A 243,793-nucleotide genomic window follows, 5' to 3' on the forward strand; every position below is an offset into this window, starting at 1 on the left:
GCTGGGAAAATCCTTCCAGTTCACACGTGTGTCCGCCATCACTGCCATCATCACCTCCATCATAAACAACAAGGCTAACGGAAGGCATCTACTTTAATTCTCCCGCACTGGGCATCCCACATACACGTGCTCAGTGCTCAGTCATATCCAGCTCTCTGTGACCCCATGGACTGGAGCCCATCAGGTTCCTCTGTCCATGGGATTTCCCAGGCAAGATTACTGGAGTTGGTTACCATTTCCCAGAGGATCTTCCTGACTCAGGGATTGAATCCGCATCTCTTGTGTCTCTTACATTGTAGGCGGATTCTTTACGCCTGTGCCACCTGGGAACATGAGCACTCTATATATATGTGTGTGTGTATGTGTGTATGTGTGTATGCCGTGCTTAGTTGCTCAGTCGTGTCTGACTCTTTGCAACCCCCTGGACTCTAGCCCGCCAGCCTCCTCTGTCCATGGAGATTCACCAGGCAAGAATACTGGAGTCGGTTGCCATTTCCTCCTCCAGGGGATCTTCCCAACCCAGAAATTGAACCCGTGTCTCCTGGGTCTCCTGCATTGAAAGTGGATTCTTTACCATTTGAGCCACCAGGGAAGCCCTACACACACACACACACACACACACACACACATATAAATATTAAACCTTTGGTACCTGTTACTGCCTTTCTTTTTTTCATAAGAAAAATTGCCAGCAGATAGTAACATGGATGAGGAAGTAGAAATAACCAGTGGCAGTGGAAAATTTTCAAAGTTGATTATCTCATGATAATAGTAACTAATATTCAATGTGCTGGTGGAGAACTGGGTACTAAGACTTCACATGGATTAATTCAGTGCCGTATGGCTCTCAGAGGAGTTAAGAGGAAGATGCTGTTAGTTCCTCGGCTGGTAAGAAGTGCCTGTTTGACAGTGTGCATGGTTGTGTGTTTTGTGGATAGATGCTCTGGACGTGATTTTATTTTATATGCATCTATAGCTACATTTTTCAGCTTCTTAAATCGTTCCTAGTGAATTTGGTAGAACAGCGCTGTCCAATATTGTAGCCACGAGCCAATTTTGGCTCTTAAACATTTGACATCTGGCTAATAAGATGTGACATATGTGCCCAGTACACAAAAGATTTTGAAGACAATGAAAAAAAATTAATGTAAAATATCTCTAAGATTTTAGATTAATTGTTGAACTATTATATTTGGGATATCATGGGTTAAATATAATAGATTACTAAAATCAAATAAATTATTAGTAATACTGCAATATAGTGCTATTGATTTCACCCATTTGTTTTTCTTCTCTCTTTACCGTGGCTACTAGAAAACTGAAACTCACTTATGTGGCTTGCTTCCTATTTGCTGGAACAGCACCGTGTTACGAGCACATTTTCTATGGTCTTTTGCTGAAATCAGGCAGATGAGATGAAGAACTTATACTTGATTAGTTGTTGGGGGCTGTAGACAAGGTCTTACCTCTCCCAGGTGCGTGTCTGTCCTAAGACCTGTGTCTTGCTCTAGCCTGGTATTTCTCAGCCCCAGTGGAATCACCTTGGAAATTTCAGTAAAAGCTGCCGCGTGGATCCTGTGTGCAGAGATTCTGATGGTCTGGACAACTTGGCCATCGGGGTTTTTTTAAAGGCCTGCAGGTGAGCTGAAGAAGCAGTGGAAGCCGAGAACCTGATGGGAAAAAAGGACCTGCAGAACTGAGCCCTGGGGACTGAGGTAGTGGGGGGGAGCAGAGGGGGCGGGGTGTTGGCAGAGGGGCTTGGCTCACTCTGCATCTCTCGTACAACTAGATAAGCATGGTGTGGAAAGGCCCAGGAGAATGGTCAGAGCCTGCACAGCTCATTAAAAACTAAACTCCCCTCCCCTTCAGGGTCCTGGGGTGGGGAGGGGAGGAGTGGAGCTCAACTGGGGTGGGGGTGGTGAGAATGCTTTCAGCTGTGTGAGGTGACATTTCCCCAGGGATGCCAGGGAGGGCTGGCTGCAGAGGTATATGCCTCTCTCACCTCCAGGGGCCACAGGGCTGAGAGATGCTGCCCTGGAGGAAACCACAACACTGAGCTGAGCCTGGCCTTACCCCCCACCACACCCCCAGCCCCCAGCCTTTGTCCACAGGCTCTGAGTATCCTCCCATCCAGGCCGAGAGCCAGAGTCCAGGAGACGCTATAGCGGTTGTGTTTGGTCAAAGGAAATACTCAGATCCATTCATATGATATTCTAAATGTCTACCTACTACATACAGAATTTCAGAATTCAGGCAACTTTCAACTCTTGAAGGTTAGATTATTAGCATCGAGACAAGAAACTGCCCCCCCAACCCCCCGCTGACTTCAATCAAAGCTGCCCCCGGCCTGCAGACTTGCCTGTTGAGCAGGGGTCTGGCTACCACTTTATTAAACATATTGGCCCAGATCTTTCTGAATAATTTTTCTATAAAACTTCCCCTGCATACCTTCCTCACAAAGTCACTGTTCCAAGGGGGGAGATGGTCCCACCTGCCACCCATCCTTCCATGCTGGAGCGAGACGTCTTTTTCGAAGCACATGTTCTCTGAGACCAACCACCAGATCTTCCTCCGTCTATCTCTTCTATTTTTCTACGATCCGTTTAGGATTCTGCCATGTTTTGTGAACTTTCCACTATGTCCAAGTTGATCAGGGCTCACTAAATGAACAACAACTTTTGCTCTCAAATTCACCATCATGAACACAACTTGGAAAATGATTACTTTTTAGGATTTTTACCATCAGATACTGCCAGGCGATGAAAATAGCTGTGTCCATGTACGTAACCTTTCCTTCTCAGACCTTTGGGGGAGTAAGTGGGCAGTGCTGAAGACTGTCAGAGCGCTCTCTCATTTCCAGACTCTTAAAGATGAAGGGAAGAGCTGCCCAGCGGACGCGAAGCCGCATTTATGAATGAACGCATTCATGGCTGGGTTTCCTGCCTTCTGTGTTTCCTTACAGATCTAAAGTTGTAACTTCCACACAGTACTGAACTACATGAACAGTTTCTATTTCTATTCTCTGTCCCGCGAGGAGAGAATACTTGGCAGCGCATGTAACGTTAAAAAAAAAAAAAAAATTCCTTTCCTCTGGCTGGCATTCAACTTTTATATTTTTAGATTTGGAAATACGTTTTCCTCTCCCTCTACCCAGCATGTATATTTTTATTCTCCTCTGACTCCTTCCAAACTGCAGCAAAATCTGTTTCCTGGCAATTTGAGAAGTGAGAACTGTCAGAGTTGGGGAAAAAAAAGTGAGGAGACATGTGATGCTGTCATGTTAGCATGGAAACATTGCCCAAGGACAAAACCAGGAGCTGTCTTGTGATGTTTTCTTCTGCTCACACCAGCGTCCTATTTTGATCTCACTGAAGTTTACTCCAGCTGTCCCCCATTCAGACACTGTGACCCTCGTGAAATCAGCAGTGTACCGACTTCTGAAGATAAGGAGAGCTGACGCTCTCACAACCATCAGGACCAAACTGTCATTTGGAATTCATTGTAAATATACAAAGCAGGCAGTCCGCTCAGCTATAGCTCTGATCTTAAAGTGCTCATCCTACTGCTGGGTTAGAAAGTTCGTTCCTTCAACAAGGACTTATCGTGCCATTGCTCTCTGCCAGGCTTGGCTCCAAGCAGCAGGAACAGGGCAGCTTCTGTGATGTTGGTTTTGCAACAACCCTAAACTCTCAGCCTGGGCACTTTAGAGGTTACATAAGACCTGGGCAGCAGGGGTTGGGGAGAGAGGGAGTAGAGTGGGGAGAGGAGTGTCTGCAGAGCTCCCAGAAACGCCAAATCCTTTCAGGTTAGAAGACCATCTTTTCCTTCTGCCGCTGGATTTTTGCCTCCTATCAGAATATGAGCTGGCTAAAAAAAAAAAAAAATCAACTTTTCTGTTTCCTGTCTGAGGATTATCTAACCACAAACACCAGCACGGATTCCAGTTTTACTAACACTCTGTGGTACATCATTACACTCCGCTTCCCAAAGAAAAAGAGACAACGTGAGGATATTGCAAGAATTATTTTCACACATGAATTATCGTACAGTATTACAAAGAGTTATGTGCAAAACTCCATTAAAAATCATTTACAAAAGGAAGTACAACACAGTATGTGTTGAGGGTTCCAGATGTATAGCAAAAGCTTGAAAAGGTACAAAGTAGAAAGCCAAACAAATCAGATGACTGGGCATCTTTACACAGTACAATAACATATTTCCATAACTACCTGTGTGACACGAATACAAGAACTCATTCTCTGTGCAACCCCCAGACCCCCACCCAAACAGGTTTCATAAAACAGAAATTGAACTTCACCACACATTCCTACAACACAGACAGGCTTTTTTGGTGCATCGGCAAACTCCTTTCCAAAAGGTATTTATTTAACTCGATGAAACTCACATTATGTGGTTTCTGCCCCATAGAATTTGATGCTGTTAGTTTTGATTTATGTGGCAAAGGGGGAAAAAAAAACTGTTGCTCTAATTTTTTTTTTTTTTCCCTCGTGGGGTTTTCAAAATTGCTTCCAAAAGCAAATAACATGGGACAGATTTTGCAAACCTCACTGCATATTTACAGTATTTTCGGCATAGGTGGTTCCTTCTATCTCCTTTTCCCACTTCCTGTAAGGAGCCTGAACCAGCAGGCTCCACTCCTTAGTCTTCTGTTAAGAGTCTGTATTTCCCTCTCAGTCTCTCTCTACATTCATTTCTCTCCTGATCGTCAGCATCACTTGGTGAAAACACAAAACAACACGATAGCACTGAGCGTGAACAAGGTAACAACAGTACATCAGATCCCCAAAGGCACCCTGCGGCCAGTGTCAGAAATACATCGCTGTAAGAAGCCCAGCCGTCTCTCCCCACAGAGTGGCCGAAACATCCAGTTACGGAAGAGAGACTTTTAAAATGCAATACTCTCAAATCCAGCAAGAGATTTCTTTGTTTGCATCAATGTTAAAATCACATGCATAATTATAGAATATCTTAAAAGTTACAAAAATATTTTAAAAACCAATCCTGACAGTTTACCTGCAACTGCTATAAAATCTTCTATGAAATATATAAAAACACAAAGGCTCTTTGTAAAAAAAAAAAAAAAAGGAAGGAAGGAAGGGTGGATGAAGGCATCCACAGAACTGAGAGGTCCTTGATGCGCTGCATCGGACAGTCTTGTCAAACGCCTGCTGCTTAACTCGAGAGGAGCTGGTTCTTAAATGTTTATTCAGTTCATATACGCACACGTGAGCCAACCCGAAACCTGGCTGAGGGGTAGGCAGCAAGCTATCCGGGGACACTTGAACCATTGGATGCAACTCTCCACCTCTGAAGGACAGGTCCTCCTCTTTGCTGAACCTCAGCAAGCTCGCTGGGGAGTCGTGGTTAAAGATGCCCTTGGCCAAGTGGGCCTGTGGATGGCTCAGTCATGGGTCCTCAAGGAGGTGACTGCACAAGCCCGTGGACGCCAGAGGCCAGGTTCCTAAGTCTCCCTCTTTGGATGCACCACTGGGAAGCCTTGTGAGTCCCCTAGGAGGTGCTGAGGTCTTCCTCCCCGTTCTGGAAGATGATGCCATAAGGATCCTTCTTGATGCGCTTGTAGACAAAGTGGAAGACGTGGGGCTGTGGCCGGCTGTGCAGCTCGGCCTTGATCTTCTGTGGGTACGTGTCCTCTGCGAGCTGCTGCCACGTTTCGTCCACAAAGAGGAAGAGGCTGTACTCCTGGGGCTCGGCCACCTTGAACTTCTCGGCACAAAGCTGACACACGTCTTCAGTGGTGACGTACGGCCTCACGAGGAGGGTCTTTCCAGTGCAGCCACTGTTGACCTCCTGGAATGCAACCCGGAGGTAATTCTGCAGGGGGGGCGGGAAAGAGATTTGGGGAGTACAGAGTCAGAAGAGGAAGAGAGACGGCACAGGTGAACCCGTGGGATGCCAAGGAGAGGGCTGGCAGGTGAGCCTCACCGGGACGTCCGGTGTCAGGACACGAGGCCCCCAGGTCGGGAAGGGGGCTGATCCCAGGCGGGACAGTGGCGAGCACACTGTGCGGTCTGGGTTGCTCTACTGTTGTTGTTTAGTCGCTCAGTCGTGTCCGACTCTTGCAACCCCATGGACTGTAGCCCGCCAGGCTCCTCTGTCCACGGGATTCTCCAGGCCAGAATACTGGAGTGGGTTGCCATTCCCTTCTCCAGGGGATCTTTCCAACCCAGGGATCGTACCCGCGTTTCCTGTATTGGCAGGCGGATTCTTTACCAACGAGCCACCAGGGAAGCCCTGTAATTCATCTCAAATGTCAGAAGCAGGAAGTCTGTTCAACCCTGCTCTTTCAGTCCCTTTCATAAAGCTGGGCTGAGAAATTCCTGGTAGAGTGTCAACTCACTGCTACCCCGATCTTGTCCCTCTAGCCTCCAAAATTGTGAGAAATAAATTTCTGTTGTTCACAAGCCAAAAAAAGAGTGTCAACTAGAACTGATGCTGGGTTTATTCCCAGTTTGAAAATCAAACCAAAGGGCAGAAGAGCCTGAACCAGAATAGCAGGGCAAGACACATAACGTGAGGACACAGGCCCTGTTGGCTTTGGACTGCCTTTCACAAAGCCTAAGCAGGGGCTCTGGTGTTACTGCAGACAGCTGACCATCATTCCCCTCCCCTAAGGGCAATTTCACACCACTGAAGCCAATGCAAGGCTCCAGGCGGCTCTGAATGCCCTGTGGAAAAGTTGGGGGGGTGGGGGGAGACATGGATTCTATGGAAAGACTTGGGAGATGCGCTGACTGGGTGCAGGGTGCTGCCATGTGGAAATGGGAGGTGTCGGGGTGGGGGTGGGGGGTGTTGGCAGGCCCCGTGTCATAAGCAGTGCCAGGCGAGCGGCATCACAGGACAGATTGGGGTCCTGACCAGGGACAGGGTGTCCCAGCCTCCTGCCCAATTCTCCCAGAGTCTGTGGCCCCGAATTATTCTTCAGTTCCACTTCTTCAGGAGTGGGGGTTATAGGGGAGGCCCTGTTACATCAGATTTTCAGAAAGGTAATAAATACATCTTCCTTTTCAAAACATGGCCACCCTACTCAGGCATGAAGGGGAGTGAAGCCCTCTGCCTGGGTCCCATGTGGTTCCCCTAGGGTTTCCTGGGCTGATGGAAAAAAGACCTCTCTCAGGAAGGACAGTGCACTCTGCACATGAATGATAAAGTCGAGGCTCTGAACCAGAACGTTTCAGGGCACCTCTGAGTACACACCTGCCCTGTTTTACTTACCCCTCCTCTCTCCTCCTGCGCCCCACCCCCAGCACACGTGGTCCACACGCCTGGTGTGCATTCACTCACTGACTCCTGGAGAGGACTTTGTGGAGGAGGCCTACACTATCCCCATTTGACCAGGGAAGAAACTGAGGTACAGAGAGGCTAGGTAACTTGCCCAAGGCCACACAGCAGGCGAGTGGCAGGGCCAGCATTCCAGCCTCTTGCCCATGAGGTGAGGTGCTGCCACTCCAGGGTGAGCAGACGCGTGTGTCTGTGAGCCTGACTTAGGTGTTCCGAGTGTAGCCTCGCTTCCTGGCTTTGCTCCTACAGCCAAGCTGAGTGCCGACAATCCCTGTCTTGGGCCTATTCTAAGAAGATGTCCGTCTGCAAGGTGAGCGAGGCCTGTGGGGAGGGGTGTGCGTGAGACAAGGGCTCCGTGGACTCCGGGGGGCGTCTCTGGTCAAGAAGCTCCAGATAGAGACAGGGGACTGGGGGAAGGTGGGAATTGGAAGGACATGCATTTTCCTTTTCTCCTGCCCTCTTTCCATGATTCTCCTTAGAGGCTGGGCAGCCTCAGGAACCACTGCCTAGATGGCTGACAATCACTGCATCCCAAGGGCCCGTGAATGCTAAATCCCTTAACACCTGGATGTTCTTCAACCATCCCAGGGGTGGGCGGGTGCACAGGATGCCTTCTTGCCCTTTAGATTTATGTGCTTGGGAAGGAATTTTCTGGGAGCACGGCTATCCTCAAGAACACCTTGCTGACCCTGCCTTTCCACACAGGCTCCTTTAAACCAAATGTACCTTTTGAGTGTTTTCAGAGCATTAAAAAGGCAAAAAGGGCAAGGAAAGTGAATTGGGACACAGAGACAAATCTGGCCTGCTTGGGAATTTACCACATGGACTCAGTCTGGGGTTTACAGTTCTGCTGGAAGCTTTTGAAATTGTATTCGAAGACCTATGCAGACTCGCTCATCATTTCATAGACTGTAAGCCCATGAAGTGATCCTGTGTTGGTCAAGATTTCTACAGCCTCAACCAGCCTCTCCTCTCCAGGAAGCATGCACCAAAGGAACCCCACCTTCCCAGCACCTATTCATGCACAGAGAAAATTCTGGATGGATTCAGAAGATTGGGCTCAGATGCTCATGCTTCAGCTCTGGCCCTACCAGGCTGCCAGAGCTGACACTGCCGCTGAGACCCTAGGGTCTTCTGTTTTGGGGGGAGGGGACAGGGAAAGGAAAAAGGAATGGGGTCACTGCACCCCTCCGTCTTCTCAGAGAGGCCAGGTCAAGTGCAGGGCCTCACAGGGCTGTTTCCATATGGCAGGTCACCTATTTGCCACCTGTGCCAAAAGCATCCTTCCTGTAGGCTTCCTGAGTGCCCAGGTGCTCAGTATCCACGCTGAACCTTCAGGAGGAAATCCTGCCCTCATCTGATATTTCCTTAAGGGCAGCAAAACTTGGGCCAAATCCACATGCACACACACACACACACACACACACACACACACACACTCTCTCTCTCTCTCTCTCTCTCTCTTCCTCTCTCTCTTCTAAGGAAAAGAGAGAAGTGAAACAACAAGGTCAGAAGGTGGTTTAAAATATCCCCTTTCCACTGGATGATCAGACAAAGTGGGGCGGGAGGGGGAGTGGGGGATGTCCCTGAGCCGCATGGGCCGTGAGGAAGCAGCTGGGCCCACCCCGGCTGCTGGCCACACACCTGAAAGTCATCCACCGAGGGGACGGTCCGGTTGGTGGTCCTGCGCTTGTGCCACTGCCTCAGGGTGTCCCTGGCCTCAGAGCTGAGTAGCCGCGCCGCCTGCTCTTCCTGGAAGTTCTTTATCAGGGAGAGGGCCCCGTAGGCGCTCGTCAGGTAATAGCCTCCTGGAAAGGGTAGACAGAGTGAGTTCTCCAGGGGTTCACCTCTGGGGACCACAGGAGGGTGACCACAGAGTTGGAGGTCAGGCTCCACCTTGCCCCTTCTCTTCCACATGCATTTTTAATTTATTTTTCTTTTTGAGCAAGAGAATCCTCTTCCATCCATTCCTGCATTCCTCCCCACGGATGTGCAGCTAACCCAGGCCTGAGCCACTGCCTGGGGACTGAGGACCAGGCCCTGCTTTCATTGATGGAATTTCCATTCCAAAGCTGAGACTCACAGAATCAACCGAAGTGCAACTGTGAAAATGCTTTTCCAGAAAAGGTCAGAGCTCTGGAGCCTGACCTATTGAGGGGGAGGGGGTGGTGGCTTGTGAGGGCGGCGGGGTCCACTGCTGAGGTCAGAACACCTTCCGGTAGGAACAGGAGTCCACACACCTCCCAGCAACACCTGCTTTGAAGCTTCTCATTTAAGAATTCATATATTCTAAATTTTAAGTGAAATATACACTTTGAAAGAAATACACAACATACAAGTGTGCTTACAATAATATGGGTTTTTCAAAAGAACCTCTCCCTCGTGTTTCCCTTTCTTACCCTTACATAGGGACTCACAGAACAGGACATTTGGGAAAAGGTTAATTTACAAGGAAAAGGAAGTGACGCCCCTTTTGCCAGAGCATTTGGGAATGATTTCCTATGTTTGTGCTGTGCTGAGTTGCTCAGTTGTGTATAACTGTTTGCGACCCCATGGACTGTAGCCCACCAGGCTCCTCTGTCCACGAGGATTCTCCAGGCAAGAATACTGGAGTAAGTAGACTTTCCCTTCTCCAGGGGATCTTCCTGACCCAGGAATTGAACCCGGGGTCTCCCACATCGCAGGCAGATTCTTTACCAGCTGAGCCACCAGGAAAGTCCTCTTATGTCTGAGGGAGTGTTAAAAACACTTAGAATACTCTGAAAGGCATGTAAATGTGTTCACAGGTTGGTCCTAAACTATAGGGTTGTCCAATAAGTTCATTCTGGTTTTCCTATAAGATATTACAGGAAAACCGGAAAGAACTTTTTGGCTAACCCAATACATGGAGGTGCCTTTCTGGAACTTGTAAAGCTCTTCGCTGGAGAAACACTAGAGGGCGCACTAGATGTTTATTACAAACTCCGCAACGGGAGCCTGGTAAGCTACAGTCCATGGGGTTGCAGAGTCGGACACGACTGAGCGACTTCACTTTTCTCTCCGCAACTGGACAAGGCACGTTGTGGACTGAGAGACATTCTTGGTCCAAATACCTGTTGAATCTCCACCTTGAGCCAGGTACAGAGCCCGGCTGGATTTGTAAAAATTAGAATCTGAGTCCCTGCTCCATAAATACATTAAAAGAAAACGGATACTGGCCTGTTATTCATGCAGGGACCAGAAGTTAGCTGTGGTTAAATGAGCTTTGTCTGCCAAGTGTCACTTCCACCACCAAAGTACTGAGTGTTAACACAAGACCCTAAGTTAACACAAGAACTTTCTCTCTGGTCAACAAGTGGCAACACTCAAGATGGCAGGTGGTCCACCATCTAGGAAACCAGTTGAACGCCCCCCTAAGTCATACTGGACGTGGAATCTGAGAAACAGTTTTGTGGTTTTCAGGTCACTGGCAGAGATTTGGGGGTCTTTTTTTTTTTTTTTTTTTTTTTAAGGTTTTTTGATGTGGACCATTTTAAAAGTCTTTTCTGAGTTTGTTACAATATTGCTTCTGTTTTATGATTTGGTTTTTTGGCAGGGAGGCGTGTAGGAGCTTAGCTCCCCGACCAGGGATCGAAGTTGCATCCCCTGCATTGGAAGCTTAAGTCCTAACCACTGGACCACCAGGGACGTCCCTGGAGGTTATCACTTACTGTAGCATCCTCTCACCCACTCTGAGCAGCATACCTTCTGTGTATCCATTGTAGGTCAGCCTTTTTGTTCAGAGTCATCTTAATTTAGCAGATTTACCACTCAGCTATAAGCTTCCTAGGGCAGCCCCCACGGTACACAGTAGAGAGTTTCGAGTGGCTGAGTTTTACTAAATATTTTACCCATGAACAAATCACATGATTGAGTGAGAAACTCAGTGGTATGGAATTTAAATGTGACACAGAGGATTTCAGAAAAAACCAATGTGGACCTAAGGACTCAAGAGAGGCTTGTGGAGGTGTCAGAATTGGAGCTCGGACTTGGAGGGACCATGACTGTTGAGTTGGGGAGGGGTTGGTTTCCTTTGAATGTCAAATTTTTCACTCCATGGCTCAAAGTTCAGGCCACTAAGGAGAAAACTCCAAATGCTGGAAGCACAAAACTGACCACACTTGGAAACATGTGAATGCAATTAAAGTTAAGGTTTAAATTTCAGCAAAACTAACCCTGCCACTAGGGCTGTGCACGTCAAAGGGATTCTATGATGTCTTTTGTGTAAATGAAATTACCTGCTTAAACAGCAGAAAACTGGCGTGGGCTGTGCTTTGGGCAGTGGGGCAGGATGCAGGGCAGGACCAGCCATGTGTCTCCTCCTGGTCTGCCAGCCTGACAGGGCCGCCCGGTCCTCCCAGCAAGGAGCCCAAGAAGCCAGGACACGGCTGAGTGAAGGCGGGCTCCAGTGAAACCCTGACTTGACTGACTGCTCTGTGTGTTTTGTAGCTGCGTCCTTGTCTTTCTCTGTGATTCCCGGAGGTGAGGACCTGCCCACCTGTCACTGACACAGTACCCTGGGCAGTGCCTCACTCTGGAGTAATGCTGGGAAAGGTGACAGGAAGTGGCTGTCTCCATCCTCAGGTCACAGGATGTAAGCACGTGTTTGTCCCAAGTACACACTGTCAGCAACAGAATGGTAATTTTCTGAGGGAGGCTGACATGCCCTTTCCCCAAAGCCCCAAGAGTTCAGCACACTTATTACTAGAATTAAACATGACTGAAGCTCAAAAAAATCCTCAATGCATACACAATTATAATAATAATGCCGTGGAAGAAAGAAGAGAAGGGCACGGAGATGAATGTATGTCTCCTCCTGGTCCCTGGACAAAGCCACGTGCTCCCTCCCTCCTGGGAACCCCAGGGCAGAGCCGGGGAGGAAGGCTCCGGGCAGGGTCTGGGCAGTTTATCCTGGAGGGTCCGGCCTCAGCATCAGTTTATATTAATGAGGGGAGATAAACTGGGAAGAGGTAAAGGGATGGGTGAAACATACTCATCACTGGTCCTGAGTCAGCGGGTCCCTGCAGGGGTAGAGAGGGACCACAGGGCTCCCTGGAGGTCAGACCCTCTGACCCAGAGCCAGGCCCTGGGGACCAAGGGAACTAATGCACACGTTTGGGGCGGGGGGACTGCACTGCTGTCTCCTCCAGGGAAAATCCCGGGATGATACATTCCCTGGGGAATCCCATCAGCATGTGGATGGACCTTTTTACTCAAGCCCAGACTAAAACTCACTAGAGGAAAAAATGTTAGGTGCCAATTCATCACTCAGAGTCCATCTGGGCTGAGACACATGAAATGAACTGTCAGGACACACAGGCCGAACAAGCTCTGATCTGATCCCCTTTAAGACAAGCTCATACAAGAGTCCTCGTTATTTCAGGCCTGTGCACCACGGTGACAAACACCCTAATTATTTCCATGATAAAATACCTAACCCTTGTGTAAGGAGAGGGATTCCTGTGAAGACGTGTTGCAATGAGGCAGACAGGAGGAGGATGACTGAACTGACAAAGTAAGTTGAAAGCAAATCGCCCAGATTTTTTTACTCCACTGTGGTTTTATGTTAATGATGAGCAGGTGCTATCTTTTTTTTTTTTAAGAAAAGGAAATCACTGATGCCATTATCACCTTGAAAATCAAATTTAAAAAATAAAGATGAAAACAAAAGATAGGCCTTTGTCCGATTCACAGACACACAGTGGGCAGTTGTTCTGGCAGTGGAAACATTCTGCAGCAAAACTTTACAGCTTCCCTGTGAAATCAAAGAAACCATTTCTTTTAAAAAATGGCCCTGATTCTACTGAATGGTGTATATATATATATATATATATATATATTTTTTTTTTTTTTTTACTGCAACTAAGCAATCTCGGTGAAGTATAATTACGGCAGGTTTGCATTGTTTTGTGTGTTTTTCCGACTTTTCCAAATTTTCTGCGGCCAACACTACGACCTCTGTAATCTGGAAAAGTCAGTACCTTCTCATAAATGAACAAAACTAAAATGGCCATTAACCCTGAATATGTCAAGAAGCACCCATGTAAGTGCCAGGTGGATCTGAGGTTTTATTTGGAGGGATGAAAATGTTTTGGAGCTGAAAAGAGTTGGAGGATTGCCCCAAATTGCAACTGGACTCAACGCTACAGAATTGTCACTTTACAATAGTTAATTTTAGTTTAACCATGAATGTACTAAGGGCTATTGCATTGCTCATTTTCAAATGGTTATCTCATGTTCTGCAAACTCTGCTTCAATTTACAAAGAAAAGAAAATAAAACTGAAGGAAAGCACCCAGTTCCTCCCACTTCTCCAAAAGCCTGCTACCTTCTCCATGTAGCAGGGACGGATCCAGAAGCTCCATCATGTACTCGACCTCTGTGTCTAGCTCCAGCATGTCACATTGTGCTATGACATAGGTCAGGACTGGCAAAAAGTCATCTGCTCCGTACATCCTCCCTGGAGTAGGAAGAAAGGGGGGCACAGACGGGGTATTTTTAGCCACATTTCTCCCTTTCATGTCCTACTTGCTGCTTTTATTAGCAAACAGCCATGCAGGGGAAGTGAGGTGGGTGTTTCTGGAATTCTACAGTGGGAGGGCTCCTCCCCACTGCCCTCATCAGAGGCCGACCCTAACTCACAATTTCAGGATGAATGTCCGAGTCAGTGAACACAGGGGAGATTGTTTTCCCATTTCCATGATTTGCCTTAATGCAAGCAATAAAATGGGGCTTCCCTGGTGGCTCAGCGGTAAAGAACTCGCCTCAATGCAGGAGAGGCAGGCTTGATCCCTGGGTCGGGAAGATCCCCTGGATCTACTGGAGTGGGCAACCCAGTCCAGCATTCTTGCCAGGGGAATCCCATGGACAGAGGAGCCTACTGGGCTACAGTCCATAGGGTGGCAAAGAGTCGGACAAGACTGAGCATGCACACACGTGCAATAAAACAGTCTTTTTTTTTTTTTTAAAGGGTTTAACTTTTCAGCAAGTGACAGAATAAAACATTTGCCTAAGTGTCTACTTACGATGTTTCTCCTTTGTGTCTTCCTTCCTATTGCTTTCTGTGCAAATTAACCAAAACATAGTGACCAAAACCAACTGGAGCAAGGAACAACTTGTCCTTCTCCGTCTTCAGTGACTTAAATGTGCTCAATCGCTGTACATTGAATAAATACATCTAATTAATATCTGACCAAAAAAATGGTCAGTCCATACTGTTTTATTACGACAGAGATTCTCAACTAGCGGTGACTCTGCCTCCCAGGGAAGTCTGGCACTGTCTGGAGACATCTTTCAAGCTCATGACTGGAGGGTGGGCGTGCAAAGAGCATGCATCCGGATGCCGATAAACTTCCTAGAGGAAGTGGGATGTTTCCACAGCAAAGGACTAGCCAGCTGTAATGCTATTAGTGCTGAGGTTGAGAAACTGCCAGAGAACAGAATCCTGTGCAGATATAATGTGGGGGACTTCTTATAAATAATTTGATAGACTACAGAAAATACACTTTTTGGGACTTCCCTGGATATCCAGGGGTTAAGACTCTGCACTTCCAAGGCAGAGGGCACAAGTTCAATTCCTGGTTGGGGAACTAAGACCCACATGCTGCTTGGCTCAGGCAAAAAATAAGAAAATACATTTCTTGCATGTGAAGTATGCTTCAGAGGCGGTGTTCATCCGCCAGCATCACCAGCCCGGGCGTTTACATGTTAACGTTTCTGCTCAACAATCTGCAAAATGCATGCCCGTGGTGACCTCCTCCAGCAGTGAGAAACAGAGCCTGTGTTTTCTCTCTGCTGCCTCTCCATGAAGCAATTTCACTCACTGGAAACACTGTGACCATCCAGGGAATTAAAAAGGCTCACCCAAGACCTGGGGTACCACAGGACTCATCACTACCCATAAATCAGGGTCACTCTCACATCTACATGGAGGAGCCCTGGGTAAACCCGAGTGCTGACCCATGTGAATTCCTATTGCACTGCATCAGCTCAGGGCAAAGAAGGGATGGCCGATAAATGACTATAATGAGAGCTGAATGCTCCAAGTTTCTGACAGATGCTATCACGGACACAGGCTCTCATGGGCCAGAATGCAGTACAACAGGAATAATTGGAACTATCTCCACCACGCTTGGGGCTGTGCAAACATTGACCTGTCTAATGCCCACCTTAGGAGGAAGGCTAAGGTCATACCCAGGACAAGAACAGAACTGCAGCTTGGAAGGTTGATTACGGAGGCCGAAGCCCCACAGTTAATGAACCCATTCCCGGAGCCGGGTCTCAATTCAAACCCCAAGACTGAGTCTGTATCCACTGCCCTGAATTAAATCTTTTTTTTTATCTTAACTTAACTTTTTTAAAGGTTTTTTTTTTTCTTTTTTGGATATGGACCAATTTTTAAAGTCTTTATTGAATTTGTCACAATACTGCTTCTGTTTGTTTTGATGTTTTGGCCACAAGGCATGTGGGATCTTAGATCCCTGACCAGGTATCTAACTCTTGCTCTCTGTGTTGGAAGTGCAGTCTTAACCACTGGATTGCCAGGGAAGTTTCTGAACTAAAGCTTTTATAAACTGGCATTGTACAAAACTCTTGTTGCCCTGTCCTGGATTTTTGGTGCTGTTAATTTGTTGCATGTGGACTAATTTGCCAGAACCAGAGTAACACCTGCATTTTTATGAGGCCCTTGGTGAAGTCAAGAAGCTGAAAGGAAGAGCAGTTGGGGACTGGAAAGCCCAACACGTCCCAGCCCCATCGGAGGGCCAAGAGCCTGGATGGGGTGGTAGCCTCACCTGAGTTGTTCTCCATGACGGTATAGATGAGCTTGCAGACTCTGAGCAGCAGCATGACCTTCTTTTCTGGCGAATACATCTTCTGCATGGTCATGAACTTGACCTTGATTTTCTCCACGTCCACAAAGTCAGGGGTGGGGGCGAAGACGCCTAGCTCCTGGGGATTCCTCTGCCGCACGAGCTGCAGGTTCTCCTTGAGTTGTTTCCATGAGCCATCGGCCACGTGGAAGTGCTTCAGCATGGCCTCGACGTGGCCCTTCAGGGGCTTCAGGATGCACTTGTGCATGGCTTTCTCCAGCACCACGTCTGCCAAAGAAAGCACAGCTACTGTGACCATTGTCTAAAGAAAGAAGAAACGTAGGGCTTGCTTTCTGGAAATGGACACCCGCAACTCCGTGCATTGGTTATCGGGCAGACATGTCCCAACTGCACAGCCAATCAACCAAAATTTAGCCCCACGTCAGGCTTCCCTGGTGGCTCGGACAGTAAACAATCTGCCTGTGGTGTGGGAGACCTGGGTTCGATCCCTGGGTTGGGAGGATCCCCTGGAGAAGGAAATGGCAACCCACTCCAGTGTTCTTGCCTGGAGAATCCCCATGGACAGAGGAACCTGGCAGGCTACAGTCCATGGGATTGCAAAGAGTTGGACACTGAGCGACTAAGCACAGCACACACGCATTCACACACCACACTTTTTTTTCTTCAGTAAAGCCAAGAAGAGTGAATCTTCCCTAACATTCTTATAGTCTCTCTTGCATGCAGTCAATACAACTGAATATATTTGTTTTAACTACTTTTACACCTTCTCACCCATAAGCACAGGTGAATATTCTAGAAGGTATGCTTTTGACCCAGTCTTTCCACTGAAGAGTCAGTGAACAGCTAAGCAAATGTGTTATGTTAAAAGAAGGATTTGCTAATAGCAAGGGTACCAGCTCCCTCAAAATATTTCCTGAGGGAAAAATTCAACTAAATACACATGGTATCTTGGATTGGATTCTGGACCAAAAAAGTCTTTCTGTCATTTACTATAAAGGACATAGTGGGGCATTAGATGAGATCTGAATAAAGTCTGCAGATTAGATAATATCGTTAATAGTGAATCTGGCTTCTTTCACACAGACTGTATCTTGGAGACTCGACCAGCTGTGTCTGGAGCAACAGTGTGCTCTTTTTCAAAGAATGACTCTTCCGTGAAAGTTAATGAAAGTTAATGTTACTGCAGTTTTGTAACACAATGTCCTTATTTTTAGATAAATACCCACTAAGTATTTAGGGAAAAAGGGATACAATGCCTGCAACTAGCTCTCATGATTTAGATAAAAGGAGGGGATGTGTGCATGTGTATATGTGTGTGTGAGCATGTGTGTGCGCGCGAGTGCGTGTGTGTGTGTCAACAGAAAAGCACTAACACCGGGAATCCGGGTGAAGGGCAGACATGATTTCTTCATTGACTTTTTGCAACTTTTTTGAATGTCTGAGCTGATTTCAAAGTGAAAATTTAAAAAGTCTTGAAGTGCGTTTCTGTTCAGAATTAGGAAATACCCTAAGGTGTGGGAGGCATTATTTCCCCCTCTTTCTTGGAATGGTTTGCCCAATGGAGCTGACGGTACAGTAACCAGGACCACGAAGCTGGAGCTCTGGTCTGAAGAGGGTCTGTGCTGTGAGAAGCTCTCTCTGCTTCTTCCACATCAGTTTTTCCATCTCAAATATTTCACGTTCTCATCAAAGCTGCCTGGGTAGCAACCACCCCTAGGATACGACACTTGGGGATACGATTTCATCTTGGAAGACCAGGAACCCACAGAAATAGCCAAGTTATCTCTCTGGCCCTTGGCATTCCCGACAGACATCAGATGACACGGACTGTAAATGATCACCTATTATTAGAAGAACAGGGGCAAAGAGAAATCTAAGCAGGACATACCTGTAGAAACCAAGGTTGAAGCAAAAGAGGTTATACAGTAAGAAGAAAAACAGAACAACATTTCTTCACATCTGGCATTAAAACAAATTACTGTTTTAAAACAAATTAAAACCAAGTTTGCATTGGTTATGCTGTGTCAATAAACTTCTAGAAAGTCATACAGCATCTCTGACTTCACTTCCAATGGCCACTAGGATGAAAAGTCAACAATAGGAATTAACATTGAGTGCCCAGTTGGGCTAGGCTTTATTTCATTATCTCATCTAATTCTATAGTATCTCTATTATTTTTGCACAATATGACTATTCATATTCTTTTTATAGAATAAGGAAACAGATATAGGGCTTTTTACAGATAAGGAAACAGAGACTTGGAGATGTCTAATGGTTTGCTTGAGCCCATAAAACTGAACACCCTGCTTTTCAAAGTCAGTGATTTCTTAGTTCTAAAGTTCATGGTGTTTCATAAACATTCACCAGTTTACTGCTCTATCTAAAGATTCTGCAGCCACATTCCTGGTGACCCCTCCCTCTGCTGGAAGGAGGTCACCAAGGGGGGAGAAAGCCACGTCAATCATTAATTAGGACGCACATGAATGTTGGGAGCAGTGTTACTCATAACAGGCCCAAACTGGAAAACACCCAAGGCCCAACCCAATGGCATAGATGCCAGGAGATATACACACAATGGAATTCAGAAAATGGAATGCAGACAATGGAAGATTCATTCCATGAAAAAGAGCATGCTGCTGCTCTGGACACAACTAGCTGAGTCTCCAAGATACAATCTGTGTAAAAAAAGCCAGACACACAAGACTTGTCTCCTTTAGCACGATGCTTACACAAAGCTCAAGGACAGGTAAAACCAATGTATGATGAGGTCGGGATGGCAGTCGTCCTGAAAAATAAACGGGGCTTCGGGGGACACTTCCAGGGGGTGGAGACGGTAGATGCCTGTGGTTGATACATGGATAAAGAATTGTCAAGCTGAGCACTTGAAATTTATACACTTCACGGATACACATTAAACCTCAATAGCCATGTGTATAAATCAAACCAACAGAAAACACCTAGAGACCAGCCTGAGCTTTTCACCTTGAACCCTAAGGGCAACTTTTAAATTCCGAGCAAGTCTGATCATCTCAGGGCCACAGTGTGCACACAAACCATCTCCAAAAGGTTCTATGCTGTTCCGGGGGCTGGCAGCAGACAGCTCGTCACCAGCCAGCTGAGTGAGTCTCTTGAGCAACTCATCCTTGTCCCCAGGGAAGGGGTGCTGATGCTGACCTTTGAGCCACAAACTCTACTCTTAGTAGGAAATGCAACAGTGGAAATCTGCTAGGAGGGTTGATATCCAGGACCCACTGCCTTAAAATCCCCAAAGAAACAAATTTTTAGAATATTTTTAAAAGGCTATAATTTAGAAATAAGAAAAACTGGTCTCTCTGCTTTCTTTTTCAGGTCTTCACTCCTAATCACCCCTCCCCATCCTCACAAATCTTTAATAAATACTATGAATAAGAAAAAAAGTCCAAATGACAAGGACCTAGTACCTGAATGAGTCTCTCCAAAAGGAAAAGAAGGTCATGCTTATGAAGCAAGAGGGAAAAATGATTTTAGGAAACAAAAGGAACAGAAAATCTTTCAGAATGTGGACTAGCTCAGAACAAAAGGAAAGAACAGATCAGATCAGTCATATGGCTTATAAATTACTACTATCCATTTTCCCCTACCATCTCTGGTTGCTTTACATCCAAGAATGATGCTGTTCTAGGCACTTTACATGCACTGTCTCTTCAGCTCCTTCACCAAACCGCTGGTGGGAGGACCGTGATTTCTTTATTTTATAGCTGAGGAAACCCAGAGACATGGATGCCACACAGGTACCAAGGGGAGCCCAAGAACTCTGGTTATGTCAACTGTGTTTATCTACAAAGAAACAAAAAGATGCCGGAGAACTGTCTGCACTACAACACTGTGAGCGTTAGAAACCGATTGCTAACTGGATGACCCACTGGAAACACAGTTTCTGAAAATATTTATAGAGATCCTATCAACTGGTTCTAAAGTTCATCCACTCAGGGAAGTAGTCAGGGGCATCAGCCTAGAGCTCCCTGCCTTAGTGAGACCTGTAAATGCAGTGATTTACAGGAAGCGCTAAACGTGTCGGCCTCTAGAGCTGTGAGATGATTGCCCCGTCTTAGGAATGAGGACAGAAGCCTAAGGTCTGTCACTTCCCTCTGATCAGAGGCATGGATTCCAGAGAAAGTCAGGCACGAGACGGGGACCCATCACAGGACAGGCTCACTCATCAGCTCGTCTGGACACTTTCTGCTCCCCTACTGCTGCTGAAGAGGAAACGAGAGTCCAGAAGCTGAAGTTCAGCGAAGGCGCGTGTCTTAGAAAGAGTGAGAGGAGGTGGCCTGGCAGCCGGCCCAGCTGTGTCTTTCTAAGTGACTCTGGCCTCTTCACTTCACCTCTTTGACTGTCACTGCCTGCAACTTCTGAACTGCCATCTACTCCTCGCCCAGGGCAGGGAAGACAGAAGGAGCACTCTGAACCTGGTTAAAACAAAATAATTCCCGGTATCCGCCAGGAATTCTAACAGAACCCAGAGTCTAAACAACATGATGTCCAAAAGGGGTAGGTTGCAACCTACATGACAAAGATCAAAGTGAGGTCACACAGCCTCTTGGCTTATTCAAGTTCTAGCATTCTTTCAAGAAAGTAAAGTAGAAGCAATAGAAGTTAACATTTGATGACAAGAGGCAGATCTTTTTTGTGGGGAACTCAAACTGTGAAGTGCAAACGTGCACCAACGCGAATACCGATGGGCACATCTGTTTGCGCAGTTCCTGGGACAAGGGGCGGGACGGAAGCCTGTGCTCTGTGCTGGCCCTCGCTTCAGCCCTGTCACAATGAATGGGGGCCCTCTCCCCGAGGCACAGAAGTTAAATGACCTTCCCTGGACGGTGGGGAACCTGGTTGTCCCTACCGCAAAGAAGTCAGGAAATAGCATAGTGGCCCTCGCTCTGTACGAGAAGGGCAAAAGGAGCTGCTTCTGTCTTTCGGTGCTAACATGGTCACCTCTGGCTGCACAGCTGGATTAAAAATCAGGGCTGAACTGGACAGGGTACTAAGTGCTTTCCAAGCATTCCAAACACTTTTATGTACTTTACATGTATTTAAACTACCCTTTGACTTACATGAATACATAACTCCTATGTGTTTTCCCTTGGGTCTTCTGAGCTATAGTCAGGAAAAGAGGGGCAGTCTTCTGTCTAATTAAACTAATTCTCAAAAATAATATAGATGTGCTTTTCCTAGGCTGCAAGAGGTCGATCTTTCTCCTGCTCTGTACCTTTTGATAATGTACTAAGAGATCCTCTCCTTCCAGGTGACACGGACACAAGGACTAGCTCAGAGGTCAGAATCAAGGTGGTTTAACTCTTAACTCTGCACCACTATGCCTCTCGGCCTACTTTCAGAATGACTCTGTCTAAAACAGAGCAGGTAACACAATAACTCAAGGGATTAAACCAAACTCTGAATTCAAAATTAAAAGCAAATCACACTAGATGTTGAAGCTTGAGTTAGACTTATGCGTGCATGCTCAGTCGTATCCAGCTCTTTGAGACCTCATGGACTCTATGTAGCCAGCCAGGCTCCTCAGTCCATGAGATTTCCCAGGCAAGAATACTGGAGTGTGTTGCCATTTCATCCTCCAGGGGATCTTCCCAACCCAGGGGATTGAACCCACTCTCCTGCATTGGCAGGCAGATTCTTTATGAGTGTACCACCAGGAAATCCCCAGGTTTGAATGTTCATTAAAAAAAATGACATGAAGCAAGGCAGTTTTAATTGTTTAAAACCCAAGGAATGACTTCAGACTTCTTTCTTACACACACTATGCTCTCTGGTGTTTAACCACATTTCAGTATCATTTCTCTATAAAGAAAATAAAACACTCATGTAAGTAAATTGATGTTCTCTTTGAAATATGTGGGAATTGAGTTTAAGGCTACTTTTTCTTCAAATAATGGTAATACTCTTCAGAAAAAATACACATTTTGACAGCCACTAAAGAAAGCAAAACCGTATCTTGTTTTTTATTACTGACTTTTATAAATACAGTTGGCTTATCTGTATCTTTGTGGAGTGTTTGTGTGCAATTTGAATGAAGTAGAAAGTTGAGGATTACTAACATTTTGGGAGTTGGAAAAATTTTGTTTTTCTTGAAACAAGACTTGAAAACAGAGGGATTTCCTTAAGATTAATATCAAATCAGAAGTAAAAATTCTTTTGCTTTAAGAAAATCAAAACAGTATCCACAAAAATGCAACAAGCTCTGCAAAGTATAGATGTCACTACCAGAAAGTTGGGACTAAGAGAATACCAGTTGAGAACACCAGCTGGGTTTCTCTTCTTCTTCAGAAAAAAAATCTAGTCCTGTCCTCCTTTCCCACAGCTTCTGGGGGAGAGAGTGCTGAATGAGGAGGTGGGAATGTAAAGCCTAGATCTACAGAATTCCATCCTGAAATTCAGGAAGTTGGAGGAGGTATTTCAGTGCTGTAACCCACTTTGGGACTATTCTCTCGCTGGTTGAAAGAGACTGAGACGGAAGTGGTGTGATGTGAAAACCCACCAATAAGGAGCATGTGTTGGGATAACAAATGATGTCACAGGGTCTATATCTTACTGGGCGGGGCACTCAGGAGTGAGTACACTTCACTGTGTCCATGAAGTTACCAATCCTGGGCTTTTGAGGAGGATGCCAAATGGTATACATGCTTTTGTTAAAGCAGTTGCTTGTCCCTCCACGTACCACTTTTGCAGAGTGAAGGGTAGAGAGCTTGTCACAAGGGAAACAGGATATGTGGCCCTGGAATCAAGAGGGAGCTGGGTCAAATGGGAACTTATCCTCCCATCAGGAGAGCAAAGCTGATGTCAATCAACCAACATCTGCTCAAGAACCTCTACATGGCAAGGTTTTGTGTGGCAGTGCTTTAAAGAGCAGTCTAGACAGAAGTCAAATTCTCTATGATAGGGCACCACCATTTAGGCTGGCAATTTTACAGCTTTGAGACTGTTTTTATCCTGTCATTCTCACCTGGGAAGTGCTGCCCTACAGGGCTATGACAGGAGCACATGGACAAAGTTGCAGTTGGGTGAGAGCTATTTGGTTTTTTCATTGGCTTTTCTCTGTGCAACTGAAGAACTCCTTTGTGAAGAAGATTAGCACTGTATCCAAACACTAAATGCACATGGGTTCATATGGTTCATTTTACATATAAGGGATGGAATTCTACGTGGGTTACAGCACTGAGATACCTCCTCCAACTTCCTGAATTTCAGGATGGAATTCTGTAGATCTAGGCTTTACATTCCCACCTCCTCATTCAGCACTCTCTCCCCCAGAAGCTGTGGGAAAGGAGGACAGGACTAGATTTTTTTTTTGAAGAAGAGAAACCCAATTGGTATTCTTGAAAAGCCTTACAAGCATCAGTTGACACTGGTTCTGAAGAAATTTGAGGTTTGGAATCCTGGGGGTGGCATTTAAAGTGAATCCATTCAAAGTGAATTATAACCTCCCAGGAAGTGAGATTGGTGAAAATAAACAGATAAACCAGAGGAGACCAGGGCTGAATCCAATCTCCCCTACCCACCAGCAGCATAACCCTCCACAAGTCACTTTATACATCTTGACCTCCATTCCTGAATTTGCAAAACAGAACAAAATCTACACAAAGGTACCACCCATGAGTTGATCACACAGTTCAAAGGAATCACTGTGTTAACAAGGTCTTAGTAAACTAGTGAGCCCTTCATTTAGGAATATGTAAAACAGATCATTTAGACTCCATTTTCTTGCCAGAGTCCGAATCTAAACTGGCACATTTAAGGGGATTGGTTTTCTAATCATTAGGATCACATCTTTCCTCACAATTGGGCACGTGATGAGTTTCTTAGGTCACCTTCTGCTTTGGCTCGCCTTCCTCTTAATTTCAAAAGCCCAGCACATTCTCTGCACTTTTCAAAACAGAATAATGGTTTCCTTGATGAAGCAGCAGATAAGATGAAGCATCTGCTTTAATGCAAAAGCTTAAACAAAACAAACCAATAAAAACGTGTGGCAGCGTGTCACACGCCCGCGTCCGCAGACAGTGGCTCTCTGAGCTTCCTCTACCAATGGTGAGCCTACTATTCTAATGCCCTTGAATTTACAAGTTAAATGTTTAAGTTAATTTTCATTGAGATATAATTGACAAATATCGTATTCCTATTAGGTGCATAACACAATTAAACAATGTTTTCCAATCTCCTTAGTTTCTTATGAGAAAATATGAACACAGGCACCAGCAGGGGAGAGGCTGCTGCTGCTGCTGCTGCTAAGTCGCTTCAGTCGTGTCGACTCTGTGCAACCCCATAGACGGCAGCCCACCAGGCTCCCCTGTCCCTGGGATTCTCCAGGCAAGAACACTGGAGTGGGTTGCCATTTCCTTCTCCAATGCATGAAAGTGAAAAGTGAAAGTGAAGTCGGTCAGTCATGTCCGACTCTTCACAACCCCATTGACTGCAGCCCACCAGGCTCCTCCGTCCATGGGATTTTCCAGGCAAGAGTACTGGAGTGGGGTGCCATTGCCTTCTCTGGCAGGGGACAGGGGTAAGGTTCAAAACACAGGGTTTTAAAAAAATAAATTGGGTTGGGGGGCTTCCTTGGTGGCTCAGTGGTAAAGAATCTGCCTGCCAATGCAGGAGACATGGGTTTGATCCCTGGTCCGGGAAGATCCCATGTGCTGCTGGACAACTAAATCCATGTGCCACAACTACTGAGCCGGCACACTAGAGCCTGTGCTCTGCAACAAAAGAAGCTGCCACAATGAGAAGCCGTGCATCGAAACTAGAGAGTAACCCCTGATTGCCACAACTAGAGAAGAACCTGTGCAGCAACAAAGACCCAGCACAGCCAAATAAACAAAGTAAAAAAAATTTTTTTATTTATAAGATTTTTTTTAATGTGGACCATTTTTAAAGTCTTTATTGAATTTGTTGCAATATTGCTTCTGTTTTTATGTTTTGCGTTTCTGGCCACGAGGCACATGAGATCTTAGCTCCCCAACCAAGGGTTGAACCCACATTCCCCAGTGGTCCAGTGGAAGGCAATCACTGGGCCACCAGGGAAGTCCCCTCAAAAAAACAGGCTCTGAATCCAAAGAAGAAAGTTCAGAAGCTGCACAGGCTAGGCCAGAATAGCCCTGGACACCTGGCTCCAGCTGGCAAACCCAGCCTTGCCAAGGGCACACGGATGCCTGCTTCACAGGGCTGAGGCCAAGACCTACTGCCATCGCCGGGACAGGCAGCCTGGATGTCAGCTTCCCTCCTCCTCAGGACCTTAGATTTTTAGATGGAAAGCTCTATCTTTCCAGAGCAGCAAAGCGTTTGTGTCAAAGACTGCTGGCCACATTCAAATCTGTTTTTGGAGAAGATGAGATCCGGGGCTCCAACCAACAACAATACCCTATCTGAACTGGCACCTTCCGAGAAGCTAGGAGGAGAGCTTCCCCCGCACCCGCCGGAAGGACCGGCAGCTTCGGTCGGTGCTCACAGCATCGGCGGGGAAGGAAGGCAAGGCCTGGCTCCCCAGGGAGGAGCCTCGTCTCCGTGGGCTGGCTGGCACTGCGGCCACATAGCCCAGCGCTGACATCAGCGCCCGCCTGGCTCTCCCGCCGGTGCGGGGTCTGAGCCGGTCTCCCCTGAGAGGCAGGCTCTGGGGGTGGGGGCGGGACCGAGAGGGCCCGGGCCGCTCTTCCGTTGTCTCGAAGGCAAGCATTTCCATCCCCAAGGCACATCCTGGGGCACATTCCTTCCAACTTTCTCTCCAGCAGCCGGGCTTTAACCACGCCCCACCCACCCAGGCGCAAGCCACAGGAAAACAAACAAGGCTTTGATTCCTTTGTGAGAAAATCAAAAAGCTGCTGAAACTCACTTCAAGGAGAGGGGGAGAGAGAGAGAGGCGGGGAGACACCACCGGCAAACCACACGCTGTTTACTACTTTCCACAAACAGACCCAATCAGAAAGAAGCCGATTCCAGCTTTGCTTTATGAACGGCCTAGAAATGTCGGGTAGCTCTTTTTGATTGCTGCTGCCCAGTGAATGAGGTCTCTGAAATTTGTCCTTCAGAGTCGATCTTCTGAAGTTAAAAAAAAAAAAAAAAAAAAAAAAACTCTCTTAAGACTCTAGCCCTGGAAAAAGAGAGGTCTTGCCAAATTCAATCTTCCCTTGGCCAAAGTAACTATTAGCAATTCAGCTCTCCAATGAGGTTAGAAAGAAAGTTATTTCCCCTTGACTTTGAAGAAAACACCTTTCATGTGACCTCCAAAATTTGATACTTATTTTTAAAGATACACAAAACAAACTTATCCATTTGACTTTTTTGTTTTTGCTTACTCCCAAACTTACTGAATTCTGTGATTAGAAGCCAGCAGGGCAGTTTCCCTCTGGGAAGAAGGGGGACAGGGAGGGGTTCCCTGGGGGCTTTGATGCTGTCACGTTCTGCTGCACTGGTGCTTGCTCCCTGTGGCAACTCACCCGGCTGCACACCGTGGCCTCTGCCCTCCTGAGGGTAAAAAAGGGCACTTTCCAACCAATACAGCACAAACCCCCATGGCTTGCTGAGACACACCTTCAGGAGACCCTCAAAGCCCACACAGAGCACAAAATCAGGCAGGCAACCAGAATGGTCCAGCCCTGAACAGACCCATCTGCGGCTCCCATTAGTCGCTCCCCAAAACGTGTCCGAGCCTGATGCTCAGCCCCCAAACCAGGTATATAACATGAAGTCAACTTCAAGAAGCTGTGTTTCTAGTTCAGATCAGCCCAGGGGGTGGAGTGTGTTGCTGTTTTGAACTCCGGAGAAAACGCCACCCAAGAGAACTAACACAGGATACAATGTCCTGCCAGGCCACAGTATATATATATATATATATATATTATATACTATATATATATATATATATTATATACTATATATATAGTATGTATATATATTTGTCATTTTATTGAAGTATAGTTGATTTACAAAGTCCTATTAGTTTCAGGTGTATATTAACTGATTCAGATATATGTACACAAACACATCCTGGAGGAGGAAATGGCAACCCACTCCAGTATTCTTGCCTGGAGAATCCCATGGACAGAGGAGCCTGGTGCGCTACAGTCTGTGGGGTTGCACAGAGTTGGACACATCTGAGTAACTGAGCACATATATACACGCATATATAGATACACACATATGTATTCTTTTTCAGACTCCTCTCATATAGGTTATTACAAACTATTAAGTATATAGGTCCTTGTGCTATACAGTAGGTCCTTGTTGCTTACCTATTTTACCTACAGTGGGGTGTATCTGTTAACCCCAAACTCCTCATCTCTCCCTCCCTCCCCTTCCCCCTTTGATAACCCTAAGTTTCTTTCTACGGCTGTGAATTTCTGTTTTTAAATAATTCCACTGGTATGTATAAGCAATTCTATACACACACACATGTATTTTAAAGGCAAGGTGGCACCCACCTATCTGGTCTTCGGGGATCAGCGATTCGATGGGGGGGTCCAGCTCGGAGCTCTGGGACAGGTAGTTCTTCACCTGGGTCATGAACTGCCGGATGGTCTGCAGGAGGTCGGTGCTGGACACGTGGCACTCCTTGTTCTCCTGCAGAAAACTCACGTAGTCCTGCACCAGGCAGCCGAAGTAGGTGCGCTTGTCGCGGGCCAGCTCGGCGATCCGGCGCACCATGCGCTTCTCCGGGGTCAGGAACGAGCTGAAGACGCCGCTCATCTTGCGGAGCTGGGACTTGACGAGCTTGGGCAGCACGAAGGAGCTGTTCCGCTTCTTCTTGGACTTGATGGGGGGGGCCATGGTCTCCTGGTCGCTCTCGCCGTCGTAGTCCTCCAGGCTGCTGTTGGTGTCCGCCTCGTAGCCAAACAGGGGCATGCTGCGGTCCAGGTCCAGCGAGTCGGAGGAGGAAGTGGAAAGGCTCATGTCACTCAGCCGCTGGCGGCCCGCGCGCCACGGGGCCCGGGATGCCGAGGCCGAGGCGGCGGCGCGCCGGGCCCTTGCGCAATCCCCCGAGGCCAGGACCGCCTCCGCCTCCGTCTCCGCCGGGGCAGAGCCCCCCCCTGCGCCGCCCGCCGGGCCCGCCGCGGGCTCCGGGCGAGGCCCGCCGCCGGTCAAGGTCTTGGCGCCGCCCTCCGCCTCGAGGAAAGACGCCTGCTTCTTGAGCCGGGGTGGAGGCACGGGGGTGGGTTTCGTTCCAAGCCGCGCCGCGTCCCCGGACTGGTGCAGGGCGACGGTTTCCGGCATGCCGGCCGGGGGCGCCACGGGCCCGGCCAGCTGGGGGCCGGCGGGCTGACTATGAATAGCGGGCGGCGGGGGCCGGGGCGGCGGGGACCGAGGCCTCTCGGTGCCATCCGCGTCGGGAGTCCGAGTGCAGGGCCGCCGGGGGGCCCCGCCGAGGTCCTGGCTGTGCACTTTGAAGAACAGGGGATTAATAAAGCACAGGGCCCCGTTGGTCTGGCTGCACTCCAGTTCCGAGGGCGTCCTGGTTTTTATAGAATGCACTCCATTTATCAGGCAGAGCTGACGCGAGGAGGCCGGACTCACGCCGTCGTCGCCGCCGTCGGAGGAGGGAGGCCTATGGGGAGGTGGAGGGTTTGGGGGTTTGTTGTCAGCTGGAGAGCTCCAAAAATCTGAAAGTCATTATCGTGAACACAAGAATGTAAATACAGTGCACTCGGCCTGTCCATCACAAACAGCACACTTGCCTGGCAATGCATGGCTTTGGAGGGGAGGTGCTATGCTGGAGTGTGGTGTTTTCCTTTCTCTCTCTCTCTTTTTGCTTTTAACTGCATTCCTTTACTGGAAGGGCTGGAAATGCTGCCAGGCCCAGCTGCGGGCTCCCGGGAAGGTTCGTGAGGCTTTGGGCTTCAAGGCTCTTGAGAAATGGCTTGGCTGTTGCCCACAGAGGGCCCAGCCCTTCCCCAGGTGAGGAAAAAGGAACAGTGGGAGCTGGGAGAAGGCTGTGGGGCTGAGGGGGCGGGGGGGGGGGGGGGGGGGGGGGGGGGGGTCCCGGAGAGGGGTGGGAGGCGGCTTCCCACTTGCTCCACCAAGAGGGAGTTTGCCCGCCCAGTGGCAGCACCCTTTCTGATGGATGCCCTTATCCTGGGGTGCCCTCCTCCACCCCCTAGGGCCTGCAGTTCCCCTTTAATGGGCAGGACGAGCAGCTGGGTCTGTGAACATTACACAATCTGCCTGGGGTTTTACACATTCAGCATTAAAACCCAAAAGGAGGAAAAATGCACTCACAGGGCCCATCAGCAAAAAAAAAAAAAAAAAAAAAAAAACAGGACAGCCGGGCTCAGGCCAAGGATAAGTGCAAGTTCGACTGTCTTTGTGGTTTGCTGCCCACTCTTCCCAAATCTCCCAGTCTTCTAGCCGTGACCACTGTGGCTCAGCACACTCTGGAGTGGGGCACGTCGCTGTGACTGCAGCCACCCTGCCTGTGCGTCCTTGGACGGACAGGTCGGCCTTCCATGCAAATCAAGGGAGGCTAATAAATAAATACCTGGTGTCATTTCCATCTGGAATAGGTTGCTCTCTCTACAGCTTTGCCTTGCTGTGTTTGCTGAAACTGTGTTTCTTTCCTAAGGGCCCAGAATGGCTGGTCACCGGGATCCTGGAGAGAGGGTGAGGCCAGGAGCCCTGGGCCTGCCTTGTCCTTGCCATGCACACCCCTGACCTTGGCTCCTGTTGCCCGCTTTCTGTCGTCCTTCCTTCCCTCTAGGTCTGTGCTGTCCAACAGGGAAGCCAACAGCCACCTGTGGCCAGTGAGCGCTTGAAATCCAGCTTGTGCAACCAGGGACTCAATTTTCCATCTTATTTCATGTAAACCCATTTAAATGTAAAACCGAACAATTGCATTACTGGGAAACTCAAGTAGGTCTGGAACTGGGGTATGTGAAACTACTTCTTCAGTTGTAAATTTAATGGAATCTAAATACTGATCCATGTATTTTTGCTGAAAATTTAGTGCCTGAATAGAAGTGTGCTGTAAGGATATAATATATACTGGATTTCAAACACTTAACAAGAAAAAAAGAAGGTAAAATATTTCATTACTATTTTAAAAAATAGGGATGATATATTGAAATAGCATTTCACATAGTAAATAAATTATAAAAATTAACTGCACCTTTAATTCTCTTTCATGTGGCCACTAGGAAATTTTAAAAGTGTGCACTGACTGGCCTTACATATTTTTATAATGGCCAGTATAGGGCTGCTCTAGCTCAAAATTTAACCCTTCTTAAATTCCCACTGTCACCGTTGTTAAGATTTTGCAAATATAGAACGTGTAGTTCTTGTGTATGTGTTGTTCCCATACAGACTATAAAGCTGGGGAGTGGCCAAGGGGGAGAGACCCTATGGATCCTTAAACCCTTGCTGTGGCTGCCACATAGCAGACCCTCCAGAAACACTTATTAGATAAACAAATACATGAGATACAGGGTTTTAAAAAGGGATGTCTCTTCACAAAATGAAGTACACAGTAACAATTACACGTTCAATATCTATGGGCTTCTCTGGTGGCTCAGACGGTAAGGAATCTGCCTGCAATGCAGGAGACCTGGTTTGAGCCCTGGGTGGGGAAGATCCCCAGGAGAAGGGAAATGTTACCCACTCCAGTATTCTTGCCTGAAGACTTCTATGGATAGAGGAGCCCAGGAGCCTGGTGGGCTACAGTCCACAGGGTCACAGAGACTGGGACATGATTGAGAGATTAATACTTTGGCTTTTTAAAAAATTTTGCTTCTGGTGAGTGGGCACCAGAACAGATTTTTTTTTTTTTTTTTGCCTTAGCCTTTGCAGAGCACAAGGGCTGCCCCCAGATACTCTAGTCCTTGAGCCCTGGCACGAAGCACACAGAGCAGGTGGACCACCCACCTGGGAGTCCCAGGGACAGAGGTCACCAGAGGAAACAGAGACCTGGAATCTCAGCAGGGCTAGAATCTAGGTGGTGATGTGACCTTAAACTCAGGAAATGCTTTGAACTCTCTCCAAGGGGTATAAAGCTCAGTGGTAGAGATGGCATGACTTTTCAGCAGGGACACTTACATGGCCCTGGTATTTTTACCAGGACTCTGCCTCCTTGTCCTGCGACCCAGCTGCCCATCAGGCAGGCCTTGGACGCATTTGGCAATTCTTCTGAGGCAATCTAGGTTTCAGAGGGGAACATGACTCTTAACTCCAGGCTTCTCTGTGAATTCTGCAGGCTCCCCTGGCAATGGCACCCCCTTTAGAACAAATTCTTTAGAGTAAGGGGAAAATGTGCCCAAGGAAGGACATTTCTTATTTGCTGGGTCAAGTATCACAGTTTCTTAGGTTCTAAGAATCCTGGGACTTGCACTTCTGAATCCCAAATTCTCACTCAAATACCATGGCCTGGTTGTTCATCTATCTGAAGACTGGAGCCCTGAAATCTTAAGAGAATTCCCCTTTCCCATCAAGGAGGAAAACTGTGTGTGTGTGTGTGTGTGAAAGTCAAATGCACAGATTCCCTAGGGCAACAGGACCCATAAGTGACACTGTGGCAGTGGTGTGTCCTGAGCCCCTACCATCCACTGCCCAGCACGGGGCTGGGTTGAGAGGCACGAGGGGAAGCGAACATCTGGCTGGCCAGAGTGGGGATGCTCGGCGGGGTGAGGGATGTGGCCGAGAACACCAGGGCCGGAACTGAGGCAGAGAGGAACTGAGACAGATGTTCCCTGGAAGCCTGTGCAGTCAGATTCCTCAAAGCACAGAAGTGCCATCAATGCCGTGCATTCTAGAATAAAACTCAAGCAGGGGAGGTGCCTGCGCCGGACTTCCCTGTCCATCAGGCATGGCCATTCCCCAGCAAGATGCCATAAAAAGGCAGGACCTATGACAGACACCTGCTGGACATTTGGGGAAGCCCAAACTCATCAACAGGAGGTGCTGGGGAGAATTGTGGGAGCTCCCCAGGCAAACCTAGCACCTGCCTCTGAGAGCTGGTTCAATGCTTGACTTAGAAAAAGACTCTCAAAAGGTGTGACTCAGGGCCTCCTGAAGTTCTGCCATGCAGGTGAGGGTTACATTCTGATGCAACAATGTTTCAGGGGCCACTGGCTCTGCTCCACACATGCATGACAAGAGACTGGGCAAGGGCACCCACTTACTTAGTCCCAGCTGGGCGAGTTCTTCAAGCTGAGCCTCGGTCTTGGCTGTTGAAATGGCATAAGGCAACTTCAAGGTAAATGGCAGGACGTCCCTGATTTTTCAAAAGACAGAATACCCATGATTACACATCTCATTTCTGTCTCTTGCTTTCATTTCCATCCTAGAAAGGTTTCAGCTGAAAGTATTTTATTTGCTTGTAAGTCTAGTTGATTTACAGTGTTTCCAATATACAGCAAAGTGATTCAGTTTACTTTGCCAACAAAAGTCCGTCTAGTCAAGGCTATGGTTTTTCCAGTGGTCATATATGGATGTGAGAGTTGGACTGCGAAGAAAGCTGAGCACCGAAGAATTGATGCTTTTGAACTCTGGTGTTGGAGAAGAGAGTCCCTTGGACTGCAAGGAGATCCAACCAGTCCATTGTGAAGGAGATCAGCCCTGGGTGTTCTTTGGAAGGAATGATGCTAAAGCTGAAACTCCAGTACTTTGGCCACCTCCTGCGAAGAGTTGACTCATTGGAAAAGACTCTGATGCTGGGAGGGATTGGGGGCAGGAGGAGAAGGGGACGACAGAGGATGAGATGGCTGGATGGCATCACCGACTTGATGGACGTGAGTTTGAGTGAACTCCGGGAGTTGGTGATGGACAGGGAGGCCTGGCATGCTGCTATTCATGGGGTCGCAAAGAGTCGGACACGACTGAGTGACTGAACTGAACTGAACTGAACTGATAGTCTTTTTCCAGATTCTTTTCCATTATAGGTTATTACAAGATATAGAAATACAGTGCCCTGTGCTGTGCAGTAGATCCCTGTTATTATTCTACAGCTTTAACTATTTCAACATCGCATCATATCCAACCTGACTTGTCTTGACTGGTGACTGGACTGGGGGGTCATGACTTCTGCCCATGTTAACACATGCAGGACAGACTGAGTTCCTGGTTACAGATCAGCAGTGAAGACTGAATTGCATTCCCAGGCAGCTAAACTGTATCTAGAGTTAATATTGGACTCACTGACTATGATGGTTGATCCATCATGCAAATAATACATTAGGTATCAATTTGCTACCTGCTCTGGATGTTGGGGCTTCTCTCATAGCTCAGTGGTAAAGAATCTGCCTGCAATGCAGGAGACCCGGGTTTGACCTCTTCCAATAACACAAGAGAAGACTCTACACATGGACATCACCAGATGGTCAATACCAAAATCAGATTGATTATATTCTTTGCTGCCAAAGATGGAGAAGCTCTATACAGTCAGCAAAAAAAAAAAAAAAAAAAAAGACTGGGAGCTGACTGTGGCTCAGATCATGAGCTCCGTATTGCCAAATTCAGACTTAAATTGAAGAAAGTAGGGAAAACCACTAGACCACTCAGGTATGACCTAAATCAAATCCCTTATGATTATACAGTGGAAGTGAGAAATAGATTTAAGGGCCTAGATCTGATAGACAGAATACCTGATGAACTATGGCCGCAGGTTCGTGACCTTGTACAGGAGATAGGGATCAAGGCCATCCCCATGGAAAAGAAATGCAAAAAAGCAAAATGGCTGTCTGAGGAGGCCTTACAAATAGCTGTGAAAAGAAGAGAAGAGAAAAGCAAAAGAGAAAAGGAAAGATATTCCCATTTGAATGCAGAGTTCCAAAGAATAGCAAGGAGAGATAAGAAAGCCTTCCTCAGTGATCAGTGCAAAGAAAGAGGAAAACAACAGAATGGGAAAGACTAGAGATCTCTTCAAGAAAATTCAAGATACCAAGAGAATATTTCATGAAAAGATGGGCTTGATAAAGGACAGAAATGGTATGGACCTAACAGAAGAAGAAGATATTAAGAAGAGATGACAAGAATACACAGAAGAACTGTACAAAAAAAATCTTCACGACCCAGATAATCATGATGCTGTGATCACTCACCTAGAGCCAGACATCCTGGGATGTGAAGTCAAGTGGGCCTTAGAAAGCATCACTATGAAAAAAGCTAGTGGAGGTGATGGAATTCCAGTTGAGCTATTTCAAGTCCTGAGAGATGATGCTGTGAAAGTGCTGCACTCTATATGCCAGCAAATTTGGAAAACTCAGCAGTGGCCACAGGACTGGAAAAGGTCAGTTTTCATTCCAATCCCAAAGAAAGGCAATGCTAAAGAATGCTCAAACTACCGCACAATTGCACTCATCTCACACGCTAGTAAAGTAATGCTCAAAATTCTCCAAGCCAGGCTTCAGCAATATGTGAACCGTGAACTTCCTGATGTTCAAGCTGGTTTTAGAAGAGGCAGAGGAACCAGAGATCAAACTGCCAACATTCACTGGATCATGGAAAAACAGAGTTCCAGAAAAACATCTATTTCTGCTTTATTGAGTATGCCAAAGCCTTTGACTGTGTGGATCACAATAAACTGTGGAAAATCCTGAAAGTGATGGGAATACCAGACCACCTGGCCTGCCTCTTGACTTGAGAAACCTATACGCAGGTCAGGAAGCAACAGTTAGAACTGGACATGGAAAAACAGACTGGTTCCAAATAGGAAAAGGAGTATGTCAAGGCTGTGTATTGTCACCCTGCTTATTTAACTTCTATGCAGAGTACATCATGAGAAACGCTGGACTGGAAGAAACACAAGCTGGAATCAAGATTGCCGGGAGAAATATCAATAACCTCAGATATGCAGATGACACCACCCTTATGGCAGAAAGTGAAGAGGAACTAAAAAGCCTCTTGATGAAAGTGAAAGAGGAGAGTGAAAAAGTTAGCTTAAAGCTCAACATTCAGAGAACGAAGATCATGGCATCTGGTCCCATCACTTCATGGCAAATAGATGGGGAAACAGTGGCGGACTTTATTTTTGGGGGCTCCAAAATCACTGCAGATGGTGATTGCAGCCATGAAATTAAAAGATGTTTACTCCTTGGAAGAAAAGTTATGACCAACCTAGATAGCATATTGAAAAGCAGAGACATTACTTTGCCAACAAAGGTCCGTCTAGTCAAGGCTATGGTTTTTCCAGTGGTCATGTATGGATGTGAGAGTTGGACTGTGAGGAAAGCTGAGTGCCGAAGAATTGATGCTTTTGAACTGTGGTGCTGGAGAAGACTCTTGCGAGTCCCTTGGACTGCAAGGAGATCCAACCAGTCCATCCTAAAGGAGACCAGTCCTGGGTGTTCATTGGAAGGACTGATGCTGAGGCTGAAACTCCAATACTTTGGCCACCTCATGCGAAGTGTTGACTCATTGGAAAAGAACCTGATGCTGGGAGGGACTGGGGGCAGGAGGAGAAGGGGACGACAGAGGATGAGATGGCTGGATGGCATCACTGACTCGATGGATGTGAGTCTGAGTGAACTCCAGGAGTTGGTGATGGACAGGGAGGCCTGGCGTGCTGCGATTCATGGGGTCGCAAAGAGTTGGACACGACTGAGCGACTGAACTGAACTGAACTGGATGTTGGACCCCGACTCCCTGGGTGGGAATGTGTGATCCTAAACTGAGATGTGTTATCCACTGCCTTTTCCACGGTAGGTTCTCAGTGAATGTCTGTTGATTTTACTTGTGAGGGGTTCCAGCTGCAGCCCAAACGCTGTCTTTTGTGTGCTGGTGGCAGACCTTCCTCTTGAGTCTTCAGGTAGTGTTTGTCTAACTGTGATGTGTGCCTGAATCCCTGAGGGTCTTGTGAGGCTGCGCTTTGATTCAACAGGTCTAGGAGAGGCTGGAGGTTTGGCATTTCTGCCAAGCTCCCAGCCCCTGGATCACACTTTGAGCAGAAAAGTGAAACTAAAGGACCTCATGCGACAACCCTGCCCCTAAACAGTCTGGTGCCATGTGTGGACCAGGAAACACATGCACTGCAGCACTGCAGACCAGCAGGCCCAAGAGGAAGGAGCTGGGCTTGCAAAAGGATCCTGCCATGGCCAGAGCATAGCGTCACCACCATGACCTCCTGCTTTGTGATCTCCTGCTTTCTCCAAAAGGCAAAGGCAGACTTGAGAAACATTTGCTCGTCTTCATACACAAGGATCTGGACTTCCCTGGTGGCTCAGATAGTAAAGATTCTGCCTGCAATGCTAGGAGACCTGGGTTTGATCACTGGGTCGGGAAGATCCCCTGAAGAAGGAAATGGCAACCCACTCGAGTATTCTTGCCTGGAGAATCCCATGGACAGAGGAGCCTGGTGAGCTACAGTCCATGGAGTCAGAGAATCGGACATGACTGAGAGACTAACACTTAGACACAAGGATTAGGGTCATGCTCTCAGCACTGGTGAAATCTAAACGGGATTCAGCACACAACCTGGCTGATACAGATGGGAGAGAGTGTGCTTCAAATAAATAGATGAATGAATGTGCAATGACAATAATGACTTCTCAGGAAAGGACTTTTTTTTTTCCCCATTGATGGTATTGATCTTACAAAGAAAGAATTCATTCATTCATCCAGCAAAGTCTATGGTCATCCACAATGTGCTAGACACTCTTCTAGGTGCTTCGAACAAAACAAAGTCCACACCTGCGTGAAGCGTCACTCCAGTGGATGCCAGCAGACAGAGAACAATAACGCAATTCACAGAATCTATGAGAAGCGGATGTGCTCCATGGATAAAAATAAAGCACAAAAGCGGAAAAATAAAGGGGGTTCAAGTGTGAGAGTTGGCCTCACATTCCAGGCAGAGGGAACAACAGGTGCAAAGGCCCTGGGGTGGGAGAGTGTCTGGAGTGTATGAAGAACAGCCAGGAGACCCCTCCCCACCCATGCCTGTGGTGAAGTGTGTGAGGGCAATGCCTGGAGTGTCTGTCTGCACAAGACGCTCTGGTATTTCCACTGAAGAAAGTAACTACACCAAACAACTTGTCGTTTACAGTAAGACTGGGCAACACTCTGGGCAACAGCAGATTAAATCTGGATAAGCAGAGAATCTTGGGGCCCTTGAGGCTGTTGACAATGAACAACAAATTAGTAAGATCGATGAAAAGAGCAAAACATGAATAGAGTGTAACGGGGTCAGGAGGGCTCACATAAAAATATTAGGAGCTGGCAGTCAAGAGGCTCCTCTTTCCAGGGTGTCAAGCCAGGGTCACATCCTGCTTCCAGGAGACCCTTCTTCCCCTAGATGCTGTGATCACCTCCCTGTATTTGTCCTTGTGCATCTGTTGTGGATGAAGCAGGTGGAGTGTCAGGGGACACAGCATTTGTGTAAGAGCTGCTGCCTGACCCAGGAGAGGCCATGGCCCTGATGATAATCTTAAATGAAGGCTAACGAGAACCAGAACTTTGTAACGCCAAAGCATCAGGCAAATATGTTTCCATGGCTTGCCCACTTCATGAAAACCTTCTTTCTTTAGATGATCTGGGAGGAAAACCACGTATTGTCTGACTCAGGCGGGTTCTTTACCACTGAGTCACCTGGGAAGCCCCAAACAAAAACCAACCTACGTTTATTTTAAGATTTTACTTTGCCCAGCACAGTACCTAGAGCCTAAAACATCGCGTGCTTGGTTTTGGTTTTCCTTAATGACAGAGATGGCAGGAAACCACACCTGTCATTCACTCACGGGTGGTTTTAGGCTTTGATCTACTAGAAAATTAGATGTTGTTTGTGAGTCCTCTCCTGCCGTGTCAGGCAAGGGCACAATCCAGCCCCTCCTCACGTACACACACAAAAGAGGGTGCCTCCTTCTCACCTACACCCCGGCTCTAAAACTCTCATGATAGACAAAATAAAGCCATTTTTGTTAAAACTGTTTCACTCAAGAGTGTTAGTACATGCGTACTCGTTTTTTTTAATTTTGTTTTTACTCCATGTGTAGATTTTCTTAAGAGGAGGAGACTGGCTATTAATCACAAAATGTCAACAGAGGGGTCTGCCTGTGAGCACCTGTCTTGGCATCATGTGTGTAGGTCACCAAGGCTTCTATGGACTCTGTCCCCTCCAGTCATCCAGTGGCCCCGGACAGCGGTACCCAGTCTACCATGACCACCGATGGCAGAGATGATATCTTTCTCAGGCTGCCAAACCCTGTTTTCTGGGTGGGACGATCTTTTTTTTTTTTTTTTTTAAACTTATTTAGTTTTAATTGAAGAATAATTGCTTTTCAATATTGTGTTGTTTCTGCCATACATCAACAGGAATCAGCCATAGGGACACATATGTCCCCTCCCTCTTGGACCTCCTTCCCACCTCCTACCCATCCCACCCCTCTAGGTTGTCACAGAGCCTAGGTGGGACTATCTTTCGTAACAACAGCAGGCCCATCAAGACGTGAACTATGGCGTGCGAATGCTGGCCAACCTCGCCTCTGGCCCACATGCCAGGTTGATCGTCACTCTCAAGGGCTTGTGCCACAGCAAGGGTGCATGTCTGGGGATGTGGGGGTTCTGCACTGCCCTCCTCAATTGAGTGGATTCCCTCACACCCGAGCAGGTGGTGGCCCCTGAAAGGTACTCATGGGGTTCCGGTCAATCCCATTTAGGGGCGTAAAAGCCCTGTTTCTTCCCCCTCTGAAAGTGCCTCCCTCATCAGGCTGCTGACTGTGGCTTCAGCTGGCCTGGTCTGGGGACCTCTGGGAGTGGACAGCTTGGTGCCTCCTCTACCATCCCCCCACCAAGGGTCGTAGTCCAACAGGTGCAACAAACACCTAACTCAGTTTTTGAGAAACAGCCCATATATTAAATTAACATAAAATAACCCGATTCCAAACAGACTTCTCAGCCACGGGGGGTTGGGGATGAGAAGTATCTTTTGCAAAATACCCCAGGAACACATGCCCATCTCTGCTCTGTCAGCTGCAACAGATGTGCAGAAAAACCCAGGGAACCGCACCCTGCCCAATCCCCGCCACCCCCGAGCCAGGCTACCTGAGAGGAGGCAATGTCAGCCTCTGCAGACAATGCATTTCGATCCTGATTCACAGAAAGAATCCTTGATTTGAGAAACTGGGGTGGCTCACAAGAAAAGAAAGAAAGAAAGCCTTTCCCAATTTGCGCCCTCCTGACACTTGTTAACATGGGGGTTTGGGGCTTAGCTTCATGTAGACTGAAACAGTTCCTTTAGTTACAAAAAAGACAGGGGTACCCAGTTGGCCTAAAGGAGAGAGATGCAAGATTTAGGGGCTGAAGGCACCCACAATTCTAGATGAACTGCATCCACTGGGGAGTTTTCAGAGACATTAGGACCTTGATTTATTTTGAAGTAGAAAAGGATATATTGCTTTGCCAGGCAAAGGGGGACAGGGAAGGCCTCTGCCTTGAAACCCTATGTGTTCCAATCCCAGAGGAGGTTTTTTTTTTGATTGGAGTATAGCCAATTAACAATCCTGTGATAGTTTCAGGTGAACAGCGAAGGGACTCAGCAACACACACACATGTATCCATTCTCACCCAAACTCCCCTCCCATCCAGCCTGCCACAAAACATTGTGCAGAGTTGCCTGTGCTATACAGAAGGTCCTTGTTGGTTATCCAGTTTACTCTTTTTTAAAAAAAATTATTTATCTGGCTGTACCGGGTCTTTATTGCAGCATGTGGGATCTTGTTCCCCAGCCAGGGATTGAACCCAGGCCCCCTGCATTGGGAGCACAGAGTCTTAGCCACTGGACCATCAGAGAAGTTTCCTATCCAGTTTAAATATAGCACTGTGTACATGCCCAACCTAAACTCACTAACTATCCCTTCCACTCCCCCCTCCCCCCAGCAACCATAGGTTCCTTCTCTAAGTCTGTGAGTCTGTGAGTCTCTTTCTCTTTTGTAAGTTCATTTGTATCATTTCTGTTTAGCTTCTATATATAAGGGTTGTCATACCATGTTTCTCCTTCTCTGTCTGACTTCATTCAGTGTGGCACTCTTAGTTCGATCCATGAGGAATATTAGGACCTTTAAACATTACAGGTTTGCATCACAGGTCCCTTTCTACGTGAGTGTGCGATTTTACATTTACAGGGGCCAGGGCAGTCATTTTGATCTTAAGCCTGGCACAGGGGGCCTGGGGACCCTTTTACCTCAGGGGCCAATCCTTCCAGGGACATCCAGTAGCTGACAAGCCCTCCAGAGCCCCCTGCCCGGGGTTAATCAAGAAACCTGGGGGCTGTTGACAGCACAGTCACCAAGCAGCGGCTTGACATCAGGAGACAAAGGGAGCCTTACCTGCTGATGCAGTAGAAAGCAATGAGCCGGAATAAATCCGCAAAGCTGATTCCTGAGCCTTCCAGGGAAAAGGCTGGAAAAGAGAGAGTTCGGAAACCAGCTGAGTGTCCCCAAGTGCATCCTGGGAAAGGAAAGGCCCTCGATATTGCTGGCTGGGAGGGCAGGAGCATCTCTGGGCTCCCCAACCAACTCCCGCGCCTGATGGGAACCAGCTGTACGGAGGATGCATGGTGGTGGGAGACAGGCCAGAGGAGGGTGGGCGGCCTACAGTAAGTCCAGCCCCTGACTCATCGGAGCACGTGCTCCAGTGCTTGGTAAACAGAGCAGCCCAGACTCAAATTACACAACTATCTTTTTTTTTAAGTTCAGGATACAAAACTGGGCGGAGTCAAGGGGTCAGACGGGCTGGAGCCAGAGGCCAGCAGAAGGCAGGGCTTGGGGGGACACCAAGGCCCCCCCAGCCCTTGACCCTCCCAGGCCAGACCTCCTAGATCACAAATGTGCCATTTGTGGTTAAGACAAAAGGCAGAAGGAGGGTGAAGCCTGGAGGATAACACAGGTTCCCATACATCAGCTTGAGTTCGACTCCACAGGAAAGATGCTAAAATTGATTTACTTTGAGAGCCCCCGCCCCACCCCACTGCTGCCACTAAGTGTGCAACCTTCCAAGAAAGAAGTATTCTGGCAAGACGGTGTGCCATTTTGTAAATCTTCCAAATGATAGAACAGAGAGAGTGGCTTGACTTCAAAAATTCATGTATTTGCCAACCACTCCTTATGCTGTCTTGGCTGAAATACCACCCCGGCAGCCCTTCTTCCAGAAATTCTCCAGAGCTTCAGTTCTGTGACAATTCCCTAACTTCAGATGAGTTTCTCTCCCTTCCACATCCTCATTCATTTTGCTTATTACTTGCTTATGTTGTATTATTTCACTTACTTACTATTTCTTTAGTACCCCTACAGATATACCCTGACTGACAAACACAGAAAGAGAAACACACCCATATGTACCACAATTTTGTGAGTGGAGTAAAAGGGAACGAACTTGGGTAGGTTAACATCTCTGGCCTCGGTTTTCTCATCTGTAAAATGGACAATAATTATACTTCCCTTGTCTCCCAGAAGGAGAGTAGTGGGTAGTGGAAATTTTTAAAAAATGGAGTAACTTCTGTGAAAGCAGTTCTATGCAGATATGAGTTGGTACTTATTATGCAAAACACTGTTCAGATGTTACAACGAAAGAGCTATGGGGTTTTGGGTTTTTGGTTTTGCTTTTTATGTTTATTTATTGGGCTGTGCTGGGTCTTAGCTGTGGGCGCACAGGAGCTTTAGCTGAGGCATGTGACCTTTCAGTTGCAGCATGTGGGTTCTAGTTCCCTGACCAGGGATCACACCTGGGCTCCCTGCATTGGGAACATGGAGTCTAAGCCACTAGACCGCCAGCAAAGTTCAAAAATATCTATGTTTTTAAGGCCAGCCCTTCCTCGAAAAGAAGGTAGACCCTGCCAGGGAAGGGGTCATCATGGGAGGCCTGTGGTAACCAGTTATAGGCAGGTTCATGTTTTGCTCAGACTAGGCAGACTAGCTCTTCCAGCTACTTTAAAACCAGAGAAGTGATAAAGATCTTTGCAAAATAGGGAGGAAAATCATGCAGCCAGGGAGGGATCTCAGACAAACAACGAGAAAAGTTTAAAATACAAAACACTAACTGTACTTACTGTAGGAGGGGAAGGTGGGTGGGATTTGCAAGGTGACTTATCATGGTAAACTGTGGGAATTGTTGTTCATTTGCTAAGTTGTCAGACTCTTTGTGACCCCATGGACTGCAGCACACCAGGCTTCCCTGTCCTTCACTATCTCCTGGAATTTGCTCAAATTTATGTCCATTGAGTTGCTTATGCCATCCAACCATCTTGTCCTTTCACCCTCAATCTTTCCCAGCATCAGGGTCTTTTCCAATGAGTTGGTTCTTTGCATCAGGTGGCCAGAGTATTGGAGCTTCAGCTTCAACATCAGTCCTCCCAGTGAATATTCAAGGTTGATTTCCTTTAAGATTGATTGGTTGGCTCTCCTTTCAAGTCCAAGGGACTCTCAAGAGACTTCTTTAGCACCACAGTTCAAAAGCATCAATTCTTTGGCACTCAGCTTTCTTTACGGTCCAACTCTCACATCCATACATGACCACTGGAAAAATCATAACTTTGACTAGACGGACCTTTGTCAGCAAAGTGATGTCTCTGCTTTTTAATACACTGTCTAGGTTTGAAATGGCTTTCCTTCCAAGGAGCAAGAGTTTTTAAATTTCATGGCTACAATCACCATCTGCAGTGATTTTGGAGTCCAAGAAAATAAAATCTGTCACTGTTTCCACTTTTCCCCCATCTATTTGCCATGAAGTGATGGGACTGGTTGCCATGATCTTAGTTTTTTGAATGTTGAGTTTTATGCCAGCTTTTTCAACTGTGGATGTTAGAAGGGATTTAAAAACCATTTAGATTTATCACCTCTTGTCTAGCTGACTTTGAAAAAGCCAACTCAGCATCGCCCTTTCTCACTTAATATTTAATTCATTGTCTTTCAGAGGGCGGGTTTGAAATCTACCTTTTGACTCCCTCCTAATGTAAATAAACCCGCAGATCATTAGCCAAGCTTAGTGACTGCTCAGATGACTCTGCACGTGGGAGCTTTTCCCTGACGTCAGCGACCTTGAAGAGGCCTGGGGGTAAACATCACAGGACCCCATCTACAGCTGACTTGAGGCCAGTCGTAGATCACACAGAGGCTGGCAAGTTCCGCTGGGGCCAGAAACATCTCCTCCAGACCCAGTTAATAGATATTTGGCTCAGCAAGACTCTGAACTCCAGGCTGAGTGGAAGCCTGTATCTGCCTTCAAATCAGTCTCGGGACCTTCGGCTCCTTCAAAGACTGAGGCTGCTCAGCTTATAAATAGAATCTGGCCTACATCGGTATACAAACTGGCCTTCACACCTGGGCTCGCTCACCTGTGGCTGAGAGAGGCCTCCCCCTTGGGGCTGTAGGTCCACCTTCTGATTGTCGCTGGGAGGCTCACAGGGCATCAGGATTGTATGTTCCCCTTTTCCTTGAACACTTGACCTCCCAAAGACTTCACGTTTCCAGGGACCACAGATCAGCAGAAAGAAACCAACACTCCTGATTCTCTCCTTCCAAAACTTCAGCCAATCCATTTCTCCAAAGAGCTCTGGATTCAGCCTATGACCAGTTGCCCCTTTAGAACACTGTAGAAGGATGGCCTAGAGGGGATAATCCCCTCCAGGGCTATTCAAGGGCTGTGCAGACACACACTTTGGAATGAGATCCCCAAAAAAGACTGTTGTGCAGCCTGTCCTTCAGTTTAGCCATCAGCAAACCTGGGGACCACACCCAGTGTAACTGGGAAACTAGCCTCTGTGAGGCCCTGTCATGTGCCAGGCAACAGACTGTGAACCTTGCACACAGGCTGTTTAACCGAACTGTCAACAGCTCTCTGAGGTCACCACCATCCCATTATACAGATAAGAAAACCGAGGCTCCTGTGCTAGGTTATCTACAGGGGATAAGTGACAGCTCTGGGACTCAGACCCACGTCTGTCCATCTTCAAGTTGCAGGCCCTCTTCCCCTCCACTTACTTAAAGACCTCACTTCGCCGGGACCTCACCACCTGACGACCACTTACTGTATGTGCTTTCCTTTATGGCAAATTCCTTGAGTGGGACTCCAAATTCACAGGGCAGGCGAAGGCAAAGGACCTTCTTCTGCATTTTGGTGGATTTACGAACCAGGAAGATCTAAAGGAGGGAAAAGAAATGCAAGCTTAAGAGACATCTAGAAGGCTGGGACCTGGATGTGTCCCTGGGAAGCTATACACGTAGCTTCCATGCATGGAACCCCTCTCGTAGCCAAACTTCAGGGCTTCAGGTGCACACTGCTGCCATGGAAACTGATGAGCCAGCAGGCCACGGATGCCCACCTTGGTAACCCGTCTCAGGAGGATCCCACTTTCTCTTCGATGGGAACTTTTCCATAAGACTGAGAACCTCCTCAATCTGTGAAACATTTTCAGTTTGGTGACTATTTTACAGCTCATGATACATATTCTCCAGCCTATGTCTGATAAGGCGTCCTGGCTGATGAACCCTAAATTCTAGACACAGGTAACACGGCTCAGCCATTGGTGGAGAATTGGAAGTTCATTGGCTAGTCTGGCTCATGGGTGTATTTAAGATAGAAATCTGAATTTGCTGCCAACAGTGGAAGAGCACAAGGTCTTTCACTTTACACATGAAAATCTGAGTGGCCAGTGTCTCTTGGAAAATGGGATAATAAGGCAAGACCTGGCTTGGCCACATCTGCTGGAGCTGAAAATGGGAAGTGCTCTGAGGTTCGCTCCAGCCAAGACGCAGGCTGGTGGTCCCTTTACTCCCGATTCACTTTGCTTTACGACAACTCCCTCCAATTCCAAATGGTGTCTTTAGATGTAAGTTTAAACCAGCCCAAGCCCAGTGCTGATCTCAGAAGACCATCCAAGCATATGTTACTATGGAGCTGGGTAAGCCACGTACAGCTGTGCACTGCACAAACCTGGGGGCATCATCTACCCAGGGTGTCATCTACCTGGCGGGTGTCATGACAAACGAAGTGGTACCCCCTGGAGTTTGTGGTGTGGTGGCCTGGCTGCATGCCGGTTTCCTTCTGTGACTCATGACCCTTCTCCAAGGAGACCATCCTGTCCTTTTTCTTCATTTCTCTTTGCTCTGTGTTTGGATATCTGCTCCTAAGGTTCTGTAGTCTTTCACTTTTCCCACCTAATTGTCATCTCTTTCTTGATGTTCGGTCAATAGCTCCTAAGATACTTTTATGAGGGGAGAAGGGGCAATGGGAACTGGGTGTCTGTGGAAGACAGGAAGGTCATCTTCAGGGCTCTCTTTTTCCCCAGCAACCATAGAGAGGTGGCCACAGAATGTGCCAGTTGTGGGAGTCAATAGTTCTGGGTCATCCTGAAGCAGAAGCAGGTGTTCCCACAATGCTTTTGTGATGAGGAAAAGCCTCAAAGTACTGCTAGGAGCCAGCTGCTGGTTGGTGGAAAGAAGTATCTCTCCTTTTGGGAGGTGGGGGTCTCCTTGAGTCTTGAGGCTCAGGGAGGGTACAATCTCTGAGCCTTATCTCCTGAACATCCAAAACCTTAGGTCAGCAGTTGGCAGCACATGGCCTACAGACCAAACCTATCCTGCCACTTGCTTTCATAAATAAAGTTTTATTGACATACAGCCTGCTGCTTGGTCTACATACTTAAACAGCTGCGGCTGCCCTATGATGGCAGAGTTGAGTGGCTGTGACAGAGGCTCTATGGCCACAAAGCCCCAGATACTGACATTCTGACTCTTCACAGAAAGAGTTTGCCGATCCTTGTCTTAGGGCTATAGATGAATTAGGGATGGTGGCACCCTAAGGACCAGATGCCACTAGGGTTGGTCTTTCAAACCTTTCTCTTTCACACACCCGCTCCTCCTTCTGTTCAGGATCCTTGCTTCTCCTGGTGAACTGTGGCCTCTTCCCTCCTTATCCTGCCCTCAGCCCCATCCCATCAGGCAGATCCTGCAGAGGGATCCAGTAGGTGGAGAACCTCCTGCCTGACTTGCTTCCCACCAGTTTCCAGCAGGAATGGACATGCCTGACTCCAGGTGCTGGGGTGAGCAGGGAGAGGAAGTGTTGCCTAGCAACACGGCAACCTCCCTCCTTAGAATTTTTTTTGCCGAAATACAGGAGCAGACAACTCAACTTGCAAAAAGTGGGGGCCTCACAGAAAGGATCCTGATCATATAGACCAAAGCCAGAGGCAACAACCTGGCGTGCCAGCCAAGGAATTCTCCGCAAGGATGATTCAATACTGCGCCTGTCCTCCCGAACGTGTTCCAGCAGAGGACTTAGTCCTGTCTGCTTCCGTCAGATGAGGAACAAAGAGTCACTTGTGAGTCAAAAAGTAACAACCGACCAGCTCTGGCTGATAGGAAACTGGAAAGTTTATTTTTGTGTCCAGCTGTTACAACATTCCTCAGCCAGCTACTGAAGGAATTTTCTCCCCGCCTCTCCATCTATTTCTTAGTTTCTATCTCTTGTTGTGTGTTGTTTCCAGTCTTATTTTATCTGTGCTTTATTGTATTTATCCTTGCTTTAGAAGTCTACATTGTACACAATCGCTGTCCCCAAGAACTTTCTATAATGGTGGGAATGTTCTATACTTTGCATTGTCCATTCAATATGGTAGCCACCAGACACTGGGGATAGTGAGATCTTAAAATATGGCTAGTGCCACTGAGGAACCAAATGTTTTGTTCTATTTTATTAATGTAACTTAAATAGCTACATGAGGCCAGTGGCCACCATGTCAGATAGCACAGAATATATCTACCTATCACTGAATAACATTTTCTAAGAAACTTCTATAGCATCATGGAGTGGGCTTGAGTCAGATGAGACTAGCCTTGGGTGAAAGTGAAAGTTGCTCAATAGTGTCTGATTCTTTGCAACTCCATGGATTATACAGTCCATGGAATTCTCTAGGCCAGAATACTGGAGTGGGTAGCCTTTCCCTTCTCCAGGGGATCTTCCCAACCCAGGGATTGAACACAGGTTTCCTGCATTGCAGGCAGATTCTTTACCAGCTGAGCCACATGGGAAGCCCTTGTGTAGCCTTGGGTAGGGGATGCTGAAGAAATCAAACTGGGCCTTGATTTGTCACTGAGACCACACAAGGGAAAGAGGATGACACTGGCAGCCAGAATAGACAAGACTAGGGATGTGGAATTGTTGAAGGTTGGGTCCTGAATTGGATGGCTGGACCCAGGCCAGGGCTCCCGGGCTCATAATGAAAGGAAAGCCACAGACTGAGGACCCCACAACCAGGCTCATCCTCCATGCTACCTCTCAGGAAGTCAGGCCCGGGGCCCGTGGCCAAGTGGCCCCTCCTCAGTACCCAGGTGCCCTATTATCCCTCAGAGTCTTGAGGTCCCAAGGTCACTGGGCAGATGAAGGGCTCTGTTTTGGGAGCTGCTCATAGTTTCCAGAATTTCTCTGCATTGTAAGGAGACACACAAACTGGGAACCGTGCTCCCTAGGGGCTGGGAAGAACTCTCTGGAACTCGCCGTCTTTCTCTTTAGGGAAGTGACGGCCCTGCCCGCCTCCCCAGTTCCCCACTTAGGGTCTTACCCCCGGAGGCTGCGCTTGCAGGACTCCCGCCGCCTCCTCCTCGCTCAGGCTCAGCTGCAGCCATATGGGGTGTGTGTGCAGGAGTCGGTCCAAGATGCTGAGCCTGTTGGAGAGGCTGTCGTAGCCCGAGTCCCGGGGGCAGGTCTTGGCGTCCGTTTCCTCGGAGTAGTGATCGTCCTTGTGCCTTACCATGCTAGGAGAGAGAGTCAGCAGGGGTCAGACGGCTGCAGCGAGGTCTCCCTCATGAGGACAGCACCCTGCCCTCTCCTTGGCTGGACCTATCCTGGCCTGAGGCCCCGTCCTTCATTACCACCTCTTCTGTCTTCCCCTCCAGACTGAAAGCTTTCCAGGGGCAGACACTGGGTTCTATATCACTCTGTATGTCTAACATTGTAGCGAGTCCTCAAAACCCCTCAACACACTCAACCTTCCCCTTCTAACCCAGTTTCAGGGTTCTAAATATCCTAAATGCTGTTTACTCTGTTTTCTGCAATTAGGGCATGTCTTCACTTTGAGCAAAAAGAAACTCTAAGTGCTCAATTCCATATAATAACCATGAGGCAAAGAGTATGACTAGGCAAGCTCTGAAAACACAGACAAACATTCCTCAGGCACACTCATTTCATACCCATATAAACTGGATTTCATTTCCTTTCAGGCACTTTCACTATTAATATTATTTCTAATAGCATCCCACAGTGGAATGGTATTGAACTATTCATAAAACCATATGAATATTATTCATAGTTGCCCTAAGTGGAAACAGTCCAAATCTCCATCAACTAAAGAAAGGATAAATAAAATGTGGTATATCCAGAAAATGGAATTTTATTCAGCCGTAATGGTCATTGATTCTTTTTATTACTGAGCCATTGATCCATGCTACAAAATGGAAGACTTTGAAGACCCCATGGAATGGAATGAAACCTTGAGGATCCCACACAAAGTGAAAGAAGCCAGGCACAATAGTGTATTGATCCCATTTATGCAAAATATCTGGGTTAGATAAAAAAACACAGAGACAGAAAGATTAGTGATTGCCAAGGACTGGGAAGGGGTTGGGGTAGGTCATGACCACTAAAGGGTTTGGAGGGTCTTTCCAGGTAAAAAAATGTTCTGGAATGAGATGAGCTGATGGCTGTACAACTTTGTGAAGTACTAAAAAACCCACTGAACTTTATGGTATGTGAATGAAATCTCAGTACAAAAATACCACCTTGATGTATCTCATTTCCTCTGCCTCCCAACCCTAACCCTATTTCTGAGTACTTAATCCCGATTTTACAAGTGAGGAAACTGAAGTTCAACAAGCTCCAGAGTAATAAACAGCCATGAAATGGCAAAGCCGGAAATCCCAGAAGTTTGGTGTTTCTCCAGCTTTGCAGCTAACAGGTGAGATCACAAACACCATATGGCTGTAACCTGGTGGTGTCTACTGTTGGCCAAACCTTCAGAAATACTCTCTTATCTGCTCCTCACAGTAGCCCTGAAAGGAGGTGCCAGGATCTTAGCTTTCAAAAAGAGGACCTGGAGGCTCAGGCTGAGGAACAGCGCTCTGCTGAGAGAGGGTGGAGGTTCCCGTCTAAGGCTGCCTAAGCTCTGGGGTATCTCTCCTCTGCCACATTCAGAGTTCTCCATGCTGGTCATCCCTGTGGTCCCCCGTGGTCATCCCCATTGGCCCCAACAGCCAGTGGGACCACCAGGCCTGACCACCCATGTCTGCACGGCTGAGTTCAGGTGGGGTAAAAGGCAATGGCACCCCACTCCAGTACTCTTGCCTGGAAAATCCCACGGATGGAGGAGCCTGGTAGGCTGCAGTCCATGGGGTCGCTAGGAGTCGGACACGACTGAGCGACTTCACTTCCACTTTTCACTTTCATGCATTGGAGAAGGAAATGGCAACCCACTCCAGTGTTCTTGCCTGGAGAATCCCAGGGATGGGGGAGCCTGGTGGGCTGCTGTCTATGGGGTCGCACAGAGTCGGACACGACTGAAGCGACTTAGCAACAGTAGCAGCAGCACACACCATCTTCAAATGTCTGCACTCCAAGAGACCCATACATGTGGTCTGAAGGAAGCCTTCAACAGTGAGGAAGACAGGTGATGGGGTCTGAATGTAAGGGGAGAGGGGAGAAGAGGTATGCCACCCCACTGTGGACCACTCTGCTCTAAGAGATCACGTGGGGGCATGCAGACCTAGGAACCACACCCCCCCCGCCACCCCATGACAACACATGGGCCACTAGGGACCGTGTCCCACCTTCTCCCCTGCCACCTCTAGACCTGCTCCAGATCTAAAGACTCTCCAGATCTAAAGAATCTAGGGCTTCCATTCAATATTTACATTTCATCTGTTCTCAAGTAAGGAGTGTTTTCCTTTACTGCTGCTACAAGTTTCCATATGGGGCCATCTGTGCCCAGAAAGGGTAGTTCCTCATTCTGGAAATGCCATTCCAGGGCCTCCAGGTGTTTTGAAGAGAATCTCTGCAGTGCTCAGGACAAACTCTTCACAATGAAGCTGGCATAAACATTCCTTTCCCATGAGGTAAAGAAGGCAACTTTACAGCATTGGTTTCCACCCTCGGCTGCACATGAAAATTGCCCGGGGAGTATAAATTTTTGTGATGGCTAGACAGCACCCCCAGAACAAATAAATCAGACACTCTGGGGGCAGAATGCAGACATCAGAATGGTTCAGCTTCCCCAGGCAGCCCCAGCCTGCACCCAAGTTTATAACCACTGCTTTGCATCAGTGCTTGAGCCTGGGGGAGCAATCCCCTGGGGATGTGACCACATGCGCTTCCTGGTTTCAGCCCCAAAGGTTTTGATTCTGCAGGTCTGGGGTGGGCCCAGGACTCTGCATTTCTACCAGGCTCTGGGGTAATTCTGATGCTGCCAGCCCCAGAGCTCGAGGAGCACAGGCTTGAGGCCTAAGAGCAAAATATGCACTTGAACCCAGACCCAATTAGGTGGTTGGTGTTTGTGTTTTATTTGGGGCTGAGAGGATACAGGTAACATGCCATTGAAAGAGCTCTTAGGGGATTTCCCTGGTGGCCCAGTGGCAGACTCCATGCTCTCAATTCAGGGGTCCTGGGTTCGATTCCTGGTCAGGGAACTAGTTCCCACCTGCCGCAGTTAAGACCCAGCAGAGCCAAATAAATAATAATTATAGGAAACCAAATAAAGACACATGTCAGCCCTGCCATCTCAAGTTGGTGATATTTTGGAAGTGTGAAAGTGAAAGTGTTAGTTGCTCAGTTGTGTCCGATTCCTTGCGACCCCATGGACTGTAGACCACCAGGCTTCTCAGTCCATGGAATTCTCCAGGCAAGAATACTGGAGTGGATTGCCATGCCCTCCTCCAGGGGTTCTTCCCAACCCAGGGATGAAACCCAGGTCACCTGCACTGCAGGCAGATTCTTTCTTTACCGTCTGAGCCACCAGGGAAGCCAAGAGATGTTTTACCAAAACCAAATTCTCCTTCCCCCAACATGGCAGTCTGGACACTGTGTACTGAGAGTGAATAGGTTGATACCTCTTCCTTAGAAGGGCCCAGCCTGTGCGGTTAAGCAGCCTTCGTTGTTAAGCAGCTACAAAGCCTTTGTTCTGACAACTGACCTCACCTACAAAAGCCAGGGCCCAGACAGGAAGGCGGTAAATATGATTCATAGGGCCTCATAAAGGAGCAACCATAAATTAGACCTTGTCTTTGCAAATGACTAAGCTCACGCCTTTATGCAGCCAGCCGTCTGAGGTTTATAGCCTATGATTACAGGACAGATTAGCTTTTATGGGGACAAAGCTCAGGAAAGAACTAATGAGGGAAACACTGAAGCTGTAGTGGATGCTGTTGGCACCCTGCCTGCCAAGATCCCCTCGATCAACCAGGCACCCGTGCCCCTGTTACTATGAGCGCTGGCTGCCAAAAGCCCGCAGCTGCTTCCTTCCCTGGGCAACCAGGAAGCTAGCCACCCCCACCCACCGGGAGCAGATGCATGGCTCAGGACTCGGTGACATGGGTGGAGAAGAGGCTTTCCGGCTTCAAGGTGAGACAGGTCCAAGGTGGGTGCCAGTCAAACTTCAGAGCTCCCTGCAGGGTCAGGCGGAGGCTATACCCCAGCTGACCCCCCATCTCTGTCTGGTTTCCTCCCATCACATCCTATAAGCCCTGTCTCAGGCTCTGCGTCTAGGGAATCCAATCCGAGAAAGAACCCGATGAGATTCAACGCCATGATTTCTAAGACAGATGTGAGGAAGGACAAAGGAGGAGGAGGCTTATAAAAGACAAACCACTGAGCAGGAGACACAGGACCTGGTCACAGTGGGGAGGCTGGCACCTGAGATCTGGCCAGCTCCCTTTTTAAGCTTTGTCTGAAAGTGGCAATTAATATCTCCGCCACCGCGCAGAACTGATGAACGGCAGACTCACGTATGGATGCTGACATCAGTAGGTGAAAGATTTAGGGAACAGAACATTTACAGCCTTAAAATACCACCCTAAGTGTTCCTTATTCTGAAGAAGGAAATGTGCCCTGACAAGGGAGAAGCCACTTTGACCGAGTGACCGGGGTTGACATCTCCACCACCTCACCTGCTGCCTCTGATGCGATGCTCTGAAAAGGTTATAGCATCACCGGGTCTTCTGCCCCCAAACGCCTATAACCTGAATCCCTATGGGAGGAAACAGAAAGACCCACATTCAGGGACTTCTGTAAAGCCACTGGCCTGAACTCTGCAAAAATGTCAGTGTGGTAAAAGATTAAAAACAAAAAGGGCTTCCCTAGTGGCTCCATGGTAAAGAATCCACCTGTCAGGGCAGGGGACCTGGCAGGGCTGGGAAGATCCCACCTGCCGCAGGGCAACTACCCATGCGTCACAACTACTGAAGCCCATGTGCACTAGAGCCCACACTCTTAACGACAGAAACCACCACAAGAAGACTGCACACTGAAATTACAGAGCAGGCCTTGCTCACCACAACTGGAAGAGGTCCTTGCACAGCAACGAAGACCCAGTGCAGCCATAAATAAATCAATAAATCTCAAACACACACACACACACACAAACTGTGAGTTCTTGTAGAGAAAAGGAGACTAAACAGATGTGATAATCTCACTGAGTGCACAGAAGCAATCACATACGGCCTCAGAATAAAATGCAGCTAGAAGGAACAATATCTGAATGAGGAATATATATGAGATACTACTGTGTTGATATTTAATCTCCTGACTGTGATAATGCTATTACGATTCTGCAGGAAAATGTTCTTGCTCTTAAGAGAAGCATACTCAAAAATTCAGGGGCCAAGTATAAAAATGTTAGAAATTAAGTACCAAGTAGTTAACCCCTCTTCACCTCTCACCTCCTCAAAAAAGGGGAAGAATACAGAGGGAAGGAAAAGGAGGTGAAATCCCGACAACTGGTGAGCAGTTATTAATAGTACTCTTCTTGCAACTTTTCTGGAGCTTGAAATTTCTGAAGTATTAGGTTGGGGAAAATGAGATGGGAAAATACATAGCACTTCACTGTTTTTGTTTTGTTTTGTTTTGTTTTGACTGTGCTGCATGGCATGTGGAATCTTAGTTCCCCTACCCACTGCGTTGGAAGGGCAAAGTCTTAATTAACCACTGGACCACCAAGGAAGTCCCTTACTGGGTTTTACGAGCAGAGGATCCATTTATTTATTCAACTATTAACTAGTATTTCCAAATATCTAGGCTGCTTTCAGGGAGGGGGGAGATGAAGCTCAATTATGGATTCAGTGAGCCCCATACCTGCACGTGAAAATCCTGGGCAAATCAAAAAATGCCCTACAGCCCTAAGATGGCTTTGGAGGCAGAGAATAAACACTGGAAAACTCGGACCCTGTTTGCTCTCATTCCAACTGGGCTCCAGGGCCTGGCAGCAGATAGCCGATGACCACACCCAGCCTGGGGGGCAGGGCTATCCAACATTCTAGTCACATTCAATGCCAGGCTCTTCAGAGTGTGGGACAAGAGCGGCCTTTCCACTTGGCTGTATTCCTGTCATTCCTGGGACCAGGCGTTGGTAGCCTAGGCAGGTGCAAGAAGAAGCAACGGCAGGCAGTGCATTCTAATTCAGGACCAAGACCTGCTTCTTCTATCACACATTACAGAACCAGACTCATCTCAGAGGAACCATGAACTTGCAGCAGTGTTCCCAAAGGATGCTTTCTGATCCTCATCCAGAACCCCAGAGTACGGTACAATCCACCCAGGCAGCTACTAAGGTCCGGTGTCTAGACCAAGCTGTTCAGTAAAGCTCCCTTGTCTTTCCAATACATCACTCCCTCCCAAGCTCCTATCCAAAACAACACATTACTTTACACTTCAGTCTTTCTTAAATTAATGACGGGCAAATAAGAAAGCAATATTAATACAAAGGTGCTTCCCTGGTGGTCCAGGGGTTAAGAATCCACCTGCCAGTGCAGGGGACACAGGTTCAATCCCTGGTCTGAGAAGATCCCACATGCCGCAGAGCAACTAAGCCCGTGTGCCACAACTACTGAAGTCTGAGTACTTGGGGCCTGTGCTCAGCAGAAGCCTCCGCAATGAGAAACCCAAGCACTGCAACAAAGAGTAGCCCTGGATCACCACAACTAGAGAAAACCCGCCCACAGCGATGAGAACCCAGCGTAACCAAAAATAAATAGATCTGTTTTATTTTAAAAAGAAAGCAATACGTAATAGACATGAAACTTTGATGTGAAGTGGTTTCAGTGCAGCGATACAGTCAGCAACCTTCTGTGTATAAGAATCTTAATTCAGCTGTTGAATAGCAAAAATGCAGTTTAAAGGAATGAGATACAAGCAAATACCAAACTGTTACGCTCAACAAGGGCACACAAGTCCATTTGGCGAATGGGTCTCAGAAAGAGTTCAGTGGTCCAAAGGGCTCTGTCCTCAGTCTGGACATGGGGACAGAAGTATAAACCTCAAAGAGAAAGTTCTCCAAACCTATCCTATGTGCATTAGAAACACATCATTAAGGGACTTCCCTGGTGGTCCAGTTGCTAAGATTCTGTGCTCCCAAAGCAGTGGGCCGGGATTCGATTCCTGGTCAGGGAACTAGATACCACATACTGTACCTAAAGATCCTGCATGCCACAACTAAGATCAACGATCCTGAGTGCTGCAAATAAGACCTGGTGCAGCTAAATAAATAAATAAAATATTAAAACTTCCTTTCCATTAAAAAAAATCATTAGGCCAAACAATTATACTTTTTAAATGGACAATTTATATCAACATCTATGATAAGCTGTACTTGATTATTGTTCAAGGGCAAATGCTATTTCAACTAAATCGTTTAAATGTGCTAAGACTGTTCCTTTCTAGAGCAGACTGTTAGATCATAGTTCAAAGGAAAAAGGGATTGGTTTAGTTCATTAATGACTTTAGAAAACCTCTCTTAGAATGAATGGCAAGTGCTCTGAAGAATTATATCTATATAATGATATATATAAGGTGGGCTCCCAAACCAGATTCTACGGCTCCCTTCTGGGTGTTTGCATGGAGAAGGAACAGGCATCTTTGCACAAACCCATCCCTTCTGCCTTGGAATTTGGTACTTTTGTGATCTCCTTCACGGAAAACCCATCCTTACACTTTAACCAAGTTTTTTGTCTTGCCTCTACTCAATGGACTCTGTGAGTTGAGTCATCTGAGGACATTGGATGACTGAGTCTGAAGGCATTTGAAGGAAGGGTTATTGCAACTCCTTAAAACGCACCTTGGCTTTTGGCCTTTGTCCCTTTTCTTCCCTATATCCCAGCTCTCTGGCCCTACACACCACCTTTGGTCTCCTCTATCAGGTAGTTAGTTCTCTTCTTCAAAGGGGAGTCTGCCCACTGTGCCTGCTCCTTCCTGGCCAATCCCAGGTGTGGGCTGTAGGACTGAGTAACACACAAGGGCACTGGATTTAGGATCTGAAGGGGTAAGAGGCAGGCTCCACCCAGGTTTCACCTTCCAGGCCCTCCCTGGATTTCCAGTAAATATAACTCAACTCTCAAGGAAGACTCAGAGTTCTTCCTGCAACCTAAGGGCTGGCCTTCCACACCCTTAAGAAAACTAAGAGTTTGTCTTTGTTTACACTGTAAAGGCCTATTACACAAAGAATGAATCAAGAGAAATGGATGGGGCTGATAATTATCAATAAGCTGCTAGTGTTGTCAATGAAACAAAATGAAAACAAACAAACAAAAACAACAAGAGCAGAGCCCCGGATTTCAAGTTGCTTTTGCTGAGGACTTAATTACGACTTAAGATTCATCTCCTTGCCTCTTTCCCTGACATACAGAGCTGAGTCTGGCTACAAAGCAAAGAACTCAAAACCAAACCCCCCCGGTAGGACAGAATAGATTACTTTTCATATTTTATAACTTTTCAGTGGTTTACTAAAAATTGATAGTAATTCCCAGAGAGTGCTAGATATACTAAGATAGTATATGGAAGCATGGTTTTCATTTTAATGTCCAGCATTTAATAGCTATAAGGATTTAGTGTAATTCGCCATTATGGTGGAGGTATTAATTGACTTTCCCCCCCATTTTTTATTGTGGAAAAATACACATAATATAAAAGTTACTATCCTAACCATTTTTAAGTGGTGTTGAATACAGATGCATATTGTTGCACAACCATCAGTACTGATAAAAAAGAAATGACAGGCTCCAAATGGAGTCATTTGTGCTGAGCCCACTAAAACTTCCTAACTAACCTAACTTCCTAACCTTCCTCAAGAATGTGACCTGTAAGCAGCCAGCTTGAAATTTCCTGGTTAACACTAATAAGACATACTGTCTAATAGGCCCCTCCTTTTCCTTAGGAGGGTGACCTTGCTATAAACGATGAATTCTTTGCTAATAATTTCATTTTCCCATTTCCTCTCTACCTTAAAAAACCTTTCCTTTCCTGCAGCCCAAGGGAGCACCTTTTTCCTCCATAGATGGAATGCTGCCTGATTTGTGAAGTATAAATTCGTGAAGCCATTCATGTCCAGACCTCTTTTCCTTTTGCAAATCTAAAACTACCTTTTATTTATTTTTTTTTAATTTTATTTTTTAACTTTACAATATTGTATTGGTTTTGCCATATATCAAAATGAATCCGCCACAGGTATACATGTGTTCCCCATCCTGAATCCTCCTCCCTTCTCCCTCCCCATACCATCCCTCTGGGTCGTCCCAGTGCACCAGCCCCAAGCATCCAGTATCATGCATCGAACCTGGACTGGCGACTCATTTCATATATGATATTATACATGTTACAATGCCATTCTTCCAAATCATCCCACCCTCTCCCTCTCCCACAGAGTCCAAAAAACTACCTTTTAAACAGTAATTCCCATTCTTCCCTTCTCCCTAGTGCCTGGAAACCATCTACTTTCTGTCTCTATGAATCTGACGACTCTAAATCCCTCATATAAGCAGAGTCATGTAGCACTTGTCTTTTCATGGCTGGCTTATTAAATTTATCTTAAATGTAATACGCAGCCAACTTAAAGAAAAATATCAGGCAAATGAATAACAAAGATGGCACATGAATAAGTGAAAAACTGGGCACAACGGATGATGGGCTAAGACAATTCGAGTAAGAAAACTATTTTTCCTGTATTAATCTTCACAAACCTTCTCTTAGTTTCAGCAGGGAACACCACCCTGAGAAGAGCATCTATCACCTCTTCTCAGCCCCTCCTCGTGACATTCACACTTTTCCCATTTCATTTCCTTTTATTTCCGTTTTTTAAAAATTGGCGTATAATTGCTTAACAATGTTGTGTGAGTTTCTGCTGTACAATGATCTGAATCACCTATACGTATACGTCAAAACTGCTCTTGAGTGTCTGTAACTGGCTGCAAACCACCTGTCAAAACCCAGCACAGGGAGTCCCCTGGTGGTCCAGTAGCTAAGACTTTGCGCTCCCAATGCAGGGGGCCTGGGTTCCACCCCTGGTCAGGGAACTAGATCCCACATGCTGCCATTAAGACCCAGAGTGGCCAAATGAACAAATAAATAAATAAACAAATGCTTAATTTAAAAAAAGAAAAAGCCTCTTAGGTAGAGAGACAGAAAAGACCAGCTCATCCCAAAAAGATACATCTAATAAAAATTTCTGGCAAAGGGACCAATTCCAAATGTTGCTAAACACACATACACATATATATAGCAAACACAAATTTCCCAGAAAACCTTTCATTTCAGAGATACCTGGTAGCTGATGTACAATGATTTCCTAACACTCTCAGTCATGCAAACACTTCTTTAGAATGTGTGAAGCCAAATAAAACCCACTGTGTAGTGTTCCAGTCTGGAGAAGGGGGCCCCAGTTCATTCTGGCTGTATGTGGCTCCCTTCTCCGTTTATAACAGAGAATTTGCCAGGTGAGCTGAGAAGACTCTGACCTACCACTTGGGATGGAAATGTGATGGGCAGAGGCCTGGGAGGTGGCATGTTCTCATAAGGATCATGGCAGGTCTACCTTCATTGAAGGGAAATTAGAGGCCATCTAGAGGAAACTAGAGGCCATCTCCTTCTTTGAGGTCAAATGCTAGAAATTGGTAGAACTGGGCCCAGTCCTGAATTGTGCAGTTTCCCTACACCACAAAAATGGGTATTTTCATTCCCAAGGCCTTTTTGTCCCCTTGAATTCCACAAGGACAAAGATGAACAGATTTGAGGTGACGGGCTTTATCCCCCCTGGCCAAGGGTTGCTACTTGCTAGGGGAGGAGGGGAGGCCTTGACTTCCTCAAAAAGATGTCTAAAAGCAGTGACAGGAGGATTTTTATGAAAAAGCTCCATCAACTGAGGACCAGTTGGAGAGAACAGCACAGGAAAGGGAACATCAGGGGACGCAGCCCTGCCACTTGCAGGAGAAGAGAAGGATTCAGTGACTTTTTACTTATGAACTTCCTGCCACTGACTTACCAGTGAGAGATGGAAAGGGCAGATAGGAGCCCGTGCTGGCAGGGTCTCCCCTCATTCCTGTAAAACTAAGAAAGGAACAAAGGACCTGTTGTCCTGGGCACCCTTGAAGCTGAAAACAGGAGCAGGAGCCAGGCGGGCTGTGTCTCACCCGCTGATCCCAGAGCCCAGCCATTGGCCAGCGTGGAGCTTCATGGAAAAGCAACTCTCCTTAGGGTCACACCACGGGTGTCTCAGAGCCAGATTCAGTCAGACCCTGCATCTAACTGACCTGATGTTCTGCAGCAAAGTCAACTACCAATCCAGCGGCCAGCCAAGGTCTGTAACGGCCGCGAGAGATCTGGGCCACCAGCCCCCCAACAAAACTGGAATCTACTTCCAGGACACACTGTGCCTTTCCAGAATTCTCCAAAAACGTCCTTGTAAGTCAGCGAAAATCATGTTCTACCACTCAGATGCCCAGGAAACACTGGCAGGACATGTACCCAGGCAAAGAACGAAAATAACCAACGAGCAATCAGAAGGGACTCTATCTCAGGGGGTGGGTTCGTGGTGATACTGATTTTTATTTTTTGCATTGTGCTTTTTCCACAATGTGCAGGTTTTGCTTTTGCTGATCAAAAAAGAAATCTTACATGTTCTTTTTAAAAGCCTTCCCTGGGACTTCGCTGGTGGTCCAGTGGCTAAGATTCCAAGCTCCCAATGCAGGGCGCCTGGGTTCCATCCCAGGTTGAGGAACTGGATCCCACATGCTACAGCTAAGACTTGGCACAGCCAAATAAATGAACAAAAATAAATGTTAAAAAAAAAAAAAAACCTTCCCCAATATCACCAGTCAAAATGGGCAAAACAACTGTTTCGGGAACTGTTGATTTAGAGGTTGTCTTTACACCTGCTCACCTCATAAGGCTGAGTCGCATCTTTGCTAAAACCGCCTCCCACCTGGAATTACCCACATCCTCGATAAGGTCCCCAGGCCATCTGGCACAGTCCACTATTATGTTCTCTTCCCATTATATGATATTTGTTGACAATTCTTTCTTCCTTAAGTTGTGTAACACTTTAGGCTCCTATCTAGGTATGTTAGCAAATAGCACCCGCTCGAAACATATTTTCTGTAAATTGAACTTAACTGTTGCTACTTTGGTAACAGTGTGAGGAAAGAGTTGGTCAGTCCACGTAGAATTCCTTGATACCATAATCCAAACACCTGCATAGTGGTTGGAAATCAGGAAACATCTTAAGGAACGGGGAGAAAACTGGTCAGGCAAGTCATAGCAGAATATCCTCACAGGCATGACGGGTCACTGTCTTACTGCAAAACTATTTCTGCTTCTGATGAACCGAGCTCTGTCCCCTCAAAAGCACCCCATCGTCCTGCTTCCACTGAAGGAAAGAGCAGCTGTGTCTATGGTGTCACTTGAGTGTTTCAGACAAATGGGTCTTCAACTCAAGTCAAAGAGCTTCTCTATCCTGTTTGCCATCAGATAGTCTTCAAGAAAGAAAGTGAACAGGCGAGGGCTGACAAATCAGAATTAATGGAAATATGCGTGGGGCTTCCCTGGTGGCTCAGTGGTGAACAACACACCTGCCAATACAGGAGATGTGGGTTCGGTCCGTGGGTCAGGAAGATCCTTGGGAGAAGGAAATGTCAACCCATTCCAGTTTTCTTGTCTAGGAAATCCCATGGACAGAGGTGGCTGGTGGGCTACAGGCCATGGGGGTCTCAAAGAGTCAGATACAACTTAGTGACTGAAACAACAACAGTGTTAATAATTCTTAGAAATAGATCACGTGTCAGATGAACATAAACTTGGATAACAGTAAGCATTTTCTTTAAAGAAAGAATCTAAGATGCTACAAGATATAGCTAAGATTCTGTAGCAAGTGATCACTGTGGGCTTCCTAGGAGGCAAACCAACTTTTCTGACAGCTGTGGTTGGTTCTGGGCATGGCCTGCTCCCAGATGCTGTGGGACCTAAGGATGAGCCCCAAATCCTGAGGGGCACACAGGTTGCCAAATACGGCAAAAGAGGAAAACATTGCTTTGCACATGACACAGACATTATGTCAGGAGACAAAACACAAAGCGATTTTGCCTTTGATGACTTGAACTTGTTCCAAAAGACCTCATGAAAAGATCTTCCAAGACTTTCAGAAGACCAAAAGTGGCTATAACCAGTGGAGAACAGTCACTCTGCATGTACTATTTCAAGAGGAAAAGATGGAAAGGAATAATACACAGTGACATTAAATTCTGCATTTAAAGTCACCGATATTGAGGACATGTATTTATTAACTATGGGAAACTGTATTGGAGGCTAAAATGTATTCTGAGTTTAAATGAAGCATTTAAGCCCCCCAAATAAGCTCTACCAGATTTGGGTGCATACGTTTCTTAGTTAGGGATTCTCAGGTGGCACCAGTGGTAAAGAACCCATCTGCCAATACAGGAGACATAAGAGACGCAGGTTTGATCCCTGGTCTGGGAAGATGCCCTGGAGAAGGGCATGGCAACCCACTTCAGTATTCTTGCCTGGAGAATCCCATGGGCGGAGGAGCCTGGTGGGCTACAGTTCATAGGGTCGCAAAGAGTTGGACATGACCTAAGCGATATAGCACACACATACTCACTGCAACTAAGAGTGTGCATGCCACAACTAAAGATCCTGCTTGCCACAACTAAGACCCAGCACAGCCAAATAAATAAGTAAATAAATTTTAAAAAGGTAGATGACAGCAAGTGTAGATAAGAACAGAGCATTCAGAACTCTCACACACTGTGGGTGGAAGTGCAAATTGACATAATGACTTTGGAAAACTGTTGGGCACCATTTACTAATGTTGACTATATAAGCATCCTACAACCCATCAATTCATTCCTATGTCCCGAACTGAAGCTTGTCACACGTGCTCCCCCCAAAAACACAAGAATATTCAGTTCAGTTCAGTCGCTCAGTTGTGTCTGACTCTTTGCGACCCCATGAACTGCAGCACGCCAGGCCTCCCTGTCCATCACCAACTCCCGGAGTTCACTCAAACTCACGTCCATCAAGTCAGTAATGCCATCCAGCCATCTCATCCTCTGTCGTCCCCTTCTCTGCCTGCCCCCAATCCCTCCCAGCATCAGGGTCTTTTCCAGTGAGTCAACTCTTCACATGAGGTGGCCAAAGTACTGGAGTTTCAGCTTTAGCATCATTCCTTCCAAAGACATCCCAGGGCTGATCTCCTTCAGAATGCACTGGTTGGGTCTCCTTGCAGTCCAAGGGACTCTCAAGAGTCTTCTCCAGCACCACAGTTCAAAAGCATCAATTCTTCGGCGCTCAGCTTTCCTCACAGTCCAACTCTCACATCCATACATGACCACTGGAAAAACTGTAGCCTTGACTAGATGGACCTTTGTTGGCAAAGTAATGTTTCTGCTTTTCAATATGCTATCTAGGTTGGTCATAACTTTTCTTCCAAGGAGTAAGCGTCTTTTAATTTCATGGCTGCAGTCACCATCTGCAGTGATTTTGGAGCCCCCAAAAATAAAGTCTGACACTGTTTCTCCATCTATTTCCCATGAAGTGATGGGACCAGATGCCATGATCTTCGTTTTCTGAATGTTGAGTTTTAAGCCAACTTTTTCACTCTCCTCTTTCACCTTCATCAAGAGGCTTTTAGTTCCTCTTCACTTTCTGCCATAAGGGTGGTGTCATCTGAATATCTGAGGTTGTTGATATTTCTCCCAGCAATCTTGATTCCAGCTTGTGCTTCTTCCAGCCCAGCATTCACAGCAACATTATTCAAAATAGCTCCACACTGGAAACAATGCCAATATCCATCAACAGAAGAATACAACGTGCTGTATTCATAGAATGGAATACACACTGTATGATTCCAGTTGTACCAAGGCCCAAAACAGGCAAACCTGACTGATGGCAACAGAAGCCAGGAAAGTGTTTACTCCTGGGGTATGGAGATCAGAAAGGAGTACACTGAGGGGGCCCTCCCTATGCTCTGGAGGAAGCTTAAAGCCTATCCCACATCTTCAACATTTTATTTCTTTACACACCAGACTATTTTCTTGGGCTCCAAAATCATTGCAGATGGTGACTGCAGCCATGAAATTAAAGGATGCTTGCTCCTTGGAAGAAAAGCTATGACCAACCTAGACAGCATATTAAAAACCAGGGACATTACTTCACCAACAAAGGTCCATCTAGTCAAAGCTATGGTTTTTCCAGTAGTCAAATATGGATGTGAGAGTTGGACCATAAAGAAAGCTGAGCACTGAAGAATTGATGCCTTTGAACTGTGGTGTTGGAGAAGACTCTTGAGAGTCCCTTGGACTGCAAGGAGATCCAACTAGTCCATCCTAAAGGAAATCAGTCCTGAATATTCATTGGAAGGACTGACGCTAAAGCTGAAACTCCAATACTTTATTTCTTTTTATTTCTCCACCTATGTGAAGAGCTGACTCATTTGAAAAGACCCTGATGCTGGGAAAGGTTGAAGGCAGGAGGAGAAGGGGACGACAGAGGATGAGATGGTTGGATGGCATCACTGACTCAATGGACATGAGTTTGAGCATCTGGGAGTTGGTGAAGGACAGGGAAGCCTGGCGTGCTGCAGTCCATGGGTTTGTGAAGAGTTGGACACAACTGAGCGATTGAACTGAACTGAACTGAGGTCCCCTAATTGCATTATGAGCCTGGCGTCTTGCTCCTCCAAGAGGCTTGAATATATTTAGAATCTCAAAGGGGCTGGCGACTGTCATTTGTCCATTCACTGAATATTTACTAAGTGTATGCTACCTGCCAGACACCATCCGGCGTGTTGAAAAAAAACAGCATTGGGCACAGATGAAGTCTCTGCTCTCACACAGCGTACTTTTTAGTGTCAGAGGCAGAAAACACACACGTAAGCCAGTGAGTCCATTTCAAGACTGTACAAGTTCTACAAATTCGAATAAAGCCAGAGACTTCCCTGGGGGTCCAGGGGTTAAGAATCTGCCTTGCAACGCAGGGGACACAGGTTCAATCCCTGGTTGGGAAACTAAGAGCCCCTACTCCACAACTAGAGAGTCCATGAGCCTCAAATGAAAGTCCCTGCAAGATGCAAAGAAGATCCCACATGCGGCTGCAATGAAGACCCAATGCAGCCAAAGAAATAAATTAATATTAAAAAAAAAATAACAACAGCCAGCTGAGGGGACAGGAGAAAGGAGAGTCCATGGGTGACTGCTTCCTGCAGGAAGGGCATTCCAGGCAAAAGGAACGGTAGGATAAAGTCTGGGAGGTGGGAGCTTGCTTGGCCAGGAGCCCAGGGGCTGGAGCAGACAGATGGAGTAGGCGACACTGTCAGAAGAGATTTGTGGGGCAGGGGTTGGGGTTGGATCCCCGAAGGACTGAAGGCTACGGTGAAGATTTTGGTTTTAAATGGAAAACTACTAAAGGACTTTGAACGGGAGGGACGTGACTTGGATTCAGATGAACTAAAGTCAGACCATCCTCTGACTTAGATAACAGTTCAGAGGGATTTCCCTGGCAATCCAGTGTTTAATACTCCACCTTCCAATGCAGGGAGTATGGATTTGATCCCTGGTCCAGGAACTACAGTCCCACATGCTGCGGGAGCTGTGCCAAAAATTAAAAAACAAAAAACAAAAAAACAGCTCAGAGGTGGTGAATCGGTGAAGATAAAGCAGGGGCAGCAGGCAGGGTCTACTGCAGTGGGGGTGAGGAGTGGTCCCACCCTGGATCTATCTTATTGGCAGAGCTGCTGGAGTTTGGAGATAGAGGGGAAGGCAGTTATGAGACAAGAGGTGTCAGGGTTGAAGTGTTTGTGAAGGGAAACCAAGGGCTCAGTCCTGGTCTTTGTAAGTTTGAAATGCCAACAGTCAGGCTGTGGGCAGCTGGATGCAAACACGTGGATCCAACAGAGGACCAACCTAGGGATGGATACAAGCTGGGAATCTGGGAATGTTCTGGAGGTGGGAATGCTCGTAATGATGGATGGATGAGACGGAGAGAGGTAAGAGGAAGTGGAACCAAAAAGATTCCATTTAACCTATGGTTGGATCATAAGCCACAAGCCTGGATGGGATCACACAGGAGGTTGTTCTAGAGATGTCTCTGTAAACAAGATACTGTGCTTACCACGTGCTGACGCTGGGCCAAGTGCTTCACAGCTGTTAACTCAGTCTTCCTAACAACTCAGAGGTAAAGCTCTGTTATTGTCCCTATTTTACTGATATGGACACCAAGGGTCCTATTCAGAAAGGAAAGGGGATGGTGCAGAGGCCGCTGGGGGCCCCAGGGTCAGGTGGGCAGGGGGACGAGGAGGAAGCAGCCAGTGGCAGGCGAGGTGAGAGGAGACCAGGGAACCAGGTGTCCCTGATGCCCACGAGTGTCCCTTCAGGGGACAGAAGGTGGGAGCTGACCATGGATAGAAAAAAGGGACATCTTTACTTCCACTAAGCTGCTTCCTTCTGAAATTAACTTCCTCCCAGTTTGAATGCAGGCAACACATCTCAGTAGTGCTCTCAGCCCGAGACCCTGTCACCACCAGCAGCCCCAGACGCTCTGTGTCAGTGCAGGCCTGCCTGTCCGCCTCCAGGTGAGAGCGGCTCCTCAACCCACAGCCTGACCTGGCCTTTAACATGTCAGTAAAGGAGCACCTACACTATGAAATCACACGTTAACAATTCTGATCCTCGTATCTCAGTTGTTCCCGCTGCCACGCTACATATTTTATTTTATGCATGTAAAGTATTATCCCAAGGAGGGGCTCCATGACACCCAAAAAGGCTAAAGACCTCCAGCTCATCTCAATATTAACCACAGAGCAGCCACCGCAGGCAGGAAACCGCATCCTAACCTGGGGAGTCAGCGGGTACTTCACCTCGCATCCACCCAGATGCTTCCTGGTGACTGCCTGGGGCAGGTGACGGTAGCCCACAGCGCCCAGGCACCCTCATCATGGGTGATGTCACAAAGGAAGGTGACTGGGATGCCTTCCTGCAGCCACCAGAAGGTGCCCTGCCCACGTCTGGGGGTGGGGGTAGGAGATGAGGGTGGGATGGGGTTGGGGTGTGTCTTCTCTCTACAAGGCTCTCATTTGACTGGGTTCTGCTCCCCTCGCTCCCACTGCTTCCCAGTCATCTGCCCTTCAGGGTGCTCTGTGCCAGGCTGACCCACTGTCTCCTTGTAACCACAGTCCTGCTCTGCCCTCATTTGCAAACAGCTCAGAGTCTTCCTCGCAGTGCCTCTCCATCATCTGCCTCTCTTGACTTCTCCACTGGGCAAAATGGAGGGATTAAAACTGAGTCCTTGTTCCATGCTCCAAACAGTCAGTGAGAGATCCCAGCACAGAATCCAGAGGCTTCTCAGGTGGGCTTTTTCCATGTCACATGGGTCTCAGATCAGCAGAACTAGGGTCACGATAGAGTTTCCTTCAAGGGTTGTTAGGAGATTCCATGAGCTGGCAGATGTAATGTACTTAAAACTGTGGTCCACACGTGGTGAACACCATACACATTGTTAAAGATAATCTTGGAAACAGACATTACCGTATGTAACATAGATAGCCAAGGGGAATTTGCTGAATGACTCAGGGAACTCAAACAGGGGCTCTGTAACAACCTAGAGGGGTGGAGTGGGGAGGGAGGTGCCATGGCTGTTCAAGTGCGAGGGGACATGGGTAAACCTATGGCTGAGTCATGTTGATATTTGGTAGAAACCAACACAACATTGTAAAACAACTACCCTTCAATTAAAAAACAAACTGAAAAAAGATAATCTCAACTTTCCTGTTCCCCATTTTTAAAAAGCCTTTAAAATTCATAAATTCAGTACCAACCAGTGCAGCATTCAAGAATAACTGACACTAACATGAAAAAAAAAAAAGTTTTCGTGGGATGTTTATAGTCACTCTTAAATTTAAAAACCTTAAAGGAGATGTTAAGGGTGAAGAGAAAAAACCTGGAACTACAATGAACAGGGGGCAGCAAATCTCTGATCGAAAATCACTGTGTATTTGTCTAGTTTCTGGGGAAAAAATGAACCCATTAAAACTGTTCATACCAAAGTCAAGGAGAAGTCACAGAATGCCAGGTGGAGGACCATCTAGTCTACCTCCAGCATTTTTGTATAAAAGGAGAGGAGACAGATAGCACAGAGTATTTGCACAGCTAAGGGGGGACACATTCCTCCAGAGACTCAGGGTGTGGACGCACAGACTCTCAGCTGCAGGGTGGCAGCTGCAGGGTGGCAGGGTGCCGCCCTGGGTCGGCTGGTTCTCCCTCCTCTATAACAGGAACAGGTTGGACTGGTTTCAAACTTGCCCTGACAACCAGATTCACCTGGTTTGCCTGCCTCTGCAGGACTCCTCCTGCCCAGCTCATGACTTGCAAGCAAAACCAACTCCAAAAATCTCACCCTCACACTGCACCAGGCAGCCTCAACCCCATTTCCTGAGAAAAAGGGGAAACTACTAATAAATCTGGCCTCCGAGGCACCAAGTGTCCATGGCATTTTCTATTGACTATGCCCTCCTGTCCTTGCAAAGAACTAGAGCTTCCAAGAACTGGAAGAGGTTTGGGGACTCTCCTCCAGCCTGCCTGCTCCCCACCTCTGTATCCTCATTCTGCAGAAAATGCCAGTCCTTAACTACCTACTTAGACCTTGTGTGTTGTGAACACAACGTAACACAGGTAGCCAGTGCCTTTCTTCATCGCTTACAACCACATCCAATTTCCAATACGCTGGGTCACATTTCAGGCTAAGGGCCATGGAAGGTGCTGGGGTTGTTTCTGACCTGAGAATGCAAAACGAGTCCATCCTCTTTAGTGCTCCCTTCAAACCTTCTGGAGACAGACACGGGCTACACTGAATTCTTTTTTGCACACGGAGGCTCCCGCTGCGTTACTGTTTCCATCACTGTGAGAAGGTGGAGGTGGCAGACAGAACTTTAGGTTTCCGGGTTCTGATGCCAAGAGGAATGGAGAAGGTGTAAAGTTCAAGTGCCTTCGGATGGATTAACGTGAACCCAGACAACTGGTTCCTAAGCCACTCCCACCTCCTACAGACGATTCTTCTGGAGTGGCCACCACACCCCCAGTTCCCAAACCTTCCAGGCGACCGGAACAGCTATCCTGGTGGCTACCAGGGTCACATCGCCCCCATCGCGTCCCCGATGCCTAATCGCCTCGGTCACCTGTGGGCTTCAGTGGGTCCCAGGCCATTTTCCAGGCTGACATCTGTCTGCACCATCTCCTGTTTCAGTTCGCCGATCTCCGAGGCAATTGTGTCAATGAGCTATTCAAAGACAAAAATAGTGTGACGTCAGGAAGTGGAAGAGGCGTGCCCAGAGCTGGGCAGCTTCAGCCACTTCAATAGGAACATACAGATGACCACTTTTCTTTTCTTTTTTTTTTTAAAAATCCTGGCTTTGTGAATTTCCTTTACCCAGAGGAGGGGGGAAATAGGGAGGGAGCAGATTCTGAGAAAGAGGAAGAACTTAGGTTTCGGTATCACCCTAAAATATGACATAAATAAAACAAAAAAATATGACACCCAGTTTGCTTTCTCAACGTGACCTACAAAGAGGAATAAACAAATCTTGGCAAAACCAGGCTTCAACATTCCTACTGTCAAAGTGAACAGCCAAAATGGATGCCCTGGATTAAACTTTATACCATCCTTATTCTGGTTACAGAAAGATGTCTATTTCAAAGATACATACAGTTGGCAAATCAATTTCCAATGACTTATTAGGGGAAAGGGAAGAGAGAGGGTTGTGTGGGGGTAGGAGTGGGTGAGCAGGCAGTCAGGGAGCCGCAGGGGAAGAGATGGGGAAACGTGTCTTCTTCTCAGAGAAGACCTGTGTGGTCTTGCATACCTTGCCTACATGCTTGGGAAGAAGCTACATCTGACCCTGAAGTTTGGTCTGAATTCTTGAGCCCCCCTTCCTCCCCACGTCCACTCATTCAAAAGAATCTTCATGATGCTAATCAGGATCTGTGGAACAGCTACTCAAAGTGTCACCGCTCATTCATTTTTTTAAAAAATGTAGTACTTTTGCCTAGAAAATCCCTTGGACAGAGGAGCCTGGTAGGCTGCAGTCCATGGGGTCGCTAGAGTCGGACACGACTGAGTGACTTCACTTTCACTTTTCACTTTCATGCACTGGAGAAGGAAATGGCGACCCACTCCAGTGTTCTTGCCTGGAAAATCCCATGGACGGAGTACCCTGGTGGGCCACAGTCCATGGGGTCGCTAAGAGTTGGACATGACTGAGGGACTTCACTTTCACTTTTCACTTTTATGCACTGGAGAAGGAAATGGCAACCCACTCCAGTGCTCTTGCCTGGAGAATCCCAGGGACGGGGGAGCCTGGTGGGCTGCCATCTATGGGGTCGCAGAGTCGGACATGACTGAAGCGACTTAGCAGCAGCAGCAGCAGTTATTTTTTCATATGGGGCTTCCCAGGTGGCTCGTGGTAAAGATTCCACCTGCCCTGCAAGAGACACAGGTTCAGTCTTTGAATTGGGAAGATCCCTTGGAAAAGGTAATGGCAACCCACTCCAGTATTCTTGCCTGGGAAGTCCCATGGACAGAGGAGCCTGGCAGACTACAGTCGATAGGGTCACAAAAGAGCTGGACACACCTTAGTGGCTAAATTAACAGATGTTTTCATATAAATGTTACTTATGTCAACAAGAAACCAATTAATATTTTAAAATAAACATTTAAATTATTTCTTTCCTAATATAGCAGATATCTGTAGGTGTAACCCACACGTCAAGCCCTCCATAATTTTTCACAGTGTAAAGGGGTCCCGGGGATAAAATGCTTGAGAATCATTGTTCTAGCTTAAAGATGTTGTCGTCTTGCCTCAAGCAGCTTTTATTCCACCCAGACTCTGGAAGAAATTTCATTTTGAGTCTATAGGCTGTACCAAAATGTACCCTTATCTATTCATTCATTCAGATTTTTATGTCTACTCACTTCATGCTAAGCACTCCATGACATTTCTCATGGACATAATTCTGTATTTGGGACACAGACCACAGCACTGAGCATCGAGAAGTTACAGAATGAAAAGAGAATTGAGTGATGCTGTAGGCGGCAGCTAAAGGGTCACCCTAGCTATGGTGGGTGGTCAGGACAGGTCTTTGAGGAAGTGATGAAGCCCTGAATGACAAGGGAGCCAAGAAAAGATCAGGGGAGGAGCCCTCCACACAGCGAGTCCCAGAGGCCAGGAAGGTTTGTGGAAAACTGTGGTCTGCCTGCCACCAGCCTTTGTCCACCTTCTAGATTACAGTACCCTTGGATTTGGATTTTCAGCTGAGAACCATTGGAGGGCTTTAGTAGGAGAATGGCCATTTTACTTGTTTTATGTTCTAAAAAGATCCCCTTGGCTGCGGGCTACACATGGTTTGTAAGGAAAAGCAGCAAAAGCAGTTACGAGGCAACTGCAATGGTCCAGGCAGGAGACAACGGTGGTGTGGACCAGAGTGGCATCAGAGAGAAGGGGGGAAATCCAGGAATCACTGGACATGGAAACTGAGAGATGGACTGAATGTGGGTGAGGGGGGAGAGAAGTCTCAAGGCCACTCCTAAGTTGTTGGCTTGAGCAATTAGATAGACGATAATGCCTTTCACTGAGGAAAAAATGGGGAAGGATCAGATTTGAGGAAGTAACCCAGCAGACACTGCACAGGTTAAGTTTTAACTGAGTTGCTTGTTGGTCATCAATTCAATGTATCAAGTGATTTCTAATACTAAGGGTGGAACAACTTATACATTTGGAAGTCACTGGAATAGGTCACTGTGACAAGGAGAGACTACCTATGGGGGGTGGGGGGGATGGAGAAGGGGCCCCAGCAAACAGCTGTGTGCACTCTCAGCACTTAGAGGTCAGGGGACGGGGGGCCGGCCAAGTCCATCCCCTTTGTGTGTGACTGGGGTGCAGGCTGTACGTGGAGCTTCTGGAAGCACTGGGGCCTTAGAAGAGGAGATAAGGGGATTTCCTTTGAGACACATTCCAGAGGCAAAAATTAAAAGTCTGACAATGTCAAATCCTTGAGGATGTGGGAAAACAGGAGCACTTACTTGTTGCTGGAGCCATGTTTGGCAAGCACATTGGAAAGCCATGTGTGGTACCTTATAGAGACACAGACTCCCATGCACATGCTTGAGAGAAACCCATGCCCCTGGGGGAGATGAGAATATTGGCTGCACTGCTGTTTGTAAGAAAACCAAATTATAAGCACCAAATGTCCACCAATTGGAGACATTGGATAAATGGAGGTATAGAATGCTCCACAGCAGTTAAAATGAATGAACTAGGACTTCCCTGGTGGTCTAGTGGTTAAGACTCTGCATTTCCACCGCAAAGGGCATGGGTTCAATCCTGGATTAGAGAAATAAAATCCCATAAGCCTGCCCAGCATAGCCAAAAAAAAAAAAAAAAAAAAAACGAAAGAAAAAGAAGCAGATTATATACATCAACTCACAGGCAAAAGCTCAAACAAGTTTTCATCAAAGCAAAAAAAGAAAAGTGAAACAGATTACACTCAGTATATGAAGTTTAAAACTAAGCAAAATTGTACTGCTGAGTGTTTGTAGATACATACATGAAAACAGATGACTCCAAGATGCAGTATAGGGTTAATCATCCTAGTTCTTAGGAAGAGAAGTGGATGCAGGTGTGTACAGATGGATAGAGGTGTGCACAGGTGGGTGGAAGTGTGCACAGGTGGACAGAGGTGTGCACAGGTGGACAAAGGTATGTGCATAGGTAGATGGAGGTGTGCACAGGTAGAGCATCTCAGCCACTTGCAGCACTTCATTTCTTAAAGTGGCAAAATGATGATACTGGATGGAGCTAGTGATGAGTGTAATATCATGTGATTTTCTGTATGTTTAATTGACTTCGTCATCAAACTTATTTAGTTCAGTTCAGTCGCTCAGTCATGTCCGACTCTTTGCAACCCCATGAATCGCAGCACGCCTCCCTGTCCATCACCAACTCCTGGAGTTCACCCAGACTCGAATATGTAGGAAAATGGAAAAAGGAAGGACTAAAAAGGTGGGAGTGAGTAGGGTGAGCTGGGGGTGTCTGAGTGTCTGTGCAGGGGTCCCCCCTCCCCTTCCTAGGGCAGGAAGGTCACACATGGCCCATGAGGGAGCAAGCAGGCGTGCCCTGGGGAGGCCCAACCTCGACCTCCGGCAAATCTCAAAGGAAAGATTCCCATCCCAGCACATTCATCCTTTCTGCCCTCAGTCCCCTTCACGGCCATCATCACAAACTGAATGGCTTTCCCTGAGAGAAGCAGCTGACCCCTCCAGCCAGCTTTCTTTGTCCCAAACACACACTACAATCTGTGGTTGTCACTCAATACACCCAGATGGTAAACCACAGGTGGCACCCCTTATCTGTAAAGCAGAAGGGAAGGGCCAGGACCCCAGGACATGAAGGTGGCTGACCACAGAGGTTGCCCTGGCTGGATGACTCTGGGACGCTCTGGATGGATTGAGGGCGTTTTCACCCCTTTCATCTCCCCTCTCCACCCCTTTTGACTCCAACTCATCCATCAGATGGCACAGATTTACCTGACGGATGGACCAGAGGCTAGGGTTCCAGAGCCAGGCCGCCAGCAACAAGAGTCACCCTAAAATGTCTGCTGCTCCCTGAGGTCAGCCCAGAGGTCCCTGATGGGATGTAAGCTGCTCCCCACCACTGTTCCCAGATACAGGTGTGTTTGATTGGTTTTAACTCTGGCAGATGTTTGACCTCACCCCTTATGCTCTCATGTTCTTCCAGATTTCATTCTTTGAGGGCAAACAGGGATAACTTAGCACCCACCGAAGGGGGAGCAGTGTGAACCGAAGTTTTATCCTTTTCCTGTGTTAAAGCCAACAGCAGTCAGTTTCAGTGTAAGCTGCTTCATTCAAGTTTCTCCAAATCCACTTACACAACCTGAGACCCCAGCACATCCGCGTCTCTGTTAGAACTCCTCCAGCAGGGAAGGGGCTGCCTACACATGTGCCAAGCTGGAAGCCAGTGTGGCTTTCTGCAACCCTGTATGGCTTCCCTAGACATGTGTGGATGCCCGAGGGGGTGGCAACACAGCCAAACGGCTGTTACTCAGTGAACTGGCACCAGAGATGGGCCTTAGGTTTCAGGGCACAGAGCCAGTGAGATAGTAGTACTTGTTCAAAACACAGTAGCTATGTTCTCTCCAGAAAACCCCACAAGCAGCAACACGGTCAAGGCACAGACAGCCTGCCCGGAGAAAGTCAGGGCATGGCCTGTGTTCTGTATACCCCTCAGGGCTGCAGTGCAGAGCAGGGAGAAGGCTGCTGGTAGGATCAGCCGCTTCTGCATCTGCCACAGGGGGAACAAGCCTGGGGCTGGGTCTCTGCGTCTCTCCTTCATTCTGCTCAGAAAGCCAGTGCCCCCACCCTGGGCTCCAGAACAAAGTACAGGAAGTACTCCTTGGGATGAGTTTCACCCTACCCTGCAGCCAGGCCAAGGGCAGGAGAATTCGGGAACCCCCAGGTTCTTTCCCGAGATCACACCCAGGGCTTGACAACATGGAACCTGTGCAGCTCCAGCCAGGCCCAGGAGTCTACACTGATATGGACCAATCTGTAATTATTCTGGGTGGGTCATGTCCCTGTCGGGGGAACCTCACCATTGGGGCCACACTTCCAGCAGCAGGGGGTACAGTGTGTGAGGCAGCCTGCTTTGCAGCCCCTACCTGACAGAGAAATGAAGTGCTTCCTACCATATCAGTAAACAATGACGTCACAGTCATCATCGATTTCAGCCCTCCAGGGCATTCAGGAAGGAGGAAAAATACCTGAGATCTAACAGCCATCAGATTGCAACCACTCCCTTCAGAGAGCCCAAGGGAGCTCAGTTTAGTTCAGTGGCTCAGTTGTGTCCGACTCTTTGTGACCCCTTGGACTGCAGCACACCAGGCCTCCTTGTCCATCACCAACTCCCAGAGTTTGCTCAAACTCATGTCCATCGAGTCGGTGATGCCATCCAACCATCTTATCCTCTGTCGTCCCCTTCTCCTGCCTTCAATCTTTCCCAGCATCAGGGTCTTTTCCAATGAGTCAGTTCTTCGCATCAGGTGACCAAAGTGTTGGAGTTTCAGCTTCAGCATCAGTCCTTCCAATGAACATTCAGGACTGATTTCCTTTAGGATGGACTGGTTGGAGCTCAGGATGTGAAAAAAAAAAAAACACCCAGGACGCTGGCCCCAGATAGTTGAGGCCATCCCATATGAAAGGGATGATTTCAGTGAGCCCAGACTCCTGCATCTTCCCATATACAGAAAAGCGCTAAATTCCTTGTGATATCTGCTTCTCTTTAATTCACAAAAATACTTTTGATGTTCAGACTACCTACCCTTTGTTGCAAAACTTCTATATAACCTGGCTCCTCACCGATCCCCTCACCCCCCTCGCCCTGGAGCAATTCTCTCAAGACTACTTGAGGCTTAAGTCCTAAAAATTTCCGTTGAATAAAAAGTAACTCTCATCTTTTACGTTGCAACTATTTTTTTAAGTCGAAAGAGCGGTGGTGAGGACCCCAGCTGTGGCTCAGAAAGACCTACCTTCCAATCCCAGCCCGACCCCTGTCAGCTGAGTCCTGAATCCCTCTGTACCCACTTATTCCTGAACCCCTGATACTAGGGCTTGGGTTTGGATGAGTATCTAGGATGAAAACACCTTGGAGCCTGCCCCTAAAATGCTCTCACATTTTCTTCCTAGTTCAGTCCTCTCTTTATATGAATGGTGACCCGCTAGGAAGCAGAGAGCTGATAAAGCTGACACTTAAAAACAGACTCATTCACCTCCCTGCCTGCAAAGAGGTCGTTTCATCCCCACTACAAAAGATTAGTGTTCCTGGACTCCAACCCTCCTTCTGCCTGTCTGCCCCAAAGTATCTAAGCTTGAGATCTGCGCACAAGATAACAATTTTCCCCAATGGACTGATGGACCAGGAGAGAAGTTGTCTGACACCCTTGCTTGCAGGGCAGGCTGGAGGGAGGGGAAAGGAGGGACTCAATCTTGCTTTGTTTATTTTAGAGTTAGATAAGAGGAGAGAGATTCTCTTGAAGGTCAAGTAAAAAAGAAAGCGTTTATAGAGCAAGTTCTGATACAGGAATTCCAGGACCAACTCAGGAATGTTATCAGCGGTTCTTGAAAGGATGTGTCACTGACAGATGAAGACTTGAATCCTAGGGTGTGGGAAAAGTCTGACTCCTAGCCATGGAATTTCTATTCCCCAAGTGCATTGAGTTGGCCTTGGGATATATGATGGGCCTTGACAATCTTATCAGCTCTGTGGGCTTAGACCCACCTCCAGGTCACAAACAACCACTGACCCTCACAACTGCCTTTCCTGTTTCCGCTGAGGTGGCGGAGCCTCCAGGTCTAGTGGGCACACCCCATGCTGGAGTTTTCCTAAAGCAATCTGGAAAATAATTGGCTTGTTACAAACTTTCAGAAGATTGTTGCCCCCAGGAACTGTCACCATGGAAACAAAGAAGTAATGAAGGCTGCTTGCCTTCACTTGTAGAGGAGTGTCTGGGGACTGACACTGGAGCATCTTGGAATCTGGCCCTTTTTTTGTTTTTATGTGTTAGTTGCTCAGTCATATCTGACTCTCTGCGACCCCGTGGACTATAGTCCCCCAGGCTCCTCTGTCCTTGGGATTCTCCAGGCAAGAATATTGGAGTGGGTTACCATTTCCTCCTCCAGGGGATCTTCCCAACCCAGTGATTGAACCTGAGTCTCCTGAATTTGCAGGCAGATTCTTTACCATCCTGGAGAAGAAAATGGTAACCCACTCTAGTATTCTTGCCTGGAAAATCCTAAGGACAGAGGAGCCTGGTAGGCTACAGTCCACGGGGTTGCAAAGAGTCGGACACGACTGAGTGACTTCACTTCACTTTCTTTACCATCTGAGCTACCAGGGAAGCCCGTTCCCAGGAGTGTTTGCATTGATGTTTGTGAAATTTTAATTATAATTACAGACATAATACATATATATATTTCCATGAAATCATGGGTTATTTGTACTTTCTTGGTGGCCCAGTGCTTAAGACTGTGCTTCCAGGGCAGAGGTTGGGGATTCCATGCCTGCTCAGAGAACTAAGATCCCAATCCCCAAAGATTACTGAAGCAGTGGATGAAGAGTATCACCCGTCATGTCAGTAAACAAAGGATGTCATGGCCACCAAGCCTTCAGCCACTGTAGCTCCCAGATTGTGTACCTTGAGGGGATTCAGGGTGGAGAAAAACAGGATACTAAGGTAGATAGAAAGGTGCACACCAAGAAATGATTTCAACGAGCCCAGACTCTTGCTTCTTTCCCATAGGAAAGTGCTAACTTCATCAACTAGAGATGTCTTTTTCTTTAATTAACAGTAATATTTTGATGTTCCAGGTACTTGTTTTTTGTTGTAAAAACTCCTGTGTATCCTGGCTCCTCCTTTACCTCTTTGGAACAGTCCCTCAGAGCTATCTGAGAGGCCATCTCCTGGGCTTCAGTCCTTGGTATGTCCGCTGAATAAAACATAATTCTCAACTTTTAGGTTGTGCATTTTTTCAGTCGACATAGTTAAAACGAATCTCCCTTGACTACTGCCAATAACCCCACCTACTCAGAGGGAATCACAATGGTCAGTTTTGTGTGTATCATTCTTTTTAAAATTTTTTAATTAATTAATTTTTGGCTGTGCTGGGTCTTCATTGCTGTGAGGGCTTTTCTCTAGCTGTGGCGAGCAGGGGCTACTCTCAGTTGGGTGTACAGGCTTCTCGTTGTGGTGACTTCTCTTGTCGCAGAGCATGGGCTGTAGGGCCCATGAGCTTGAGGAGTTGCAGCTCCCAGGCTCTAGAGCGCAGGCTCAGTAGTTGTGACGTATGGGCCTAGCTGCTCTGCGGCTTGTGGGATCTTCCCAGACCAGGAGTCGAACCTACGTCTCCTGCACTGGGAGGCAGGGAAGCCCAATTTTGTGTGTTTCAATCTTGAATGTTATCATTGTGTGCTTTTTCTACACAATGGAATTGTACTGATGTACTGTACATAGCTCGCTCATACTCATTTCACCTAAGAAAATGTTGATACACGAATACTTGATTAATTCTTTTAATTTTGTTTACTTTTAATTTTTCGTCTGTGCCGCACAGCATGTATGTAGGCTGTGAGTTCCCTGACCACGGACTGAATCCTCCCTGCTCTGCATTTGAGTCTTAAAGTCCAGAGTCTTAACCACTGGACCACTAGGAAAGTCCCACCCTTAGTTAATTCGTTTCAAGTTGGAATGGTTTTCCACCAAAGGGACAAACCATGCAGGGATATACCTAGGAATACCCCGTGTATCCATTCTATTTTGATAGATGCTTAGGTCGTTTCTAATATGTTGCTGTCACAATCATGATTGTGATGAGCAGCCTTGTGTACCATGTGAAAACTCAAGAGAAAATGCCAAATTGTAGGCACATAGGAGGTTATGAGGAGGTACCATGTGGCTCTCCAGGGGTCTGTGCCCAGCTGCAGTGCCTCCACCTTCTTTGAAAACATCCACCTCACTTGTCAGCATTTACTGTGTGTTAGTCACTCAGTCCTGTCTCTTTGCGATCCCATGGACTATATAGCTCGCCAGTCTTCTCTGTCCACGGGACTCTCCAGCCAAGAATACTGGAGTGGGTTGCCATGCCCTCCTTCAGGGGATCTTCCCAACCCAGAGATTGAACCTGAGTCTCCTGCACTGCAGGTGGATTCTTTACCATCTGAGCCACCAGAGAAGTATCAATTTTGTTAAGCTTTGGCTAATCTGATAAATGGCTTTTTATTATCTTAGTGGTTTACAAAGATTATTTTTGTTGGGAAGGAAGAAATTTTTCTCTGCCCTTCTACACTCTTCTGGCTGGTCAAAGAATTAAGAATTAAAAAAAAAAAGGTGGGAATGTCCTTGGATTCCAGTGGTTAACACTCTGAGTTTCCACTGGAAGGGGCGAGGACTCCATCTCTGTGGGGAACTAAGATTCCACATGCTGTGTGGCAGGGCCAAAATAACTAAAATAAATTAAATTAGGATGAAACAGGTTAACAGTAGAAAGTCAAACAAAGTGTAATAACATGTACACATAGAGGGGAGCCAAAAGAACCAAAATGGCCAAAAGCTTTAAATATCACCTTCAGCTAAAGACAAAAGAGGGCTTCAAAGGGAAGGAAGGTAGTTCTTAGGAGATGGCAGCAGCTGTTTGGAAAACAAAGGTTTGCTGGCCCCTGCAGATACAATGGGCCATGACTTCCGGTCCAATGCCTCATTTGAGTTAGAGGCTTCTAGGCAATGGCTCCCTTCCTGGTACAGGTCCTCAATCTGTGTTTTTTTAGGCAGTTTAAGGGGAAGGTCAAAGGTTCTTCCTGAGTCTTCAGAGCTATTGTTTCCAGCTTCAAATAATCTGCATGCCAAAGAGATATTTTGGGGTGGCAAGTTTTTCTTCCCTTCATATTTTGGTCATCTATTTATATTTCTTCCCAGAGGGGTTATCTGTTCGTTTATTTGTTGCCTGTTTAGGGGTTTGCTGATTTTTCTTAAGTTGTGAATATGAATCCCTTGTCTCAAATACTGAAGATTCCCCTCATCCTGTTTCTCTGCCTTTTAAATTTCCTTAAATTAAAAAAAAACATATTTATTTTGCCTGTGCTAGGTCTTAGTTGTTCTTCATTGTAGCAGGCAAATTCTTAGTTCTGGCATGTGGGATCTAGTTCCCTGACCAGGGGTGGAACCCGGGCCCCCTGTTTTGGGAGCAAGAAGTCTTAACCACTGGACCACCTGGGAAGTCCCAACTTTCCTTAAACTTTGAATGCTGATAGAATCAAAAGTTACTTAAGGCTCTTGCTGACTCTCCATTGTCTAGGAAAACACTCCTTATCTGGAAGTAAGAAAGTCTCCTTGGTTTTCTCTAAGACACATGTCATTTTGCCTCTTTACGTATGATGTATTTGTTTCTTTGTAGGCCTGTCATCATCTGGATTTAATCCTGAGTGTGATGTGAAGTTGGGACAAGGAGGTGAGGGGTGACTGTGATAAGACCAGGGCTAGTTCTACACTACCCGCTCTCCTGGCCTAAACCCTGCCCCGAGGTACCTTCTGCAGGCCAAGGAATGTGCCCAGAAGGCTGCCTTTTCCCAATTTGCCCAAAGGCTGGGGGTGGCTCAGGACAGGTGAACTCTACACTGGATTTTTCATCCCATATGGAGAGTCAGAGACACCACAGTATTTATGCCACAGTCCCTACTGATCCAAAACAGTCCTTTAGCCACAATCAGAACTTTGAAAGAAAGTGAAAGTGTTAGTCCCTCAGTCATGTCCAACTCTTTAAGACCCCATGGACTGTAGCCCACCAGGCTCCTCTATCCACGGAATTCTCCAGGCAAGAATACTGGAATGGGTTGCGATTACCTTCTCCAGGGGATCTTCCTGACCCAGGGATGGAACTTGGCTCTCCTGCATTGCAGGAAGATTCTTTACCATCTGAGTCACCAGGGAGGCCAATCAGAACCTTCCTAGTTACCAAAAAACAACACCCACTACCTTCTTATTCCACTTTCTCCTTTGGAGTTAAAAAAAATACAGCCCACCTCCAACACATGTAGAGGAAAACTTAATAAGCAACCCACCCCTCCCCATCCTCTGTGTTAAGTCAATGGTTTGCCATGAGTAATTTTCTGTTTTTAGTACAAAGTAGTAAATAGCAGTATTTAGAAGAAACAAATACGAGTGAATAATTGAATTATTTAAAAGCAGAATTTTGGCTAAAGGCCCGGCTTCAAATTCCTTTGGCTCTGTTGATTCAAGCAGTGCATTCCGTGAGGAAATCATCTGACCCCCTTACATTTTCTCATCCATGAACTGATGATGCGTTGAGGGCTGTTTCTCAGGGCCGTTTAAGGGTCCAAGGAGGTGTTGCAGGCCATGTCCACAATAGACAGGCCCCTTTATTGTTTGCTGGAGGGTGGGGGGTGGGGGCAGCGGGGAGGTGGGTGTGGAGAGAGGCTTTCAATTGATACCACCCTCCTTGGAGGACAGCAAGGTGAGAAATGTGGTTTAAGGTGTGCCACCAGAAGCTCCAGGTGGGGTTAATGATGCTGGATGTGATGGCTGATTGTATATGCTGGGGACGCAGGTCCTGCTGCAATGCCCACAAAGGAGAGGGAGGCCTCCATGTGCTATTTCCCCCAAGCACTTAAATTCCACGGGGCTCGCTGGGGGCCTGAGAAGCATGGAGATTCTTTGAATGGGTCCTTTGAACCAGTCCATCCTAAAGGAAATCAACCCTGAATATTCATTGGAAGGACTGATGATGAAGCTGAAGCTCCAATACTTTAGTCACCTGATGCGAAGAGCCAATTCATTAGAAAAGACCCAGATGCTGGGAAAGATTGAGGGCAGGAGGAAAAGGGGATGACAGAGGATGAGATGGTTGGATGGCTTCACTGACTCCATAGACATGAGTTTGAGCAAGCTCCAGGAGTTGGTGATGGACAGGAAAGGTGGTGTGCTGCAGTCCATGGGGTTGCAAAGAGTCAGACATGACTGAGCGACTGAACAACAACTTAGAATGGGTAGAAATATTTGAAAGGCAAAAGCCCCTATCAGTACTTGGTGCACCTTAGAGCACCAAGATGGTACCCGCTGCAGGACTCACCCAGGGACCAGGCTTCCGGACTTTTAGCCTCTTGGTGGACCTTCCTGGTATCTGCAAAGCCCTGCAAACATCAGGTTGCACAGCGGTCTCGCTGACAGTAGTGCTTCTGCTAGACACGCTGGGTGCTTCCCCAAGGCCATTGGGGGGAGGGAACCTGGCCCTCCACGGCCAGCCCCAGGTCCCTGTCAGAGGACAGAAACTGCTTGGTCTTGTGCACAGAGACCCAGAAGGACCCTCAGAGTCAGTTCTGGACGACTGACTGATGGGCGCTGACTGTAAACACTCCAGCTCCCTCACCTCTGGTCCTTGAAGACAGAGCCAGAGTTACCCTCAAGGGACTTCCCTTGAACTTGGACCCTCGCTCACCCTCTCTGCCCCACTCTGCTATGGGTTTTTCTTGGGAGCACTTTCTGATAAGCCATTTTCATGAAAAATTTTAGCTCTGGGCTTGTTTCTGGAGACACTGACCCAAGGTGCCCCCAACCTCCCCTGTTTCCTCCCTCCCCTCCATTCACCACTTGAGGTTGATGGTCCTGTGTCTGAGACCATCCTGAAGCCAGAGGCTCTCCCCAATGGCCCCCACCTGGACGCAAATTCCGCAGAGCAGGAATGGTGTCCTTGTGCTCTGTGGAGACCTCCGAGCTCAGGACAGTTTGGGGCACTTCCCTCTCCTGCCTTCCTCTTGGTAACTTCCCTGTCCATTTCTGTCTAGACCAGGGATAAATCAGGACACGGGGTGGGTGGGGCTCCAGCCTGACCTCAGCTGGACACCACGGGGAAGTGGCTGACACTGTGGCAGCTGCTGCAAAGGCACAGCTCCAGAGTTTTCAGCTGTTCACCAGCGATCACACCAAGGGGGCTGTACATGCAGAATTCAGAGGTCTCACTGAGCGGAAGCCATTGGTTTGAAACCCTGGCCCCAGACTTCCCTGGTGATCCAGTGGTTAAGAATCTGCTTGCCAATGCAGGGGGGCATGGGTCCGATTCCTGATCCATTCCAGAAGGATCCCACATGCGGAGGAGCAACTAAGCCTGTGTGCCACAACTACTGAGTTTGCACACCTAGAGCCTGTGCTCTGCAACAAGAGAAGCTACCGCTATGAGAAGCCCACGAGCACCGCAACTAGAGATAGCCCTCGAGCAGCAATGAAGACCCAGTGCAGCCAACATTAATAAATACATATGAAAACAATAATGCGAAGAGCTGACTCATTGGAAAAGACCCCAATCCTGGGAAAGACTGAGGGCAGGAGGAGAAGGGGGTGACAGAGGATAAGATGGTTGGATGGCATCATCAACTCAATGGATATGAGTTTGAGCAAACTCCAGGAGAGAGTAAAGGACAGGGAAGCCTGGCATGCTGCAGTCGGCGGGTTCGAAAACATTCAGACTCAACTTAGCAACTGAACAACAACCTCTAATGACTAAATTGTAAGCTGCTTCTATCCAAGGGTAACAGATCTCCACATTGGCTCTGCCCTGCCGGACACTCACCTCCAAATATGGGGAGGCTGTGGAGGGCAGAGAGGCCTCTGCTATCAAACATGCCAAAGGCTCAGTACAACTTGAAGAGGCCCAGCCCAGAGCTGTTAGTTTAATTATATTTGAAATGATCCTCCACAACAAACACTAATATAACTTTAAACTTAGTGCCTCTTTGGGGAAAAATTATTTTTTAATATATTTATTTACTCATTTAAGGGGAAACTTTTTTTTCCTATATTTATTTTTATTTATTTATATTTGGCTGTGCCCGGTCTTTGCTGCTGGATGTGGACTTTCTCTAGCTGCGGTGAGTAGGGGCTACTCTCTAGTTGTGGTGCCTGGGCTCCTCACTGCAGTGGCTTCTCTTGTTGAGGAGGGCAGGCTCTAGGCACACAGATTTCAGTAGTTGTGGCACACGGGCTTAGTCGCTCCATGGAATGTGGAATCTTCCTGGACCAGGGATCAAACTCATGTCCCCTGCACTGACAGGTGGATTCTTGCCCACTGTACCACCAGGGAAGTCCCGGAAAAAAAAAATTTTTTTTAATGATACACAGAGTGTCCATATAAAATACAGAAGCAGCTAGTGTGATGTGCCTTGAAATAGCCATTTGGCTGAGGTCCTGATTTACTCTGTCAGTTGTCCGAGGTCAGTGTTGCGTTAGATTCTTCAATGAGTTCAGAAGTTACAGATACCTCTCTATTGCTGTTCGTGGCTTTGAGTTTTAAGGTGAAATAACAAGATAATCAACAAACACCATGAAGAGCAAAGCTCTTTCTAAGGCTCCTGCACTAATGTTTCTACAGCCTTGGTTTTAGCATCTGTGTCTAAAGTTTTAATGTTGTATGTTTTAAAAAGATTTTTAAGAAATGGTTACAGTGGTGATCATCTTGCAATGCAGAGAAATTTTAAGTCACTATATTGTGCACCAGAAATTAACTCAGTCTTACAGACCAATTGCTTTTCCAGTAGTCATGTAGATATGAAAATTGGACTAAAAGAAAGCTGAGTGCAGAAGAATTGATGCTTTTGAACTATGGTGTTGGAGAAGACTCTTGAGAGTCCCTTCCAATCCCCAGTCCATCCTAAAGGAAGTCAGTCCTGAATATCCATTGGAAGGACTGATGCTGAAGCTGAAACTCCAAAACTTTGGCCACCTGATGCAAAGAACTGACTCACCGGAAAAGACCCTGATGCTGGGAAAGATTGAAGGCAGGAGGAGAAGGGGACAACAGAGGACGAGATGGTTGGATGGCATCCCTGACTCAATGGACATGAGTTTGAGCAAGCTCTGGGAGTTGGTGATGGACAGGGAAACCTGGTGTGCTGCAGTCCATGGGGTCGCAGAGAGTCAGACACGACTGAGTGACTGAACTGAACTGAACAGACCAATTATACTTCAAAAACAAACACAGAAAAAGAGATCAGATTTGTGGTTATCAGAGGTGGGAGGTGAGGGTGCAGGGGACAGGAAATTGGAGGAAGGTGGTCAAAATGTACAGACTTGTAGTTATAAGATAAAGAAGCACTAGGAATGTAATGTACAACAGGATTAATACAATTAACATTGTATGATATATATGAAAATGATTAAGAGAGTAAATCCTAAGAGTTCTCATTACAAGGAAAGAAAATCTTTTTTCACTTCCATCAATTTTGTATCTACTGGGTTGTCCAAAAAGGTAACTTTCTGGCCAAGCTGCTATATGAAATTATGGATGTTCACTAAACTTATGGTGGACATCATTTCATGATGTATGCAAGTCAAATCAGTATGCTATACGTGGCTGCATGTCAATTATATCTCAGTCAAGCCGGGGGAAAATAAGAAAAGAAAAAAGAAGCGTGTACAGAGTACTTTAAAAACCTCCGACTCTAGGTCAACAACAGGAAAGATGCACAATCTGCTCCATCAAATTGAAGATACTATCATTGAAAGACATGGTGTTACTTTGTATACCACCAAGAAAAGAAAAAGCTGCCAGTAATAATTATAACATATCATTGATCATTGTAGTTGTTGTTCAGTTGCTAAGTCATGTCCAGCTCTTTGTGACTCCATGGACTGTGGCATACCAGGCTCCTCTGCCCCGATAACTCCCAGAGTTTGCTCAAATTCATGTCCATTGATTCAGTTCAGTTCAGTTCAGTTGCTCTGTCGTGTCCAACTCTGTGCGACCAAATGAATCACAGCACGCCAGGCCTCCCTGTCCAGCACCAACTCCCAGAGTTCACTCAGACTCACGTCCATCGAGTCAGTGATGCCATCCAGCCATCTCATCCTCTGTCATCCCCTTCTCCTCCTGCCCCCAATCCCTCCCAGCATCAGAGTCTTTTCCCAATGAGTCAGCTCTTCGCATGAGGTGGCCAAGTACTGGAGTTTCAGCTTTAGCATCATTCCTCCCAAAGAAATCCCAGGGCTGATCTCCTTCAGAATGCACTGGTTGGATCTCCTTGCAGTCCAAGGGACTCTCAAGAGTCTTCTCCAACACCACAGTTCAAAAGCATCAATCCTTTGGCGCTCTGCCTTCTTCACAGTCCAACTCTCACATCCATACATGACCACAGGAAAAACCATAGCCTTGACTAGACGGACCTTTGTTGGCAAAGTAACGTCTCTGCTTTTGAATATGCTATCTAGGTTGGTCATAACTTTCCTTCCAAGGAGTAAGCGTCTTTTAATTTCACGGTTGCAGTCACCATCGGCAGTGATTTTGGAGCCCAAAAAAATAAAGTCTGACACTATTTCCACTGTTTCCCCATCTATTTCCCATGAAGTGATGGGACCGGATGCCATGATCTTCGTTTTCTGAATGTTGAGCTTTAAGCCAACTTTTTCACTCTCCTCTTTCACTTTCATCAAGAGGCTTTTGGGTTCCTCTTCACTTTCTGGTATAAGAGTGGTGTCATCTGCATATCTGAGGTTATTGATATTTCTCCCAGCAATCTTGATTCCATCTTGTGTTTCTTCTAGTCCAGCGTTTCTCATGATGTACACTGCATATAAGTTAAATAAGCAGGGTGACAATATACAGCCTTGACGTACTCCTTTTCCTATTTGGAACCAGTCTGTTGTTCCATGTCCAGTTCTAACTGTTGCTTCCTGACCTGCATACAAATTTCTCAAGAGGCAGGTCAGGTGGTCTGGTATTCCCATCTCTTTCAGAATTTTCCACAGTTTATCGTGATCCACACAGTCAAAGGCTTTGGCATAGTCAATAAAGCAGAAATAGATGTTTTTCTGGAACTCTCTTCCTTTTTCCATGATCCAGTGGATGTTGGCAATTTGATCTCTGGTTCCTCTGCCTTTTCTAAAAACAGCTTTAACATCTGGAAGTTCACGGTTCACGTATTGCTGAAGCCTGGCTTGGAGAATTTTGAGCATTACTTTACTAGCATGTGAGATGAGTGCAATTGTGCGGTAGCTTGAGCATTCTTTGGCATTGCCTTTCTTTGGGATTGGAATGAAAACTGACCTTTTCCAGTCCTGTGGCCACTGCTGAGTTTTCCAAATTTGCTGGCATATTGAGTGCAGCACTTTCACAGCAACATCTTTCAGGATTTGAAGTAGCTCAACTGGAATTCCATCACCTCCACTAGTAATCCAAGTCTATGCCCCAGCCAGTAATGCTGAAGAACCTGAAGTTGAACGGTTCTATGAAGACTTACAAGAATTTTTAGAACTAACACCCAAAAAAGATGTCCTTTTCATTATAGGGGACTGGAATGCAAAAGTAGGAACTCAAGAAACACCTGGAGTAACAGGCAAATTTGGCCTTGGAATACGGAATGGAGCAGGGCAAAGACTAATAGAGTTTTGCCAAGAAAATGCACTGGTCATAGCAAACACCCTCTTCCAACAACACAAGAGAAGACTCTACACATGGACATCACCAGATGGTCGACACCAAAATCAGATTGATTATATTCTTTGCAGCCAAAGATGGAGAAGCTCTATACAGTCAACCAAAACAAGACCAGGAGCTGACTGTGGCTCAGATCATGAACTCCTTATTACCAAAGTCAGACTTAAATTGAAGAAAGTAGGGAAAACCACTAGACCATTCAGGTATGACCTAAATCAAATCCCTTATGATTATACAGTGGAAGTGAGAAATAGATTTAAGGGCCTAGATCTGATAGATAGAGTGCCTGATGAACTATGGAATGAGGTTCATGACATTGTACAGGAGACAGGAATCAAGACCTTCCCCATGGAAAAGAAATGCTAAAAAGCAAAATGGCTGTCTGGGGAAGCCTTACAAATAGCTGTGAAAAGAAGAGAAGCGAAAAGCAAAGGAGAAAAGGAAAGATATAAGCATCTGAATGCAGAGTTCCAAAGAATAGCAAGAAGAGATAAGAAAGCCTTCTTCAGCGATCAATGCAAAGAAATAGAGGAAAACAACAGAATGGGAAAGACTAGAGATCTCTTCAAGAAAATTCGAGATACCAAGGGAACATTTCATGCAAAGATGGGCTCGATAAAGGACAGAAATGGTATGGACCTAACATAAGCAGAAGATATTAAGAAAAGGTGGCAAGAATACACAGAACTGTTCAAAAAAGATCTTCACGACCCAGATAATCACGATGGTGTGATCACTGACCTAGAGCCAGACATCCTGGAATGTGAAGTCCATTGATTATAGGATACAAATAACTTCAGAGATGGTGGTAACTTTCGAAGCAGTTAAGTCTTAGAATTGAAATGCACTATCTACGTCTTCATGCGGATCAAGCGGAAGGGCCTGAGGCTGGGTTGGTTGGTTGTTAGCAGCTCGTTTTGTTGTTTTGATAACAACAAACATGCTGTGTGGGACCAGCATCCTGGAACTTACAAAACAGTGGTGGGCAGATGACCAGCCGGCCTTCCAGCCTCCTGGCCTCCACCTGGCACTCAGTCCAGGTGTGAGAGGCCTTGAGAGGGTGTTCCAACAAGCTGGAGGCTGGAAGCCTGGCCAGAACATATTCCTGCACACCAAGCAGGTTTCTCTGCCCAGGAACCGCAGTGTGGCTAAGTTAACCACTACAATCAACCTTGTCCACCCACTTATCGGTTCTGTCACAGAAACTATCCCTAACAAAACTATACAAAAAAGTTCCCTCCAAAGTCAGAGCTGGGCACTGTCTAATAAGCCTGCCTAAGTGTCACCTGGGATCTCATTTTGTTTGATTCTTTTTTTTTTTTTTTTTTGGCCACATCGTGAGGCTTTCAGGATCTTAGTTCCCCAACCAGGGCTTGAACCCAGGCCCCCAGCAGTCAAAGCTCTGAGTTCTAACCACGGCAGAGCCAGGGAAGTCCCCAACTCTTTTCTTTTACAGAAGGCTCAGACTCTGTAAAGTCAGATGCAGAACTTGTGGGAGAGTGATACATCACAAATTATGTTTGTTTGGCAGAATAGATATCCCCAAAGGCTTTGGCTTTTTTGCCCTGTCCATCTTGAGCCAGTTTTGTGTTGCTGCTGCTACTGCTGCTAAGTCGCTTCAGTCGTGTCCGACCCTGTGCGACTCCAGAGACGGTGGCCCACGAGGCTCCCCCGTCCCTGGGATTCTCCAGGCAAGAACACTGGAGTGGGTTGCCATTTCCTTCTTCAATGCATGAAAGTGAAAAGTGAAAATGAAGTTGCTTAGTCGTGTCCGACTCTTAGCGACCCCATGGACTGTAGCCCACCAGGCTCCTCTGTCCATGGGATTCTCCAGGCAAGAGTACTGGAGTGGGTTGCCATTGGCTGCACTATATAAAACTGCAGTATTGGAAGGTCAAAAGTGGTTGCATATCAGTTATCATCAAGCCCATATCTAACCTTGCAAAATTAGATTCACAAAGCTGGCTGATGGTAGATGGTAAAGCTGGTTCAAGATAAACTTCTTCGGCACATTTTTTATTTACTGCTGCTGCTGCTGCTAAGTCGCTTCAGTCATGTCCGACTCTGTGCGACCCCATAGACCGAAGACCACCAGGCTCCCCCATCCCTGGGATTCTCCAGGCAAGAACACTGGAGTGGGCTGCCATTTCCTTCTCCCTTTATTTAGTAGCCTCTGCCAACTGTGACTGGCTCCAATAGCCTGCTGAGTTTCTCCTTAATGAGGTAAACAAATCTGTGATGCACATTCACTATGTATTTGTTTGAGAATTAAGTTTTTCACTTCTATTCATTCTAAGAGACTTGACAGCTGTGTATGTATGCGGTGGGGTGGGGGTGAGGACTGCTTAACCTCTCTGGACTTCAGTTTCCTGAAGCATTAAATACTTCATTGGACTTCTGACACCTCTTCTGGCTCAGACTCCTGATGACAACCAGCTGCCCTGCTTAGCCTTTCCGGAATGCAGTGGCATAAGTGTCTGTCACATTCACTTCCCTTTTATCACCTCCAGCTTCCTACCAAGCAGCTGCCTGCACTAGGCTTTCTACCAGCCCTGGAGAAGAAATAATGACTCACCCTTTCTGGAAGTTGATCTGAATGTATATATCCACAGTTCAGTATGCAAACTATCAAATTTGGCATTTCCAATTCTAGGAGATTCAAATAAACACTCAGGTATACGTAAAGAAAGGGTCTTGGGAGCATCATTTACAATAGTAAACAATGGAAAAAGGAGTAAGTGTCTAGTAACAGTGACCTCATTAAAAGTATGGTACAGCAAGATGATGGAATATTATACAGCCCTTAAAATAGTGATTCTATGTTTATTCCGATGGCACCCCACTCCAGTACTCTTGCCTGGAAAATCCCATGGACGGAGGAGCTTGGTAGGCTGCAGTCCATGGGGTTGTTAAGAGTCAGACACGACTGAGCGACTTCACTTTCACTTTTCACTCTCATGCATTGGAGAAGGAAATGGCAGCCCACTCCAGTGTTCTTGCCTGGAGAATCCCAGGGATGGGGGAGCCTAGTGGGCTGCCGTCTATGGGGTCACACAGAGTTGGACACGACTGAAGTGACTTAGCAATATATCAGTACAGAAATTTGTTATTCAGTGGAAAAAACTTGCATATATTGCCTAAGCCCATTTAGGCAATATATTTATTATGGATTTCCGTAATGCAGTATAATTATAGACAGAAAGCAAAATTCCGGACTCAGGGACTTCCCTGGTGGTGCAGTGGTTAAGACTTCACCTTCCAGTGCAGGGGGTGCAGCTCTGATGCATGGTTGGGAAGCTAAGATCCCACATGCCTTGAGGCCAGTAAAACCAAAACATGAAACAGAAGCAATATTGTAACAAATTCAATAAAGACTTTAAAAAATGGTTCATATTTTTAAAAAAAATTTTTTTTAACTTCTGGATTCATCAGCATCAAGATTCTCACAGGGCTCATTTCCACGTAGAGCAATAAAAGATGGCAAAATATAGGCGACATTCTCTTTCTTCTTTACATTAAAATTTTTTCTATTTTTCCCATAGAAAAAATAGCTATTTTCTTTGCGAAAAACAGAAGTAAAAGAATAGTTCAGCAGGTGGAATTCATACAGAGCCTAGAGTTAACATCATGGCAGTTAGACAAGTCTTCAGAGCTCCTGGGTTTGGCAATATAATGCTCCAGTTTGGGCAATACGTGTATGTGTGTGTGTGTGTGTGTGTGATCAGCTGCTCAGTCACGTTCAATTTTCTGCGACCCCAGGCTCCTGTTTCCAGGCAATAATACTGGAGCAGGTTGCCATTTCCTACTCTAGGGGATATTCCAGATTCAGGGATCGAACCCGTGTCTCCTGCACTGGCTGGCTGATTCCTTACCACTGTGCTACCTGGTATAGCAGGTGCTTAAATCGTCAAATGGAAGGGCCAGTAATAAACCACTTGGTCAGTGGAGGCCTCGATAAAACTAAAGAAATGGGCCGTTCTGCCAATTATCATGGTCTGAGCTACTGAATTAAATTCCTTCTCTTGAGGCCAGATTGACACTCAAAAGGGTTATACCTTACTCACCCAGCCTACCTTTTTTTGGACAAATCTACTCAATTACACATCAGGGGTTGACTTCAGTATCAAATCAGGGTTGCTTCTCATTCCAAAACATCAGTTACACATAAGGAAGTTTTCTCTCTCTTTCTTCTTTTTTCGAGTTACAAAAACCAGGGCAAACTCTGAGCTGTACTTTTCCTGTGCCCACTGTCTCTACTCAGCCCCTAGCGCCCCCCTCCCACAACGCTACCAGTTTTAAATGCAGTTGAGAGAGAGGGTATTTCTAGTGGCATTTCCTTAGATGGTTTTCACTCAACACTAGTGGTGTGGGATGTAAACAGGCATGATTTAAAAAAAAAGTTACTGCTCCAATAACACTGGAAATATCCAAGGAAACCGGGTTAAACATTCAATTAAACAAGGTCACACAGACTCCTCAAAAACGTTTAAAACGCGGGTGTGAGTGAGGTTTCCGAGAAGAGAATGGAGTGTCCAAGATTCCACTGTCCTCCTGATCTGGTCTTCTTGTTTGTTTGGTTGTTCTTTAGCTTTTATTTTATATTGGAGTTGTTGTTTAACCACTAAGTTGTGTCCAACTCTTTGCAACCGCAGGGACTGTAGCCCGCCAGGCTCCTCTGTCCACAGGATTTCCCAGGCAAGAATACTGGAGTGGGTTGCCATTTCCTTCTTTAGGAGCTCTTTCCGGATACAGGGATTGAACCTGAGCCTCCTGTATTGCAGGCAGATTCTTTACTACTTAGCCACCTAGGAAGCCCATATTGGAGTATAGTTGATTAAAAACATTGTGTTAGTTTCAGGTATAGAACAAAGTGATTCAGTACTATATAAATACATGTATCCATTTTTTTTCTAACTCTTTTCTCATTTAGGTTATTATAGAATATTGAGCAGAGTTCCCTGTGCTATACAGTATGTCCTTGTTGGTTATCTATTTTAAATAGAGAAGCGTGTACATGTCGATCCCAAACTCCCAATCTACCCTTTCCCCCCACCCTCTGCATCAGTAACTATAAGTTCATTCTCTAAGCTTGAGAGTCTGTTTCTGTTTTATAAATAAGTTCATGTCTTAGTGTTATTGCTGTTTTTTTATATTCTGCATATAAGCGCCCCCCACCCCTTCGATCTTTAAGACTCTGTTGAGGACAATTTTCAGGTTCTACAGAAACTCTTAAGGAAGTGATGGCCTATGGAGATGCTGACATGGTCCCTAGGAATAGCAATTGCCATATATGGGATTTCAATTTTATTTTTTTTTAAAAAGAGAAATAAAGGAGTAAGGAGTCAAAGGGAAAGTAATAGGAGAAGAGCCATGAATCTACAACTTGCAACATTAAGGTGGAATTTTTGAAATTAATCATTAAAAATGTTTTTTCTGTAAATTGAGGATGACAACATCCTCAGAGAACATATACTTAATTTAGGGAAGGAAGAAGGCAGAGGGATTCTGAAAAGGGAATTTGGACTGTAAGAAAATGTAGAGTCTGGTCATTTTCAGTCTTGTGAAGATGATTAACAACTTGGAGGTGATGAATCACAGAAGCACTGAAACTTACTAAAATGCAAAGGCTTAGTTCCTCATCAGGAACTGAAGCACCGATGTGGATGTTGGCGAGGCACCCAGCTCAGAACATCAGATGTACATGGAGCAAGTACAGGCAGTGCCCACCCCTGCCTCCTGGGGTCGCCGCTCCCTCAGGTTCCACTGCAGACACCTGGACCCCCCTCCCTAAGGCTGTGGATGCTCTGAGGACATGTGCAGCGGGGGTGTGGGGGTGTGGTAGTGCTCTGTGCACAGGTACCCTAGCTTCCTCCCACCCTGGAGGGACAACTCTGACCAAAAAACAGTTTTGGAATGAGAGCCACAGTCAACTCACATTTACAGAAGACCGGCCACCTTTGGGGCACCAGGCTAAATGGGCACCAGAAGAAGGGTAAGACATTGTCCCCATCTCTAAACCTGTCACTAAAAAGCCTTACAATGTGACTGGAAGGTTAGGCCAGAAAAGTAACAAGAAACACACACCTGGTGAGTGTCCACAGCTGGTGATAACTGGGACACCTTTGATTTACCCTGAAGTCACAGTCACACCTCCCTGCTCGCCGAGTAGACTGCAGGGCCCTCGCCCCAGCCAGCAGACACCAGGAGCCACATTTTGCAAGAGACTAGGGCTTAACTTCAGTCCTAGCGCACATCCCTCACCCTCTGACACATGCTTGTGTACCTTGTGGGTGATGTGCCTTTAATCAGAGAAGTTTTAATGTTCTTATTCAGGGCAAGAGAACTAAGACCTTTAGAAACAGAAGCCACCCCATGTTCACAGCAGCATTACTCATGACAGCTAAAAGGCGGAAGCAGCCCAAATGCTCATTATGGATGAATGGATAAACAAAATGTAGATTACACATATAATTGAGTATTATTCCGCGTTAAAAAGGAAAGACATTCTGACACACGCTCCATCACGGATGAACCTTGAGAACATTATGCTGAGTGAAATAAACCCATCACAAAAGGACACCGTATGATTCCGCTGATAAGAGGTTCCTGGAATGTAGTCAAGTTCATAGAGCCCGACAGTAGCACGGTGGCTGCCAGGGGCTGGGGGAGGAAGGACCGGGAAGTCAGTGTTTAATGGGGATGGAGTTTCAGTTGGGGAAGGTGTAACAGTTCCGAAACTGGTTGGCAGGAATTGTTACACAATAATGCGAGCACATGTAATGCCACAGAAATGTACACTTAAAATGGTAAATTTTGTGTATGGTTCACCACAATTAAAACCCCAAATCCATAAAAATCAGAAAGCAGGGTATCAAAGTTTTTTGTTTTGTCTTTTTTTTTTTTTTTTTTTTATAGATCTGTGCTATAGGGACCATCTTTGGAGAAAATAAGCTACAATAACCCAGTTCCAGCTTTTAAGCCCTGGGCTCCCCTAAGAAGGTAATGGTCATCTGAAGCGAAACCCCAGAGGCTCTAAGATGTGAAGAGGTGTGACCTCGGACAGCATGTCCACGAATTCCACACCCGTGGACCCAGGGCCAACCCAGCTGGCACTCTGCAGGTGGTGCCTCTTGGCGCCAGGATAAAGTACAGTCCCCGAAGCCAGGGGTCCCCACATCTCTGCGTCTTAAACACTCCAGATGGAGAACAGACGGATGCTCCACAACCAAGATAGTCAGGAGTGACCCGTCCAGCCTAGGAGGCCTGGAATCTTCCCAGTGCTGGATAGACTCCTGGAACCAGGGGGCTGAACCAAGATCCCCCAGGAGGGAAGAGCTGGCCTTATGACATGAGCATCCACCGGGGCCAGAGCTGGACAGCTGGGTCCTAGCCCACAGGCCTTCCTTTTGTGCCCACGAAAAATGCCCCAAAGCTCTCGCCTGGTTTGGAGTCTGAGCATTTTGGTTCAGATGAGATACCTGCTTATGGCCAGATGACTTCTGTGGGTACACAGAAGTCTCTTGAACTCTTCTTGCAACTTTCTAAGGAAATGTGAAATTGTATCATATGAATACATGATATTATATAACATGCACATATATGTGGGTACACAAGGAATCCTTTGTGCCATCCTTACAACTCTGCTGTAAATTTGAAATGATATCAGTCAAACCCCTCACTCCAGACTCCTGGGTGGGGTTGGGGTGGGGGGCAGGAAATTAATACAACATACTTAAGAATGAAAACCAGACTGCCAGCAGTCACTTCCCTCTTTCTCCCAGCTCATCTCCAAAGCTTACTTTGCACATTCTTCTTGTTGGGAAATCTCTGCTTTGGAAAGTTCAGGCCACTCTGTTCCTTATCCTCAAAATCTTTGTCCAAGCACCCTCGGCCTAGTCAGAGGAAGGGTGGCCCACACACCTCTTCCTGCACAACCACTGGGCTCCGAGGCCTGGTTGTGCCTCGTTCCCCATGCGCCCAACCACACCCAACCCCCGGGGCTAACACTTTGCCCCCTGGGGAGCCAAGGCTCAGGGGTCACCAGGAAGACCTGCCAAGCTCCCTGATAAGCCCCAGAACCACACAGCCCTGGATGGAAGGCCAGTTTGAACTCCTGCCCCCTGGGTGGCCTGTGAGGGAGAATATAAATAAGCTCCCTGAGCCTCAGTCTTCTCATCTGTAAAAGGGGCAATAATCAATTAGTCAGGGGGATGAATGGGAACTAGCCTAGGGGAGGTGCCCAGCCCCTCTGTGGCCAGTAAGAGCCCTGGCTGGTTCTGGGTGGGGCTGTGGAGCTCAGCACTCAGTTGTGAAAAGTTTCTAGGAGGGAAGCATTTTAATTTCATCATTAAATTTAATTCCATCATCAATTTAATTTTATCATTCAAAGTTAACTTCTGTGTCACAGAGGAAAAATAAAAAATTATTTAAAATTACACACAAATGGTGGTGGGGCACAATTCTTTAGGCTTTGCCCACATACTGCAACTACTGAGCCCATGCATTGACAACACTTCAATGAACAGGCCATGTCCCCGCCACAAACACAGGTGCCAGCCGGCTCTGACTTGAAGGTAACAGCTGGCTAACTCTGCCCAGAGTGACTGTCTGGGTCCCTGGGTGGCCCCCTCCAGTCTATTCTACGTATTTCAGGTAGAGGTGCTATTTCAAAGATTCTGGGGCAGGCCTGAGCAAAAAACACACACCAAGACCTCGCAACCTTCCTAAAGTGGCAGTGGGCAGCTGGCTGTAGCCCAACATTTTCAAGACTGATTCCAAGAAGGTGTAGAGGTGGTAAACACAAAGTCCATGGCTCCAGATGGGCTAAGATGATATGCACAATAAAGATGAGAAGGTGGAGGGCAAGACAGAGGGAACTAGAAGTGATGGGAAGACTTGGGGGTGTTTTGAGAGCAAGGAGAGGGAGCATTTCTGGAGGTGCAGCTGGGCACAGAGACATGGGTAGGTTGACCAGCAAGCCAAGCTGTGCAGGGATGGAGGTCTGCTCTGCATCATTTGAAGACCCCACCCCTAGAGTCTGATTCCAGAGATCTGCACTGGAATCCAAGAACCTGCATTTCTAATATGTCTCCAGGTGAAGCTGAGACCAGAGCTGGGACCACACATTGAGAACCACTGGTCGAGGCTGCCTTGGTAACAAACTCCGGCCAATGAGAATGCTGCCCGTCCATCAGAAGACCATATTTCATGTGTCAACTACTTCCTAACACGCAGGTAAATGCAAAGACACAGACTCAGGCATCTCACCTTGAGAGGCCTACCTAGTTCATCAGTGTCTTCTGGTCTCTCCACAGACAAGAATCACCAGGGCCCTTGTTAAGGCAAAGGGTTCCGTTTCCTCCCTTGGAGGTTCTGATTTAGTGGATGTGAGAATCTGCATGTTAACAAGAACCTACTGGAATTCTTATCTGTGACTGTTCCGGGAAGGAAATCCTCCTCATAGGAGACCCTTACTTAACAGCCAAGAGAATGGAACCAAGAAGGCAACACATTCCCCCAGGGGGATGTCCTAAGATTCAATTCAGTTCCAACACCACCCAAAGTCAGCACACTTCACCTGCCCAAAGGAGAGGCCAGTCTCTACAAAAAAACCTGTGCCCCAAACAAAGCAGTCAAGTTCACAGCAGGATGCAGGCCGGCCAGGTGTGGAACCTGGCGCTCAGGGACCCTGCAACCTCTGAACCTTAATGTGTTCCAGGTACTTGGGGGTAATATCACTGAATTTGTGTAACAGCAGCCTCAGGAGGGAGAGAGCCTTAATCCTCAATTTCCAGATGAGGCAACAGGTGCAGAGAGTTGAGGTAAGTCACTCAAAGTCACATGGGAAGTAGGTAACAAAAGTGGGATGAGACCAGGTTTATCTGCCTCCAGAGACCGACTCTCAACACTCCTGTCCTACCTGCACTATTGTAACATCATAAGGATACTGTGTGATGTCACGGTATATGGTGTTAGAATATGTGCCATCATAAGGGATATTTGACTTATTTGAAAAGACCCTGAAGCTGGGAAAGATTGAAGGCAGGAGAAGGGGACAACAGAGGATGAGATGGTTGAATGGCATCACCGACTCAATGGACATGAGTTTGAGTCAACTCCAGGAGTTGGTGATGGACAGGGAAGCCTGGCGTGCTGCAGTCCATGGGGTCACAAAGAGTCGGACATGACTGAGCAACTAAACTGAACTGAACTGAACTGATAAGGAATATTTGGTCTTTGATCCAAACTCTCAGGACCTCCTGAGAGGTAGAGGGAATGGGAGTGTCTTTAGTTACTCACTGCAAACCTCCTTCTATCGGGCCTGAGTTTAAGTCATAGATGCCTGATGGCCAGAAGCCCCTGGAAGGCTTCAGGATGCAGGCTGGTTGCCAGGGGGGAACCAGGCATATGATTAGAGGGTTGGTATTTTCAGCCCCACCCCCACCCCACCACCAAGAACAGGGGCTGGGGGTTGAGCCAGTCACCAATAGTCAATGATTTAATCAACATGCCGACAAAACATGGCTTCCCCAATGGCTCAGTGGGTAAAGAATCTGCCTGCAATATAGGAGACACAGGAGACTCGGGTTCAATCTTTGGGTCAGGAAGATCCTCTGGAGAAGGAAATGACAAACCACTCTATTGTATTCTTGCCTGAAAAAATCCCATGGACAGAGGAGCCTGGTGGGCGACAGTCCATGAAGTCACAAAGAGTCGGATACTACTGAGCGACTAAGCGTGCACGCACACACACATACACACACACACACACCACAGTGACCTCCGTAAAAGCTCTATGTGGAGGGGTTTGGAGAGCTGCTGGTGCGAGAGGCTAGAGGGTGACACACCCAAACTCCCAGGGACAGATGCTCCTCTGCGTCGGTCCCTTCAACAGCTTGCCCTGGCTGTTCAACTGCATCCTTCATAACACACTGCTAACAGTAAACAAAGTGTTTCCTGGAACTCTGTGACCATTGTAGCAAATTACAGGAAGATAGACACTTGCTTTATGGCACTCTGCTCCCCAGATACTGCATTTTTTACAAATTGAAAGTCTGTGGCAAACCCACATCAAGCGAGGCTGTGGGCCATTTTTCTAATAGCATTTGCTCACTTCGTGTCTCTGGGTCACATTTTGATAATTCTCACAAAATTTCATACTTTTTCACTATTATGGTATTTGTGATGGTGATCTGTGATAGGGGATCTTCGATGTTACTATAACCAAATGATAATGACTTGCTGAAGGTTCAGATGATAGCAAAATTTAGCAATAAAGTATTTTTAAATTAAAATGTGTACATTTTTTTTTAGTCATAATGTTATTGCATAATTAATAGACTATGTTGCTGTTCAGGCACTAAGTGGTGTCTGACTCTTTTGCGACCCCATGGACTGTAGCCCACCAGGCTCCTCTGTCTGGGGGATTTTGCAGGCAAGAATATTGGAGTAGGTTGCCATTTCCTCCTCCAGGGTATCCTCCCCACCCAGGATCGAACTCACATCTCCTGCATTGACAGGCAGATTCTTTACCACTGAGCCACCAGGAAAGCCCCTTAATAAGACTATAGGATATCGTAAACATGGCTTTTACATGCATTGGGAAACCAAAATATTGGTGTGGTATCTGCTTTACTGTTGTATTCTGGAATGGAACCCACAATATCTCCGAAGTCCCCTGTACTGAACTTAAGTACAAGCTGAAAAGAGTGTGGGTGACCAGGAAACCCCACTTGTGATGGCATCTGAAGCGGGGGGCAGTCCTGCGGGACTGAGTCCCTAACCTGGCAGGTCTGTGTAGTGTTAGACGCTGGGTAGTATTAGAATTGACTTAAACCATAGGACATCTGCTGGTGTTCACAGACAACTGAAGTGGTCAGTGTAGGAAAAGCCCACACATTTGGGGTCAGAAGTGCTGTGAGGAGAGAAATGGTTTTCTCTGAGCAGTGAAAGAAGATGTGGAACCACACGGCCTCGTCACTGACTACTTTCTGAGGCCCTCCCCACTCTGGGTGACTGGTGTCCTGCTTGCTCAGCCCACCGACCATGGGTCCCTGAGTCCTGTCCTCCCCTCGGAGATCCTAAGTTGCCTTTTTCCATCCCTTCTCCTCAACATTCATAAACTCAAGTTTCTTCTCTGGGCTGATCTCAGCTAACAGTTCAGAAAGTCCTCATTTATACTAAGTTGTGAATGATGGATGATGTCATTTGACATTCTGTAAGGACGTGCTAACTCAGGGGAACCTCCAGCTGGTGTTACAGGAAGGTGGGGGAGGTATTTTTGGACAGGCCATGCTCCTTTTTAGATGATAAGGCAAAGGAGAAAGGAGACTCCATCCCACACTAGTTCTTCCCTGGGCAGCTTTCTATCTGGGACAGTGGGCTCCTGGTACCCCATAAGTTAATGGCAAGAAGCTATTCCTAAAATTCTAGTTTATAATTCCTCTGTCACCCAAGCGTTGTTTATTAGAAGGTGTTGAGGTTTCCAGGCAGAAGACTCCTTTGCTTGGAGTACACCCTCTCATTGTCATGCTCTGGCACTGTTTCACTAGGTCACCTAAACACTAGTTACCTAAGGGTTGCATCTGCATTTGACTTTGCTCTGTGCTGTTAATGAAGGGCTCAGGCACTGTGAAGTTGCATGTCTGCCTGGAGATTTCTGTTCAGAGAAGAGAAAAGATTATCCCAAAGGTTACAGTTGTATTGCCCCGTAGGACTATCACCCATTTTGACTTTAACTTAGCAAACTTATTACAAAATGACTCTTTTTTTTTGGGGGGGGGGCACACTAGGTGGCATGTGGGATCTTAGTTCCCCGACCAGGGATCAAACTGGTGCCCCCTGCAGTGGAAGCACAGAGTCCACGGCACTGAACTGCCAGAGAATTAATTCCCAGAGTGACTTTTTAAGTCAACTACAAATATATCGTTTGTCCAGGTATTCTATGAACCAGCTTTATATTGGCCTCCTAGATTCATGCTTGGTTTGAAGAAAGCTTCAAAAGATGTTCATTTTATATTATATAAGATGTTCATTTTATATTGCATGATTTAACTTTTTGAAAATCATACAATGAAACAACAGTCCTTCAAACCTACACCTTACTCCTGGGTATCCCCCTAGTTATGAAAACTCAGAGTTACAAGTAAGCCTGCAGAGATGATATGGTTGAGGGGGACTGGGAGAATCTTTTTCCTTCCTGATGTTCAAAAGGCAAAGTTCCCTGGAGCAAGTGAGAATGTGCTGAGGCCCAACCAGGCTACATTTAATATCAGAAAGGGATGGCCAAAGTGTGCTGGGAAAGCGATGCTATAAAACCATGAAGTCCACTGTGTTTTGAAAACATGAACAGGAAATGCTATCCAAAATGTCTGGGGTATTCCTAGAAAGTCATGCCTGGGGAGGGAGAGGACGCTGATCTGTGTCCTACAGGCATTTGGAGCAGATGGTGAAAGATATGCTTGTGTATCCAAAAAAAGCCATAGGTCTTCCAGAGAGAGGACACTGTCCCCACGACCTCTCCAGATGGAGTTTCCTGGGGAATCTCAGTGGAGAAGGGGGGAAGGGACCAGAGCAGAAGCCTCAGGAGGTCTACACAGGGTGGGGGTGGGGCAGGGGGTGGCACATGAGAAACTCAGGCTGAGTCCCATTCCCACCCCTGCTGTGGACCAACAACCAGTCCCTGGGGCTTCAGCCTCCCTGGACCTCAGTTTTCTCCTCTGTGAAAGGAGGAGGTTTACACTAGACAAAATGCAAGCCTTTACTCTCCAATACTTAGCCACCAGCCACATGGGCTCCACAGCCCTTACAATGCTGATAGTCTGTATCAAGACACACTCGGTGTAAAATACACACTGGGCTTCAAAGGCATGGTACCAATAAAAATGTAAAATATCTGATTAATCACTTTATCTTGATGACATGCTGACAATATTTTAGATATACTGTTAGATAAAATATTAAAATCAATTGTACTCTTTTTTAACATGGCTGCTTGAACATTTAAAATGACATCTGCAGTTTACTATATATTTCTATGGAGACAGCATTGCTCTAAGGTCTCCAGATGTGAGCGTCTAGAAGCAAAGAAAAGACATACCGAATGCTGATGTCAGGTTTGCTTTGCGACATTATGAAGAATAATTAGCCATGTGTCAATTGCTCTGACCAAATCTCTAATCACTATTTTGTTTCTACTGCAAGGCACTTAGTCCTCTCCTGGTCAGAGTCAGTGGACAGAAGTCTGCCATCCAGAGGACACACTGGGAGAGAAATGCTCACGTCTCTGGCTTTTAAGCACCCACATATTCATGTAGGGATTTGATCCATGAAACTACTAAAATGTGATTTGGGATTCCATCCATTCCTTTTTTTTGAAATTTTATTTTTAATTGGAGGATAATTACTTTACAGTATTGTGATGGTTTCTGCCATACATCAACATGAGCCTGTTATACAAAGGGAATTAAATCTGAAAGGAAAGATAACTATTGTATATTAATACATAGGGGCTTCCCTGGTAGCTCAGCTGGTAAAGAATTCGCCTGCAATGCAAGAGACCAAGTTCAACTCCTGAGTCGGGGATCTTCCCGAGAAGGGATAGGCTACCCATTCCAGTATTCTCGGGCTTCCCTGGTGGCTCAGATGGTAAAGAATCCACCTGAAATGCAACCCAGGGAGACCTGGGTTCGATCCCTGGGTTGGGAGTATCCCCTGGAGAAGGGATAGGCTACCCACTCCAGTATTCTTGCCTGGAGAATTCCATGGACAGAGGAACCTGGAGGGCTACAGTCCATGGGGTTCACAAAGAGTCGGACACGACTGAGTGACTAACACACACATTAATGTGTATACATGGAATCTAGAAAGATGGTACTGATGAATCTATCTACAGGCTATCTATTACTTTTGGTAGCCCCGCCATCTCTGACCACTGTTACACAGCACTGACTTCTTGTCCTAGGCGGTGCGTTCGGAGACGTGACTTTCCACAAAGGATCATCTTAAAACTCAAATACTGGGAATCACTGAGACCTGAGATGGGCAAGGGTGCCAGTTCTGGATGATCGAAAATGTGCCTATAAAGTTTTCAAAACAGAGTAACTTTTCAAATGCCAAGGAGAGACCAGTCATTAAGGAAAGTCAGTTGGGGTGATGCAAACCATCACCCCCAGTTTATCTACTTTGCAGAGTCGGATTTTAGCAATTAGGTTTCTTCAAAGCCAGTCACACCTCTGCTCTTCATGGGGCCAGAGAGTACTTCCAAGCCTTGTCTGAACTCCAACCCCAGGCTTTCTGTTTCTGAAAGACAAGTGTCATGCACCTGCTATTCCAACTGTGCAAAATGGCCAAAACGGGATTTCTCAAACGGAGCCTCTGCTGCTGAACTGGGCCCTCGAACATCCCAATGGTTTGTGAGTCCAGGCTCTGGGCATCTCCCTACAGGATGAACGAGGGCTTGAAGGCACAGGACAGCAGGGGCCCTGTGGTCAAACACATTTTCTTCCCGATCAGTTAAGACCAGCCGTTCCCCTGTCCCAGGAGTAAAGGAAGGAGAGGGATCAGCCACGCAGCAACAGGGAACCCTACCAACATGTGGGTGGCCGAGGGCAGGCAGGCCTGGAGGCAAGTAGAAATGCCCGGCGGCAGTCACACTGGTCCTCTTCCAGCATCTTCACTGCTCTAAGAGGATCCTTCTCAGGGTCAGAAACACAGTAGCACAAGACAGAACAAGTCTCTCATGGCAGAGCTCAAGCTATGAATGGAGGGGGATGTCCTGGCACTAGGCTGTAGCCCACGGCTAGGTCTATGTCACATCTCTACTACCGGGTGGACACCAGCTCAGCCCCCTAATGTCAATGGAGAAAGGGGGTGGACGCCAGCCTGGAAGGGCAGCTGGGAACCTGATGGGGAGAAAGCAGAGGGTGGTGAAGAGGAAGGACATGGCAGGTTTGGGCTATGGGAGCAGACCCAAGGGGACACAGGGGCAGGATGGGTGAAGGACAAGCTGGGAGGAGGTCTGAAAGTCCTTAAATGTCAACCTGAAGAGTGCAGACCTGGTCCTGGATGTAGCACAGAGCCGGGGTCTGCCAGTAGGCAACACGGATGGATGGAATCATTGGGAAGAACCAACCAACCAACCATCTGCATTCAGAGGTGGTGCAGACGGATGTGCCCACAAGGTAAGAACCAGACCCTAGGTAGGGTGGAGGATGCACGGAAGGGGAGGAGGGGTGGAGCTTGAAGACCTGAGGGGGATCTGCCAGTACTGGCTGCCTGGATGGGGAAGGGGAGGGGTGGCTTGGGAAAGCTAGGGATCCAGCAAAAGGAAGGATCCGAGATGATGGGGAGCTGCTCAGCCCTGGGCCAGGACCGCTGACAACTCTCCCAGCTCAGATGATGTCTTCCTTATACAGTCTTCCACACCACACAGCCTTGCAAGGTGACAGCTATTGGTGTCCATGTTGGTGTAGGTGCAAATAACTTTGCTGCCTCCCACAGGTAAGACCTTTCAGGGCAGGAAGATACTATTCTCACAGGTGGTTGAGGAACATTAGCAATGATGCTGGGAAGGGCCGTGGACCATGCGTTTGTTCAGCACAGGATTTCTGTGTCCAGGATTCCATGATGAGATTTCACGAGCACCATAACCCCAGGGTGTTCTCAATTACCCCAGAATGTTCAGACCATCCGCCTTACCCAGGACCTCATGTCCTGCAACTTAGCTGAGTCACTTCCAGGAGCCAGGACAGAGGCAAAGCCACAAATCGAGGCTTGTTGCTAGTGGTTAGCAACTCTAGCTTAAAAGCACAAACTGGGTAGGGAAGATGAGGCTGAAAAAGAGGTCTGGTGTTTGCCTTTCAAGGATTCACACTTTGCACAAAATCAGGCGAGCTCTAATAACCAAGAAAGGGATAATGACTGTGTGGAATTCAGCTCTGAGTCAAGAATGTAACCATGAACTCTCACATTTATGAAGTGGTCCTACCCGGATGTAGGACATCGCGAGTCTGTGTGGAGGGTGGAAGGACAGTGGCATAAGAAAGTCACTCTGATCCCTAGATTCAACCTCAGCTCTAGGTCAGACACCACTTTCTAGGAAAGACTGTTCTGGGACCCATGTCGAGTTATCTGTCCTCAGAGTCCCTTTTACTTCTCTCACGAAGCTGTGTTTTCTCCTATGATTATTATTATGGGTTTACTATTATATTGGATTAATATCCTGCTTTGGTCCCAGACTGAAAGCTCTATGATCTGGGATGGCTTCTGGTTTTCCTCTCCCTGGTGCCTAGGACAGAGCCTGGCTGTTCACAGGTGCTTGGTCAATGTGAGTCAAAATGAAGCTTGAGGAATAAAGGAAGAGCTAGGGGGTTCAGAGAGCCCATTTCAGCAGCTGAACACTATCTGGCATTTTCAAAACAAACCTCCAAGGGGTCAATATTAAAGGTCCAAAGGGCAGCTGACTCCATCTTTGCAGGTAACCACATGGAAAAATTATGGAATAATTAAGAAAGTCTTCCTCAGTGATCAATGCAAAGAAATAGAGGAAAACAACAGAATGGGAAACACTAGAGATCTCTTCAGGAAAATTAGAGATACCAAGAGAACATTTCATGCAAAGATGGGCTCGATAAAGGACAGAAATGGTACGGACCTAACAGAAGCAGAAGATATTAAGAAGAGGTGGCAAGAATACACGGAAGAAGTGTACAATAAAGATCTTCACGACCAAGATAATCACGATGGTGTGATCACTCACCTGGAGCCAGACATCCTGGAATGTGAAGTAAAGTGGGCCTTAGAAAGTATCACTACAAACAAAGCTAATGGAGGTGACGGAATTGCAGTTGAGCCATTTCAAATCCTGAAAGATGATGCTGTGAAAGTGCTGCACTCAATATGCCAGCAAATTTGGAAAACTCAGCAGTGGCCACAGGACTGGAAAAGGTCAGTTTTCATTCCAATCCCAAAGAAAGGCAATGCCAAAGAATGCTCAAACTACCGCACAATTGCACTCAACTCACACGCTAGTAAAGTAATGCTCAAAATTCTCCAAGCCAGGCTTCAGCAATACGTGAACCGTGAACTTCCAGACGTTCAAGCTGGTTTTAGAAAAGGCAGAGGAACCAGAGATCAAATTGCCAACATCCGCTGGATCATCGAAAAAGCAAGAGAGTTCCAGAAAAACATCTGTTTCTGCTTTATTGACTGTGCCAAAGCCTTGACTGTGTGGATCACAATAAACTGTGGAAAATTCTGAAAGAGATGGGAATACCAGACCACCTGATTTGCCTCTTGAGAAACCTATATGCAGGTCATGAAGCAACAGTTAGAACTGAACATGGAAAAACAGACTGGTTCCAAATAGGAAAAGGAGTATGTCAAGGCTGTATATTGTCACCCTGTTTATTTAACTTCTACGCACAGTACATCATGAGAAACGTTGGGCTGGAAGAAACACAAGCTGGAATCATGACTGCCCAGAGAAATATCAATAACCTCAGATATGCAGATGACACCACCCTTATGGCAGAAAGTGAAGAGGAACTAAAAAGCCTCTTGATGAAAGTGAAAGTGGAGAGTGAAAAAGTTGGCTTAAAGCTCAACATTCAGAAAATGAAGATCATGGCATCTGGTCCCATCACTTCATGACAAATAGATGAGGAAACAATGGAAACAGTGTCAGACTTTATTGTTTGGGGCTCCAAAATCACTGCCGATGGTGACTGCAGCCATGAAATTAAAAGATGCTTACTCCTTGGAAGGAAACTTATGACCAAACAAGACAGCATATTCAAAAGCAGAGACATTACTTTGCCAACAAAGGTCCGTCTAGTCAAGGCTATGGTTTTTCCAGTAGTCATGTATGGATGTGAAGGTTGGACTGTGAAGAAAGCTGAGCACTGAATAATTGATGCTTTTGAACTGTGGTGTTGGAGAAGACTCTTGAGAGTCCCTTGGACTGCAAGGAGATCCAACCAGTCCATTCTAAAGGAGATCAGTCCTGGGTGTTCTTTGGAAGGAATGATGGTAAAGCTGAAACTCCAGTACTTTGGCCACCTGATGCGAAGAGTTGACTCACTGGAAAAGACTCTGATGCTGGGAGGGATTGGGGGCAGGAGGAGAAGGGGATGACAGAGGATGAGATGGCTGGATGGCATCACTGACTTGATGGACATGAGTTTGAGTGAACTCCGGGAGTTGGTGATGGACAGGGAAGCCTGGTGTGCTGCAATTCATGGGGTCGCAAAGAGTCGGACACAATTGAGTGACTGAACTGAACTGAACTGAATAATATTATTTAACTAATAAAGAATCTGCCTGCAATGCAAGAGACCCAGGTTCAATCCCTGGGTCAGGAAGATCTCCTGGAGAAGGGAATCTACTCCAGTATTCTTGCCTGGGGAATCCCATGGAAAGAGGGGCCTGGTGGGCTACAGTCCATGGGCTCACAAAGAGCTGGACACGACTGACTGACAAACACTTTCACTTTCAATATTATAATAACAAATGATATTATTATTCCATGATAACTAATTATGAAATAGCTATAGTAAAGAATAACAATGTCTATAAAAAAGAGGAGAGAAAGAAATGTAACTATCAACTTGGAGCATCTAACAAACAAACGAAACAATTTTTAAACTTTGTGGTGGGGAAGGGGAGACAATACCAAGTTATATAGTTCAGGCCACTTGTCAGATTTTCCTCAAGGGCATTTGACTCAGGAGAGAAGTAGACCTGCCCTCAGTCTCTCACTTCTTGTCTGATGGATTCTTTCATAAGACATAACAAGTTAACTACTTTACCTGTTATTAAACTGAAAACACTAAAACAAAAAGATTTTCCCCAGGTGCCGGGAACCCCCACGGGAGATCCCACCCATGACAAAGGTCATGCGGAGGAGACCTGACAGGCAAGGCAGATCAGGACTCGAGGGATTCCCTGGACCTGGTTGAGCATCTACCCCGAAACCAAAATCTGTCCGTCTACTGTTTACTATATTATGCCTATCACCAACTCTTCTGACATTAACAGGGGGCTATCCCCAACCACCTTTCTCTGAAGAAAATCAACTTAAGGCTCTAGTTAATAAGTCTCCTGGGCTTGAAAGGAGCATTTTAATTCTAACCCCTCTGTTACTTATTTTAGCTTGCTTGGTAGGTTTATCCACATTCTTGCAACTAACACACATGATTGTTCACAACACCCCAAGCATAACCTTCGAGTGATAAAAAAAGCTTTATTAGAATAATACTGCATTGTTGAGCCAATGTTTGCTACCAAGTTTCCTTGTCCCTTACCCAATGTGCACCTGGGAGTACATTAGTTAATATAGTTGGTATGCAAGAAAGGAGCCGTGGCTGCGTGGGCGCAGGAGGGCCTAGAGGAGCTATCCCACGTTGAAGGTCAGGAAGGGCGGCGGTGAGGAGATACTCCTCGTCCAAGGTAAGCAGCAATGGCTGTGCTTTGCTGGAGCAGCCGTGAAGAGATACCCCACGCCCAAGGTAAGAGAAACCCAAGTAAGACGGTAGGTGTTGCAAGAGGGCATCAGAGGGCAGACACACTGAAACCATACTCACAGAAAACTAGTCTATCTAATCACACTAGGACCACAGCCTTGTCTAACTCAATGAAACTAAGCCATGCCCATGGGGCAACCCAAGATGGGTGGGTCATGGTGGAGAGATCTGACACAATGTGGTCCATTGGAGAAGGGAATGGCAAACCACTTCAGTATTCTTACTTTGAGAACCCATGAACAGGATGAAAAGGCAAAATGATAGGATACTGAAAGAGAAACTCCCCAGGTCACTAGGGGCCCAATATGCTACTGGAGATCAGTGGAGAAATAACTCCAGAAAGAATGAAGGGATGGAGCCAAAGCAAAAACAATACCCAGCTGTGGATGTGACTGCTGATAGAAGCAAGGTCCGATGCTGTAAAGAGCAATATTGCATAGGAACCTGGAAGGTCAGGTCCATGAATCAAGGCAAATTGGAAGTGGTCAAACAAGAGATGGCAAGAGTGAACACTGACATTCTAGGAATCAGCGAACTGAAATGGACTGGAATGGGTGAATTTTACTCAGATGACCATTATATCTACTACTGCAGGCAGGAATCCCTCAGAAGAAATGGAGTAGCCATCATGGTCAACAAAAGAGCCTGAAATGCAGTACTTGGATGCAATCTCAAAAACGACAGAATGATCTCTGTTCATTTCCAAGGCAAACCGTTCAATATCACAGTAATCCAAGTCTATGCCCCGACCAGTAACACCGAAGAAGCTGAAGTTGAATGGTTCTATGAAGACGTACAAGACCTTTTAGAACTAACACCCAAAAAAGATGTCCTTTTCATTACAGGGGACTGGAATGCAAAAGTAGGAAGTCAAGAAACACCTGGAGTAACAGGCAAATTTGGCCTTGGAATATGGAATGAAGCAGGGCAAAGACTAATAGAGTTTTGCCAAGAAAATGCACTGGTCATAACAAACACCCTCTTCCAACAACACAAGAGAAGACTCTATACATGGACATCACCAGATGGTCGACACCGAAATCAGATTGATTATATTCTTTGCAGCCAAAGATGGATAAGCTCTATACAGTGAGCAAAAACAAGACCAGGAGCTGACTGTGGCTCAGATCATGAACTCCTTATTACCAAAGTCAGACTTAAATTGAAGAAAGTAGGGAAAACCACTAGACCATTCAGGTATGACCTAAATTAAATCCCTTATGATTATACAGTGGAAGTGAGAAATAGATTCAAGGGCCTAGATCTGATAGACAGAGTGCCTGATGAACTATGGAATGAGGTTCGTGACATTGTACAGGAGACAGGGATCAAGACCTTCCCCATGGAAAAGAAATGCAAAAAAGCAAAATGGCTGTCTGGGGAGGCCTTACAAATAGCTGTGAAAAGCAGAGAAGTGAAAAGCAAAGGAGAAAAGGAAAGATATAAACATCTGAATGCAGAGTTCCAAAGAATAGCAAGAAGAGATAAGAAAGCCTTCTTCAGCGATCAATGCAAAGAAATAGAGGAAACCAACAGACTGGGAAAGACTCGAGATCTCTTCAAGAAAATCAGAGATACCAAAGGAACATTTCATGCAAAGATGGGCTCGATAAAGGACAGAAATGGTATGGACCTAGCAGAAGCAGAAGATATTAAGAAGAGGTGGCAAGAATACACAGAAAACTGTACAAAAAAGATCTTCACGACCCAGATAATCACGATGGTGTGATCACTGACCTAGAGCCATCCCGGAATGTGAAGTCAAGTGGGCCTTAGGAAGCAACACTAAGAACAAAGCTAGTGGAGGTGATGGAATTCCAGTTGAGCTATTTCAAGTCCTGAGAGATGATGCTGTGAAAGTGCTGCACTCAATATGCCAGCAAATTTGGAAAACTCAGCAGTGGCCACAGGACTGGAAAAGGTCAGTTTTCATTCCAATCCCAAAGAAAGGCAATGCCAAAGAACGCTCAAACTACTGCACAATTGCACTCATCTCACACGCTAGTAAAGTAATGCTCAAAATTCTCCAAGCCAGGCTTCAGCAATATGTGAACTGTGAACTTCCAGATGTTCAAGCTGGTTTTAGAAAAGGCAGAGGAACCAGAGATCAAATTGCCAACATCTGCTGGATCATCCAAAAAGCAAGAGAGTTTCAGAAAACATCTATTTCTGCTTTATTGAGTATGCCAAAGCCTTTGACTGTGTGGATCACGATAAACTGTGGAAAATTCTGAAAGAGATGGGAATACCAGACCACCTGACCTGCCTCTTGAGAAATTTGTATGCAGGTCAGGAAGCAACAGTTAGAACTGGACATGGAACAACAGACAGGTTCCAAATAGGAAAAGGAGTATGTCAAGGCTGTATATTGCCACCCTGTTTATTTAACTTATATGCAGAGTACATCTGCATATAAGTACATATGAGAAACACGGGACTGGAAGAAACACAAGCTGGAATCAAGATTGCTGGGAGAAATATCAATAACCTCAGATATACAGATGACACCACCCTTATGGCAGAAAGTGAAGAGGAACTCAAAAGCCTCTTGATGAAAGTGAAAGTGGAGAGTGAAAAAGTTGACTTAAAGCTCAACATTCAGAAAACGAAGATCATGGCATCCGGTCTCATCACTTCATGGGAAATAGATGGGGAAACAGTGGAAACAGTGTCAGACTTTATTTTTCTGGGCTCCAAAATCACTGCCGATGGTGACTGCAGCCATGAAATTAAAAGACGCTTACTCCTTGGAAGGAAAGTTATGACCAACCTAGATAGCATATTCAAAAGCAGAGACATTACTTTGCCAACAAAGATCTGTCTAGTCAAGGCTATGGTTTTTCCTGTGGTCATGTATGGATGTGAGAGTTGGACTGTGAAGAAGGCTGAGCGCCGAAGAATTGATGCTTTTGAACTGTGGTGTTGGAGAAGACTCTTGAGAGTCCCTTGGACTGCAAGGAGATCCAACCAGTCCATTCTGAAGGAGATCAGCCCTGGGATTTCTTTGGAAGGAATGATGGTAAAGCTGAAACTCCAGGACTTTGGCCACCTCATGCGAAGAGTTGACTCATTGGAAAAGACTCTGATGCTGGGAAGGTTTGGGGGCAAGAGGAGAAGGGGACGACAGAGGATGAGATGGCTGGATGGCATCACTGACTTGATGGACGTGAGTCTGAGTGAACTCCGGGAGTTGGTGATGGACAGGGAGGCCTGGCGTGCTGCAATTCATGGGGTCGCAAAGAGTCGGACACGACTGAGCAACTGATCTGATCTGATCTGATCTGATGCAAGAAACACAAGCAGTAGCCTTGGCATTAGCAATACAACACCCTTGAGTTAATAAGTTCTTTCTTTGTTGTAACCCACTGCACCTTTGCTCCATGTAGCTTTGTTTCCTGAGGGGGACTGCAGTTCGGAAAGATAAAGGGAAAACAAGTCTTCTGGTTGATCAACCTTTATCAGGAAAGAGTCACAAAATGTTAACAGGCCACAGGGCCAGAAGATAATGTACATAATGTAAGACCCTTATTTATGAAAAGCTATGCAGAAAATGTCCTGGTTCGATAAAGGTAAAACTGATATAATGTTGAGCTGACTCTGCATGACTTTGTGTCTTTCACTTCTGGAAATGTGTAACTCAGGGTATAAAAGCCCCTTTTGAAAATAAAGCTGCAGATCCCACTTCTCCAGAGCTCTGGTCTCTGTCTTTCTTTCTCCTTCTCTCTCTCTCTCTCTCTTCCTTTTTCAGGCTGACTCCTTGGACCACAGAGGCTGAGTTCACTTTTTTGCCCGGGCTTCTAAGACCCAATCGGGAAGGCACCCCACGTCTTCACCCAGGGCAGAAGGTGTCCTGTGTCTTCACCCCATCGAGAGGGCGCCTGTGGCCTCTGTGATCAGAGCAAGTCCCATGTCAGGGGCTTTATTGGCTTTCTGTGTAAACCAAGAAATATCAGCCTCTTTCTCTCTCCCTTATTCTTTCTCTTTATTTTTATTTTGAGCCCAGACCACCAGGTCCCAATCCATTAAAAGACCCATGTCATCTCTTTCGCCGACACCGTCCATCCTGAGGGTACCCTAGGATCCTGCTGGGGCTGGACCCAGACACCAAGGACTGCAGGAAAAACTGATTATGTTGAACTTAACAGTAGGTAGTATTGGGTCCAATAAATTCCTTAGGAATTTTTAAAGGCAATTTGGACTCTGTTTTCTCCTTTTACCTGGACTTTAACTACTATGTGAGATTCAGCCCTCTCTGCTTCCTGAAGCTAGGGTGGTGATTATGGACAAGCCGACATTTAGGCTGATGTAGGATAAGGAAATGGCAACCCACTCCAGTACTCTTGCCTGGAAAATCCCATGGATGGAGGATCCTGGTAGGCTATAATCCATGGGGTTGCATAGAGTCGGACACGACTGAGCAGCTTCACTTAATCACTTAGGCAATGCCTCGGGGGAGGGGGACTTGGGTTCCCCACTTCCAGCAAGATGAAATGAATATCTCAGCATGAGACAGAATCCAAGAACTGGAGATGAGTCAGGAGCCTGGTGGGTTAGCGTCTGGTCCACGGGACACTTGGGGGCCCCTCCTGTGCCTCTGCTGGTGGATTTTACACAGTTTTGATTCAAATCGACTAAATGGTTTGTGAACTAAGACAGCTACGTTGGCAAAGCTCAACTCTCAGGACTGAGAATCGAGGCCATCTGTGTCAACATGACTTGACTAGTTCTTCCAGGAAGTTATTGTAAACCAATAAATAAATCTGCTGTTCACGGCAGGATATTCCTACAAAACAATCTGTCCTGGCACACTAGTTTGCTCACCTGGGAAAACAGCTTTGCTGATCAATGGTTTACTCTCGAAGACTCCCTTTAAGACTCTTGACATGCTGCATCCACCCACCCTGAACTGTATTATGTACTAAGTGACCACAAACTTTGCTGAAACCCAGCCAATTCTCTGCCTGAAAAAGCACAGCTTAAAGAGCCTGGGCATGGGCCTCTAAACCCTGTAAAGACACCTCCTAACCCTCTTTGCCTAGACACTGACAGGCCCAGGCCCTGGCCATGTCTTCTTTTGACAGTCACTTGAATGAACTTGGCTTTGCTTTACCAACAAGCTTTTGTCATGAAAATTTTGGAGCCCAGAACTGACACAGGAAATCAGGTTTGAAACAGGAAACATCTAAATGTGAGTTACTCTATATCTACAACCCACCAGGGTGGGGTAATCAGTAAATATATAGTCAGTTTTCCTCCAAAATATGAAGGCCTCTATTTCATTCCCTTTTTGAGGAAAAGACCTGGTATTTGAACACCTGCTTGTGACACAGTGCAAATGCACCATTTACCTCTGTGTCCCTCTGATTTTACATTTTCTGCATTTCCCAAATTTTCTACAATGAGTTTGCATTATTTGGAGGGTGACTGAGAGGAAGCAAACACCATAAAAAGAAAATTAATTCCCTCGTGTATATTAGAAACAATTGTCAGGTCTTAATTTAAAACACACACTCAAGAGTATATAAAATACCCACTGAGAAGCTCATCTCATTAACCTAGCAAGGTCCCCCACTGACATCAACAGGCATGTAGAAAAGTGGTCCAGCTTTCATCATGCTGCCTGGGTTCTCTCTTAAGAGGCCTCTGGCGGTGTTTGATAAAATATACCAGCAAAAGCATTCAGTCAGTCTAGGGTAAGGCCCAGGGATCTGTGTGTCCTTCTCTTCTTTTAATGAGCGCTTAAATGATTCTCAAAATCAAGCCAAGGGTAAAGCTCACTCAGATGCCGAGCCCAGCTTCCATCAAACACCATCCAGATGAAAAAGGAGCAGGCGAGCAGTTGACAAGGGAAGGTTGCCTCACCTGTCTCATACAGGTGGCATCGCCCTGTGCCTGGGTGCTGAGCCTGTCTGGAAGCACAGACTCACGAAAGCCCCCGTCTCCCACCAAAGCCAGGAGGAGCTTGCAGCTGGGCTCAGGCGAGCTCCCCAGCCAGAGCTGGCTCAAGGAGCAGGCTTCCCCTGCTCCTCTCCACAGTCCTGCAGCTCCCCGTGCAGCCCGGCACCGGCACCGGGAGCAAGACACCCGTCAGTAACCCCGATCGAGGCTCCCGTTTACCTTAAAGAAACTTCCTCGCTTGTCCAGACCGCGGGTGCCCATGGTCTGAGCTGACATGGCCCCCCGACGAGGCTCTCCTGCACGCCGGGGACTCCTGAAGGTAGAGACATGTGTGATGGTTAGTCCAGCCTGTAGGAAATTCCTTTCTAAGCCACAGAACACTCACAACAACCCTCCTGCCAAGATCTTTTTCCATCAACAACAAGAGTGCCGTTTTATTTCCCACCAAAGCCCTTCCATCTCCTTTCAGGCTGATTTCCTGCCGCCCATGGCTCAGACTCGGCCCCACCTTCGCCGCCCCCCTCCCGCTCCTCCAGCTGACGGCCCAGGCTCCCGGGGACTGAGGATAGCATAATGATTGCTCTGTGTTTGCTTGACCTCACGCTCAAGTCCTAGAGGGACAATGCTAGATGTCACTATAATCTGCTCCAAAGCTCACGGACTTAATGCGGCCGATCACAGAGGCCAGCGGAAGAGTGAGGCCCTGCGTGTCCCAGAAAATCCTGCAGGAATGGGATGAGGTCATTAACAGCTCTGCCAGCCCTCTCCCCCCAGGCAAGGTCAACACAAGGGCACTGGGAAGAAATCCCTCTCTTTTCTCCTAAGAAATCAAAGCTTCAGATGAAATTCTGTGTGCCTACTGACAGAGATTAGTTTGTGTTAAGAAACAGCATGTAAACAGCTCCAGGATAACCCGAGGGGAGGCGGGGTGGACACTGGAACGCAGAGGGGAGTTTAAGGGCATGATCGGATTCTGAATCATAACTGCAGCTATTTGAGCTTGGAACTGCCCTCACTGGAGCATCAAAACCCAATAATCTTGTCTCCCGGCTCCAACGCCTTCCACATCCACTTATAAATAAAACACACATGCACACAGGCAGCTGGCCCCGCCCCGGCCAGTGTGTGCTGAGGAAGCATCTCTGATCCGGTCTCGTGCACCAGGGACGATGATCAAACTGCCCTCTGGCTCTCAGAGGTAGTTGACCCTAACCTCGACCAGCCCGGTAGAAGGACGGTAAAGGAAACATTAAATGAAAACGTGTCCGGGGGATCTTAGAGGGTTCAGCGGCAGGGGTGGGGTGGGAAGGCCCCAAAGACACATGAGATGCTGCCAGTTTGCTGAGGCTCTTTCATCATTAACTTGGGGCACAGAGGACGCAGCAGCCCACAAACATGTCAACAAGCAGAAGAGTTGTAGAGAACTGCTCGCGTTAGGAAGCGATGACCTCTGGAGACAGGCACGTTTCCGCCCTAAGACCTGCCACTCCTTCACATCCGTAGGGGGCTGCGATGACCGGTGGTTTCCATCTCAGAAAATGAGAACACAGCGTGGACCCACCCTTCCTTCTGGAGCTGTCACCTATTTTAGTTATGTCTCTGTGGCTCCGTCCCTTTAAAGGTTCAGAGCTGTCTTCCCTCTGATTCTTTCCACTCGGAATCCCACTGGGATGAAGGTCAACCTTCCAAAAGCCTCCTGAGAAGACTGGTGAGTTTTCCATGGCAATTCTGTTGACTCTGAGATTCACGTTCACAGGCTCAGCTGCTGCACGGAGCCCCAGTTCCAGGCCCTTTGAAGTTCATCACTTAATTAGCAAAGTCCAGGGGCTGGAGTGCTCCCAAAAGGAAAACACAGTGCTGTCTTCAGAGCACGGAGCAGAACCACAACCACAGTGGAACCTTGAGGGGCAAATGATTAACTGTTTCAACCAAGAAGCACACAAATTAAAAAGTACACTTGAATCCAAGCCTAATGCCTGTAATTCTTTTCCTTCCAGATGCTTTCTCGGCAAGAAATTTGACATTGCACAGCAGTGAAGGAATGGCACGTTGAGAGCCAAGACTTCATTCCTCATCCAGACCTAAGTCTCTTTGTTCTGTTCAGAAGTTTTCCGTATACAAACCCTTTCTGATGAGCCAGGACAGGCAGGGGATACTGCCTATAACCACTGAGAAGTCTGGATTCCTCAAGTTTACTAGCTTACTTAGCTTCCTGAAAACTGAACGTGAACACGTCTATCTCAAGCGGTTCTCAAGGAAATGACCAGCCTGGATTCTGTGTAGAATTGGCAGATGCATCACATTTCTTCTGGAGGATGCAGATTCCATCTCTGCTTCTTCAAAAGGCTATGAGAGCAGGTGACAAAGACAGGCTGCCAAGGGCCACAGCAGGTCCTTTGCAGAGAATGAAATCCACATTATTCGAATTCTTAAATAAAGCTCTCATGGGTCAGGAAGAAGTTTGGGTGTCAGGTCTTTCCTATTGGAGCAGTAGTTTCCTTCCCAAACCATAGCCTCTGACACCCCAACTCAACATGGACAGAAATCTAATACAATTGATAAGGAGACTTTCTTTCCACTTGTGGTTCTCACCTGATCCCTCACCTACCCTGGAGTTACACCAACAATCTCATCCTAAAACCACCCCAGTACACAAACAGACTGAACCAACAAACAGAAAAGGTACGGTAGTTAGAGAGGCTGTCAGATTCCTCCAGACTTACACGGTGGAAGCTTGCTCCTTTCCTGGTTTCCCTGAACAGTGGAGCAGAGTCTCCAAAAAGGAGCCCAGCGTGTCCAGTGGATCTTTCCAGATGCTAGCTGAACGCCAGCAAAAAAGAGAGACAGAGAGAGAAACCCGAATGGGACCAAAGGACGCTGCGAACACTTTGGAAGGACACGGCCAAGCCCTTTCAGTAAGAGCACTGAAAGAATGTAAACAGAGCCGGCGCTGTGGTCCAACTACAGGACAAAGGCAGGAAGCGAGTATTCCCAACTCTTCCCCTATGCCAGGCTCGGCCACTTTGGAGGAAGCCTGGCGATGGCTTCCATGTGGCCCCAAGAGCAAGTGCCGAGGTGAAGTCTGTCCGGGATTTCAGTGTCCAGGACTCACTGCGCCGTCCGATCGGGCTCCAGGTGGTGTGGACCGTGCTGAGCAGGACCGCTCCCGGCAGGCCTTCCAGCCCCTTCCACTGGGAGCCACTGAGGACGGCGCTGGGCTACCACCACCTGACCTTGGGCTGCAGGGCTGGCCGACAGGGCTAGCACACTCGGCACTCGGGCTCCAGTTCACCAAGCCACGGAGCCAAGTCACTGGCAAGTTTCCAGCTGTTGCTTAAAATTCCAGCTTGCCAGATCTTGGCAAGAGAGGCTGCATCCGAGACGGACCCCAGCCGCCGCCCACCCCCCCCCCCTCCCGATTTATTTAGCCAGCCTCTACCATTCTATTCTGTTCGCCTCAGGTACAAGTTTGAACCCCAAAAGCGGCAGCAGCAATACTGACTCAGGCAACCTCCACTCACAAGTCTGGTTTAAAAGACTCAGCTTCTTGGAGTCATGGGTTTCTCATCGCCTGCTGCTGTGCAAGTCGGCTCTGAAAGCTTTCTAATCACTCGTCTTCCTTCTTCCTTCTAACAGCTGAATGAAGCGAGGCAAAGTGGACTTCGGCTCTTGGTAAACAAGCTCTCATTATTATAATCATTTTACAGCCAAATGAACTGAAGTAGAAGAAAGTGACTCACCCCCCCCGGGGACCTGTCAGGTCGAGGCCAGTCCTGGGACAGGCATGTCACCTTTCTGCCTGGTTCCTGCTTGAGTGGCTCCAATGACGGCAGGTCCTCCCTCTTGTGAATATTTTTTGTCTTTACTAAGAGGTAAGAGCCAGTGGGGCGGGTCGCGTCTGGGTCCAGGGAAGGTCTCTGAATATTTCCATAATTATCTTTGTATGACCAAGGATTTTACAAGTTGGATAGAAAAATCTCTATTCCAGCCCCTGGCTGGATGATTCAAGTTATTTAAATTTAAAATTTGTTCTTTGAGAATCTTGTCTCCCTGCCCAGCGCTGATTTTTTTCCTCTTAGTCGTCAAACTCTTTAAAGCATTTTGAGGATCATAAACATCTTTTGTTGAAAAGAGAAACTAATTTACAGGAAGTAAGAAACCAGAAGAGAAGAACTGTATTCCCAGGCTCTTGGTAACTGTTTTTAAAGAGAATTAGAAACAATGCTCTGTGTCTTGACTTTCACAAGAGTAACAGAGGAGAATAAAAATAATCTTTCTTCTTTTTTTAGGAAGGTGTTCACAGTGAAACTGTGCATTTCAGCCACTCACAGGGTTGTCCTATAACCAATTCCAGGGGAGGTCCTTCCTCTTGGAAAACAGCGGGTCTCACCAAGACTCTGCAGAACCTTTGTTGATGCCTACAAAGCAGGCGTGGACACCTCCACCAAGGGCAGTGAATGTGCCCTGGACACAGGCGGGCAGCTTGGCTGTTACAAACTCCTCCTCCCCACCGATGGGAAACTGCCCCCTCACCCCCCACCCACTGCCCTCATCTGACCCCTCGGGCCATCCAAGAGTTACCGCCTGCCTCCTTCTCCCTGTCCCTTCTGAGTGACACTCCTCGGGCCTAGGGGCTGCTGCCTGGAATAGGGCTAAGAAGGGAGAGGGGTAGCCCCCAAGGTCATTCTCAGAAGCATGTGTCTTTTAAGCTCCTCACTTGAAAAGCGCCACGTAGCTGGTGGTCACAGACGGCACACGTGTGCAGTGACCACATGTAAGTGAAGAAGCCCCATAAGCTGCGTCGGCCCTGAACCCAGAGGACACCATGGAGGGAAGTCACATAGGTTTACTGTCTACATGTGAGCACCTGAGTTTAGAGCTCTCCTTCCCGAAGTGCTCTGGCCACAATGGTGTGTGTGTGTGTGTGTGTGTGTGTGTGTGTGTGTGAGCGCGCGCGTGCGCACATGTGCCCAGCCATGTCTGACTCTTTGTGACCCCATGGACTGTGGCCCACCAGGCTCCTCTGTCCGTGGGATTTCCTGGGTGAGAACACTGGAGTGGGTTGCCATTTCCTTCTCCAGGGGATCTTCCGGAGCCAGGGATGGAAACCATGTCTCTTGCACCATCTTCTGCACTAACAGGCGGATTCTTTACCACTTTGCCACCTAGGAAGCCCCCAAAGGGTCTACGCTGGTGGTTCATTTTAACTGAAGGTTTGTAACCTGGCGGCACCTAGATGGAGTCCACACTGAAGATACAATAGATGAAGTAACATACTTTTTTTTAACACATTGAGTAAACTGTCTCCAGAGACCCTCAGTCAAGAATTCATGTCCAAGTGGTTTATTAGGGGTGCCTTCATGAATCACTGGTCAAGGGGAGGGTGTGACACAGGGGAGAAAGGGCAGCCAGTACAAAGTGCAGCGTCAAGCAAGCATCCAGGGGCGAGTGGACTGCAGCCCTCCAGGGTTGGGAGCTCTGAAAGCTGGCGTAGACTGGCCTTGGGTCCCAACTGAGGGGCCAGGGAGCTGGGATATTTGTTCAACTCCCCCCAGGTAAGGGTGTAAAGCTGCCCCTAAGGGGCCCTGGGTCACCAGCTGCTCCCATATACCCCTGTTGTGGGTAGAGTGGACTGTCGAAGCCAAAGAGAGCCCTCGGGCAAAGCTGGCAGTTGGAAATCAGGCCAGTGTGCATGGAAACACTCAGTACCCAAAGGAGACGGGAAGGACTGAACAGTGTCCCCTACACCTGGTAACTCAAACCAGGACATTTTGCCTGAAGCGTGGGTGTCTTGCTTCTCCGTCACAGCAAGCTGTCATCCTCCTACACTGCTGGTGGGAATGTAAATTGGTGCAGCCACTGTGGACAACAGTGTGGAGGTTCCTTAAAAACTGAAAATACAGTTACCATATGACCCAGTAATCCCACTCCTGGGCATGTATCTGGAAAAGACAAAAACTCTCTAATTTTAAAAAATACATGCACCCCAATGTTCATTGCAGTACTATTTACAAAAGCCAAGACTTGGAAGAAACCTAAATGTTCATCAACAGAGGAATCAATAAGATATGCTATAGATATTAATACAATGGAATACTACTGCTGCTGCTACTAAGTTGCTTCAGTTGTGTCTGACTCTGCACGACCCCATAGACGGCAGCCTACCAGGCTCCTCCATCCCTGGAATTCTCCAGGCAAGAACACTGGAGTGGGTTGCCATTTCCTTCTCCAATGCATGAAAGTGAAAAGTGAAAGTGAAGTCGCTCAGTTGTGTCCGACTCTTAGCGACCCCATGGACTGCAGCCCACCAGGCTCCTCCATCCATGGGCTTTTCCAGGCAAGAGTACTGGAGTGGGGTGCCATTGCCTTCTCCCAATGGAATACTACTCAGCCACAAAAAAGAATGAAATAATGCCACTTGCAGTAACATGGATGTTGATCATCTTACATCATCATATCATCACACTAAGTGAAGTAAGCCAGAGAAAGACAAATATCATATGACATCCTTTATACATAAAATCTAAAATATGATACAATGAGCTTATTTACAAAACAAATGGACTCACAAACATAGAAAACAAACTTATGGTTATCAAAGAGGAAGCAGGGGAGGAATAAATTCACAAATTTTCTGTGGATTGACAATTATACCCTACTATATGGAGAAGGCAATGGCACCCCACTCCAGTACTCTTGCCTGGAAAAGCCCATGGACGGAGGAGCCTGGTAGGCTGCAGTCCATGGGGTCGCTAGGAGTCAGACACGACTGAGTGACTTCACTTTCACTTTTCACTTTCATGCATTGGAGAAGGAAATGGCAACCCACTCCAGTGTTCTTGCCTGGAGAATCCCAGGGACGGGGGAGCCTAGTGGGCTGCTGTCTATGGGGTCGCACAGAGTCGGACCACACAACTGAAGCGACTTAGCAGCAGCAGCAGCAGCATATGTAAAACAGATAACTAATAATAACCAATAAGGAGGACCTACTAGGTAAAGTGTCGGCCTGCAATGTGGGAGACCCGGGTTCGATCCTTGGGGGCGGGAAGATCCCCTGGAGAAGGAAATGGCAATGCACTCCAGTACTCTTGCCTGGAAAAATCCCATGGATGGAGAAGCCTCGTAGGCTACAGTCCATGGGGTTGCAAAAAGTCGGACACGACTGAACGACTTCACTTCACTATAGCACAGGGAACTATATTCAGTATATTGTAATCACCTACAATGGAAAAGAATCTGAAGAAGAATATAGCTGAACCACTTTGCTGTACACCTGAAACTAACACAATATTAAAAATCAACTATACCTGAATTAAAAAAAAAAAGAAAGACGTTGGAATAAAATACATACTGATAAAGAAAAAGCCCCATCAATCCAGGACAGAACTTGTGGATATCACCTCCAGTGGGGGTTTCCTAAATGAATACAAGGAACAGAGGCCTTTGGACTATCCGAAGGAAGACGCTTCAACTGAGGGGTGAGGAAGACAATCAAAAGGCACATTTCCACCTCTTCTATCCCCATTCCAAAGGTGCAAGGGGTTCTGCTGCCTGTGCCTTTCCACACTTTCTGTTTCATCATTAGAATATTTATCCTCCCCTTTAATCAGTGATATGCTTGAAAATATTCAACAACTGACTTTCTGGGGATTAAAGCCTCCAAGTTTTAGCATTTGCCTACTTCGAAGGGGAAATACTCTATCAGTTCAGTTCAGTTCAGTCTGATTCTTTGCGACCCTGTGGAGCACAGCACGCCAGGCTTCCCTGTCCATCACCAACTCCTGGAACTTGCTCAAACTCATGTCCATCGAGTTGGTGATGCCATCCAACCATCTCATCCTCTGTCCTCCCCTTCTCTTCCCGCCTTCAATCTTTCCCAGCATCAGGGTCTTTTCTAAGGAGTCAGTTCTTCACATCAGGTGGCCAAAGTATTGGAGTTTCAGCTTCAGCATCAGTCCTTCCAATGAATATTCAGGACTGATTTCCTTTAGGATGGACTGGTTGGATCTCCTTGCAGTCCAAGAGACTCTCAAGAGTCTTCTCCAACACTACAGTTCAAAAGCATCAATTCTTCAGAGCTCAGTTTTCTTTATGGTCCAACTCTCATGTCCATACATGACTACTGGAAAAACCATACATTTGACTTCACAGACCTTTGTCAGCAAAGTAATGTCTCTGCTTTTTAATATGTTGTCTAGGTTGGTCATTACTTTGCTAACGTGTGAGATGAGTGCAATTGTGCGGTAGTTTGAGCATTCTTTGGCATTGCCTTTCTTTGGGATTGGAATGAAAACTGACTTTTCCAGTCCTGTGGCCACTGCTGAGTTTTCCAAATTTGCTGGCATATTGAGCGCAGCACTTTCACAGCATCATCTTTCAGGATTTGAAATAGTTCACCTGCAATTCCATCACCTCCACTAGCTTTGTTTGTAGTGATGTTTCCTAAGGCCCACTTGACTTCACATTCCAGGATGTCTGGCTCTAGGTGAGTGATCACACCATCATGATTATCTGGGTTGTGAGGATCTTTTTTGTATAGTTCCTCTGTGTATTCTTGCCACCTCTTCTTAGTATCTTCTGCTTCTGTTAAGTCCATACCATTTCTGTCCTTTATTGTGCCCATCTTTGCATGAAATATTCCCTTGGTATCTCCAATTTTCTTGAAGATCTCTAGTCTTTCCCATTCTATTGTTTTCCTCTATTTCTTTGCATTGATCACTGAGGAAGGCTTTCTTATCTCTCCTTGCTATTCTTTGGAACTCTGCATTCAGATGCTTATATCTTTCCTTTTCTCCTTTGCCTTTTACTTCTTTTCTTTTCACATCTATTTGTAAGGCCTCCTCAAACAACCATTTTGCCTTTTTGCATTTCTTTTTCTTGGGGATGATCTTGATCCCTGTTTCCTGTACAATGTCACGAACCTCCATCCATAGTTCTTCAGGTACTCTGCCTATCAGATCTAATCCCTTGAATCTATTTCTCACTTCCACTGTATAATCATAAGGAATTTGATTGTCCAAGCCAGGCTTCAACAGTACAGGAACCGTGAAATTCCAGATGTTCAAGTTGGATTTAGAAAAGGCAGATGAACCAGAGGTCAAATTGCCAACATCTGTTGGATCATTGAAAAAGAAAGAGTTCCAGAAAAACATCTAATTCTGCTTTATTGACTATGCCAATGCCTTTGACTGTGTGGATCACAAAAAACTGTGGAAATTTCAAGAGATGGGAATACAAGACCACCTGACCTGCTTCCTGAGAAATATATATGCAGGTCAGGAAGCAACAGTTAGAACTGGACATGGAACAACAGACTGGTTCCAAATGGGGAAAGGAGTACATCAAGGCTATTGTCACCCTGTTTATTTAACTTATATGCAGAGTACATCATGAGAAATGCTGGACTAGATGAAGCACAAGCTGGAATCAAGATTGCCAGGAGAAATATCAATAACCTCAGATATGCAGATGACATCACCCTTATGGCAGAATGCGAAGAAGAACTAAACAGCCTCTTGATGAAAGTGAAAGAGGAGAGTGAAAAAGTTGGCTTAAAACTTAACATTCAGAAAACTAAGATCATGGCATCTAGTCCCATCACTTCATGGCCAATAGATGGGGAAACAATGGAAACAGTGACAGACTTTACTTTTTTTTTGGCTCCAAAATCACTGCAGCCAGGAAATTAAGACACTTACTCCTTGGAAGAAATGTTACGAACAACCTAGACAGCATATTAAAAGGCAGAGACATGACTTTGCCAACAAAGGTCCATCCAGTCAAAGCTATGGTTTTTCCAGTAGTCATGTATGGATGTAAGAGTTGAACTATAAAGAAAACTGAGCTCTGAAGAATTGATGCTTTTGAACTGTGGTGTTGGAGAAAACTCTTGAGAGTCTCTTGGACTGCAAGGAGATCCAACCAGTCCATCCTAAAGGAAATCAGTCCTGAATATTCATTGGAAGGACTGATGCTAAAGCTGAAACTCCAATTCTTTGGCCACTTGATGTGAATAACTGACTCACTGGAAAAGACCCTGATGCTGGGAAAGATTGAAGGTGGGAGGAGAAGGGGATGAGATGTTTGGATGGCATCACCAACTCAATGGACATGAGTTTGAGTAAGCTCTGGGAGTTGGTGATGGACAGGGAAACGTGGCGTGCCACAGTCCATGGGGTTGCAAAGAGTCAGACACGACTGAGTGACTGAACTGAACTGAACTGAACTGAGGTTGGTCAATGCTTTTCTTCCAAGGAGCAAGCATCTTTTAATTTCATGGCTGCAGTCACCATCTGCAGTGATTTTGGAGCCCAACAAAATAAAGCCTGTCACTGTTTCCACTGTTTCCCCATCTATTTGCCATGAAGTGATGGGACTGGATGCCATGATCTTAGTTTTTGAATCTTGAGTTTTATGTTAACTTTCTCAATCTGCTCTTTCACTTATAGTGGCCTATTTCAAATTACCAACGTGATATCAGTGACCTTGCAGAATTCAAGAAAATTTAAGAGCAAACTGACTCCAGCTCCCACTGCACCAACTTCACCCATTCTCCACCACCCATTCACCATCTGAAGAGGTTGCTTTCACTTGACTCTTCAGATGCAGAAGTCATACAGGACAGCAAAAGTAAGAAAAAATGTTCCAAGATGGAAACCATTGCTTTATCCATGAAACCCCATTATTTGTTCCTACTAAGACATGAACCATTTCTGGTTATCATCTTCACCAAGTTAAGCAGTAGCATCAAGAACACTGAAAGAATCCATATGCTCAGTCCGCTATTTTCAACTCAGAAGGTTCCACATCCTTAGAGGTTGGAGAGAAGAAGAAAAAGAGCTTCCTTTACCCAACTGGACACTGGGGATCCACATGCCTTATTCACAGTGGTCTCTCCAGGACCTTTCATGGCACCTGGCACTTATGTCCTCGATAAATGCGTGTGAGATTTTACAGAGACATCATGGAGTCTGGAAGGAAGGGTTTTTAGGGAATGGCTTCATCCAAGAATAAGAATTCAGGAAGAACACAGCCTCAGGAACAACACAGAGAGTTCGAATGCCAGGAACATGCACTGTTGACCCATGCATGCTGGACAAAACGCTCTTTACACCACCCTGAAACACAAGGTGTTGGTTTACGGAGTCCATATGTTCTCTGTGGCTGGATCTCTCTTTCAAAGTACATGATCTGAAAGCCTCTCCTTTCTCTATAACATACAGACTTGCTGTTGTCTCCATATCCTCAGCCACTCATACTTCTCAGATCTTTCATTGTGCATTTCTGCACAAATCACAATCCTCAAGAGGCCTCCAGGTATGTGCCCAAGCCAGCACAGCTTCGCTGGAGACCATAAAGCAAAAGAAATCCACAGAAAGCTGCCAAACACCCAATAAAATAAAACTGACTGAATAAGTAGGCTTCTCTGTGTGTCTGTGCATGTACCTGGATCATGTGTTATGGGGATCAGACCCTTCAAATTCCCATCCTTGCTCTTAGTAAGTGGGCTGGAGAATAGCTAAGTCTTCTCTAGAAATATCCTCCTGATTTTGCACATTCCACGTGGGGTGCACACCATCCAATACCAAAGTAATGAAACACTTATACACAGAGTAAGTGCCCTATGAACAATGTATTTAATTCCATCTCACAGTCAGAATCGGTGTTACCAAGGGAGACTCATATACAAATAAACAGTTGCTCTCCAAAATAATTTAATATTTTATGTTGGCTACCAAAGAGGCATGGAAACCCGCAGAGCTCAGTAAGGTTCTCAGTGATGTCTGCTGCCATCATCAAAAAGATGGTTTTTGTTTGAAATTGTGCCTCTGAAGTTCAGGCATGTTTAAAAGTCTCTCTCTCAGCTGGCCAGGCACTTCTGCAGTTTTGCTGGGAGAGATAAGCACATACAATTGGGCATTTCACAAATCCAGCTTCATATTCAGTATGACTGGGTTTGGCACAGGCTACAACTACCACAGAGCTCCTGCAGGCTCTCTTTGAAGCTTAGGGGTTTCCTCTCAAGGGTCTAGCCCTTCCTTTCCTCTTGGGCAGTGTCTGACCGATATGAGGGCAGGGAGGCCAAGCAGGCAGGCACAGTAAGCGTGGAGAACAGGGGGATGGCGGGGAGGCATAGCTGGATCACCCTTTCTCATCCGGAGTGTTTGCGTGAGAGGACACACGTCAGAGGGAGAGAGCTTTGGGTCATAATGACAGCCTTGGGCTCAGACCTCTGGGAAAAGAAGAGCAAAGGCACTGAGGTCAGATGACCCACGGATGGAGGGTCTGAGTGGACAGTGCAGACAGTGTGCCATTGCCCTTGTCTGGGCTCTCATCCCTCCAAGGGGGTGCTGGTGGACACCAGTCATTTCAGAACCTGGGACGAGAGGACAAATGGAGACTCATACTTTGTGTCTGAATTTTTTTAAGTTATACATCGAAACGACAAGACGAATTGTAAAACGTGTTCTATCCTCCTACCATGGCAGACAGACCGTTTGTAAGGACTTGGAAAGCCTGGCTGCGATTTAAAATTTTTCAGACTCCTCAGGGTTCTGTGTTGACTGTGGGGAGACGGGGCCATCCTGAACCTACCTCCCCGGCTTGTCACCCTACTTTTCGCTGGGACGGCTCAGTGGACACCCTAGCCTTCCTATCCGAGCCCTGTCCATCTCTCATTCCCTCCCAAACCCTGCAGCCTATGGAGATGTACTAATGTAGTTGGTGCAACTCAAGTACTAACTACATATCCAGAAGTGGAGCCAGCCCTCGGGCATAAGGACGTGGGGGAGCCTGTGCACGAGGGTAGGGGGCATGCGGACAGGGATTCCGAGGGCGGAGAATCTGGAGCCAGAGGTGGCGGGGGATGGGGTCTCTGGATAGGTATGGCCTTTGACTCTGTGGACTTCTCCTTCCACAGGAGGGATGAGGTTAGAGGGGTACTAAGGTCACTACTGGAGGGCAGCTGGGTCATCCTAGGACCCCTGAAAGGATGGACATGGGTTCCACTACTGCTCTGGGGTTCTCCCACCCTCAGTCAAATTTTTTTTTTTTCCCCAGGAGAGTAAGGCTCACCCCAAGTGACCAGGTTATACCCCTGTGGCATCTGGAGAAAATGGATAGGCTTGGAGTCAATAGTTCTGAGGCCTCCTAATCGCTCTTGAGCTTTTAATTCCAGTTTATGAGGCCAGGCTCTCCCCCTCACAGCAGCCCAGCTATGGTGTTCCTTCTCTGCTTTCTCTCCTTCTCCCTCTATCCTGAAACTCTGCTGCCTCCTCACTATGGGTCCACCCTCCTGAACTCTGCCCCTGATCCCCCAGTCCTGCCTTCATCCTACATGAGCTGCCTCTGCCCTCCCAGCATCCTTCACGTGGAGGTCCAGTCGGCACTGACAGACATTCAACCCTGGGTCTGAGATCAAGGTCCCATATGCACTCTTGCTTTGGGGCCAGGGATATTTATGACCCTCGACAATCAGCTTCTATTGACCTCGAGTTACTGCAGATAACAGAACACTGGATAATATGCCTGAGAATCCACCCAAGCTGTTTATCTTGGTAAGACAAGCCCTCCCTCTCTTTGGATGGTTGTATCAGGTCCCCAACAAAGGGGAGGATTAGAGGTGAATTCTATTATCCTCCTGAGAACCTCACACTCTTGCTTTTGTCCAGAGGCTGAGAGTGTTTCCGTCAAAACCAGGGAGACAGTTTATGTCTGCTTCAATGCAGGGCCAAACCATCCTTCTCATAGCACCCTTTGTTGTTGTGTAGTTGTTAAGTAGTGCTCAATTCTTTGCCACCCCATGGACTATAGCCCGCCAGGCTCCTCTATCCATGGGGTTTCCCAGGCAAGAATACTGGAGTGGGTTGTCATTTCCTTCTCCAGGGAATCTTCCCAACCCAAGGATCAAACCCACGTCTCCTGCATTGGCAGGTGGATTCTTTACCACTGAGCCACCAGGGAAGCCTTCATAGTCCCTTTGCTGCTGCTGCTGCTAAATCGCTTCAGTCGTGTTCGACTCTGTGCAACCCCATACAAGGCAGCCTACCAGGCTCCCCCGTCCCTGGGATTCTCCAGGCAAGAACACTGGAGTGGGTTGCCATTTCCTTCTCCAATACATGAAAGTGAAAAGTGAAAGCGAAGTCGCTCAGTCATGTCCGACTCCCAGCGACCCCATGGACTGCAGCCCACCAGGCTCCTCTGTCCATGGGATTTTCCAGGCAAGAGTACTGGAGTGGGTTGCCATTAAACTGGGGCCGGGGGTCTGGCTATGACAAAGCTATCTCCCCGCTACTATTGGAACAGGGCCCTAACCTGTCTGTGGTATTTTTATTGACAAAGAATTTTACCCACATATCCTCCTCTCACCTGCCTGCTAGGGCATCAGGGGCTCCATCTATATACACAAGGCTCCCCTGCAGCCTGAAGCTACTATTTTAACCAAGGCTTCATCACGGACTCTGTTCTCAGAGCTCTAGTGCTTCCTTTTCCTTCCTGCTCCCTGTTTTTGATTATTTTCAATTCCTCTATGATTCCACTAAGGTGCACAAAAGGAGTGGACAGAAGTCAAATCATTCAGCTGGCAGGCTCGTATGTGATTTCGGGATCACAGCTCTTTGTTTTCTCTGCTTCCAATTTAGGGGGAACAAAAACAAAGCAAAATCAAACCACAAAGTGTTTGTGGGGTCCTATTCCCCTACCTCCCCACTCCCTTTGCTGAACTCAGAAAGATCTGTCTACAAAAAAGTACAGAAAGAAGCACTCCTTTTTGCTCTCTGTCTCTGAAATGCTGTCTTTCCACTCAACATTCCTTTCCCCTGATGTCCAGGCTCCCCTCTCTTAATGACAGCACCAGGCTTGAATCCCTGCTTCACTCTGCCCATCAATCACTCCCCGTCCTGCAGGGTCTTTCGTCCAAACCTCTGTCATCTTCCCCCCCGTCCTCCATGTGCACTCACACCTGGACTGCAGCACCCTTAATGGTTTCAGCATCTCGCTGCCGTCTGTGGTCCCCAGTGTCTGTCTGCTCCCCTCCATTCCCAGAGGGATTGGTCCTTTCCAGCCTCCCACTTCCTGTTGCTGCGCTGCACAGGGAGAAACCTGCTTTTAGGAATCTAACGTCCACAGTCCCTGGTTGAGTACTCAGGGCCCTTTTCCCATCTGTTTTCAGTAGTGATGTGTGTGCAGACTGGCCCTGTCCCTTCTGCAATGGAGCTCCCACAATACTAGACACTGAGGACATTGCTGATCGGCAGCCCCCTCGTCATGGTGTTTTCACACCTGACATTTGCACACTGTCACCTCCAGTCACACAGCAAACCTGGGCCAGCAAGTTGATGAGTCCGAGGCTGGTTGGGCAGGTGAGATGCTGAAGGTACGTGACTTCCGGCTCCCTGACCACCCAGGTGGGAAAGCTCTCAGGTGCTGTCCTGTGCTGTCTCCCAAGGTCCCCGTGAGATGAGGCTCCAGTCGCCCCCAGGGAGCTGGCTTGATCACACAGCCTTTTCCCTCCCCCTCCTCATGACGGGCTCAGAGCTGGTGCAGAGATGTTGGCCGGGGTCTGGGTCGCTGCCTTAGCGACCTCGCTGCCTAAGCTTCAGCTCTCCCTTCTTGCTCGACCTCCTGGTGACAAGTGACCAAAGGTTCTCTTTGCTGTGAATTTCCACTACAGCCATGGGAGATCTGAACTTTGGTTTCCTCTGACCAGATGTAATAAGAATCAACCCAAACTCATGCCTGAGCCTGACTCTGGACCTTCCCTGCCCTCCTGCTAGGACGTTTGGCCACTGCCTGTTTCCGCTCTGTTCAGTGGCTCCTTATTTGTACTCTGTGACGAGCTGCAATCTGCTGCTTTTATGTATCCAGAGAGGTCATTGCTGTAACTTCCAGAGTTTTCGATTCTTGCTCTGGTGGTATGGACAGAAGCGTTTGTGACACCCACAGTAACGCATTGAGATGTCTCTGAGATATTAAAGTTTGGTCCTTATAAAACCCTTCCTTGCAATCTGCACCTGAATCCTTTTCTTAGGGTCTGCTTTTGGGGGCAGCCAAACCAAGACAATCACAGTCACACACACACACACACACACACACACACACACACACACACACACACTTTAATGGCTGCTCCCCCTTCCCTGTGTCCAGCTCCACTTTCCTGAGATCACCTCCCAGACAACAACTTCTACAAGAATCCTTGTCTCAGAGTCTGGTTCCCTATTTCTCCTAGGAATGCTGCTCACTTGGTACTGAATTCACAATTAATGGAAACACCATTGCCAATATAAAATCCACAAACATATTTTGAATAAAATTTCTCTGACCCTATAAATAACCACTACTCTTTGTGAGCATAACTTACACTCTCCAGGTAAAAATGGAAACAACAGACCTATACTGCAAACTGTTGCAAAAATTTGACTTACTTGAAAATGAGCTAAAATGTTACATTACTCAATGCAACAAATGATCAATCTATTTTGAACTGAGGATATAATTTTTACTACTAGAGAATCTATTTTTTGGGGGGGGTCCTTCATTTGCAAAATAAATTCAAAGATTAAGAAGCATCACTGGATGATAAGTCCTCTCAGGATACCCACGTACTGTGGTCCAGCACTGCTCCCATGTGACCACAATTAGAGCTTTTAAGAAACTCCTCCAATTTTTCTCATCATAATCACTTGCTTGTTTCCCCCACAGTAATGAGCAATTAATCCCACATTATAAATAGGCCCTTGGATCTGTGAGGGGCTTTTATGTTGTAAGTAACAGAAAACCCAATTCTAATTGGCTTAAGAAGAAACAGTCATGTCTCCTTATAGATGGCTGATTAATTGCAAGAGGAATGATAGTAATCAAACAGTGGAAAAACCAGACAATGCCAGGACCAGGTGAGTGAGATGAATACCTTACTGAGGCCAGAGAGATGCCATGTTCCTCCAGGCCTGAGATGAACACAACATCAGTTATAGTGCATCCCAACAGCAGGCGGGGGATCTGAAACTTGTCATAAGGACTACATATGCTCCACCTAAGGGACAGTCAACAAAAAAACTTGCCTGGATTTTGCAAAAATATTGATGTCATGAAATACAAGGAAAAACAGGAATTGTTCCAGATTAAAAGAGATTAAAGAGACCCAATGCTCCCAAAACTCACGATACTGGACTCAGAGAAAGAAACATGCTACAGAGGGTCCTGGGCTTCCCAGGAGCTCAGAGGCAGAAGAATCCGGTTGTCAATGCAGGAGACACAGATTTGATCCCTGGGTTGGGAAGATCCCCTGGAGGAGGAAATGGCAACCCACTCCAGTATTCTTGCCTGGAAAATCCCATGGACAGACGATCCTGGCAGGCTACAGTCCATCGGGTCTCAGAGAGTCAGACACAACTGAGCGCACGCACACACACACACACACACACACACACTCACACTTAGGGGGTGTTACTGGGAAAACTGATTAAAATTGGTATCTGTGGCTTAAACTACTGTATCATACCCGTAAATCAAAGAGGACATGTCTTATATTTGCTCATTCTAGTTTATTTTCATTTAAAATCTTTTAGGTTAATTTTAAGCTTTTTAAAAGTTAGTTTTGAAAATTGAGACACATTACTAATACTGTAGGAACTGGTGAGGCCTTGTCTTACCACTTTCTTTGTACTGTGACTTCTTTTTGGATGTATTTTGCTAAGTGAAACTTGTTAAAATCTTTTGTTATAGTATGTGTGCTGTGTTCGGTCATGTCTGATTCTTTGTGATCCTATGGTCTGTAGCCCACCAGGCTCCTCTGTCCATGGGATTTTCCAGGCAAGAATACTCGAGTGGGCTGCCATTTTCTAATCCAGGGGATCTTACTGATTCAGGGATTGAACTTGCATCTCCTGCTTTGGCAGGTGGATCCTTTATCACAGCACCACCTTTGTTAACTAAGACTTTTTTCTTAAAAAGACTTCCTCACAATGAAAAAAAAAAAGATTAAGCTGCAGTCCTGGATGACAGGACTGTGGGTATGTGAGAGAAGGTCCCTGTTCTGAAGAACATTTGGAAAAGCATGTGCTCAAGGGGTGTGATGTCCACTGCTCTCACGGGCTCAGAGAGGATCCAACCGCAGGGGACAAAGTGGTACAAATTGGCAAATCAGCATAAATGGAAAATAAAGGTTCTCTGAACTACTCTTGCAAATTTCTGGAAGTTTGAAAGTATTTCAAAATCAGAACTTAAAAAACAACTGAGCAATGAAAGTGATTAGGTGACCTGGAGGGACAAGCCAGTGGCTCCATGATTTTAGCAGGGCCCCACTTCCCTGGCTTTCTTCTGTCTCCTGATTCTACCCTTCTGGGGTCAGCGCACCTGTCCTGAGTGACAGGTGGTGGACTGGCTGGGGGACCTCAGGCTTCACACCCTTTCATAAGGGGAAGTGAGGGCCTTCTTTCCCGAAACTCTTCCTTCACGTTTGGAAACCCTGCTCCATCACAGAGAATCTAATCAGGCTGCCCTGGCACTTAGGATATGAAGTCCCCTTACCCACCCACTATAGCAGACACCCCAGGTCTCCTCCAGTTTCACACAAACTTTCATTCCCATTTCCAGCTCCCCACGAGCCCACCCTCATCTGCCACAACCCTGAATCTCTGCAACAGACCCTCTCTCTAAACTTGCCCCCTTCACCACTTGGTAAACACTTTCTGTTCCTCGAGACTTAATTCTCAAAGCACCTCTTTTGTGTGACCTTCCAGGTTCCTCCAGTGCAGGGCCTCCTCTTTCCTGGGGGTCTCGACCCTCCAACAGCCTCTCGTGACACTATGAGGCCATATTTCTACTTATTGCCCACAGGCCCTGAGCTTCTGTAGGGCAAAACTGGGCTATGGTCCAAGGTTCAGAAAGTGCCCACACCCCCACCACACGTGGACCTGGCATCACGTCTGCCCCGCCGACACCACGTGCTTCCTGCCCAGTAGAAACCTGTGGAATGAGTTTCATGAGTGAATCTGTGAAACTGCTTACGGCAGGGCTGGACCTGAAATAATTCACTGAAATAAAATGTTCTCCAATAAAATACATCTTAATTAGGTTGGGTATTTTACTCGGGGAAGGAAAATTACCCTGTTATTCAAGCCACATGGAACCACTGAGAAAGGCATCATTTAGCCCATACGTGGCAAGTGCATAAGTTCTAATTTCCTGTTTTTCTCCGAGAGGCCGCCGTCCCAGCCTGGGTCGGGCAGTGCTTGATCGCGGCCCAGCCTTGGCTCAAGAGAAAGACTGTCTTCAAAATATGGGGAAAAGGGAATCTCAGAAAAGCCACAAATCACAAATACCACATCATCAAACAGGCGGGACAGCCATGGTCAGTGGCCATCCTGGCAGCCTGGCTGGGGGGGGTCGGCTCTTCACGCCTGGAGTGGGGGGCCACACCAGACATGTGGACATGATGGTTTTGCAGCCCCTGCTACCCAGGGGAGACCCTTTCCTGGGGCACAGAAGTGCATCACAGCTGAAAAAGCAGACTGGCTAATCAGCTAGATGACTTTTTCAGAGCGACTAGGGACTCATCCCCCTGAAAAGTCTAAACAATCCCTGCGCTTCATTCATCCTTCATTTTTAGTCAAATCATGGCTCTTAAAAACCTCCCACCGGAGGACATGGCCACAGTCACCCGCACATCCCGAGACTGGACACCAAGGAGGACACAGCATCCTTTAGGGGGCCAAGAGCATGTGACCCGAATCTCCCTGTCAGGTGCACCGGACACAGCAAACTGAGGGGAGCTTGCAAAAACCAGCCTGAGCCCTTCAGAAATGTCAGGGTCTTAAAGAGAAAGGCTGAAGACCCATTTCAGGTTGAGGGAGAAAGGACAGATTTAAATGCAATGCATGGTCCTGGACTGGATCTGAATCTAAAGAATAAAAAAGAAAATGGCTCTAAGTAGCATTCCAGGGTTAACTGGTGAAACCAGAATATGGGCTAGAGGTTAAAGTACTGGACCAACGTTAAGTGTCCTGCATTTGACAACTGCACTGTGGTGACATGAAGATGACCTTGTTCTCAAGTACACACTGACGTGTTAAGTAGCACTGACTCTCGAATCACCTAGAAAAAGACGTGCAAGTGTAAGTGTGTGTATGTGAGTGTGTGTAAGACAGACAGAATGAAAACTGATGTGGGAGTATGTTAAAAATGTATTAATCTGGGTAAATAAATGGCATACAAGTATTCTTTGTCCTATACCTGCAATGTGTATCAAGTTTGAAATCTTCTTAAAATGTGGAAGTGCGTTCCATTGCCTCATTTTGTAAAATAAAATAAATGAGATTCTTAGTGACAATGGTTTGGAACAGCTCACCATGAAACACTGGAAAACAGTTAATTAAGCAGAGAGGGTGGGAAACCTTTATTCTATCACTTATACAAAGAGAGAAGGCAATGGCACCCCACTCCAGTACTCTTGCCTGGAAAATCCCATGGACGGAGGAGCCTGGTAGGCTGCAGTCCATGGGGTCGCTAAGAGTCGGACACGACTGAGCGACTTCACTTTCACTTTTCACTTTCATTCATTGGAGAAGGAAATGGCAACCCACTCCAGTGTTCTTGCCTGGAAAATCCCAGGGACGGGGGAGCCTAGTGGGCTGCCGTCTATGGGGTCACACAGAGTTGGACACGACTGAAGGAACTTAGCAGCAGCAGCAGCAGCATACAAAATAAGTTAGTCTGGCAGTACAATTTGATTGATGAGTGGTTTTTAAACATTTGACACTTGATATAAAGTGTATTTGTGGGTGTGTTTTATTATTCATTGTGCAATTTGACGATGCCAAACCCTTTGTGTGGATCACAATAAACTGTGGAAAATTCTGAAAGAGATGGGAATACCAGACTACCTTACCTGCCTCCTGAGAAATCTGTATGCAGGTCAGGAAGCAACAGTTAGAACTGGACATGGAACAACAGACTGGTTCCAAATCGGGAAAGGAGTACATCAAAGCTGTATATTGTCACCCTGCTTAGTTAGGCTTTTGAAAGAAGAATCAGGCATCATTTGATGTGATTTTCCTTATCTCTAGTGTCCTTGCTTCCTGCTGCTGGAAAAACAATTGGTCTGTATGCAGGTCAGGAAGCAATAGTTAGAACTGGACATGGAACAACAGACTGGTTCCAAATAGGAAAAGGAGTACGTCAAGGCTGTATATTGTCACCCTGCTTATTTAACTTATATGCATAGTACATCATGAGAAACGCTGGGCTGGAAGAAGCACAAGCTGGAATCAAGATTGCCAGGAGAAATATCAATAACCTCAGATATGCAGATGACACCACCCTTATGACAGAAAGTGAAGAACTAAAGAGCCTCTTGATGAAAGTGAAAGAGGAGAGTGAAAAAGTTGGCTTAAAGCTCAACATTCAGAAAACGAAAATCATAGCATCCGGTCCCACCACTTCATGGGAAATAGATGGGGAAACAGTGGAAACAGTGGCTGATGTTATTTTTTTTGGGCTCCAAAATTACTGCAGATGGTGACTGCAGCCATGAAATTGAAAGATACTTACTCCTTGAGGAAAGTTATGACCAACCTGCTGCTGCTAAGTCACTTCAGTCATGTCTGACTCTGTGCGACCCCATAGACGGCAGCCAACCAGGCTCCCTCGTCCCTGGGATTCTCCAGGCAAGAACACTGGAGTGGGTTGCCATTTCTCCATTGCATGAAAGTGAAAAGTGAAAGTGAAGTTGCTCAGTCGTGTCTGACTCTTAGCGACCCCATGGACTGCAGCCTACCAGGCTCCTCCATCTGTGGGATTTTCTAGGCAAGAGTACTGGATCGGGGTGCCATTGCCTTCTCCAACCTAGACAGCAATTAAAAAGCAGAGACATTACTTTGCCAACAAAGGTCCATCTAGTCAAGGCTATGGTTTTTCCAGTAGTCATGCATGGATGTGGGAGTTGGACTATAAAGAAAGCTGAGCACAGAAGAATTGATGCTTTTGAACTGTGGTGTTGGAGAAGACTCTTGAGAGTCCTTTGGACTGCAAGGCGATCCAACCAGTCCATCGTAAACGAGATCAGTCCTGAGTGTTCATTGGAAGGACTGATGTTGAAGCTGAAATTCCAATACTTTGGCCACCTCATGCAAAGAGCTGACTCATTGGAAAAGACCCTGATGCTGAGAAAGACTGAAGGCAGGAGGAGAAGGGGACAACAGAGGATGAGATGGTTCGATGGCATCACTGACTCAATGGACATGAGTTTGGGTAAACTGCAGGAGCTGGTGATGGACAGGCAGGCCTGGCGTGCTGCAGTTCATGGGGTCGCAAAGAGTCGGACACGACTGAGTGACTGAATTGAACTGAATATTTAAGTGATGCTAACAGCTTTAAGATGGGACCATACACCTCACTGCCTGCTAGCATTCCTTCCATCACGTCCTCATCTCCTTTTCAGAAGTTAACAGAATTCTGCTGTGATTGCACAAGTTTATATTCTCACCAACAGTGTACGAGATGAAGGGTCTTCAAAAAGCTAAAAATAGAACTACCATATGACCCAGCAGTTCCATTCCTGGATATATATTGCCCCAAATCCTCATTAATTCAAAAATATATATGCACTCCAATGTTCATAGCAGCATTATTTACAATTGCCAAGATATGGAAGCAACCAGTGTGTCCATCAACAGATGAATGGATAAAAAAGATATGATACACACACACACACATAATGGAATATTACTCACTCATTTCAAAAAAGAATGAAAATTTTCCACCTGCACCAACATGGAAAGATGAAGACAGATGAACTTGGAGGGCATTGTGCTTAGTGAAGTAAGTCAGACAGAGAAAGACAAATACTCTATGATATTACTTATATGTAGAACCTAAAACATACATCAAACTAGTGAATATAACAAAAAGAAACAGACTCACGGATACAAAGAATAAGGTAGTGGTCACCAGGGAGAAGGCAATGGCACCCCACTCCAGTACTCTTGCCTGGAGAATCCCATGGACAGAGGAGCTTGGTAGGCTGCAGTCCATGGGGTCACTAAGAGTCGGACATAACTGAGCAACTTCACTTTCACTTTTCACTTTCATGCATTGGACAAGGAAATGGCAACCCACTCCAGTGTTCTTGCCTGGAGAATCCTAGGGACGGGGGAGGCTGGTGGGCTGCTGTCTATAGGGTAGCACAGAGTCGGACAAGACCGAAGCGACTTAGCAGCAGCAGCAGTGGTTACCAATGGGGAAAGGGAAGAAGGGAGGGGCAACATAGGGATTCAGAGGCACAAACTATTGGGTATAAATAAGCTACAAAGAGAAGGCAATGGGACCCCACTCCAGTACTCTTGCCTGGAAAATCCCATAGACAGAGGAGCCTGGTGGGCTATAGTCCATGGGGTCGCTAAGAGTCGGGCACGACTGAGCGACTTCACTTTCACTTTTCACTTTCATGCATTGGAGAAGGAAATGGCAACCCACTCCAGTGTTCTTGCCTGGGGAATCCCAGGGACGGGGGAGCCTGGTGGGCTGCCGTCTATGGGGTCGCACAGAGTCGGACACGACTGAAGTGACTTAGCAGCAGCAGCAGCAGCAGCAAGCTACAAAGATACATTGCACAACACGGGGAATATAGCCAATATGTCTTAATAACTATAATGGATTAAAATCTTTAAAATAGTGAATCATTATATCGTACACCTGTGACATATAATATTGTATCTCAACTGTACTTCCAAAAACAAAAACAAAATAAAAAAAGAAGTTACAAGAATTCTAAACTTAGTGTTCATCAGTCCCCTATATTTCTTTACATGTTTGCTACATTTATGTGCATGTGTACATTTTGTCATTTTTTTTTTAAATACAACTTTTAAAAAGAAAGTTGAATTCAGTTTGTGTAACCCCTGAGGGACTGTCAAGGAATATTACAGTTTCAGGTATTTTAATCTCAAACCATTGGATGGGCTAATCTCTTTGGCTCTTTAGAGATAGTTATCTAGTGACCACGATTTCACACTTCTGGCAAATAACTTGAACACCATGAAATAGTCCATAAAACATGTGTCATACCTACAACAATGTCCTGGAACCAGAAAATACCAGTGAGCAGTAGTGACTTAGAAATCTCTTCCTCACTTTGTCTTCAGTGCCTGCAACCACACCATGTTATTAGATTGAAATTCACCATGGCTGGAGCGTTTATACCACAGAAATAGGCAAGAACTCAGGCAGGGGTGTTGTAAACACAGCAAACCACTGAGGGCACCCAGATCTAAGGCATCTTGGATGTAAAAGCGACAAAGTTTTTCAGCTAACCTTTCAGATATTCAAAAGGGGGAAAAAAAGGAAAAATGAAGAACTAAACTTTGTTAAAGATTAAGATTTCACAGCCCAGACACACTAGTATAGAAAATGTCAAAGTGAATTCAGATGATAATTTAAGAAAATACTGTGCAAAATATCTGGATATAATCATCCAAAGTAATTTACAAATTACATTTTGTCCAGTAGAGAACAAGATTATCTCTTTAAGAATTCTTGCCCTGAGGAAATACCTCCTCCTATAAAGAAAGATATAAGCATCTGAATGCAGAGTTTCAAAGAATAGCAAGAAGAGATAAGAAAGCCTTCTTCAGCGATCAATGCAAAGAAATAGAGGAAAACAACAGAATGGGAAAGACTAGAGATCTCTTCAAGAAAATTAGAGATACCAAAGGAGCATTTCATGCAAAGATGAGCTCAATAAAGGACAGAAATGGTATGGACCTAACAGAAGCAGAAGATATTAAGAAGAGATGGCAGGAATACACAGAAGAACTGTACAAAAAATATCTTCACGACCCAGATAATCACGATGGTGTGATCACTGACCTAGAGCCAGACATTCTGGAATGTGAAGTCAAGTAGGCCTTAGAAAGCATCACTATGAACAAAGCTAGTGGAGGTGATGGAATTCCAGTTGAGCTATTCCAAATCCTGAAAGATGATTCTGTGAAAGTGCTGCACTCTATATGCCAGCAAATTTGGAAAACTCAGCAGTGGCCACAGGACTGGAAAAGGTCAGTTTTCATTCCAATCCCAAAGAAAGGCAATGCCAAAGAATGCTCAAACTACCGTACAGTTGAACTCATCTCACACGCTAGTAAAGTAATGCTCAAAATTCTCCAAGCCAGGCTTCAGCAATACGTGAACCGTGAACTTCCTGATGTTCAAGCTGGTTTTAGAAAAGGCAGAGGAACCAGAGATCAAATTGCCAACATCCACTGGATCATAGAAAAAGCAAGAGAATTCCAGAAAAACATCTATTTCTGCTTTATTGACTATGCCAAAGCCTTTGACTGTGTGGATCACAATAAACTGTGGAAAATTCTGAAGAGATGGGAATACCAGACCACCTGATCTGCCTCTTGAGAAATTTGTATGCAGGTCAGGAAGCAACAGTTAGAACTGGACATGGAACAACAGACTGGTTCCAAATAGGAAAAGGAGTTTGTCAAGGCTGTATATTGTCACCCTCTTTATTTAACTTCTATGCAGAGTACATCATGAGAAACACTGGGCTGGAAGAAGCACAAGCTGGCATCAAGATTGCCGGGAGAAATATCAATAACCTCAGATATGCAGATGACATCACCCTTATGGCAGAAAGTGAAGAGGAACTAAAAAGCCTCTTGATGAAAGTGAAAGAGGAGAGTGAAAAAGTTGGCTTAAAGCTCAACATTCAGAAAACGAAGATCATGGCATCCAGTCTCATCACTTCATGGGAAATAGATGGGGAAACAGTGGAAACAGTGTCAGACTTTATTTTTCTGAGCTCCAAAATCACTGTAGATGGTGACTGCAGCCATGAAATTAAAAGACGCTTACTCCTTGGAAGGAAAGTTATGACCAACCTAGATAGCATATTCAAAAGCAGAGACATTACTTTGCTAACAAAGGTCCCTCTAGTCAAGGCTATGGTTTTTCCTGTGGTCATGTATGGATGTGAGAGTTGGACTGTGAAGAAGGTTGAGCACCGAAGAATTGATGCTTTTGAACTGTGGTGTTGGAGAAGACTCTTGAGAGTCCCTTGGACTGCAAGGAGATCCAACCAGTGCCTTCTGAAGGAGATCAGCCCTGGGATTTCTTTGGAAGGCATGATGCTAAAGCTGAAACTCCAGGACTTTGGCCACCTCATGCGAAGAGTTGACTCATTGGAAAAGACTGTGATGGTGGGAGGGATTGGGGGCAGGAGGAGAAGGGGACGACAGAGGATGAGATGGCTGGATGGCATCACTGACTCGATGGACGTGAGTCTGAGTGAACTCCGGGAGTTGGTGATGGACAGGGAGGCCTGGTGTGCTGCGATTCATGGGGTCGCAAAGAGTCGGACATGACTGAGCGACTGATCTGATCTGATCTGATATATTTCTGTGATTTATATACAAAAACAGTAGGATTTTGAGACTTCCCTGGTGGTCCGGTGGTTAAGACCCCACACTTCCAAGGCAGGGAACTTGGGTTTGAGTGCAGCCAGCAAGAAAAAAAAATTTAAGTAGGATTTTAAAATTCACTCCCCCCCCACCCCAAATACCCCATTTACTGTGAAATGGTCTTCTTGAACTTGACAGCTGCTGAGTTTGAGCTGTCAGTAGGGAAGTTCAGGAGTCAGGTGCATCAACTGACCTGGCATTTCATGGGTGGATATACCTGGGAGTGGTCAGCATATACACATGCTATGGATTGAATTTTGTCCCCTGAATCCATATGCTGAAGCCCTAATCCCATGTACTTCAGAAGGTGGCTGTATTTGGAGACAGACATTTACAGAGGTAACTGGGTTAAAATGAGGTTGTTAGGTCAGCCCCAAGGCAATACATCTGGTGCCATTATAAGAAGAGAGGGTTAGGATACATAGAGACACCAGGGATGCACATACAGAAAAGACCATGTGAAGCAGCAGGGGGAGGGTGACCGTGTACACACACCAAGGAGAGACGTCTTGGAGGAATTCATTCCCACCAGTACCTTGATTCTGAACATCCAGCCCCCAGAACCGCAAGAAAAGTAATGCATGTTGCTTAAACCACTCAGTCCGTCTATGGCAGCTCTCACTACCACAATATGGTAGCTGTTGTCATGGACAGAAAGATCTACCCGGGAGCCGAGCAATCTCAAGATTTTGAGACTGTTTAGTGGAGCCAATGCTGCCAAGTGGGCAGACAGGACAAGGCCTAGAAGCTTCCTGTTGGGTGTAACAACATGAAGGAGGAGCTAAAAAAATGGGAGGGAAATGGAAAAGTCAGCCTTTTACACATATTATTCTACTTGACCTTCTTGTCCATCTTGGGATGGAGGTACCATCTACAATTAATGACTGCTACAGCTATGACTGGGCTTCCCAGGTGGTGCTAGTGGTAAAGAACACACTTGCCAATGCAGAAGATGTAAGAGATGTGGGTTCAATCCCTGGATCAGGAAGATCCCCAGGAGGAGGGGATGGCAACCCACTTCAGTATTCTTGCCTGGAGAATCGCACGGACAGAGGAGCCTGGAGGGCTACTGTCCACAGGGTTGCAAAGAGTTGAACACAACTGAAGCAACTTAGTATGCAAGCACAGAGCTATGATGGAAACCAGGTGTGCTTGACTCCCAAGAGGCCTCTCCCTCTATGGCACCTTCTATTCTGTTCCTGAGGGTGAAGGCCCTAGGGTATCAGTGTCTCTGCAGCCTCTGCCAGCTCAGCTCCCTGGAAAGTGAGTGGCTCCTTCATTTCCTGTCCCTGCCAGTTACTGTCCCCTACGAGACTCAGCTCCATTCCAGTTGTCCCAACATTCTAAGGATGAAACCCCTGGGAGCGCCTGGTGTGTGGCTGGACCATACTGACTCCCTCCTAAGCCTGCAGTCACACCCTCTCCCGGCTCCTGGTGACTGAGTTTCAGCCTCCTCACCAGGAATGCACCCAAGCCAGCTGAGCTCCCTATCCACCTGCACCCTTGTCTCCATCTGATATGCAAACTGGAAGAGTGCCTTCTGCTGGACACAGATGGTGAAGGGCCATGAGACACCCGGGTGGTGGAAGACGCCTGGCTGTGGTCGATGCGGTCACGTTTCTCACTCAACAGTCAAGATTCAGTTTTCCCCTTTGGCCCCTTTGGTCCTACTGTCCCCTCTTGGCTGCCAGGAGGGCAGCTTTGAAGGCCTCTGGAGTATGTGTTCACTCAATCCTGCCTGCCTGTATGTAAGTTCCCCAGGACAAGCTTCACAACTGCATTTTATGGAGCTGCCTGCTCCACTTCTCAGTCTCAGCACTCCCTCTCAGTTCAGAGTGTATTATTCCACATCTCCACCTCCCAGCACCTGGCATGGTGGGGTGCTCCCACGTCTCCCCAGGACAGTCCTGCAGCTGCCACAGCCTCCAGGGACCCTCTCCCAGCTCTGGGGTCTGAACTCAGCAGCTTCGACCTGCTCTTGATCCACTTTGAGACACAGAGTCGACAGCAGTGGTCCGCCTTCTTCCTGCATGGCCTGTGGCTTCTGCCAACTTCCTCCTGGCTCTGCCCACAGCCTGGGCAGCTCCACCCCAGTTTTGCCAGGGTCTAATTATGAGAAGCAGACCTAAACATTCATCCTGGTCTGTAGGAAAACAGATGAGATCATGGAACTATTGACATTGATCTTTTTTTAGGAAAACTTATGAAGAATAGGGGAGGAGTCAGAAGATTAGGATTGGGAAAATGTTATTTCAAGGGGAGATTTTATTTCCCGAATATGGTCAAGAAAGAAATATTAAGCTAGTGGCTTGTGCAGAACAGTGATGCCCTGGAGACATGAGCATGCTGCCCCTAAAACACGAAGCTCTTGATGTTTTAGTGTTTCTCAGCAATTGGGCAGGGGCTATGTTTGACTTCATGAAGGAGTCTGACAAGCCTCTCAAAATATTCTAAGAGATGCAATGTGGGTGGGATGGCAATACAGTCTGCTAACCTAACCACAAAGCCTCAGAATACATCTATTCTTTAGGTCCTTGGACCAAAACCTAACAATGTTGAGTCTCTTTCTGCTTCATTTCTGCCAATCAGCTGAATTCATCTTCGCAACTTAACCTCTGGAATACTTCCAGCCTCATGTAGATTCAGCTTGACCCAACTTTCATTCTCCCCTTGGAAGAAAATACATTGACTTCGGCATGCAACTGAAGTGTTGAGAGAAATCAGAGAATGGCAATGACAGGCGGGCAAAGATTTTTTAATAGGATATAAAAAGCAAGTGCGTGCAGCCATCTGCATAGAACATTTAAAAGGGGCAAACCATTCAAAAAGGGATAAAGTAGACTTCATTAAAATGAAAAACTTTGAAAATTAAAAAAATTAAAAATTGGTCTAATGAAACACATTATTAAAAAGCAAATATACAAAGAACTTATACTCAGAATATGTTTTTTAAAAACCCTGAAAACCAGTAAGAAAAAAGACAAAATGAATTTTTTAAAGGAGCAAAAGATTTTAACATAATCCTTCACGAAAGAGACTATGCAAATCTAAAGCACATGAAAAGGTGTTTGATGCTATTACTCCTAAGGAAAATCAGAATTAAAACCAAAATGAGATACATCCATGTAAGCAGTTGAACAGATAAAATTTAAAATCATATCAAGTCTTCCAACAATGAGGAGCAACTGGAAGTCTCCTGCATTGTTGGAAGGAGTAAAATTTGGTCCAACCATGCTGGGAAACTGGAATATCTACTAATATTTATGCTCACTCTGTAACAAGGAGTTCTAGGTCTAGGTATACCTCTAGGAAGGGGCTTCCTCGGTGGCACTAGTGGTAAAGAATCTGCCTGCCAATGCAGGAGACATAGAGACTCGGGTTCCATCCCTAGGTTGGAAAGATCCCCTGGAGGAGGGCATGGCAACTCACTCCAGTATGGACAGAGGAATCTGGTGGGCTATGGTCCATAGGGTTGCAAAGAGTCAGGCTTAGCATGCATCTAGGATAAATGAGTGTACACACTGACAGAAAGACGAGAATATCCATGGCAACCTGATTCACAGTAGCGCAAACTTCTAACAACTTAAATATCCACGAACAGGAAAATGGATAAACAAATGATGTTATTCATACTAAGAATAAGTGTTCAGGGATTAAAAGGAACAGACTGTTGATACAGAGCAAAAGAAGCCAGTCAGAAAAGTGTATATACTTTATGCCACAAATCAGGCAAAACCAAACTATGGTGACAGCTATCAGAGTATCAGCTACTCTTATTCGGGAATAATATTGACAAAAACCATCTGATATGATGGAGACATAAGAGATGTGGGTTCTCTTACCGCTCTTGGTTCTCTTATATCTCACACGTCTCCACAGTGCTTTGTGGACTGAAACGTTGAGGCTACAGGTGTGTGATGTGAAAAGTTCATTAAGCTGCATATATAAGATTTTTCTTTTATTGTATGAAAATTATGTCTCAATAAATATAATTTTTTTAAATGAGGGCAGATAGAGGCTAAGATACTCCAGGAAAGGCCTTAAAAATACAAAAAGCAGTCTCTCTTCCTATTTTTTCTTTACTAGCCACCCTGCAGAGTCTAGAATCACTCCGTTTGGGGTCCTAGACCCACTTCTTTTTTTTTTTTTCTCATATCACTGCCAACTATGAATCTTTTATTCTAGCTCTAATAAATTTCTTGCCACTATACGAAATGTGAAAATACCATGAGTCCACCTTTTTTTATTCTTACTGAGATTGCCTATATCTTTTTAAAGTTTATTTTTAATTTTACATTGGAGTATAGTCGATTTACAATGTTGTGTTAGTTTCAGGTGTGCAGCAAAGTGGTTCAGTTATACATTCTTTTTCGTATTATTATATCCATTCTTTTTCATATTCTTTTCCCATTTAGATTATTACAGAATATTGAGTAGTGTTCCCTACTTCTGTTGACCAATAACCGGAATGCTTCAGTGGAGAAATGGTAAATGTGACAGCCCCTAAGCCACCGGTGATCACAGACGGTCCATGGTTTCACACACTACCCAGTACACTGAACGCTGCCAATTAAATCATCACATCACACTTTCTTATCCTTTAGAATTTATTTCCATTTTATTGAAGGAGGTCTCAAGCCAGAAGGCTTATCTAGACATATGATGCTATTATATATTATTTTTCTGCATACATTAAAAAAATAAGGAAAATAATTGGTTGATATAGTCCTAAAACTCCTTCATAGACCGAATCTGGTCTTTCAAGAGCATCACTGTGCAGGACCTTTTAAAAGAGTGCTCCCCACTCTAGTCTGTGGGAATTTCTCCCCAGCCTTCGCCACCAACAGCGCATGTCTGATGCTGGTATTTTCTTTATCTCACAGGAGAAATCAATGAAAGGTTTTCATATGACAACCTAAATTCTTATTCCTTCCTCGAATGGTCCTGAAATGCTATCTGGACTGAAATGCTGAGGCTCCAGGTGTCCACTTAGACCCCCAAGAATAACACGCAAGTTTGCCCACAACCAGGAAAGGATGACCACTCCACGTTCATGTGGCCCGCAAGGACTACAAGATGCCCCCAACCTGTGATACTCACAATTTCAGAGACATAAATGAATATATAAAGTATCTCATTCTAAGTCATGGTCAGTGACTGACTGACTGGAGGGTTTTGCAAACACCTTAAATCTTAACACGATGATCAGCCTGAGGTCACAGAAGAGTCATTTCATTTGTATCTCTAAAACTACCATCCAGTTGTACCTAAAGAAAAAGTGGAGATTCAGAGTGACCTGAGCAGGGGTTTCAAAAGGGTAGGACAAAAAATAAGTTGACCACACTACTCCCACCTAAAGGGAGGTGGCCTCCTGGTACCTGTCATGGGTATTTTCCTGTAGAGGAGGTGGACACCTCCAGGAACCAGACCTGTATCCTTCAAGCCATTCAGATCATCCCACCGTGCCCCTTGCCCTGTCTCCACGCTCATAAGCACAATTTGAATTATGACCTGGTGCTCTAAGTAGGTTTCCTAGAAGAAAAGGACACACTGAGTGGATGGTGAGAATTACTGATCCACAGCATATTCCTCTTTCTTACTGCAAATCCATCTGCTGGCACCTTGGTTCATGTGACAACCGTGAGTTAGGTCAGTTAGCAGGAGTCCATGTGAGCTGCAATCACCACCTGTACGTGCTGGCAGAAAGCAACTGGATCCAGCTATCCACCGCCACCCGCTCCTCGTCCCCCCGCCACAAGTCTTTATGCCTTTCTTCATCTGTACCCTCTGCTACGTGACCTTGCAGGTCCCCCCAGGAGAGGCAGAGCATACTTCCCTGCCCCCATGACACTGGGCTTGGCTGTGTGACATGCTTTGTCCAACAGGATCAGTGACGTGGGCACCAGCTTCACAAGTACTTGGGCAGCAGGATTTGCGCCCTGTCTCTGTCACCACACGAGGACCCATCTCAGACAGCCCAGGAGGCTGAGACATGTGTGCACCTGAACCAGCCCAGGCCTGGGATCCAGACACAGACGAGCTCCAGCCAACTCACAGACGTGAGCATGAGAAGGAAATGCTTGTGGTCGTGAGCCTCGCGTGTGGGGCGCTTTGTTAGCAGCACCACTGAAGATGACAGCCGCCTGACGCGCGTTTCCAGCCAGTCTCACTGTAGCGGTCACAGTGCCATCGACGACGTGCAGCTATCCCATCTGGAGCTCTTGGGAGCCCAGGGCTCCCTGTCCCTCTGGGTCTAGGGCAGCTGGGTAGGCCTCCCTGGGGCTGGAACTTCTTCCAACCCTCTTCAACTGTCCTTGTCTCCAAGCTTCACCTGTGTCTGGGAACCCAAAACTGCAACTCCTTCTTCCCTCCCTTGAACTGAACCTCCCTTGGCCCAGTATCACCTCTGCAGCATCTAGACCTCTTCCCCCAAGCCCACCTTGTCTGCTTCAAGGCTTTCTCTCTGACCCCCTTGCTCCACGGTCTTCTGCCCCTGCCCTGGTCCCCAGCTGGCTTGGAAGTCACTGTCAGAGTGCAGTGCCAATGGGATATACATATAATGCTGTATAATGGGATATAGGGCACCAGGGGTGAGCATCGGGTGAGAAAAGTGCAGGGAGCATCTTTGCTGAATTCAGGTCCCCCCACCCGACCTCCTAGTAGCCTGTGCTGCACTTTTAGCCACATCTAGGACTATGTTGCTGCAAACAGAAGGCAAGATGACACAGGGGCCAAATGGCCTGTGAGAACCGTAGACTACATCACCCATGACCACGTGTGCTATGTCCCCCGTCCGGAATCCAGCCAGAGTCCACACTGATGAAGAGATGTACAACATTTCTCCTTACAAACCATCACCCTTAGGAGAAACGACAGCTTCCCCAGAGCCAGACGGATATTTGAAGACAGAGAACAGCCCCGCCCTCCTCGGGGGCCTCACTCGATTCTGTGCTGGACAAAAAGGAGGACTGGGGGATGGGGCTAGACCTGCTCAGAAAAAGACATGGGGAAGGTCCTCGCAATGTTAGTTTATGGGGAAGGTCATCGATGATGTAGGGTTAAAGCAAAGGTCAACAGCCTCTGTCCTTGGGCTCATTTTCCCAAGGGGCCAGGCTCACAGCTCTCCAGGGACGCCGTGTCCACAGCATGGCCACTTTCAGAGAACACTGAAATTTACTTTAATGAGAACAGTCACTTGTATAAAATCCAACACAGAGGCAGGAGGACATGCAGGAAAAAGGGACTTGTTCCTTTCTGATAAATCACAAGGAACAAAGAGGGAAAACTTGGATCTCTAAAAAACTGTTTTGTTTTGTTTTTTCCCCTAGCCTCATAGATGAAACTTCACATTTTCTGGAGGTTGCTGTTTTGCGGCATTAAGAGACTTGTATTTTAATATAAAAGCCACACAACCCTTGCTTTTTCTGTGCTGTGCCATTATCTGACTCTTGGCAGACTTCAAATTCTTCCTTTTAAAATGATTTCCTTTTGGAGGTCAGCTGAAAGGCCGGCTCAAGCACCACATTGATAGAACTGAGCTCTTAAAAGCAGCCATTATGGGTCCCAGTAGAAAAACACTCCGTGGTGCCAGCCTTCCGAGACATCAGGCCTCAAACGTGGCTTTGTGTCAACGCAGCTGGATCCACAGGCGAAAAGTTAAAAGACTGATTTAAAAATGTTTCCACTTCTGGAGAGGGAGGCCCCTCTCCCTGAAACTGTGATGCCGAACACAAGCAAAGAGCTGGGCTAGAAGGCTGTTCCACCAGGGCAGCCGTGGACCGAACTTCCACGCCCAGAGCTTGACTTGTCTTCCAGGCTCTCTCCTTATATCCTGGTGGGCAGGCGGCACCCACAAGTGCCCTGAGAGCTGGTGAGCATCACAGTCCAGAAGGAAAAGTCACACTTTTCTGATTGTTAATATTTCATTGACAAAATCTTAAAACCGTTTATTCTGCAGGCAGGACAAGCTCATCAGGAACCAGAATTTTTTTTTTTTTTTAACTGGCAGGCAGCTTTAATACAGCCTAAGATTTTAATACCTGCTGAATTCTCTTAAAACTTCTCCCAGGAGCTTGACTTTTCTCTCTGCACAGTACTCCCTAAGGCAAGGACCATCGTACAGACTGAATGAACAGTAAGACAGGAGTCACAGATACTTAGGGCAAAAGCCAAATTATTTGTATGATTTAAATGGTTGACCACTGGTGAAGAACTGAAAAATTGGTTTCACTCTTGTTAATAGAGAAACGGAGGCATGTCAACATGTGTAGTATACTGGAGCAAAAAGAGATTCAAATTGAGCAGCACTCAGTCTGAAAGGTAGAAGGAGCTCCCAGGAGCTGCACAAAATGAAAGACTTCCCCAGGCAGAGGGAGTGGGATCCAGGAAGTTATACCAGGTAAAAAGGTGGGATGGTTACGGCAAAGTCATTTCCTTTGGGGGACAGCAGTGGTCTATCAGGCAGGCGACCTCACTACCCCTGATCATGTGATTCCTGAGTGTGACTGGTATAAGATTCCATTTCTGGGAGAGCTGAAACTGTCATGAACTCGGTTTGGTGAAGTGGGGCTTAGCATCAGCACCTGCACTTGGGGGCCGGTTGTCTTATTTTTAATACTCAACGTGGGAAGAGGATTGTCACTGATTGGTAGGGACAGACCACACATCTTTGACTCTTTTTAAGTCAGCTCTTTAATATACGTATGTAAAAGTATGCCAATTATCCACAAACAGCCTGACGAATTTTCAGAAAATTAGCACACCTGTAAGCCAGCACGGAGACCAAGAAACAGAATGCCACCAGTCCCTCAGAGGCACCTTCATCCTCTCCTTCCCCCTGGCTTTTATCTTCTCAGGCAGGCATCAGCAAATCCATCCCCGACTGTGTGTGTAACAAAAGTTTTACTGGAATACAACCACACCCATTCACTTACATATCATCCATATCAGCATGAAAGACACAGTGACTTGTTACCAGCAAAGACCTATGGCCTGAGGAGCCTAAAATTTTTACTATCTGGACCTAGAAAAAGCTCAAAGACCATTGTTGTAGGGTGGCACTGTCCAGTAGAATACGTAATTTTAAGTTTTCTAATAGCCAGATCAAAAAGTAAAAGTGGCCAGAAGATCTCAGTTGACATTTCTCTAAAGAAGACATACAGATGACCAATGGGCCCATAAAAAGATGATCAACATCACTAATTATTAGAGAAATGCAAATCAAAACTATCAACCAATATAAGGAGTTATCACCTCACACTGGTCAGAATGGTCATCACCAAAAAGTCCAGATAACAAAAGCTGCAGCACGTGTGGAGAAAAGGGAGTCCTCCTACACTGCTGGTAGGAATGCAAAACGGTGCAGCCACTGAGAAGTTTCCTTTTGTGTTTGTTTTTGGGCATGCCATGCAGTCTGTGGGATTTTAGCTCACTGAGGAGGGACTGGGCCCCTGGCAGTGAAAGCACAGAGTCCTAAACGCTGGACCACCAGGGAATCCCCTGGAGGTTCCTTTAGAAAGTAAAAATAGAGCTACCATATGACCCAGCAATCCCATTCCTGGGCATCTACCTACCTGGAAAAGGTGAAAACTCTAAAAGACGCGCCTCAGTGTTCAGTACCAGCACCAGCACAAGTCACAACGGCCAAGACATGGAAGCATCCTAAATGTCCATCAACAGATGAATGGACAAAGAAGATGTGGTAAACATATACAATGGAATATTACTCAGCTATAAAAAAGAATGAAATAATGCCATTTGTAACTACATGGATGGACCTAGAGATTATCATAATGAATGAAGAAATAAGCTAGAGAAAGACAAATATTATATGATACTGTTTATATGCAGAGTCTAAAAAAATGATACAAACAAACTTATTTACAAAATAGAAACAGACTCACAGACAGAAAATAAACTTACGATTACCAAAGTGGAAGAGGAGGAATAAACTGGGAGTCTGGGATTAACAGATACACACTACCATATATAAACTAGATATACCACAAGGATTTACTGTATAGTATAGGGAACTATATTCAATATCTTGTAATAACTTATAATGGAAAAGAATCTGAAAAAATACATATGCATAAGTGAATCACTTTGCTTTGCCCTTGAAAGGAACACAATATGGTAGATCAACTATAGTTTAGTAAACAAAAAAAAAAGTAAAAAGAAATATGTAAAAGTAATCTCCATTTATCCAACACATCTAAAATATTATCATTGTAGCATATAGTCAATATGAACAACTGAGATATTTTCTCTCTTTCATACTGTTTCCAAGCCTGTGTATGTTTCACAGATCAATTCACTGCAGCTACACTTAAGTGCTGGACAGTCCTATACGGCCAGGGCCCACTCCAGTGGACAGCACAGTTCTGGAACACCTTCTGCTCTTGGAACCAGAGCTCCAGGACTTATTCCCGCCCTCCCCCCAACCCCAGCTCACTCTACTGCCAGCCAGGTTCCTCCCCTTCAACTAACTGCATGCGCCATTCTGTATAAGCTTCCTTCATTCTTGAAAATATGAATGGAAGACAAACATTCAAAAATCCTACAACTCTTAGTTGTAACACGTCCCTAGGGCAAAGAAAGGTGAGAGAACTGCTTACAGTCTTTAGAGAAAGGGCAGAATGAGTTGGTGAGGAGAATCAGACTTCATCAGACCTTGTTGGGGGAAATGAGGCTAATAAACAAGCTAAAACAAACCAACACTAAAGCCGTCAGAAGAAGAACAGAAGGAAAAGAGGACCTAATGAGCATCCCTTCAGGTATCTTTGGCAATTCAGCCATGTGATTATTCTACTGAGCCATGAAAGAATGTTGACTGCAGGACAAAACACGAATTTAATTTTGGTCTGCTTGATGTTACAGAAGCAAACGAGCAAAAGAAAAACTAACTAGCTGCCAATATTTAGAAATTAAGACACACCACTTACCAATGAATTTCTGGCATCTTTGGAAAAATGACAAGGGCAGAAACAAATGAGCAAAAGAAAAACTAACTAGCTGCCAATATTTAGAAATTAAGACACACCACTTACCAATGAATTTCTGGCATCTTTGGAAAAATGACAAGGGCTGGGAACAAAGTTTGGATGACAACAGTTGGTGGGATGGACTGGCAGGTGCCCCCCACCCCAGAAGGTGCGTGTGCTTTCTAACCGGCCACAGTCACCTTCTTCCAAGTCATCTAACAGCAGTTATGCACCTGTTGACATGGCTCCCTGGCTTTTAGTTTGTACTTTTGCAGTAGACATAACTTTGAGACAGCAAGATAACTTTTTGAAGTTATGACAGGGTAATGTTGAAAGCAAAGCAGTTACATCTACTGGCAATGGGGAAATTTTTAGCCAGGGTAAAAACTACTATTTATCAGGTTTATGGTCTAGTGTGGTTTCAATCTGGAGGGGCTTTGATCCTTTAGCTTATACTGGTAGAATAGTTGGTCCCAAATTCAGAGGCTGGCAATTTTTCTTATCCTTTAATTATCTGAGCAGCTCCCAAGAGCACACAACTGTGATCACAAACTCTTTCCAATCACACCAGCCAAACTGGAAAAACAGTCCACCGACATCATTTCTAGAGTTATTGCCTCTTAAATTATTATGGCTTTGGACCTGACACACTCAGGGGTTTAAGTATGACAATCAGGAAATGAACAGTTTCGTCTTTGGCATCCCCACTTCAGCTGCTTGTACCTTGAATTTTGTTCATTGACCTATGTCATGCTGTATTAAGTTACAAAGAGTTTATGAGCCATAGCACTGCATGTTTTATAGACCTATGAAATGTATTCTTTATAAAGTCAACATCTTTTATTTGAAAACATTTGAGGACCAAAATTTACTTGGTCAGAATAATTTTCTACTTCTAACAAGAAGTTCCTCTCAAAAGAAACTCAAAGAAAGTGACTCTATTCTTCCATGTGGCTTGCCATTTTGTTTTGGAACATCCTGGTAGCCTAAATCTGTCTTTATCAAGCTGGACAGTTTGCAAAGGAGCAGCCTCACTGCTCTGAGCCTCAGTTTCCCTGTATTCAGCATGGGGTAGAGACTGGAGTAGCCAATGTCAACATTACTTATTTACACCAGAATCCCTTTCTTCAATTTGTTTTTCTATGGCTGCACCACGCACGGCATGTGGGACCTTAGTTCGACCAGGGATCGAACTCCCATCCCCTGCCCTGGAAGCGCAAAGTCTTAACCACTAGATCACCAGGGACATTCCCACTTTCTTCGATTCACCAGAAAAGGGCAGAGCTGCCTTGCTGATGGGGATGGGTGTTAGGGCCTCAGCTGGGACACCACCCACTTACCCTCCTCACAGGCAGCCCTGGTTGGTCTGATCACAAATGTCCGAATGACACGCTCATTCCTCTTCTAGGGTGCCGAGTTTCTGAACCAGTCGTTAAAATGGCCCAGGGCAGCGGGGCAGCATCACAAAGAGTTTCCACACCTTTATCAGATGCCTCAACAACCCTGGACCGTCCTGTGATCCACTGTCCCCCATGCCCTTCTGCTCTCTGACCCCCACCCATCTACAAGCCCCACCTCCCTCCAGAAAGCTCTCTCAAACACCGGGGGTGTCCTGCCCCCATCTTGTTCTCCTCGGTCCCTTCTCCAGCACAGAGCACTTCCATCACAGGGACCTTACTGCAGCATCACAAACACCTCGACAGGACGGCTGCACAGAGGAGGGACTTGCCGAGGGCCACGCGTCCCCATCACTGGTCTGTTGTTCTCCACGGTGAGTCCAGAGCCTCCCCCCGATTTCTGACTATGGTAGAGTCTCAAAGGGTACATCACTGTATTACCGGATCATCTTCCACAATAATAATTTTCAGAATAATTTTCTACTTCTAACAAGACGCACCTCTCAAAAGAAACTTGAAGAAAGTGACCCTATTCTTCCCCTTGGCTTGCCATTTTGTTCTGGAATGTGCTGATGGGGTGTGGTAGCTGAAATCTGAATGACACTAGAGAAAGGGGAGGCCCTGTCTCCATGGGTTAGTTGCTCATTTCAACAGGGGCCTTTTCATTCCATTGGTTGGCAAACCTTGTGAGGCTGCAATGGTTACTCCCAGCTCTGAGTGAAGCTATAGATTTACTTCATTTCAATTGAACTGAAAGAACAAAGGCCAACCCATGTTCAAGGCAGCAATGCCAAACAATCCTAGTAAAGTCCTTTTTTGAAAAAGTTGTTATGTGGTATATACAAGGGACTGAATATAACCCATATGATCAAATGCACCCCAAAGCACAGACATCTTTTAGGGAATGAGAGGAGCCAAAGCAGAATGGAGAAAGTGGGGTTTAAGCCCATGTTGGAGATGATGGGAACATTCCTGAATCTCATTTATGTTTCAACAAAATACTTGCAGCAAATTTTAAGATTTTTAACCTGTGAGTTCCCAGAAAAATAAGGCGTCTTGCTGCTTGACTGCTTTGGAGTAAGTCCAGGCACAAGGAGGTGCCCAGGACAGGACTCTGGAAATGTGCATGGAGCAGGCCAGTGGGGCTCCAGGATCCTAGGGATTTGAAGCTTGGTCCTCTCTGCGCATCCCAGACTAGACACTCTCCCAGCAATTCAGGGCTTGATTGGATGTGTAAAGACACTTCTGTAATGATCAGAAGTATTTCTGGGTTGGACTCAAGGGTGTGGAGACAACATTCCTAAAAACTGTAGGGAGGGGCTCACTGTGCAAAGTGAATGATGATGAGTGTTTGTATATTAAAAACAAAACTGCAGTGACCTGAATGGGAAGGAAACCTGAACAAGAGGGGATATATGTATACACATGGCCGATTCCTTTTGCCGTACAGTAGAAACTCATACAAACTGTGAAGTCACTATCAGTTCAGTTCAGTTCAATCGCTCAGTCATGTCCGACTCTTTGCGACCCCATGAATCCCAGCACACCAGGCCTCCCTGTCCATCACCAACTCCCAGAGTTCACTCAGACTCACGTCCATTGAGTCAGTGATGCCATCTAGCCATCTCATCCTCTGTCGTCCCCTTCTCCTCCTGCCCCCAATCCCTCCCACCATCACAGTCTTTTCCAATGAGTCAACTCTTTGCATGAGGTGGCCAAAGTACTGGAGTTTCAGCGTTAGCATCATGCCTTCCAAAGAAATCCCAGGGCTGATCTCCTTCAGAATGCTCTGGTTGGATCTCCTTGCAGTCCAAGGGCCTCTCGAGAGTCTTCTCCAACACCACAGTTCAAAAGCATCAATTCTTCAGCGCTCAGCTTTCTTCACAGTCCAACTCTCACATCCATACACGACTACTGGAAAAACCATAGCCTTGACTAGACAGACCTTTGTTGGCAAAATAATGTCTCTGCTTTTGAATATGCTATCTAGGTTGGTCATAACTTTCCTTCCAAGGAATAAGCGTCTTTTAATTTCATGGCTGCAGTCACCATCTGCAGTGATTTTGGAGCCCAAAAAAAATAAAGTCAGCTACTGTTTCCACTATTTCCCATGAAGTGATGGGACCAGATGCCATGAGGGAAGTCACTATACTCCAATAAAAATTAATTTAAAAAGCTAAATAAAATCAGCAACTTAAAACCAGGAGTGTCTCCTTATTTTAATTTGTGTCTTTCTAGATGCCGCCTGCTCCAAGTCACATAAGGGGAATCCAGGCACCTGATGGAGAACAGACAAGCAACAACCCCCAAACTCCCGCCCAAGTTAAGTGCTGAGAAGCCTGACCACTCTCTCCCAGGCATGGTGCCAGGGGCGAGCCATGGGGAAGGGAGCCGTGACACCTGGATTCAGCCAGTTCCATCGTGTGACCTTGGACCAGGTGTGTTCTCTATGAGTTTTGGTCTCTTTGTTCATAAAATTTGAGGTTGAAATTTCGAGTCCTGAAAAAACTAGCTTTTAGTACTTTTAATCCCTTGACTATAGGAAAAATAAGTGCTCAGTGTAATAATACATGGCTCATTCAGAGGATCAGTGAAAAAAGAAGACCCTAGGGACCACATGGCACCAGAAGTGGGGAGGGCAGGCACCCGGGGAAGCAAAGGTGCAAGAATGGAGCCCAGGGGAGCAGCCAGGGCTGAGGGGCTTGAAAGGAGCAAAGGGACCAGGGCTTTCTCACCTCCGACAACAGTCATGGCACAGCAGAGGAAAAGCACTGGGCCAGGAGCCATGGGACACGTCTGGCTCCGTCATGGAACTGGTTTTGTGACTTTGGGTGGGTGACTGAGCCTCCCTGAGTTTCCATTTCCTCATCTGTAAACTGTAGGCAATGGTTCCTACTTCAAAGGGATTTGCTCATGAAAGCTGCAGGCAAGCGCGGAGCATCTACACAGCAAGTCATTCCCACCCACACAGAAAGGAGGCCTTTCCCTGCCTCGGTCTTGGTTTTCTCTCCTTCACAAGGATTTGGGCAGCTACAGACCCACAGAAGGGCCTGTCTGCGCGGAGCTTGTCTCCTGGGGTCCTGTGTTCCTCCTGGGGGACCCGTGTGGTGGTGGAGCCAAGGTTGCATAGAGCAGGTCTGGGTGAGAACAAACCCCGGGCACATCGATGGGGCAGCAAGCAGAGGCCAGCGCAGGGTCAGACCCGGGCCCTCCGCTCACAGTTCCTGCTGGAATCCCGCTAATAGACAGGTGGGTCCACCTACATACAGATTCAAAAGGACTGCAGAGGCCTGCTGAGCTGAGTGGCTGATGCTGTCAGGCCACCGGCAGGTATTCCACGGACCAGTGGAGGCTTGAGTGAGGTCCCCAGGGATCCGTGTAAGGAGTAGGGTGGTATCCTGGAGTCACCCTACACCCAGAGCCACCGCCCACACTGGAGAAACAGGCGCTGGCCGGTGGGTGTGCCAAGGTCTGCCATGTCACCCAGTCCACTGTGGCCACAGAGAGTCCCACACTTCTTCAACAGGCTTACCCAGGCCTTGGGATCAGATCTGACCACATCTGAGATGCTGATTTCCCCAGACAAGAAAGAGCTGTGAAAGGCCAGCCAGCAGCAAGGCCCAAGGTGATGCCCAGTGGGGAAGGGTGTGGCAATAGCCACCATCTGCCCCAGGTGCCCCCTGCAACCACCCAGTGTCCTGAAAGCCCCACTCCATCTCCGTCTCCTGCCAGCGCTAAATTAAACAAAACCCCTCCACCGCTTATTTATCCAAGTTTTGCTCAAAACATCTTTTTTCTCCTGTTTTAAAAGATAATCGCATAAAATTATAATCATAAAACTGTGTTCATGGCCTTACAGTATATAAAGAGGTAATCGGCATGACAAAATTAGCACAAAGGAGAGGACCCAGAACGAAACAGAAGGGGGACTTCCCTGGTGGTCCACGATCCCAAAGCAGGGGGCACAGGTTCCATCCCCGATCAGGGAACTAGATCCCACATGCTGCAACTAAGACCGGGCACAGCCAAATAAATGGATAAGTATATGTATATTTTGAAAATAATTACACAGAAGCAAAGTTGTTGTTTTTGTTGTTGTTGTTGTATGTGTATTTTTTTTTTGTTTTCTGTCAAGCCACATGGCATGTAGGATCTGAGTTCCCCAATTAGGGATCAAATCCACGCCCCTTGCAGTGCATGATCCTAACTGCTAGACTGCCAGGGAAGTCCCAACATTATAATATGTTACCTAAATAATGCTGGGATTAATCCAAACTTAATTGTTACAAATTAATATGTTAATTGCAATCTTCAGAGCAACACTAAGAAAGTAACTAAAAAAGAAACATGAAAAAGGGATTAAAATGGTACACCAAAAAGTATCTATTTAATATAAAAGAAGTCAATATTGGAGGAACAGAGATGCAAAAAGGCATAAGACATACAGAAAATACACATCAAAGTGGCAGATGTAAAGCATATATTACCAGTAATTACATTAAATGTCAATGGATTAAACACTCTAGTAAAACAGACTTGGGCAGAATAAAAGAATTTCTGATGATCTAACCATATGCTGTCTGTGATGGTTAATTTTGTATGTAACTTGATTGGACTAAGGCATCCCCTGAAACCTGGTAAAATATTTCTGGGTCTGTCTGTACAGAGGTCTGCAGAAGAGATCAGCATTAGGATATGCAGACTGAGAGAAGCCTGAGTGCTGAAGAACTGATGTTTTCCAACTGTGGGCCTGGAAAAGACTCTTGAGCGTCCCTCAGACAGCAAGGAGATCAAACCAGTCAATCCTAAAGGAAATCAATCCTGCCTATTCACTGGAAGGACTGATGCTGAAGCTGAAGCTCTAATACTTTGGCTACTTAATGTGAACAGCAGACTCACTGGAAAAGACCCTGATGCTGGGAGAGATCGAGGGCAGGAGGAGAAGGGGACGACAGAGGATGAGATGATTGGATGGCATCACTGACTCAATCGACATGAATTTGAGCAAATTCCGGGAGATAGGGGAGGACTGGGAAGCCTGGCGTGCTGTGCCAGTTCATGGGGTTGCAAAGAGTTGGACATAACTTAGCGATTGAATAACAACAGCAGTGTAGACTGAATAAACAGCTTCACATGTGTGAGTAAACACCATCCAACCTGCTAAAGTCTTGAACAGAACAAAAAGTTAGAGGAAGGGTAACTTTGCTCTCTCTGTTTGAGTCGAGATATTCATCTTCTTCTGCACTCAAGACACTGCTGCTCCTGGTTCCTGGGACTGCAGACTCACACTAGTACTTCCACCCCCACCCCCCACAACCTCCTGATTATAGGGTCTTTGGATTTGGACTTAACATCACCAACTCCCCAGACTCTCCAAGTTTTGGATCTGGACTGAACTGAACCCCTTGCTTTCCTGGTTCCCCGGCTTAGAATGCAGATTGTGAGACTCCTTGGTCTCCAAAATCACATAAGCCAATTCCTACAATAAATCTCTTCACATGTCTAGACCTATATTTATATCTATGTCTTACTGGTTCTGTTTCTCTGGAGATATGCTATCTATAAGAGATTCATTTTCTCTTCAAGGACACACAGATTGAAAATAAAAGAATGGAAAAGGTTATGCAAATAGTATCCAAAAGAGAGCTAGTAGGGCTACCCCAAAGTCAGACAAAGTGGACTTTAAGACAAGTTACTAGACAAAGAACATTTATCATGATCAAAGGACCAATCCACTTAACAACAGAGCCTCCAAATACATGTCACAAAACCCGACAGAATTAAGGGAGAAATAGAAATGCAACAAAAACAGTTGCAGATTTCAATGCTCACTTTCAGTAACGAACAGAAGAATTAGAAGATGAACAAGGAAATAGAAGACTGACCGACACTAGGAACCAACAAGACCGGACAGATACCATAGAACACCCCACCCAACAGCCACAGAATACATTCTTCTTGAATGCATGTGAATATTTTCTGAGAAAGATCATATCTTAGGTCATAAAACAAGTCTCAACACATTCAAAAGGATTAAAATCACAACAACAGATGAAATTAGAAATCAGCTGTAAGAGAACTAGGAAATTCTATATATGTGGAAATTAAACAATATACTCAAGTAACCAATTAATCAAAGAAGAAATTATAAAGGCAATTAGAAAATAGTTTGAGATGAATGAAAACAAAAACACAACATGCCAAAATTTATGGGATGCAGCTAAGGCAGTGCTTAGAGGGAAATTTGTATTTATAAAATGGCTATATTTAAAATACACGAGGTTTCAAATCAAAAGCCTAACATATCAGCATAAGAAATTTTAAAAACAGCAAACTAAACCTAAATCAAGCAGAAGAAATGAAATAAGATCACAGGGGAAATAAATAAATTAAAGGAGAGAAAATTGAGGAAGTTGTTTCTTTGAAAACATAAACAAAATTGATAAACCTTTAGTTAAACTGAATTATAAAAAGAAGACTCAAATTACTAAAATCAGGAATGAAAGAGAAGACATGACTACCCACTTTACATAATTTAAAGAATAAAAAGAACTACGAGAATTTATATCAGCAAGCTTATTGTTGATATATAGAGAATACTACAAACAACTACATATCAACAAATTAAATAACTTAGATGAAAGGACAAATTCCTAGAAAGACACAAACTACTGAAACTGACTCAAAAAGAAATAGGAAATCTGAATAGATCTATAATGAAAAGGCAGAATTAGTTTTAAAACACCGCCCTAAAATCCCTAACATGAGGAGTCCACAACTAGATGACTTCACTCGTGAATCTCTCCCATTGTTAAAAAGTTACCCAATACTTCACAAACTCTTCCAAAACACAGGAGAGATTGCTAGTGGCTGGGAGGAAGGAGGAGTTGGGGTGACTGCTAATGTTTTCTTTCTGGGGTGACAGAAATGTTCTGAAATTAGATGGTGGGTCATGGTTGCAATGGCACCCCACTCCAGTACTCTGGCCTGGAAAATCCCATGGATGGAGGAGCCTGATAGGCTGCAGTCCATGGGGTCGCTAAGAGTCGGACACAACTGAGCGACTTCACTTTCACTTTTCACTTTCATGCATTGGAGGAGGAAATGGCAACCCACTCCACTGTTCTTGCTTGGAGAATCCCAGGGACGGGGGGGGGGGGGCCTCGTGGGCTGCCGTCAATGGGGTCGCACAGTCAGACACAACTGAAGCGACTTAGCAGCAGCAGCAGCATGGTTGCAATACTGTATATACTGAAGACCACGTATGCTTTGAAAGGGTGAATTTTCAGTCATGTGAATCATATCTCAATTTTTAAAAAGTAAAAGTCTTATTAAAGTTAGGGACACTATTAAATTTAGTTGATTAAAGGAGTTAGTTAACTACAGCATCCAGTCTGTTTGTCCAGAGCAGACCTTCGCTCCTTAAGACACAGAGCAGATGCCAGCTCATCTCACAATGACTAACCCTGTGTTGTAAGAGAAGACCTGTCTTAGGCTGATGGCGCAGAATCTGTTTAAAAATAAGTTAGAGGTAACAACTAAAGTAACTTCATGTTGAAAGAACAAAATAGCCTCTCAAATGAGAAAAGATGTGCTTTTATTTTCAAGCTAAAAATCTCTGAAGATCTTTTGAATAAAAAAGAAAAAAAAAAGACCAGATTATTATGAAGTGACTGTGTTACCCAGCTAAGTAAAGTACTTTCTTTTTCTTGTCCCTCAACTCAAAATGCATTTCAGGTGCATTACAGAATTGAAAAAAAATGAGTAATAAGACTAGATGAAAGAACAGGCATTCATCTATTTCATCTCTGCATGGGAAAGGTCATTTTCAGCATACATCCCAATCCAAACAAAAAAAGAATCAAAAAGGAAAAGACTGATAAACGTAATTATATTTAAAAGTAATCGAAGTATTTGTATATTAACCACATCATACACACAATTAAAAGGCAAAGCAAAGGGGTGGTTTAATATTTGCTAGGGATTTGACAAGAAATAATATAAATACTTATATAATTAATTCAAACAAGTCAGTTTAAAAAAAACCTACTTAAATTTCCCAATGGTGAAATTAGCAGAAGTTATGAATGGAAAAATAAAAACCCATGAGAAAACAGGATAGAAAAGATATGTGTTTAATCTGAAAATGTTGAAACTTCTTAGGAATAAAAATGCAAATAAAACTGACAATTAAAGGCCATTTCTCCCTTGAGAAATCAACCCAAATTATGAAGGAGACAAAGCTCAAAGGTGTTGATTCCTCAGAGCCTTTATTTTCCTTTAAGGTGTTTTCATTTTCTTTGAACAATTCCCCATGTTTATTGAGTTAAATTCATTCCCAATTATCTCCTTTTCTGCTATTAAATGTAAAGGCTTTCGACTCAGCCAGAGCTAGATTAAAACCCAGCACTGTAACCTGTGGTGTGAATATGTGTGTGTGTTCTCTGTTCTGTGTTACTTCACCTCTCTGAGACTCAGTTTGCACATCCATAAAATGGGGACAAATAAGGCTTTAAGGGAAATACCTGTACATGACAGGTGATAAGTGACAGAAATAACAATGGTGAGACAGCCATGATGACCCTGTCTTGAAACCCTCTAGTTCCTCTAAAATGAGCATCTATTGCTTCCACAATTATGAGTCTGTTTTTATGCTGGTGCTTTTGTTTTATAATGATATGATTTATATACCTTCAGTTCAGTTCAGTTCAGTCGCTCAGTCGTGTCCGACTCTTTGCGACACCATGAACCACAGCACACCAGGCCTCCCTGTCCATCACCAACTCCCAGAGTCCACCCAAACCCATGTCCACTGAGTCAGTGATGTCATCCAACCATCTCATCCTCTGTCGTGCCCTTCTCCTCCTGCCCTCAATCTTTCCCAGCATCAGGGTCTTTTCGAATGAATCAGATCTTCGCATCAGGTGGCCAAAGTATTGCAATTTCAGCTTCAACAACAGTCCTACCAATGAACACTTAGGACTGATCTCCTTTAGGATGGACTGGTTGGATCTCCTTGCAGTCCAAGGGACTCTCAAGAGTCTTCTCCAACACCACAGTTCAAAAGCATCAATTCTTCGGCGCTCAGCTTTCTGTATAGTCCAACTCTCACATCCATACATGACTACTGGAAAAACCATAGCTTTGACTAGCATCTTTGTGGGCAAAGTAATGTCTCTGCTTTTGAATATGCTGTCTAAGTTGGTCATAACTTTTCTTCCAAGGAGCAAGTGTCTTAATTTCATGGCTTCACTCACCATTTGCAGTGATTTTGGAGCCCAAAAAAATAAAGTCTGACACTGTTTCCACTGTTTCCCCATCTATTTCCCATGAAGTGATGGGACCGGATGCCATGATCTTCGTTTTCGGAATGCTGAACTTTAAGCCAACTTTTTTACTCTTCTCTTTCACTTTCATCAAGAGGCTCTTTAGTTCCTTTTCACTTTCTGCCATAAGGGTGGTGTCATCTGCATATCTGAGGTTATTGATATTTCTCCTGGCAATCTTGATTCCAGCTTGTGCTTCTTCCAGTCCAGCGTTTCTCATGATGTACTCTGCATATAAGTTAAATAAGCATGGTGACAATATACAGCCTTGACGTACTCCTTTTCCTATTTGGAACCAGTCTGATGTTCCATGTCCAATTTTAACTGTTGCTTCCTGACCTGCATACAGGTTTCTCAAGAGGCAGGGCAGGTGGTCTGGTATTCCCAACTCTTTCAGAATTTTCCACAGTTTATTGTGATCCACACAGTCAAGGGCTTTGGCATAGTCAATAAAGCAGAAATAGGTGTTTTTCTGGAACTCGCTTGCTTTTCCCATGATCCAGCGGATGTTGGCAATTTGATCTCTGGTTCTTCTGCCTTTTCTAAAACCAGCTTGAACATCTGGAAGTTCACGGTTCACATATTGCTAAAGCCTGGCTTGGAGAATTTTAAGCATTACTTTACTAGCATTTGAGATGAGTGCAATTGTGCGATAGTTTGAGCATTCTTTGGCATTGCCTTAAAGTTGCACAAAAATCAACAAAAAATTTTTTTGAGGGAAGGGGTTCAGGAAAATTACAGGATCTTACCTATAAATGAAAAATCAACTGCAGTGTCAATTTTAGTAACAGAAGAGAAACTCACTATCTTGTCCAATCATAATAGCTATAAAAATTAAATAGAAAAGAATCATGTGATTCAATAAATATAAGAACCATTTAAGATTAAGTAACCTTAATGGAAAAATGAAGAAAGATCTAAATAATGGGGAGATATCACAGTCTCCTTGTTGGCAGTCCAGAAATACTCCAGATGACAACATTCCTTAATTTAATAGAAATTTAATGTAATTCCAATTAAAATACCAACACAACCCTTAGGAATGAGGGTGAACTGAATCAGCTGTTTTTCTAAAGAACAAGCTGGTGATACACAATGAGAATTACAAATCTCTTCATAGTGCAATTTTTAATTTGCTGATTTGAGTGTTGAGGATAAATCCTGCTAGCTTTGGTGTGATACTATAAGAAAACTGTCAGTTACAAATTCACTCTAATTTTCTTTAACCGAAACTGGAATTTACCTGGAAATGGGGAAGGAGGAGAGTAAATCTATTATGTTCAGCAGTATCATGGTGAGGCATTAAATACATTTATTCTTTTTTTTTTTAAATACCTTTGGTTGAATTTATTGTGATTTTTAAATTAGGTCTAATTGACATACGATGATAGTTTTAGTGGCTCAGACGGTAAAGAATCTGCCTGCAATGCGGGAGACTTGGGTTCGATCCTTGGGTTAGGAAGATCCCCTGGAGGAGGGCACGGCAACCCACTCCAGTATTCTGGCCTGGAAAACTCCATGGACAGAAGAGCCTGGTGGGCTATAGTCCATGGGGTTGCAAAGAGTCGGACACAACTGAGCAACTAACATTCAAGGATTCACTATTCACTTATATTGCAAAATGATCACAATAAGTCTAGTTAACATCCACCACCATACACAGTCACAGAATTCTTTTCTTGTGATGAGACCTTTTAAGACCTACTCTCTTAGCATCTTTCAAACCTGCAGTACAGTATTATTAACTACAGTCACTGTACAGTACAACATCCCATAACTTATTTTATAACTGGACATTCATACCTTTTGACTCCCTTCACCCACTTCCCACACCCCACACCCCACCTCCACCTTCTGGGAACCACCCAAAGGTGGCTTCTGAGCTCGGTTTTTTGTTTTAATTTCTCTATGTCAGACAGTACAGCACTTGTCTTTCTCCCTCTGACTTATTTTACTCAGCACAATATCCTCAAGTTCCATCCATGTGGTTGGGAAGGCATTCGCATTCAATCTTCAATCCACTTTGCCCAGTAGAGCACAGGACGGAATGGGAGTGTGCAGAACGATGGCATCATGGGATGACATCACACAAACAGGGAGTGGCCATGTTTCAACCCATGATCTGTCCTGAACACGCTTTGTGCAGAGCTCACATCTCCCTCTAGGTGTGCAGGGTAAGGGGGCGTGTCTGTCACCCCAGACAGCCATACAACCCAACCCAGGCCTGCTGGTTCCTGGCACAGTGCTCAGGCAGTGACCAGGGGATTGGCAAGGGTCGCCCTCGGCTTCCATCACTGTGGGGACCACATGGTGGTCCAGGCACTAGGCCAGTCAGGAGGCAGAGGGAGACGGGAAACCACCGTTTCTAGAGTCTTGCCTGTGGTTTTCATGGGGAGATATGGGTGAGGAGGGTAGGTAGGCTGAGAATTGGCTACCTTGAGTAATTTCAGTGGGCTCTGGGAATAGCGGCTGTCCTTGGTGGTCCATCTACTTCCTGGCCCTGGGGTGGTCAGGGCTTGGAGAACAGTGGTCCAGAGTGGGAGAGGCCCATAGAGGAGGTGGTAGGGTTGTGGGCTCCAGATGGGTCAGTGCATTTCAAAGATGCTCTCACTGGGTGAGTGGTTTACTGTTTCTGGGATGTTACTCAATTCAGAGTCAGCAGGACCCCAGATGTTAACACATCAGAATGCAGAAAATACAGGACATGGCTGATGCACAACCAAGGTTGACCATCCACAGCACTCTGAGCAGCCCAGGCAGCTTATTATCAGGAGGGTCCTGATCAATCCCCAGTCATGCTTCTGCTGCCCACCTGCCTTTCCCCACATCCCTGGGGCCCTAGGCACCAGGTTTCTTACCTCAGTTAAGCAGGACTCCCAGGAAAGCCTAGCCATGCCCTCAAACACAATACACTACATCCAAACACTGGTTTGGATGGGGCCATAAGATCTGGCCCCATCCAACCCAACCACACATCCCCTCCAGCACTGCTCTTCTCCGTCCCTTCTGTCTTCAAGGAAAGTGAAAGTGAAGTCGCTCAGTCGCGTCCGACTCTTTGTGATCCCACGGACTGTAGCCTATCAGGCTCCTCTGTCCATGGGATTTTTCAGGCAAGAATGCTGGAGTGGATTGCCATTTCCTTCTCCAGGGGACCTTCCCGATCCAGGAATCGAACCCAGGTCTCCCGCACTGCAGGCAGACGCTTTACTGTCTGAGCCACCAGGGAAGCCAAGGGGCAGGTCCTAAATACCAGAGCTCTCTATAGCACTGTGGCAGCACAGCAGGTCAAGTGTAAGACCCCAAAGGAGAGCCACAGGGGAGGAGCCGGCTCTGCCTTTTAGCAGGTGTGCGATGTGGGTGGAAGTAATAATACCGACCTACAAGGTTATTGTGTGAATTAAACCAGATGAAGAGCGCCTGCACCACTGAGTTGTTGTCATCATCAGTTATAACCCCTAGATGCTGCCTTTCCAACTTATAACATTCAAGACCCAACCAGGAGCATCATCTTCTTAGAAATAGGATGTTGCCAGAGACACCGGTCAGAATTCCAGCTCAGCTCTGTGACCTTTGCAAGTTACAACCCTCGGTTTCCTCACCTGTAAAACGAAGATAAAAACAGTTCTGCTCACAGGACAGAGGTGTTAGTCCAGGTTCTCTGAGATGAAGATATGCACACAGGATCCACTGTGCAAAGACTGTCTTAGAGTGGGAGGGAATGTCTTAGAGGGAGCTCCCCGCTGTGTGGGGAGAGGACGAAGAAGCAGGAGCGGGGAGGGTCATCCAGCCGGGATGCAGGTCTCATCCGGTGAAGCAGAGAGGGATGGAAGGGAGGGGAGAGGTACACCGTAGGATGCTGTGCAGCCCAAGGAAGGCTGGGGAGGGCCCAAGGGCTGATGGAAGCAGTGATGATTATAACCGGGGGTTCCCTGTCTCTCAGCAATGGGCCTGACACAGTATCCCTGCTGGGTCAGTCACTGGCTGGGAGACATGGTGACAGATTACAGAGCACAGTGGTTGGCGCTATGGTCAATTATGTCCCCTTTAGCTGGAAATCTGCAAGCCACCTTCTCATGGCCGCAAAAGTGTAAGGATGAAATAGATCAAAACAAGTTGGAGAGAAGGATAAACATGTGATAAAATAAGTATTGTAGAATGTTCATGGTAGAATCTGGGCTTCCCAGATGGTGCAGTGCTAAAGAACCTTCTGCCAATGAAGAAGACGCAATAGACACAGGTTCAATCCCTGGGTTGTGAAGATCCCCTGGAGGAAGAAATAGCAAACTGCTCTAGTATTCTTGTGGGTTGGTAAATCCCATGGACAGAGGATCCTGGTGGGCTACAACTGAGCAACCAAGCACACGTACAATGATAGAATCTAGGCAGTGTGTATACGGGGGTTCACTGAAAAATTCTTTCGACTTTGTTTGATTTTTTATTATGAAATAGTGGAAAAATAAGTATGCATAACCTTCCTAGGAAAGGCAGACTGGGAACCTTTTATGAATTTATTTCAAAGATAAGGTCAAGCCCATCTGGTACTGAAGATCATATCAGTATAATTTCTCTGATGTTTTGAATTCGTTGTTTATTCAGCAAACATTTAGGTTCACTGAAAAATTCTTTCGACTTTGTTTGATTTTTCATTATGAAATAATGGAAAAATAAGTATGCATAACCTTCCTAGGAAAGGCAGACTGGGAACCTTTTATGAATTTATTTCAAAGATAAGGTCAAGCCCATCTGGTACTGAAGATCATATCAGTATAATTTCTCTGATGTTTTGAATTCGTTGTTCATTCAGCAAACATTTATTGAACATGTACTGTGAGCTTGTATATACAGAAGATGTTCCAGGCAGGATAAAGAAATATAAGAGCTTTATCCTGCAGATGTTACAGTAGATAAAACAAATACATAAAGAAAGTTAAATGACAACATTTTATGTCATATCTTCCAGGGCATACATTTTTAAATGTGTTTATTGGTTCTACTGTACAAACACTATGCCTGACAGTTGAAAATAATAATGGTAGCAGTCACTTCGGAGAAGGCAATGGCACCCCACTCCAGTACTCTTGCCTGGAAAATCCCATGAAAGGAGGAGCCTGGAAGGCTGCAGTCCATGGGGTCGCTAAGAGTTGGACATGACTGAGCGACTTCACTTTCACTTTCCACTTTCATGCATTGGAGAAGGAAATGGCAACCCACTCCAGTGTTCTTGCCTGGGGAATCCCAGGGACGGGGCAGCCTGGCGGGCTGCAGTCTCAGGAATCGCACAGAGTCGGATACGACTGAAGTGACTTAGCAGCAGCAGCAGCAGCAGTTACTTAACACAAAGCTCCCCACATGCCTGGACTTGTTCCAAAGGCTCCAATATCTGAATGTCTGTCTCAAGACTCATGCTGAAAATTTAATGCCCAAGGTGGTAGAGTTAGGAGGTGGAGCCCTTGGGAGGTGATCAGGTCATAAAAGCAGAGACCCCATGAGTGGAATTAGTACCCTTTGCAAAGAGGCCTCATAGAGCCCTCTAGTCCCTCCCACCACATGAGGATGGGACAGAAACCTGCAACCAGGAAGACCCTCATCCGTCCACACTGCCCTGATCTGAGACTGCCAGCCTCTACAGTTGTGAGCAGTAAATTCCTGTTGTTTGTCGCCCACCCAGTTCCTGGCGTTTAGATGCAGCAGCTTAAAGGGACTGACATCTCACTACACTCCATCCTTTAAGAAATAAGTCCCCTCCTGAAGTGGGCACCTGTTCTCCATGGATGCCCCAGAACTCTAACCATACTCCTTGCATCAATAACATCTTACAGAGTAAAGGCAGTTTTTCCAACAGAGAATGAAAAAAATAAAACATTCAAACCCTTATTTCCTGGCTTCCGTGCTGCTGGGCCACAGTTGTTTGACTTGGGTTCTGCCAAGCAGACCGGCTCCTGCGAGGCTTTGCCGGGAACGGAGGGATGTGGAGAAAGAGGCAGGATCCAGAACGGGAAAGAACAGGTGTGGCCTGAGTGTCGGTGGGGGAAGGGTCCCCTGACTCACCAGCTTCCTGACCCTTGGCGGGCTGATTCTGATGTGTCCTTCAGGGAGTCACCTGGGAAGCCCAACCCACTCCTGAATCCATCCTAGGTTTCCGAGAACTCTGCTCCTCAACATGGCTTCCTGCATCAACCAGCTAGGGGTGATGCAGTGCAAGCATCTGAAAACCTGACCGCTACATTTCCTGATGCCCACAACAGTGGAAAGGGAACTATGACCTCTTTTGGACCCAATCTATTTTGTTCCACCTTGTCTAGCATGCCTTTTGTTCTGTAGTCCTACCCAACCAATCCCCATCTCACGCCCTACAAATCCGGGTCTCCACACCCGTTTACCTTTCTTCTTCCTAGTGTGTTGGGCATGATGTTGTCTGCCTATGTGCTCTTCCTAACCCTCTCTCCAGTGCTGCTTCTCAACCTCTGATGGGTAATTTCAACAGCCCTTAGCACTCATGGACCTCCCATTTGCAGATGTAACTATTCTGCATTGGAAGGACTAATGCTGAAGCTGAAGCTCCAATACTTTGGCCATCTGATGCGAAGAGCTCACTCATTGGAAAAGATCCTGATGCTGGGAAAGACGGAAGGCAGCAGGAGAAGGGACGGCAGAGAATGAGATGGTTGGATGGCATCACTGACTGAACAGACATTAAGTTTGAGCAAACTGCAGGAGATAATGCAGGACAGAGAAGCCTGGTCTGCTGCAGTCTATGGGGTCACAAAGAGTCTGACATGACTAAGGGACTGAACAACAAACCCGGGTGATCTGAAATTTTGCAGAGGCACAAATCTAAATCACTAATGCACCAAGGTTGATCAATCGCCTTGGTTTTTCTCTTCCTTCCACTCTAATACCCATCAGTGCTCACACTGGCCAAACCCAGCACAGACCCAGTTAGCAAAGGGAGCCTGAGGCAATGTAGCTGGTTGGGCCAGTCTAGTTGCCAACACAGTAGAATTAGGGAAAAGGAAAACCGGATCTGGGGCCATGGAGGATACGACAATTCAGCAAAAGCTCACGGAAAGCAGGGGGACCACAGGAACCAGGCACTGGTTAGATTTCGACAAAGGGAGATGCCATGCACCGTGGTCTGTTCATAAGGAGTAGGCTTTTGTTTGGTTGGTTTGGAGAGTCAGTAAGCTGTCGCCGTAAGTCAATAACAAATAACTCTATATGCATGTCTACCCCAGTTCTCATGTGGGGAAAAAATGGGGATGAACAGAGAAAAGTGATACAGTAACAGCAGGACATCACAGCCACTGCCAAGCGTGGGAAACGAGTGAGCAGCACTGCTACAGGAATCAGGAAGAAACATTGCAGACATAACTGGTGGGGATTCTACCGTGCCCACACATTCTCATAGTGTCACTATGATCAAAACTGTGGATGACACACCCTTGGCCTAACTCACTGACAGATCCAGGCCTCAGAAGGTTGAGAAAGCAGTGGGAGCGGCTGCTAGTCTTGATTTATTTCCAGTTAACAAGGAGGAAGTGATGCGAGAAGTGGAAGTGATGGGTATGGAGAGATGTTCACGTCATCTTTATGCTCACGGCAGCCGGGAATGAGAAACCCAGTCCAGCTGAGAATCTGTAGTTCATGAACAGAGACCTCAAAATGCTGAAAGGTGAGCTGACATCTAAAAAAAAAAATATATGTCCTCCTTCTCAACTAAGGTGAGCCATTCTTGAAAATGGGGTCTGACACCACAAACACAATTAAATAATTAGCAGAGATGTAGAAGAATCACAGCAAGCTGACGTGACTGCACAGACAACTGTGAAGTGAACTCAGAGCTAGAAGGGACAAGCTACGAGGAAAGGTTCTAAGTGAGGCAGAGACAGATGTAAGTCTAAACCTAAACCCCAAGAAAGGGTGTCTTGCAAACAGAACTAAAGAAAATCATCAAATAATTTTTTAAAGGTTCTTTTTTGAAACAAGAGAAGGTTGACCAGCAGCAGAACAAAAGCAAAACACACCTACTCAACTCCTGTCCACTGGAGTGTTTAATACCCATGATGTGCGCTTAGCTGCTCAGTCGTGTCTGACTCTTCGTGACCCCATAGACTGTAGCCCTCGGGGCACCTCTGTCCATGGGGATTCTCCAGGCAAGAATACTGGGGTGGGTTGCCACGCCCTCCTCCAGGGGATCTTCCAAACCCAGGGTTTGAACCCAGGTCTCCTACACTGCAAGAGGATTCTTTAGCAGCTGAGCTACCAGAGAAACCCTAATACCCATGATACGAACAAATAAAGAAGTAAGACTTTGGGACTCGGAGAAGGAGACCAGCATTAACAAGGAGCACGGGATCCTCAAGGTCACAGAGCAGCTGTAAGAGGGTGTCTGGGTGTTCCACTGGCACGTCCATTTCCCACCCTGGAGGGAGCAGGTGCCAGGCTGTGATTAAAACTAAAATGCACATGAGATTATTTGTGGTCATCGTCCAGCATTCACAGAGAACTGAAGAGGTGCTGGGGCAAGGCTGATAGATAATGTGGGCCCTGGTTTCAAGACCAGAGAAGGAAGCTGACTCTTGCCTCTAAGGTGTGAGCTTGGGGGCCATCTTGTGCATGACTTTAACTGGGGTTACTGGCAAAATGGTCTATCTTTGAGCAAAAGTGCTCATCCCCAGGGTCAGCTTGATTTCCAAAGACAAGGTCTGTCACTCAGTGACACTATGTTTTTGGTAGGGCTATTAGACTAGGAAATCAGCAAAATAAATAAATAAATACAATAAAATAAAAAATGAACCTGTTAGCCATGGATCTGAGTTGCAAAAAAGGAGCTGACAAATAATGACACCTTTTTAGTAAGATGGAACATTGTGCGTAAGAGGATGACAAAACAGTAGTCACATGTCCACACGCCCAGAGCCCCGGCTGATAAATCACGATCACACAGGAGCAGGCCCCACATTTCTTTCCATGGCCATTCTGTTTAGGGTATTTACTCAAAAGGTAAACTAGAAAAAGGATTGCATCGAGGTTAAGTTTAAAGTAGAGAGAAGTGGTAAATCTTCTAAGCCAGTGTTTTCTAAATCTCAGTCTTGAGAGAAATGCTTTCGTAATTCTTATCACTGTGTACACACGGGTTTTTCTTTGATTCATTTTAAACTTAATTTTTTTTTAAAAAAAGAAGCTATTATTTGATGTGTTAATTATATTTTATACTATAAATTAGGTTCGTAAGAATTAAACAATGAAGTGAAAGTATAAAAATGCTCATCTGAGAACCACTGAAAAATCTTCTGGGCTGTCTCTATCGGTGTCTGTAACATGCTTTGGAAAAAAATGGAACCAGATGACATCACTGAGATACAAAAAACAACTCAACTGGCTGAGACCACAGGCTCACAAAATGACCTTGGGAAAAATCAATGTGAACTCCTGCGAGCGGGGGGACAGAATGCATCACTGGGGAGCGTGCTAGAGAAGACAACCGAGTGCACACGTGGAAGGGACTCCGGTTGAACTGACTGTGCAAGATGACGCAAGTGCCTGAGTCCCCAGTGCACACAGCCTCATGTAAGCCATTTCTAGGGCTTTCCAGGTGGTGCTGCTGGTAAAGAACACGCCTGCCAATGCAGGAGACCTAAGAGACACGGGTTTGATCCCTAGGTTGGGAAGACCCCTTGGAGGAGGGCATGGCAACCCACTCCAGTATTCTTGCCTGGAGAACCCCATGGACAGAGGAGTCTGGTGGGTTACAGTCCATGGGGTCACAAAGAGTCAGATATGACTTGGCGTGCACACATGCAGAAGCCATTTCTTTGTTGCAGCAAGTCCTGTTCCATGAGTCCCTGGCTCTCACAGAGAACATGGGGCTCAGTTCAGTGGGCACCTATGCAGGGATTCTGCCACATCAGACGAGGTGAGGAGAGAAACCAGGAGGTGAGAGAACAGAAGCCTGGCTACACAAGGATGAGCTGACTGCTTGAGAAGGGTCTCCCAGGAAAGATTGGGAAGCGGGGAAGGATGGGGCAGGTGGGTCATCTCCTTACAAATAGGTTCGACCTACTGGGCTCAGCCTAGGAAAGACCATCGGATGATCCGAGCTGTGCTGGAAGGCCCAGAGCCACCGCTAGAAGGTCAAGCACACGCTGCTCAAGCATTTGGAGATGAAAACAGCTTAGTCCTGAGCCAGATTCCCCAGAAGTAGAGCCCGGGATGGGGATTCAGGTGCACACGGTTTGCTGGGAGTGTTTTGGGGGTGAGGAAGGCAGAGGGGGAAGGATAAAGAGCCCAGCAAGCCTGTGCCCGCGGTTAAGTCTGGCCTTGGCCTGACCCCACAGGCAGCTCTATAACATGAATGGAACCATATTTATCCCACTGGAGGCAGGACCTGTCTTCTCTACCCACATCTGCCAGTCGATGACTGGCCTTTCCTGCAGGGTCTGTCCTCCTAAGTGTCACCAATAACAGGTCTCCAGAGAAGGGGGCCACTGAGAGGCCATCAGAACCCGAGGCCCACCCCAGACTGTGAGGAGACCTTGGTGGTTTAGGAGGATGGTCACTACATGGTTGTTTGCACTTGGAAATGATTGATGGGACCTGAGTTTTTGTAACTGATGTCTGAGTTCATTTTTTAAAAACTGTAAAAGGCCATTTTTTCTTCTGCTTGGCTCCTACTGTGTCCCTGACAGCCAGAACTTGCAAAAAATCTCTCTTCCTGAGATCCTAAGAGGCTCCTGTAATTGTTACTAAGTCCAGCAGGGACAGATCCAGGTTTTAGGGAGCCTGAGGCTTATTCTATTTGGGAAGCCTCTGTTATGGGAAAGAATACAAAATTACTAATGCAGGGAATTCCTGGCGGTCCAGTGGTTAGGACTCAGTGTTTTCACTGCCATGGACTGGAGTTCAATCTCTGGTCGGGGAACTAAGATCCTGCAATTCTGAAAATTGGCCCCATAGGATGGACAAAAAAAAAAAGCTACCCTCTGCCCCCAGACATTCACATGATTACTGTTAAAATTGGGATCTGTGACCAGCACAATGGTGACAGAAGATAAAAGGTGTGAAGTCTTCTGAGAAAGACCAGGATGGTTCTACAAAGACAGCAACCTCAGAGTTGAGTCTCGAAGGATAAGTAGACAGTGGAAGGGGTTCCTGTCAGAGAGAAGAGCATGAGAAATGCCCTTCAGAAGCAAGGGATGAGGAAGTGCTTTGGGGAGACCATAAATTCAATTTTTTTAAAAACTGGAATACAGTTGCTTTACAATGTGTTAGTTTCTGCCATACAACAAAGTGAATCAGTTATACATATACATATATATCCTCTTTAGAGTCTTCTCTTTTTTTTTTGGCCATGCTATGCAGCATGTGGGATCTTAGTTCTCTAAGTGGGGACTGAACCCAGGCCCCCTCCAGGGAATGCAGGTTTTAACCACTGGACCACCAGGGAAGTCCCTATAAATTCAATCTTGCTCACTATTGCTAGGGCACCAAGGGTTCTGTGGAAGGGGAACTGACTTTGCACAGAACAGACCATCTTGTAGGCCATGCCAGCTAATGAGGATTTGACCTTCTGGGTGATGATGAGACACCACTGAATACCTCTGAGCAGTAGGTGACACTTCAGGGGGCCACCCAGGGTGGGAGGTGGGAGGCTGATCCATGCATACAAAGGGTGGAGCATATGGGTGAGATTCTATTTAAAGGGTCAAGACTTGGTACCTGTGGGAGGTAGGTAGAGGAAAGGGAGTCCCAGGTAAGTTTCAGGTTTAATGTGCAAGAAACTTGGATAGAAGGTGGTACAATTCACCAATATACAGCATCCAGAAAAACAGCAGGTATAGTGGGAGAAATGAAACAGATGAATTTTGGCGCAGTTAAATTGGAAGAGGCTGTGGGTGGAGGTGACCAAGAGAGTTGGATGTGATTCTGGAGCTTGGGCGCATGGTCAAGGCTGGAGAGACAGTGTTGGCATAGGCAGGATGACCCACAGATGGCAAGGATGAAATCTGAAGTTAAGCCTGAGGATTCCGCTCAAGCATCTGCAGCCATGTCCTGGGACCAGCTCACAGCAGGTCCAATTAGTTCTCTAAATTAAGTCCTGCAAAACAGCTAAAATACGAACTAAAGAAAACGCTAAAGAGAACAAACATTATGGAAATCACATTGACACCAACTGCTCTTGTTTCCTGTCCGAAGCACGAGTGACAAGATAATCACAGCTGAACATTCACACCTACACTGTTGGTGGAATTGTAAGTTCACTATGGAGAACAGTATGGGGGTTCCTTAAAACACTAAAAATAGAGCTACCATATGATCCAGCAATTCCATTACTGGGCACATATCTGGAGAAAACTCTAACTTGAAAAGATACTGGTACCTCTATGTTCATAGCAGCAATATTCATAGCAGTCAAGACATGGAAGGAATCTAAGTGTCCGCTGGCAGAGCAGTGGATAAAGAAGACACGGTATATATATATATGATGGAGTATTACTCAGCCATAAAAAAGAATGAAACAACACTATTGTAGCAACATGGATGGACCTAAAGATTATCATACTAAGGGAAGTAAGTCAGACAGAGAAAGATTGAAGAGTCATGCCTAAATCACTTTCTGGCCAGGGCTCAGGCTAGCTAGTGATTTATGAGGTTAATAACAAGTAGGGCTTCTAGACTTGTCACAAGTCACACCTGAGGGAGCTGCTGGCCAAGGGGAGCTGAGAGCTCGCTGAACATGTGGACGGCAGGTGTTGGGCGCCTCCTCTCTCCCTGATACTGCAGACACTGATACCAGCTGTGGTGCTTTTTCCCAGTGGGGTCCCCAGCACCCTCTTCCACACAGCATCCTGCCCACCAGGTAGAGCAGCCCTACTCTGATTCCACCAGTGAAGAAGGGGAGACCCAGAGGCTGCTATCTATCCACCAGCATCAGAGCCAACGTAGCACATGACTCTCCTGAATTCCTCACCCACACGCTAACACTTAATTTCTAACTGAGCAGGAGGGTTACCGTGTTCTGGATTCCCCAGGCTCCAGATCATCAACAGGACAGACAAAAGCCGAACCTCCGGACGAGAGCTCCGTCATCCCAGGGAAACAGGGCTGGTGATCCTTCTCACTGCGAAGGTTAAGGACTTGTACTTCCTGTACATTCATCTAATATTTGCTCAGGCTTTCTGTTTGTGTGACCCAGTTCTGACCACAGGGCCACCACACCCAGCCCTCACCTGGGAGCACTGTTAGGGGTTGGCCTTTCTGCCTCCTGGCACATATGCTAACAGACTGACAGAAAAAATCAGGTGCAAACACAGCTCCCCAAAGCCACCTGGGGCTCAGACCAGAACATGATCTTCTGATACCTTGTTCAGTTGATCAAACTGCTTAACCATGGGTCCCTGCTCTTCAGTTGCTCCAGTCTCTTAAACTTGAAGAGGCTTCACTCAGAACAGAAAAATTAAAGAATTCTCCCAATTGTAGACGTCACAGCCATAACACCCTTAGGTCAGGCTGTATTAAGTGGGGACTGGTGGTCAAAGCTGTCAATCAATGTTGCTAAATGTAAGTTGAAACTTAGCAACAATTACTGATATAATTAAGGCATGACCCTGGGAATGTCTTTACAAGTCTGGCCTATGAAGAAAAATCCTTGGCCTTAAAATTTTATGAAATTAGACTCAAGTGAATTTGATAAACACATGTTGGACATAAATAAATCTGTTCCAAGTTTTTCAAAATTGCATCCATATATTAAGATTCAGCCTATTCACAAACATTACACATGTGCCCCAGGGATGGGGCCCTGATCAAATCTGATGTCTGTTTCCTCAGGGCACCTGAAAATCTTCTGAACCAAATGAGACCTCTGTCTTTCTAACCTGCCTGTGTGCTGTATTGTAGAGATGAAGCCAAGGAGTGTGACAGGCCATACAGACCCCCCCTAAACTGAGGCCTTATTCCTTCCCCAAAGGAAGATGGGGCAGCAGTTTTCACCTTTTCCTCCTAAACGCATGGCTGTTGGAGCTAATACCGACCATGGCACGCAAGGTGCCTGGCTGGGCTGTGACTAATCCATTTCCCAGAGGACCTGGTGGTTTGCTGAGCTCGGGAGGAAGTGGATGGCTATGAATCAGTGTCCAGGAGTGGAAAATACAATGTGATTCACATTAACTAGAGGAAAAGGTTGAGGGAGAAAAAACAACCAGAAATTAAAACCACACGCACTCTTATGCATCAGCAAATGCCACACTGAGCATGTCACTGTGACTTCTGCTTTTAAAAGTCCAAGGAAGGAAAAAAAAAAAAAAAAAGGCAAATTTCAAAACAAAGCCTAATTAAATTAGTTACAGCAAAGCTGAACTAGTACAGTGCATAATGTAGTTATATAAAAACAAATGAGTTCTTTTTAGTGAAGCTGGTACTTGTTACAAGAAAATAAGAAGCCAATACAATATTTGTCAATCTCAAACAGTCCTTTATATACCTTCATTAACTTTTGTTGAATAGTAGAAAACTTTTAATGTTAACTTTCGCTCAAACTGCACTTTTTCTTTGTAGTGAGAATTCTTGCCTCATTTAAGCCTTCTCTCAAGTAGCATCATTTAATTTTCCAATAATGAGGGATCTAGAAATGTAAAATGAAGGAGTGACAGTGGGGCTCCGTAGAATCCAATCAACAAGGAAGTAAAACCCAAACAAGAAACCTCAAAGCCACTGGGATCAATCACACCGAGAATCACTGCAAACACTGAAATCACTGGTTCTGAAGAGAGACACAGGGCTCAGACTTAAAGTAAGAGCAATTAAATATCCACACGAGGACTTCCCTGGTGGTCCTGTGGTTAGGACTCTGCACTTCCAATGCAAAGGGCATGGGTTCAATCCCTGGTCAGTGAACTAAGATCCTGCATGCCGTAAGGGATGACCAAAAAAAAAAAAAAAACCTCCCAAAACAAAACACTGAAATTGTAAAAATAGAATCATAACATGACTAGAAAATATGTATTAAAAATATATTATATATAAGAATCTATGTGGGCACAGATTATGAGTTTCTTTATTGGTGCTACATGAATTCAAATTAATTAAGAAAACCTGAACAAGCTTGTGCCGGCAGGCTCAGTTGTGTCCAACTCTTTGCAACCTCATGGACCTTGCCAGGCTCCTCTGTCCATGGGGTTCTCCAGGCAAGAATGAGAGTGAGTTGCCATGTCCTTCTCCAGTGACCAAGCCTGCAAGCCATCAAATGAAGTTACTATTTGGATAGGGTTTGATTTATTCCCAAGTGGATTTTAAAGTCAGGCTAGACCAGAAATGGAGTGAATGACGACCGTGTGGGGCGGAAGGTTTTGGGTGGATGTTTTGGGTGGGAGTGTTGTGTGACCTAATGAGTTTCTTGAACAGCTGTAATAATCAGTGGAGATGTTAGGAAATAAAGTGTCACTGATTTTGGAAAGTGGCACCAATCAGTGAAAAGGCAAAGTCAGTTGTGTGGAAGCAGTGGGGAAGAAAAAAGGAGGGAAGGAGAGAGGGTGGCACGGTCACCACCCCACTCCCATCGTACATGTCTGCGTGTTCCAGGGAGCTGAGCCCCAGGCAAAGAGTCTGGGTGAGGGCTGAAAATGTTTTATTTTTGTCTAACTTTCCCAAGTCTGGGAGTCTTCTTGGGTCGAGCTAACCCAATGACTGAAATCTGCATTGTATGATATGTTGTGTGAGCTCCTAAACACACATCTGCAGCTCCCTTTGCCAGTGAAAACAAAGCAATATTAGAACCAGCATTTGGGGCTCAGATGGTTCAGTCTCTGCATCCTGCATTTAATGCTACTATTTTCTATTCTGACCAACTTAGCAAAATGTGTAATTTACCAAGACTTGAAGAGATCACTCATCATTCCAAGTTACCCATCAGAAAGGCATTTTATAAACAAGTCTGGTTTTCCATAATTTATTGATCATGTATTTCCAAACATCAAACTTTCTAAAACATGCAGAACCACATCACAGATAATAAAGACTAGGTATTATTTTCCAGTTGATTTTTCTTGCTGTATTTTTGGTTATAAAATTATGATACAATGAATCATATGGACATTCAAATTTAATGCTTTTGGTAAGTTTGGAATAACTTTTTTTGCCAAAAAGAGCAATACAAATTTGTTATAGAAAAATTAGAAAACAAATTACTAAAATAAATTGCTTAAAACTATCATTCTATTTGTTAATCCTCTGTAGTACATCCTTCCAGAAGCTTTATGAATGCATCTGTCTCTACTTCCTTACTGGGTTTTATTTCATTTTGTAATGCTTATTATAACCTGCTATCTACTGTGTATTTATTTCTTCAATTATTTATTGTCTCTTTCTCCCACTTCTTTGCATCTGTTCCTTCCTTTTAAGAGAATAGACACCTTCTTGAGGGAAAGCACTTTGCCCTTTTGTTCACTACTAACTGCTCCCCCACCCCCAGACTCAAACAGTGCTTGATGCCTATTAGGAGTTATAAAGGCTCCGTGAATGAATGAAACAATGAACAGTTGATGCTCACTAACTATTTGGAAAATTGAAAGCTGCTAAGTACAACCTGGCTGACGTCAAGGAGATGGCAAGTAGGTGAGAAGGTCTTCTCCTCATCATCCTGATTCCCTCTGCTGTTGACTAAATCAGCCCATTAATGCTTGTCTGAATTCAGTATATGTAGCTACAGGCATGGATTTGGTTCATGTTCACAATGTGAGAAGTTACAGAAAGAAGAGAGCCGTGAAGCAGAGGCGAGTCTACAATCAGGGTCAGTGTCAGGGGGCAAGAGCAGGGGTCTGCTGGACACAGGTAAGTCTGTGCTCTCAGTTCCACAATGGGGACCACCCAGCCCTCCCAACCCTCTAGATCTGCCATGTGACCGGCACGCCAGGGGCCTCCTGACCGTACCCAGCGTGGAAGGCTGAGGGGGTGGAGAAACTTGTGCCTTAACTTAAGGAAGAGAGATACTAATAAGCTCTTTCATGCTTTTGTTTATGCAACATCTGGACACATTTTAATCACCAAATTCCCATTAACAGAGAAAAAGCGGCCAAGGAAGTATGCCTTCATTTAATAAAGAGCCACTGTGTCGTGACCAGACGACTTTTTCTGGCAAAAAAATCAAAGTTTGACCTTGCCCTTCCCTTTGATTCTTTTAGCAAGCACATCCATGCTGTGAGACGATTTCTGGGTGCACCATCCTGATGGGGTGTGGGGGCCAGCCTTTTTTAGCTTTTTATTTGGACATAATTTCAAACTTCCAGAAAACATGGCAGGAGTCCAAAACCCTTACTAATTAATAAGGAGACAAAAGGACCCAAAATAAACATAAGAAAAGATCGGAAGAGACACACTGCCAAGAAGATAAGCCAATAGCTAATAAGCACATGAAAAGATGCTCGACATCCTTAGTTACGAGGAAATGCTAAATCCGCAGTAAGATGAGACTACACGTCTATCACAATGGCAAACAACAAAAAAAGCTAACCACATCAACTGCGAGAATGGAAATTAGTCTCCCATTGTTGGTGGGAATGCAGTAAAATGGAGCAGCCTCCCTGGAAACAGGTTTGCAGTTTCTTAAAGAACCAAACAAATACTCATCCTATGACCGTAAACTTCACTTAAGTACCTACCCAAGGAAAATAAAAATCTATGTCCACATAAAGGATTGTATATGGATGTTCATAGTAGCATTATTCATAAAAATGGAACTGAAACCAATCCAAATGTCTATCAACTGTAGAATGGATAAAAAAAATGTGCTATATCCAATCAATGAAACACTATTCCACAGTAAAAAGGAAACAAACGATGGGCACGCTGCAGTCAGGGATGACTGAGAGCAACCAGATGCCGTGTACGATTCCATTTGAGTAACATTTCTAGCAAACTGTCAAAGTTTACTAAAACACCCATACCTGTACACTTAAAATGGGTTAACTTTATGATACATAAATTAGATCCCAATAAACTAATTTTGGCCTTCCCTGGTGGCTCAGTGGTAAAGAATCCGTCTGCAATGCAGGAGACGCAGGTTCGATCCCCGGGGTAGAGAAGATCTCCTGGAGAAGGAAATGGCAACCCACTCCAGTTTTCTTGCCTGGAGAATCCCATGGACAGAGGAGCCTGGCGGGCTACAGTCCATGAGGTTGCAAACAGTCAAGACACAATTGAGCGACTAAACAACATCAAAGCTATGTTTATAAAGGGGAATATATTCTAAAGATTGCTCTGTATTGTGCTTTTTCTCTACTCAGAACTATAACTTGAAGATAGTTTCATATCATCACCATAGTTCTACCTTTTTTGAAAAAGTGAAAATGTTAGTTGCTCAGTCATGTCTGACTCTTTGTGATTCCATGGACTGTAGCCCACCAGGCTCCCCTGTCTCTGGAATTCTCCAGGTAAGAATACTGGAGTGGGCAGCCATTCTTCAGGGGATCTTTCAAACCTGGGCCTCTTGCACTGCAGGCAGATTCTTTACTGTTTGAGCACCAGGGATGCTCTCTACCTTGATAAGTGGCTGTCTATCGTTTCACTGTATGACTGTGACGAAATTTAAATAAATAAATAGCCATGGGCACACACATAAATGCTCTCCTTTCCACATTCTGTCCTAAGGTCTCAGAGGGATTTCGCTTCCACTGTGCTCAGATTTAAAAGCTACAAGACCCCCTCCTTCCATTCCCCAAACTGCCCGGCACCCCGATATCAGATGCAAAGGTACCTCACCCACGTCCCCTTATCACTTGCCCTCCCATACATGCCACTTTTTTACTTTAAAAAAAAAATCAACATTACTTTTGTTTTGATTTTCTTTTTTAAATCACAAATTACCTACTCCAAAATATCCATCCTCTGGTACCTGTGGCTCTCTTTGATCTGAGGACAGACAGCAGGAGCATGTCTGGGTAGGCCAGAAGACCAAGGAGCTATTGCCTTGTGATGATCCGTGGCAATGATGAGTGGGAGTTGGTGGATGAATGCCCTGTGTCCTCACTCCCAAGGAGAAGTAATTCCAAGGGGAGATCAATGCCACCTCCCAGAACTCCTGGGCAGGCTGGACCCCAGCTGCCCACAGTGGTCAGGGGCTTGTGAACACAACTGCTCCCCTACTACATCTCACCTCGCCTCTCCCCCTGCATCCTTCCCACCCAGAAGGATGGTAGTGGTACTTTCTGGCTGGTCCTTGTGCATTCACGAAGATGGAAATCAGCCATAAAGTCCACAGGCATGGCAGCAGCATTTATAACGCACATGCTGGCATGGATGAGTTAATTAGAAAGCTCTGTTGGGCCAAATAGGGTACCATCACAAAGACCCTAGAGCACAGTCTTGTTTGAAATAGGGTACCACCGTGAAGACACTACAGTACAGTCTTGCTTGGTTGGCCAACATGCAAACACAGTATAAATAACTTATGAGTGTTTGGAAACACATTTAATCATTTGAGGCTTAGGTTTCTGCCGCAGACCTCCACTACGGGGCCAAGAACACAACTGTCAAGCCACCCTTAGCAGATGCTTTATGACTTAGAACTCACAAAAAAGCATCAGATGGCAAGTCTTTTCCATGCTCACTTGGAAAAAGCCCTGTAAATTTATGGCTGCTAATTCCAACCAACATAAAAGCATCGCCTCCTCTCCTTCCAGCTTCAACTGTATTCGTGCCAGATGGGAGAGCCAAGGTACCAAGAGGCAAAGAAATGACATTTTCACCAAACTCAGAGCACTCTCCCCAATTGTAGGAAACTATACACTTCAGTGTAATTGACAATTTAGTCATCCCACTGGCTGCTCTTATTTCATTCTGACGCACTTGAGCAACTGGTATGTGCTGATGCCAAGTAAAACCATTTCAGGCCGCTGCTGGGGAGGTAGTGGTTGTCACTGAGGGAGCCCAACAACCCCAGACGCCTCCTGAGTCCAGGAGAAGCAAAGCTGTGATACCAGAAGGGGCAGGATCGCCTGCAAAGGGCTGAGCCCCCAGAGGTTTCCAGAACCCAGGGCTGTGTAGCTTCTAATAACCACATCATATGGCTTCCTTGATGCTGCTGCTGCTAAGTCACTTCAGTCGTGTCCGACTCTGTGCAACCCCATAGACGGCAGCCCACTAGGCTCCTCCATCCCTGCGATTCTCCAGGCAAGAACACTGGAGTGGGTTGCCATTTCCTTCTCCAATGCAGGAAAGTGAAAAGTGAAAGTGAAGTCGTTCAGTCGTGTCCGACTCCCAGCGACCCCATGGACTGCAGCCTACCAGGCTCCTCCGTCCATGGGATTTTCCAGGCAAGAGTACTGGAGTGGGGTGCCATTCCCTTCTCCTCCTTGATGGCTCAGTGGTAAAGAATCCACCTGTCAATACAGAAGATGAAGCTTTGCTCCCTGGGTGGGGAAGGAAATGGCAACCCACTCCAGAATTCTTGCCTGGAGAATCCCATGGACAGAGGAGCCTGGTAGGCTACAGTCCATGGGGTCACAAAGAGGCAGACACGACTTAGGGACTGAGCGTGAGCACACAGAAATATCATTGAAGACTTGGGGTTTTGCCCAGAGTTAGAACCAAAACTGTCACTGGAAAAAGCCTTTAAATTTCAGCTTGTCTTTGCCCAATTTGACAGAAGCAGAGGCTGCATAAGAGAGGGACTTCTGGGTTCTGACCAAGGCCAAGGCCAACAGCAGACACCCCGCACCCAAGACAGGTGGAGTTCACTGCTCGGCCTCTTGACTCGGGCATGGCCCTGTGACTCACATTGTCAATATGATCACACAGGAGCACCAGTGAAGTCTCTGCATTTCTGCCTGCACCCCTGCCTCTCCCATGGTCATGAGAAGAGCTGCTCTTGGGCTGCCACTGCCCTCAAGCCTAGATTTAGAATGCAGTCAGGCGGAACAGGCTTGAGCCCAGACCTGAGCGAGAGGCCTTGCTGGATCAGGTTGGAAGCAGTGGTCCAGTCCAGCCCAGCCCGGATCAGCCACACCCCTCAACCCTCCCCGCAAGGTCTGCAGAGTCGTCCAGCTGAGTCCACCCTAGATCAGACCAGCTGAGGCCAACCTCTACAGAGTGTGCTGCATAAACCCTTATTATGGGCTTCCTTGGTGGCTCAGATGGTAAAGAATCCGCCTGCAATACAGGAGACCTGGATTTGATCCCTGGGTGGAGAAGATCCTCTGGAGGAGGGCACAACCCACTCCAGTGTTCTTGCCTGGAGAATCCCATGAACAGAGAAGCCTGGCAGGCTACAGTCCAGTTCAGTTCAGTTGCTCAGTCATGTCTGACTCTTTGCGACTCCATGGACTATAGCACGCCAGGCCTCCCTGTCTATCTGCACTCCCAGAGTCTACTCAAGGGGCTACTCAGTGAGCCTACTCAAGGGGTTGCAAAGATCAGACACGACTCAACGACTAAGCACCCAACCTTGTTTCCACTGTGTCTGAAGGCAATTTGCTGTACAAGATGAACTAATGCAGAGAACAGAGGGAAGTCTAGGAAGCCAGGAGTCCTGCTTCCTTCCTCCCTTCCCTGGACAAATGGGGCGACTTACAGGATATAATTGTGATGATCACACTTGCTTCAAAAGGTCCCCACTATTTCTCTAGGAACCCCCCAACTTCTGTGTCCCTTATTGGGACAATTCCTAGATGCTCCCTACATGGTCTGTCACAGGTTCCCAGCAAGACTGAGCCCTGGTTACCCACAGCAGTCCCCTGCTCAGGGTCCCACCTTGAACAGCCTCCCACTTCCCCGCCACACCCCTCACTCCCTCACTCTGCCTCCGTGCATCACTGCCCATAGAAACACTTGCACTGACTGTTCCGTGGTTAAGCCTCTGAGCTCCCAAGGCAGGAGACACGGGTTTGACCCCTGGTCAGGGAACTGGATCCCACATATCTCAACCAAGAGTTCGCATGCTGTAACTAAGACCCAGCACAGCCAAATAAATAAAATAAATGCTTTTAAAAAGATCACTCCTGAAGAACTGAGATTTTGAATTTTTAAAAAAAGAAACACTTGCACATAAATGCTCGACTCAAACTAACACATGGCTCACTTTACAAATAACGGGAAGCACTTGAATGTGCCAGGCATCACGACACAGAGGTGACTTCACCTCTCTGTGCCTCAGCTTCCTCATCTGTAAAATGGGCTCAAACCACTGCCCACCAGGGCTGCTGTGAGAAAAGAATGTGTAACGCGCATCAAACAAGACCTGGCTCATGGAAAACCTTCAATAAACGGTACTATTTTGAAGCAAGAATTGCTTCTCCTTGGGCTTTCCTTGTGGCTCAGACAGTAAAGAATCTGCCTGCAATGCAGGAGACCTGGGTTCGACCCCTGAGTTGGGAAGATCCCTTGGAGAAGGGAAAGGCTACCCACTCCAGTATTTTGGCCTGGACTATACAGTCCATGGGTTTGCAAAGAGTCGGACAGGACTGAGCAACTTTCACTTTTCTTCTCCTTATTACCAACAGGCTTCCAAGCTGCATCCTCCTATTGGAAGGAATGGGTAGAATGGAGAAAAAGAAAGCCAGAAAAAAGAGGATGAAGAACAAGGAATATCTTCCATCCTCATGAAAGTGAAAATGTTAGCTGCTCAGTCATGATCGATTCTTTGGGACCACATGGACTATAGCCCCGCCAGGTTCCTCTGTCCATGGGATTTTCCAGGCAAGAACACTGGAGTGGGTTGCCATTTCCTTCTCTAGGGGATCTTCCCAACCCAGGAATCGAACCCAGGTCTCCTGCACTGCAGGCAGATTCTTTACTGTGTGAGCCACTTAGGGGCTGGATGAGATCCTCCCCATGAACCCACTTTAAATTCCTCCGCCAGCTGGTGGCAGCATTTGCCTTTAACTAAACATGAGCTGGGCCAGCAACAGGCATCCTCCATGGATTATATTTGGTTCAGGACATTCTCCTTACTGAGAACCAGAGGCAGTACAAGAGGGGTGTCTAGGTGAAGACACAAGCCACCGATCCCATGAGCAAAGGCTGACAGTGATGAGAGCGCATGAAAGGTCACATTTCAACATTCATACCGAAGTCAGTTCTCCCGCGTTGCACGTCTGAAAATACTTTCCAGTTGAATAACAACCCACAGAGAAAAGCAACGCAGGGCCCCGCTGGTTCCTGTTATTGTTTAGCTTACTGTTGCATCTTGTGGAAGCCATTTATTTATAAAAGTGAGACCCAAAGATGTTTCATCTCACAGGAAAAACAAAGGAAGTGACAAAGAAACCTTGACCTCAAAAGACAACCCCTTAGCCCCGTGATAAGACTTTAGTGTTTATACCTGGAATTTTGCACTTCCTTATGTTACCCTCTTCCTTCTCAGGAAAATTCATACTTCCTGCTCTTTGCTGTTGATTTAGCTCACATTTATCCACTGTCTGCTACAGATTAGAGCCTGTGCTAAAAAAAAAAAAAAAAAAAAAGAACAGGAGACACCAATCAGGCTCTGGTCTCATGGAGCCTGAAGCCAAACATGGGCAACCCAGAAACATGAACATCACTCCACATGCTATGAATCTCATGTAACATGAGCAGACACCATGAATCTAAGCTCTTGGTGGGGTGGTGGTGGGGGAAGCAGGCAGCCTCATGAGAGGACTGTAAGGCAAGACCCCAGGGCCTAGCTAAGGGCTTCCCAGGTGGTGCAGTGGTAAAGAATCTGCCTGCCAGTGCAGGAGATGCAAGAGACACAGGTTTGATCCCTGGGTGGGGAAGATCCCCCAAAGGAGGAAATGGCAACCCACTCCAGTATTCTTGCCCTGAAAATGCCATGGACAGAGTAGCCTGGTGGGCTACAGTCCATGGTGTTTCAAGAGTCAGACATGACTCAGCAATTGAGCATGAGCAATGAGTTTAGCTAGGATTCAGATTAAGAAAACAGAGTCACAGCAAACTATACGTACGTAAATCTAGTTCTCCAAAGCCGTGTTTGCTCGTCTGCCTGCTTCAAACGGTCTGCCTTCTCTGAGCAGAGCTGTGTTTGAAGGGCAGCTCCTGGTCCAGAAGGAATGGGCACTGGGGTCAGAGTTAATCTCACAAGCCTGGCATCAGAGAGCCCTGGGGGTTCACATCCCAGCTTGTCATCTGGCCTTGGGTGAGTCACTTTGTCCCAGTTCCACCCAGCAGCTCAAGACTGGAGGCTGGAGCCACCTGAAGTCTCCCTCACATATCAGTGGGGCCTGGCACACACACACACACACACACACACACACACACACACACACACACGCAGGGCCTGGGCTGCCTCACAGCGTGGCAGCTGGTCTCATCGGCAAGCCTGCCCTGAGCCTGAGAGCCAGCAAGGAGCCACGTTGGTTTTGCTGCTCTCGGCTTCAGAGTCACTCAGCGTCGCCTCTGCTGCCTTCTCTGTAAAGGTGGTCACTGAGTCCCCACCCAGATTCCAGAAAGGAGAAAGCAGACTTCCCAGATTGAAGGGACCCAGGGAAACTGTGATCCCCCACAGTGACCTATACAGATGTCCCTCTGACGTTCAATCCCTTTTGTACAGAGATCTATGATTACATGAAAAAAAAAAAAAAAAGATGAAAAGTGGGGATGGGAAGAGAGGCAAGTGGGGAATGTACCTGAAAGAGGAAAAAGATTTTTAGGTTGGGACGGGGCCACCATCAGCACCGTCTACTCTCAGTAATCAGCCAGCTTCGGTGTTCTCATTTCTGAGATGAGAATGAAACGAGTTAACCCATGAAGGGCCGAGCCTGCCACGCAGTCGGAGCTCTGTTACTCTGAGCGCTTACGGTGAGCTGTCCTGACCTTGGTTTGGCCCCGCTGCTTACTGCATCACGACAGGATCCCTTAGGTACCTGAAAATAGGTAGGCATCCTCCCTGACCCTTTCGGAGAGAGGTACCATCCATAGCAGCACACCACAATAGAGCACACAGGTCCCCACGCACAGAAGAATTTGGAAAAGAGGATCCAGGGCCTCAGGGCACAAGGCTTTAGTTGTCACTTACCCTTCACGCCAGCATCTCTCAGTCCAGACTCCACCTGCTCACCATCCTGAAAGGGCTTAGCGGGTAACTTCCGCAGTGGAAGGTCAGAAGTCCGCAGGTCCTTTCTTCATCTGCAATACACGGAGTTGGCCGTTTAGTGTCTTGTATGCATTTTTTAAATGTCACAGGGCTTCCCTGGTGGCTCTGTGGTAAAGAATCCGCCTGCCAATGCAGGAGACACAGGTTCAATTCCTGGTCTGGGAAGGTCCCATGTGCTGCTGCGCAAATAAGGCCATGAGCCGCAACTATTGAGCCTGAGCTCTGGAGCCCGGGAGCTGCAATTACTGAAGCCCACGAGCCCTGGAGCCCTAGCTCAGCAACAAGAGAAGTCATGGCAATGAGAAGCTTCCAAATGAAAACCAGAGAAAAGCCCGAACAGCAACGAAGACCTAGTGGAGCCAAAAACAAACATAAAATTTTTTTAAAATGCCACAAAAACCACCCAGGGACTTGCCCATCACTTGGCTGGGAGGGGTTGCTGAAAGCTGAGGCACAGTCATCCTCTGTGTCTGGGGAGGGGGGCAGGGTGGATCCAGGAGCTGCAGATACCAAAACACACCGTGCCTAAGTCCCTTATTAAAAGGGTGCAGTAGTAGGTGAATGAAAGTGGCCCTGTATTGGCGGTTCTGTGTCCACAGATTCAACTACTGTAGACCCAAAGTTTGCAAAATTGAATCCAAGGACGCAGAGGGCAGGCTTACAGGATGGAGGGCAGACTGTACGGCTAAGAGCCTTTCCTTCCTGTTTTGATCCCTTTTCCCACCTCCTGGTCAGGTTATGAACAGGGGACTTGCCTTACCAGAATGTTGTTTATATCCCTATGCTGATGCTCAGATTTCTAAAACTCCAAATAGTCTTCTGTGGTAAAAAATAAAAGTAACTATAAACAAGGATTCTGTCTTCTCCATCCATCAAGTGACAATTTGTTCCTTTACCTCTTGCATTACATCTGTTGCAACAATTTAAAGAGTCCTGCAATCTGCAAGTGTAGGATTTGAAGATGAAACTAAGTGCAATATGAAATTCTCAAATGACCCTGTATCTTTTTGGTCCTGTCAACACCCTAGCCTTTACAGAATTACGTAAGTCCATGAATGCAGTCATCTTGCTTACAAACAAACAGAAAACAAAACATAAACACTAAATCAAGGCTCAAGTTTCCTTTAGCAACCTAAATATCCAGACAAACAAATGGATAAAGAAGATGTGGACTGTAGCCCACCAGGCTCCTCTGTCCATGGAATTTTCCAGGCAGGAATACTGGAGTGGGTCGCCATTGCCTTCTCCAGGGGATCTTCCTGACCCAGAGTCAAACCCTGGTCTCCTGCATTCCAGGCAGATCCTTTACCATCTGAGCTGCCAGGGAAGTCAAGGATGTGGTACAGACAGACAATGGAATATTACTCAGCCACAAAAAAGAATGAAAAATCTGCAGCAGCATGGATGGACCTAGAGATTATCATACTAAGTGAAGTAAGTCAGACAGAGAGCCACCATCTGATACCACTTATATGTGAAGTCTAAAAACATAATATAAGTGAACTTACTCACAAAAGAGAAACAGATTCACAAATATAGAGGACAAACTAATAGTTACTAAAGGGGAAAGGAGGGGAAAGGCATAAATTAGGAATTTGGGATTAGCAGGTACCCACTACTATATATAAAAATAGATAAACCACAAGAACCTACTGCACAGCAGAGGGTATTCTATTCAATACCTTGTAATAACCTATACTAGAAAAGAATCTGAAAAGGAATATGTATAACTGAATCACTTTGCTGTATACCTGAAACTAACATAACATTGTAAATCACCTACACTTCAATCAAAAAAAAAAAAAAAAAAAGAGTATGTTACTTGAATCTTAAAAAAAAAAAAAAAAGGTTGAAAAGAACAGGCTGCCAATGGATTGTCCCAACAGTAGTTAAGTGTCAAAAGAAAACATTGTTCCATAATCCTAGTAAATTGGGAAATGAGGAGTTACACAGAGTAGAACAGGTTACTTTGTTGCAAGATTTCTAGGGTCTCTCTGAATATGACCTGGAAGAGTTTAAGTATGTTCCAGCTCATATCTTCCAAATTTTTCTGCCCAAAGACACCTCAGGGTCAAGCCAGCTGTGAAAGATGGTGATCTGGCATATTTTTTCTCCCTCTCTTTTTCTTTCCTTTCTTCCTCTCCTTTTCTTTAATTGTCTTAGGGAAAGGCATTGCCATCGCTCTCTCTCTAGAGGAAAGGCTAGAGAGGATGCTACAAAGCAAACTGCCACAGCCATCAGAGGAAGACCCCTGATGGCCGGGCCATCCAGTAGAGCAGCCTCCAGCCCTGCGTGGCTATGGATCACCCAAGCCATGCAGAGTCCGAGTTGAGATGTATAGAAAATAGACATCAAGTTTTGAAGACTTAGTACAAAAAAGTAAAATACCTCATTAACAATTTTTTACACAGACCTCATGTTGAAATATTTGATACACTGAATTAATTAAATAAAATATATTATTAAAATTCATTTAACCTGCTTAACATTTTTTTAATATAACCACTAGAAAATTTAGAATGACATGTGGCTCCCACTACATTTCTATTGGACAGCATTTCCCTATGGAATAGCCCTCAAGGCCTTCCTGGCTCCTGGCACACCAGAATACAGTTGGTGTATTTGGTGTCTTCTGAATACACACATACACAAAGACACACACACACACACACACACGGAGGATGCTTAGCCTAAAACCCCTTGTTCTTTGATGCCAGCTCCTGCTACAATCCAAGCTTTCTTTTAAGCTCTATCTCAAAACAGAGCAGGTCATGGCTGGCATGTATGAAGAACTGATGACACGCCAGGCACTACAGCATGTACTATCCCCCTGATGCTCTTAAGCCATCCCAGCAGCTGCATGAAGAGACTAGCAACAGATTCTCAATTTACAGCAGGACAAAGTGAAGTGACCTGGTATTGTCGGATTGGGCTTCCCTCATAGCTCAGCTGGTAAAGAATCCACCTGCAGTGCAGGAGATCCTGGTTAGATTCCTGGGCCGGGAAGATCCGCTGGAGGAGGGATAGGCTACCCACTCTAGTATTCTTGGGTTTCCCTGTGGCTCAGCTGGTAAACAATCTGCTGCAAAGCAGGAGACCTAGGTTCAATCCCTGGGTTGGGAAGATCCTCTGGAGAAGGGAAAGGCTTCCCACTCCAGAATTTTGGCCTGGAGAATTCCATGGACTGTAAAATCCATGGGGTTGCAAAGAGTCGGACATGACTGATCAACTTTCACTTTCACTTTAGCACCATGAGCTACTCATGGCAAAACCCAGGCTTGTCATCACTGTCCCCACGTTTAACCCCCTTGGTGGTCCTCACCCCCTCCCCACATCTGCTCTGGGGTCCCGGGTATCATGCTCCTTCACTCCTTTGAAGCCTCGCTACACTTGGTTAATACATCTTAGTTTACATACATTTCCACAGCATGAATTACTACGTTGTACTATTACAATCTCAACTTTGTCTGATCCACACAGTTTTCTCTGAAGACCATGATGAACTCTGCTCTTGCTTGAGTCTTCACAGAAAATGGCACTTTGGGGCCTCCGTGACTGTTTGACTAATATACAGAGTATTATATATTATACTTGAATGTCCTCCTCTCACAACCTTTTACAAATTACAGACTTTTGCTGGTGAAAGGGGAATAAGAGAAATTGATGTGGATGCCCACTGCTGACAAGCAGAATAAAATTAGGGGCAGGGCTTCCCTGGTGGTCCAGTGGTTAAGAATCCACCTGCCAATGCAAGGGACACGTGGGTTCGATCCCTGGTCAGAGACGATCCTATGGGCAGCAGAACAACTAAGCTAGACTACTGAGCCGGAGCGACCTGGAGCCTGTGCTCTGCAACAAGGGAAGCCACTGTGATGAGAAGCCCACGCACTGTAGTTAGAGAGTAGCCCTTGCTTGCTGCAACTAGAGAGAGCCCATGTGCATCCATGAGCACCCGGCACAGCCAAAAATAAATGAGAATCATGACCTGAAGTACCTCAAATCACTAAAAATTAGAAAGAAACTGGGGGCCAAAGAGAGCAGCTGAGTGTCTGTGGTTCCCTCCAGCAGGACCACCTCTAAATACCTTCGCAGTTTCTCTTTCAGCTCACACTGTCAGTTTGACCCTGTCCTTAACCTTGTCCCCAGAAGGCATCCTGTCCCCTACCTCCCTGACCACAGAAAATTGCCTGAGAAGAAACTGATGGGGGAGGGAAGGAAAAAAATGCAAGGAATTAGGAGAGTAATTACGGGTATTTCCAAAGCAGGAACATTTCTGGTAAGTTTAGAAGACTCTCATCCTTTAGCTACTTTGTTGTCAGAAATGGGCACCCCCAAAAAAAGTCAGAATGAATATCCCCTAGAAGTTACAATACCTATGAAAAACAAGGATTCAAATTTGTTATTTTCTATTCCCTTTCCAAAGACTTTTGTGTAATGGAGAAATTTTAGATGTTTCCAATTGCTTTAAAACAGACTTACTGCTTAACTTTCCTTATGCAATGATCTCAGTTTTTCCCTCAGAAGCCAGCTTGCCATGACTTCATGAAATTTTTCTCACTTCCGTGGAAAAATATCCAAAGACGGGACACACCTTCTCTTCTGTGGATCATTTTATTCTGATATGTATTCTTGCAAAGGATAAGCCAAGAATTCTGTTGCCCTTTGATGATCTAAACCTTCCCACTGTACTAACTCACTAAATTAGATTCTTTGATCTTTGCTTAAATATGTAAGATTAAATTAAATAAGATCAACAAGATTGTTTTGAATAATCTTCTCAAATAGGTTCATTGTTTTGGAAACATTCTCTCATCTTCAGAAATGACCAGCAGGTCTAGGAATGCATATATATCCGTGATAATTCTGTAAGCATTTTTTTTTCTGTCCTGCCAGTTAAGGAAAGGGGCCAGTAAGAACATTTGTTTATTCATTTTATGGATATTTGTTTATTTTGTTATGGATATTGTTTATTCATTTGCTGGATTTTGCTCAGGGTCTCAGCTGGACACTGCAGGCACACAAACAGGGTCCTGTTTTGAAATGTGGCGATCTCAAAGGGATGCAGAAGATGAGGGCAGTTTCAATGAGGGGGCAGGAAGAGAGGCATTTTAGAGAAAACCACTTGGTCAAAAGCAGATGTGCCAAGGTCAAAGGATTAGGATCATCGTTGGCCCTGGGAGGACTGGGGAAGGAAGCAGATAGGCAGCCCAGGAAAGGGCCTGGACCAAGGGGAGGGGGGCTTCCACTGTACAATGTAAACACAGCAGAGCTACTGAAACCTGTTGCAGGGTGGGCTGCTGGAGGTGGAAGGGCCTCTTAAGGCAAATAATGAAGGCCTGAACTATGGACTACGACCTTGAACTAGGCAAGATGTTACCTGACATGAGAGCTGTTATGGAAGACTGCTGCTGTATATGAGGAAGCTCTAACAGGCCCCCAGAGAGGACAAAGAAGCCTTGAAAAGCAGCTAGTGTGGGCGGGTAGAGGATTAGTACATCTTTCGATAAGCTGAGTCTAAGTTGAAAAGTCCAGCGCTAGTTGAAAAATTAAGAGGAGTAAATGTGTATTTCTGTTTCAGGACAGAAAGTCCCCTCCCCGCAAACCCACAGATATACAAATCTGTGTATATCTCTACACACAGATAAAGAGTAAAGGAAGAACAGTCACAGCCGCCCTTGTGATCAACAAAGCCAGGGGTCAAGTTTCCTGTGTGGGAAGCAGGCATCCTGACCACTGGCCTTACTAAGACGAGAGGAATTGCCGGTGTGAGTGGGTGTTGCATTTTTTTTTTTAATATAATTTTTTTATTAGATTATCAGTTCAGTTCAGTTCAGTCACTCTGTCATGTCCAACTCTTTGTGACCCCATGGACTGCAGCACACCAGGCCTCCCTATCCATCACCAACTCCCAGAGTTTACTCAAACTCATGTCCATTGAGTCGGTGATGCCATCCAACAATCTCATCTTCTGCCATCCCTGTCTCCTCCTGCCTTCAATCTTCCCCAGCATCAGAGTCTTTTCAAATGAGTCAGTTCTTCGCACCAGGTGGCCAAAGTATTGGAGTTTCAGCTTCAGCATCAGTCCTTCCAATGAATATCCAGGACTTATTTCCTTTCAGACTGACTGGTTTGATCTTCTTGCAGTCCAAGGAACTCTCAAGAGTCTTCTCCAACACAGTATAGTGGGTTCACAAAGTAGTGATGATTTCTGCGTATACATATATCCCCTCTTTTGGGGATTTCCTTACCATTTAGGTCACCACAGAGCACTGAGTTCCCTGTGCTATTCAGTTATCATTAGTTATTTACTTTATACATATTAATGTAATACATCAATATCGCTCTTCCAATTCACCCTACCATACCCCCCTCCCCATTTACCCCTTGGTATCATATATTTGTTCTCTATATCTATGCCTCTGTTTCTGCTTTGTAAACAAGATTGTCTGTATTTAATTTTTTCAGATTCTACATAAATGCAGTAATACATTTGCTTTTCTCTTTCTGACTTTTCTCTTTCTCTCTTTCACTCCGTATGACAGTCTCTAGGTCCATCCATGTCTCTGCAAATGGAATAATTTTGTTCCTTTTGCCATCTAGTCAAGGCTATGGTTTTCCCAATGGTCATGTATGGATGTGAGAGTTGGACTGTGAAGAAGGCTGAGTGCCAAAGAATTGATGCTTTTGAACTGTGGTGTTGGAGAAGACTCTTGAGATGCCCTTGGACTGCAAGGAGATCCAACCAGTCCATTCTAAAGGAGATCGGTCCTGGGTGTTCTTTGGAAAGAATGATGCTAAAGCTGAAACTCCAATACTTGGGCCACCTCATGCGAAGAGTTGACTCATCGGAAAAGATTCTGATGCTGGGAGGGATTGGAGGCAGGAGGAGAAAGGGACAACAGAGGATAAGATGGCTGGATGGCATCACCGACTCAATGGACGTGAGTTTGAGTGAACTCCGGGAGTTGGTGATGGACAGGGAGGCCTGGCATGCTGCAATTCATGGGGTTGCAAAGAGTCGGACACAACTGAGCGACTGAACTGAACTGAATATTCCATTTATATATGCACCACATCTTCTTTATCCATTTGTCTGTTGATGGACATTTAGGCTGTTTCCATGGGTCTATGATTATTTCACTTTTGGATGATTTGGTCTGAGTTTCTGGAGGGCAAGGGGTGGACTGCACAATTAGGAATAAAATCTCATCCCAGCCCTCTCTTTGAAGTCACTTCTCTCTATTGCGACCCAGGATATTAGACAATTTGTTCACCATGCAGCCAATGCAGGAGCCGCCCAACCTTGGGCTTCATCAGAAAGCTTAAGACTGGTACCCATGTTCTCAGTTCCTGCATTCATAAGGGTTATCGAATTCAAGGACAAGGTAAACAATTCTCCCAAGAAGTCTCGTGTTACTTACTTTTGCAAAAAGCAGTAGATATTTAAAGATCTAAAACTACAAAGAGGAAAACCACCTGAGGATAACTCAGTTCTTTTCCAGTAGAAAGGCTAGTTTACAAGGTACATTTAGAGAGCAAACTAATTCTTCTTAAAAGAGACATGTTCTGGGCTATTAATGTCCTCTTTAAAAATCTTCCAAAACAAAACTACTGAAAAAGGCGCTAGTAGTAAAGAACCCACCTGCCAATGCAGGAGATGTAAGATACATGGACTCAATCCCTGGGTTGAGAAGATCCCCTGGAGAAGGGAATGACAACCCACTCCAGTATTCTCTCCTGCAAAATTCCATGGACAGAGGAGTGTGGCGGGCTGCAGTCCATAGCACCGCAGAGTCGGACGTGACACAGCAACAGACATACACCCACCCATACACAAGGTATAAGGCTAGTTACTCCTCCTCTAACACAGTCCTTTCTTCTGACACTCTACTCATTCTGGATATCCATCACTGCATAACAAATCACACAAGACTTGGTGGCTGAAAACAACCAGCATTTTATCATCTGGTTTCCGAGGGTCTGGAATTCAGGTAGGGCTCATCCCCTAAGGTAATACAGTGTTATTTCTGCCACATTCTACTGGTTACAAGTGAGACTCAAACCTGCTGCTGCTGCTGCTGCTGCTGCTGCTGCTAAGTCACTTCAGTCGTGTCCGACTCTGTGCGACCCCAGAGACGGCAGCCCACCAGGCTCCCCCATCCCTGGATTCTCCAGGCAAGAACACTGGAGTGGGTTGCCATTTCCTTCTCCAATACATGAAAGTGAAAAGTGAAAGTGAAGTCGCTCAGTTGTGTCCGACTCCTAGCGACCCCATGGACTGCAGCCTACCAGGCTCCTCCATCCATGGGATTTTCCAGGCAAGAGTACTGGAGTGGGGTGCCATTACCTTCTCCAGACTCAAACCTAGCCAGATGCAAAGGGAATAGAGTAGAGTTCACCCCTGAATGGGGTGGGAGGACAAAAAAAACAGGCACAATGGTGATGGTGGTGTGTCTGTCTTTAGAAAAATACAGTGTCCCCCAGCCTACAGTTAGCTCGTACAGCAGATGTCTCATTTAAGGAAGCCATGGACAGTCTTGTTTTCTAGGTAAATAAGACAAAGCATTTCTAAGCTGTTTGTAACACAGAGGAGGGGAAGAAAGCATCAAATCTGTGGGTTTTTTTTTTTTTTTTTTAGCCTATATGCAACATTAATTTAAGCTCCAATACTTTGGTCACCTGATGCGAAGAGCTGACTCATTAGAAAAGACCCTTATTCTGGGAAAGAGTGAAGGCAGGAAGAGAAGGGGATGACAGAGGATGAGTTGGTTGCATGGCATCACCAACTCAATGGATGTAAGTTTTAGTAAACTCCTGGAGATGGTGAAGGACAGGGAAGTCTGGCGGCTGCAGTCCATGAGGTCACAGAGAGTCGGACACAACTGAGCAACTGAACAACAAGAGCAGCAAATGCAACTTTAAAGAATATAACACTTGGAAAGCACTTTGTGAACTATAAAATAGAGCCCAACTTGTGGTCGCTCAAAGCAATTTGGAAACGTCTCTGAAGTTCTATATCTCTGAAATTCTGACATATTATCAATGGAGATGGCACTCTCCTTGGCAAGTTTTATCTACTTAACAAATACCACTTCAGCCACCCTAGGAAAGTGTATGGGTAATTCTTAGAGTCCTTTTTAAATAGAGAACTTGGAAAGTAAAAACCATCACCAAGACTAGCCTTATAAACTGTTTCTCCTTGGAAGAGGCAGTAAGTACAGCTGTGGGCAAGGAATATTTGCCTTGGGCTGCGGTTTAGGAAAGAAAGTACAGCAAAGTAGGAGCCAGGTGACCGGTCACTCTGCTCCCTCTGGAAGGGATGGTCCCATGGACATCCCAACACAAGTCCATTCATGGAAGCTGAAGTTTATTTCTTCTAGGTTCAGCCAACTCTCATTTCACATTTTCCTGGGTTTTGTCCATTTTAGCTCTGATTTTTAAAAATATCTTCGATTCAAGGTTGACATATATAAACATATATGTGACAAATCTATATGTATGACAGCCTTGAATCAAGAATTTATTAAAAGAAAATGCTTATCTCAGGATATTTAATAATGTTGGAAGGCTGTTTGCTATTATCTTCTGTTTTGGGGTGTGTAGATGTGTTTATGGAGAAGGAAATGGCAACCCACTCCAGTATTCTTGCCTGGAGAAGCCCATGGACAGAGAAGCCTGGCAGGCTACGGTCTAAGGGGTCGCAAGAGTCGAACACAACTTGGCGACTAAACCACCACCACCAGATGTGTTTAGAGACGGGTGAACATTTATCCCCTGAAGTGTTTTGATTCCCAAACTGTTTTCTTCTGATTGCAGCTCTGCGCGTGCATTGCCTGCCACATTCTGTTCTTTTTGTAATGGATTTTCTTTCCTGGACCAGCAGTGAGCAGATACAGACAAGGGCCTCGGGTGGCTAACGAGGTTTCTCGAGTCCCATGCGCCCTCTGCTGTTGACTTGGTGAAGTGCACTTTCTTTACTGCAGAGAGCACTTATGGGCGAGGGGGATTCTGCTATTACAATACTCTTTTTTTTTAATCTCTGGAGGACTCCTCCAATTTTACCCCATTAGCTGTACTTGCTACACATCATCTACAAGAGGCAATGACCTTTCAGGGTTCCCTTCCTTCTGTTTTGAAGCCTCGGGTCCCACATGCATTCCAATATTTCCACCCAGAACAGGTCTAGGGGTGATGTTGTCTGGTTTGGGTCACCCCACACTCCCGAGAGTCCTGTCCTTTCCTCCAGATTTTCTCTGCTGTCTCTGCCCAGTGCTCCTGACAGGGATGGGCTCAGAGACGCCTGGCTGGACTTGAGTGTTTATCTCATTACTCACAGGAAGTCCTCCCCCGGTTTCAAACCCCACTTACTAACTCTGTGACTTGGGACAAGCTCACTTAACTTCTCAGAGCCTGTGTTTACTTGCCTGTAAAATGCAATCAAGGCACTGCTCTCACAACACTGTTCAGTCCCTGAATGGAGTGACGTCCATAAAGTTTCCAGCACAGTGGGACCTGTTTTTCTTTTAATCACAGCTTTTTCAAAAATTCTCATCAGAAAAACTCTATTCAACTCAGACTTTTTTTTTTTTTTAATCATAACCACCCTTGGAAAAACCAAAAAATGACATCTAGGAGCAAAACTATTTCTTTTCATTCCCTGAATCCAGCTCCTCTGGGATCACTGCTATTCTCAGGCTTTTTAAATGTAACATTGTCCTCTGTGATTTCAAGAGCAAAGGGAGCATTTTTGTTGTTGTTGTTATTTAATTTGAAAAAAATTAGAAAAAGATCAGTTTGAAATTAAAGTAGCCAACAGACCAGAAGCAACAAACTTTCGAAACAAAACACCAAATGGCCAAAAATAAGTCAGTCTTAAAAGTACAATTTACAAAATCGCATATCTCATAAAAACAAAAAACATGAAATGCTTTTCCTTCTAGATTAGACTGTTTTCTCTCCAGAAAGAGGAGAAAAAAGCAACCAATGATGTGAGATTAAAATAAAACATAACTGTTATCCATCCCAGCAACGGGCTTCCCAGGTGGCTCAGTGGCAAAGAATCTGCCTGCCGATGCAGGAGCCTCAAGTTCAAACCCTGGATCCGGAAGATCCCGGGGAAGAGGAAATGGCAACCCACTCCAGTATTCTCACCTGAGAAATTCTATAGACAGAGGAGCCTGGTGGGCTATAGTCCATGGAGTCACAAGGGATCAGACATGATTGAGCAACTGAGTGCGCACACACACACACACACACACACGCCAGAAACATCTAAAGAAATGGCCCACAGGGCATCAAATGTGGAGTGTGTGAGTTGTAAAAACTTGGGCACATAAGTTAACTTTTCTAGGACTCAGTTTCCCCTTCTGAAAGTTAGGTGCTATGAGTCAACAATTTGGGGGTCTTTTGTTATCTGAAGTTCTTTGTCTATATAAATGCTCACAAAATTTAATTTACCATCTTGTCTGAATACCAATACTGCACCTGTTTTACAACACCTCTCAGGGAAGCACATTCATGTAGATAAGGCACAAATTTGTAAATGCCCAGGGCAGTAATACCCCTTGCATTTCTAAAGTTGTCTCCTTAGAAAATAAAGTCTCAAAGGAGACTTCATTTTCCTCCCCCCAAAATAAAAATCTACTCAGCAACATCTCAGAGACATGATTTTTTTCTTTTCATTGAAAATATAGCTTCTATAGTATTATTTGCCTTTCTGGGAATTTCATTCGATTTGGAGGAAAATAATAGCCCGTAAGACTGGATTGTAGCACATGTCACTTGTAATCAGAGATTCCAAGCCTCCCAATATTCAATTATGTTTTTGTCTGTTTTTAAGAGTGAAATCTGACTTAAAAAAAAAAAGTAAAAGCCTAGGGATGTCACAAAGCAAGGCCTTGCTCTCCCTGAGCATTTTCTTTGTTTATTCACAGTATTCTGAAGTCCCTGTGGAATGACAACTGCACCAGGGCCACGGAAGATTTCGTGTGAATAGGAATCCCCCATCACAAAGAAGGTTGATTTTCAGCTGGACACAAACGCAAAGTTAGAGAAAAATATTGGCAAATGTTCCTGCTGTGAGTCAAGATGCTGCAGTTTCATATCTGCTGCTGCTGCTGCTAAGTCCCTTCAGTCGTGTCCGACTCTGTGCAACCCCATAGACGGCAGCCCACTAGCCTCCCCCGTCCCTGGGATTCTCCAGACAAGAACACTGGAGTGGGTTGCCATTTCCTTCTCCAATGCATGAAAGTGAAAAGTGAAAGTGAAGTCGCTCAGTCGTGTTCAACTCTTTGCGACCCCATGGACTGCAGCCTACTAGGCTCCTCCGTCCATGGGATTTTTCCAGGCAAGAGTACTGGAGTGGTGTGCCATCTAGCCGACAATTTATAAAAGCCTCTTTAATCCCTATAGTGTCATTTTAAGGTAACTGGAATGCAGGATTTAAAATTTCGTGTGCAGAAGAAAAAAACGTGTGAAGACAGCAGAGCTCAGGTTTCAAACCACCTTTCCTCGGTGACACTGGGCTACCGCACCCTGGCTCTGCACTGGGGCAGAGACCCAGCAGACAGGCGAGCAGCAAGCCAAGGCAGCGGGCGCCAGGCGAGGTGGGAATGGGGAGGAGTTCCCTGGGCTTCGAAGGGAAGCAGGTGTGTGAACCTGGCCACCAGTGTGGGGGTCAGCCCCACTCCTGCAGGTATAGCTCAGTTAGATCTCCAGCCCCCTCGTCATCAGTGTCCTTCCCTGACCAGCTTCAACAGAATTTCCACAGCCTCTACCTGCATCCTCAGTCCTTTTATAGGCTCTGCATGCAAACAGAATGAATAAACAAAAAAACCCCAAACCCTCCCTTCACTCCCTTTCCTATTTCATCAACTCGCTGCAAAAAAATTAATGATAGCCTTTAGGGCACAGAAAGCATGGAGGCTTGAGGATACCTAGGAAACTGTTTAATGAACCATAAACATCACAAAAATATTTGTGTATTTCTGTTTCAGAGGAGATTGTGCAACTAGATTTCCTGGGTATTTTTCTACAGCCATGGGGAGGGGGAGGATCAGACAATGGTGGGGGCGGTGGTCAGGGGTCACAGGCTCCTGGAGGCACTGAGTCCCACACCCACCCACACCCTCCATCATGAGACAGAAAGTTCCTCAGCCTGCTGACTCTTGAGAATCAGGCTCTGTCCATGGATGGCACCTGGGGGCATGCTGTCCAGCCCTGATCAGGTTGACCTTGAGCAAGTCAGGTCACTGGTGCGGTCCAAGCCTCCGTCTTCCCCATGTCAAATGGGTATAAGAAGACTACTCATCTTTAGGACTGGCAGGAGCAGACCTGATAAGACAGCACATGGACTGTGCAGACTCAGAAAAGGTCAGTCAGGACTCCCAGTATGGTCAGCCTCAGGACTCTATCGACAGGCTCCTGCCAAAATCAAGTGGTTTCTTCAGTCTCAGTGGAGAAGTCTTCAGCCTTTCTCCATCAGACTCGGAAACACTGAACCCTATGTTAGAGGGCGCCACACGTGAAAGTCCTGAGTCCCAACTACCCAAGGGGCTCTGTCTGCTGGGAAGACAAGCAGCTAAGAGAAATGAACCAGCATCATCCCTTGAGCTGAAACATTTTCAGCCTATGCGTTTACTGCACTTTGATGAGGCACACGGAGGCTTCTGGGATCTTAGTTCCATGACCAGGCATCAAACCTGTACCCCCTGCATTGGAAGGCAGATTCCCAACCACTGGACCGCCAAGGAAGTCCCCCGTCCCATATACTTTCAGTCATCTCCAGGTTACTTATGATAGCTAATATAAGGCAAACAGTTATAAATACAAGGCAAATGCTACAAAACAGTTGCTGTGTGCTAAGTCGCTTCAGTTGTGTCCAATTCTTTACGACCCCATGGACTGTAGCCTGCCAGGCTCCTCTGTCCATAGGATTTTCCAGGCAAGAATACTGGAGTGGGCTGCCATTTCCTTCTCCAGGGGATCTTTCCCACCCAGGGATTGAACCCAAACCTCTCACGTCTTCTGCATTAGCAGTGGCAGGCAGGTTCTTGACACTGGCGCCACCTGGGAAGCCCAAATAGTTGCTGGTACAGCAAATTCAAGTTTTTGTTTTGGGGGAGCTTCTGGAATTTTTTTTTTTAATGTTTTCAATCCACAATTGGTTAAATCCACAAATGCAGAACCAGCAGATAGAGGGCAACAATAACATCCTCCTCCTCACAAGATATGAAGATGACCTGGACTGGGGTGATGGCCAGGAAGACTCAGAGTAACACAAAATGGGTACCACACCGGTTCATTTCAGGGCCTGACCCATGGTACTCAATAGCGCTTTGAAAGAATGCAAGGGTTTCACTACCTTCTAACCTCTTTTCTAGGACAGGAATGCTTTTCTCTGGGCACTTCCAATTCCTTCACACGCCACGGTGGCAGCAGACCTGGGGTGGGGGGTGGGTAACGGCTTTTTCCGTCTAAATATTCCTCTCCATCTTCTGCAATCTTGGGCTTCTTGATCTTTTCCCCACTCCTCTACTTGAAAAAATATCACTTTTATCACATGTTGCTCCAAGAAAAATACAATGTGCCCAGAGCACATTCCTGTCTGACTTCCTCTGGAAACACAAGTCAGGGTTGATTCCACTGACGGTGAGTGTCGTCACCCATCTTCTTGAACAATCCCAAGGCTCTCTCCTGGCTCAGTGCTCTCTTCAGTGCCCGGCTCAGGGGGGCAGGGAGGGAGGGGCAAGGGATGCTGGAGCCGGTTCAGATGCAAGATGAGTTCAGAAACCTGAGTTCTGCCCGCACCAGTCTTCTCGGGGGATAAAGAGTAGATATCTGCAGAGATCCCCAACTCCTGCCCTGGCAAGACAGCAGTGGGTCCATGGGACAGAACCCCAGGGTTCCAACAAAGGAACTGCCAAAGTCACGGTGTTGGTCAGGGGGAAAGCAATGGCAGGTCCGTGAGTTTTGTACGAAGCTAAATTTTTATATTTTTAATAGGCTGTGATCAGCATCACTGCACTATTTAGGGATCTGAAAGTTTTACTACTCATTTCCCCAGTCAAGTCATTTGGTCTCTACCTATCCTGAGTCAGCAGAATGAGAAGCGGGTGGTTCATTAAGGGTCAGCCTCTCCAGAGACCTAGCGCCATGGCGATTGCTGAAACCACTGTGGTGGTTTAATGGCCAGCACATCTCCAAACCAGCAGTCAAGACAGCAGTCTGCCTGTAGTTTCTTTAACACTTCTCCTCCCATTCTCAGCTTCCATCCACTGTTGGGAGGGTGCTGAGAACTCCCTGCCCTGAGAATGAGGCAGGAGGGCAGGAGAGAGGCAATTCCTATCAGGCACTTTGACCACAGAGTAACCACTCACCACTGAGAATACCCGACTCTACTTTTGACCATGTGAGCTGGTCACACTTCCTGCTCATTTGATCAGTTTCCAACTTTACATCCTGCTATCAGTTGAATGATACCCCTCCAGAAAGATCAGCGAGAGACCTGATCCCAACACCACATTGAACATGCCCTTTATTTGGAAATAGGGTCCATGCAGATTTCATCAGCTTAAGATGAGGTCTTTGGATGGTCCCTAATCCAATATGACTGGGGTCCTTATAAAAAAGGGAAATGTGAACACACACATGCAAAGAGAGGACCATGTGCAGACCCGGAGAAAGGACTCTGTGGGAGGGTGGGAGCGGAGACTGGAGCCCTGTGTCTGCAGGCTGAGAACTGCCCGAGGGCACCAGAAGGTAGGAGAGGAATCCAGACTGTACCATCCTTGGCACCTTCAGAGGGAGTCACGGCAGCCCCCAGAAATCTAATATATCTCAGTATTTTCACTAAAAGATGCTCTGGGGATGTGATAGGATGCTGCTAAGAGTATAGGTCCTGGCATTTGACAGACCTGGTTTGTATTTTGGCTTCCCCACTTTTGTGCTGTGTGATCACACACAAGTTACTTAACCTTTCTGTGCCTTGGGTCTGTGATCTGAAAAAAGAGGGAAAATAAAATCACTTGCTGTGTCCCACAGGAACAATACATGAAGCAACCATCTCATGCATTGAGATGAAGTAAGGCGTTCGGTGACCCTGGCTGGTGTGACCATCAGTTGGGATCTTGAAGCCCTTGTCAGTGGAAGCTCGTATCTCCTGTAGCCCACGGCGTGCTCCGTGGTCACATGACCCTGCATTCAGGAAGGCCCCACTCTTGGTTTAATGCTCTGCGACACCTTCTTGAAATTAATAATAATTTTTGACCAGGGGCCCCCATTTTCATTTTGCCTAACTGAAGTCGTTCAGTCGTGTCCGACTCTTTGTGACCCCATGGACTGTAGCCTACCAGGCTCCTCTGTCCATGGATTTTTCATTTTGCCTGGAGCCTTGCAAATTATGTACTGGTCCTGCCTGGCCCCTCCAGTCACATATGTGGGTTGAAAGCTTATGGTTCCTGGTGTGTGCAGGAGAGCGTCTTCTTTAGAAGTGAAGCAACTCTTCAGGGTTGGGAGCCTTTATTAGCTTTAAGCATCTTTATCCCTCAGCCTATCGCTCAAGTCTTTCTGGAGGCTGCATTCAAATATCCCAATGTCTTTCAGTTAAGTTCAATCACTCAGTCATGTCTGACTCTTTGCAGCCCCATGGACTGCAGCATGCCAGGCTTTCCTGTCCATTACCAACTCCTGGAGCTTGCTCAAACTCATGTCCATTGAGTCGGTGATACCATCCAACCATCTCATCCTCTGTCATCCCCTTCTCCTCCTGCCTTCAATCTTTCCCAGCATCAGGGTCTTTTCAAATGAGTCAGCTTTTCACATCAGGTGGCCAAAGTACTGGAGTTTCAGCTTCAGCATCCATCCTTCCAATGAATATTCAGGGTTGATTTCCTTTAGGATGGACTGGTTGGATCTACTTGCAGTTCAAGAGACTCTCAACAGTCTTCTCCAACACCACAGCTCAAAAGCATCAATTGCTTCAGTGCTCAGCTTTCTTTATAGTCCAACTCTCACATCCATACATGACTACTGGAAAAACCATAGTTTTGACTAGATGGACCTTTGTTGGCAAAGTAATGTTTTTTAATATGCTGTCTAGGTTGGTCATAGCTTTTCTTCCAAGGAGCAAGTGTCTTTTAATTTCATGGCTGCAATCATCATCTGCAGTGATTTTTGGAGCCCAAGAAAGCCAAGTCTCTCACTGTTTCTATTGTTTCCCCATCTATTTGCCATGAAGTGATGGGACCGGATGCCATGATCTTAGTTTTCTGAATGTTGAGCTTTAAACCAACTTTTTCACTCTCCTCTTTCACTTTCATCAAGAGGCTTTTTAGTTCTTCTTCACTTTCTGCCATAAAGGTGGTGTCATCTGCATATCTGAAGTTATTGATATTTCTCCCGGCAATCTTGATTCCAGCTTGTGCTTCTTCCAGTCCAGTGTTTCTTATGATGTACTCTGCATATAAGTTAAATAAGCAGGGTGACAATATACAGCCTTGATGTACTCCTTTTCCTACTGGGAACCAGTCTGTTGTTCCATGTCCAGTTCTAACTGTTGCTTCCTGACCTGCATACAGATTTCTCAAGAGGCAGGTCAGGTGGTCTGGTATTCCCATCTCTTTCAGAATTTTCCACAGTTTATTGTGATTCACATAGTCAAAGGTTTTGGCGTAGTCAATAAAGCAGAAGTAGATGTTTTCTGGAACTCTCTTGCTTTTTTGATGGTCCAATGACTTTAATCTCTATCTTAATTTGAGCGTTACATGCACTTAAGAAAAAAAATCTCTCTTGCAGAAACTTGTTCCAGGTTTGAGGAAAAGAAAGAAGAGAAAGCGCTTTCATGGCTCATGTTCTTCCTGACTTCATGGCCTGAGCCTCAGCGCCCTGGGCTGGTGCTGCTGAGAGAGGGGTGGCTCCTACAGAAACTGGAAGGCTGCCTCACAACAGGCAAGATTTTATTTTTAGCTCAAAGGGATATTCGGCCTCTTTAGTCACCGTGCCCAAGCCTTCAAGAATCTTCGTGCCTTAACTGTTTAAGTCAACAAAGTTGAGGTAAGTACCTGCTAGAGACGATGTGGAAAAAAGGGAGTCCTCCTATACTGCTGGTGAGAACGTGAATTGGTGCAAGCCCTATGGAGAACAGTATGCAGATTTCTCAAAAAACTGAAAATAAGAACTACTGTATGTCCCACTCCTGGGCATATACTTAGAGAAAAAATGTAATTCAAAAAGACACATGTACCCCAATGTTCTTTGCAGCACTATTTATAAGAGCCAGGACATGGAAGCAATCTAAATGTCCACAACAGATGAATGGATAAAGATGTGGTATATATACACAACGGAATATTACTCAGTCATAGAAAGGAATGAAATTCGGTCATCTGTAGAAATGTGGTTGGACCTAGAGTCTATCATACAGAGTTAAGTAAGTCAGAAAGAGAAAAATAAATATCATATATTAGAGAATATGTCTGGAATCTAGAAAAAATGGTACAGTCCAGTTCAGTCGCTCAGTCATGTCAGACTCTTTGCAACTCCACGAACTGCAGCACGCCAGGCTTCCCTGTTCATCACCAAATCCCAGAGTTTACCCAAACTCATGTCCATTGAGTTGGTGATGCCATCCAACCATCTCATCCTCTGTCATCCCCTTCTCCTCCTGTCTTCAATCTTTCCCAGCATTAGGGTCTTTTCAAATGAGTCAGCTCTTTACATCAGGTGACCAAAGTATTGGAGTTTCAGCTTCAACATCAGTCCTTCCAATGAACACCCAGGACTGATCTTCTTTAGGATGGACTGGTTGGATCTCCTTGAAGTCCAAGGGACTCTCAAGAGTCTTCTCCAACACCACAGGTCAAAAGCACCAATTCTTCTGTGCTCAGCTTTCTTTATAGTCCAACTCTCACATCCACACATGACTACTGGAAAAACCATAGCCTTGACTAGACGGACCTTTGTTGACAAAGAAATGTCTTTGCTCTTTAATATGCTGTCAAAGTTGGTCATAATTTTACTTCCAAGGAGTAAGCATCTTTTCATTTCATGGCCGCAATCACCATTTGCAGTGATTTTGGAGCCCAGAAAAATAAAGTCAACCACTGTTTCCACATCTATTTCCCATGAAGTGATGGGACCAGATCCCATGATCTTAGTTTTCTGAATGTTGAGCTTTAAGCCAACCTTTTCACTCTCCTCTTTCACTTTCATCAAGAGGCTCTTTACTTCTTATTCGCTTTCTGCCATAAAGGTGGTGTCATCTGCATATCTGAGGTTATTGATATTTCTCCTGGCAATCTTGATTTCAGCTTGTGCTTCTTCCAGCCCAGCATTTCTCATGATGTACTCTGCATATAGGTTAAACAAACAGGGTGACAATATACAGCCTTGATGTACTCCTTTTCCTATTTGGAACCAGTCTGATGTTTCATGTCCAGTTCTAACTGTTGCTTCCTGACCTGCATACAGATTTCTCAAGAGGCAGGGCAGGTGGTCTGGTATTCCCATCTCTTTCAGAATTTTCCACAGTTTATTGTGATCCACACAGTCAAAGGCTTTGGCATAGTCAATAAAGCAGAAATAGATGTTTTTCTAGAATTCTCTTGCTTTTCCCATGATCCAGCGGATGTTGGCAATTTGATCTCTGGTTCCTCTGCCTTTTCTAAAATCAGCTTGAACATCAGGAAGTTCATGGTTCACATATTGCTGAAGCCTGGCTTGGAGAATTTTAAGCATTACTTTACTAGCGTGTGAGATGAGTGCAATTGTGCGATAGTTTGAGCATTCTTTGGCATTGCCTTTCTTTGGGATTGGAGAGAAAAATGACCTTTTCCAGTCCTGTGGCCACTGCTGATTTTTCCAAATTTGCTGGCATATTGAGTGCAGCACTTTCACAGCATCATCATTTAGGATTTGAAATAGCTCAACTGGAATTCTATCACCCCTACTAGCTTTGTTCATAGTGATGCTTCCTAAGGTCCACTTGACTTCACAGTCCAGGACGTCTGGCTCTAGGTGAGTGATCACACCATCGTGATTATCTGGGTCGTGAAGATCTTTCTTGTACAGTTCTTCTGTGTATTCTTGCCACCTCTTCTTAATATCTTCTGCTTCTGCTAGGTCCATACCATTTCTGTCCTTTATTGAGCCCATCTTTGCATGAAATGTTCCCTTGCTATCTCTAATTTTCTTGAAGAGATCTCTAGTCTTTCCCATTCTATAGTTTTCCTTTATTTCTTTGCGTCGATTGCTGAGAAAGGCTTTCTGATCTCTCCTTGCTATTCTTTAGAACTCTGCATTCAAATGGGAATATCTTTCCTTTTCTCCTTTGCTTTTCACTTCTTTTCTTTTCAGAGCTATTTGCAAGGCCTCCTCAGACAGCCACTTTGCTTTTTGGCATTTCTTTTTCTTGGGGATGGTCTTGATCCCTGTCTCCTGTACAATGTCACGAACCTCCGTCCATAGTTCATCAGGCACTCTGTCTATCAGATCTAGTCCCTTAAATCTATTTCTCACTTCCAGTGTATAATCACAAGGGATTTGATTTAGGTCATATCTGAATGGTCTAGTGGTTTTCCCCACTTTCTTCAATTTAAATCTGAATTTGGCAATAAGGAGTTCATGATCTGAGCCACAGTCAACCCCCGGTCTGGTTTTTGCTGACTGTATAGAGCTTCTCCATCTTTGGCTGCAAAGACTATAATCAATCTGATTTCAGTGTTGACCATCTGGTGATGTCCATGTATAGAGTCTTCTCTTGTGTTGTTGGAAGAGGGTGTTTGCTATGACCAGTGTGTTCTCTAAGCAAAACTCTATTAGCCTTTGCCCTGCTTCATTCTGTACTCCAAGGCCAAATTTGCCAGGTGTTTCTTGACTTCCTACTTTTGCAAAAAATGGTACAGATGATCTTATTTGCGAAACATAAATGGAGACAGAGACATAGAAAATACACCAAGGAGGAAAGGGGTGGGGGTGGGTGGGATGAACGGAGAGGTTGGGATTGACGTAGATACACTACTACGTATAAAACAGATAATGAATGAGAACCTACAGAGTAGCACAGGGAATGCTACTCAGTGCTCTGTGTTGATCTAAATGGGAAGGAAATTCAAAAAAGAGGGGGTATATAAACACACAGTTGATTCACTTTGCTGTACAGCAGAAACTAACACAACACTGTAAAGCAACTATACTCCAATGATTTTTTTTTAAGTATCTGCTATAGATACGCCAGTGCTACTCTGGCAAAAACCAGACAAGCCCGTAACTTTCCCAGTGCATCTCAGATGCAGACAGGTACTGAGAATAGAGACTGATAAATGAAGCAGGAGCCCTTGAGATCAACAGCTATGAACCCTTGACATGCTTGTGGTTTTCCAGCCTGGCCACCTTCCTGGGGCAGACATAGACCAGGGGATGGGTTCACACAGGGGAGTCCCCTGAGAGAGACAACAACAGAATTCAGGTTTATGCCAAAGAAGGGCTATCACCCTAGACCCCAAAATCCAAGCTGGGAAGGAGGCAGGTGAGGATGTGACATGAATGAGGTGCAGGGACCCGATGGCAGGGCCAGTGGATTGTAGAGCAGGGCAGGGGCTGAGCCAAAGCAACTCTACATGAAAAACAAGGCTTCACATCTCATCATCGAGACAGAGGACAAGGTGGTTTGAGTACCCTCACCAACGGCCACTGGTAAACTTGTCTGTTGAATGTTAAATCCTTCTGAAAATGCTTTAGCTGTTACAGTATTTTGCCCCTGCTTCTGTGCTGGATTTTCATACGGTGTGTAAATACGCTTAGATTGTTTTGTATCTTAGTCCATTTTCCCAGCACTCACTAAAAAAAAGTTTCCTCAAAGGTAGTTTTGTTAAATTGAATAACACACAAGTATACAGCTGTATAAGAACCTTTAGTTCAGTCAACCTTCAACAACTGCTCTGCCGTTTATTGATTTTTGTCTCTGTTTCTAGAATGATGTTTCATTTATAAAAGCATCAGAACCTCTGAGAACACAGTCTTGGTTCTCAAGTGAGGCTCTTTTTCTCTCTCCAGAAGAACTGAGTACAGCTTCCTCCGAAGCATTCCATTTTTTTCCTCAATCATTTTCCATGGTGTGTACAGGGAATTCTTCAGTACAGTAAACACCAACTAAGACCCAGATGTTTAAATGAACTTATGGAAAAACAATGGTGAAAAAATGCTACTTTTTCATACTATTCATTTTCTTTTATCCTTAATGTTGATCATTTTTTTCTCTTGCAATTGTTATTTTAATGGTTTCTTGGTACTTACACTAAATGAAAACAATGCCGTAGGAAAGTAAGTCAGAAAGGGAAAAACAAATAGCGCATATTAACGCATATATATGGAATCTAGAAGGATGGTACTCATGAACCTATTTGCAGAGCAGTAATGGAGACACAGACATAGAGAATGGACTAATGGACACGGTTTGGGGAGGAGGAAGGAAAGGGTGGGATGTACCAAGAGAGTAATATGGAAGCATACATTACCATATGAAAACTAGATGGGAATTTGCTGCATGACTCAGGAAACTCAACCCGGGGCTGGGTAACAACCTAGAGGAGTGATGGGGAGAGACGTGGGAGGGAGGTCCAAGTGAGAGCGGACATGGGTAAACCTATGGCTGATTCATGTTGATGTTTGGTAGAAACTAACACAATTAGTGAATATCGTAAGGCAATTATCCTTCAATTAAAAGTAAATAAATTTTAAAAATAGGAAAAAACTAAGAAAGAGATCGATTTCCACCTTATGTCAACAGTTAAAATTAGATCTGATGATAGATCTCTTGAGATCTTAAGTCATAATGTTTAAAATCTCATCTCAGAAATATCTGTAAATGACGTGACTGACAAGGCCTTAATCTCCAAAATATACAAACAGCTCATACAACTCAACAACAACAAAAAACAAACCCAATCCAAAAATGGGCAGAAGACTTAAGCAGACATTTCTCCAAAGAAGAAATACAGATGATCAACAGGCACATGAAAAGATGCACAACATCACTAATCATGAGGGAAATGAAAGTCAGAAGCACAGTGAGGTATCACCTCACATCTGTCAGAATGGCCATCATCAAAAACAAGAGAGGTTACAAATGTTGTTGCTGATGTGGAGAAAACAGAACCCTTTCTGCACTATTGGTGGGAATGTAAATTGGTGCAACCACCACAGAAACCAATATAGAGATACCTCAAAAATTTTACACTAGAACTGCCACATGGTCAATTCCAATTCTGGATATTTATCCAAAGAAAATGAAAACAGGAACTTGAAAAGATATCTGCACCTCATGTTCACTGCAGCACTATTTACAATAGCCAAGATATAGAAAAAAAAAATCTAGCTGTCCATTGATGGATGAACGGATAAAGATGTGGTTCAGTTCAGTTGCTCAGTCGTGTCTGACTCTTTGCAACCCCATAAACCGCAGCACGCCAGGCCTCCCTGTCCATCACCAATTCCCAGAGTTCACCCAAACCCAGGTCCATTGAGTCAGTGATGTCATCCAACCATCTCATCCTCTGTCATCCCCTTCTCCTCCTGCCCTCAATCTTTCCCAGCATCAGGGTCTTTTGCATTGAGTCAATGAGTCGCATCAGATGGCCAAAGTATTGGAGTTTCAGCTTCAACATCAGTCCTACCAATGAACATCCAGGACTGATCTCCTTTAGGATGGACTGGTTGGATCTCCTTGAAGTCCAGGGGACTCTCAAGAGTGTGGTACATATATACAATAGAGCATTATCTAGCCATCATAAAGAGTGAAATCCTGCCATTTGCAAAAACATGAATGTACCTTGAGGGCATCCTACTAAATGAAATAAGTCAGATAAAGAAAGACAAACACCTTATAATCTCATTTATATGTGGAATTTTTAAAACACACACACACAGCCAAGCTCATAGAAAAAGAAGACAGATTGCTGGTTGCCAGAGTTGTAGGTGCAGGGGGTAGGGACAGGGGATGAAATGGGTGAGGGTGGTCAAAAGGTGGGTGAGGGTGGTCAAAAGGTGCAAACCTCTAGGTATAAAATAGGTAAGTCAGAGAATGCAGTGAACAGCATGCTGACTACAGTTAATAATACTGTATTGCATATTTGAAAGTTGCTAAGTGAAAGTCACTCAGTCGTGTCCAACTCTTTGCGACCCCATGGAATTCTCCAGGCCAGAATACTGAAGAGGGTAGCCTTTCCCTTCTCCAGGTGATCTTCCCAACCCAGAGATCAAACCCAGGTCTCCCACATTGCAGGTGGATTCTTTCCCAGCTGAGCCACAAGGGAAGCCCAAGAATACTGGAGTGGGTTACCATTCCCTTCTCCAGCTGATCTTCCCGACCCAGGAATCGAACTGGAGTCTCCTGCATTGCAGGTGGATTCTTTACCAATTGAGCTATCAAGGAAGTTGCTAAAATAGCTCTTAAAAGTTCTCATTACACACACAAAAATTCTGTAACTGTATAGTGACAGATGTTACCTAGATTTATAGTGATCCCTTCACAATATAAATACTGAATCATTAAGCTACACACATGAAACTAATATAAAGTTGTTTGTTAGAAAATAATTCACAAACTAGGGGTAGTCTGGGTCCTGGCCAGTCGCAACAAGTTCTGAATGGTCCGACTCACCATCAATGCAGGCGTTTTCTCTTCCCTTCCAGGCCCCTGGACATGGGCCTCTAGGTTCTGCCTTGACCCCATTCTACTTGTCCTGTGGCTGTCCCTGGGTTAGTTCACTGCCCCACTCTGGTCCCCTCAGTATCCCAGTACCCCAACTCTGGCTCTTCACTGACAATTTCTATTGAGGTAACATGCAGGACTTTTAAACTCAACAGATTAGAAGTCACACTCAGTATTTCTTCCCCACTCTCTCCCTTGGCCACACATGCAGAAGGACACTCACACGCTCACTCAGGAATACCCACCCCATCTGATTGGTCCATTTTTCTCAAAACATTCCTTTCCTTGACCTCTGTGACACCATCCTATTAAATACAGATCTCTAAAGGAGCCCACATATCTTCCAGTCTTTGGAATAACCTATGAAACAAATCTGCAGACACATTTGCTCAGCACTGGAGACCTAGAAATGTCTCCATCCAAATGCAGATGGATGTTAAAGTCACCCAGCCTGTCTGATCACAGTATCATCTTTTCCAAGGCTCCTCCTAGCCCACCACTCTCCTCTGAATCCCTGAAATACACACTGGAATCCTCTGTTCAGCTCCTCTCTTAAATGCAATCAAGCCTGAATAGCCAGGGGTACCAATGGGTGAAAAGTACCTAATAGATTGCAGGCAAGCTCTGATTCAAAAACAACTGCCAACAATGGGTGTGTCTGAATTGGGGGCTTCTGATGCGCTGTCTAGGGAGGCTGGGTGAGCTCTGCCTGCTTACCACAGCTCAGGCTGCCCACTCACTAGGGCCTGTTCGCACTGCTGACCAAAGAACTCCAGGTCCCTCAGACCCGATCACACCAGGGCGTGGGATGGGGGGAGCACTGATTCATGTTAATCAGATGCATGCGTGTGCAAATGCTAAGTTACTTCAGTTGTGTCTGATTCTTTGAGACCCCAGGGACTGTAGCCCGCCAAGCTCCTCTGTCCATGGGATTCTCCAGGTAAGAATACTGGAGTGGGTTGCCATTCCCTCCTCCAGGGGATCCTTCTGACCCCACAGGGATCAAACCCATGTTTCTGATGTCTCCTGCATTGGCAGGTGGGTTCTTTACCCACCTAGCACCACCTGGGAAGACTAATCAGATGCATAGAAGCTGGCAAGCCAACAATTCACTCTAAATTTACAAGGGGCGGGGGGTTTACTCTGCCTTTTAAATGTCCAGAACATATATTTTTACTCTTCTGCACACTGCTGCTAAGTCGCTTCAGTCGTGTCCGACTCTGTGCGACCCCATGGACTGCAGCCCACCAGGCTCCTCTGTCCATGGGATTCTCCAGGCAAGAACAATGGAGTGGGTTACCATTTCCTCCTCCAATGCATGCAAGTGAAAAGTCAAAGTGAAGTCGCTCAGTCGTGTCCGACTCCTAGCGACCCCATGGACTGCAGCCTACCAGGCCCCTCCGTCCATGGGATTTTCCAGGCAAGAGTACTGGAGTGGGGTGCCATCGCCTTCTCCTTCTGCACACTAGTATTCCTTGAACATTGCCTAGACGTTAGGAGGTTTTGCATGAACTAAGCAATTTCCCCAAGTGGACCCCTTTAGAATGGTGGATCCGGAAGACGCTTCCTGGTTCTGGGGCTAAATGAAGTTGGCAAACATTCCATATTACGGAGTCATCCTAAAGAGTCCTGATGCACGTAATAATAATAACGGCACTGAAAAGTCCTACAGTGGAAAACCTGCTTAACCTTCTTATTTCTCTAAAACATTTTACCCCTGTGACTCTGTAGTCATTTCTCTGGAAAAGTGCCTCTGAACATGCCACTGTGTAAATTCTGTTCCGGACATACACTTCATGGTGTGTGTGTATCTGAATCTGGCCACCTCCAGCAAGTCAGTAGGGGCTCAGCTAAAGGAGTACTGGGCTTGAGGCTCTACTTCCAACTTTGGTGCTTTAACCTGTCCAGGCCTCTGTTTTTCTACCTACCAAATGGAATTACTAGTGTTGTTGTGACAAACAACTGTGATATTATCTGGAAACGCATTTTATAAAGCACTAGAATAATATGATTATCTGCTAAGGATATACTTATTGCTCTGCCACTCCTCCAAATGCTTTTTACAGAAGGAAACTTCTGTTCACTCTTTCAACACCCATTCACGAAGTGTTGGGCAGTAAGAGCTTGGAGCTGGCTTTCACCCTTAGGAAGTTCAAAGACAGAGGTTGAGCAGGGGCCACTGAATACTGCTCAAAAGTAATTGCTTCCCAGGTGACTCAGTGGTAAAGAATCAGCCTGCCAATGCAGGAGACAAAGGATGCGCAGAAGACGAAGGTTAGAACCCTGAGTTGGAAAGAGCCCCTGCAGTAGGAAATGGCAACCGACTCCAGTATTCTTGCCTGGAGAATCCCACGGACAGAGGAGCCTGGTGAGCTACACTCCGTGGGGTTGCAGAGTCAGACAGGACTGAGCAAACACGCACGTACAATACACACCCAAGGACTTCGGGTGCCTGACCAGGGAAAGGCGGCCGGAGTTCAGCTGAAACCACTAGGAATCTGGCAGTATCATCAGACCTGGATTGACATGAGGAATAGGACAGAACCTCGTGGTGGAATGTGGGCAGTGCCTGTGCTAATTGGGCCCAACTGTGGCCGACCTCTCAGGGCTGCATACCCTCGGACAGAGGAGAAATGAGTTATCTCTCTCCTCCAAGAGGAGGGGGAGGATTTAGCTCCCCAAAGAGACTTTTCTGGAGAAGAAAATTCCTCTTTGTAGTGGGTGGTGGCCCTTGAATTTGAAGAACTGGGAGGGGGACCTGGGGCGGGTTTGGCGGGGAGGGCTGCTTGGACATTCTCTCTAAACAAGCACATACCTGCAGCCCTAGAGGGAGTCAAGCTGCTTGCATCTATTTCTGCATGGGGGGGAGGGCAGGGCTATTTTAGATCTCTTTCTTCCCTTAGAGAACAAGTTGCAGGAGGGAGGGCGTCTCCAGACAAAGGAGGTCACAGTAGCAGTGTGTTCTCCTGTCCCCAGCCTCCAAAGGCTGAGAGCAGAGTCCCCAAACCCCAAAGCTCCTGTCAACCACCAGTGTTCTTTCTGAGGTCCCAAACAGGAGCCCCCCTGCCCCCCCATTCCCCTCGCCCCCCTCAATCCGAGGCCATGATGCTGTAGAGGTGCCAAGGCAGGGACAATGCATGTTTGTTCTAGAGACAGAATTGGAACTGGAGGCCAAAAAGGAAATGCCCACCTCTATGTACACTCATAAAAATACTCTTGCATACTTGAACTGGGTAAAATAGTACCAGTTCCACAGTCAAAAAACATAACTTACAAGGGAAAACAATCCGAAAAAGAATGTATCTCTGTGTATAGCTGAATCACTTTGCTGTACACTTGAAACTAACACAACAGTGTAAACCAACTATATTTCATGTTTTTTTTTAGAGTCATAGTAAAAACAAAAGAACATGACTATTTATTCTGTATAAAGCCGCACTGCCTAAACTGCAGCATGCCACTCTGCCAAGGCTCAGAAACCCCCAGGTGGGGGTCTAGACAAACAGGGCGATTGGAAACACTGTTTCCACCGCACAGTGACGCAAGGTCATAACCACAACCGGTCTTGATGTAAAACGTTGACATTTTGTTCTGAGGATTTTTCACATGAAAGTTGATGGTTTTCAACAGTGCATTAAAATACTATTCTTGTTAATGACCGAGTTCCGCCAGCTGTTTGTTTTTGCTGCAATATTTACAAAGTCCTGTTGGCCGGAAGAGTGCCCTGGGGTTTCCTTACTGATGACAGCACGTTCCTAAGAAACCCCACTGTGCCTGAAACCCTCAGGGCTGCAAGAAAATACAGCCCCCCAGCTTTCGGGTTTTTGTGGCTTTCTGTCCTGAGTTAGGAAACCCCCCCTGCACCCGCCTCCACTAGAGAAACCAGGCGCCGGTGAGGGCCCGAGGTGGGGGCGGGGTCAGTCTCTCGCCTGTATTTCTTGGCAACACATCACAGGCTTTAAAGCTGAATTCTGCAAACTCTCCGAAGTCCCGCGGCCGTAGGGGGCGAGGGGCGCGGGTGGGTGGACCCTGCGCTGGTGGGAGCCGAGTCCAAGGGTGGAGACCGAACCTGGGGATGGGGGGGCGTGGAAGCCTCAAAGTGTGAGAGTGACCTCCCTCCCTTCCGCGCAGGAACCCTGGGCTCCTCCGCCTGCTGCACCGCCATCAATCACGGCGACAGCCCCTTAGTTCCCCGGCCGGCCTCTCCCCCGCAGGAGTGGGTGAGGGGAGGAAATCTCTAGCCCGAGCGTCTGCCCCGCACACTGGCCGAGCGCACCGACCCGGTCTGCCCCGGGCTTGCGACCCCTGCTCCAGGTTGCGCGGCTCAGGGCGCACTTGACACGCCGTCTGCATCCCCGCAGGTCCAACTGCATTCAAGTCCCCGCGGCCGTCCGCCGTGCGCGCGCGCACCCGAGCCCCCGCGCCTGCAGCCGCGGTGTCCCCCTCCCCACTACCCTCCGCGCAGAGGCCCCGGGAGGATTCCCGCTGGGAAAGACCACCCTGGCCCAGTCCCGGCGCCCCTACTCCCTGGTGCCCCCTTCCCCGTGCGTCCCCACGACCCCACAGCCGCTCGATTGCCAGGCCCCCCCGGTCTCCTCCAGAGGGAAGGAGCGTGCGAGGACTAGCACCCCGCGCCCCGAACCCTGCAGAGCCCCCGCCCGCGTGCGCCCGTTGGGGGGTCTCCGGGTGCTTGGGGTGCAGGCCAAGGGGGTGGGGTCTCCGCTGCCGCCGCCCCTTACCTCGCACAGGCCCTCCCCGCAGGTCTTGGAGAGGGGGGCGACCCGAGCCCCGCCGACCGGCCCCGGGCTGACTTTCCCCGCCCGGGAGGCGCTGTTGGCGGAGGAAGAGGAGGCAGGCGAGGGAAGGGCTTTGTGTCTGCCTCGCGTCCTCCCTCGGCTCCAGCTCGGGCCATCCCCCTCCCCCAGCCGCCCTCCCGAACTCTGGAGCGATGGGGCGGGGGAGCCGAAGGGGCGAGGAAGGCGCCTGCGCGACCCGGGTCCACCCCCGTCCTTCCCCCCCCGCCCCCACCCCGTACCGCCCACTCTGCGCCCCGGGACGCGCAGCCTCTACGCTCACCCCGGCAGCCGGCGCCCCGGCGGCAGGGCAGAGAGCTGCGGCAGAAAGTTGATCTAACCCGGCGCGAACCCCGCTGGCCCGGCTCCCGACACGCCTAGGCGCCGCCGCCGCGCTTTGCTCGCTCCCCCGGGGAGAGCCAGGCTGTTGTTCCCGGAGACAAGGCCCAGCGTCCCCTTTCGATCTGCTCATCCCCACGGCTGCACGAACGCGTGCACCCCTCTCCATGGAACGAGCCCCACCGCCCCGCCGCGGTCACCGATCCGCCGCGCGGGCTGGGAGCCCTAGTCCCGGAGGCCCGAGTAGGGCGCGGCGCTTTGTCCCCGCTTTGAACGCGCCGGGTGCCTGCCGCGCGATGTTGTGCTCGTCTTCGCTGGATAGGGGGCCGCCTGGGTTTGTTTCTGCATGAGCAGGCCAGCCCCCGGCCCGCGGGAGTGCGAGGATGTGGTTAGGCTCCGCGCTGGGAGACCTTTCTCACCCCTGGTGGGGGCGACGCACACAGGCAGAGAGGCGAGGGGGTGCGGGCGGGTTCACCGCCCCGAACCAGGAGTGGTCTGGCGAGTCCCTGGTGAGGGGAAGTTCTCTCACTTCCCCGCTGGAGAGAAATACCTCAAGGTTACCAAAGTAGCTGGTGTCTCAAAAAAACAAAAACAAAAGAACAACTCAGAGACACCGTTTTTTGGATGGAGCAGAAAAAGGAAGCCAACGGACAGAAATCTTATATTTTGTTTCCTTTCTGCCCCAGACCTTCTAAAAATCCCCAAATTTATCCTTTGTATTCAGCTAGACTCCCAGGAAGACGGAACCCACTGTGCTCGTCTTCTGTTCCAAGTCAACCATTCCATGAATAATTGAGCACCTGCTTTTGTGCCAGGCACTGCTGTAATGTTTGGAGATGAGCTAGAGGACAAAAGACCAAAAGATCTTTGTTATTGATTCCAAACAAAGATCTCCCTGCCCTTGGTGGAACTGACCTACTTGGACACTTGGACGGGGGTGGGGTGGGTGCAGGGGCAGAGGGTGACCCATGAGCATCAGTCAGTTAATTATCGGGGCTGTAGAGGCCGTCAGCAGTGGGAACTGGAGACAAAGTAAGCAGGCTGGGGAGTCCTTGTGTCTGGGGTGCTCCGAGGAGGCCGGCCTGAGCAGGTGGGATTCGGGCAGGTGAGGAAAGGAATAACCTGCAAAGAGGACTAGGGGTAGAGACTCTGAGCTGCTGGGTAGAAATCACGAGAGTCTACATGGAGGGTAATGTGGTCTGGCTACATTGCTGAAAAATGGGTCTGATGTTGTACCAGGAAGTCCATTGCAAGGGGCAAAGGTGGAAACAAGTTAGGAGACTTGAAATGATCTCAGATTGAGAGAAAGGTGGCCAGAGCAGAGGTGAAGTATGGATTCTTACTGGTTTTGCAGGTAAAAATGTCAGGAATTCCTCTGCGGTTGGATACACTGGAAGAAGGGAGAAGCAGACAGGTATAGACCGGCCCCACATCTCTCCCCCTTCCCTCCCTTCCTCCACCAGGAATGATTGTGTTTTGTAGACAACCCCAGGTAAATACTTGGAGAAGGCAATGGCACCCCACTCCAGTACTTTGCCTGGAAAATCCCATGGATGGAGGAGCCTGGTAGGCTGCAGTCCATGGGGTCACTAAGAGTCGGACATGACTGAGCGACTTCACTTTCACTTTTCATGTTCATGCATTGGAGAAGGAAATGGCAACCCACTCCAGTGTTCTTGCCTGGAGAATCCCAGGGATGGTGGAGCCTGGTAGCTGCCGTCTATGGGGTCACACAGAGTCGGACACAACTGAAGTGACTTAGCAGCAGCAGCAGCAGGTAAATACTGAACAGGTATGGCCTCTGCTTTCTTCCTGTTCTTTTCCTTTTCTTCTTTTCTAGCACCCTCTTGAAAACTTCATTCATCTTGTGGACACAGGCTCAATGTATCCTAGAACTTGGGACCCATTAGGCTGTATTCCCCCCAGGTAAACATTCTACTGTAGAGATGGATTTGGGGGTTACTCAACCAAACTGTTTACTGAGTAGCAACTGTGTATGTGCCAAGCTCTGTTGTAGGCTTTGGGGCTACAGCAGGGAACCAAACAGACAAAACATTGTGTTCTCCTGGAACCCTCAGTCTCATGGGGAGAGAGTCAATAAACCAGACAAACAAGGAAGATATGTGACATGGTTGATGAAACATAACATGGTTGATGAAATGTGCCATGGAGGAAAAATGAACCTGGGGAGGGAAAGAGAGGGTGCTAGGGAGGCTGCGATTTGAGATAGGTGGTCAGAGAAAACTCCAGGAGGGGGGGAAAAAAAGAAAACCTTTTTAAAAATAATGAACCTTGGACCCTCTCAGGGACATTCTCACACTTGGCAGGTTTGGTCTCCCCCTACCCGGGTCCCTGGAGACTGCAGTGTGCACTCCAGTCAGCCGCAGAGACCACACGTGCTCTGAGCACACTGCTGTCAGCTGAGGACCAGCCAGCCAAGAAAATGACATTTCTAATGAAGTTATTTCCCTTCCAGAGTAAACCAAGCAGTCCTGGTCTGGAAGCATTGCCCAGAGCTGGCCACTTGGCCATTTGTTTCTTTCCTCTGTTGAGCAGGGCAAATAGAGGTGAGTGTCCTGAAAAAAGTGGTTTGGTTTTCCAGGATCTGAGCTGTACAGTCATCGCAAGGATAATGATGGCTTCTCTTTATTTATGCATCTGCAGTGGTAAATGGGTAACGTTTCCTTCATCAATCCCCATAGCCACCCTGAAATTATTGGAGGCTTTCTTTGTGACCTAGTATATGATCTATTTTGAAAAAAATTCCATATTTATCAGAAAAGGCTTATTAAATGCTCCCCATAATCTAGTTCATACTTAGCATATAATAGTTGTTCAAAACTGTTTATTCCTGAACTCAAACACCAACTAATTAAATGTGAATTCATCTTTTGCATTTATTCTAATTGTTTGTGTCATTTACTTTTATAATTTTCTTTGCCAGTCTTCTAATTTATCTCCTGCTCTCTCCCCTATCCCATTCCTGAATAAAATGAACATTTTCCATTTCAGCTGGAGTTCTGACATTTTTCTTTGCATTTTCTACCTCTTGTAGTCTAACATTGTCATGCTGTTACCCAGTACATAAATATTTATGGGTACTATGCTTTTACAATGGATGGCAGTTATCAGTATAATAAGCCTCCTTTGCCCCATTAAATGGAGAAGGCAATGGCACCCCACTCCAGTACTCTTGCCTGGAAAATCCTATGGATGGAGGAGCCTGGTAGGCTGCAATCCACGGGGTCGCTAAGAGTCGGACACGACTGAGCAACTTCACTTTCACTTTTCACTTTCATGCATTGGAGAAGGAAATGGCAACCCACTCCAGTGTTCTTGCCTGGAGAATCCCAGGGATGGTGGAGCCTGGTGGGCTGCCATCTCTGAGGTCACACAGAGTTGGACATAACTGAAGTGACTTAGCAGCAGCAGCCCCATTAAATGTGTTTGTCCTGATTTATTCTGAAATTCCTACCATGACCCCCACTTTCTTTGTGTTTATGTTCAATACATTTTTCAGTCTATCCTCTATTTTAAATCTTTTTTTTTTAACATTTATGCAATTGTTTTTATTTATTCAACTCTAAAGATTGACTGCAGCAATTTTTGGATGGTTGACACCTTAGATTAACACTAATTATAGTGCTATAAATTTGGTTCAGGGTCAGAATGGGAATCAGGAAAGAGGGAGAACAATAGTAATAAAAATCTTCAAACACTGAAATGAAGAAATACTTTTTTCCCTTGAATTAATGCTACTTTCCCATAGACTTCCCTAGACTGGTTTGCAGCCTAAGGTAACAGAAAACAAGGCTTGGGCATATGGAAGAAACCGCAGGTTAAGCTATGGTGCCAAGCGAGAGACTAAAACCGCGATCTGAGTGTCAGTCTCAGGCATAGCTTAGGAGCACAGGCAGATTATCAAATGTGTCCCAGGGTTCTTCCATTTTCACCTATTCAATTTCCCCTTTTCTGGCCAATTCAGGGCTGTACACAGCCCCCTCGCTACCTCCCCTGGTGTTTACAGGGAACCCAACAGGCATGTGTGGCTTCTGCTTAAACAGACAGGCAGCAAGACCAGCTGTGATCCGTCTCCTCCGGAACGCCTGGACAGTCGGGGTTGGCTGAGGAAGGCTTCCTCAGGCCTCTGGAAGGCCTGGAGCCTCGGGAAGAACGCTGCTTACCCTTGGGAAACCTGGCAACAGTTGCCTGTGATTTCTGGTAGGAATGACCAATCAGAATCAATCCATCTCACTGGGAAAGGTCAAGGGGGAAAAAAAAGAAAACAGCTTCCCTTCCAAAAATGGTAAAGAGGAAACGAGGAGAGAAGAAACCAAAATATTTAGAATGGCATAAAAAGTGATATGCATAAACTTCTTTTTGTTATTAAATCTAACTAGAAGTTTCCTAAAGTCCAGTTACCAAGTTGAATTGTGTGGGAAAGAAGAGAGACCGGCTGGAATTTTCCTCAGGAATTCACAACGTCAGGCTGAGAGGTCCTAGGTTTGTGCTGGGGGAGCCCCTTAATGAATGAGGGCTTGGGTGGGCTGGGCTCCATGCTGGCTCCAGTCCCATTGGTCCCTGCAGCGTGAGCCTGGCCCCGTTCACTAGTGTTTCCTGGTGCCTGGGGTGGAGCACTCTGGTACCTGGAAGCAGATGAATACCATGAGCTATTTCTGTAACGACCCACTCTGTCATGTTGCCCTTGGTTCGTGGGGTCACTGGACTTTGGGCCTTGTGGCCTGTAGCCTTGGGCTCGTCTGTTTCCTGGCAATAGCTCTCGATGAGCCTGGTAGGATCAGCCACTGGAGCTTGCTGTGGTTGTAGGCGTCGCCCCCAGTGCCGAGGTTTTCTTGTTAGCACTTGTAAGGCTGGGAGCAGAGGCATCACATGGGTTACTCAAAGACATAGATGTAACCAAGCTACATTGAGATCGCGTTGACTAGCTATTCTTTGGATGGGATACTTGTCCAAATGAATCAATGTTCTTCTTCAGGGTCTCTATGTCACAGGTGAATTGGGCCACTCGTCCCAGATCCTCATCATATTTACGTTCACTAACAAAGTTCTTGATATCAGCTCTGAGCTCGACCAACTGCTCTTCTGACATCCGAACAGGCACATCAGTCATTTTCTTTAGAAGTTTGGCTTTCTTTTGACAGCTAAGCAAAATTTCAGTTGCTTCAGATTTCACTTTGTCCATTTCAGCGAGCAACGCCACTTCCCGATCCATTGAACAGCTCTGCAATTCGGCAAAAGCTTGTTTCATTTTCTTAATAGAAGCATCCACCTCTTCTTTAACTAGAACTTGATATCGTGCAAGAGACACTGTGCAGCGCTGGAGGTCTTTCACAGATTTTTCAATGTTAGAACCAAGCTTTTTGTTGGTGAAAGAGAGGGGAACATCTTCCATGCCTAGATTTGAAAGCTGAGGTCCTACAGTAGTTCTTGAGAGAGACTTGGCAACGTTCCTATTTTGTTGAGAATTCTGAGTAGAGTGCATAGTCAAAGATCTGGCCTCAAAATCAGAGACACCATTCTCCAGCATGGATCCTGTTCTATCCAGCACTTCTGATGTGTCAGACTCAGGATTCTCCAGTTCTCTGGCTTCTGTTGAAAGTGTCTCCATACCTTCACTGAGTGAGTCCACAGACTCAGTATCGTTGATGGCATCGCTGACATGATAACCATTAATACCACCTTTCTCTGAGAGGGGTGCAGGTTGTTCCTCTTGAATGGAAACCGATTTATTGGAATCTGGGATACTGTTCCTTGGTTCTGCTGCAGGTTTTGGCTTGCTTTTCTTCTTTTTGTTCTTTTTCTTGCCTGTTACTGTCCATTCTTTGAGTACTCCACTGGCACTACCTTCCATGAACGCTTGTACTGTTTTGTCCACACAATTATCAAAGTGCTGCAAAAGCAGGATCATTTCATTGTTACTCTTATTGGGAACTATTGCACGCACTGCATTTATCTTTTCTTTCATGTTTTCAAAAGCTCCTCCTTGGGCCAGCACAGTACTGGACTGCAAATCAAAAATGAATCCTGATGAATCCTTCTGGTTTTGTTTCCTAGATATTTCAGGTTTCTTTAATCTCAAAAAATGCGGAAGAAAAGTATTATTTTGCCTTGTCTTGGTTCTGACTGTAGTTATCTTTGATTTAAAAGGAGGTGACCGAAGACTGTAGTTGGAGGTGATAAATATAAAATCCTGATTATTTGAAATCCTGTTCACTAGCCAGCGATCTCCTTTTCTTCTCTCATATCAAATTCGTGTCAAGAAATACCATTGTAGACATTCATGTCTCTTTTTCCAGGGAGATTCTATCCTGGGCCCCCGCAGTCGCCGCGTTCCCCAGTTCCGGCTCTACGTTCTGGATGCTCTGGGGTCTGAGAAGAGGAAAGGCTATTTTAAATCTTTTTGCATCTTTTTATGATGATGAGTCTTTTTGAAGCAACATTTATATAATTGAATTTTCTTTTTAAACCCAACTGATGAATTTCTTTCCATTTTGCCATCTTGTTTTATGATGTGGGGGTTTTATAATCCCCTGCTACTTCCTGAGTTCTGTGCTTTTTTGGTGAAACTGACTGTACTTTCTCTCTTCATGTTTTCTTTGGGCATTTGAAAAGTATAGTTCTTGTTTTAGCCAGAGTGGTTCATTCCATCCTGTATTCAGTTATGATTCTGTACTGGGAGGCAGACGCTGTTCTAGGCACTCTGGTTATTTGATGAATATATGAAGGGCTTCCCAGGTGGTGCTAGTGGTAAAAACCCACTTGCCAGTGCAGGAGACATTAGAGATGTGGCTTTGATCCCTGTTGCAGGAAGATTCCCCTGGAGAAGGAAACGGCAACATTCCAGTATCCTTGCCTGGGAAATCCCATGGACAGAGCCTGGCGGGCTACAGTCCATGGGGTGGTACAGAGTCGGACACAACTGAAGTAACTTAGCAGGCATGAAGCCAAGAAGAATCTGTACAAACCTGATGAAAAGAACCCTTATCCTCTCTTTGCTTCCTCATAATTTCAGTTACTTTCCCACAATCACTCTTTGTTCAACAAAATATATAAGCACTTAGGCTTAATCACTTTGGTGGTTTTCCTGCAAAGGCTGCTATGCATGTGTAAAAATAGAATTTGTATGCTTTACTTCTGTCGATCTGTTTTGTGGCCGCTTAAGTCTTGTGCACAGCCAGAGACTCGAAGAGAACAGAGGGAAGGTTTGCTTCCCTACACCATGCAGGTAGAGTCCCCAGGGCATGCTTGTTTATATGTCTCTCCTGGGTTATGTTTGGGTGCAATTTAGGTTTATTTATTTATAATTGGTCGCACTCTGCATGGCATGTGGAATCTTAGTTCCCTGGCCAGGGATTGAGTCTCAACTACTGGATTGCCCAGGAAGTCCCTGGATGCAATTTAGGTTACATCGTAGTTGAGTTTAGCCGTAAATTTATTAAATCTGTAGGGTGCCTTAAAAGTAGCAAATAATTGTTGACATTAACTGAAAAAAAGTATCTCTTTTGAGACAGTTGAGTTACAATGAAACGCTCAGGGTGGCATTTTAGAAATTGTGTGTGGGTGTGCTTCCCAGTGCCTGTTTATACCCCACACCTCTACCAGCGGGAGGACGAGTCCTCAGGGCATGCTGAAGAAGCCCTATGGAGGAGAGGCGGAAAGAATCCCCCCAGCTGCTTAGGTTTCAGGGGGAGCCCTTCAGTGAACAGTGGTGCTGTTTACTGAGACGGGAGCAGCTTTGGAGGGATAAGGGGTAAAGACTCCTGGCTGTCTTTGGTTTATTTGAAAACTGCCTGCCCTGACTTGGCCCAGGTGGACTGAAGGATTTACCATGCTGTTCTGTTCCCTGCTTACCTCCCAGGCCCCTCATTCTTCCTAGTCTTTGGGCGCTGGACTTCAGAACAGAAACTTTTACATCACTGAATTATTATTTTTCTTCTGCGTGACTCATCTGTTGAGAATTAATTGTATGTCTATATTTGGCCTGGTGTCAGGCTGAAACAGCTTTGTCATTCACCACTGCCAGGACATTTCCAATCTCAGTTTTACTCCACACAGGCTAATTTCTCTCCTATAAGTAAACCCCGTTTTCTCTTGGCTTCCGTGCCAACAGCATGTCCTCTGGATCCAGTCTTCCTCCTTCTCCGCTGCCTCCTCCTGTATGACCAGACTCCAGCAGGTGCCCCCCACTTTTGCTTGCCCCCACCCAGCACCATACCCCTTCACACTCTCTGGGTAATTAAACACTTTATCTCTACCACTGATCACAGATCTATAACCCCAACTCTAACCTCTGGTGTACCTGATAACTCCCTTACATCTTCTACTCCTGGGAGGTAACAGCTACTCAGTGTTTACATTCTGAAGTTAGAGCTCCTAATTTGCTCCCCTAAAACTCTCCCCAAGCTTCTCTATCTCTGCCTTATCCTTAATTTCTTGCTTTTGCTCACCTTTTTTTCTTCCAGTTTTACTGAGATATAATTGGCATAGAGCACTGTATACATTTAAAGTGTACAGTATGCAGCTGACTTACATACATCATGAATGATCACCACAGTTTATGAACGTCCATCATCTCTGATAGATATGAGGGGACTTCCCTGGTGGTCCAGTGGTTAAGACCTGTGCTTCCAATGCATGGGGGCATAAGTTCAATCTCTGGTTGGGGAACTAAGATCCTGCAAGCCACACAGCCAAAAAAGAGTACAAATTTTAAAAATTCACCCATGGTGGAGGGAAATAATTTTTTTAAAAAGCCAAAACCTCTTATAAATATGAAATTAAAGAAATAGAAAATATTTTCCTTGTGATGGGAACTCTTGAGATTTACTCTTAACAACTTTCACATATAACATGCAGCAGTGTTATTTACATTTATCATGTTGTACATTATATCCCTAGTATTTATTTATCTTATAACCAGAAGTTTGTACCTTCTGATTATTTTCGTACAATATCCCTCCTCCTCCTCCCCTCTGCCTCTGGTAACCAAAAATCTGATCTCTTTTTTTCTAAAGTGTAATTGACCCACAGCTCTATGTTAGTTTCTGTTGCCCAACATAGTGATTTGGTATTTCTATACCTTTCAAACTGATCCCCGCAAAATGTCTGCTTACATTCTGAAACCCTACGAAGACAAGACTCTTGCCTTTTCTTTCGTTCCAACTACAGACACATCAGTGACACCTTCCTGCTTTCCCCACAACATGTAACCTGAATCTGTCCCCTTCTCTCCGTCTCCCTTCCCACCAGCCTGGGCTGAGCCACCACTCCACAAGTCAAGGAGGCTTCTCCCTGAAACACTGCATCCAGTCTGGCCCTCTGAGGATCTTTGTACACACAGCAGGCAGAAGGACATACAGTAAGTCAACCTTCAGGTCGAAAACTTTCAAAGATGTGAATGTGTTCCTGTATGCCAGCTATCGCACTGTGCTATGCTATGCTAAGTCACTTCAGTCGTGTCCGACTCTGTGCGACCCGAGAGACGGCAGCCCACCAGGCTCCCCCGTCCCTGGGATTCTCCAGGCAAGAACACTGGAGTGGGTTGCCATTTCCTTCTCCAATGCATGAAAGTGAAAAGTGAAAGTGAAGTCGTGCAGTCGTGTCTGACTCTTAGCGACCCCATGGACTGCAGCCTACCAGGCTCCTCCATCCATAGGATTTTCCAGGCAAGAGTACTGGAGTGGGGTGCCATTGCCTTCTCCATTGCACTGTACTATTATGCTTTTCAGGGTACTGTAAGATTAAAAATGTTTTATTTTTTTGTTTTATTAATGTATCTTTCATATGAAAAGTATTATAAACCTATTACAGTATGGTGCTTTATAGCTGATTTGGTACCTGGACTAACTTGGTCAGACTCATGAAGATGCTCTCAGAACAGAACTGATTCGTGTGTGGGGACTTGCTGTACTGTAGTCAAAACTGAAGTCGGGTCACATTGCTTTCCTGCTCACCATCTGGCTTCTCATAGTGCTTCTGGAAATTCAAAGTCCTTCTCGAGGCCAACAGAAGGACTCTGGTACTGTGCCCCACCTTGAGGCCCACCCCCCATCGGTCCCCATGGTCCCCCAGCTCCCCACTCCCTGCCCCTGGACTCTGGTCTTCTCTTTGTTGGACACACTGGGCTTTTTCCAGCCTCAGAGCCTTTGCAGGAGCTGTTTTCTCTGTGCTCCTTTGCATGTTTGCACCTTAGGCACAGAGTGCACTTTTGAAGACTTTATAGACCCAAGGATTTTTTTTTTTTATTATGTCCTTATAGTCCAGTGACAGTTTGGTGAGTTATAAAGTTCTAGGTTCAGAGTTATATTTATTCAAAAAATCGAATTCCCTGTACGTTGTGGAGAAGCCTGAGGTCAACTGCATTCTTGCTTCATTGTAGGTGGTCGGCTTCTGTCATCTGAAAGCTGGGAAATAGCAGCTCTGTCTTCAGTGTCTTTGAATTCCCCTGTGATGGGGTCTGAGAATTTTTCTTCATCCACAGTGAGGTGCCTTCTCCAGCTGTAGACTCTCATCTGTCTACATTCTGGGGAACTTAGAAACATGCCTTCAGGCCCTTGCCGGTCTCCTTCTGGATCTGCACGTCAGCTTCCATCCTCCGAGCCTTTTAACCTCTCCATCTTCCATCTCCAGTCTCCTCTGCTGCCTCCTTGGAGAGGCCCTGGGTCACGTCTTCCTGCTCATTGGTTCTTTGTATCCTTTTTTTTTTTCTTTTCCTGCACCATGCAGTTTGTAGGATACTAGTTCCCCGACCAGAGATTGAACCTGGACCCTCAGCAGTAGAAGCACAGAGTCCTGACCACTGAACCAACAAGCAATTCCCTGTATCCATCTATTCTTATTCCACTTGTCACTTTCTGTATCAAAATGTTCTTTTCATATTTCCATCCATTTCCCTTTTGCGGGAGGTCTGATTCTTGTATCATATGTCTGACTTCTTAATATTTGTAACATTGTTTGTGTGAAAATGTTGGTGTAGTTGTGCCGGTAATTCTGCTTCAGGTGGTATTTGTTGTTACATTTGCTGCCCTTCTGGCAGTGGTACCCCCTCAGGCATGATATTTGAGGGCACTGGCTATTCTAACTGGTGTAGGTATTAGGAGAGAGTCCAGGCTCAGCTCCAGGCTGTATCACTCCTCGCATATAAGGATCTGTGTCCTAGTTCCTGTGGCTGCATGTTACATCACTGCACACGTGGCAGCCCAGCATATAGCACACGTGTGTGTCATCTCTCAGTTTCCCTGGGTCAAGTGTCTGGGTGCAGCTTAGCCAGGTTTCTCATCCTCACGAGGCTTCAGTCCAGGTGTTGGTGGGGGCTACGCCCTCAGCTGAGACCCCTGCACCCTCTGCTGGGTTCTCTAAGCTGGTATGTTTGCTGGCAGAATTCACTTCCTCGCAGCTGTGTGGCTGAGGCTCTTGGCTCAGTGGCAATAAATGAAGACCAAATGGGAACAAGGAAAGACCATTTATTTAGAGCTTTCAATAGCAAGGGAGTCAGCCACCATTATTGGCATTTGGCAGAGACTCAAAGGCAGGTAGAGGGGCGGGAAAGCTTGACAATGGAGAAAAGAGGCAGCTTCAGGTCAGGTGTGCCCAGACTGGGGCCGCTGGACAGAGGAGACTGGATGCAGCTGACCAGCTGTGGCTGGCTCGGGAGCTTGTTGGCCTCTGCTTGGTCCCACGTTGGAAATCAGGACAAAATCAGGAGGCTATTAGTTATTAATCAAGTTCTGATTGTTTTGTCAAAGGGAGTTTTAACTTTCTCTCCTTTCGTACAACACAAGTTCTGGGCATTTTGGATCAGTGGTTACAGGGGTCATGGTTTTGCTTCCTGGACCAGTGGCTAGAGACAGTGGTCTGATTTCCTACAGGTCTGACTTGTACATGGCAGCCGGCTTCCTGGTTGCTATAGGTGAGCTTCCTGGACTGGTTGCTGCGGACGTGGGTCAGGGTTCTCTTTCTACCTATGGCCGGGCCACCATCTGTTTGTTCATTTGGTCTTCAGCTCCCAGAAGCAGCCCGTGGCCCCCTGGCATGTGGCTGTCTCCTTGGGCTGTTCACAGCGTGGCAGATGCTTCTTCATGGCCAGCAGAGAGCATCTGCCACTCTAACGCATTTTACTGTTGATAAGAATTCAGTTCACTATCATGAAGAAACAAGAGGGAATTTTATTCGAGCCAAATTGAGGATTATAACCTGGGAAGCAGATTCTTGGAAAGCTTGGAGAACTGTTTCACCTGGTAGAAGCGGAAAACACGGACATACACATTTTCAAGACAAAGGATCATATGTCCAAGTGACAGCTTGATATTTTACCTAAAGTTCACTGGACACACAGTTCCGGTAAGCACCTGCAAAGCGAGCAGCAAGTCTCCGTGACTCTCTCCAGAGCCGGGAAAACACACTGTTCTTTTAAGAAATTGCATTGCTGGCATCAGAAGAAAGAAAAAATTGATCTTCACGGTTGGGCAAGCCTTCTTATCTTTGAGGCACTCAAGGTATGTGTGTAATTCAAATGCACACGGCACACTGGGGAGGAAGGAGGTCCAGACAAATGCAGAGAGAGAATTCTATGTTGAATTTTTCTTGTCCTGCCTTAAAATATAAATTTTATTTCATCACTAGCAAGACAGAGTTTTTTATGTGTCATTATGTATTCAAGGGGGTACATGTGCTAAGTTGCTAGGGATTCCTTGGTGGCGCCAGTGGTGAAGAATCTGCCTGTCAATGCAGGAGACGTAAGAGACGAGGGTTCGGTTCCTGGGTGGGGGAACATCCCCTGGAGGAGGAAATGGCAACCCATTCCAGTATTCTTGCCTGGAGAATCCCATGGACAGAGGAGCCTGTCAGGGCTACAATCCATGGGGTAGCAGAGTCGGACACGACTGAAGCAACTTAGCACATGTATTCATGGGAGTGACAGCCATACCTTTTCCTTGTTCTGTAGGCTGGAAGCAAGTCACAGAAGCAGAGGCTTGTAGGACAGACTCCAGGGTGGGGAGCACGAGGCCCTTTGCCACCTCATGGGACTCGGCCTACTGCTGAGGGGGAGGGAGGGGCCCATGAGCCCTGGGGAACATCTGTGGTCACACCCATTACTGGCTTCCACCAGAAACATCCCTACTCTGGGTTTCATTTGGAAACTCCTAGAAGCAGCAGCACTGGGAGATAACTCCTTGCCCTAAGCTCTGTCCGCCGCTCCCTGGGGTCCACAGGAAGGGATGCCTAAGGGGCTCAGGTCCTGGAGTCTCTTTCCAGGGACCCCTCACCGTGGTGGGCATTGGGGCTGCCCTGCTGTGCTCCAACACTGCATTCGCATCAGGGATGCTGGCGGCTGCCTGGGGAGAAGGGGCCCACGGCGCTGTTGCAGGGCAGTCAGGGGAGACACAAGGGCAGAAATAAGCTTTCTTCTAATTAAAAGTGTGACTTGATCACCTAACCCACTCCCCAGTTCTCTAATGATGTGAGTGAAAAGCTGGGTTCCACTAAATACCATCACATGCCCTATGGCTTGACTTGTCTCCGCTGAGGTTTCTTTCAAGGGCGAGACCCTGCAGCTCCTGGTATGGGGTCTTTCACCCACTCCTCCCTGCCCCCATCAGTGCTCTGTTATATACTGGTCAAGGCCAGCGAGTCTCAACCTTGGTCGTACATTACACCTGGAGAGTTTGATAAAACCCTGAGGCTCAGGTCACACCCCTGACCTTTTAGAGTCTCCAGGGTGGGGTGCCTGCATCAGCAGCTTTATAGCTCTTAGGTGATGCTAATATGTAGCCAAAGTCCTAGAAAAGTCTGGAAGCTGCAGCCTGTGAATCAGTCCTTAGCCTTGCTGTTCTTTGGGATCACCTGGGAAGCTTTTAAGACACACTGAGGCCCGGGCCTCAGCACCCAAGGTTCTGAGGGAGTTGGTCTGAATGTGGTAGGGATTTTCCAAAGCTTCCCAGGTGCTGGCATTCTGCAGCCAAGGGTGGGAACTGCTGGGCCTGCGTCCAAGTAGCAAGGTGCTCATGGGGAACTGGCTTGTCCCTCTGCTCTTCTTGGCAAGAAAAGGGGCATGTGCCCAGTTTAAGTGTGATTCATAATAAGCATGGCCAGAACAGAAAGGTCTGTGTTGCTTTTGTTCAGCAAGTTGAAATGATTAAGTATATGATTCGAGAATGGAGTTGTCTGTTAGTCACTCAGTCATGTCTGTTTGTGACCCCATGAGCTGTAGACAGCCAGGCTCCTCTGTCCAGGGAATTCTCCATGTCCATGGAATTGTCCAGGCAAGAATACTGGAGTGGGTTGCATGCCCTTCTTCAGGGGATCTTCTCAATCCAGGGACTTAACCCCAGTATCCTGCATTGCAGGCAAATTCTTTACCATCTGAGCTAACAGGGAAGATTCAAGGATAGATCAGATTCCCTGCTGAGATCAGAAAACCTTAGGAGAGTTTTCCAAAGAAGACACTGAAATTTCCCCGTGCTAGCATGTTTGGCGGAGAAGAAAATGGCACCCCACTCCAGTACTCCTGCCTGGAAAATCCCATGGATGGAGGAGCCTGGAAGGCTGCAGTCCATGGGGTTGCTGAGGGTCGGACACAACTGAGTGACTTCACTTTCACTTTTCACTTTCATGCATTGGAGAAGGAAATGGCAACCCACTACAGTGTTCTTGCCTAGAGAATCCCAGGGATGGGGGAGCCTAGTAGGCTGCCGTCTATGGGGTCGCACAGAGTTGGACACGAGTGAAGTGACTTAGCAGTAGCAGCAGCAGCATGTTTGGCGTGCTTTTTTATTTTATAAGTGGGTATTAAGAGACCACTCCTCATCTCCTCCATCGGGTAGTCAGCTTGAGGAGCCATCTCCAAATAGGCAGTGAGGCCATCATCCACTGGGGTTGCTGAGGGACACAGGATGGAGGCAGAAAGGTAGATCTGCTCAGCTGAAAGGAAAGAGAGGGAACCACTAGGCCCAAGGTACAGAGCTGCACCCTGCAAGGTGTGTTGAACAACAGAAAAAAGACCCAGCAGATTCAGGAGAGGAGAGGAGAGGTCGTGTAAAGCAGGGGTCCCCAACCTCTGAGATCTGAAGCCTGATGATCTGAGGTGGAGCTGATGTATAATAATAGAAATAAAGTACACAATAAATGTTATGCACTTAAATCATCCTGAAACCATCCCTTCGCCTCGTGGTCTGTGGAAAAATTGTCTTCCATGAAACCGATCCCTGGTGCCCAAAACGTTGGAGTTGACTGGGAGGACAAATGTGTGACGGCTTCAGTGACATGGTCATTGTCAGCTGCAGGTTTATTTTCACAGGTGCGCCCTGCTCTGAAACCATAAGTCAGTTTTCTAGACTTAGTTTAGAGATTGATTCTAAAGACTGAACACAAACCCCATCAACACACTTATAACTGGTGCTCATTTTGCAGCCTCATCACAAGCTAAGATTGATTTTCCTTCTCTGCGAATCCAACATCACTCTTCCCAGGACATTTAAAGAGAAATGTTTCAGCATCAAAGCCAAATGAATTCTCTTTTCAGTTCAGTTCAGTCGCTCAGTCGTGTCCGACTCTTTGCGACCCCATGAATCGCAGCACACCAGGCCTCCCTGTCCATCACCAACACCACTCAGGCTCACGTCCATCGAGTCAGTGATGCCATCCAGCCATCTCATCCTCTGTTGTCCCCTTCTCCTCCAGCCCCCAATCCCTCCCACCATCACAGCCTTTTCCAATGAGTCAACTCTTCCCATGAGGTGGCCAAAGTACTGGAGTTTCAGCTTTAGCATCATTCCTTCCAAAGAAATCCCAGGGCTGATCTCCTTCAGAATGGACTGGTTGGATCTCCTTGCAGTCCAAGGGACTCTCAAGAGTCTTCTCCAGCATCAATTCTTCAGCACTCAGCCTTCTTCACAGTCCAACTCTCACAGCCATACATGACCACAGGAAAAACCATAGCCTTGACTAGACGAACCTTTGTTGGCAAAGTAATGTCTCTGCTTTTGAATATGCTATCTAGGTTGATCATAACTTTCCTTCCAAGGAGTAAGCGTCTTTTAATTTCATGGCTGCAGTCACCATCTGCAGTGATTTTGGAGCCCAAAAAAACAAAGTCTGACACTGTTTCCACGGTTTCCCCATCTATTTCCCATGAAGTGATGGGACCGGATGCCATGATCTTCGTTTTCTGAATGTTGAACTTTAAGCCAACTTTTTCACTCTCCACTTTCACTTTCATCAAGAGGCTTTTGAGTTCCTCTTCACTTTCTGCCATAAGGGTGGTATCATCTGCATATCTGAGGTTATTGATATTTCTCCCGGCAATCTTGATTCCAGCTTGTGCTTCATCCAGCCCAGCGTTTCTCATGATGTACTCTGCATAGAAGTTAAATAAGCAGGGTGACAATATACAGCCTTGACATACTCCTTTTCCTATTGGGAACCAGTCTGTTGTTCCATGTCCAGTTTTAACTGTTGCTTCCTGACCTGCATACAGATTTCTCAAGAGGCAGGGCAGGTGGTCTGGTATTCCCATCTCTTTCAGAATTTTCCACAGTTTACTGTGATCCACACAGTCAAAGGCTTTGGCATAGTCAATAAAGCAGAAATAGATGCTTTTCTGGAACTCTCTTGCTTTTTCCATGATCCAGCAGATGTTGGCAATTTGATCTCTGATTCCTCTGACTTTTCTAAAATCAGCTTGAACATCAGGAAGTTCATGGTTCACGTATTGCTGAAGCCTGGCTTGGAGAATTTTGAGCATTACTTTACTAGCATGTGAGATGAGTGCAATTGTGTGGTAATTTGAGCGTTCTTTGGCATTGCCTTTCTTTGGGATTAGAATGAAAACAGACCTTTTCCAGTCCTGTGGCCACTGCTGAGTTTTCCACATTTGCTGGCATATTGAGTGCAGCACTTTGACACCATCATCTTTTAGGATTTGAAAGAGCTCAACTGGAATTCCATCACCTCCACTAGCTTTGTTCGTAGTGATGCTTTCTAAGGCCCACTTGACTTCACATTCCAGGATGTTTGGCTCTAGATCAATGATTACACCATCGTGATTATCTGGGTCATGAAGATCTTTTCTGTATAGTTCTTCTGTGTATTCTTGCCACCTCTTCTTAATATCTTCTGCTTCTGTTAGGTCCATACCATTTCTGTCCTTTATCAAGCCCATCTTTGCATGAATTGTTCCTTGGTATCTCTAATTTTCTTGAAGAGATCTCTAGTCTTTCCCAGTCTGTTGGTTTCCTCTATTTCTTTGCATTGATCACTGAGGAAGGCTTTCTTATCTCTTCTTGCTAGTCTTTGGAACTCTGCATTCAGATGCTTATATCTTTCCTTTTCTCCTTTGCTTTTCGCTTCTCTTCTTTTCACAGCTATTTGTAAGGCCTCCCCAGATAGCCATTTTGCTTTTTAGCATTATTTTCCATGGGGATGGTCTTGATCCCTGTCTCCTGTACAATGTCACGAACCTCATTCCATAGTTCATCAGGCACTCTATCTATCAGATCTAGGCCCTTAACTCTATTTCTCACTTCCACTGTATAATCATAAGGGATTTGATTTAGGTCATACCTGAGTGGTCTAGTGGTTTTCCCTACTTTCTTCAATTTAAGTCTGAATTTGGCAATAAGGAGTTCATGGTCTGAGCCACAGTCAGCGCCTAGTCTTGTTTTTGTTGACCCTATAGAGCTTCTCCATCTTTGGCTGCAAAGAACATAATCAATCTGATTTTGGTGTTGACCACTGGTGATGTCCATGTGTAGAGTCTTCTCTTGTGTTGTTGGAAGAGGGTGTTTGCTATGACCAGTGCATTTTCTTGGCATACCTCTATTAGTCTTTGCCCTGCTTCATTCCGTATTCCAAGGCCAAATTTGCCTGTTACTCCAGGTGTTTCTTGACTTTCTACTTTTGCATTCCAGTCCACCAAAATGAAAAGGACATCTTTTGGGGGTGTTAGTTCTAAAAGGTCTCATAGGTCTTCATAGAACTGTTCAACTTCAGCTTCTTCAGCATTACTTGTTGGGGCATAGACTTGGATTACTTTGATATTGAATGGTTTGCCTTGGAAATGAACAGAGATTATTCTGTCGTTTTCGAGATTGCATCCAAGTATTGCATTTCAGACTCTTTTGTTGACCATGATGGCCACTCCATTTCTTCTGAGGGATTCCTGCCCGCAGTAGTAGATATAATGGTCATCTGAGTTAAGTTCACCCATTCCAGTCCATTTTAGTTCGCTGATTCCTAGAATGTTGACATTCACTCTTGCCATCTCTTGTTTGACCACTTCCAATTTGCCTTGATTCATGGACCTGACCTTCCAGGTTCCTATGCAATATTGCTCTTTACAGCATCAGACCTTGCTTCTATCACCAGTCACATCCACAGCTGGGTATTGTTTTGCTTTGGCTCCATCTCTTCATTCTTTCTGGAGTTATTTCTCCACTGATCTCCAGTAGCATATTGGGCACCTCCTGACCTGGGGAGTTCCTCTTTCAGTATCCTATCATTTTACCTTTTCATACTGTTCATGGGGTTCTCAAGGCAAGAATACTGAAGTGGTTTGCTATTCCCTTCTCCAGTGGACCACATTCTGTCAGATCTCTCCACCATGACCCGCCCGTCTTGGGTTGCCCCACGGGCATGGCTTAGTTTCATTGAGTTAGACAAGGCTGTGGTCCTAGTGTGATTAGATTGACTAGTTTTCTGTGAGCATGGTTTCAGTGTGTCTGCCCTCTGATGCCCTCTTGCAACACCTACCATCTTACTTGGGTTTCTCTTACCTTGGGCGTGGGGTATCTCTTCACGGCTGCTCCAGCAAAGTGCAGCCGCTGCTCCTTACCTTGGACAAAGGGTATCTCCTCACTACCACCCATCCTGACCTTCAACGTGGGATAGCTCCTCTAGGCCCTCCTGCGCCCTCACAGCCACTGCTTCTTAGACATGGGGTTGCTCCTCCCAGCCGCCACCCCTGGCCTCAGGCGTGGGGGCGTGGGGTAGCTCCTCCCGGCCACCGCCCCTGACCTCGGACGTGGGGGTAACTCCTCTTGGCCACCGCCCTTCGGGCATGGTGTCCTCCGGTCTTTTGCCCCTGACCTCGGACGTGGGATAGCTCCTCTCAGCCACGCTTAGTGGGCCGGTCGCAGCCGCCTGCGCTTCTTATTCCCCTTCAATTCCTCAAAATCATGATCATGCTACATGTCAACTCACTTCCTGTTGGAAACCTTATTTTTTCTTAAATGTCCCTTCCCTCTGGAGACTTCTTATTGCCTTTCCCTTCCTCTTCCCTCCCTCCCTTTCCTCCTTCCTTTTATAACTTTTAAAAATTATTTCTGTTATCAAAGGAGGACATTTAGCATCCCAGACCTTCAGAAATATCCAGACTTTGAATTCCACACAATGCTGCAGGAAATCCACTTTCTCCCTGAAAACATGCTTCCGGAGACCTGGACATGGGGGTTTGATACTTAGTATCCCCCACTGTCCCCTATGAGGGCTGGCGGGCATGCTGGTGTTGTGGGGAGTCACATCTACTGGACTCTCTTTCTGTTGGCCTCCTAACACAGGGCTTACACGGCAGATGCTCTCGGGGGTCGGTGTTGCTCTCAGGCTAGCAGCCCCGGAGGGTGGACATTCAGTGCTCAGCACAGGCAGAAGTAGACCGTGGTTCATCCCGGGCCCCCGCATGCTCTGTGTCCCTGCTCACCTTCCAGATGTCCAGAGGCTGGGGCTGTGACCCTCCCATCCCCTAGTGAAGTCTTTACTCTCCCAGCCCGGCTCCGGCCTCAGCATCTGCTTCCTCCTCGAAGCTGATGTCTCCTGTGGAGAGCCCTCCCACTTCCTTCTTCCTGCTGCTGGCTGGGCCCTCAGCCCACCCACCTGCTTATGAGTGAATGGGAGCAGGACTTGCAGAAGTGTGGGTCTCTCTTATGTAGCCCAGCACCCCCCGCCCCCTTGCTGTGCCCCCAGACTAAGCTTCATCTCACAAGCCCAGGGTCAAGCCCACCCCTGCAGAATGGCAGCAGGGTCTAGTCCCACCTTGGGGGGCTTTCAGGGGTGTGTGTGTCCAAGTACTGGTCAGGGGCCACGTGGCCCTGGCATCTCCAGGGGCTGCCTGGATGGCTTTCCCACAGAAGCACTGCTGCAGAGGTGGCCAGCTTGGCGAGGCCTATGGCTCTCCCCTGGTAAGGGGTGCTGAAGGGTTAAACAGGGTCGTGCCATATCCCCCATGTTCACCAGTGGTTACAATTCTTCCCTGGAAATGACAGCTAAGGTCCCATCAGAGAGACTGGTAAGCTGATAAACTTGGTTCTATTTCAGTGTCGCTCTCTGAAGCCTCACAGGACTAGCTTCCTGGAGCTGCCATAGCAAAGTACCACTAACCTGGTGGCTGCAGACAATAGATATATATATTCTCCAGCAGTTCTGGAGGCCAGAGGTCTGAAATAAAACAGGGTTGGTTCCTTCTTGCGGGGGTCAGGGGGAGTCTGTCCCATGCGTTTTTTTGAGTTTCTTGGTGCTTGTGGGCAGTCCTTGGCTTGTGGCAGAGTAACTCCAGCCTCTGCCTCCATGGTCATGGGGCATTCTCCCTGTATGTCTGTATCCAAATCTTCCTTTTATAAGGACACTAGTCATTGGAGTTGGAGAAGGCAATGGTAACTCACTCAAGTACTCTTGCCTGGAAAATCCCATGGACAGAGGAGCCTGGTGGGCTGCAGTCCATGGGGTTGCTAGGAGTCGGACACGACTGAGCGACTTAATTTTCACTTTCATGCATTGGAGAAGGAAATGGCAATCCACTGCAGTATTCTTGCCTGGAGGACCCCAGGGACGGGGGAGCCTGGTGGGCTGCCATCTATGGGGTCACACAGAGTCGGACATGACTGAAGTGACTTAGCAGTAGCAGCAGCAGTCAGTAGAGTAGGGTCCCACCCCCTCAACTCCAGTGTGATCTCATCTTTACTTGATTATATCTGCAAAGGCTATTTCCAAGTAGGGTCACATTTACAGGTTGTAGGGTGTAGGATTTGAACATATTTGTGTGTGTATGTGTATGTGTGTGTGAGAGATACAATTCAATCCATAACGATTATCAAAGTAACTTAAAAGATAATTAAAGTCACAAAATGTGACAAATCTTGTTATTCTTTGAACAATAGTATTGTGAAACTTGCCTAGCTTTACTAACAGCCCTAGCTTTTTCAAATACATAAAGGTTGGTTTATCAATACTTAGATTAATGAAAAATGGAAAAAGACATGCTCTCATCTCTATTAAACCCCTAGTTCATGCACACAAATGGAAAAAGAATGATAAACACAAATAGTCCTCTACCATCAATGGCAAAACAAATACACACTTCATAAAAGTATAAAAATGATTGGTGCATTGCAGAGGAAGGAACACTTCCAAACTCATTCTACAAGACCAGCATCACCCTGATACCAAAACCAGACCAGTATCGCTGATGAACACAGATGAAAAAGTCCTCAACAAATTATTAGCAAACTGAATCCAACAATACATTAAAAGGATCATATACCACGATCAAGTAGGATTTATTCCAAGGATGAAAGGATATTTCAACATCTGCAAATCAATGTGATATGCCACATTAACAAATTGAAGAATAAAACCATGTGATCATCTCGATCGATAGATGCATAAAAAGCTTTTGACAAAATTCAACATCCATTTATGATAAAATCAGTGTATCTCTTTTAAAAAGGTAACCCAAGTTTGTCTCTTGTTTAAGGTCAAAATAATATTTGAGAATGAACTTCTTTCATAATTCTTTTTGTCAAATCCCTCCAAATAGAAATTAACACTTAATCACGTCTCAATTTTTTACTGTTTCCTGCATGTGTTACACTTAGAGTGAGAAGCACCACAGAGCTTTTAATTCTATATTGAGCACTTTTTTTTTCACAGTCCCTGTGAATTTACAAATCCCCAGATCCTCAAAATGCACTTGGATGGTAGATGCTCTAAAGATGGCAACCAGCTTTACCATCTCACCCGTTCCTGTTATTGAGTTAACAATTCTTAGACCTATACGTGTTTTCTTTTACTTTTACATAAAATACCAAAAAACTTTTTGATTGTGTGCTTTGACGTACTTCTGGTCTTTTTCTCTATATCCTTATTTCTGTGGTAGAATGGAAGAAGTTATGGGTCAAAGCTCAGATGCTGTGCTTTCCCGTGACAGGCCTAATAGGTCCCCAGAGGAGGTGACTAACCAGATCCCTCACTGCGTAGGTGGAATCACATAAAATCCCAGAATTAAACACCACTTTTATTTTCATCTTGTGCTTTTTTTGCTATTGGTAGTCTATGATTGCTTTTATTTATTTATTTATTTTTATGATTGCTTTTAAAAATAGCTATTGTAGAAGAGGAAGAGAGGAGATGAAAGTTGGTGTGAAATCACTGAATTGCTTTCTGGGGGCAGTATTTCTTTTTTTCTTTAACTTTTTATTTTATATTGGAGTGTAGCCAATTAATAATGTTGTGATAGTTTTGGGTGGACAGCAAACACACTCAGCCATACATATATGCATGTATCCACTCTCCCCCAAACTCCCCTCCCGTCCAGGCTGCCCCATAACACTGAGCAGAGTTCTCTGCACAGTAGGTCCTCACTGGTTACCCATTTTAAATACAGCCATGTGTACATGTCCATCCCAAGCTCCCTGTCCCTTTCCCCCATTCTTCTGGCGGGCGGTATTTCAGAAGGCCTGAGCAGCTGTGAACAAGACCTCTAAAACCAGTTCCCAGTTGTTTCATGTTTGGATTGGGGTGCTAACTGGGAAAAGGAGTTGCGGGGACAGGAGATCCCTAGGGAAGGAAAATTCAGGGGCGGTCTGGGCTAAACGTCCAGAATTCAGCCTGCAGAGAGCTGTGATTGAATTACTCGCGTGAGCTGCCTGAGGACGGGTTCTCCTCTCACTCACAGCAAGATGGCTGCGCCCAGATGACTGCAGGACACCACCAATGCCAGCATGACAGTTGGTGCTCCCCTGGGTGCGGAAACTACCCAGCTACCCATGCCCTGGGGGCTGAATCATCTGCTCCTCCGCTTCTTGGCTGTGTTTGCTCCTGGCTTTAAACCCTGCCGCCATCCAGCTGTGTCTCAATTATCCTTTCAGAAATGACAGCTTAAATATCCTCCCAGGGGGACCTGTCCCCACACTTATTACAAAAAATTGCTGTTGCATAAAAACCACTCCCCTCTTTGTTCTATTTTCTGCCTCCTTCTGCTAAATGCAATGACTTTCTTGGTTGAGCTATTTTTTTTTTTTCTCCCCACAGGAAATCTCTCATCTTGCAAATGATGCAAAATCTTATGGAACTTTAGAAGGAAAGAATGTAGAATCAGTCCTGGATTGATTATGGAAAGAAGACAGTTCTGTTTATCAGTACCACACAGGAATTTCCAGTATTAGCAATATTCCTGGCAGTGTATCCACGTGAGTCCATGTTTAAAGAGTGGGGTGACTATGAAGATTCACCCTGAGTTAGATCTCTGCCCTTCAATGAAGTTCTCCACAGTTATTCCTTCATCCAATGAAAACAGGGACTTATTAGAACTAAAAGATGACTCTTTTGCCTTCCAAATTCAGCAATCGGTTCAGTCGAGTTCAACAGAGTAGCTCAGTCGTGTCGGACTCTTTGCAACCCCATGACTGCAGCACTCCAGGCCTCCCTGTCCGTTACCAACTCCCGGAGTTTACCCAAACTCATGTCCATTGAGTTGGTGATGTCATCCAACCATTTCATCATATGTCATCCCCTTCTCCTGCCTTCAATCTTTCCCAGCATCAGGGTCTTTTCAAATGAGTCAGTTCTTCGCATCAGGTGGTCAAAATATTGGAGTTTTGGCTTCAGTATCAGTCCTTCCAATGAATATTCAGGACTGATTTTCTTTAGGATGGACTGGTTGGATCTCCTTGCAGTCCAAGAGACTCTCAAGAGTCTTTTCCAGCACCAAAGTTCAAAAGCATCAATTCTTCAGCACTCAGCTTTCTTTATAGTCCAGCTCTCACATCCATACGTGACTACTAGGAAAACCAATCCATCTCCAATTTCAAGTGTGTTGCTCTCCATGACCTATTTGGGAAACCCCACTTGGTACTTCCTGTACTATTCTCAGGTGCCAACAATGCAGAGTGACTTTCTAGAAGAGTATGTGTGTAAATGGTCACCTGTCCCCTGGAAAGCAGAGTGACATTTACTGTCAGAGCTTCTCAAACTTGGATGTTCATATCCCTCACCCAGGACCTTGTTAAAATGCAGGTTTTAGGACTCCCCAGATGGTCCAATGGCTAAGACTCTGTGCTCCCAATGCAGGGGACTCTGGTTAAATTCCTGGTTGGGGAACTGAGCCCATATGCCAGTTAAGAGTTTGCATACCACAGCTAAAAGATCCCGCATGCTGCAATTAAAACTCAGTGAACCCAAATAAATAAATAAGAATTAAAAAAAATTTTTTTAATGCAGGTTCTGATTCAGGGGGTCTGGGTAGGGTCTGAGGTTCTGCTTTTCTAACGTGCCCCTGGGCGATGCTGCTGGTCCGAGCGCCCTGTGAGCACCCCTTCCCTGAGGCACCTCCTGTTTCCGGCCAACCAGCCTCAGGACCCCTGGGCATCTTCTCAACACCAAGGAAGAAACTTTACCCCGCTTTTTTTCCTCCCTGGTTGTGCTGTGCAGTATGCACGATCTAGTTCCCTAACCAGGGATACAACCCATGGCCACTGCACTGGAAGCTCAGAGTCTTAACCACTGGACCCCCAGGAAACCTGACCATCTTTGTTGGCCAGGTCGGCCCCTTAATACTCTACTGGCTCTGCAGCCACTCATCACACGTGGCTTTCCTCATGCAAATTCAAATAGACAAAACAAGATTAAAAAGGTTATTCTTAGTTGCCCAAGCCACTTTTCGAGTGCTCAACAGTCACGTGCACCTCAACAACTACCATATCGGACAGCAGAGGTGGAGGACAGTCACATTCCTGTGGAAAGTTCCAGCGGACAGTGCCGTTTTACAGGGTTCCTCAAGTCTCTCATTCTAGTCAAAGCTGCCCACTGAAGGCCGACCCACACTTTGAGTAGCAAAGACCCACAGCATTCCTGTGTGGTTCTGCACAATCAAATATCCCAGATGGTCTGATTATACTCCATGAGCTGTGGTTCTGAACCAGGGGCCCAGGAAGAAACATCCAGGCAGCCCAAAGCAGGTAACCAGATCGTCCAGCTCAGAATGACGGCGGGGGAGGGGATGGGTAATCGGAAACACACCCCAGGTGATTCTAATGTGGAGCCCAGCCACCACTGCTTTAGGACTGAATTCAGTACCATGACCCGCACACTGACACGCAGCCAGGAGGCCCTGGAAAAGTCTTCTGGGCTTGTTGTCACAATACACAACTGCTCGTGCCACCTGCACACAGCACCGCCGAGGAGGGTGAGGGAGGCAAAACACCTAAGCCACCCCTCCAACCAGCCCCTGGACATACCTCTACCCTCAGCCCGCATAAGGAACAAGCCTGCCCCCCTCTGGCAGCCAGCAAGGACACCTGCTGTGTGTTCTCAGTTCCCCCTGTGCAACAGCCGGCCTAGGAAAGCTTTGCCTAGGGAAAAAAAATACACAACTTTCCAGGGTAGGGGTGGGTCTCTGAAGAGCCAGCGGAACACTGCTTGGTTTTGTCTACTCACAGCTTTTTTAATGTTTGCATTTTCAAGTGAAGTCTCTGAGACACAAGATTGCGACTTTAACAACTATTATTACCTTAAACAGAGAAGGCAATGGCACCCCACTCCAGCACTCTTGCCTGGAAAATCCCATGGACGGAGGAGCCTGGTGGGCTGCAGTCCATGGGGTTGCTAAGAGTTGGACATGACGAGCGACTTCACTTTCACTTTTCATGCATTGGAGGAGGAAATGGCAACCCACTCCAGTGTTCTTGCCTGGAGAATCCCAGGGATGGGGGAGCCTGGGGTAGCACAGAGTCGGACACTACTGAAGCAACTTAGCAGCAGCAGCATTACCTTAAAAGTCTAATCAAGACTGGGAACCTGAGACACCAGTCCTGTGAAGTCTTCATGCAAGACTTTTTTTTTTTTTTTATAATGGTGCCAATTTTAAATACAGTTTTTATTTAAAACATTGCATTCTCCACTTCCAGTCCAGTGCTTGTAAAGTTCAATGTTAACTTCCTTTCCCTGTGTACACATTCCATGTTCAAGTATCAAGAATGCCCAGTTATTTACGTAAGAAGAGGTGTTTTTGCAGACATTGAGGGTAAAACAGAATACCATTCTGCCATTTCCTTGCTTCAAGGGTCCCCAAATTAAAACCTGCCTCATTTACTGAAGTAAACATTTTTATGGTAGTACATTTTCTGACGCTCATAGCCATCTGTATCCCTCTGAAGCTGCTCTGTGTATCTTCTGCCCCCTGAATGTCCCTCTCCATGGGAAATAGACACTGTCTGGGCCAAGCAGGCCCATGAAAACCAGGCAAACAGTTACTGCTGAGCGATTTCATCTTTATGGGATCTGTGTCTCCAACTGCCTTTATGTCCAGACCTTTCTGGCTCCTCTGAATTACGCCTTTAGCAAGAAGAAGGATGCTATTATGGCCACCATGTCATTATCTAGAGCTCAAAAGTTGGGTTAGAATGGTTCCATTTTTATTTCCTGTATCACAGAACCTGGGTCTCTTGTTAACCCAGCCCTCCCCGTGTCGGTGCCTGCTGTGTGTTGGCTTCACTGCTCTGCTTCAGTAATGAGAATCCTTGGGGAACCCAGCTCTGCACACCTTTAGGGAAGGGGAGGGGAGAAGTCAGGTCAGGCTAGGACACATGACCAAGTGCCAGGTGGGACAGACCAGGACAATCGACGGACGTGAAGTGGGGGGAGAAAGCAGAGGGACCTGGCAGCTTTTGAGACTGGCCTCCATTGCTTTCCAAACTGCTGACTCACAGCCAGGAACTCCCAGGAAAACAGCGATACAGGATGCCGCTTCCCAGGGGGGCGTGCGGGGGAACTTACCCCTCACCCTGAAAGGCTGTCTTGTCTCAGATTCACGCGGGGAAACTGTGAAACTTTCTGTGCAGCCAGCACATCTAGGTTAAAATACCACAGGGCCAGAATTCCTTCCTGAAACAAATACCAAAATGGAGTTTAAAATTCGGAATTGGCTTCAATTCCTTTTGAGAGTCATAGGTACAACCCTGTTACCTGGTCATCCAGGGCATGCGAAGCACTGACGCCTCCAGTGAATTGATTTGCCTGATTGATAACAAATGAGTGAGTTTTCTTGGCAGGGCTCTCTTTTTTCAGTCTTAAAACATTTTGTTCTTCTTCCTAAGAAGTGCCCTTGGTTAACATCCAGGTGGCAGATTGAATTCTGCCTGGGAGGGTAAAAGACCTGCTTCTGTTACCAAGGGGTCTGGGGGAAAAAAATGAAGAAGTACCTTGAATACAATACCTTGCATTCAGTGAATAGTAACAAGACACACGTGGGCCTGAGTGGGCAACACTGCCCCAGGAGCACACAAGTTACTTGACTGGCTATGCTGTTGCTTCTCGGTGCAGGGAGAGATCTCATCTTTTTTTTCTGGGGACTACCCCATACAGGCAGAGACCAAGTATAAAATGTTATATTTCTAGAAGGAAGACTTTGCCTTTCCTCCTTGTCCTCCTCCACCCCAACTGTGCAGAGTCATATCTCAACCCACTTCCTGATTCTTGAGCGCTTTTAGTGGATATAAAAATGTGGCTTTTACCATGTCATCTGGGAGCACAGTGTGTTCCCTGAGGTTCTCGTGGATAAGCCAGGAGCCCAAGACCAAGTTAAGGTCTGGCTGCAGGCAGCGCCACTCCTGGACCTGTCTCACCTGGGAGTGGCAGTTGTTTCTAGGTGGAAACTGATCTGGGCAGCCTGGGGATGCTGGTTTCTGAGCCCCAGGCAGGATCTCTAGCTGGCATTGTTTTTTTTTTTGTTTGTTTGTTGTTTTTGGCTGTGCTGCTTGCAGAATCTTCTTTCCCTCACCAGGGATTGAACCCCGGTCATGGCAGTGAGAGCAAGCTGACTCGAGTGCCAGGCTCTTCTTTCTTGGAGTCATGACGTCTGTGTTGGATGGATTTACATCAGTGGAATATGTTTAGATTAGAAACGTAGCTAGATACAGTTGTAAGGTGCAACTCGGAGTTTGTGTGTTGAAATTTTCTCCTATATTCATCATTACTATCTGTTGTTGGGATTTAGAACGAAATCTTTTTCACCTGGAAGGAAAATGGTGGTAGCCTGCTCACATCTCTCCCAAGCTAATACTTAGCCAGAATCCTGACTCTCCTGCATTTTCATCTTAAACCATTTGCTCTGATCTGCTTTAGTTTTAATTTGAAGGCTGTCTTTGACTGTGAGTAGATGCTTCCTGCCAGATAATAGAGAATGTGGTTTTGAAGAACTGATCATATTTCTTTGCCTACTTTCAGCCATGCGTAGAGCTCAGTGGAAGCAGAAAGAAAAAGGAATGTTGAAAGAATGAAAGGAATAATCTATGTCTGTATT

General features: G+C 46.2%; 2 protein-coding genes, 2 long non-coding RNA genes and 1 pseudogene across 18 annotated transcripts; 2 read left to right on the top strand and 3 right to left on the bottom strand.

Annotated features, from left to right (window-relative positions):
- Positions 1–4,004: 4,004 nt before the first annotated feature.
- RIN2 (Ras and Rab interactor 2) lies at positions 4,005–215,039 on the bottom strand. Of its 14 annotated transcripts, none has more exons than XM_025264172.3 (13): positions 214,816–215,037; positions 185,293–185,402; positions 183,601–183,719; positions 112,339–112,432; positions 47,673–47,865; positions 44,142–44,253; positions 40,447–40,567; positions 32,314–32,405; positions 27,631–28,806; positions 16,130–16,435; positions 13,666–13,797; positions 8,965–9,128; positions 4,005–5,853 (listed from the first exon to the last, which is right to left on the bottom strand). In XM_025264172.3, exons 3-13 carry the CDS (start codon positions 183,650–183,652, stop codon positions 5,530–5,532), a joined length of 2,766 nt encoding a protein of 921 aa, XP_025119957.1. In that variant the 5' UTR covers positions 183,653–183,719; positions 185,293–185,402; positions 214,816–215,037; the 3' UTR covers positions 4,005–5,529. The 14 variants fall into 14 exon arrangements, with proteins under 14 accessions (XP_025119957.1, XP_025119954.1, XP_025119959.1 ...); XM_025264169.3 differs by lacking the exon at positions 183,601–183,719 and adding an exon at positions 67,818–67,918 and having other exon boundaries at positions 214,816–215,036; XM_025264174.3 differs by lacking the exon at positions 183,601–183,719 and adding an exon at positions 67,818–67,918 and having other exon boundaries at positions 40,447–40,519; positions 214,816–215,035.
- LOC102410852 lies at positions 28,222–30,484 on the top strand. Of its 2 annotated transcripts, XR_003103181.2 has the most exons (3): positions 28,222–28,358; positions 28,983–29,101; positions 29,766–30,484. It is a non-coding gene; the product is annotated as an uncharacterized LOC102410852 (long non-coding RNA). The 2 variants fall into 2 exon arrangements; XR_006544574.1 differs by lacking the exon at positions 28,222–28,358 and having other exon boundaries at positions 28,807–29,101.
- A 4,532-nt stretch (positions 215,040–219,571) lies between the features above and the next one.
- LOC102395408 (spermatogenesis-associated serine-rich protein 2-like) lies at positions 219,572–221,472 on the bottom strand. Its single transcript, XM_045162572.1, is given in 2 exon segments — positions 219,572–221,390; positions 221,444–221,472. Coding segments are annotated over 2 exon segments (1,743 nt in total). The 3' UTR covers positions 219,572–219,676.
- A 610-nt stretch (positions 221,473–222,082) lies between these two features.
- Positions 222,083–238,989, top strand: LOC102416327. The gene is made up of 3 exons (XR_329206.4): positions 222,083–222,454; positions 224,479–224,587; positions 238,528–238,989. It is a non-coding gene; the product is annotated as an uncharacterized LOC102416327 (long non-coding RNA).
- On the bottom strand, positions 226,921–227,006 carry LOC112578967 (annotated as a pseudogene).
- Positions 238,990–243,793: the final 4,804 nt, after the last annotated feature.

The sequence above is a fragment of the Bubalus bubalis genome, chromosome 14 (assembly GCF_019923935.1).
Source record: "Bubalus bubalis isolate 160015118507 breed Murrah chromosome 14, NDDB_SH_1, whole genome shotgun sequence".
NCBI classification, from domain to species: domain Eukaryota; kingdom Metazoa; phylum Chordata; class Mammalia; order Artiodactyla; family Bovidae; genus Bubalus; species Bubalus bubalis.

Coding starts and splice junctions, on each gene's coding strand:
- RIN2 (XM_025264169.3), bottom strand. CDS start 112,395: ATGTCAGCTCAGACCATGGGCACCCGCGGTCTGGACAAGCGAGGAAGT. Junction 67,919..112,338: donor AGCGAGGAAGTTTCTTTAAG/GTAAACGGGAGC, acceptor GTCTTTGAATAG/CTCATTGACACAATTGCCTC. Junction 9,129..13,665: donor GTCCCTGCTACATGGAGAAG/GTAGCAGGCTTT, acceptor TACCCTTTCCAG/GAGGCTATTACCTGACGAGC.